Source organism: Phalacrocorax carbo, chromosome 2 (assembly GCF_963921805.1).
Source record: "Phalacrocorax carbo chromosome 2, bPhaCar2.1, whole genome shotgun sequence".
Classification (NCBI taxonomy): domain Eukaryota; kingdom Metazoa; phylum Chordata; class Aves; order Suliformes; family Phalacrocoracidae; genus Phalacrocorax; species Phalacrocorax carbo.
Window position 1 is genome coordinate 66,203,666 of NC_087514.1, and position 288,358 is coordinate 66,492,023.

Sequence of the window (288,358 nt, forward strand, 5' to 3'; positions counted from 1 at the left end):
TCCAAAGGTGTTTTTCTCTCCCTGGAAGATGCAAAGTTTAATAATTCTTAACCATATGAAAACATAAGGGAAAGAGCACAAATCCATACTTATGCTGGTATTTCTGTGACTCTTTAAAGAGCTAAATAAATGATGGTTAAAGAAAACTTTGCCCTATAGAGAACGGCCAAATGGTTCAAAACATAATAGGATTATACTTTAGCACTTTCTGGCCACAAGGTGTCAATATTTACTCACAAGAAGAACTAATGGCCGGTGTATTTATTCTCAAGCAGAGCTGCAGCAGTTCACGGCTCTTCCACGAGCAATGGTAGCTAGGGAGATAGAAAATGAAAAGGTAGTAAATGCAAGGAATGAGTATAAACCTCAGCTGTAAAGTTTTCTTCTCTCATCTTGCAAGGTGATCACATGCATGCTTTTTAGATATGCAGCTGCACCTCTATAGCTAATGGATTAAATCAACGCTCAACTCTGTTACTATTTTTCTGCAATATTTCAGTTTTGATGAGATGTGTTAAAAAAATTGTACTCTTTCCAACATATTTCTATTTAACAAAGATGTGAAAAAGATCAGCAAAAAAAGAGAAAGATCAAGAGGCACATCCAGAAACACTTAACACCTCTGAATAACAAGTGACAGAAGAAAAAAAAAAGTGAGAAAAAAGAAAAGGGAAAGCCAGGCTTTCAAAAAGCTCGGCACCATTTAGAGTCAGATAAACAGCCAGATTTTTCAGCAGTGCTTTAATAATGAAACATCTTACCAACTGATGCTGTATAAACAGCATTTTTTCCCTTCAGAAATCCTAACAGAACACTAATAGTCCAGCTGCGATACAGCAAAGACATTTTTCCCTTCCACCACAGCTAATGGACATTGAAATCCCTCTGGGTTCCCCGGGTGAGCTTCAGTTGCTCTGAGCGGCCATTCTGCGTTCAAGTACTCACTCTGAGTGCTAGTGGGAGAGAACAGCACTGATTTGCTGAAGAGCAAAACCACAAATTATGTGGCACATGTAATTTAGTGGTATTCTGAATTGTCTCTTTCAGTTGTGCTCTATTTTTTTCCCTGTGAGTAAGGTAGTGTGTGAATGTGCATGGATTTATGATCCATGGTGTCATATTGCTTGCTGGAAGGGAAGGGAAGCATTTTTGTCTCCTTATAGGGATTCTTTCCAGTGTTGGAAAAAACCTGGAAAGAGGAGAAAACCCTTTCTGTCCAGTCCACAGCAAAACAGTCTCCTAGTGCATCCACACTCTGAAAACTGACTAAAGACAGTGCATTTTTACCTGGGTAGGTATCTCTTGACCTTAGTCAGTTTGTCCTCAGTGTTTCTCACACCTGTTAACACCCCTCTGCAGCACACACAGCCACCAGCTCTACTAGCTTCATTGCAGCTAGTTCCCCATTGCGACAGTAGCAGAGCCACCGGAGCCAGCAAGCTGTCGCCAACAATGTCAACTGATGGCCACACGGTCATGCAGGTGCCGCCAAGGTCTGGAGCTTGTCAGCAGGACCTTTGGTTACTAATGATAATGCCTAAGATGGAGGAAATCCAGCTCAACTGCTGGAGACCTGACTGAGTTGGCAGCTGAAGAAAACACTTTCTCTTTCAAACCAAACCTACTTCATGTTGAAATCATCATTAGATAGTAAACATTGCAAGCTCTGGGAAGGGTGTCTGGGGAGAGCATAGCTGCAGTTCAGCAAGGGAATTAGCAAAAACTTGGTGGGTCTTCCAGGGGAATGAGAAGAAAATGATAATTTAATGCCCTTATTAAAAAAGCAAGGAGGTTCCTAGGCGTGGTGAAGCAAGAAGTTGCTTCAGGATGGATTGCTTTGTGTAAGTGTTATAGGGAACTGAAAAGACTTCACTGGGCAGCTTCCACCCCCGGCCATTTCCCTCTGCCCCAGTGTGGCCACAGTGTCCGTGCTTGGAGTGGTGAGCATCTCCTGCTGCCTCACAGCTCAGCAGCTTTAGCACTTATTGCACTCAAGTGTTCTGGTGCGTGTTGCATTAACTACATTGGCAAGCATTGCATCTCCCCAAACTAACTGGTGCATGTTGTGTGCTAGTGTCTGGGCTGGTCCCCTTTCTGTGTGTGGCGAGGACATCTGGCACCTTTTCCCTGACACGGAAGTGAAGGTTTTGTGGCTGAATATCCGTGTATTGGAAACAGGGCATTACGGGTGCCTAATTCCTTTGCTGAGAAAGGAAATGAGTTGATTGGGTGTGTGCAACTGGGAAGAGTGAGGAGGAGTGAAGTCTTTGTGTTTGAGGCAGTTTTTCCCCTTTTTATTGAATCACAGGTAAATAAATAACTCAAACAATCCAGGACAGCCATGGGGACAAAATCAGAAAAGCACGCTTAATGCACAGGTAAAGCATAAATAAGTTCTGTCAAAGCTCTAATTGTATCTGTGTTTACCCTGAGATGCTGACAACACACATTTTGCTGCTTATTAAAAAACATTAATTTCAGATGCCATCTGATGTAAAACTGGAAATAGATACAGCTACTCCCAGGGCAGCAGTAATAAACTAAAGGTTCACGTAGCTTCCAGCTTGCTCAGAAACATGCCTACAAGACTGTCCTTGGAAAGGGCTGCACAGCAGCCAGCCTGTTTTGTATCAGGCTGTTACTGCTCAGCCAAGGGGATGAGGTGCCCATACCCCCCTCCCCAGCAACCCCTCAATGCTCCCAGGGGTGGGGTGAAGCCATAACAGCAATTGTGGCTGCTCTGTTTGCAGCTAGGGTAGAGGCAAGCTGGATTTCCTCAACATCTTCAGAATACTGTTTTTTTTTCTGATGACCACTTCTCCACCAGAACAAACAGGTTTCTCTTCTCCAAACCCCATCCTTCAGGCATCCTATTGTCGCTGCTGCAGAGCCCAGGAGTCTGGCTCGTTTCTCTGCCAGGGTCCTGACTGTGCTGAGGTGAATGCTGATTTAGCTCTTCAACTTCTGTTTTCACCCAAACCCACTATTTCCATCTCTGCTTCCTCCCAGCCCTATCGCAAATATTGCAGTATGCATATTTTACTGTATACCCACTGTTCGGGATATTTTTAACAAGGTTGTTTCTGGCTCTTATTCTTCATATTTTGGTTTTGAGTTACTGCAAGTTTTACCCTTTGTATTTAAATGTGTTGCAGTTGAGAGAGAAGTAGGAAAAATCCAGGACCATCTGTCTGCTTGCAGTATGAGGAGCAGCACTGCCAGCTTCATGCTGCCTTGAATTGAGCTGGTCACCCTGGCTCTGCTCCAGTGCCTAGGGACCTCAGTGGGGCCAATGCAGCCCCTTGTTCTCTACAGACCCCTCCGTCTGCCACCAGGCGTATCTAAGGTCATTTTTGTAATCTGCCTACCCATCAGAAATGCAGCTGTGCTTGCTGAACAATTAAATGCAAGTTATCTGACAAAGATTTTAGGCTTCTGTTATGCTGAATGTAAATGAGTGCATGAAACATTGACCAAGGTTTCCTATTATGAAGCTACCTCGGGTTAAGGGAACTCACTTGTCTACCCAGCTAAGCTCCTCTGTACAGAAAACTGAATAAAGCCATGCCATGAGTACAGAAACAGTGCAGGTAGGTATTTTTTTCCCATTGAGGTACGTACTATGTTATAATTTTTTACCGGTCACGTGATGGTGAATGAAGTCAGGGCGAACACCTTGTGGAAGTTACAGAGGTGATTTTTACTATTTGCATCAAGTTAGGTAGGTCTTGTCTCTGCTAGGATTTTACATAGATTTGGCTGGTAAGGTGTAAACTCAGATCTTTTTGCACCTCAAAAAAGCCTACAGTAACATCTAGCTATCACTTTTTTAAAGCCAGTAAAATGATCCCCGGAGCCTCTTTGTGCACGCTGGAACAAAGAGGCTTTCTTAAGGGTAGGCAAAAAAGAAAAAAAAAGGCAAGTAATCAACCAGGCAAGGCCAGTGGTCAACCACAGCCCTCTCTAGGAAAGACTCTCACTGTCTGCATCACTTGGTATCTCACAGCAAACCCTCTCTTCTCTCCGTGTGCCCACTGAGCCTAGGTATTTGACATTGGAGAGTGATGGAATTTTCCAAAGCACAAAATTTAATGGGTTGTTACAAAACAAAAATCATTTTTGACCTCTTGCTGAAGAATGGGGAGCTAATGCTTTCTATCAGCAGAGAGCTGTTAACGCATTGAAAAGATTACGCTGATTCCTTGACGGCGGCGCAAATGAATTAGAATGAGGGAAGGAAAATTGTCATCTTGTACTGAGCACCTCGTAATTTTGCTGTCAGTTGAAGAGCTAAGATTACTGCCAGCAGCAGATAATACACAGCGAAAGGAACCAAAAGCATCAAGTTGCAAGAAAAAAAAAGAAAGAATAGCATGTGTGCAGTGAGGCAGGGAAGGAAGAAAGGGTAACAAAAACCTGCTCACGACTGTAAATTAACCACTTAGGGGCAGACTGAAGAACACTAAATGCTACTGGATCCTTTCTGTTGAAATGAAGGTGAAATAAATTAAATACAAACTCATCCCTGACACCGCTTTGTTTTATCGCACATAATCATAATAAACTGATATATTTGTGCTTTGAGAAATTGCGTTACAGAAAATGACAGCCAAGGCTGACGACTGAGGAAAACGCTTCCAAAAATCTCTAATCAAATTCAGGAGTAGATTTTTAGTCCACTGGGGGAGTAACCATTTCATAATCATTTTCAGAGATCATTTGAGTACTTGAACTTGATGAGAACTGGCGCTTATATGCTAAAACCAAACTTCAGGCTGATTGCGAAACATGTTGTTCTTGTTGTACTAGTTTATTATGTAAATGATGCAGAGAGGGAACAGAAATTATACTGTTTGACCTATACCACTGACGGAAAAGTGCAGCTTGCAAAGTGTGAACGTTACAGTCAGCCATATAGTTCCCTATTTGCCACCTTTATGTCCCGGCCTAAATAATGTGGTCTTGTTTCTGCTGTCCTAGCTGGGAGGCATCTGTAACTGAGATAAAAACGTAGCTGGAGATTAGAAACTGCAAATAGTTATTAATTAAATTATGCTTTGCAGATCACTCATTATTTTCTAAATAAGTATGTGGGTAATTCTTTTCTAATAACAAATACCTTCAGCATGTGTGTGGTTTTTCCAATGGTGATTTGAGATTAGAGAAATGGAAGAGTAGTCTAAAGCATTCACAACAAGTTAAAAGAACAGCTGTGATTTTTCTGGAGTATCTGCCTTTTATGACTATGATCTCCACCTCACGATGTTCTGACTTGGTTTTCATTTGAATCTTCTCACCTGGTTTACAGTACAACCCTACAAAGAGTTGTAAGGGCCTGGTGGTGTGCATTAACTCTGGCAGGCAGCTCAGCCCCACACAGCTACTCGCTTACCCCCCCACTGTGGGATGGGGAAGAGAATAGATGGGTCAAAAGTGAGAAAACTCGTGGGTTGAGATAAATATATTTTAATAAGTTAAAAAAAAAAAAAAGAAACAAAGAAAAAAAAACAGCCAAGAAAAACAAGTGATGCAAAAAACCACAATTGCTCTCTATGAGCTGACTGATGCCCAGCCAGTCTCCAAGAAAGAGCAGCCCCGGAAAACTCCCCCTCCCAGATTTTATTGCTGAGCGCAACATTATATGGTATGAGATGTCCTTTTGGTCAGCTAGGGTCAGCTGTCCTGCCCTCCAAACCTCTTGCCCACCCCCAGCCTACTTGCTGGCGCAGCAGCGTGAGAAGACCCTGTTGCTGTGTAGGCACTACCCAGCAATAGCTAACACATCCCTGAGTTATTATCAACACTGTTTTCATTAAAAAAAAAAAAAGATGATATTCATTTCAACATCTATGTATCAGCAAAGCATAGCACCATACTGGCTGCTACAAAGAAAATTAACTCTGCCCCAGCCAAAACCAGTACACCCAGTCAAGTGACTATGAAATATGGCAATAAGGTGAGCAGAAACATCTTAGGCTGGTTTTGCTGATGGCGTACCATGGAACTGCAAGGCAGGCTTTGCTTCTGTGACCTCCTCATATTTGTGGCTTATCTCAGGAATTTTAAAAGTGTTTTCCTTTTACTGTTCTCAAAGTGCTCCTTTGGCATAGCTGGCTTGAGGTCATTGCCTCTGCAGCGAAACATCCAGTCATTGCATTTTACTGGAGAAGTCCTCTGAGCACCCTTCAGCGTGCAGGGGAGGAGAGACAGAGCATGCTTAGGCTAAGTCTATACGCCAGAAATAAACTGTGCTGGGAACCATACCCAGCCCCTGGAAAGCAAACACCTGCACTAAAAACCCATTCCCTGGTGTGAGTCTGCCAAGTACCACCTAGCAAACCACTCTCCCTCGCTGCATAGTGCCTAAGCTGCTCCACGTACCCCTCTGAAGGCTAAGGGAGCTCATTAGCACAGATACAAGCCACCCCATGCTCATCATCCTCAGCACCCAGCAACTAATAGAAATACAGCCTTTCTCTTCACATGTGGTATGGTAGTGTTTCTCCTGGTTTTTTAAAGCTACTGATGTGAATTTTACCTCTCCTTTGCTGGGGAGAAGAAAAACTGGCTGGAGAGCAAAGTGAGGCAGGTCGGTTGTTGGTGGACTTCCCTGCAGTACCCTGAGGGCCACGATGAATGGCAAGAACTGTTTTCTTGCCCCTTCAGCAAACCAAAACCTTTCACCACATTTGGTTCAGTGGTGTCATTTGCCCCCAGATACCAGCCACTTTAGGAATTAGAATTAGGGCTTGGAATTAATAGCCTAAAGATACTATTGTTCAGTAAGACTGAGTAAATAGCCATACATGCAGGGAAATCTACTCAGAGGAACATATGCATGTACTCTGATGAAAGGAGGTTGTGTGTGCTGGTGATAATCCTATTGCACAGGACTTCTTTTTTTTTCAGATCTGACAAGTGATGATTTGAACATGAAAAGTAGCACTTTTTTATTAATTTGCCTCAAATCATTGCTGACATGTATGCATCCAGAAAAATTGGTGTGACCTCAACTTTGCCGTATTAGTCAGCCCTTATGTTAACATCCTGTTAGGGCCAGCCCCAGAAATGGCAATCTCATTTTGCCAGTAAATTCCTATTACATTGCAATATCACATGTGATGCTGTTTTATATTAGGGACATGTTGCTAGGGTGTTCTTGCTGTTTGCTCACACTGCTTTCCCTGCTTGCTAATTCCTCCATATGATACTTGCAAAACTTTCATAAGTTGTCCTGGGATGACTGATGTTCCTTACTTTATTTTACAAAAGATCTAGGACAACCGTGGACACTATGGAAATGGCAAGGAGATCCTCTAGAAGGATCTCATCCTCACATGGAGCTCTCTTGAAGCCAGACGCAACTGTGGATTTCACCAGGTAGGTGCAAGCCTGACTGCAAAAAAGTGAGTCCCCTAAAATAGTACCGAACCAAGCCTAACAGTACAATGATCTGTGAAAAAAAGACCGATATGTTGTTAATCTTGAACACCATTCAGCTAAAGCTCTGTAAAAGGTTTATCAGCTGAAATGGGTGCAGGTTCTCTGACTGCATTATGCAGGAGGAAGCTTGTCCAGAGGGAGCAGAAGTACCATACAGAACATTAGTGCCACAGCTCATATGAGAGTTCACATCTTCTGTGCGAAAGGAGACTCCTGCAGTTTTATGTTCTAGCCATATCCCAGTCTTTTCCTAAAGGTGGCTGATATTCAAAAGGCTGGTAGCTCAGTGTAGCTAGAAGCTATTTGATATTTGAAATTCACCTGTAATTGGTGCCAGCCTTCTCTTTATTCACCATATATTCATCTTTTTCCGCTCCCAAGGCTGTAGAGTCCAAGATAACTTTTCCTCCACACTTCTCACCCTCTCTTCCCTGTCTCTTGGGCTATCATACTGTGAGCTGGAGGGTTATGTGTCCGGCCATTTAGGCTTAGCACACTCTCTTAAAGGCTCTTGTTGACATACCACATGGTCAATGACCTCTCCAGAATGTGCTGCTTCTGGGTAAAGCTTTTTGAGATCTAAAGAACACATTTTTTGCAGCAAAGGCTGCTAGATTGAATGAAATGTATTGGTATTGGTGGAAGGGCTGTTAGTTTCTGGGGGAGAAGGCTTAAGAATAGTAAAGGCTGAGAGAGAAACTCAAACTTTTAAAAAGGAGAGCGAGAATCATGTTCAGTTTGAAATTTAGGTCAGAGTTACCCCAGAGTAATTTTTGTACGGGTTCATTCATCTGCTGGCCACGAAGAAAATCTGTCTTCTTCTTCAGTTATTTCAGACAGTACAAGTCATGTCTATGGAGCAAGTTTCACTACCTCAATTACAAGGGACAGTTAATCTCACGGAGCTGATGGGAACCCAATCAAGGCATGTTGTTTGATTAAGTTGGAGTCAATGGTAAGAAAAAGAGGCTTGCTGAGACACCTGACATAATGAAAGCCTCCAGTAGAGGAGAAATAGGATTTCACAGACCCTAAAAATGGTGCAGCTTGACTTAGTACAGGTGAGCTGAGGAGCTGCAACACTTGTGTACCTGTTTTAAATGCTTTAAAATGTTGCATTTCCATTCAGTATCTTGCTAAGTATATTCCACATGTCGCTAGCAATGTCTGGTCTAGAACAGAGAAAACCAGGACACCAGTCTAGGCTGCATGTTTAGGAATTGTCTGCTTTTGCTCTCTAGTTCCACATCTGAAGTCACAAAAATTATAACAGTTTCTAACTAAATGTGATGGGATATGCAGTGGATTATGCTTTCACGTGAGAGCTAAGTAGCAGAAGCAGATGAGCTCTTAAGAAACAATGATCCTGGTTTTATGCAAATATGCCTGCTTAAAACGAATGAGGGAAGAGGAATATGGAAATAGATTATATGATAATACAGTAGAGTAACCAGAATTATTCTGAATAGATTTCTCTTTTTAAGATTTTCATGAGGCATCAGCTGCTCTTTGTAATTCTCTTCTTAACACTACCATCAAAGTATGTCTTATCAAAATATACATCTTTGCTGTGGCATTTATGTTCACCCTGTGAACATAAATTAAAATTGAGACAAAATATGGTGGTTTTTTGTGCAGGGCACTGAAATAATCATAACAACATACAGCAACTGAGAGTAAAGGGTTTGAAAAGACTCAGTCACAGATAAGAACAGGAGGCTACTCACAAGTGTGCCATTTCCTTTGCCAAACTAGCGATTAATCGAGGACACGCACTTTCCCCATCAATTTTGTCTTGACTGGTGAAATCCAAAGCAGGCATCCAATCATTCAGCAATATAAGACATATTTATTACTGTGCAATTAGCTACCTACTTGTTTTCTGCTCTTCTTCTAATTAATGTTTAATGTCAAAACATCCCTAAGTCCTGGAATATCTACAGGTTTCTGAACAGATGTGATCAATGTGAGGGGCCCAAATATCACATTTAATGCCATCACCACACATAGACAATGAACACAAAGATATTTATTTGGTAAAAATTATAACAAACAAACAAAAAAACTGTAGAAAGCCCAAAATTGGAAGTCTTATAAATTATTTTTAGGCTGAATGGAAATAAAGCTGTTATGGATGAGTAGATTTCATGAACTTAGCTCAGGCATAACTGAAAGAGTGTGTCTTAACTGTGTTTCACATACTTGCATAGAGTGACAGGTTAGCTGCCTCTTGGTCTTTAAAATGCCCCTAATAATTGCAGTGACTGAAAAGTAACACTTCCTTAAACCATACCACTCTTGGAAATGCCTGACTGGCTGGTATTGTGGCATGTGAGACAGTATGGCCCCATTCTGCGTTCAACCAGGACAGTAAACAGCATCTATGGGGTTGCAAAGGCAGAGCTGGGGTAGAACTCACCTCTTTGAATTTGTTCTTTGGAATGTGACTGGCAAGGCTGGGACATTTGTATCAAGAGCTGCTTTCTGTCCCATCTTTCATGAGACATTCTGAGCTTTTGCTGCATGCTGCAAGGCAGCTTTGCAAGTCAGATTGGGTCACCTGGTTCCTTCCATCACGATGCTGCTCTGCAGCAGGATGACTCCAGGATGCAACTTGAGTGTCAGTCCAACACCTACGGTCGGCCACCAAAGTCTTTCCACTGGCTTCAGCAGGAGTAGGATCACGCAATTGATCACATCAGAACATTGATGACATCACACTATTGCTTCTCAGGAAAAAAGACGGAGACTCTTCAGTGCTGAAGCCATAATCCAAGTGGCAGAGAAGTTGGCAGGGAAGACACGCAGCAGTTGCGACTCCGAATACCCTTCCTTATGACAGCGTGCATGGCTTGGCACTGACTCATATTGACACCTGCCTTATCTGCGGGAGAAGACAGGATTTATGCTGAGAAGGAGGACAAGGGCAACAGATAGGCTGGAAAACAGGAATATGTTATACCGTATGTCAATACAGGGTGTGAGGTGCCATGATAATATGGACCTGTGACAGGTGGAGTCAGAAGTTCCTCAAAAGTTATTTCATGCAATTAATGGTTAATCTGATGCCTGAAGGCTGCAGTTTTGAGGACATTTCCTCTCCCTGCATCCCCTTCTGTGTCAAATATGTCCCTGATCAATGTCTTCTGAAGCTCCTAGTTCCTGCCTGCTCTGTTACTGTCAGCTAAATATAAGCTGTGGATGCTGCAACGTTCCCTGCAGCCATCTAACTCACACACGATCCAGCCCACTACTCTCATCAGCATTTCTGTCATGCCAGAAACTACAACAACTTGAGCAGTCTTTAGAGATAAAATATGTCCCACAAACCCACACAGATCCCATTCCTGTGGCAGGCAAATCAGTTATCTTTTGAATGACTTTTAAAACAACTTCATAGGTCTTCTGCTCTGGCAGAAGACAATGCAGCCTCTTCCCGTTCTCCAGGTGCCTGCTACACGTGATGTGCAGTCTTGCACGACTACTGGAGTGTGATCCTAGCCAGGGCACCCAGGTTGTGATCATTCACACTGATGCAGGTAACGTGAGGTTAGAAAGCCCTGCTAACATAGCAAGGACTGCTCAGGAGCGGCTCAGGGCATGAGCTGCACCTGAGAGTTATGGGAATGTTACTGAGATGAGGCAGGAAACCCAGCTAAGTCTGCCCCTGTTGTCCCAGTTTAAATTGGGCACCTCTGTTCTCCTCAGCTGTGCTGATATGCCTCTATCGGTGGGGAAGGAGGGATAACAGACGATTAAAATTCAGTTACTGAAATGACAAAAATCCCCTTTCTGACCCTCTTCACTGATTCAGGTTACAACACAGTATCACAATTTCTCACACTGGCACAACATGGAAGGTGGTACGCAGCTGCACCGGGTGGGGACGACTTGCTGTAGGGGGCTGAACTTCTTCAAGTGTCCTTGCTGCTGGGGAAAATGTCTGTGACAACTGCATCCCTGCTGAACTGACTAGTGGAGAGTAAGGGTGAACAGGAAAGGATGACGATCACACCTCCTTACAAAGCCAGCAAACCCTCCATGGTGTGGCTTTGCCTATAGACTGTGGAGAAGAGTCTCCGTTCGGGAGGCTCTGGGAGTTGATTGTTTGGGATCACTGGGAAAGTGGTCCAGTCCTCTCTGTGCTGGGAGGTAGACCCTTGGGATTGGAAACACCCTTCTTTTCACAGGCCAGACTGAGGTTGTGATAGCACCAATGTCTAGGCGTTACTGTAGCTGGAGGAGCAGGAAGCAGCAGCCTGCCTGGGCAATCATGTTCTGCCTCCTGTCCAGGGAATAAGGAATGGCAAACGATGCATTTTGCTGATTTAACCTGGCCTTGGGAGCACTGATCCACCTGAGTTTAGACTGTACCTCCCCCACCTTGAACCGGGTCCAGTCTCCTAGGCGCCAAGGCAGGAATTATACAGTAACCTTGGCAGTGCTACTTCGTTAGCTTATAGTGCTGGTGATTAAAACAAACCAAAGCAAAACAAAAAAGCGCTGCCTGCTGCCATCATTCATTCCTTTTTTTAATTTTTTTTTTCCCTTTACACACCCTGGGCTCGCCATGCCGGCCAGCTCATGTGGTAGGAAGCCAGGAGGGAGGAGGTGCTAGCACTATCCCAGCAGAATGCTGCAGGCAGGCAGGCAGGCCAGGAAGGAACACATCATTTTTGCAGCTGATGCCTGCTGAGAGGCCTGCAGTTGTCTGGCAGCAGGCAAGGAAGCAAGGTCCATGCTTCACATACTGTTTCAGACAGAAGTGAGGCAGTGGTTTAGTGCAGCATGAGAAGCTGTCAGGTTTCATGTAAAAGTGGTCATAGATCCAAAAATGTAAATTTTTAGTAGAGCTGGTAAAGAGTGATGGAGGAGAAGGTGTCTTTCTGGAAATTTTAGCTGAACACAGGGCATTAGGCTCAGTACAGAAGTAACTGCATGAAATTACATGACCTTTCTTATCCAGACTTCATGATCTGATTTTTCCCTCCTGGGTATCAGAAAAGATGTGAACCTCTCAATTCTTTTTTTGTTTCCTGCCGAAAGATGCCCATGTTCCTCAGTGGAAGTAAGCTTGCGTGTATACAGCAAGCAAGAAATGCAGTTTTCTGCTGAGCTGCGAGGAAAGACTGGCAGAAAGGAAAGGAAGAGTTCAGCAGGTACTCTGCATACATCAGAAAAGGATGTAGTTACAGTGAGGAAAAGAGAGCAGAGGACCAGCCACGGAAAAGCAATACAGTGCATTCTGTATATATACACATTCATATCCAGATAAGATTTGATTGACATTGCTATATATTAAAAGCACACAGCTTCTTTACTATATTATTTTACTAATATATTCACTTTTTGTTTATTTTCTTTAAAGGATTGTGTCGTGATTTAACCCCAGCTGGCAACGAAGCACCACACAGCTGCTTGCTCACTCCACCCTGGTGGGATGGGGGAGAGAATCGGAAGGGCAAAAGTAAGAAAATGCATGGGCTGAGATAAAAACAGTTTAATAATTGAAATAAAATAAAATAAAACAAAACAATAACTACAACAACAACAATAATAAATTGCAGTGAAAAGGAAAACAACAAGAAAGAGAGAGAGAGGAACAAAACCCAGGAAAATCAAGTGATGTAACCTCTCACCACCCACCAACCAATGCCCAGTCCTCCCCAAGTAGCAATCGCTGCCCCCAGCCAACTACCCCCAGCTTATATACTGGGCACGATGTCATATGGTATGGGATATCCCTTTGGCCAGTTTGGATCAGCCATCCCGGCTGTGTCCCCTCTCACCTTCTTGTGCACCTGGCCGAGCATGGGAAGATGAAAAGTCCTTGATTTAGTATAAGCACTGCTTAGCAACAACTAAAACGTCCGTGTGTTATCAACATTATTCTCATCCTAAATCCAAACCACAGCACTATACCAGCTGCTAGGAGGAAAATTAACTCTATCCCAGCCCAAACCAGGACAACATCCTTACTTTTTGTGATGATGATGATCATTACATGTAAAGAGCAAACTGGAAAGAGAACAAATTGTAGCCATTTCTGTAGTAATCGTATCTGTATTGGTAAAATAACCTCTGATGTTATTTAGAGATCTGGTTGGTGCCATGGGGAATCACCACAAAACTGTTTGACAAGTCACATCAATTTCAAACTGCTAGTCACGTTTCTTCTGAAGACCAGAGTATGCAGTAGTCCCTGAGACACAGAGTGCAGCAGTACATTATTGCACCAGCAAAATAACTCTTCTTGGATTTACACTGTTGCTCTCACTGAATGCATTTCAGATTTCTTAATTAGACATAAACAACTTTAATCTCCCAGATCCGTCACTCACGTTGCAGAGTGCTTGAAATATGAGGTTTATGCAGTAATCCACCCCTTTAGGATGGAGGGCGACCAATCACAGTCCTGCTGCAGTGAAAATGATCCTTTCATTGAAACTAGGCATCGCTACCAGAAGCAAGCTGAAGGATTTCCAAGGCTGCCAAGCCTCTTCCTTCACTCCCATCCAATAAGCTTCTTTCTGTCTTGATTTTTATAGGTGCAATTAGGCAGCTCGCGTGCCGCGTTTCTATAACATGGCTGTTAACTCACGGCAAAAATCGTCAACAGCAAAGTGCACCAAGCAAAATGCTGCACTTTGTGGATTTTTCTTTGGTCCTGGGAAAGGAGGCATGTTCGGTTCCCTTCGACCTAGCAGAAGCTCCGAGACCCGCCTCTCTCCCTGCACAAGGAGTTTGCTAAGCAATCTCTAGCGAGGGCGTTATCTCAGAACAGGTACTGAAGCGGCTGCCGTCCCCACGGAGATAAGGTGGGGGAGTGAGGGAGAGGCAGATGAGTTCTGGACCAAAGGTCACCCTCTCCCAGGGCTTGAAACGATCCAGCCTGAGCAATCCCTTTCCCAGGCGGCGAGCACCGGCTTTACGATGGCAACCACCCCCATCACACCATACACCTTTTCTTTAATGACATGAGCCCAGAGGAGATTTCCCGCGGTGCAGGAGCCCGAAGGTGCAGAAAGGCACAGGAAGAGGGCCGGTGCTGCTACCGGAGGCCTCGGTGGCGGACGAGCCCTGGGGCGGCGGGGGAGGCCGAGCCGGGACCTGAGGCGGCGGGGGGGGCCGGGTCAGGCCGGCTGAGCCGAGCCGAGCCGCTGGCGGCCGCCGGCAGATGGCCCCCGCCGCTGCTCTCCCGGGCCCGCCGCAGCGCCGGGGGCTGACCGGGCGAGGGAGGGGCCGGCCTCGCCGCGCTGAATTTCCCAGCCCGCTGCCCTCCTCCCCCTTCTCCTCCTGCCGCCTCTCGCTCTCGGCGGCGGGGCGGGCGCGATGGCTTCCTGAGAGCGATGCTCTCGGCCGCCGCGTCCTCCTCCTGTGCCGCCGGGTGCTGGGTGGGCGCGGGCGGGCGGCTCCCGGCGGCTCTCGCGAGGTGAGGAGGCCGGGCCGGGGCGAGGGCGCCAGCCCTCCCGGGGCGGGGGCAGCGCCGCCGCCGCCTCCTCCCGCCCGCGCCTGAGCCGCCGGTGCCGGGCGGGGGGAGCCGGGCGGCGCGGAGGGACCGGCCGTGTGAGGGGGAAGGAGGGAGCCGGCGCGGGGGCCGCCACGCCTGACGGCCGCCTGCCCGCCCTGGGCCGTTCCTCCCCTGGGAATGCCCCTCCCGGCCGGGCGGGCAGCCGGGGGCGTCATGTAGCGCGGAGGGAGCGGGCTCCGCCGGGCGGGAGAAGCCCCTTCCCTCCCTCCGTCCCTCCCTCCGTCCGTCCGCCCTCACCGCACACACGCAGCAGAGCGCGGCGCACCGCCGGCCCGCCCGCCTCCCCCGCCCCGCCGGTTGCATGCCCGCCGCGCCTGGCGGAGGGACGGCGCGCCGCTGAGGCAGCCCCGCCGCCGGGCACCCCCGGGCAGCGCCACCATGGCCGAGGAGAGCTCCGACGTCCCCAAGGAGTTGATCGGTAAGGGACGGGGCATGGCGGCGGGGGCGGGAGACCGGGCGGAAGGTGTTGCGGGGCTGGCGGGAGGGGGGGGGCAAGTTTGGAGGCCGCCGTGCGCGACCCCGGGCTGCAGCGCTGCCGGTGTGTGTGTGGGAGGGATGTGGGGGGGACCCGGGGGGGGCCGCGCGGAGACGGCGAGGCCGCGCCGCGGGCACTTGGCCCCGCTGCTGGGTGCGGGGACGGACGGGCGGGGGCTGCGCGGGAGCGGGGAGGCGGCCGCGGGCGGGGGCTGTACCCGTGTCACCGGCCCCGGGCCGGCGCCCGGTGTGCCCGCCCGCCGGCGGGCAGGGCCGGGCCGGGCCCGGGGGCTCGGCGGGGTCCGGCGGGCGCACGACGAGGCGGCCCTGTGCCGCCCCTGCCCCCCGCACCCGGAGCCCACCGCTCCCCCGGGCGCCCCGGCCCGACGGCGCGGGCTGGGACTGGGGCGGCGCGCTGGGCTCTGCGCCGGGCTTGGTGTTTGATCCCCTGGGCTTTGCGTAGTTCGAGTCTCGTTTTCCTACGCGTGTACGACGGAGTTCGTGATAAAAGTTCTATAGCTACACGCACTCAAACCCCCGTGTTGCGTGGATTGCGTTTAGGATTCGTAGGTGATGGTAAAGGGCCCTGAAAATTCCCTTGGGGAGCTTTTGATAAATGGATCACTAGCGCTGTACGTTGGTTAACTGGTGTCGTTTAGGGGTAACGGGTCTGATGCTCAGGGCCTGGTCCTCAGCCGCCTTGCCCAAGCCAGACTTGCCTTGGTTTTAATTGCAGTTTTGCCTGTTGAAGAGAGATCTAATGATCTCACCAACATTAGAATGATTTAAAGTGTTGCCTTAATGACAAGTAGAAACAGAAATTTGTCAGGCAACAAGGTACGTGTTGCGTTGAATACAGTCCTTACAAACCCCTCCTGGTTTGTTTGCACCGTTGCGTTCCCTTCAGTTTCATCAGCCAGTGCTAGTGGTGGGAATTGGTTTTAACATTTATAAAATATTGGTAAAAATCTGGATGGAAAGTTGCAGACGTCATAGATGTTTTTTTCCTGTATAGCCAAAATAGCTCTATTTTCCAGTCCTTTTAATGTGCAAACCGTGGGGTTACGAACTTCAGTCTTTAGCTTTACTACTAAGAAATGATAAGCTGGGAAGCGTGCTAGGAGCAGCTATGGTCAAAACTGTGAACCTTTTCTATTTTAAAATGGCCAGGTATGTTTTAAGTGCTAAACACATGGTGGTACTTACTCGCTGTGGATCTGCACTGTACCCCAGTATATTGTAGGTGAGGTGTGGTGCATATTACGGGTAAAATTAAAGTGAGCATCTTCATACACCCCCCACCCATTGGTGGCTTTGGACAATTTTAAGTATTTACCCCCCAGTCCTGGTGCCCTGTGCCCACCCAGCTTGCTTTGTCAAGGGCTCTTCTGGGGCATGTGGATCTGTTCATGTAGGTTGGTCTGATTTCTAGCAGTATTTTTCGTGTCCGTGTGTTAAAATTTAACCTTTTAAATAGACTTTTTATAGTAACCCTATGCTTTGAGAACAGGATGAAAGGATGTGCCTTAGCACTGAGTGATTGGAACGTGGAGATTAAACTGGGGGTAGGAGTGTTTGAGCTGCGGTTTTTGTTCTGTTACTCACTTCCCATGTGACCTTTGTTCAGGTCTCATAGGTCATAGTCTTCAAAAAAAACCCCTCTCTTACTCTTGGCTTACCTGGATCTGCTCCTCCGAGGTACAGGTGTCTGAAGGTAGGCACTCATAGTCTCCAGTGTTAAAAAAATGATTGAGTGCTTGAAAATATGAGTCTAATGTTGCGTTTCCATCTCAATCTGTAAAACTGCTTTGCTAGTCCACTTGCAGCTAATGTGTAAGGAAGTGTCCTCAGTCACATGGGCAGTATCTATGAAATCTATATCTTAACTCTTTGAAGGAGCATTTGTAGCCCGTTCTGGCAGATAAAGCCTTAGAGGGAGCTGACATCCCAACGCTCTGCGGAGGAGTCTCGGGTGCCAGGCCCGTTTTCTGCCTATTGCTTGTTGAAGTACGAGTGCCGGAGCTGAGGGCCTGCAGTCGTTCCCACTGCTGCTGTGTGGGACCTGCGGGACAGCCAAGGGAAGTGAGTCTTCCCCACGCCGGCGCCTCAGGAGGAAGCCTTTTGCTATACACAGGCGCTTGGAGCTGTTTTTGGGAGAGGAGAAACCAAAAGGCAGAGGCTGGGGGAGGAGGCGAATTAGCAGAGACAGCAGCAATACCTTTCCTTCTTCAAGGTGGTAGGACTTAATGGAAAAGACTGTGTGGTCAGCTTGCTTCTGAGTTCTCAGGCAGGGACAGGAAGGCCAGAATTCAGCATCACCCATGGGAGAGGAAGCCTTGAGAAAACAGTTGCACATGGGAGGACAAGGCTGGACTTCTCCCGGGGCTTTGCTTACCTGGCTGCTTGGGGAGCTTGCAGCCTGGCTCCTGACCAAGCAGTTGCCCGGGGAGCCAGCCATGCTGGCCATCTGCCACTGGGCTGTCACAGCTTGGGGCAGGCTTCTCGCCGGGCAAGCCGCTGCTACCGAGGAGCTTTTGTTTCCTGATAGGAAAATTAAAATTCCTGGGGATAACATGCCGATTCTGCAGAAAGAGCTTTCTGGTGGAGAGTCGCTCCAACCAGGCGCGTTTCTGACTTGCACACCCTACTGCCCTGCAGGCAAAACGCTGTGGCCTGGGCTAAACGTCCAGGCTTAATAAATGGTGTGTTGTTTGTGCTAACACATTCTGACTGCCAGACGAAAATTGTGCAGAAAAGTGCTATACAGAGCACTATATTAAACGCCTTAGGAAGAGCCCATTATCTTCAATTTTAGCCTTTAAACTTTAGTGTGCAGGAGGGCAGAGGGTTGTGTCTGGGGAGGGTGGAGACTTGCCTTTTACAGATGCCAGTTGTAGTGCTGGAAATAGAAATCTTTTAAACACATTAACCTTTCTCATCCCTTTTCTGTGGGGGCTGGGGAGTGAAACCTGTGGGAAGGTGCCACATTGTTGGCTCATCCAGATGAACTCCTCTGTTTATCTCCCAAATCACATCAGTGTCAGTACTCGTATAAGCTTTCAGACATGGTTTACTGTGTATACATTCCCTTCAGGCCACGGTGCAAACGTTTAGGGGAGAGGCTTGTTCATTCAGTACTTGGCAGAGACTGCCATGTACATGTCTATGCATATATGTATTAAAACATTATGGCAATTAATGGAACTTTGGCGTTGGCACCATGAGGTGCCTACATAGTTGCTGGGGCTTGGACCGAGACCAGTGTTGCCTTCCATAGCATCCGTGGCATAGCTGTCAGGTGTTAGCATCTCGAAGTCTGCTTGGTTTGCTTTGCAACGTAAATGCGCGGCGTGCAAGATGTGGGAACACTTGCTTTTCCATTTAGCCTCCCTGATATTGACAACAACAGGCTAAATTTTTTGCAATGCAAGAAGCTAATTTGCTTTAGCAAGTTTTTCAGGTACAAATAATAGCAAGTGAGGAATTTGTTGTGTTCTCCCAGAGTAGAGCTAAGCAGTGCTGGGGCTTGTTTTGGGAATGCTTTTGATGTGTAAGTAGTGCTGGAAAGAAATATCAAATGATGCTTAGAATCCCGGCATATGGAATCGATAATCCTATCATACTAGATATAAATTATTGTGTAGGTGATACATTTACAAAAGGTGTACATGTGTTAGCTTGTGTTTAGTACTGGTGTATGTGCATGAGATTTCCATGAGTGCAAGCGGCTGAACAACGTAGGTCTGAGTCTTCTGGAAAACTTGACAGTGGTGTCTGTTTCCTTCTCATGTTGACACTGAAGGTATTTAAGATATTTTCTTTTATTTCAGAAAGCATCAGGGATGTTATTGGGAGGAAAATAAAAATTTCGGTCAAGAAGAAAGTAAAGCTGGAAACGAAGGGAGATAAAGTGGATAACAGAATATTGGTAAGTATGAGAGAAGGACTCTGATTACATATGTGGAAAAAAAAGCCTGTATGTTTTCAGAAGGCATTAATTCTCCTCTGGAAGGATTCTTTGAACTCTGTGTGTGCCATAAGGTACACATATCGCTTATTTTCCTACTTCCTTTCTAGCCTGCATAGCAATTTGATGTGCAGGAATGCACATGTGTGTACATGTTTAACTGAATTGCTCTTCAGAGTTTAGGGCATTATGTTGTGGACTGGTGCTAAAGCAAGCTGTTATTAGAACCTGTTCTAAAATAATTCGCTGCTTTTGCTGGTTTCCCATTTATATCCGTAGGAATTTTGAGTGGACAAGAATGCAGAATGAAGCATGTAGAATTACTTATCTTTTGAGAATGTTCTGAAGTTGTTATGCAGTGAAGAGTAACAGTAAAACTATTGTGCTTTTTGAACTCAGATGACTGCTTTTTGGTATTCTCTGTTAAGTCATACATCTGCACTTTTAAAAGAAATGCTTAACGTGTAGGATCCTCCATTGTCATTCCTAAAACTGTAGTGGAGGAAAGCCTCAGATTAATCTCACTTAAGTATGCTTTCCTGTTTTCACAAGAATAGTTTTGCTGGCCTCTCTTGATAAGAAGAAAGCTGTGGTGATGAGCTGGTATGCTTGCATACTATCATGAATACTCGGAATGCAAAAAGAGATGGAACTCTATTTTTTCATTCTTTTTATATGTATCAGGAGAACTACAGTAACAGACACAAATAAGTACAGTGCTGTTACAACATTTTGCAAGATATTTGAGATGTGGTGCTTTGCGTCAGTAAAAATGCTATTGCACATTTGAAAGCTCTGTTGCCAAAACTGTTGTTACAGATTTTAGGTACGCTCCCTATGCAGATATTCTGTTTTGTCTTTAACAAACGCAACTTACTAATCAGTTCTGAATTATCTTTGTAAAGTACATGTCGCTTATCCCTGGGCAGTAAGGCTCTAGATAAAGGTCAACTTTTCAGCTAGAACAGCTTCTTAAGGAGTTTGAAATATATTCTGCATAATATCTACCCATGCTATATGTAGCTCCTGGGTTTACAATTTCTGTACTGGGAATAGGTTGAATATGTGCATGTTGTTTTATCATCACTATTTATATTTGAAAGCCATGTTTATAGGGAAGGCTGATAGTTTCACTGTAACACTTGATTGACTTTCTGACTTATGCAGAATCATTATTGTTATCAATATGGATATTAGGAAAAAATTCTTCACCGAAAGGGTTGTCAAACATTGGAACAGGCTGCCCAGGGAGGTGGTGGAGTCTCCATCCCTGGAGGTATTTAAAAGAAGGGTAGATGCGGTGCTTGAGGATATGGTTTGATGGTGGACTTGGCAGTGATAGGTTAGGGGTTGGACCTGATGATCTTAAGGGTCTTTTCCAACCTTAACGATTCTATGATTCTATATTGTGGAAGTATTGAAATACTGTTCTGATCTGATGGGACCAAAAGAATGTCAAGCTTTGAATTGTCAGTGAAGTTTCTGAAGGATGTGCTACTAGGCAGTAAAATGCCTGAATGTGATAACTTTGATGTTTTTTTCTCTCTTTGATCTCCTAAACTCTCAGGTGGGGGACTTAACCTATTATGACTAAAGAGGTACTGAAAGGGAGGAAACCTCTTTAAGGTGTTCACAAGTTAGCGAGCACTTCTTGTGCATGCGCGCGTGTTGTCTGAAGTGCACAGTATAAGTCTTTGAAGGGGATGAATTGCTGAAGGAGGTGTTGTCTGGTACAACTGTTTGGTCTTTGATGCAAAAATGTAGAGGATCTATATTGTGGGGAAAAAAAAGGGAAAATGTCTTTGTGGTTAGAGAAATTGACTGTTGACTGCTGGGGTTGGGTTTTGTGTTTTCTTCGGCCACAGAAGAAAATTGCCCTGTGTGAAGCTTTACAAATCACTAATGGCATTTTTTTCCACAGTGTTTCTCTAACTGCATGTGTGTATCTTGTATCTTCACCTTATGTGGGTTTTTTTGCAGAAGTGCTGAGTGTTATCTGCTGTGGCAGAGGCCAGTGGAGACTGGTTCCTTTGGAGGATGCAGAGTGCTCTGAAAAAAAAAATGACATCAGCAACACCTTAAGTTGGGGTACCTCAAGTTAGTGGAGGCTTTTTGGCCTTACTGTGTCTATGCAGTTCCACTTAACTGTGAAGTAGAGGAGATATACCCTCCTCTCCTCAAAAGAGTGATGCTGAAAATAAATAACCTTGCTTCAGAAATATGCAGGTGCTTAATGCTAAATGCCACAGGAGAGCTGCCAACAAGATTAAGAATGTTTATACTCTGAGCTGGGACTTCACAGTATTCAGTAAATAATGCATATGGCCACATTCTGACCAGGGCAGGTAAAACTGAATGCTGAGTTGCTATGCCTTGGGTGAGCATGTCAGACTGAATGCTCAATGAAGCGTTGGCAGCAAAAGCAGTTCAGTAATTAAGGACTATATCCTTAAGTGCATGCACCAGAGGGCTCAAATGTGATTGCATGGGCAACCTTCATGCCAGCGTTCCTCGACTCCTGAGAGCTTAGTTTTGAAATGTTAATCTTCTGAGTGCAGTCTCCAGAGTGCACGTGCGACAATGAATTGTTTTGAGATTTTGGTTTAAATTTTATTAGTAGTTAGGTGTTTATAAACAAATTAGGTAACGTGCATTGGGTCCAGCACTTAATAAGGAGAAAATACCCGTTGCTTTCAGTCTCTCTAGCCCCAGAGCCATGGTGGAATGTGCGCGAGGTTTTAGAGGAGGTTGATTGCAGAAGTTGGCACTGAGCCCTGGCACCCGAATCTGCGCTTTAATTAAATGATTTCTCATCCTTCCTTCCTAGGAAAATCCAGCAAAATCAGTACCATTTTGAGAGAGAGATTATTTAAAAATGACTGCGCTTGACAGGTAACGATAAAAACACCTGACCTCTGGCCCTGCCGCTCACAGGGTATTTAAGGTGCACAGTACTAGAATATGGATATAACCATCTACTTAAGTCACTCTGCTCTAGGAAGTTCCTCTGATAATAAGGATGAAAATAGGAGTCTGAGATGAAAAAAAAAAACCCTGTGCAAAACTGCTCGTGTTGCTTGTGGTGGAACGGGTGGATAAAGTCCATGCTTGCCTTAAAGTGCTTTAGGATCTCAGCTCTTGGTGCTGAAGTTTGGAAATGATGACTGGGAATGTTGATGTAAAACAGACTTTTTCAGTCTGTACAACAAGCTTGTTGCCTCAGCAATCTCAACATTCAGTTACTTAGTTTTTCAGTTAGTCATAATGATGCAAGCCAGTAAATGGCGAGCTGTTCACCTGCCTCCGGTCTCAGGCGTGCAGGCAGCAAACTGATATCCAACCCTGAAAAGGCAATAACTGACTTGAACTGGCAGAAGGTCAGTCCTTAAGCCATGAGGGCCAAACCCCAGCCCTATCCAAGTCACCTCAATACTCTGGCAGAGCGAAGCTGCCACTAGGGAGGTGAGGAAACACTCAGGCATGGAGGAAACCTTGAAGGGCAACAAGCCACCAAGGAGGAGCTGCCCCACAGCATGAGGAGGACAGGCATGGCGGGCCTTCCCTGATCAGGGCGCAGGCCCACCATGCGCCAGCGAGGCGAGCAGAGCAGGGCTGAGGGTGGCAGCCGGGGCGGCTGTGCACCGGTGATCACCCCAGCACCCTAGTGAGACCTGAGGTTGGGTCAGAGGGGCAGGCTCAGCCGGGAAGATGGCCGGGCACTGGTGTAGCTGCAGTATTGCTCGGGCCGGGTGCCGGCGTTCCGGAGCAATATAGGGAGCCCCAGTCAAGGCTTCTACCAGCTTTTTGGGTCACACACCCGCACCGCCTCGGGTGCAGGCAGCCAGACTCCGGCAGAGCCCTTGGGCAAGCTGCCCTAGCTGTCTCCACGGGGCTCTGAGCCAGAGGCAGGGTACTGCTGCGGGAGTGGGCCCCACTGTGTTTGGCTTCAGTACGGTTCCACAACAGCAGTTTTACCAGGTTAAAATAGGTAAAGATGTCACTATTTTGTAATTGGGTCGATGATTGCTTTGGTTTTGTGGGATTGTTTTGTTTAAACTTTCTTTTGAGGACAAGGCTTCAGGCATCATGCTGAGCGTCTGCTGTGTTCCTCCTCACACAGCCAACTTCTGACCTTCTCTCTAGTTGCAGGTGAAGCTGATGGGTATGTAGAGGTCTCAGTTGTAATGATAAACGTGTCGGTTTTGTGTGTGTGAAAGCAGTCAGAAGGAGAAGTGTTACACCTACTCCCTTCCCTGAGGGCCCCACCTTTTGGCACCATAAGGGATCAGTCTGAATGCTCTGTCCATGAGAGAAGTTTCAGTGTTTTGTCTTCGTTTTTAGCCCAGAGGCCTCGGTGATTATCAGATTATCACCTACGGACGAACCCTGGCAGGAAACCAGGATGCTTAGTTTCCCTGTTGTGGTGCTGCTTTTTTTCCCCCCAAATTCCCAGGGTATCTGTACAGGGTTTTTTTTGAATATTATCCGTTGCAGTTTCTTCCAGTCAGATTTGTTGCAATTGGTAGCAATCACTGAGAAGCTGAAATTCTAAGATAAAGGCAGCTTGTTGAATACATCTGACCAGCTTGTTATGAAATACTGATGTTTTCAGTAGTGGTTCATGACAGGCCAGAATTCGGGATTCCTCTTACTTCTTGTTTCTTTGCTATTAATAAAAGAGAATACCCCTAGTCTAGTTGCCTTTGAGATTAGTTTTGCTTTCCAAAATAATATTTTAGACATTAAAGGTGAGGAAATACTGTCATTGAATACTTTCTGCAAATGACTCTATATGGCTGGTCTGGGTTTTTTGCTTTGGTGACAGCTTTTGGGTGTGGTTTTTTTGTTGTTGTTTGCTTGAGGGTTTTTTTTTTATGTTTTCCTAACCTTAAGGTCATAGAATAGTGTGATACGATGTAGTGACCACGAGAACTTTATGAAGAAATCCCACCGAGGAATTTCTGTTATGCTGCTCCCCCAGGTCATTTATGTTCTCTTTGTTAAAATAAACACAGTGCTACTTCTGAAACCGGGACAGTTGCTTTGGCCCGTGGCTCTCCTTAAAATGTACTGTACGCCCAGTGTGGATCACCAGGAGTAATTTGTATGCCCTCATCACTTTCTTTGGGACGTATGTTTCCATGGGCTTTTAAAACAAAATGTTTAGTGGACTCTTTGTCAAACATGTTTATATTTATTCTGTGCACATGGTCTGAGATTCCATATCCTGCTTTTAAAAGTCACTTATAGAAGCTCAAATGCTATTTAAAAAAAAAAATCTGTATTTACTTCAGCATTTATGGCAGTCTTGTGCAGTGCCTGTGTGGCCTCTGAATACTGCTTGAACAACCTGGCTGAGTGTATTGAAGCAGTTGAGAAAAGCGTCTATGAGCTACTGTGACTGTTCAGCTATAAGGGTGGCTGTCTCCGGGTAGAGGCAGTAATATTTTGCACTGCCAAAACTATTTTGGGATTAAAAGATCTGGTGCTTGTTTTCCGTTGCTCATCTTTTGTCTTGATCTATCCATGATATTCTATTGAAATAAAGATTTATTTCTCTATTTGGGTGCAAGTATCTTGCCTTAAAAATATGCACGTATATTAAATCACTAAGAGCGTGAAGCTCACAGGGTTGTCCAAGGTTAGTTTTACATAAATGTGTGCAATCTCACACATTATATCATGACAGCTGGTGTGTGATAATGATGTTAAATATGGACATTCTTTTAAAATAATGGTGTTTCCTCTTCTCTGCCCAGAACGTTGTGTGTTATGACACACATCTTAAGTGTGTGTTTATGAAGATGAAAGGAAGTAGGTGTTGGTACATCCTTCATGTCAGGAAATCTAAATGAAGTGAGGTAGAGTAATCAAAATTACTTCTATGTGAAAATGTATTTTAATGCATGTACAAGACACCTTTTAGAAAATAATTGAACTGTGGCCAATAAGGTTGCTGCAGGAAACTGAAATAAGAGAACTGCTGGAAAGAGAATTTCTTAATCCAGTCATGCAATTGTATATAGTCCCAAAAATGGAAGTATTTTAAAAATAGATATTAATTTATGTGCAGGTTTTTACTGAAATCTATGTTTATGTTATACACTGATCTATGAGGTTACTTTTGATTTGTGGGAAGATGTACAAACTTACCATTCTGAGGCTGTGATAGTGCATGTAAATGTTGAAATCCTCCTTGTTGAGATGTTTCCCTTGCAGGAGGGGAAACCGGCCATCAATGGAATTAACCAGGCTGACAGGAATGCTTACCTCTTCTTTGCGTTTTTGAGGCTGGGTATTGCTTTTCTTTCCTCAATTTCCATTTCCAATTCCTACTTCTGGTTTTCCTTTTCATCTTCTCCTTCCTTATTTCTATCTTCTTCCACACTCACAGTATCCATTGCAGACAGAACCTTGCCTTGTGTTTAAATCGGTGTTGATGCACTACTTAGAATAATAATATGAATAAACTCTGAGGCTCCTTTCTCTCAGGTTTGTCTGCATTAAGGATAAGATCTAATCTACTCGCTTAATTAAACTGGCCTTTGACCAAATGGAAACAATTCTCTTTCTCTGGCTACCTAAGCAAAATGTAGATTTTTCTACAGTCCTGGCACTTTTGAGTGCAGCTCTGCTGTATGTTTCTTTGACACTTGGTTGAAGCATAGAAGGTTTCTTGCACGTTGAGAGTATAGTGTGTTCTTTGCATGCTTTGGTAGGATAGTGTAACCGTTAAATCAGAAGAGCTTGCTTGTTCTCCCTTTCTTTAGTTTTGGGCAACTGGTACACATGGGGAAAAGTAAGAAAAGGTAACTCGTCTTTTGATGCCCTGAAAGCACCTGCCTTCATTCTGCCTCGTGTACTTTGAATGTGCACGCCCACCTGCTGGCATTTATATATCCTTGTTTGTGTTCTGGAAGATGGAAATGTAAACGTTATCTCACTCTTTTAGCAGCTTCTGGTTTTCTGTTCACAGCTCTAACAGCTCTCAGGAAAAAAGAGTGGTGGGAGGCAGGAGTCCACTGTGGCTCTGAATGGTTCATGGGATCTTTCCTTCTGTCAATTTTTCTTAACCCAATTAATATATATTTTTTTTTTTAACTGTCACACTCTTTCTACTTCTTTTGCTGAATATATAATGCACCAAAGAGGTTTGCTAATGTACTTTTATTTCTAGAGGGTCTGACTCCCTGCCACCATTATTTGTGAAATGGAGCCTTTCTAAGTGAGGTTTTGCATTGAAATCTGTGCATAAAAGTGGCAGAAGACTGAATATTACATATAATTTCCCAAAAGCTGGGAATGAAAAATAGAAAATGAGCATTAGGGTCAACTTCTTGTCTCAGTCATTCTTCTCCACTGATGGCTTTTTTTATTCCCCCCCCACCCCCCCGAAGAAAGAAGGCTTGGAATGGAACAGAATATCTGTTATTTGGCATACCAATATAACTGCAAAAACCTTTTCTATATTTGGGTTTTTTCTTTTTTTTTTCTCTCATGGCTTGTTTTGTCTGCCTGCAGATGCTTATTCTGAGAAAAGACTTCTCATGCAGGAATATAGTTCACTTTACTATAAGTGGTGTGGAGGATGCAGTAAGCTTGAGGAGAGGTCAAAAGGGCTACTAACTGAAAAGTTAGCGCAGTGTACTGTGAAAAATGCTTGCTGTTGCTCAGAGCCCCTCTCTTCAACCATCATTGTGGTGGAGAAATTGGTGAATGTCACTGATTTCTGATTATTACAATATTTACTTTGGATCACTTGAAATTCTGCTTAACTTTTTTTTCCTCATGGTGGTGGTAATTTAATTCTGTGTAAAGTAATTACAGGCTCAGGATGTAAAATTGTTATTTAAATATAACTGCTACTATCTGTGCTTCGTACTGCTACCGTAGTCCCCAAGCTGATTTTTGCCCTTGTTCATGTCTAATCTCTCCCTGTTTCTGGAACACCCACTCTGAGGCAACTCAGGAATGATATCTCTTTGTTAATGATAGCTTCCCTAATTTGAACATTTAAGATGGCAAACTATTACGATGAAAATCTAATCATAAGAGCCAGAGTCTGATAACTCCAACACTCCTGAAACAGACCTAATCAAATTAATTGGCCTGCTGTGTGAGGGAAGAGCTACCCTGGCTTGGGGAGTTAGGGTTGCAGAATAAGGCCCAAATAGCCATGGGTTGTGATTTTAACATTAGCGAACTGAAACAAGTTTCTGCTGGTCGGTACAAAGTTTGGAAAAGAAGTTGCATCTTTGGTGGTGAGCATGGGAGAGGTGGTTGCCTAGGACCAGGGCAGTGGCTTCTGGGAGTGCGATGGGTAGGTGGGGTTTTAGCAAAGGGGAAGGCTTTTCCCCCTCAGCTGAACAGTATTTGCTCATTGTTATACTACTGTCGCTTTTCAGGGGGCTTTGCAAATGAATCGTGACAGCACTCACCCCTCTGAACAAATACAAATTAATAGCACATCCTGTGTGGCTAATGCAAAGGTGCCTGCAGGATAGAAACCATGAGGAAGAAAGGAGCAGCTCTTAACAGCTTATGTTTCTGGATCTTGTTTGCAAAGTGTCCTTTATTTAAAAAAAAAAAAATTGTGGGTTGGGCTTGTGGGTCGGTGCTGGATGTTGTGCAGCTTATTCCCTTGGCTGACAGGCAGCATTTGTATCCCCGTGTACACTAGAAGGCCTGTGTGACAGCAGGAAGGGCTTCAGAAAGTGGGTATGTGGGGATGGAAAACAGAAGGGGAGAGGCGGAGTCTATTTTCCTCTTAGGATTTCTGTCCTGCATTGCTTTTTCAAGTGGTGTTTGTTTCTGTGCCTTTCAGTAGGTTGATAACTAGATTTAAATTTTTTTCCCCTTTCTGCATTTACAGCAGTGGTTGGCAGCGTGCTGCCGTGAGGTGGGCAGCGGTGTGGTTGGGATGTCTGGAAGCACTCTAATAGCTGGGGCTTAGGAAGCCAAGGTGACTCGGAGCAAGCCATTTCCATTTTGGTCTCCTGAGTGCTTGAAAGCAGAAGGCACGTCTTTATGGAATAAGCACTTCAGGTACACGTCTCTTCCTTTGAACACATCCTCAGTTTTCTGACTGAACAGGAATCTTCCCCTCGTACCTAAAACTTTGACAAAGTACTGCTTTTTGTAGACCTTTGCAAAATTTTGACGATTTGAGCTAAGCTGTATGTACCGATTTATTCTTGGGGCCTGGGAGGAAAACAAGAAGGTGATGTAGCTGCTGCAGAGCAGTTTCTAGTGGGATCTGATTAGGGGAAGTCAATGGCTATTGACCCTGATCTGAATTGGGAGGCAGGGCACTGCTGTGTTTGTTCAGGATCAGCCTTTGAATGAAAAGACTTCTCCCTCTCTGCCTTCAAGGCCATTAGCAAGACCAAAACTATTCATACAAAACTTTTGATAAAAGGGGAAGCTTTCAGAGGCTCATCTCTTAACAAACACTTCAGCCTGGTGCTTAAGAATGATAATGTCTTACAGCCCTGCATGTGAGGAGCCTTAGGGGTGGGGCAGTGAAGGTAGGCCAATACAGATGTTTGGATTTTTACTGCAGCCAACTTTAACTGAAGATCTTCTCTTTTGGTGTTTACAATGTTGCCAGTAAATATTTGAAGAAATGCTAGCTTTGTTAGGTGCTGATGCACTGATGAGTAATAATTTCTGCATCTTGATAAGCTTATTCATATTCCAAATCTAAAAGTATGTATCTTATATTATTATTACTTTAAAAAGTATAACATGGAAAATGCATTTTAAATACAACAAGCAGTTTTCTTGACTGCATCACTGTTCATATTTGCACCTTGCAACTGTCAGAAGAACGCAGTGTTTGGGCTTTGGGCTTTCTGTTCTCTCATCTCAAGGTGCTGGAATGCCTCAATTTTTTGGGAAGCTTATCAGTATGCTGTGTACACTTGTGGCGTACACTATGGCTATCTTTATGCTCCCTTTCCTACCTTTCCATCTGCCTCTTTGCTCTCCTGCTATCTTCTGTGCTTCAGCAAGTCCTTGGAAACTTTTCTATGTGTAATTACTGCCAGGACTTGGGTTTGCTTTTTAGTCTACCCTTTTCTTACGCTTCTATCCCCATTTTCCCAACAGTGTATTCCACCACTTCTGTTTCCTTTCCTTACAGAGATCATACAAACATCCCCAAAGACCTTAGTATCCCTGCAAATATGGGGATGAAGGACAGAACATAATGTTGCTGTGCTAAAAAATATTAATGGCTGCCATAAATTTCTTCTTTGTTCTGTGTATGATTGTATTTGATCCTGCTAGCCAAGTTCTTTGCTTCCTTTTTCTCTGATTTCACTAAAATCTGTGCTCCATCTATGTTATTTGTGTCATGGAAGCAGTTTGGTTCAACTGTGAATTTATGGGCTGTTAGTATAATTGGGCTTTAGGTTCTTTCCACCTTTGCCAAGGCAGCTTTTGAAGGTACAAAAAAAAATAACCCCCAAAACCCCCCTAAACAACAAAAAAACTAAAAAACTGCTAGCTCCTCGAGAGACTACTGCACAAACTACAGTTGTCCTGACAAGAAGCAAGACAGTGTGATGGGCACAACTTACCTCTGGCATTGTTGTCTTCATCCCTCTAGGTAGGTGAGCTGTTGGGTTCAAAAAAAGGAAAAAATATACTATGGTTCTTTACTTGTTTTGTTTCTAATGTGGCAATTTAAATGCAGTTAGCTGATGTGGATAGTGCCAGAGCAGTCTAAAATGTTTATTCTGTGAAAACAATGCTGAGTTGCCCAGTCTTTATAGTTTTCTCTTTGCTTTGGGAAGATGTCTTCCAAGAGATTTGACTGTAGATTAATTTAACCATATCTTATATAATCTGTATTATTTTCCTCACAAAGGATTTCATAGCTCCTTTTCTACCATTTACTTGCTTAGCTACACTATGCAGGCAAACTGCAGGAGAAGCTGAATGCTGACTTTTTAGACTTTTATGTAGGTATGTCAACTAAAGCTTGGAAAATCAGGTTATCTGGAAAAGAGTGCGTGTTCAGTCTTCAGCCAAATGCCAGGAAAAGTCTTCTGAGTGGCCTCATACAGAAGGGAGGTATGTTTTGTCTCAGCTGTAAACTTGCTGGGTTTTTTTGCTGCACTGAATTACACTAAAAATGGTAAGATGTGCAGGTCTCAACTCTTAAAAGTTGCTTGTTCAAATTAGAAAGATTTTAGGTGGCTACAGGATTAATGCTGATGCTAAAAACATGTTGCCTTTTGCCCTCTCATTGTTAAACTGTGATCTTTGTCAGCTGGTGAAGATTTATTAAACTTAGTGAATGTTTATTGTAAGCCTTAGAAATATATTTTTCCCTGTTAAATATTTTCAAAACATTTAGCAAAAAATACAAACCCTAAAGATGAGTTAGTTTCATGTGATATTTCCAGTGTAATGCTATCCTTTTAAAGTATTTTAAAGTATTTCCTGTTAGATGGATCTGCTGGTTTTTATATGTGCGGGAAATGGTGTGAAATTAAAATCTTGCAGGTTTTTGTATGGTATTAATTTATCACAATGTAGCCTTAATGCAATTTTTAGTAGGTCTTTGTTCATCCTGACTGATTAAGTCTGCCCAAAATAGATTATTCTTCTATTTTATTTTTTATTTTTTTTCTATGTTTTGTTTTTCTGTTTCCCACTGTTTGTTTTAGAACATTCCTTATGTTTTCCCTTTTTGGAGGGTCTCTTTACTTTCACCATAAAGAAAGTATTGCAGACAATTGTTTGAACTCAGGACTGGCCTTAAGGACATACACATAATTGAAGGAAACGCTGGCAAGTCAGCTTCTCAGCCTCCCCTTTCACCTCTAACTACTCCAGTCTTCCACTGCTCTCTGGGACGTGATTCCTATGGTGCTGGTGGTGCCTCTCCCTTCTGCCATGACCAGCATTAAGCTTGCGTGGAAGGGGTTAGTGAATTGTCCATGACAGAGTGCTAGGGACCTCCTTTCCTCTGCCTTCCCAGGTGTTGCAGCAGCTGGGGCTGCCTGCTGCTAGTGCTTTCTGGCTCTGAGTAAATGCAGCATAGTGTCAGGGTGGCTTAGATCCTAATGGGAGGAGGAATCCTATCGTGCTTGTTCCTTGAGATGTGCCACGAAGAAAGCTTTGCTGTGGAGTAGCCTGTGCATTGCAAGTTCACAGCCTGGCTGTTCCCTGTGTAACCTTGTTCCTGTGCCAGAGCCCTGGGGAGCTGAAAGAGGCCATGCTGCCCTGAAAGAGGAGGTTTCTCTGCTTGCACAATTCCTTCTGTAACGCTAGACCTCTCTTGTGCTAGATGCGCAAGTCTGCAAGGTGCTCCTTGACTTCAGAATGTGATGGGACGAAGGGATTCACTAGCTGTACTGCTTCTTCCGGTGCGCCAAAGAATTAGAGGAAGAGAGGACTGCTTGCTGTCATCATCCATTGCATTGGACGTGCTCTGTGAGGGGCCAGCGTCAAGAAATGTTTTGCCAAGTCACCTTCACCTGCTAATTTTTTAGTTTTATTGATATTTCTAAAAACCCTTAGTTTGTGCAAAAGGGGATGTACAGCCTGACAGAACCGGCAAAAAGAAGAGGAATAACTTTCTCCACCTCCCTGTGTCACTGTTTCTGAAGTGGTAATAGCAGCTTTTCCTGGAACATAAAGAGGAAGAGCTGGCAGAGACATGAGACTCTCAGTCAGAAGCCTGGCAGGAGCTAAACAAGCAGCCGTAGTTGTTCTTGTGTTCTCTTGAAGTGTATTTTCCATGGACCAGGCAAGGGACTGGTTATAAATACTGCGCCAATCTCACTGGGCTTTAGTTCTTGTTAAGTAATTTGAGATCCTTTGGTAAATGGTGTTATTTTCATACTTTTTTTTTTTTTAATTTATGCCACTGCAGTTAGCTTTAAAAGAAAAGCTGTTGTAGAATCACAAATTGCATAGATTTTGTTACTGTAGGAATAACCCCTGTGGTAAATGTAGCAAATTGACAGAGGGTTGCAGAAGTGTTTTAAAAGACATGAGAGACTTGCTACAGTGCATGTACGTTGCTCCCCTCTCCCCCAAAACTGTTTCAAGCTGTGCATTAGCCTTGAGATCCAGTTCTCTGAATTAAGATTTAATATAATAAAATATGCTGAGAAAATCCTTAAACATGTAGGGCCCAGATGCATCTTTAAGGAAGCTGAGTTGTTTCTTACTACAAAGTATCTTGAAGGACACTGAGTAAATCAGGTAATTGACGTTTGTGGAGATCTGATGATCCTACCTTGGGGAGTAGAGAGATTTTCATAATTGGCCATTGGATAATCTGATGGCATTGTCTAAGAGAACAAACAAAAAAGTATGTGGTCAGGCAGAATTTGTCTTGCCACCTCACTTAAACTTGAGTGGTGGAAATACATTAAACACCGATCTGTTACATTTGTAACCATCTGTTCAGTTATGTTGAATTTATGTCTCTACTTAAGATGTTGCCTAAATCAGGTTTTGGCTTCTTAGCTGTAATCTCTCATGGTCTAGACATAGAGCACTCCCAGGAGGCTTTTGGACCTCACACTTGCAGGGTGAAGAGTGGATTGAATTGACCGGTTCAGAGTTTCTTGCACAGCCTGAGGATTAGTGGATCTGTTGGTGCATGGTGGAGCTGGGCCACATGGACTAGGCATTAGGTTAGTGCTGTAGGCATTGTGGATGCATTGACATGAGGAAATTTAGTATCTGGGTTACAGTAGCCTCCAGCAGTAGCATTAAGCTGCTACTGTAAGAAAAATACTCTTTTTCTAATTTTTTTTAATTCCCCTGTAATGGAAAATCTGTCGTGAGCTGATTTTGGCATTACATAGACGTAAAAATTCCTAGCAGTTTGCAGTTATCACTGTACCACTCACTATGTGGAAAGATTGCTTTCAAGCATCTGTAATAGGGATATTGATGTTTTTCCTCTCCTGTAGGCAGAGTTCATGCGTAAAATTAACGTTGAGCTTTTAAGTGTGTTTAGTAATCACCCCTGCCATGAATGTATGCCAATGCGTATAATGTTGCACATACGGATGCTTTGGATAGGTCTGTGACTTAGAGCCAGTTTGTTCTATATTGCCTAATATATTACACATAGATTACATACATTTCAAAGATTATTATGTTATACTCTTATTTTAAGGTCAGTAGAGTAACTGAAACAAGAGGCAATAAAATCAAATCCGAGCCCAGCATGCTGCCTCTTGCATCAAGATGATGTTCAGTTGCTAAATGTGTTTTTCCCCAGACAGCGAGTGCATCTGCAGATTCTGCAGTGCCCATTTGTTTCAGCCTGAGCACACTCGTCTGTTGACACTTGCTGTGAAATACTATAGCCTCGTTCACCTTCTGTGCTGCTGAGTTCTTGTAGCTTTATCTGCTTCGTTTATTCATTATTAAACGCATGCTTTCTGCTTGACAAGAGCTATAAAATCCCTTTCACTGTGGCTGGACCCAAGAACCTCCACTGAGAGTCTAGAAGGGTTATTAATTTTTTTTAAAATGCAAATACTATGCATTTCTACTTTCTACTGAAGTGCTCTTCAGACCAGACTACTTAACCAGGCTGGCAGATTCTCTCCATCCTGTTCTTTAAGCCGTGTAGTCATGTAAAAATGAAGTGCTAGGTTTTTCCAGATTTCTACTGAAAACATGAACAAGAACATCTATGTTTTTGAAAATGTTGCTAGAGGTCTGATAATATATTAGGTCTACATAAAATTGATTGTTCATGCTGTGTAGTATGTGTGGTGTTATATGTACTTCTGTGTTAATGTAGCTGGTATGCAGTCCCCATTAAGAACACACACAGCATAAAACTGAAAGGTGTGCTTTTCTGACATGAGCTACAAGGGTTCAAGCTTTCTGAAGTTTTAAAGTAACTCAGTTTAGATGTCCAGTGTTGAAGTTCTTTGATTTAAATTTTATGATCCTTTGAGAACAACAAACAAATCAAGGCTTAGAACTTAGGAAAGAAACAATCTTGTGTAAGCACTGGCTTGTCTTTCAGTTCTTATTAATCATGTTCTGACTCATTTTTATTACATTATATTTTATTTATCCTTTCTTAGGTGAGCATTCTGGTATTGGGGAGCTATAAACATACCTGATTCTAATCCAGGAGACCAGCTTTTCCTCTAAAGAGAGAATAACAGAGTTAACCATTAGATCTTGGTTTGATAAGAAGGTAACTTTACAAATACAAGCTGCTTAGAAAATTCAGCCAAGGTAGATTTTAGCTCAGTCTTCACCTGTGTGTATCTAGTATTTGCTTTGAAAATAACCGATTTGGGACTGTAAGGTTCTTTTTCTGTAAGATTCACCTCTTGGGTCAAGAGAGGTAGCCTCAGGGCTTCTCATGCAGTTGGATGTAACACCAGCAGTGACTTGGGACAACAGTTTTGCTGTCAAGATAGCTGACAGTGGAAGAGCTGACTCTTCCCCTAGAAAAGAACAAAGAAGCAGATGGGAGGCTGTCTGAAGACTATATCAAAGAAAGGCCAGGGAGAGCGAGATCAAGGCCAGAGGAATTACTCAGGCTGTTGAGTGAGCCTCCCTCTTGCTTTCTGTACTTGACAGACTGCAGCTGTGAACCTTGGCCTTCTCCATGAGGCAGAAGGCCTGGAAGGAAAGGCTTTTTTTTTTTTTTGTCAAAGTAGGGGTCAACTAGTGTTTCTCTATGTGGGTGAACAGAGGCTGAAAAGAAAGCGATGGAGCTCAAGTGGCTTTGGGAAACCTGATCAGTTTACATACTAAATGTTTTTATGGCCATTATTAGTAAAGAAGTCCAAGGAATTGAATCTTCCCACGCCTCAAACTGATGGGTTTTATCTGGTCCCAAGGGTGGTTATCTTAAGGGTTGCATAGCTTCACTCTTACCTGGCCAAGAGGCAGTTGTACATCTGTCCCAAGTCCTGTATCTGGTGAACTAACTGTAGGGTGAGCCACGAGCGTGTCGGGTGATGTGCAGGTCTCCTCGAAGTGCTGTAAACCAAGCTGGGCACCAGAAACCAGTTTGTTTTGACTGGTAGGCTCTTGGTCCCTGCCATTTCAACACTGGGCAAGATAATTCCTTCAGGGTTACAGTATCTCCTCAGAGGAGAGATGCTGGATTCCACAATAAGCATGCAGCTGAGGACCCTGACCCTTGGTAGATGTGTAGTCAGTACTGTTTTAGCATCAAATGTACCACTACCTCTTTCTAATGAGGAACACTGTCTCAGTGCCATAAATGCAATTATCAGGTGCAAGCTCTTCCTTTTCTGTAGCACTAGATGTGCTGAAACGCTTCATCTCCAAGCTATAGGATCAAACTTTTCTTTTTGTTTTAGTGCCACAAAACGTGTGGAAGTTGTGGGAGTGCTAATTGGAACCAAGTGTGTCATCTGCAATGAATAAATAATTGGATAAATTTGTATCCTTACCTCCTCTGTCTGGTTATGCGTTTACAAAAATGCCATGGTGTTTGTTTTCTAGGTGGATTTAACACAATTTCTTGGAAATACCAGATGTGCAGAGCTCACTGTTCAGATGCTTGAGTCTGGTTTATTGGATATTTGTTTGAGCACTGTTTCCGCACCCAAAATTGCAGGAGCTGGAAGCATTTCTGCTGTGAATATTGAAGCTTGCCCTTTGTGAAGACTCAAGGGGTAAAGCCCTGCTGTCATTTCTGTGGGTGCTTTTTCAGTAAACTTTGTTTCTCAAACATCTGTGGAAGGAGTGAGCACTTGTGTGAGAACGCTAGCCTACGGCTGTTGGTGCTTGCTGAGTACGGTGTGTGGTTGTTGGCTTAGCCTTGCTCTCTAAAAAGAGTGCTTTACTGAGGCTTCTACTGCTTTTCTTCTGTTCTTTCTGCCTTTGGTTGCTTTTTGGGAATGACTGTGAACAAATCTAAACTTTAAAAATTATACCTTTTGTTTTTTGTGTTTAATGCTTCTGATGTCTGACCACATAACATTGTATCAGAGTACACAAGGATAGCATTAACTCTGAATAACATTGCATTTTAGATGTTATGTTTATGGGTCAAGAGTTAGAAAGTTGGGAGCTGTCATGCAAGCATTTATAGCAGCAGTTTCTAGTGACAGAAAGCCAGAAGGAAAATCTGTTACCTCAGGTCATATTGACAGTTGTGTCTGCTGTCAGACTCATTTCTTTGGATTTAATGGTAATAAAAATGCCTGAACATAAGCTCTGAGTAGTATATTGATAACTGAGTGAATGACAAGTATGTTTGTTTAATACCATTAAATACTTAGGTGCAGATGTATAAAAACCTCTAGCCAGCAGCATCCAATAATCAAGTAGGGTTGCCAATTTACTGTAGCCATCACATAAATCATCTTACACCCATTCATGCTGAGCAGGTACCTTGGGTCTTCCCCCATCCCCAAACCGAGACAAATCAAATAATATGATTTCACCACCACCACTACATTCAAAAGTTGATTGTTTGCATGGAGTGAGTGGGATGGTTTAATGACAAGAGGAAAAGATATTGAATCCTGGAGTCATAAATGATATCGGGAGCTTTCAGCAGCTATTTTCATAAGAAGGAAGACTCTTTTGGAAAGACTCCACTTTGCAGCCGGGAAAACACATATCAAGCAAAAATGTGGTTTGAGTTGGGTTTGACAAACCAACTCTTTTTTCTTTTCTTTAAAATATTTTGCTTCCAACATTAATCTCTGTGCTCTGATAAGGTAAGTGATTTCAGTGTAGTTTGGTACTTCCCAGTTTGTGCTTCTCCAGTGAAGTCCACACAATAAGCTCTCCTGGACCATGTGTTGTCTCTTTGCAACTTAAAAGTGTCCTTGAAGTATATGATGAGCTGTGATATCCTGGGAAGCTTGGGTCTGATGTAGCCACCAACTTAGACAAATAACAATATATAGTTACACAGTTTTCTTTCTTACACTAATGTAGGCTATTCTCTGTTTTGAAAATGCTGATTTTTTTTTTAATCTGTATAATTTGCTTACACACTATAGCAAACTAAGTATGTTGCAATGTATTTGTTATTAAAGGGAAAAGCAAGCAGAAGGGAATCGTCTCGGTCTCTCTGACTCTAGGGGATATCACCGGTAACTGACATGTGAAGCTCTTCCCTGAAGTGAAACTCCATGCAGATTTATTGTTAGTAAGAAGGGAAAAACATATTGTGAAGCAACACAAGTGTTTAACAGATTTTAATAAATACACAGTATGCAAGGGCAAGAAAAAAATATTTATAGTATTACCGGTTTGCTGATTTTTCAAATGACCTTGAAAATATGCAAGTGCAGCTGTTCTTGTTAAATTAATGTGAAAAGATGCTTCTTAGGAACAACATGAGTCTGGGGGCTGGGTCAGACTATTGCAAGTAAAAATCCTGAAGATAATGACTGGTGACATTAGCATCTGGTTTGACTGACTTAGGAAGGTGTGTTAGGATTTGAGAACCATCCCTGACTATTTAACTATTCGTGACTGATCAGACTGGGAAAGGGCTATTTTTGCCAATAAACTAGCTTGACAACAATGCTGCAGCTTCTAAGGCAAAACTATTGCTCTTTTGAAATTAAGTAGTGGATATGAGCTACTTAAATTGCTGGAGAAACTTGAAGTTTTCTAACTTCTTAGGCCCGCTTTGGTTTTGGGATTGATTCCTGAAGTTCAAGAGGCCTAGGATAGAGACTACCAAAATGATTTTTGTAATTCAGTAGGAAAAAAAGACAATGTTTACATGGCCAGGATGGCCTTTGCCATGAGGTCAGAATGGAGAAGGGCCATGTTGAATGGTCTTCAAGTGTTTAATTTCTTTGCACTTCTCAGTTGTCTGTGTGTGTACTGAACAAACTGCTGACCTTGAATCTTTGTGATCTTATAAGAAAAAAATTGCTTAGTTAGGGCTTGTCAGATGCTGGTCAGGATTAAAGTTTGACTCAGTGTGGAAACTCTTCCTGTATACAGAGGAATATGTAGTATAATCCTTTCTCTAGAAGTTAACTAGTTTCCATTTAAAAGGTCATTAATGTTTAAAAATGTATTTGGAAAGTTGCTACAAACTTTGAGAAGTCATATGCTGTCACAATTTCTCTGCTGAGCTACATGAGTGATTAAACCAAATTCCCTGGGCTCTGTGACAGTTTTATCTTTTCAGTGAAGAAGCTGCTTCATTCAGTTTGTTTTCCTCTGTAGAGAAGTCCCTTGATCCCTTGAAAACTTGATACAACAGTTATGTTTCTTTCTGTGAAGAACTATTCCCTTTCTGCTTTTTATTTTCTGGATGCTCCATCCCTTCAAGCAAGGCATTGCACTCAGGTTTATAATTCAGAGGATGCTTTATCAAGGGAAAGATGCTTACAGATTTGGTGGTGGTGTGGATAGTTGTATGACTGCGCAGGAGTGACCTAGTGTCAAAGCCATGCTTGGCTTTTGTGGCTTTCCTCTTACCTGTGTTTTCAAAGAAAAAGTGCTGATTTCTCTGTAATCCCCCTGCCCCTAATGAGAGAGAGAGCAGCAACAACCTATGGATGTTCTGAAAGAATAAACCCATAGCAACGTTCAAACCCTCTCCCTACCCTGGAATTTTTGTTATTTGTTCTGCTAGCCATAGGTGAGACACCAATCTCTCTGCGGCAGTTTTTCACGTTCCACTGGAGGCTGGAGGGAGAGCAGGAGGAAAGGCTTTCCAGCTAGAAAGCAACTGCGCATTACTGTGGTCCTCTGTGCTTTCCTGAGGGAGCTGCTGTGATGACCAGAGTGATGGGCAGCGAGTAAGCTGAGCAGACCCAGGCTGCTGCAGGGCAGTTTTACCTGTTAGTGTAGACAGAAGGCAGGTATCAAAATCAAAACAAAGAGCAGTGGAATAGCTCTTGTGAGCCATACCTAGTGGGCTTCACGGCGCCGAGAAGGAAAAAGCAGATGGAAATGTTCAAATGCATTTCTTCCCTCCCCTTCCCTGTCTCTTGGATCTTTTATTTCAGTCAGTAATGGAAAGCTGTGCTCAGAGTTTTGAATGAACGGCTTACACTGTGTTAGTGTTAAGTACTTAATGAGCCTCATTTCTCAGAGATCTTGTAGTCTGCCTCAGTTAACCCAGCTGCTTTTTTTAGGAGTACTTGTTTTGGCAGAGGCTTTCTATGTGTATGAAGAATGCACAAATAAACCGTTGTGCAATTTACAATTAAAAATGAGGTTGTAGGGAATGGGAGGCTTTTAAACTAGGAGATCAGAGCTTGCAGAGCCAAGGAAAACAATTGCTCAGCATCACTTTGCAGGCCCCCGTTTCAATAAGACCTGTGTGTCTGTGCCTGATGAATAGAATGGAGATGTGAGTCCACACTGAGGGAGTTCTGCAGTGCTTGTGAGGATCAGGTCCTGGCAAAGGGATGTGGAAGTAACCTGGGAGGGCCAGGAATTAAATTGTTGGTGGGTGTTTTTTTGGGGGGGTGTGTGTGTTGTGTTTTTGGTGGTGGGTTGTTTTTGGTTGGTTGGCTGGGGTTTTTTTTCCTGTTTTTTTCCTTCTCCCCCCCCCCCCCCAAATGAAGTGTGGCAAAATTCTGCACAGCATGTGCATTTATAGTGGTCAGGATTATAATTGTTAAAATGAGTGAAACTAGCAACTCAGGAAGCATGTACTTTCAAGGAGGGTTTGAAAGGATACAAATACATAAATCTAGAGCTCATCCACAGCTGTGGAGTTGTTTCAATTCATAGACATCAGTGGTTAGCCATAAGAGTAGCTGTGCTAAGGTTTATCCTTATGCTAAACTCAGATTTCTGGACTGATTAGGTTAGCTTTAAGCAGGATTACTTTGGTCTGATGTAAATTTTATTTTGGATTGAAAGGGAGGAGGGCTGTTGCCTTAGTAATTGCATCACATCAGCAGTTCCAGTGACGGCTTGGTGTTAGCTAAAATTCCAATTATAAATAAGGTTTTAAAGACAGACCTGTGTTTTTCTTCTTCCTTTTGTATAGGGGTCTTGAACAGCTGTCTCCTGGGTGTGCTGCTTTAAAAATCTTTTACCTTTCAGAAGTATCTGGAATATCAAAGCAGGCATAACCACACAGGTTAAAAATGTCAGCTGTGGGTTACACAAACAACTGCCTGAATTGCTGGAGTTCAGATGTCTAGCATATTTGCTACAGCTGGTGTTTGTCTGCGTGCTCTTACTCTGAGAAGTCCTGGGTAACCTACCTGCCCTTGTGCAGCGGTCAGCTTTCCACGTGTATTGCCATGCTGCTGAGATGTGCTGCTGAGTAAGGAGCGTGCTCTGCATCCAGGTTCTTGTGATGGTGCTTTAACCTTACACCTCGATCTTAGGTAAGGGACCGCAGCTTAGTTCTTTGCTAGTCCTCGGGCAAGATAAAACCTGCTGCGCATTTAGCTGGCTACAAGCAAAAGGGTTGTTATGTGAGCTAGTTAATTGATTGGAGAACAGCTCTGAAATAGGTGAGGTAAATCACCATCTGTGAACAGAAAGGGACCAAAGGAGTCACCTAAACTTCAGCTTAGGCTGAATGCCTGTCTTTTTAGATGGCTCAAGTTAAACAAAATTATTTTATTTGTCTTGCTCCTCTGTGCTTTGCTTTCATGTTTGTGAAGCAGAAGAGTAGCTTCGTGCTGCCTTGCAGAATAACCATCCTTTTGCCTTAATGGTGTATCCTGCTGGCACGCAGGTTGTCTTCGCTGTAATGGGTTTCCACAAACATGTGGCACTTGGTTATACTGTTGATCTCTCCATTTGTCTTGCTGTGGCATGCTATAATTGTGGCTTCTGGTCTTCTGTTGAAGCTGTAATGGTGTATGGGGACACCTTCTGTGGGTTGTGGCAGTTGTTTTGTGGAGTCTGCCCTTTCCTTGTGATAATTTTAAAGTATGTTCAGCACTGCTTTCCTCCCTTTGTCACTTAGAGACAAATAGGACTGGAACACATTGGTCACATGGAAGTTAAACATGTTCAGAAGTGTAGTATAGTACAAGTATACCCTTGTTGGGTGGGAGTGTCGATCTGCTCAGGGGTAGGAAGGCTCTGCAGAGGGACCTGGACAGGCTGGATCGACGGGCCAAGGCCAAATTGTATGAGGTTTAACAAGGCCGAGTGTCGGGTCCTGCATTTGGTCACAACAACCCCATGCAACGCTCCAGGCTTGGGGAAGAGTGGCTGGAGAGCTGCCTGGCAGAGAAGGACCTGGGGGTGCTGGCTGACAGCCGCTAAACATGAGCCAGCAGTGTGCCCAGGTGGGAAAGGAGGCCAACATACAAGCGTCCTGGCTTGTATCAGGAATAGTGTGGCCAGCAGGAGGAGGGAGGTGATCGTGCCCCTGTACTCGGCACTGGTGAGGCCACACCTCGAGTACTGTGTTCAGTTTTGGGCCCCTCAGTACAAGAAGGACATTGAGTTGCTGGAGCGTGTCCAGAGAAGGGCAACGAAGCTGTTGAAGGGTCTGGAGAACAAGTCTTATGAGGAGAGGCTGAGGGAGCTGGAGTTGTTTAGTGTGGGGAAGAGGAGGCTGAGGGGAGACCTTATCGCTCTCTACAACTACCTGAAAGGAGGTTGTAGCGAGGTGGATGTTGGTCTCTTCTCCCAGGTCACTAGTGATAGAACAAGGAGATGGCCTCAAGCTGTGCCAGGGGAGGTTTAGATTGGATACTAGGAAAAATTTCTTCACTGAAAGAGTGGTCAGGCATTGGAACAGGCTGCCCAGGGAGGTGGTAGTCTCTGTCCCTGGAGGTATTTAAAAGATGTGTAGACATGGCACTTCAGGGGATGGTTTAGGAGACATGGAAGTGTTTGGTTGACGGTTGGACTTGATGATCTTAGAGGTCTTTTACAACCTTAATGATTCTATGATTTTATGATTCTAGAATGCTGTCATACAAACAGTGCACTGGATAAAACTGATGATGTGTCACATCCTGGTTGTGAGGAAAAGAAGCTGTTGGGGAGTATGTTCAGTGATGGTATAGAACAACCCTAAATAACCATGGATTTGACCAAGAACAGTTTGCTTGGGTTGCAGCTGAGAGGAGGCGCTCTTTCACCATCTTGATGGAGGCCTTTGATACTATCCTGCCCTGGTTTAGGTGGGAAATGTAGCATGTGCTTTGGCAGTCGCCTTCCTGAGGCCAGCGTGGGCGCTGCTTTTGTGGTCTGGCCGTGGCTGGTGTCCCACCTGGTGCTGGAGGAGGTAGGTGTGCCTTTCCCTTTGAGGCAAGTGTCTTTCATTGAGTGTCTCCCAATGCCTTTGCTCTGACAATGATACCAGAAGTTTTCCCTTTGTTTCTGAGAATAAATTTTTTTTGAAAGAGCTGAAGATCAGGATACTTTAAATAAAACCAAATTTTTAAAAGTGATGAGGCACATGCTCTTAAATCAAAGATGAACAGAAAGTGTTGACTAATCCATCACCAAACCCAATTTAACTAGATAGCAACAGCCTTGAGGGGACAATCTTGCAGGAACAGTGAAGTCAATTCAGGGGATAACGTAAGTTTATGTTCTTCTCCTCAGGCAGGAGTTTCTTGTTACAGCACTGGTGACAGGCCTCTCAAAACGCAGCCTGTGAACTGGTGACTTGCTTCACTCTGATTTAATATTATCTTGGCAGTTTTTGAAAGTCCAGCTGCGAGTCTACTTTATTATATTAACTGTGGGATCCTATTTTGTATTCACAGAATGTTTGCTTTAATGCAATATCCTGGGAAGAGTAATAATCCATTGTAAATAGGATATAGCCACTGAATGCCTTATTTCATGGAGCTTCTAGTCTTTCTCCCCTCAAGAACTCTTAATTATTTTTCTAGGCTCTTCATGCGGTTACTCTCTGTAAACATGCGGATTTATTTCTGTCTTCCCTCCCTCCTTTCCTCCTGCTGTTTGTTGCACTGTAATGCCCAGTCTTCAATCTTGAAAGCTTTGTGGGGGCGATGCCTATATTCAAATGGGACAGTGGATTCTCAGTTCTAAAAGGGTTTATAGGCACTGCTTGAGCAGGAATAATGAAATGTGAAGTGTTTGTGGTGTTGTGTTTAGTTTGGGATATAAAAAAAGAGGGAAGTTTAATGACTATTAAAAAATCCTAACCTACTCTTGCAAAAACTCAAAATGTTTGAAATCCAGAGCAGTTTTTTTCTCATATGCAACACTGATGAACTTAAAGGTGTTTTCCAACCTACATGACTCTGTGACTCTCTGATTTCTGGCTTACATTTCTTCAACACCAAAAAATGGGCCTTGAGCTTTGCTGTTGTCCGAGGTGGTTGGCAAATATGACTAACAACCAGAGTGTCAGCCCTCTGAACGGGGCAACTGTGGTTGTTTGTCAAATGATCAGTGAGTGGGGGTGACCCGGGTGACTGGATGTCCCTGCTAAGCTGATCGAGCCAGGCTGTTATGAATATACATGGCGCCAGGATGCTTCAGGTGATCAGGGTGATAGGGAAGAGACTGAGAGACCGTGGTGTCTAAGGCTCTGCCTACTGGGTGTGAGAGGCACCTGAACAAAGATGCTTCTTTCCGTGGATGGATGTGATCTGCAAGGGTGCCACATACATAGGCCATTTATATAGCTATTGATTGTCCTTTCCAAGTACTTGAAATAAATGTCCGTTCCTATGGACGTACTAATAAGCAGCTTGTAAAGGTTTTCTGGTATATGTGCCCTTGCACAGAAAAATCTATCACTGTATTCATAGGCTGCTAAGACTTATTTTGTTGTTTGCTTTTTCTTTACACCGAAGTGGTAGACATTTTTCTTTCTCAGCAATTTACTTATGTCTCAAATGTCTTACATTTCAGCAAATGATGTTCCAATATGTCATCTTACTTTCCAGAAGATTTGGGTTAGTTTGGGATTTGGGTTTAGTCAGGATTTGGGTTTAGTTCAGCAGGTATCAAAAAAACCCCAAATCCCACAAAACCTCCTGATCCCTCTAACCCTTGCAGAATAAAAAAAAGAGCATGCAGCAGTTTGCACGCAGGATTCTTGGCTGGTTCTGCCTGGCCCCTGCCCTAAGAGGACTGCAGTCCAATGGAGAAGCTGTCGTTTGTTTGCCTCCCTTTCTTTCAGAGAATGACTTCTCAAGGGTAGGTTTGTAAAAACCTGTGTACGCCCTCCCTTGAAGCTGCTTAGAGTGATTTGATCTTTAGATGATTACTGCGAGAAAAAAGCATTTTTCTTCTTTCTCAGTATTTCTTGTCTGTCTTGCATCATTCTGATGCATTTGTATGTGTTCAAAATGATCAAGATACAAGCTTCAAGGGATGCTTGATACAGTTTAGTAGAAATTGTAGCCAGTTCCAAAATGAACTAATGACAAAATTTTTTCGTCTTCCAAGTATGAAGTGTAAACACACCTGAGATAATTAACTCCACAGGAATGAGCCCTGAGGTAGGTCCCTTCAGTGTGACTGCAAGCGTACCTGTCTCTTTGTGGGTATGTCAGGTACGATGATTTCTAATCCAGTGTTTGTGCTCCTGTTAAGCGTTAATGTACCCCTAACAGGACAGGTGTTGAATAAGCGTGTGGGCATGGCAGGGTGAGAGACTGTGGCTTTTATTTTAACCTTTTTGATTCCGTCAGTGACATGGAAGGTAAAAATTAAATCAGGAAACTTGTTCCTTCTGTCCATGAGTTCTCCTTCCTGTCTCCTGCCTCCTGCCCCTGCTCTGCAGTGACCCTCTCCGAAGGGGCTTGCTGGAGCTGCAAAGGGGTGCACCACAGCCCAGGGGAGAGTCCCTTGGGGAAGAGCTCCCAGGTGAATCACAACACATAAGCAGAGCTGGAGTGAGCTTAACTAAGCCTGCCTTGTGCTGTCACACACCAGGATTGCAAATGAATATGGGGGCAAGAGGCCAACCTGGCAGGTGTGCGGGAAACAGAAGTGTTGCTCACTGTAGCAAACTGGGATGACAACAGGGGGCTTGCTAAAATGGCACCAGAAGCATTGAGCGTCCAGCGGCTCTGTTACAGCTAGGCCTAATGTGGCGTAAGCAAGCTGGGATTTATTGGCCCACACGTGGAATTGGGAACAAGGGTTGAGGCTGTTGCACAACGCGAAGTTTAGGAAAAAATAAATTAATAAAAATAGAGGTATGACTCTACAGTGTTAGTAGGCCTCATGTCTCTCATAGTGCGTGGCGCTATATAGTCCCACTAAAACTAGTGGCCACCTTCTGTTGGTTTTTGTGATGGAAAATTTAATCTTTCAAAGTTGTATACAAAGGTGCCGTTTATAAACCTGAGTTAGAAATGTAGTAGACACCTCCCATTTTGTTTTAAATGTGGAATATCTCAAAGGAATAAAACTGTCAGGAAAAGAATGCATCTGTGTTCTCAAAAAGGCACAGTTAGGAATGAATAATAGACAAATTGTTTAATGCCTCATCTTCCATTAATTTGTCAGTATTCACCCCATGGGAATATCTTAAAGTGTTTACTTGTTTGTCAACTTATCTCTCTGAGTGCTGGTTAAACCCTACTTTTCTAATTTATTGACATAATATTTTCAAGAGATAAATATATTAGATTCTGTATACCCTAGTGGAGCAGAGAAAGAGGATCACTTTCTTCTCTGTAGAAGTGTTTCCTGTAGAAAACAAAAGGCTACTAACTAAGCAGTGATATTAACTAGGTGTGGCAACATGTGCGGATAGGTCTTTGATAGCAATTCCACATGTTTCTTGGTGCTTTAATTACTTTTGGATAAAAGGATAGAATTTCCAGACTTTTAAAGTAAAGGACATTCTAGACCTAACTTGTCTAGACCTTTTGAAAATCCAGCTTGCTTCATGGTTGTATTTATAAGCCTCTGAATACTTTTGAAAACCTGCTCAATAGCTGGTAACTACTGGAAAATTAGAGAAGAAATTCCATTAATTTGTGTTCTTTGTGAGGATCAACAAAGTGAAAGATTTTTTTGGGAAACAGCATTTGCTGAACTATTTTTACTATGGAGTATTGTAGGGAAGTATCATGAAAGGATGTTTGCAGTGATGGTTTTGTAGCCAATACAGTGGAATCAAGTATTGCAAACCAACACTTTTTATTACCAGTTGTTTATTGTTTCTTTGACTTCTGAGATTTTTAGGTGTCTTGTACATCTTTCTGAAAAATATCTATATGACAGTGATAATCAAAACCCAGGGAAGAAAATTAATGTATTTGTGTTAAAGGCTAGAGCAGGAGGTGTAAATAAAGCCACTCAACTGTGGTCTGGTGAGGCTCCCTCTGTTATCAGTGTATAGATAGAGGGGCTTCTCCAGACAGTGATTGGGGGAGTCTAGATTAAGCTCTTCTGAACCTCTTTGAGGATATGGCTGTATCTTTCTGTTGATTACAACTTACCTCTGAATTCTGATATCTGAATGCAGATATTCAGCAATATGAATATCCTCTGCTGCCATGAACCTGAAGAACATGATTTGGGAAGGGTGAGGTTGTTTGGGAGAGAATAAAAAGGGGGCACTATTCTACCACTACACAAGTTCAGAATTTCAGTATACAATAAGTGTGAGGAATAGGTGTTTAAAAAAAAATTTTGTATGGTGTCAAAGGCAGGGGCTTTAAACTTTCCTTGGAATGTTTTGCCATGATAGTTTTAGTTTTATTGCTCCAGTTTTGGCAGGAACCCTGACATGGCAGTATTATGTCTGCAAGGATAGTTAGAATAAAAAGCCATCAGTGTAATTTAAATGGGCTGTATTGGTAAGTGTGGTCCTCCATCTCTGAAACTGCTTGGTGGATCTATGTTAACCCAGCCATCAAGTCCTTCCAGGATCATCCCTTGCATATCACTATGTGTTACTTCCAGAAGGTATCTGTTCTTCTAGATTTGTGATACAGTATTGGTCCTCTATAGGAAATGTTGTGAGGGGCCGTATGTGTTTGGTTTTGGCACTCCTTGCACTCACAGTTGACTCACAGTTGACGAAACAGTCGCTTGTCAGTATATTGTTGGATGACCACATCGGAGAGGAATGCCACCACAGGGGTGGGGGAAGGATGTTCACTAACCGGCAGTAGCAGAAGTGTGGGAATTTTAGAATTGAAGAGAAATAGGCTAGTCCAATGACCCCTTTTCATGCTTATTGCATTAAGAATTGAAGTACTAGTCCCCAAACACTGTAGACTATATGAAATATCTTCCCAGTGTATTAAATATTGTCTATTTCCCCCTCTTCCTTCCTTTCTTCTTAGTTAAAATTTTTTTTAACAATGGGGGGGGGAAAGTAAATTGCATTGACTGGCTCAGTGGATTTATGATGAAAAAATTTAATAGCTAGATAGGGTCTTGTTTATTATTCGTAGTCTGGTGTTTTCCTGGAAATGAGATTAAGCTGTTAAAGCATTCAGAGAGGCACTATGGTTTTTTTTCTGGGACTTGTGCTTACATTTAATTATGTATTTTTTTTTTATCCTTACCACCAAGCATGTCATGCATCTCTGGCCTCAAACTGTATCACATGAAAGATTAGTTATTATTTCATGGCTGATGAAATCAGCAAAGGCAGATTCTCTCTGACTGTAGAAGGCTGGTGATGCTCCCTGCCCTGTGTAGGCCAAGGAAGCTGACCTAATGATAACCCATTGGGCAGTGTAACGATAAGGCAGTGTGTATCCCAAAATCTGAAGTTAGCAGGTGGACTGAGTTACTCATGGAAGGAGTTGCAGGGTTCCTCTCCCTCTCCTCTCCCAGGCTTTGCCCAGGGAAGCATCACACTGGGTTGCTACAGTGGATGTGGTAGAGAAATGTTATCTTGTTTTGCAGCTGAGATGCTTTTTTCCTTCAGGCGTGGTAGCTGTCACTTATATCTGATGGAGGCTGTCTGCAGTTGAAGGGTTTGCAGCTTGTTGAGGGTAATGCTTGAAGTTGTTTTTTTTTTCTTTCCACGTGTAGTTAGTTATAGGTAGGTCTTGAAACAGTACATGCTTCTAGAGTATAAAACCTAATAAAGATGGGGAAAAAACAATAAAAGTGAACAAGAACAAAAAAACTTTTTAGAAGGTGGAGCATGTTCTCTGTGATGGCTGGCAGATAGCAGTGGGTTACTGCCTGGTATGCATGGTTAAAAATAGGAAGGATGATTGCAGTTATCCAAAAGGACAGAGTGTTTGCAGATGCTCTGGAATCCTCTCATTTGGTCCCAGGGAGGGACAACAGTGTGTTAGGAAGGAGACCAGGTGTGCTATGTAGAAACAGGCAAAACAGAGTGTTGCAGGAGAGCACCTTGTGTGGTCTCTGCCCACACCTGTTTTATCTGCACAGGGAGAAGAAACATGGTGCTAGGTTTTTTTTGGTTGGTTGGTTTTTGTTTTTTAAACCACTGACATATATTTATCTGACCGGAAAAAGGTTGGAGGATGCTTTCTGAAAGGAATGAGATGTAGTTGCCTTTGGTTCCCAAGACTTTGGCTTTTCTAATTCATATGAGTATCTGTTTAACCAGCCAGCTTCTTGGCAAACCTTCAGTTCTGTATATCTTGCTTCGGATAGCACATTTCTCACTTTACTGTGGAGAAATAATAGAGATTTTGAGGCTTTGTTTACCACAGGTTTGTAAAAAAAGGTGTCACACTACAAGAGCAATTTCTTATCCTGATGATCGGTTGTAAGGGCAACACTTACAACCAATACTATCCAGGAATTGTGTGGATTTTCACTTGATTTCAAGGCCAGCACTGATGCTGAATACTAGAGGCTTGTGCATGACTGCCATCCCATGAAATGGGAGGGTTTCGTGTGACTCTTCCCTTAAAAGATTGTGGCTTGTATTTTGTAGGGTTACTGCCTTGTATTGGTGGGGGCTTGTTTTTTGCACTGTATCAGTGCTATAAAGCTTCTGGATAAAGATGTTTGTTCAAAAGTTTGCGCGGGCTGCGTTAATACCGGTGAGTTTGGGTTTCAAAGGCCAGCTGGCATCAGGTACCATGTGGTTACATGTATGCAGACATGTAAGAGTAAAAGGAAACAATCCTCCAAATCCTATCTGCTCCTGTTTTGTTCCACCTCTCCCAGCAGCCGTGTGCAGAAATGCTGCCCACGCCATGGTGACAGCAGGCGATCGACCAGGAAGTGATGTATGCTGGTGATTAACACCGGGCGGCCAGAACAGGACGTTCGGATCATGAAGGAATATGAACTTTACTACTTTTTTTTTTTTTTTAATCTGCTATTGTTTAAAACTGACCTGTTGCTTTCCCAGCTGGTGTCATTTTCTAGAGGAATGTGAATTCTGAGACTCTAACTTCATAGCAAAGAAACAATAATTTCATAATGATGAGGAGTCAAAACATATTTGTTAAGGAATTTTGCCTCAACAAGGGGGCAAAATGTATCAGTAAGCTGGACAGTAATAATGTATTCATTGTCAGGTAACTGAGCTGAAAGCAAGTCTCTGTTCATGCTTTGTTTTTGCATTGCTGGTTTGGCTCCTGATATTCTACCTTCCACTCATTAGTATGTTAAGCCAAGTGGATATACTCTTTGGCAGTTACTTCCCTGTTTTCCATCACTTTGGAGTATACACGTTCATATTGCTCTTGCAAGAAGCCCATTTCAGGGAAGGAATCCCCCATTATTAACTGACTTTGTAGTGAAAATCACTACTTATTTGCAACTCCTGGTCATCAGTAAGCACTGCTCTCCTCTTAGAAACAAATGCATATTTGTATGGCTTTTCACTTTTTATCTTTACAGGTGCCTCACTGTTAAATGTTTCTGTTGGAATGCATGTAAAAAGCAGTGAAGGAAAAGAAACTTGTATTTGTTTCATAATGATCTCTGGCTTCACATTTAAAATGTAGCTCACACTCAGCAGTTTATTTTTGTGTCATTTTGTTAGCTACAGGACTGTGTTTATGTTTACATTAATACACCAGGACTAAAGTGATAGCATTGCTCTCGTTTGGAGATGCTGTAGTCATTGGACAATACATTTATAAAGTGAAAGTCATGTGTTAATGAACTTCCTAGTTTCAGCTCTAAGTTGTGATTTAATGGCATTATCTGAAGTAGGGTGACCTACCCCTTCTTAGCTTTGCAAGGTAGGTGATTTCCCTGCCCTGTTTTGCAGGGGACTCTCACCCATGCAGTGATATGGCCACTGCTACTTCATTGTCAAATCAGTCAGTGCACTGTATTGTTGGGAGGTGAACAAAGACTGGAAGGTTGACTGACTTGCCCAGGAATGTGCTGGCAGGGGAGAATTCAGGCATCAAGGCCAGGTTGTTAGTAGATGGGACTGGAAGTCATCAGCTGTGCCTTGGGGCAGGATAAACTGTTGTGAGATGAGAAAGGATGAGTGTCTGTCCCAGAGGTGAGACTTGTGGCACAGATTTAAGCAACTTGCCTGGAGTGGTCTGAGGTGGACTGACTGAAGGCTCTCCTGGTTCCGTGGATCTGACCAGTGTGGCTTGCAAGAACAAGGAGCACTCAGGTATTGGCAGCCAGTGTTACCTCTACCAGCTTTGCAAGCTGGGTGTTAATGAAGAGAGTCCGCTCTAAGCATCTGTGCCTGTGCTGGGGAGGGGGCTCAGCCAGCCTCCACCACCCAGGTCTGTATTGCCGCTCCCTGACTGCCTCAAATGACGGTGCTGGCTTCCTTGTGCCTGGGCTGGCTTGCTCCCTGCAGCTGACTGCAGCCGCCTTCCTGCAGGCCCCTTGCCTCCTCCTGGCCATGTGTTCTCCAGCGCTCTGTGCTCAGTGAAAGCTCACCTTGTAACCTTGCAGAAACTCTGCAGGGAAAGGCTTCCCAGGGAGGACAGCACTTTCTCATTATTAACATAATCAACTCGTGTTTATTCAGCTGAGAGGCTGAATTGTAATAAATGCTTAGAAAACTTCAGCAAAAATGCTGTTGACTCAAAAGCAATTGGAAGAGCTGATTGCTTATGGGCAATAACTATCTCTGGCATAAATTATTTACAGAGTGCTTAAATTGTCAGTGCTCTTGAAAGAGAATGGGAAGTGAGTTGTGTCCTATGGCAGGGCTGGCTTGTTCAGCCTTGCAGGGAGGGGGGTGAAGATGAGCCCAGCAAACACGATTCATTTGAACAAAATAAGTGTGGGTACCCACTCATAAAACGTACGGAGTTTCTGCCGTCGCACTTGGGCTGCTCACAGCCATCCCGACTTCACCGGCTGGTCAGTGTTTTTTCCTGGAGCAGCAGTGCTCACTTCCCATCCTTGACTCTGGTGGTGAGCTGCTGCGAAAAGTGTTGTGTTTTCAGAGGAGACTGCATGTCCGTGAAAAGGGACAACTTCACGTATTTGGGTCCCAGACGTGTGCACACATGACTGCCTGGACCAATAATATATGGAGCTCGGTGGAACTCTGTGTGCATGTGGTGTTAATGTGTACGTGCTATACGTAAAATAAAGCCTGATCTTAAATGTCTGCTATGATTTGGTTCATAAGCAGTTAATCAGGTTGTAAAGCAATCTGTAAATGTCCAAAGCATTGTGGTTTTGCAGAACACTGATGTGACTATACTGTAAGACAGAGTAATGATGAGGTCATTCATTTTGAATCAAGGTGCTTACCATCCTGCCTGGGGGCTTTGTAACTGACTGGGGTAGATTACTTAGAAAACTGTTCAAGGGTCTGTGAGATGGTTTGAGGAGCTACAACACTGGAGCGTTTTAGATCTGCACAGTAGAAAAATTACTTTTATGAACATGCTTCAAATGGTTCTGTGGTATTTGGGGAAAATACAATGATTTTTATTCCCCCCCCCCCCCCCCTTCAACAAGATATAGCTACGCTGTACACAAATGTTTTCAAGTTGTTTTTGAGACTCTAGTATACTGTACTTTAGTGCCTGGAAAGTATAACTAAGCAGTTACATCATATTTTCTGACATGACCAGTACTGTACTGGTAACCACAACATCCCATTAACTGTTTAGCTAACCTAGAGTATTTCCCAGAGAGGAAAGGGTTACATGCATAAATATTTTCCTTAACTGTGTGAAACACAGAGGCATCTATAAAGAAAATAAATGCCATGAAAGCATAGCCAGAAATTGGCAGTGCATGCAAGTTACTTTAAGGGTAAGGCAGGCAAGTGCTGTCCAGGAATAGGGCTCACATGAGAATTTTACAAAGCTTCAGCCTTCATAGATTGCTGCTGCGTTCTGGACGGTCGGAAAATCTGTCACCTTTCCACTCCATTTTGAGAACATAACACCTTCTGGATTAAATAATGAGACATGCTCTTTGGAGGCCCATTCAGTAAAGGATTTGAAGATGTGATCCAGAGCACAGAAGGCTGTATACCTACAGCAGGGGCAGCATCAAGGGATACAGGGCTTTGATGGATTATGTGATTGGCAGTATCGCTTACTGAAACTTTAATCTCCTGTTTTGAAGCTGGAATAAAGCAATGGAACAAAAAGCTTATGACTTATTTTTAATTCTCTTTTTTTTGGCATTGAGAGGGTGCTGTGCAAAATTATATGGAGCACTACAGTTTGGATGGTTTTGAACAGAAGAATACATACACTAAGGTTAAATAAAGCTTGCTATTGAAACAAGACAGTTGTAATACTGCAACTTTGGGGAAGAATTTGTGCTGTGATGAGCTACAACAGAAATGGGTTTTGTTCCTTACATTAATCTTTGACTTGTGTGACTAAAATGGACATATTTCTTAAAATAATCTTGGTTTTGTAGCAGTTATGCCTCAGACAAGGCAAAAGGAGTATTGCTATGGAACCCATGGGTGTGAGAGGGAGCATCCCAAATGTGAGGAAGAACGGTTATAGGACATAATAGCTGAACACGCTTAATACAAACTAAAACATAGGTTGGGGTAGTCTTCCCAGTTCCATTCTTACAGTTACAAGCCCCATGTCTCACTGAGAGTCTAAAGATTGGCTGGAAGAATTGAGCACAGTCTAGGAGACTAGCTCCAGGAGCCTGGGCTAAGAAGGACAAAAGAGAAAAATTGAGCCCATGTGCTCCAGCTGACATGGAGAAATTGACTGAACTTACTCTTTCAGCTTGCATCTTGTGTATGTGGCAGCGCTGATTCAGCAAACTCGGCCGGCTGCCTGTGAAAGTCCACTCAACTGCAGAAGTGCATTGGGACTGACTGTGAGGAGCAGGGTGCAGGCATTGGCTTTTGCTGTCCCTCTGGATCAGAGGCAACTGGGTAGCAAGGACTGTGCCTCACAGGCTGCTGGACTCACTACCACTCTGTCCCTTGCCCCTTCCCTGCTGCCTGGAAGCTGGAGATTTCCTTTAACCTAGTTTAAATGCATTCCCCTTTCTGTTCACCTGAGCTCTCATGCATTGGCCAAAAGAACCCTGAACCCCCTTGTGCAGCTCTAAGGTGTCAATTAGGTGTTTACTGGCTTCAGCAAGGTCTTTGAAATCCACTCTGAACAAACCCAAGATAAACATTCCAGTAATAAAGTGAGTTGCAGTTCACTTAGGTACCTCCTCTGCTCCTGTTTTCTGAAAGTGTAAAATAAACCTTGTAAAGATTGCACAATGTAATAAACCCCAAACCCTTATTGCCCATTATCTCTCCAGCAAATTCTCTGGTGTCTGTAGTATTTGATGGTACATGCTGAAGGCTGGGAACAGCAGAGAAATGAGCTTCTGGTGGTTTGCTGTGAATATTCCTCATCATGAGGTTTGCTAGTCACAGTTACTGGCATTCGTTATCTATGTTTTCTTTAACAGTTCATTCACAAATCTGACATCACATTGTTAGTTTTGAGAAGCAGCCTCTTCTGGTTTGTACACAATACATCCAGTGATGCTTAGTGTTGCTTAAAAAGCTAAACTTAAATATTTCAGTGAAGTATTTCTAAGCTAAATAGGAAAGACAGCTATTGTAACTCATAATTTAATAACTATTTTAAATAATCTTGTGCTTGGAGTTATGTTCTCTACTGACCTTTTCATAGTTATTGCTACATTATTCGCCGTTACTGGAAAGTCTTTTAAATATCAGTTAATATTTTTTTCATAATAGAAAGCTTTTCTCAAAGAGTTTCAATGAATTTATGCCTTACATAGGACACAGAATGAGATTAGCAAACTTTGTAGAGCATTAGTGTAGTGTAAAAGATTTAAAGTTTAACTGCAGTAAAGAATTAGTTTTTATAAATCACAACCAAAGTATTTCTTAGAATTCAAATTAGGATTTACATTAATTTGGTAAAATTAAAATAAAATAGACATGTCCAAATAAAAAAACCCCATGATCAAATGATTTGTCAGATACAAAAGAAGCCATTATTCTAAGTTCATCAACTACTTAATGACTTTCAAAATTGTCCTATAAAATGTTGATCTTATAGTAGGGGTCAACAAATAATGCTGCATTTAAATACTGGTGGTTTTTTTGGTTCTGGGTTTGTGGTTGGTTTTGTTTTGGGTTTTTTTTTCTTTCTTTCCTGAAATTAACTGAATATGTGCCATTTGTTGAGAAAATAATGTGGTTTTGTTGTTTAAGTTTTCTGAGTCTGTCCAAGGCTTTTCTTGACAGGCAAGTTGTCTAGGAAGCGTCAGGCTTGTGCAGTGGTTGACGTCCATCGGTGTTAGATAATTCCTGTCCCTTGGCTGAGAAATAGCATTCATTCCTGCTCTGTGGCTGCCCTGGAGTCCTTTCTTCCTCTCATAGTTGACTATACTAGTATTTTTTCCTCCTGCCCTTTGGGGTTAAGGTATAAGCCTTTCTGTTCTTTCCATTGTATGGGAAGTTCCTCATAAACATTATTCAATCCTTTTAACTTCACCAGAGAGTATTCTGCAAATGAGCAAGTCATTTCTACAGCAAAGAACAAGGCTCCTTTTCAACCGAGTTGGTCACAGAACCCTCCAGCCTTCCTTGGCAAATAGTCTCTATCACAATCAGCAGGAGCAGGGAGGTGATCGTGCCCCTGTACTTGGCACTGGCGAAGCCACACCTCAAATACTGTGTTCAGTTTTGGGCCCCTCACTACAAGACAGACATTGAGTTGCTGGAGCGTGTCCAGAGAAGGGCAACGAAGCTGTTGAAGGGTCTGGACAACAAGTCTTATGAGGAGCGGCTGAGGGAATTGGGTTTGTTTAGTGTGGGGAAGAGGAGGCTGAGGGGAGACCTTATCGCTCTCTGCAACTACCTGAAAGGAGGTTGTAGCGAGGTGGATGTTGGTCTCTTCTCCCAAGTAACAAGCGATAGAATGAGAGGAAATGGCCTCAAGTTGTGGCGGGGAAGGTTTAGATTGGATTCTAGGAAAAATGTCTTTACCAAAAGGGTTGTCAATCATCAGAACAGGCTGCCCAGAGAAGTGGTTGAGTCACCACCCCTGGAGGTATTTAAAAGTCATGTAGACCTGGTGCTTAGGGACATGGTTTAGTGGTGGACTTGGCAGTCCTAGGTTAATGGTTGGACCTGATGATCTTAAAGGTCTTTTCCAACCTAAATTATTCTATGATTCTATGATTATAATGCCTAGTAATGAAATAAATTTAAATTAAATTAATTACCATCAGTAATTAAAAAAAGATAAAAGAATCCACAATGATTCTGGATGTTCCCCCTTATTCTCTCTTTCTTTATGAAGTAGCTATAGTGAACACATTTAATCTGCAATAGAGTTTTCTACATAAAGTTATCCGAGCCACACAGCTCATAGGTGTCAATCTGCAGCAGATCCCAGGCTTGTGCAGCCCTCCAGCAGTCTCGCCTTCTGCCTAAAGCTGATGTGTCAGCAGTGGTATGCTTGATTTTTTTTGAATTAATTAGGTGTTCTGCTACTGGGCTTGTGGGCTTAGCTGAATCTATGAATTAATAATTTTGTGATTTCTGTGGAGGAAGGAAGGTGATATGTTGGCTGTCCAGCAGGCTTTTTAAATTTTTGTTTCTTCCAAGTTTAAGTTACTGAATGGGTGGTGATAAAAGCACTGCTGTTGGGTGTTGTGTAATTATGATTATTTTCTGAATTAAATTCTTCCTTCCAGCTCTTTTCCCTTTCTATAGCAGTACTGATTTTTAGAGAGAGGTTTTTAGTGGCTGTTTTAGTGGAGATTTGATTTAGATGTTTTAATGCAGTTGGAAAAACTTCAAGACTAAGAAAAAGCCTTTTTTTCCTGTCCCTCTTCCTGTTATTGTTTTTTATACTCTTTACAGTAGCACCCAGTGTCTGCTTTTTGAGAGCTGCAAAACCAGAGGGAAACAAGTAGGGCTTAGGGCATTTGCAGCCTGGCAGGCTTCAGGGTGGCAAGCAGAAACCTGCAGTCCCAACAGCCAGCTTGCTGTGGCTCGTGGGTGCTGCACTGGGGAGGCTGGACATAGGCATGTTCCTTCTACTCTGGGATCCCATTTTCATGTTGTTTTCAGAAGGGAGAAACAAGTGCAGATGTAAGATAACAAAGTCTAAATCCTGCTGCACACTTGAAGGCCTATTTGGTATGTGTATATGCCTATACAGAATACATAGTACAAAGCTTCCATACTTCCAGTTCCTAGCAGATTGCCCAGTGTAAGAAGAAGAGCAAATAACTTGCATTTGAATCCCTCAGAGTAAAATCAGCCCTTTTTAGTGCATCTAGACAGCAACTGCATTTGCTGGGGATAGCTGTACCTCCAGTAAGGCTGCATGTCAAATCACAAAGAGTAAATGATGATTGATCTTTATTTGTTCAAGTTTGGATAGTGTATCTCTTTTCCTGCAACTCAGCTCACCTGGGGTGAGCTGCCTGATTTTTGTGGACGTATTTTGTGGAGAGATCGTAGTCTTCTCGATTGGACCCTTATTACAGAGGTCTTACAGGGAGGAGTAAAACCAGGAGGAAATCTTTGGGGATGCAGTGAAAGAAAGGATGATCAAGAAGGAAGCTTCTTCCGAAAGAAAAAGGCAGTGAGTAGCAAGAAGTGCATAATCTCCCTGGTTGGGCAGGACTGGGATGGAAATCACCTTGCTTGTCTTCCTGTATTACAATTTTGTACATTGAGTGGCAAGCTGTGAGACCTTGTGAAGTAACCATGCTGGCAGCTTAAAAATCAGGAAATATATTACTAAGTACATTGGGAGCTTATTGAAATGATAGTTTATTTAAATAGAAATCCTTGATGAAATCAACAATTCTTAAACTTGTTTTGCTGCTTTTCAGGTGTCTTTTTTTGTCCTGCTTTTTCAGGATCAGCATTCAAAGCCTAACTCAAAAACATTCTATTTCTGCCAAGGGTTGTGGCCTTTTCTGGGGAATGGTGGCATTGGATTGAAGTGCTTTTTTCACTGACTACAGCTATGTTTTCCATATGGCTTAGGTTATCTTTCCATTTCTGTGTTTTAAGCAAGCAGTAATGTTGAAGAATGATTTAGGGAAGCTTAAAACTAGGTGAACCGACTGTATAGAAAATTGGACTGGACCTTTAAAGTATTTCTTTGGTTTTCATGTCTGGTGCCAGTTATTGCCAGCAATGGGTAAATGGCCTTTAGTTGACCTCCTTAATTTCTTTGAAAGTTGTTTTGACTTTTTTCTATACTGATGTAGGAGGAAGTTCCTGAACAAGTTTACATGATTTACATTGTGCTACATATCCCTCCTTGTTTCTTCTCCCTAAACCTCTGACTAAAAACATGTGACCTGATGGGGTGCAAATAACTTGCAGACCTTGTAAATCAGTGGCGAGTTAAATGTATGCTAATGTTTCTTAAATGGATGCAGATATCTTTTTTAGGTCTAAACATAGGAAGCTTGGGTGTCTAATGAAGTACATGACTTATGCCAGACAGTTGTTTATATAATATACTGTATAAAATTTGTATGAGTTATCTGGGCACCATTTCAGCAAAGTAGGTTAACGCATGCTGAAATCCAGCTATTCAAGTAGTAGCTATACTTCAACATAGGGTTAGGTAGGTGGTCAAGTGACCTCTCAGTCAAGAGCTAAAGAATTTTGAGCCTTTTTTTTTTTTTTTTTTTAATTTGAAGAGTCTGTGTGACTTAATTGTGTTGTATGACTTGTTTTAGGTTTATTCTTGATGTCTTATTAAGTAATGTTTGTTCGGGGTATTTTTTTTTGTCCTGTGCAGTTATTATCTGAATATCGCCAGTCTTATGTCTTAGTTAATAACTTGTATTTTGTCATTGAGCAAACTTGCTCCTGGGCAGTTGGAAGGAAACGCTTTGTCCTCTGAAGTTATTGAAGCCATTTGGACTTGTCTGTTTAATTACTTTCGGATGGACAGGGAAAGGTATGCTGGGTGATCCTGCAGTAGAGCTCCTCTATGGACTGCCTGATGCTAGGAAACATCAAAATACTGCTTAAAGGCGTCTGAAGCGTGTCTCCATTTACTCTGGGCTTTTGATGGTGATGAAAACCAGTACCTGATCAGAGTTTTTCTTTCTGGCTCAGTGTCAGAAGGTATTGGTGGTGTGAATTTGTGCAAAGCTGCTTTGTTTCAGCAAAACTGTTTCTGAGGAGCAACGTAAACCCAAAGAAAAGTGGACATCCTGAGGGTTTCCCCAGGTAATGTCTAAAGAAGCAAACTCCAGAGGACTTTGCCTGTTAGTGTTACAGTCCGGCAGGGGTCAGACAGTTCTAGGTGACTTTCGGCAAGCCCGGGAAAGAAACTGTCAGGAAGGGGAGAACTGGCTCAGCCTGGGATATACTGATGGATGTTTTGTAGACAAATGGTTTCCTTTGAACATTTTTGTCTGGAGTAGTTTCACAGGGGCACTGAAGCTTTCACAAATTTAGAGCATCTCTGTCATTTGCCCGTACCGCATTTGCTGGATGTCTGCAACATTAAGCCTGATGGAGCTGTGTGGCACCCTAAATGCCTGTGTGCCGTGTAGCTGCTTTAGTAGCATGAAGTTTTTGTTTGCTGCACGTGTGCCGCCATTGGTTTTGCACCTTTTTCCCCCTGACGTGTTAATAATCTCATTGTGTAACCAAGCTGTCTGAAGAAAGTTATGCTTTGCTGTCAGAAACCTTGATGGGAGCTACTGTCACGTGGAGGTGTGCGCAGCAGGAAAGACAGCTTGCTGGAGAAGTGCTGCAGGGCAGGAAAGGTAGCGGTAGCTCCTAATGGCTTTATCCTGGCCGTAGCGTATGCTTTGCGGCACTGGGTCTTGCATCCTTCAGTAAAGCAACCGTTCATGAGGTATGTGGCCATGTTCACCCAAATCTTAGTCAGCCAGAGATGAAGGCTGCTTACAGCTATTTTATTGATATCTTCACATTCAAAATCAGTTGCCTTTAACTCTCAGCAAATTGGCTAGGATCTCTTGCACAGATGTCTGTCCCACATGTGTCTTCTCCATTGGCCAAGCCTTTTGAAGTGTTATGTTCAATTCTGACGAGAAAAGTCATAGCCTTTCTGTTTGCAGATATGTGAGGTGCTGGGTATGATTTCAGTATTGTCCAGTTTCTAGCTGGGGAATTCTTTTCTGTACTGCTAATTTTTCAGGGTACAGAAGACCTGCAGTATTTAAGTAACCCTTAAGAAGGAGTCATGTCTGCAATTTTGAGTATTTCACATTGAATTCTCATCTCTCTACATGAAAGTGCTGTTTCTACACGATAGGAGAGAATATCGTCAAATTTCTTGTTCAGATTTCTCATTGAAACAATTAGTGTGGTAAAATAGGAAGTAAATGACCATTACAAGAAGAATGCAAAACTAACTAAATGAGATCTGTATTGAGAACTTCCTGAGATAAAATTTTAGATGTTAACATTGTCTCTGGGGAAAGTTCCTTTTAAAGACCTTAGTAAAAACCCTCTTTCTTGTAAGAAATTTAAATGGTAAATGCTGGCGGGAAGCCACATTGTTACACCTCAAATATATTGCAAAGTGATCTAATAACAGGTGAAGAGCAATGTCTTAGCAATGCTGAAGTTTATAGCAATATGGAGAAAAGTCATCCGAGGATAAAATGAGTAATATCTACCATAAGGAATAATTTCATTTTGCTTCATCAAACAAGGCACTAATCAGATATGTTCTAAAAAAGTAATGATTCTTTTATTCTCATGGTAGCTTTTTGTTTCTTGTAACACCAACTGTGTACTTGAGTTGATTACAGTAGAGCAAGAACAACTATCGTAATGCTAATCATATCTTACTACTTTTAAACCCACTAGTACTCATGTGACAGAAGTCTTGCATTTATTCAGTCTGCTTCCTGAAGATTTAATTCACATAACAATTTGTAATATGTTTACTCGGTGAAGTATGACAACTTGAAATACACAGTTCCAAAATAAAATTCCTTCCCCCATCTCTTTCTGATTATTTTGTGCTTGTTTAATGGTTCACTATTACAGAATTCAGTAGGAAAGTTGTTTTAAACACCCATCTTGCAAAATCTCAGTGAATGCAGGAGAGAGAATTGGGCTCACTATGGGTTGTGTAAAATTAATCACACCTGTAGCATGTGCATTTAGAAGGTTGTAGGTTCAAGACATTCTAATAATGTGAGATGGAAAAAATAATGTCCGAAACCAAAAAGTAAAAAAGCAACTGTTTTGTATTAAAAACCATGAATAGAGGATACTCTTAACTTTATTCCTAGTTCTTAGTGCAAAAAAACTCTGCTGACATGTCCAGGCAAAATTAGTGACTGCATCATCCTAAATAGAAGACAGTTTTCTCCGTTATCTTTTATTTCCAGAAAGTAAGCAATATTATTAAAGTTGTAAAATTGTTGCTTTAGTGGGGAAGACTCAGAGACATATACAGTTTTAAAATATATTGGAAGATGGAGTTTTTGAAAAGGGAAGAAGGGCATGTTGACAGTTTTGAACTCGAGTCCTTTGATTGGGGGTTACTTTGAAGTTAGCAATAGTGTCTCCAGGATGAGCAGGCGATTATGTGACAATTGCTAATGCTGAAGATTGATTCTGTGCTAGATTTATGCATTTGTTGACGTATTAATTCTGACAACTCTTAAACAAAAACACTAACCAACTAAGAGGCTTTTCATCCTTGTTTAAACTCCCGAAGACTTTGAAGTGGCTTTCTCAATGAGTGGCTACACAACATGCAAAGGGAAAACCAGTGTACTAAGAAGGGAGGTATTTTTAATGCGAAGAGAAGAGTCAAATTGAAAAAGCATTATTAAATTGTCCAAATGTAGGCCTGGCTGCCCACAACCACAGCCAAGTTTCAAATTCCTTAAGTTAAAAGAATTTTGTGATGAGGGTGCTGATGTACACCAAACTCTGCAGCTTTTCTGTAGCAGGCAATAAATGGATGGTAAAGCCAATGCTACAGGACTTTCTATGAGATAGTGCTGAGTTAGCAAAAAAAATATTCCCTCCCTCTTCTGCAGCATAGGACTGCACAGATCCTGCCCTCTTATGTTTTTCAGACTGTGCTATTTTAATTTCAGCATGCATGCTGATATTCAGCTGGTTACAAGTGTCTAATTATTGTGATTATATGCATGCAGACTTCATCACTTTTTTTTCTAATGGAGCTGGCAGTGCAAGAGAATCTTGGCATTTTATCTACTGTATAATTTGCTTGTTTTATGCTTAGTGTAACAGCTTGCTGAATGAGTGCTGGAGTGAGGCACAGATAAACAGCAAGGGGAGGGTGGACACACTGGCACATGGGTCCTAAGTGGTTGTTGCACATATGAAAGACGACCAATAAAACAGGCGTTGGAAAGACCAAAAAAGTGAGAGGAAATTCAGGAGTATCTTCTGCCACTTGTGCAGATACACCTATTAACACCTGCATCTTCGTGTTTTCCCTCAGGGTGGCATTTTCTCTGCGGGTGAATGACATCTGCTACTTGAAGAGGCCCCCATGGTGGCTGGGTGTGTGCTCAGCTGCCGGTGCTTCCTCATGGGTCCCGGCAGTGACTCCCCGGGATGTGCAGGGGTACGTGGGGGAGGCATCCATTACTGGAGCTCATGTGCTGTCATCCATTGTTTCTGGGCTGGAGGCAGCCAGGGATGGTGGCATTACTCTGTGAGCAGGACCTGGCCGCTAGCCTGCCGCCAGGGCTGCTGCAGGTTCCTTTGCTGAGAGGTGGTTATTACGAGCTCTTTCAGAACCTAAGATGGCTTCAGTCAGAAAGAAATACGTAAATAACATCCTGCCTGCCCTACTTGGGCAGAGTGGGAGGCAGAAGCACCCCAAGGGTAATCTGTCTGGACATGGTGGTGGCTCCTTGGTCATCCTGTGGCTGCCTGGGTGCCTGGCCCGGCCCAGCTGAGCAAAGGGCAGGAGCCTCAGCAGCCCTCACTGCCTCGCTTCTTCCACAGCCCGCAGTTACACAGCAGCCCCCATGCCTCTACAGCCTCGCTGCCCATTGCTGCGTTTATGCTTGGCCTGAGTTTTGCATTTACTTCCTTGGGTAGCTGCGTGTTCTTTACGGTTCACATGAAGTAATTTGTTGGAGGCTACCGCCACGTTCATTTTAACAGCTTTCTCCTCCCACAGGTATTAGACAACAGGTAAACACTAGATGCCAAAGGCTCTGGTTCTGGTTCCTAGCCCCACAGACAGCTTGTGACCTGTCAGCATTGATAGATGGGGCTGTATGAGAAGCAACTCGGGTCAGACCAGGTGTTAATCCCAGCCAGTGCCTCAGATAGGCATTGAGGCTTTCCATGGCCACGGCTACTGCTGCTGCTGCCGCCGCCCTTGCTCCCACTTCAGGGAGCCTCTCTGCCGCTTCCCAGCTGATTGGACTCCTCATCTGCCTTCCCCCTGCTTTGCGTACACCAAGGCTGCAGGATGATGCAGTGAGATCTGGGTTATCTCAAGACTTGGCCAAGTTGTTTCCAGCCTGAATCATGACAGCGAAGAATTCTGTGTGAACCGACTCACTCCTCGAGAAGCCAGCTTAGTTGCCTGGCGCGGGGTCTGCAGCAGGCCTGGAGGCCACCTGCAAGACCTGGGCTAAATGCTTTTGTACGCTGCTTGGGTGGTTCAGCACTGCTTGGCTGTTTCTGTGCTGGACCATGCTCTAAGACAGCCTGCCGAGGGCTGTTACAACCATGTGAGGTTACAAAAACGGCATATTTCGCTCCTCCTTTTGGGCATGTTACTTGGCAGAGCAGGTAGAGCTGTGCTAGGAGCCTTCTTTCTCTCACCACAGAAGAGATTTCAAACTTGTGCAGCAGGACCTCCTGAATTTTGTTTTTCCATTTGACCTTTTTATGTGTTTCACGGTGAAAAGTTTGTGGTTGTTCTTGAAGCAGTGGCTTGGATTTATTCGTGTGCGGATTTTGTAACTTTTAAAGTAAACTTTGTTAGCATATCCAGGTTTTTCTTTGCAGGCCTGAAGTCTGTGCTCAGGTGGTTTTGGAGAATAAAATGGGCTCTGATATTACGCTGATATTGACATCAGGATGTGGGATTTACAAAAACCATTAGATATTACGAGACTTGGCAGTAAAATGACAAAAGGTAGGCTAACATACGTTCACAATTCTGCATGTAGTGGGCTCATGGAAATTCTCAGTTACTTCTAAAAGGTCACTAGGTTTCAGTAGGAGCCAGTGACTTGCGATAATATTGTGGTTTATTCATACTTTGTTATTTTGGAAATTCTAGCACTCTAACAGGAAATTAATGTTTTCTTATCTGAAATTGAAAAAAACACCAATATTTTGGGAGTATTCTTAAAATGAGAATCTGAAATAATTGTTGGGGGGCATTGAAATGTAGAATTTCAATGATGGTGTGAAACTTTTTTTTAAAAAAAAAAATCAATAGTTTAAGATACTAAATAGAGCTAAGGCACATGTCTCTCTTGTGTATAGAGATAAAGGGCAAAACATTTGACATAGAAGTGTCAATGTCATTTTTGTTTAAAATGCTTATGTGCCTGTACATATTTCCATGAAATGCTGAGCTCATGATAAAGTGTTTTGGTGTGGTTTTTGGGTTGGTGGTTTTTTCTTTTTTGGTAAAATATTCTTTTAAAGTATTTTTAACAGTCAGTCTCTTTCTATCTCCTGCCTTCCCCCCCCCCCCCCCCCTTTTTTTTTTATCTGCCATATGCTGCATGTCTTCTTGCAAGATCACTGAGGATAGATGATATCTAAATATACTTTTTCTCAGTTTTAGCACAATGTGGCTCTGATCCTGATTGGGACTTGAATGTTCTTCAGGATAAAAATGTTAAGGAATATGATGGCATTTATGAAGTGGGCCCTTTATGAATATGGGAGGTGCTTTCAGCCTTCAGCAGAATCAGCATTTCTCTAAAACGCCCCCATTGTTCAGCGGAACAACCTATCAGCTAAAACCACAAGATATTAAGTAATACGGTTATAAAACAAGTGTTTTCTGCTTTTTAATCAGATTTCATATATATAGTATATTCCCATGTTCTGCTGAGTTGTACATCCCATGAATAAGGATTTCAAGGCAAACAGATACATGTTTGGAGACTGCATTTAAAAATCTAAATTTGATATAAATAAAACTTAAAGAAATATAATAAACACATCCAGACTGCCTTTTAAACTTTCTTCCATACCAATAAAAGTAGTTTCTCCCATTATGCATGGTCTCTAAGTATCTCTGCCATGTGTTAACGCTGGCACGCTGAAGGAGCCGTGGGAAGTGTCTGGTTTAATGCAGACTGCCCCATGTGTTTGTGCTGTGATGGGTTTTGATCTCGATTAGGACCTGGGGCTGCTGTGGGTCCCTGAAAGCAGGTGAGCAGGAGTCGAGGCACCAGTTGAAATTGCTGGGTGGAATCAGAAGAGCACACGTACACTGCCTGGGTATTTCCTGGGTAGATAGGAGTAAGCAGGACATTTGACTGAGCTCTATTCTGTCCTGGTCTGAAAACCCCAAGATTTTTCAGTATGATCTGTTCTTCTGTTATTTTTAGTTAGAGACCTAGAAATGCAACAGCAATTATCTGCATTATTCAATGTAATGGGTAGGGTTCTTGGGCAAGCCCAGACTAGGATCTCATCAATACTTAACAAACATCTGAAGGGTGGGTGTGGATGGGACTGGACTCTTTTTGGTGGTGCCCAACAATAGGACAAGGGGCAATGGGCACAAGTTGGAACATGGAAATTCCACTCTAAATATGAGGAAAAACTTCTTTCCTGTGGGGGTGGCAGAGCAGTGGGTTGTGGAGTCTCCTTCCCTGGAGACATTCAAAACCCGCCTGGATGTGTTCCTGTGCCACCTGCTCTAGGTGTCCCTGCCCAAGCAGGGGGGTTGGATGAGGTGATCTCCAGGGGTCCCTTCCAACCCCTGCCATTCTGTGAGACCATGCTAACTTGGATACTAGGAGCTGTATAGTACAGAAAGGAGGAGGCGATAGCAGCAAATAGTGGCTTCATAGTACTGTAGCTGGGCCGCTTCCTAAGCTAGTTCAGGTTTTTCTGTATGCTGTGGTTCATGCCATATAAACATGACTACGTATTGTCCAAGACACTATCCCTTTCAAAAGCTTTAAAATAGGCAAAGTAAGGAAACTATGAGAAGAAGATACTCTGAAGTGTAGAGGCCTTGCTTGGATTTACTGGCAAGGTCCTGAACAGCCTGAGGTCTCACACATCTCCATCATGCTCTGATTTGTTATACAGTACAGCCCCTTTGTAGCTTATTCCCTAATCATTCAGTAGATGAAGGACATAGGGGTAAATAAAGTATTGCAGAAAGCTATAAGCCTCTTGACAGAGTGGTGTGGATAGTGGTTTGGGAAATGGCAAGCAAGTTTCATTTGTCCTCTTGTTTTTTAGCATGTACCACAAATCACAGCCTATGGAAAGGAGAGCTTTCTGTGTGAGATCCCAAATGCAGCAAAAAATGGTTCAAAGTCTAGACTACACTTATTGGAGCAGGATGGAGGGAAGTGCAGTATGTACCTAGCCTTATGGCTAATTTTGTAGTATTTCTATATATGCAGAAACACTGATATCTGGCAGTTGTGTGCTATTTGAAAATGCACAGTAACCTTTCTTTAGCAGGTGGACTAATAAGAAATAGAAATCTACTTATGCTTACTAGATGAGCATGATTTTCCCTTCCTTTACCATCTTGCCTTTTTACCTCCTGTGTTAGTGAATGTGAACTATTTTGGATTTGTAAGTGTTCATTATGTTACAGTTTCCTGGCACCAGTTTTTTCTGCAGCAAAGGAATCTGGAAGTGTAGTGGTTTTTTGTTTTATATATTTCTAATGAATAAATAAATAAAAATTATTAATTTCTTTTAAAGTACACATTGTTTCCATGTAGAATTCTGGTCTTAGTATTTATATAAAGTGAACAATAACTTCCAACTCGGGAATGTTATTGCTCACGTTACTGCAACTTACTGGAAGGAATAAGATCACATTGACTGACTCATTTTAAGGGTATTTTGATTCTTCTTTCTAAGTTGAGCAACTGTTGTGGGTTTTTCTGTTGTTGTTGTTGATTATCTTCTATTACTGCTCACATCTTACTTGGCAGCTAGTTCTGTGTCCCTTACGTACCATGCTGTTCTGGATCCGTTGCTTGTGGGTGGGTGTGTTTTGCTAGCCATTTTTCGTGGCTTGTATTAAATCTTTTTACCATCGTTACATCTACCTTTATCCATCCTCCCTATGAGATGCGTTAGTAGGAACACTGTTGTGTAACTCGGGATAGAGTAGTGTGCTTGTTATATGAATCTTACATGAGTTTGCTTGTTACATACATGTTACATGAATTCTGTAGATTCAGGAGCTCATCCGTGAGAACTGAATGTACCACAGGACGTACCTGCACCAAGCTGGGGCTAGCTATACCAACAGACCTGCAGAGTCCCAGGTGTCTTTTAGGACTGCACAAGAATTTAACAGCCTAAATTCCACCGGACTTGCTCTGGCTAGTTGTAGGAAAGACAGACAGATAACAATAGGAAAGGACAGTCTGTATGGAGTAATAACCTATGGGTGTGCGAGTAGAATTTAGGTCTCTCAGTCAGGGTTTTGTCTTGCAAGAAAATCCAGGCCGTATAATGTCATTATTAAAATTAACTTTTACTAATTCCTATTAAACCTTACCTTTTCTCAGCAAGGTCTGCGATTGTTGCATTTCAGCTGTATAACCTGTTAACTGGACTAGTGCTACACACTGGTTTTGCTCTGCCACTTTGAGGAGAAGGTGGCTGGATGTTGCTGCCCCAAACCCAGTCCCAGAACTTGTTCCCACAGAGATTGTCAGTGCCTTCGTGATTTGCCCAGAGCAAGGAGGCGTAATATTGTTTAAAACAAAGAAAGCAAACCTCCTTCCCCTTCAAAAAGTGGAGCTTTTCTGGTATTGTCACAGTGTAGGATATCTAACTGAAAAGTTAGTGCAACTGCAATCTTGAAGTCTTCTGGCATGCATTACTCTCTGACTACCTTTTGAATAAGCTTCTGTGAAAGAGGAGAGAGGCACCTGTATTACGATCTGTTAAAATATTGATGAATGAAAGAAACCCTTCCAAGAGAGGACTGGTTCACTGAGTCTAGTCCCTGCTGTTACAAGCACCCCACATCATAGAACATTGCTCATATATTAACCAAGCTCTACCTTCAGGGTTTTTGCCTCTGCTGCTCCCATCTGATGTCTTGCTTTCCTAGTGCTGAGGAACCTTCCAGATTCCGACAGAGATGCCGTCATGGTTGGTTTAGTCATACTTGTTCTTGTGCCAGTTAAACTCCTTGTAAATTTAAGTAGCTCTTCTCCTTTTCAAGATTTACTGAACAAATAAGAGGGATGATTACAGTCCCCTCAGAATGCAAATACACCGAGCTCTTTCTGGTGTCCTGTCACGTAATAGTCGTCTTTCCCCTCAACCATTTACTGGTGAGGCCTTTAGACTTAATGCTGAGGATTTTTGTCACAGTGTTCTAGGTGAAATGTTGACTTGTGTAGTAGTCTGGTCTTTGTGTAACCCTTGTTTTGTCCCTTGTAGGAAGTTCCCTACTCACCTTCAAGTTCTTAATTCCTGCCTCCAGTGACCTAAGCAACACTGCTGCCTCCTGTAGGGTACTCAGCTGTGTTAGAACTACATGTTTCCTTCATCTAGAAAATGAGCTGCTATGTTGAGAAAGCATGTCGTGTTGGTGTGATGTGTTTTTCTTTTTGGTGCTGGCAAACTGATGTTGTGTTTTATTCTGTTTTCCTTTAGCCTCTTTCTTTAATTATGCCTCCCTTTACAATGTGTTCCAATGCCATATGTTTCTACTGAGGTGATTTTTACGAGCAGTAGTTGCCTGGATGACTTGTTTTTGTTTGCCACTTCCTCTGCCTTTTTTTAAAAAATTAAATCTAGTTACCATGTTTGTTGAATGTTTTCAGATCATATACCACCTTATACTTAATAATTTTATTGAAGTCCTTGCATCTAGCCCTGCAATTTAATTTGCTAGTTCTTTAAGAATCCACAGATGGAGATTATTGAGATTTTTCTAGCTTTGAGTGCATTAAGCTCTGAGTTCTGCTTCTGTTCTCATGCTCTGTGCCTCATAGGCATCTTGGATTTCCCAGGCTGTAAAACAAGAAAGTTAATTCCATTTGGAGCCTGTTGAAAGTCGCCTATAAGGCATGTTGCTGTCAGATGCTCTGCACAAGTGTTGTGGGATTCCCGAGTGAAATTTTCATTTCATTGTTTAAAAGTAACGATAGCGGTGTCATGGAAAAGTCTAAAACTGTGTGTTTCTTCTGCTCTTCCTCTACACTGCTCTGTGCATTCACTCACACTGGCTGGGAGCAGCAGTAATTCTTCTTCCCAGCACTCGCCCCATCATTCACAGTGATGTACCTCCCATCTGACAGGCAACCCTTCCCAGCACCTCGTCCTTTTGCCCAGCAGCGTGCTCGTGCTGCTGTTGTGCCGAACTCTGTCAGTAAAAAAAGGAAGCAATTTCTCTGCTACCTCTTAGGATTTTGCAAGGACAAAAGAGGCAGAAGCACATGGCTGGTTAATGAAATGTGACGTTTCCCAACAGATCCCAAAAGATGCTCTCTGAATGCGTGTAGTAAAGCTAGGATTGGATTAGATGTGAATGGAGAGCCACACTGACTCACTTTGGTTAGTTTAAATGGTTTGTGCAGTTTCCGGTTCAGGGCACGTTAAAGTCCATTCAGGTTCATAAACAGCATTTCCCCAGCTAGTGAGGTGAGTGAATGCAGCTTGTCTCTGGTTTCACTGGGGAATTACAGAGCAGGCAAGAACAGGTAAGAAGATAAAGCCACCACAGATGAAGTGTATTTGAGGAAGGGTTGTGACTTTGCATGGTGGTTCTTTCACTGATGACTTGTCTTAAAATAAAAACGTTTAAAAAAATTGAAGCTCAGCCAATGGCCACATAATATGTTGTTGAGACTGTTACAAGGTGGAGGCTGAGGGGACTCCTGGAAGAACTTGACACACCCTGGCAGAGGAACATACCGCGTATTTCTCCTTTCCTCCAGTCCCGCCTTCCCTTCCATCTGCCCTCCCCAAACCCTAGAGAGCAAATACAAACCCCATTAAATTCAGGATGCTGTTTACAGAGGGAGGCTGGAGGGTTTCAAACAAGTTCAGTTTTTGAATTTTGACATTTGAAATTTAGAAGCTTGTGAAGAATCAGCTCTTTAGCAATCACGTTTTCCTCTTCCTTTTCCCTCCTGAATTCCTCTGGGGGCTAGGACTGAATCTTAAAAACTTTACAATTTTAGAATTTAAGATTTTAAAATGTAGAGTTTTAGACTTCAGCAGAAGCGAGGAGGCAAGGCCTGTCATTCTGAGCAGGAGAATTTATGCAGTGGGGATGATGCTATTGCTGAAACAACTGCCTGCCCCGAGACCCTTCTGTTTGGATTGCTGTTGGAGAGGCTTTTTTGACTTTAACGTTTTTTGTCATTGCCAAGCCAACTTCTTTTAGCCTTTCACAGAGCAGAAAAGGAAAGCCTTGCTCACATTTTGAGTATTTGAAACCTACTGTTGCCTCAAGCTTTAGCTTCCTGTGCTGTGCTGTAGTGTCTGATAATGAAAGATGAAAGCGTTCTATTTTTGTCTTGTGAACGTAGCTCATGTTTCATGGGCCAGATTGGTTGATTTTTGTGTGTTCCTTTTCAGTGCTGCCTTTATCTTGGGGAATGGGGAAAGAGGGAATAGCGACTTCACTGAGATCCTAAATTTAGAGTGGTTAGAAAAAGTGAGGATGTGTATCCAGGGCCTTTTCAGCTTTTCAAGGCACCTGAAGAGGCTGATATGTGACCAAGCGTGTCAAGTTGCAAGGATGGTGCCTGTGCACCAGAAACCCCCTTGCCCTTCACCCCTAATGAATATCACAAGTGGCAAATCTGTGCATGCTGCGACACATAAAGACATTCTTTCTTTCTTTGTCATTTGAAATATACACTGCAGAGATAGCTGTCAGTGGTGTGTTCTGATCTAGACAAGCTTAAAATACACATTTAAGAAATTATAGTTGATTCTGGGCATGTTTTCATTCTGTATGCCTAGTACACTAAAGAGTTCGGTATAATAATTTTTATTTACATAAAAGTATTCTCAAAGGTGAGGGACAGCAGATTTGTGGTCTTTTTCTAGCTGTTCAAAGTACAGAGATAATATTAAATGGAAAGGGGAGCATGGAAAAAGGACATAGAGAAGAGGCCATGATGTTCTGTGCCTTGGGTGTCACATATTTTCTGACTTGGATTTATTGGGGAAACTTGCTTATCTGAACTGCAGTTATCCAAGTGCTTTTACTGCATGAGTATAAAAGCTAAATACGATTTGTGTTTTATTTCTCTAAGACCTATAGCTTAGCTGTTGAATTAATATTATTTCATTATAGTTGGGTGTACTGGGTTGTTCTCCTACCTCACTTTGCTCTCAGATGTTGATATTTCCACGTTCTTTTTTAGAATGATGGATATAGTCATTAAAAACATGTTTGCACGAGTGTTGCAGAATGAAACTCCATGTCTATTCACAGTGTGTTCCTGCTGTAGGAATTTTTCTGTGGAGACAGAGCCTGTGTACATTTGTGTCCAGTCTGAAGTGCTCCAGAGCAGATGCCACCCATGTTCTGCAAGAGGCTGTAGTTCAGGACACAGTTCCGTCTGCAAACCCCAGCAGAGAAGTTCTATGGTTCAGCTTTCCCTCTCTTTCCCCCTCAGGCAGTTCACTGCTATCCCTTTCCAACCTGCCAGTGTAACCCCTCAGCAAGTGCAGGAGAAAATAACTGCCTGGGCTGCTCTGGCAGAACTCGGGTTAGGTGACTGCTACTGGATTTCACCTCCTTCTGAATACTGACATACCTGGACGGCATTGCACACCAAGGATGGCTAAGATCCCTTGCAAAATAGTGCGGTTTTCGTTGCAAAAGAATTACGGTTGTTACATTCATACAGGTATAACATTTATAGGAGGTGCTGCTTTTTGTGCTGGTACGTCCAAACTACAGCTTCAGAGACAGATGGCGAGGATATTCTGCACCATGCTGCCCTGTTCATGATGAACTGGCTAGCATTGTTAGCATATTTATAGTAGGTTCTACTTTTTGTGATGGCATTATCCAAACTACCATCTTGTGAAGCCAGGTGTCAAGTTTTCTTTTTTTTTATATAAATCTCCTTGGCACTGCTGACACAGGCAGCAGCTTCCAGGTAAATCTGCTGGGTTGCAGGCGTGTGCGAGAAGAGCACAGCTTGCATATGCTGTCCTACAGCGTTAGTAGCTCCTTGTCAGGCCCTGCGTGGGTAGTACAGAAAGAAGCACTCAGCTGCTTGGGCAGCCTTTCCTGCTGAGAGAAGTTGTGTTCTGTGGAAAAAGCCATGTCTCAGAAAGCATCTGAGAAGGCTTTCTTCAGCTTCCTAAGTGTACCTTATTTTCTAGAAAGCAAGAGCTGTGCTAGGGCACATGCAGTCATCAGAGGCAGTCATCAGAGGTTTCTTTGCTTTGAGTGGGAAGATCCACAGTGATTTTTTTTTTTTTTTTAAACTTTTTCTATGACAAGCTCCTGGACTTGGAAGATGACAATAGAGTACAAATGATGAACAGTGATGCTTTGTATGAGGGCTAACTTCATGTTTGTTCTGTGATACGAGCTCAGCGCTTGTTTTTACCTGGTTATGAAAATACAAAGATGTTTATGTTTTGCTATTTCACACATACAAGATAGCATAAAGGGCATCTTAAAAGGTACCCTTTTGATCCTGCTTGTTATAATTCAAGGTACTATCTTCAGAAGACATATAAAAGTACATTTTAATCCAAAGCAAAATGACAAAAAGGAGTATATGTTGGAGAGGTGCATTTGGGGTACACCTGAAGTGAGTTGCTGATATATTCTCTGGGTGCTCTGAGACAGAACAGGCTGTTGCTGTTGTATGAGACCTTTGTACACTGCCTCTTCCCAGCAGTTTAGGAAGCTCGTGTACCCTGATATGATATACACTTGAACTGGCATCTTGGTAAGCAAAACAGGTTACACTGATGGTTACACTGATGGGAGCCAGAGAGGGAGCATCAGGTGCGCGCTGTGGCTTATCTGGAGGATACAAATAAAGGAGGGCCTGTTCCCTGCTCTGGAGGCACCGTGTTCATGATTAACTATGTGTCAGCAAGTGTGCGCACATGCGTGCATGTTCACAAGTAATTGTCTCCGCGAAAGGAATTCCAGAGAGCTGGCTAGATGTCTGCCTGAACAGTTGGTGAATCTGGTTAAGCTATTGCAGGTGGGTCATTCACAAAAATAATTGGTTGTTTTCAGAGAGTTGGTTATGTTTGCCCTTCTTGTTTAGCATGAGATAGGGAGTTGTTTTGCAGTGCATTGCAAGCTGGTTATATTCAGCTTCATACCTGCAGCTGTTACTTTTCCACATGTGCAATTTTTTTCAACATTGCTAGAATTAAGTGTTTTTCTTCTTAAATGAAATATGTCCACAATTAAGAAAAAAATTCCTTGGTGAGACAGGTTGCTGGTATCCATGGGGTTGCTGGAGGATGGCCAGTGGAGCTCATTGACCAAAGATAAGAATTGGAAAGCGGCAGCATGTAAGTCTAGAAATGGGAAATGCTGAATCCTGGTGGTACTTGGCTACCCGCGGCTGGAACGACTTTGTGAGCAGAGTCTGGGCTCCATAAAACAGCTGGTGACATGTCTCTATTTGAAAGATGGTTTTAGTTTACAAACCACAGCCATGCTCCGTGAGTTACAGAGCAAATTTATATTAATGTTCGCATTTTGTTTGGTAGGTGGCCCTTTTTTAATGTTGCTCAGGATAATTTGTGCTCTTCCCTTTTTCCTGTCTTCCTTCACTCTTACAATATGTGGTGCAGTTATTTCTCTGCAGCCTTACTGTTTTCTGTTGGCTTTCTTCTCGTTCTCCTGCTTGCTGCTTAGGGCCATAGGGAAGGGGATTCAGCTCCTCCACCTGCATGCTGTGTCAGTAACTGAAACCGCCTCTTCAGAGCAGAGCAAGGAAGGGAAGTGCTGGTGGCCATAATGGTATATAGAAACTCAGTAGTCAGCAAGGTCCCATGCTGCATCAGTGGGACATTTCTATTAAAAGGAGGTTCCCAGAGTGGGAAAGAGCCCTGTTGGAGTCAGGTTTAGAAGCAAACTGTGTGAAATCACAGGTGAGACAGGCGAGTCCTTAGCAGTCAATACCTGTTTATTAATAGTTCCACATTTATGACAAGTTAAATTTGTGGAGAGAGAAATAACTATAGGAATCAAATGGGAATTACTTTAAGTGGAAACACCCACAATCGTTAATGAATTTTCCATGTAACATGTCTTTACTAAAGAAAGCATCCTCTTTTTTTTCCATTTCCCCCCCCCCCAGGAGGCAATAATAATGAGCAGCAGTACTTCTAATCTTCAATAAAGAGTCTAAACAAAGGCAAAAAACCATGTCCAGCAGTAAATTACTACTTTGTTTCTTTTTTTTTTTTTTTTCCTGATCCTGTTTGGTATGGCAAATCTCCATTGCTGTTTAAATGTTCTCCCACAGAACTGAGAGAGAAATCATGACAGTTCAGCAAAAATGAATGCAGGAAAAAATTGAAATGTGTATTTAATGTAAGACCATTGGAAGCACATCCAGATGGAGAGATGGTGCTGTCTGGAATACTGGTGCTGTCTTTGGAGGAAGATTTTATTGCTGCCCTGTTGAGGACTGAGGTTTTCGAAAAGTCATCATGTTTTTGAGACAAGTTTTGCATTCCATAATGCACGGTGGCAAAAAGCAAAGAGCCGAAACATTCTGATAGCATTTTATAGTTTATAGAGGCACTTTATGTAATAACTTTGCTTAGCAAATGTAATTGTTGCTGATGAAAATTGGGAAGTTAATATTTCCGTGACCCACGGCAATCAACTTTGAAACAAGCCCATTCCTGAAGCTTTCATTTTTAGCAGATGCCTTGTTTGAGACAAAACTTCAAATACCCATGACTCATGGCCACCAACTGAAAGTATTTTGTTGTTCCTAAGGGTACAAAACAGTATCTTATATATTTTGGGCAGTGAGTCGTGGCTGAAAAGTTATGTCAGTAGTGCTTCTAAAGGTAAAATGGATACAGTGATTCTGTGGGCAACATCTGGAGTTCAGGCGCCATTAGTTAGTTGTGGGGATGGTTTGCTGTCATTGACTTCTGATATTTACTCGTCATCATAACACAATACTCATTACGTGATATTTACTCATAAAAGATGACCAAGTGGTTCATACGGTTTATTCTGCTGGTGTCTTTGACCTCCTCTGGAGTCATTGGTGACAAAGAGCTGTGAGCTTCCATAGTTTGGTACTGGTTGCCGCTAGATAAGACTGTTGATGGTTATGATTTTATGAGGCATGGGATTGTGCAATGAGCTGATAAGGCCTGACCTGATTCAGCATGCTCTCCCGTTGTGCCCATACCAGGATTTGCAAAACACGCAGACTAGTGTTGCCTCCACAGTGCTCTGTCATCCAGTCTTGTGGGGTGAGGGCTGTCCAACATCTCCAGCAGGCTAGCTCAGGATCTGTGCTATCAGTTGGCATCCGTGTGCTTTCTGACTTCTCGTTGCATTTAAGGTAAAATGAAGGTGCATTGCCTTCACTGAGAGCTAACCTGAGAACAGCTCAGCGTCATGAAATTACAGATGTTTTTAAGAAAACAGACCTGTTTCCCTGGCAGTAAGGAAGGGGATGGCAGCACTTACTCTGGTGCAGTAGCTGTGGGTGTGGGAGGGAAGCATTGTTCTCACCTGCTCTTCCAGGTGAAGCACTTCTGCCTGTGCATAGTTGGCAGCAGCAGTCATTGGCTTGAGCTGCCTTGCCCACCTGCAGGTCTGAAGTTGTTTCTTCCTGTGCCGGAGTGAGTTTTAAGCTCAGGGTTAGGTATTCTGGCTGCACGTGTGCGACTGCCTCTCTGTGCTACCCTCAAGACCAGAGGTGAGTAGGGCATTTCAGCTTCTCAAGCTGCTGTGCACGGGGTTTCTCCTGTTTTGTTAGCATCTAGATGCAAAGGTGTGGGGATTTGCACAGCTGATTCCAAGTTAGGGGTGGAAGAGTGTAGCTGATAGCTGGCCTTTCTTTCTAACTTCTCCCTTGGTGGGCAGCTCTTCTTTGCTCAGGGCAGCAGGCATTAAACAAGCAAAAGGATGGAAGTTACCTGGCCTCTGGAGTGCAAGTATTTCACTGTCTGTGGGGCAGCTGGGCAAATGACTAAGTTCCTTGGTGCCTCCTTCCTCAGAGGCATGGATTTGATGTTGTGAAGGGTGTGGACTGCAGCTGACATCCCCAGTGACTCTGCTTGTCTGCTGACAGTGTTGTAGATGGAAGATAAATTGCTCATCATTGCAGTCTGACAGCTGCTTAGAGAGCAGAGTAGGATTGATTCCTGAAGTTCTTCCTTAACTATTTCATTTACCTGGGTGGATGTTCACTATTGAATTGCTAACTCCTTTACAGTGATCAACAGTAACATAACTATTTGTCTTTTTCATTTTGTGTACTCTTAGCATCCTAGATAACACAGCTAGTATATTGTCATTTATATCTCTTAGGAAAAAAACCCTGGATTGTTAAAATAAGCTGGTAATGCAGTCTTACTGTATTTGGTAGAGCCTATTGCCTTGGGGGATGACATATCTCATTAACCAGCCATAAAAATCTTGCAGTTTTCCATCTTTGCTTCATCAGCTATATTACCGTTCATGTTATGTGCTTACAGTTTGTTCAGGTCAGTAGTGAGTAGCGTGTTTGTGTATTTCTGGTGTATTTACACAAGGCTGCTCTCTGATGCTTGCAGACTCTGGAGTTGGGTCTTTCGATGCTTGTGCTGATCTGCAGCTGCTCTGTAATCAAGTAAGAAAATGCCCTATTCATTCGGCAGGGAGGTTTGCTTACCTTGCATTGTGCCATTCAGTTACCTGTTGAGGCGTTACCCCCTTAATGTGCTATAATAACAATAGACTGTTGGAAAAGCACGTAGCAAAACAATAGCTTGAAATAAGATACTTTCTGGAGGCATCTCAGGGGTGGTTAATAGCTAATTCCTGAGCTTTTGGCTGTTAAAAGTCTGCTCTGAGCTCCAGCCAGGTTACAAAACATGTTTTGTCTGGCAGTAGTATGGATCAGTGAGCCAAAGCGTTATGAACAGTTAAAAAAATCCTTGTGAGAGAGTTCAGACCCTTGTTTTGGGAAAGCTGTTGAGAGAGTATGAAGGAGGTATGGTTTCTCCGGGGCCTGCAGCACAGGAGTTTGATAGTCACTTAGGTAAGGGGAGGTTTGCAGTGTTTGTTGTTTCAAACCCATATTCCTCTAGTTCTGTTTTTTATACTGATAAGATTCAATATTGGGTGGAGAAGGCTGCTTAGCCACTTGATTTGGTTTGGCCACAGCCTTCCAGGAGGGAGAAGACTTGGGTAGGGGATCGTGGGAGAGGGTCTGGGGAGCTGTGAGCACCACCGGCTTGGACCGGGTCTGAGCAGGAGCAGGCAAGGACCCGGTGATAAGCTTGGGAGCTCAGGGGAGTCTGCTGGCAAGGGCTGGAGTGCAACCCAAATGTGCAGACTCCAAACAGTGGTGGTGTGGCCACCTTTGCTATTTTTATTAAATTCATAAGTGGTGCTTTGTGAATGTATAAAAAAGAGGCTCTGGAGAGCATTGAGTATTAAAATGTCTAGTTTTAGGTTGTAATTTATTAGAGTATTTTTCTGAAGAGGAGAGTCAGTTGTTTTTTCAGGTGTCTGGTTTATTTGGGACTGTGAAAGGGAGATTCTTTTATGAAATGAAACCTTCTTACTGCGTACAGTTGTGGGACAGATGCTATATGTTGTCATGTTGCTCTCATTGGAAAGCAAACGTAAATATAGCTACAGCAGTGTTAAACGCTGTGACTAACCTAAGATACTCCATTACATACTGTTTCAGATTTTATGCAGACAAGCATGTTATCTTCTGCTGAAAGAGCATTTGCTACAATTTTATTTTAGTAATCTGCAAGGGGTTGCTAAGTGTACATAAATAGATTGCTACCTGCAGTATTATGAAGAATATTGTAAGAAAATCTTGATAACGTTTTCTGCTCTAGTACCAAAGAAACTGTGAAAACTGTCCATGTACCCTTTTTGAGTATTTTCTCCTTCTACTGTATACCTGTATGCATGAATCTCTATGAGGAAAAAAAAACAACCTGAAAAATATTCTTTACTTCATTTTCCTCTGTTTAATTGCTCATTGCTTTAGAAGTAAGAGGACTTTCAGGTCTTGTGTTTTCATGTTTTTCCCTTTCTATTTCACTAGCTGAATGGTAAATCTATACTTCTTTTTGTATTAGATAGAGGTTTTTTCTTATTTTACTCTAAGTAGACACTATGTCTTCTTCCGTGGTGCTGTGGAGGTTACCGTGTAGGTGACCTCTGCTTTTTAATTTGCAAGCAAAACAAACTTTGTGTGAGCATGGTCAAGCATAAGTTTTTTTTCTGGTTACGGTTTATTTTTTTAAAAAACAGCATGAACTTTTTAGAAAACTGCCTTAAGTATGAATGTACTTATCTTGGCTGATGTGATAGCTAAATGGAAGCTGAAAGGGCTCTTTGGAAATCGCTTATGTGTCTGTAGATAGCAGTAGTGTCAGTATTACAGCCAACTTGACCAAAATGACATGGTTTATGTATGTTAGGGCATATGAACGAAGCATGCTACCAGGTTAATGTGCCCAAACTGGGGGCTGATTTTACAGTTAGCTATTTTCTTTGCTTCAGTCTTCTTGATTTCGCTTTTTAATTCTGTGAATTAGCATCAATACACGTGGGAGGACATTTTCTTTGGATCCCGCACTAAATTATTCTGAACCGTGTAGAAGCCCTGACAGTGAGAGGAGTTGAATGTCTGTCTCCTCATTTATCCTGTTAATGGGCTTTTCACTGTGTATTTTTGCGCTTATTTGAAGCAGTGATATTAGTCTTCCAATTACTGTTCAAGCTCTTTGACTGTGCCGATGAGCAGTTATGCAACATGTCTGAGTTGCTTCCTTTTTCCCAAGAGTGGGCAAGTAAGACAGGACAAGGATTTGCTTCTACACGCAAGTTAACTCTTCAACTGAAATTCAGAGCTCAGGCTACGGATACGCTGAAAAGGTCCCTGATAAATGAGAATGGATGCTGTGTGCCAGCATGATGTCAGGAGTGCTGGATTTCGGTCTGATGCTTCTGAAATGTTGAATGCAAATTCATGGAGCGTTTTCATCTTTCATCCATTGTAGGAAGTGGTGATTTTTAAAAAATTATTTAAGGTTAATCAGCCCAAATGGAACTGATTGTTCTAGTGTAGTGGTTAAACAAGTACATTAACCTTCATGTGTGGGCTTGTTACTGTGCTGCTCAGTGCCCCTGTGATCTGCCCTACCAGCTTCTGGCATCTGTTTCTCCTTCAGGGACCTCTGCCGTGCCTGTGCTGCTGCCCTTTGAACATGGAGCAGCTTTGCCAGGTTTATGAGCAGAAGCATCTCCAAAATGAGGTGTCTGTGTCTGGTAGGATGCTGGGGGATGAACTGCCAGGTGGCAGTTATGAGAGCGGAGAGCTGCCAGGGCTTGGAGAGCTGCTGGGGCTTGGTCTATATACCTAAATCACAGAATGACTCAAAGTCATCAAGCTGTGATGCATCACTGGCTTGTTTGGATGCTTAATTACATTGTCCTCCTTCTACTCTTTCCTATGACAGTAATACACATCTGTCCGATCCTTTCTAAAGAAAACTTAAGCTAGGATTATCTTCTCTGTTTGGGTGTTTGTCCTGTTGATGGAAAGCAAAGGGTGGCAATTAAAATCATGGAACTTGTTCAGCTCTGAGAGAAGGCCCTCCTTGCAATATGAGATGACCAGCAAGCTCTGGCTGATCCATCTGTGCCAATTTTAGGAAGTTTCCATTTCTGTTTGCCACCTGCCCCTCACTTGCCCCTCAAAGACACAGGTTACCGCTCCACTGACGAGGTCTGTGGTGTGGGCATGGGCATGCACGCCTGGATTGGGTGCTGGAGAACTGATTCAGTGTACGTGCACATGTTAGCTCCCCTCCTGCATGAGCGACCTGAGCAGCTGTGTGGCATCGCCGCGGAATCGGGGAGAGAGTGGGCTCAGCCTCTCAGGGATAGCTTTGTGGTTACGCTGGATTAGCCGTAGTGTGCAGCTGTATCCTGAGACTGCATTTTGGCACGTGCATGGAGGCTTTGCACTTTTAATTGATTTCCCTCACTTTCTTGCCTGCTTCATGTAAGTGTGACCTAGAGCATGGAGTGCTGAGGCTGATGCAGTGCTCCTTTCACTGCAAGCAGTTTTATGTATTATTACAGGGTATGAATTTAGTTCCCTTCTCCTAATTATGAGATTTTTCATCTTGGTTGACAGATTTAGATTTCCTGCCACCTATCAATGGTTTAGTGAATGTAGTTGGATCTTGGAAGAGACTGGTTCATACACATAAACAAGAAAGAAAGAGGAGGTGGATCCTGCTTCTAGTCCTGGTGGATCATCTTCAGATATTTCTGCATGACTATGTGGTTAGAAAAAAAGGCACCATGTATTTGTGTGACTGTTGTAAGGCTTGCTGTCTTTCGTATCTCAAATTGTGTAGAGCTGTTACCCTGACATTTCCCCCTCCCCATCCCCCCCCATCTGCTTTACTTAATAACTAGGGTAGAGGGGATGGTTCAACTCCAGACTATTTTTTTTTAAATTGTATAGATTTACTGGCTGTATTTTGACAACACAAATTGACTTCTGAAGCTATACCGGAAATGTACCAGTTTTATGGACTGGTGAGATAACATTAACTGTAATTTTTTATTTTTAGGGTTTTTTTTTTCTGTTTTTAAAAAGATATTAGCTTTTAATTCTTATCCTTTCCTTCACAGTTTTCAGAGAACCTCATTTGCTTGTAGTTCCAAAAGATTTCTCTCTTCTCTAGGAACTAGCAAATTAAACACAAAAGAAAACAGTATGGTTTTGTTATTTCTTTAAAATTGTTGATTACCTTGTATTTGTAGTCTATCTGCATTTATTTATTACACTGAAACAGAAAATGATACTTGAATTAATGGTCCGTTACAAAAGAGGTACTAAGTTAGGGAAATAAATCACAGGAGTATATGCTTTGCAAGGAATGGTGTTTTGAACTAATAATCTGGAATAGAACAGCACTGTCTTGTTTAAAGGAAGTGTGGTTCTGCGGCCATCTATACATTTGCTGCTGAAAAGGGTTATGTTCATAACATCGCCAGAGTGGATTTAGAGGATCAAAACATGTTCCACTGTAAAAGTGACCTGGAAAGAAATATTTTCATACAGTTTTATGTTGTCATTGTTTTTTATTCATTATACACATGCACACATCCTTGGCTGAGATGTTCTTTTGTCTTGTTTGTTGGTTTCAGAAGCTTCCTGGCTTTTCTGTAAGAATTATTTAGTGTCCCAGATCTGCCAATTATGAGCTTCTCAAGCTATCGTCACAGGAGCAGAAGGGTGAACCTCCAGGCAGAAACCTGGTGGAAATAGCACTGAAGCAGCTGCAGACAAAAGGGCAGGCTGTGCATTTGATAACATAAGAATTGAGTGCACTGGGATTGAAATGTAGGCATATGAAAGGTGACAAATTTAGCCCAGGGTAAACCTGCTTTTGGGAGAAAGCTCAGCCTCTAGTAAGTGTCATGTGTTCACAGCTTTTAAATCAGGATCGCTTGACTTGGCACAGATTAACCCTTTTGTTAACCCCTATCCTCAGTCTCTGCAACCCATATACATTTGAGTTTCTCTGGTCATGTTATCTCTTTCCACTTGGGGAAAAATAATTTGTGGGTGAAATGTTGAAGGTATGGTGCATTTCTCCTGGATTTCCAGGCCTGTGGTGGTCCAGATGTAACCGTGGCTCTGAAGATGATGCTGGACATCTGGAGATCATGGTCACATCTACTCTAGGTATACGTAAACTCAATCGCTGGAGTCAAACTTGGCTTGCATGAGTTGCATGTTTACTGTCAGGAAGCCTAATGTGTCTCAGGCATGTTGGCTTACCAAGCATGAGCAGAGCAGCTATCATTTGTAGCCAGTAGAGCAGCCCAGGCTTTCCACAACCATTGGACTTGCTCTGTGTAAGTTTAATCTTTCTTGATTCTACGTAGAAAAAATCTTCCGGAGCCACAGCTGAAGAGGTTGGTCAGCCTTAGCCTAATTTTTTTTCTTCCAAGTTCTTCTTCAGTACCTGCATGTTGCCAACAAGTTGCAACTGCAGTCAGCATAAACAAAAAATCACCATCCTTCCCAGTGAAGTTTTATGTGGGGTGTTGAGGTCTCTGCACTGGTAATGCAGCCTTCCAGAAGCAAAAAAGTGGTGAAGACTGGGCATTGAGTGCAGAGGAAAAATGCACATGTTAGTTCTTGAATTTGGATTACCCTGACATTTGTCACTTCTGTAGTGTTTTTGCTTTACATTAAAAGCTCTTTCCAGTTTGGTTGCAGGGAAGTATCCATTTCATGTTCTCCTCACCAGGAATGATAGCCAGATTACAAGAGCTGAGGCTTGGCCCTCTTTGGTTGTGTCTTACGTCACATCTTCATTTGGTGACCTCACTTTTTCAAGGTTGCTGAGCCTGTTCATTTGTGGTGGCCCTGCCAGGCTGTTGCAGCACTGGCCTTGTGCAGGGCTGCTTGGAAGCCTGTGGACTACAGGTTTTGACACCTTTGGAGGGAGGATTATTGAGTACCAGTGTTTCCAGACAGCTGTGATTCATTCAGCATGTGTTTATAGTGCCACAATCGTTACAACCAGGGTCAGATCATAAATTGTGAACCTTGAGGAGGAGGAGAAGGTTGTGTTTTCCTAGCTAATTCAGTGGGAGTCAGAAACTTCATAGGATTAAATGATTTGTGCCACAAATGGGTCAAATATGTACTTTGTAAGCTCTCATGGATTTTCACGTGGCTCCAGGAAAAGTGAAACCACCCCCTCTAGCCCTGTTGCATATTTTAAAGCAAAATTCTTCAGACTTTTTGTTAGCAACCACAACAGACGCTCAGCTTATGAAAGTGCTTTGTGGCATCAGACCAAGAGCTGAAGTTACAGGCCCCATGCTGATACTGTTGGATGAAGCGCTGTGGTCTTTGTCATGCAAAGAGGTGGATGTAAGGATATATTAATATTAATTTAAAACCCTGCTATTTGGCATCTCTTCTTGAAAGGGTTACACCTACTTGCTTCTGCCACCTGCGTTTTTAAATTAGGGCCGTAATCATATGTCTGTATAGGGTAAAAGCTTCTAGGGTGGGAGCGGCCTCATTAAAAATGTACTTTATGATCATGATAATGTGATCGTTTGAGGTGAAAAGCCAGTTTTTATTTTTTCTTTTAATTGCATTAGGTAGTGAGTGTCCTTGCTTTTTTAGCTTGAGCTAAGTAATTTTTTCTGGATCTTCTTTGCTCAGCCTGGAGTAGATGTTAATAGAGTGTCCCGTTGTTTCCATCTCGACTGCTACTTTAGGAGAAATCTATACCTGAGGACAGAAGATCTCTTAATTTCTCATCTGATTTATGACCGAGGGGGAAGTAGTGGCCCGTTCAGAATTGGTGGGAGCTATGCAACGCAAGTGAATTTGAAAAGTCAAAACTCTACCACAGACACATTAACGTGCATGCTTTCTTCTCCTTGTTTTAATTTCTTGGTGCCCTCGCTGTGTGGGAAATACTGTGATTTAGGAAAGGGGAGGAGGAGACATCTGTATCCAGTCTGCAAGAAAGTAAAAAATGGTAGTGTAGACAAATTGGGTGACTACAGGACCCTGATGTAGGAGAAATGGAAGATAAAACAAGGCTGACAGGGTTGTTTCAGTGTAGCAGTTGTGGTGGGAGGTTTTTGGGTTTTGATGGCTGTCCTTTATGGACATCATGAATGCTCTCATCTGAATAATGAAGTTAATAGTCCAATAATACTAGTGTTTGTGTGTGTGTGGAGTTCAGATCTTCAGTCTATCTGATGTTCTGTTCCGTGCAATTTTCTGCAAACCTGCTAACAAGACTGCGTTCGTTCATTTATGATGATTTGGGGCTTATCAGTGTAATTAAAACGCTTGAGTGATTTTTTTAAAGTTCCAATTTTACTTGGACAAAAAAATCTGTGTTGATATAGTATAAAAGCTCAACAAAAGGAAAAGAAAACATTTAGAACCTTAAGCAATGAAATATCTTGAGAAGAGATTGTAAATAATAAGTGGGTTGAAAAGCCATGATTCTATACATTGATCAGCCATTTTGGCAGCACAATTGAATGATATTTTCCTTTCTGACTTGTTTGAGGTGGTCAACAAAATTGACTGAATCCAAGCGAATTTATTTAAGTAGTTGAAGGATGGTGTATAACTAGCAATACTTAATCAATGTTATTGTGAACTTAGGCTAAGGATGATAGTCACATTAGCAGCAAATTTAGCTAAACTGGTGCATGTGTATTAATACCATACTTTATAACTGGCATAAAGTTAAAATTGCACTTGCAAACTGTTGTGGTTTAGCCCCAGCCAGCAACCAAGCACCACACAGCTGCTCGCTCACTCCCTGCAGGTGGAACGGGGGAGTCGGAAGAGTAAAAGTGAGAAAACTTGTGGGTTGAGATAAAGATCGTTTAATAGGAAAAGCACAAGCCGTGTGCGCAAACAAAGCAAAACAAGGAATTCCTTCACTACTTCCCATGGGCAGGCAGGTATTCAGCCATCTCCAGAAAAGCAGGGCTCCGTCATGTGTAACAGTTACTTGGGAAGACAAACGCCGTCACCCTGAATGTCCCCCCCTACCTTCTTCTTCCCTCAGCTTTATATGTTGTACATGACGTCACATGGTATGGGACATCCCTTGGGTCAGTTGGGGTCAGCTGTCCTGGCTGTGTCCCCTCCCAGCTTCTTGTGCACCTGGCAGAGCTTGGGAACCTGGGAAAGTCCTTGACCAGTGTAAGTGCTAGTAGCAACAGCTGAAATGTCTCCACATTAGCAACACTGTTTCCAGCACAAATCCAAAACACAGCCCCATACTAGCTACTGCAAAGAAAATTAACTCTATCCCAGCTGAAACCAGCACACAAGCCTTACTCTTACAAACTAAACTTAGATGGACTGTTGTTTAACCAAGGTAAAACTTCACTTGCAAGATCCTGTACTACCTAAAGTAAGAATTTAAATCCACCTGAATTTGATAGGTGACAAGGAAAGGCAACTCTAACAACTGGATGAAGTGCGCCCTGGGAAACTGAACATTTGTAGTAGATTTTTGAAGGATAAACACTTGTACGTTATTGTGAAATATAGTAACCAACATTTGGTTTTGGTTTTGCAGTAAAAAACCCCCCTTCACCAACATCAAGAATCAAAGAAACCACAACTTAAAAAAAAAAAAAAAAAAAAAGAAAATAACAGCAATACTTCTTTGGTATGGTTCAAGATTATTTTAGCATGGGTTTTGTCTCACATTGGCTTTGAAGCTGTGATCATAGTATCTTGGGCTTAAAGTTGTGTTTAACGGTGTTTCTGTAGTAGGCTGAAGGCCTTTGGGGTTTTGCTGTTTTGGGAGCTGTCAATTATTAAGAACATAATAATGACACAAATTGTGTGTTTAAACACCCTGTGTCAGAGTTGAAAAGATAAAGCATTGAAAAGACGCAGCACGAAAAGTTTTGTTTATGATGTGTTGAATTTCAGCTGAAGGCTCCCCAGCTTTATTAAAAGCAGTACACATCCAGTGGTACTGGGTTTTCATGAGTGGGCTTTCAGCCGTGCTGTTCAATAGGTAGAGATAACAGGCCTGGGGATCCTGTGCTTAAAGGCATCCTGTGGCTTCTTAAAAGTTTTGTCTGTATTAATTTTTCTCTCTGTTTTCGTCACTAGTGGAGTTGTGTTGATGGCAAGAGCATGGTGGTGCTTGGGAAAATGGAAGCCGAGGAAGGTCATGCTATAAACTGCATCTCTGCTGCTGTCAGGATACCTTCTGACTTCTCTTGTCTTAGAATAGAATAGACTTTTAAAAGGCTTTGGAGTAGAATATAATTGTTTAGGTTGGAAAAGACCTTTAAGATCATCAGGTCCAACCATTAACCTAGCACTGCCAAGGCCACCACTAAGCCATTTCCTTAAGCACCGGGTCTGCACATCTACTAAATGCCTCCAGGGGTGGTGACTCCACCACCTAGCTGGGTGGCCTGTTCCAGTGCTTGACAACATTTTTGGTGAAGACATTTTTTCCTAGAATCCAACCTAAGCCTCCCCTGGCACAACTTGAGGCCGTTTCCTCTTGTCCTATCACTTGGGAGAAGAGACCAACACCTACCTCACTACAACCTCCTTTCAGGTAGTTGTAGAGAGCGATAAGGTCTCCCCTCAGCCTCCTCTTCTCCAGGCTAAACGGCCCCAGCTCCCTTAGGTGCTCCTCACAAGACTTGTGCTCCAGACCCTTCAACAGCTTCGTTGCGCTTCTCTGGACATGCTCCAGCAACTCAGTGTCCTTCTTGTACTGAGGGGCCCAAAACTGAACACAGTACTCGAGGTGTGGCCTCACCAGTGCCGAGTACAGGGGCACGATCACCTCCCTGCTCCTGCTGGCCTGATACAAGCCAGGATGCTGTTGGCCTCCTTGCCCACCTGGGCACACTGCTGGCTCATGTTCAGTTGGCTCTCAAACAGCACTCCCAGGTCCTTTTCCACCTGGCAGCTCTCTAGCCACTCTTCCCCAAGCCTGTAGCGTTGCATGGGGTTGTTGTGACCCAAGTGCAAGACCCAGTACTTGGCCTTGTTAAACCTCATACAATTGGCCTTAGCCCGGCCCTTCAATCCAGCCTGTCCAAGTCCCTCTGTAGAGCTTTCCTACCCTTGAGTAGATCAATACTACCCCCCATCTTGGTGTCATCTGCAAACTTACTGAGGGTGCACTTGATCCCCTCATCCAGATCATTGATAAAGATATTAAACAAGACTGGCCCCAACACTGAGCCCTGGGAAACCGCACTCATGACTAGCCTCCAACTGGATTTGGGTCCATTGACCACAACTCTCTGGGCTCAGCCATCCAGACAGTTTTTTAAGTAGTGAATAGTATGCCCGTCCAAGCCATAAGCAAACAGTTTCTCTGGGAGAATGCAGTGGCAAATGTTGTCAAAGGCTTTACTAAAGTCTAGGTGGGTAACATCCACAGTCTTTCCCTCATTCACTAGGTGGGTCACCTGGTCATAGAAGGAGATCAGGTTGGTCAAGCAGGACCTACCTTTCACAAAACCATGCTGACTGGGCCTGATTGCCTGCTTGTCCTGTATGTGCCGTGTGATGGCACTAAGAGGAACTAAAGGCTTGGCTGCCTGGAGAATGAGGCAGAGAGGTGCTTGCAAACCCACTGTCTAAACAGAGCAAAGGCTGTTCTCAGGTTTACTTTCCTTTTTGGCAGACTGTACCTTCATAGTGGAAATTAAGAGAGTCTGTAAATTGAAGAGCTTGTAAATTGTGATTCTAGATAAAATGATAAAGCCCAGAGGATCTAGTTAGTCTTACACTTGCGCTGACAAGCCATCTCAGTTGTTCAAGTTCACAGTAGTGAAGTGACCTTTTAAAAGCTCTCCTCTTCTCTGAGGCTCTCATGTTCTGAAATGAGCAAGCATCAAGCATGTGGCTGTGCTTACAAAACCACAATTCACCCACAAAATTATTTTGAGAAACAATTTGGCTTGGAAGACCTTTGCATCAGAATCTCAGGAAGGTTTTTTTGGGGGGAAATAAGCTGATTTTTTTTCTCAGAGGCAAAGGTCGTTTACAAACTATTGGAGTTTTCTGCATAGCCAGGAGCTGAATCCTTGCTGATTGTTCGGTAGCAAGTGTAACAGTTGTTGAACTTGGCTTCTGAGTTTGAAGAGCAGAATTATTTGTTGCTTTTGCATTCGGTAGATTGTAATTTCCACTTATTAGCATGTTTTCTGCCATTTTTTGGGAAGCTTAATTTCCATTTGGCTGTTAGAAATTGATGTTCCTGTCATATGAATAGGGATAGTTTGTTATTACATGTATTTTATCAGGTTAATGTACTGTATAAGAAGCGATACAAGCAAAGCACAGGCAATATTATTGTGATATATTTAAGAAGGAATCTTCACAAAACCCAGAAGTGTTAGAATAGCTTTCTTTATTGGACAGGAGCATATTAATTTTTAATAATGAACAGCATTAGATAATTGACATCATATGACTTTTAAAAATCTGCAGAAAGAATAATAACCCTCCATCAGCAATTACTTAGTGGGTTTTGCCCAGTGCGTGCCGTTTGTACTACTTGGGCAGACGAGACAGCCTGCGTGTCGGGAGTGGGGTGAAACTGCAAGGGTTTTTTTTTTGCAGGATGCTGGAGGCAAAATTGCTTTCCTGGAATGTGGCAATTCCTGAATTTCTGTCTAAGGGGAAGCTAGATGCAATCAGCTGTGTCGCTGCCCGAAGCTGGCCTCGCCTCCCGGCTTGGGTTTCCTGCCTACAGCTCTCCCTGCGCTAGATACAGAGCAGGAGCAGGGGGAGGGAGTTTGAGCTTGGATTTATCATCTGGTGCAGAATTTTGTAAGAAAGAAATCATCCAGCAGCACGTAGTGGCATGATGGGGGAGTGGGGACATTGTTCACCCTTTGGTTATTTGGCTGCCCTGGCTGTAGGAATGAAGTGCCTGACAGAAGCTTTAGTGGGTTTTATACAGGAGATGCTGGCTACTAATCCGCTAAGCTGGTGGGTGGTCGGCACTGAGTAAGCCAACAGAGGATGCCTCAGCCATTGTCAGCTCCCACTGCTTAAAATATAAAGTATGGGAGCTATGGGAAAGGAGTTGCATGTGGGGTTGGCAGTGGGTAGTGAAAGGGACATCCCTTCCAGTGCAGGGACGGGAGTAGTTTGTTCTCTTCTTCCTGTTTCTGGAAGGCACTTTAAAGCTCTGAAAGAAAAGATTTCTTTAGCTGAGGGGGAAATGTGATAAACTAGAAATAAAACAGCTGTAAAAGAGATAATCTTGTAAAATGTAAAACAGTATAACAAAAAATCTGAATTTGGGGGTTGGGAGTATAGTGATGACTTTTAAGGATTTTAAATAACCAAGTGGCTGTTTCCAGCACTTAAACACCATTACTCTCTTGAAAGATTGATGGCCCTAAGATATCAAAATATAAAAAGATGAAGGCTTGCAGGATACCTCAGGTGATTAAGGATGGAGTGGCTGTCACAGTCATGTTACTTCCAGTGGTTGTTTTGTATTTTATGGATGAGAGAGAGGGAGAGGAGGTTCTGTGAGGAAGCAAAATGAGGAAAAGGAAATCCGAGTGCACCTGAAGGACTGCAGTGAGGCTCCTGTAGGGGAGCAGATCTTGAGTAATCCCCTCTGGACCTAATGAGGAAGAGGGTTTTATCTTGTACCTGTAACAGTGGTTTCCTTGGGAAAGAGCTGCCTTGGCTTGGAGGTTTTCGTAACTCTCCACCCATCGATTTGGTTTTGTGTTTCAATTTGTATATGTGAAGGAGAGGACAAAAAAGACTTAATTATACAGATTTATTAAAGCAACATCTTTCTCTGGCCCTTAGCTCTAAGAGCAGTCCAAGGTCAATGTTATTGAGACTGTGGTTTATGGCAGTGGGTATTGAGGAAAATTGTTTTACGGTGCTTATTTATTTTATTTTAATATTAAGAGGAGCTAAGTGGGCTTTACTAATTGAATCTTCATTTTGTTGTTGATAACTAAAAGCAAATATGAATGGTTGTAGAGAAGTTCCTCATAAAATGCTTGCATTACGTATCAAATTGCATTTCCTCTGTCTGTGAAGTTTTTGTTTTGTTTCCGGGTCTTTTTTTTTTTTTTTTTTTTTGCATTATGGTTGCGTGTGACACACCTACAAAGATAGCAACCCTGTCATGAAGGAACACTGTGAAATGTTTAATCTGGCATTTCTAAGTGATGAAATTGAAGACGATAAGAATAAAACCACTGCAATAGCAAAATCTATTTCCAGCTGCTTTTGCATAGAAACAACGTCACATGCGGCACACCAAAATGCTTCCAGTCTTACGTGCTGTCCCTAAACCCAGGAAAAGGCTCTGTGTAGGAAGAGGGAAGACGTATGGATGTTTCTTACTATTAACACCAGGGATAGATAGTTGGAGGGTTTTCCTAGAGTGCCTGTACGCTCTTTTTATGATGGAGAGAAGTAATGCAAAAGCATAACAAACTATTGCACAGAAGATGCTGGAGCCCAGGGCCTTTCAAATTACAGGTCAATGGAATGTTTTCAACCTATTATTTAGGTGAGTATCGAGGGCTATAACATTGTAAAAGGCTGGTATGCGGGGAAGGAATCCTGCTGTGGTGCTTCATAACCTGAATTGGGGCAGTGAATCTGTGTAACGGCTGTATACAGAGGACAGTGGGAAAAGATCTGCAATAAAGGTGTGTTAGCACTAATGTGCTAGTGACCTATTTATTTGTAACGTAGATGCAGAAAAGGAAAAACTCCTTTGGGGTTATATGTCTCATTGATGAGTTACAAATGAATGTATGTGGTTCAGCCTGCACCCTTCCTGTGCCCCTCCTCTACCCCCTGGGGTCAGCCCAGGCTGGGTCCAGTGCCATGTAGGGCACTTCGTATCAGTGAAATGCTGCTGCTTTCTGTTTCCTATTTTTATGGCTCAAGGCAGGCTTAAATAACACGGTAGTTAGGTCTTTTGGTATTTACTGCTTTATAGCACTAGGATTTTTTGCTGTTGGGAATTGTGCAGTAGTGAGAGGAATGGTGAGGAAGTTTTGCAGTCTGTCAGGGGTTGCCTCAGCTTAAGTGCTCTGCATGGGCATCTTTCACAATGCCATGAAAATCTGTTCCATGCCTGACTGGTGGGAAGAGCAAGGGAGCCCTTTGCACATAAGCAATAGGTGGCTGCCCCTCCACGAGCAGCTCTGTGGTTAACGGAAATGATAGATGATGAGGCAAAATTGAGTGTGAGTATGGTCTGGATCAGGGGAGTCCTCGTCTGCACCACTGTATCACAAGCTGCTTCAAGTGACAGGGGCTGGCAGTTTGGGTGCCCGTGGCTCCTGTTGCTGCCATCGGTGGTGTCCGGCCAAAGCTGAACCACTGCCTCAGCATCTTCTGAAATCCTACCTTTACTGGAATAGCTGGGTTGTTTGTTTGCACATTGTAGACGGGGTTACAGCAAGTGTTTATATTTATTTGTGCTCCAGGTGTTAAAGAAGCACAATTTGATTCACGTGTCCTTTACAAACAGTTTACAGGGCTAGAGCACTTCCTAAAGGTGATAGTAGTAATGTTATACCTGTTGGAGGAGCTAATGAACAAATTTGGTGTAGGCAGGAGATCTTGTTTTAATTTGCTGATAAACCTCCAAGCTAAATTGTTCCCCCTCTTATTCCAGAATTAAGAGCCATTTACTCCAAGCCTCTCTTTCAAGCGTTGCGACTTCATTTTGCCCTTTTGTTTTAGGAAAATCTCTTGGTGTGTTCATGCCTCTGACTGTTTTTGTCAGTTTTAAAATGAGGATACTTTTTCTTGACTCTCTTCCAGGGAGGGCTTGTTCATTGTTGCCTCTGAGGTAGAAACCTCTCTGCATATTGGAACAGCTCTCCAAAGGCTAAATAAGTGTTTCCATTAAAAGGGTCCTCTCTAACTGAGGCTGAAAGGGAAATTTGAATGAAGCACTCCATTGTGCCATCTTGTGGTGTCCCCTGTCATGTTTGGTAAATTAATTTGAAAGGTTCTCCTCTCCTCCCCTCTCCCCTCTCTTCTCTCAGCAGATTTATTGCCAGCAGTTATGATAACTGATGCCACTTTTTTTGTATAAACCCATTTCAATTAAAACTGTTCTCCATACCATTCTTTGCTGTCCAAAAATATGCAACATGGAGGGCCATACAGATCAGGCGTAAGTTTTTAATGCAATAGGACCAGTGAAAAACTGCTCCATACAGCATGCTGGTGGCAGGGCAGAGGGCAGGCAGGCTGGCTCTCTGCTGCTCAAGCGAGGGGACCTTGTTGGGGAAGCTGTGGTTGACTTCAGGAGTGATCACACATGCAGCAGAGCAGTCCTTTGTGGGGATGGCCAAGGTCATTACTTGCACTGCAGAGCTCGTCCCCATCTTGGGCAGGAGAGAATCGTACTGATACAAATAATAGGTTCCCTTGCTGATGAGGGTCTGCTCTGGGGTGTGTTTTGTGTAGGTCTTTGGCTGGCCGCACAGGCACTGACAAGTTTAGGCGAGCCTGGGAATGTGTTCAGCTTGGATAAAGTCAGCTGAGGGAGAAATTCTGGTTTTTGTGTGTGAATGCCAAGAACTGAATGGCACTAATCCTGTCCTGAAGGGTCTTCCCTAGCTATGAAAGACTGCTTCAGTGCTGGTGGATAAATAAGTAGGCGTTTGGAACAAGAGTGAATAAAGTTTGTCAATCGCTTTATCATAGATGACGGTTTTACAGCTGATACCAAATGATCAGAGGCATATTTAGCCTCAGACAGGCTATGGGTGAAGGTGGTGGTGCTGCGAGCCCTTAGGTTGGGGCTGAACCAAGCCACTTTGCTGCTGTCAGCACTCTGCAGAGAAACCCACCGTATGCCAAGTGATACCAGCATTTCAGAAGCAGCATACATGTTCATGTTGTGCCTGAGCTAATTAGCCCTCCAAAAGACCTCCAGGATGTCAGCTAGCCTCATTGTGTAGGGAGGTTCAGTGCTTTTAGCAGAGACCGCCTCGCTCAAAACCAGCTCTAATATCTCTAACGTTGTGCTGAAAGGGGCCTTTTATCTAATCGAACTCCAGTCGCTTCAGGGTGGAGCATTTACAACATCAGGCATGCAACCCAGGAAATGAGCCGTCGATCCTGTGAGACAGAATGGATGCTCTAACATATATTGATTCAACTGTATTTTAACAAAACAAAAACTGTATTAGTGCTGCTGCTTTACCTCATGGTATTATGGGTCCATTAGATATTGAATCGGTAGTAGTAATGGAAAGCTTATGATAGAAATCATAAAGTAACTAGTAAGTATGGAAACCTAAAAATAATGATATTTTGAATAATAATGGTAATGAATAATGATAAAAATAGGGATGGCAAAACTACAAGGTATATAAAGAAAAGCAGATGTCTTCTGGACTTCAAAGAATTCTCAGAATGCTGAATATCTAAATGAGAAAACCTGTCACAAATGCTTGCAGCAGTTTGAAGCCGACAAAATGGCAAATGCTGGGAGGAAAAGGAACTTGTGGAAGGAAAGGATCAGAAAGTATATTTTTAAGAGGTAAAACTGCAACAGTGGATCAAAAAAGTACTAAGCTTTTTATATATATATATCTGTGTCAATCAGTTTTCAGCAAGAGAAAAACATTTGGCTAATCCATCATTAGTTTGAGATTTCAGCAGAGGGAAGTTACAAAACATCTGTGCTAGTGAGTGGAATGAGCATCATGCGAATTCCCGGGGCCTGTGAAGTGCTGGGGTGGTTTCATTTTGTTTTATTTTGTCAAGATGATGTTTATGCTCGCTGTGTTTTCCAGAATTCTTTATTCCTCGGCATTTTAAAAAAGAGTAGGGATTTTTAAAAGATCTCTTTCATTTGCTTATGGATTTGAAACCACTTTAAATATAGGTAAGGTGACTTGAGCTGATGTCTGTCTGGCAAAATAGATGCAATTAGCACAGAGCTGTGTTGCTGAAATGATCTTCCAAAGGCTGACTGCCAGGTAAAGTGGCTGGGTTAAGCCAGTGCAGCCCTTTTAATGCAACTTGCAGTGCTAAAATGGGTAATAAGGCTAAGGTTTGACAATAAATCATGAAATGCATCTGTATATTTATGTTTTGTTGATATACTTACTGAGGATCTATGTTCACATTAATTTTACTTACTGAAACAAATTATTTATCCTGGTAAATAGAAGATGACCTCGTAGGCCATGAGCCTCTGGAGAAATAATTTGCAGGGTATGTTTTTGGTGAACGTTTCAAAATTAATTTCCAAATTTTAACTTGCTTCTTATACGTTGTGAGCAGCGTAGAGTGAGTCAGGGAACGTAGAGTGATAAAAACGTTAAGAAATCATCAACTCGGGTATCTATGTGTGAGTAGGAGTCATTTAACATTCAAATGATAATCCCATTTTGTGCTTGAAAAAAGGCAGAAAAAAGGAAGACAGAGATGAAGCTAATGTAAACTAAATATAATTCTCCTTTATTGTCCCTTCCATGCAGCGTCAGCCAGGTTATGTACCTTGTATAAAATTTGCCTGAATGTACTTGCTGCCTTCATGTTGGTCACTTGCAAACCTTTTGGTTTACAGGTGTGTTAAAGCATGAATCCTCTCCTGAGTCTTTCTTTACTGTGCGTGTGCTTATCTTTTGATGGATCTTTTACCTTTATTAATGATTGAATACCACTTGTGACCAAACAAAATGGTTATGGAGGAATTGGATTGTGACTTGTTGAGCTGAACACGTGAACGTTTTCTTATCAGAAGATAAGGTAGGTTATACACCGTTCCCAGCTGACATTCCTGATGGGTGTGAGCAAGGGAGCGCTTTGTTCAGAGTTGTCCCTGGATAGGGATCTGCTCCTCCAAGTCTCTGGTTTTCAGAGTGAGTTTCACCAAGACACTCCTCCTCCTGTACTCAAGGTTCCCTGGGTGCAAAATAAGTGTAACAGTGGCCAAGTCTCCATAAGATGCTTGAGAACCGCTAGAGGCTAACTGGTGGCTACTTTTGCTTTTTAGTTTCTTTTAATGAATACATTGAAAACTGCAAGAAATCTAGAATCTGTCTGTTCATAAACCTCAGCACTCCTGGATACTTCTGAAAGCCCTAGACAATTGTGCAGTTAAGCACATACTCGTTATTCATGTCAGAGACGTGCAACAGAGACCTGGGACCTCCTTCACAAAAATAGCTCAGTACTTAAAAGGGGACTTGAACTGCCAGTGTGAAAACACCTCCGGTGCCTCTGCCTTTGGCGCCAGCATCATATTTCGCAAGGGAAGGAACAGAGCGATACGTTGTTTTGAGCAGTCTATAATGTATGTTCTCTTGCCCTTGCAAGTACTAACAACCATGCAGAATCCTACTGACAGAGACATGGGTGAGCCGGTATCTTAATAGCCTTTATTTGTTTATGCACTGCAGCCTTATCGAGGAGGAGGTCACTGGAAACTGTTCGTATTTCGCAGCTTATCCAACAAGTCTCAAGTTGATTTGGGGTAGAGGTTACTGTGTTGCTAAAAACGGTGATGTTAAAATGCAGATGTTGCATAAAATTTCAAAAAGATTGAGAAAAAATCAGAAAACAGTAAACTAAAGCTGATCCTGTCAGAGGTCACGATGCATACTCATGGATTTTAGCAGCTAAAATTGTCATAAATGCCAAGCCTCCTCCTGGCCAGTTTTGCCAGTCAAAAAAAGAAATCTTGTCCTGCTGTTGTCAAGTCGGGACATTAATTTTGCAGTAATAGTTGACCTTGTCTTCAACTGACTCTCTGTAAAAATCAAACTTGTACTTGTTTGTGACAGTCTCCACTGTGAAAACTGTAGAAGCCTCAGTGTTATTGGAGTAGAGGTCTCAGGCATTTTGTACCATCTTATTGCTCAAGAGTAGTTTCTTTACCGCCTGAGTGGGGAGGATCATCTTACAGCAGCCCTCTCCTTTTTATGTAAATGCGTCTTCTGAAAGTAAGTGGCTTCTTCAGCTTTGTTGGTTTTAGCAAGATCACTTTACGGGCATTGGTGCATCTACCAGGAGAATATTCACTGACACCTGCTCTGTTGGAGCATCATTTTCTGGCATAGTTGTGTTACAGCCTTCTGGTTACTTGGTTTGCATTTAGCTTTGTTATTTGGACTGCTCATGTGTACTGTCATCATGTTAAAATGACCCTGACAAAGCTCATAAAGTAGCTTGAACCCATATACGCAGGCAAATGTTTTATAGTAGGACCGTGACATGATTTTCCTGTAACGAGCTGCCTCACTGTGGTGGCGTACACAGGAGCACCAATCTCTCTAATGTTGTAGGCCACTACCTAGAAGTTAAATACAGAAAGCACCTCTTCAAAAGTTGCCCTTTCCCCTGACTGTCTCACTTCTACACCTGAGATGTGGTGACCAGGGAGGGTACCTGATCACCTGCCCTTCTTCAGAGCTGGGCCTCTTGTTTGTGGGTGCAATGATGGGTAGGAGGGGCACTCCTCTTACTGACAGCAAAGCTTTGCTTGTGAGCAGGCAGGAGTGTGATGGAGGGTGTGATCCTCCCCAGAGGCTCTCAGGAGTGACGTGTGCCTACTGTGGGCAGCTGCCCTGAGGAGAGGACGGGGGTAAGGAGGGGGAAAGAATTGAGGTTGTATTACTGCATGGGAGAGCTGCTGCTGGGCTGGGGAAGCTGTGGCTGTGCAGTGGTAAAACCCCTTGGGCTGACCTTTCCCCTTCCTTTGCACACCAGAATGCAGAAGGCACACTTGTGCTCGGCACAGCTGGGAGAGGAGCAAGAGAGACTATTTCTCCCACATGCCTGAGTGCAAGGGGACGAGGTGGGTCTGTCTGGCAGGGCCTGGACGTGCCAGCCAGTGTAATGGGCCTTCAGTGGAGGGGTGAGCCTTGTAGGAGGTAATGGTTAGTACTCCACAACAGCTTGGCTCTACATCCATGAAAACCAGAGCACTAGGTCTGATCACATCAACCCTGAAATGGTCTGCTAACACCCAACGCTAGTAGAGCATTCATGCTCTTAGGTTTTAGCAGGATGTGGTTCAGCTGAGATACTGAAGCTGAAATCCAATCACCAAAGCATTTGAACGCTGTTTGGAGCTGGGTGCTAGGTTGCCTTCTCAGGGAGGTTCTCCCTGACCGAGCGAGGACCATGTTTTGTGTCAACATGCACACCTGGAGATGGATACGTACCGAGCAGAACTAGGTTTGGGAGGTTCCAATTGTGTGAAGAGCTCTGCATGTACTGTGGGATTTTGATCCAGATGTTTGAATTAAGTTTGCTTCAGTTTTTTGTCTGGGAAAAAAATGGAGCCAAGCAGTAGCTAATTCCATAGACAGATAAATCAAAAAGCTATACTCCAGTTTTGCAAAATGGGTCATCCCTTTCACAAAGTGCAAAATCTGTGAGCAGGATGTGCTACTGGAGATTGGAGTGATACTTACATATATCATTATATTTTGATTAGCAATAACTTCCAAAATATTTGTTTCATTTTGTTTTCTCCCCAGAGTCACTGGTCTCACAAACCTAATTGTGTTTTTCGATTGTCCTTGCTGGAGAAGAAATGTAGGTGGTGTTAATGAGAAATCTTTGCATTGTTAGTCTAGAAATGCACCAAGCATGTCCAAAAGAAAATGTTTGCTTACGGTCTCTTATATTACTAATTATATCATGTTTATCTTGCATATTTTTGATATGTTTAAGTACATTATATGCTTCTGCTGTAGGACTTCTTATCCTTGTTTCTTTTTAAAATGTCATTAAGATTGCCATTAGATGTTCGTGAGAGATTGAGTCAATAAATTTCTTCAGTTCAATGCTGTACTAACTAGCTTATAGCTGATCAGATTGCAGCAGTCTTTTCACTATGCTCTACTGGATCTGAGCCCAGTTTTCCTTCCTTCAGTGTATGACAGCAAAGGGAATCGACAGTCACTCTGCTAGAGGTGGCTTTTTCCCTCTGGTTTCAGGATTTTCCTGGAAAAGAACCTTTAATAATATTCCCAATAAATATTTCTTACGAATTCTGTTCTTTTTTTTTTTTCAATAGATATTGGCATCGTGTCGGGCATTTCTTTTAACAGCTCGGATTCCCACCAAGGTAAAGCTACTGATTCTATAAATATTCTGTTTTTTTAGATGCAAATGTAAGTTGCATAAACTTAGCATATTTTATACTTGTGCATCTGTTTAAAAAATAATAACGAGGAATGGTATGTTGTATGGTGTTGAGTTAGAGTGGTGCTCCTGTAAGCGCCTGTCTTAAATGGATTTGTCAATTTATATATACTGTTTCAGAGGAATTTTAACTTCAAGAAATGCAGGCGAGTGAAGAATTATGTTGCAAACACTAACTTGAAGAACTGTGAGATGAGGCTGATGACCTTTCTAGTGGAACAGTTTATGTTCAAACAAGCTGATGGCGATATTGCCTCTAGTGTTTGTAGTGTCAAATAGGAATATATGTGATTTGGAGACAGAAATTATGTTGCGGTTTATTAAATTCTGCTGTTTTCTGATGATTTCTGTGATTCATTTTGAAAAGCATCTTGCCAACCTGCCTTGCCAATGCAGGTGAATTATTTTTTTCTACTCCTGTTGACAATTTGTAACGATTGTTGTCGCAGAGAAAGATAATTTCCATGTGAATGAAAATGACTGATGTGGAAGCACATCTCTTGAACAGCTTGGAATCAGTGAATGGGAATTTAGTGTATGTTCTATTTTGTGTTTTACACATACATATGTGCATGCGTTTGTGTAAATGTGTGTATATGTGTGTGTATATAAATATGCTTTATAGAAAAAACAGGATCAATAAATGGAACGATTGATATCAGGTTTTCAGTTATGGTCACTGGTAAATGCGACTGTCCCTTACCTATAATTTGAAGATGCTGACTGACAGGTTAGGATGACTAGTTTGAATTTCTGCTTAAATTTATTTCCCTCAGTTGATCACTGGGTCCCTGCAGCGCAGATATCTTTGGTTGATTGTTGGCTTTTGGATCATTGCAGTTTGCAGCCTGTTTTTAAGACAAGGTTTGGTGGCTCATTGCACAGAAACATAGAGCCAGTTGATGAACAGCTTAGACATCAGTGCAATGGCAGTATGATGGACAGGTGGTGATGGTGATCTTGTTAAAGAATAGCAAAGCCACTGTAATTCATCAGGAAGCTCTTGAAGGCTAGGTCTCAGTGCACTAAGGAATAGCTGTACTTCTAGTTTAGCATTCAGATACTTCTCAAAACTCCTTTGATTAAATGGATTTACGTAATTGAAAAATGTTTCTGTTTTCATGGAAATCTAGAATACGTATGCTGTAGTAACGAAATTGTTACTTTAGTGATAACAAATGGAAGAAAAGTGGTCAGAAGAAACTGCTCATTGTTTATGTCAAAATTAAACTTCGTATATCTGAGCAATTACTAGGATGGTTGAAAATGCATTTGTTTTCTAGCAGTATTAGTGAAACTAAATTTTTTGAAGTCCTTACTATTTTCAAAAGCTGCTCAGACGCTTTCTGAGCCTGAGAACTTCAGTATAACTGGCATGCAGTAACTGCTAGGAAGACAGCTGAGAATGTGCAGCAAAGACACTTTATTCCTCCAGGTACCTCTCACAAAACATGAGTATGTGGAGAGATGGCCAGTTCTGATTGACTGTTATTACTACATCTGATTCCAAGCTTCACTTTTCCTTAAATAATGCTGTTGAGAAGTATCTACTAAACAAGGATCAAAGTTAAAAGGAATAAAGGTTGATTTAATATCAGCTCACACAGATATCCTTAGAGCAAGGATATTAAAATGGCCACCTCATAACTTTACACTCAGGTCCAATCAGTTCACTTCCACTAATCTAGATGGATTGATAGGAGAGAATTGCCATACTTAAAGCCTACTAATTCTTGCTACAGTCTATATAAAAAGTAGTTGCAACATTAGTAAATGTTAGATGTGTCATCAAGCCCACAGATAAGCATATGAAATATTTGTGGGAGTGTAATTCAGGTTTGTGAACATATTTCTAGTGCCAGCTCTCAGCAAGTTCTCATTGAAAAAATTGGAAGCTGTGAAATTAGCTGGTTTGGTAACTGCAGGGTCCCTCATAGCCTTTTAAGAGGATTTTTAAAAAATATAATTTTAGGTAATAAATGAGATTATGCTTTTTAAAACCTTGTAAAAATTATTTCTTAGTTGCAGGTGGATGATGTTTAAAATGTGTTCTATATTATTGCTGCAAAGCAAGGACTGTAAACACATGGTTTTAAGTAGAAAAATGAAAGATGAGCTATAGAGATGTTGCCACATTTCCTGGTATTTATTAATTCTAGTCAAGAGGATTTTTGTGGAGTGAATGCTTGAATCTGGATCTGTGTAAACTTCTCTCAGGAGTAGAAAGGTATTTTTGATAGTGTGTACATATATGTGTGTTTGCACATACCTGAGTACGTAAGCAAAAGCAGAAACTTCAATCTGGTAAGTAAATAATTTGCAAAGTAGGAAGGATTTCAGTCATAGAAACTTTTCCCTAAAATTTCATTTTTGATTTGGGTAAACAAATGTTGGACAGTTGCATATGTTTGTTTAATTTGATTGGCACTGGGGAAAAAGAGCCTTTCCCTGGTAGCCAACAAGAGCTGCTATGGAATTTTTTTTTTCTTTCTGGCTGAATGAGCTGCACTGGGCCATGTCCTGTCATCACAAAATATTTCCAGTCTTAGCTTAGAAGTAAGTCACTGAAGAGGCCCGAAGAGAAGTGAATGTTTTACCCGTGGAAAAATGGAAGGCACCGGTGTGGGCACTGGGAAGATGCTTGCGCTGGTTCTGCCTCTGCTGCATTGGTTCCCTGTGCACGCTCGCTTTGTAAACAGCTGCGACAGCACCCCTGTGGTCTGAAACTGCCTGTTTGCTATAGGATGCTGCCCCTGCAGTAGAATAAGTGAAACAAAGCATGTGAAGCTTCTCCAAAACTTCAGAGTAAAGTTTGGTTGCAAAGTTAGGTCTTTGGTGGAAGGTGGACTTTGCACAGAAATGGCTGAGGGGTCCTTACGTCTTGTGACGCTGTCAAATCATGAGCGCAACTGAAAGGAAAAGGATTCAGAAAACAGGCAATGAAACCCAAGCAGACATTAATAACATCTTAAGTCTCTGCAGCTGTGAGTAGATAACGTAGCTAAGTGCTTAAAAAAGGTCTTCTATTTAATTAAATCCCCCTAAATTTCAGTGTATTCTAAATCATAACTATTTTAGCTGGAATTTTTTTTGTCAGCTTCATCCTGCAGTTACACTGTTCATGACTACTTAGAGATTTGCCGGTGAGACCTTGGCATTTAGGAGGCCTCCCTGTGATCTTGCTGCTTTCTGGAAAACTTTTAGCTGGTTCTTATGGTTGGAAACTGGTACGTTCCTGGATTCTGTGCTGTTGCAGCCTTTGTGAAGAGGAAGTCTTGAGAGCTGCACCTGGGTTCTGAGCACCCCAGGAGTTGTTCAGGGTCATCTTTTTAAAAGGCTGCCACAAATACAGAAATAGAATAATACGGTGCTTGCCAGTTAGCCTGGGAGCACCCTGACTGTGAACCTAGGGTAAGATAAAGTACAGGAAACTTTGTGCAGTTCAAACAGACTGCTCAGTTACAATGGTTTTAATGATAAATAAAAGGAAATGACCATGCTAATGTCTGTAGTTATGATTCAGTCCAAGAGGTTTCTTTCTGCATATCTCAGCAGGGAGAATGTTTGTCCACACAGCTGTGAATTCAGATTTAGCACACTCCCTGTAGCCCTAGATTTGTCCTTGGAGAAAAGGACTTTCCTGCTTTCTCCTAAGTTTCAATTTGGATTTTCTATGTTCACCCCTCTTCCCTGCCTATCCTGACTTGTCCAGATAACCCACTCAGGCAAAGCTAATGTATTTTTTCTTCTCATACTTTTAGACATGCTAAAGCAGTCACGAGCATTTATACATCTATATCTGTATCTATGAATAGTATTTTAATTAATATATGTATATATAAAAACTGCGTGTGCATGTCCCTTCAGCTTCTGTGCAGTAATATTTTTCACACCTGTGATCAGTGTAACTAATGAAAAAGTAAGATGTGGTGCTGTAAGTATTGTAATTAATGATTATTCAGTTACAAGAGTACGCATCAGTAGGGCATTGAATAAATGATGCTTTTTATAGTAAAATTGTGTAATAAATTTTATTGTAAGTTTATGTGCTTATAGCTTGCAGTAAAAAGTATGATGTGGTATTCCCATAATGTCTAATAACCATTTGAACCTGTAACAAGCAAATATAAGCATTCTTGTAGTGTAAAATGCAGTCAGATAAGATGTTAACAAATACTTAGCGTTATTTACAGGAGTTGATGTAAAAGAACAGTAGCCTCACTCAGGGTTTTCTTAACCTCGTTGGAAAGGGTAGGTGCTCTTTAAAATAAGATGATGTTTGCACTGATGTGGAATTTTTCTATTTTAACTACAGTTAGAACTAACTTTCAGCTACTTGGAAATCCAAGGAGTAACTTCCAGTAAACCAGGTCAGGTAAGTGTATTCTAGATAAGAGGTACTTGTTTACTCATTGCTAAATCTGTTCCAGTCAAGGAGGTATTGATCTAACATGCAGGTGGCCTCATCTACTGAGTACACTGTACGTTTGCATTCTTACATTCATTACGCTTTAAAGTCTTAACAATAATTATGAGAATTTAGAGAGTCAATTATAGGAGTGTGTTGTGCAGGTGGGATAATAAGAAATATATTTTTTTCCCCCTAGTTCAATATGGTACAAGTTTTCATTTGTTGTAAGAATATTTTTCTGAGAGATGATCTAACAATGGGGGCTGGTATATAATCATCACCACACAGGCCTGGATGGCTTCTGTGGTGTATACCTTTATGGTGAAGCCAAAAGCTACTGCTTACACTGCAGGCAGAAATGGTTTGCTTCCAGCTATTCTTGGTGCCCTTACTGTATAGAACAGAAAATATATTTGACAGCTAGTTATGTGCCCAAAAAAGTGAATGTCAAAGAGAAGGTGCTGAAAAGAAGAATGCCTTTAATACGTTTTTCATTCATAAGATGAACGCGTTGACAAGATTTGACAGTTCAATTGTATCAAAGTCTTCATGTGTTTCACATGTGTTTGGCTTCTAAAGAGCTTTTTAAAAATAGGAGCGTCTGACTCTTTATTTGAACTCTGAAAAGCTCTCATTGTGTTTAACGTGTCATCTTTGTAACCTGGCTTTTGAAGCTTTCCATAAAGGAGAAAAAGAACCCCAAAAGCCCAGATATTTACTATTTTAATGGGGAGACATTTAGTAAATTTTGTGTATGTTTTTGTGGCTTTATTTATTTAAGGTACTAAAATGCCGTGGTAGCTAATGCGAATTATTGCTGGAGGCAGAGACAATCACTGCTGTAGCAAGGTTTACAAGGGATTTTCAGCAACTTCACTTAACATACCATTTTCCTAAAATATTTTTTAAGGTTTTGCATGTTTATGTTCATTTGTGTTTTAAATGTGTAAGTCTTATAGCTGAAGGCATGCAGAATCCTAGATTATTGCTTGCAGGGCAAATGGTTTTGTTACAGTTTTCCTGCAAATAGCGTGTTATATCTGTGATGCCTGAAGGACGTAGTCTTGTGCTAGGCATCTTGCAGAAAGCCATTAAGAGCTTCCCACCATAAGTTAAATGAACAAATGGACAGAGTAATATAGGGAAATGTTGTGTTAATATTGGTGGCATGGAAAAACTGTAGTAACTTGCCCACTCATTCATCTTCAGGGAATGACGACAACAGGTTCAGAAAAGAGTTGAATTGGTGGGAAAAGGTGTGAAGATTCTCTGTGTGCTTTTGGGATGATACAGCCTTTTCGAGGGTTATCCTGGTGATGGCCCTAGGCATGATCTGGGAACCAAAAGAGCCCTGGGAACCAGTTGCAATAAAAAGCAATCTTCTGTAGCATACTATGCAGTGTCCGCCCTCATACTGTCCATCTACACTTCTTATTTATTCCTAATGTTAGCTTCTTACTGTGTATGCATAGCTCCTCATCTAAAAGGGTTTACGACTTGGACTGTGCTAAATATTTACACTGGAAAAGACAAACATTACAGTGCTTCCAGGTCTGCTGTGTCAGTCATACAGTAATCTAATTTGATTCTGAACACTCCATATATAACAGAGATGGGTTGCAAAAGGCCTGATTTTTTCCCCCCCCTCGCTGAAGCATGTATCTCCCAGACTGTGGGGCAGTTATGTTGGCTGAGTTACTGCTTCATCTGAACCAAGACAATATATTACTGTAATATTTTCTTAAACAGCATAGATCAAGGTATTAGGGCTTTTCCAGAGGATTACAGCCTTTAAAGGCTTTTACTTTTTGCTGGAGGAAGCAGGCCCTGCTCGTTCAATAGTTTCCTGTCAGGCTGTGCGTGCTTTTCCTGGTGTTCTGGGACATGTTTCAAAAGAGGACAATGCTATGAAAAGTTCTTGGTTTTCAGATGTCAGCTGAGGTCAAGATCCTTTGAAACTTTTATTCCCGTGGGAAGCGGGGCACTGTTAGAAAAAGCAAAGTTTGAGTATGGGGGTCTTGTACATTCAAGAACAACTTTCAGAAACTTTACCTGGAGCATTGTTGTGCTGTGTCTTAAAGAATAACAGATTCCTACTGGCATGCAAAGCATTCAGCTGGCATTCAAAATGCTCTCCTTTTTGAACAGACGTAAACTGTATGATACCCAGTTCCTGCCTTCATGCCCTTTTATTTACAGTTGGTTATGGAAACTGAGAAATGCAGCATCTCCATGAAGATGACATCCTCGGAGGATGTGAATGAGGTGCTGGCACACATTGGGACCTGCCTCAGGAAGATATTCCCTGGACTCTCGCCAGTGTAAGTGTCTTTTAGGGAACCTCTAGTGGCAACAGATTATGTGGAAAGGGTGACATGCCACCACTTTTTGTCCAGGGGTCTCTCCACCCTGACCTCAGAAATGCACTGAGGGTATAAGAAGCACCTTGAGCCAAGCAGTAGTCTTTTATGCAGGTATATGACAGAACCAGCAGGCAGTGCAGAGCATGGGTAGGCTGTGCATGCTCTGTAGGGTCAAAAGAGCATTTGTTCTGAAGGGGCAGTGCAGGTATTTGGAGTGTTGTTTTTGTTTTACCTTATTGCCTCTGCAACCTCAGGTAGAGCTCAGGTTCTGGCTTTTGTTGTAATCAACTCCTTTCCCGGCTCTGATATTCACTGGAGATTTTTTTTGTTTGTTTGTTTGTTTGGTTTTTTCCCTAGAAGTGAAGTCTGAGTTGGGAGAGGAGGGAAATTTCTGTTTACTTTCAGTGTATGTGAAATGATGCACGTGGTTGGAGCCTTGTTCTTCAAAACTGAGCCCTGGGAAGTCTTGTCATATACTTTGCATAGTGTAACTGGCTCCTTGGATCATGTATCTCCTCTAGGTTTTTTGCTCTGTTTCTTTATGCATTGGTCATTCCTTTGGGTTCCCCCCCCCCCCCCCCCCCCCCCCCCCCGGATCTGTGCCTCTGAATTTTGTCATCTTGTGGCAATTCTCAGTAGTTGTTCTTCAATTTATTTTATTTCTTCTCTCTGTGCTTGCCTCATCTTCATCACTCTACCAGATCTTGCAGCTTTACTATTGCTCTCTTCACCTTCTGGGTTTTCATCAATATTAGAGAAAGCAGACCGTGTAGAAGAATTTTCCAGGACACACTGATCTTTCTAAGTGAGCTTTTGTAGCTGTTAGATGTGAATGGTCATGCTAAATTTACATGTTTTATTTTGGGTGCATCTTTTTATCATTCACCTTTCCTGTAGGTGGAGTAGGAAATCGAGTTCATAAACTCTAGCTGGCAGTTTGTTGTGTGTTTTTTTTTTTTTTTACTTCCAGTTTATCTCTGTGGCAGTATTATTAACTGCCTTAGTGGAGATCAAGCTCTTCCTTCAAAAAGCGCACATACACGTGAATATTTGTGAGCAGATTTATCATAAAACCTCGGTAATGATGTGAGAAATGTAGGCAAAAAGAGTAGAGTGAAGAGGGCTGCAAGGTTGTGCATGTTTGTCTTGGTGTCTGTGAAGGCCTTGAGACATACACGTGTTTTCTCTGGGCTTTCCCGAGAACATTGCTGGAGCATTTGGTGTAGCTGGAGAGCTTGGTTCCTGGAAAAGAAATCAAATTTCTTGCTCTCCTCTCACACGGCATTACTTTCCAAAATGAAGGCATTGAAGTTCTGCAGATCATATGAGACCAAAACAAGCAAAAGGCTGGAAAGAGGTTTCTCCCATTAGTATCTTTTATTAATTCTTTCCCTCTGTTTTATGGAATTCTGCAGTTTATAAGGCAGTCCTGTCATTCAGAAAAACAGTTTTAATTCTTAAAATGTAGGAAGGGACTGTGTTTTTGTTCAGGGGAAGAAGAACACTACCAAAGATTGGAGCTGGCTATCTAGAGTGCAGCCTAGAGGCTGCGTGTAGCTACTCAGCGTGCACTGTGGCTCTTCGCACCATAGTGCTTTTACTGCACAAAAGCACTGTATACACAGCAGCGGTATCAGGGTAACCAGTAATACCATGTCTCTCCCCTGTTTGGGACATCCTTGTGTTAGTCAAGGGCCACGAGTCTCCTTAGCCTGAGAGATCCTGGTCACAGAAAAGGGCTCAGTTGCTCCAGTAGTCACAGGGTTAACAGTTAGAAAGAAAGAAAAGACAAATGTTATTCCTGCTGGGCGGCATCACAATGTGTGTGACTTTTAGGCAGAGAAGTGAGTTGTATTAAAGATGGTAATTCTTACTATATACTCATTTAAAATCGTACTTGAAATAAAGACGATTTTGAAAATATTTTTAAATTCGTAAGTCATGAATGTTTTTTTTTTTTTTCACCCTTTTGCATCTAGGAGGATTCTGAAAAAAGTAACTATGGAGCCTTCAGAAAGACTGGCTAATCTCCAGGCCCTGTGGGACAGTCAGACAGTGGCAGAACTTGGACCTTGTGGTGAGAATGGATTTAAAGGCTCAAATATAAAAAGGCTAGAATTGCAGTGTCAGGAAGTTTAATTCTATTTCTGGCAGAAACTTGTAAAGGTGTAATTAGTTTTAAGGTGTAATTACTGTGAAGCAGACTTCTGATTGGTAGGTGAAGGCACTATTTTAAGCTTTCTTGCAACCTGCTGGGCAAAGACAGGATAGTCTCAGCTTCTTTCAGCAGCACAATGGACAGCCTTCTGAAAGAAAAAGAGAGTGAGTTTTGAAAGACTGGATCTTTAAGTATTAAAATATCCTTTTAGATGTTTGTTTGTTTGTTTGCTTGTTTTACTATTACGTTAAAAACTCTCACGGCTTGCTTTTAGGAGGTTTTTCGCAGATGTATGCCTGTGTTTGTGATTGGCTTGGATTTCCCTATAGAGAAGAAGTACAGTGGGTAAGTACACGTCTTGTTCTGGAGCTCTTTTCAGCTAACTGTACAAATGATGAAAGAGCAGGTAAATCATAGTAAAAACCCAACAGTTCTGTGAAGATGTATTTGGTTATGTATTTTTAACAGGATGTCGATACAATTTATCTGACACAAGATACCAGAGAGCTGAATTTGCAAGACTTCAGCCACCTTGACCACAGGTAAGCAATGTGCAGTAATCGTCCTATTTGCAAAATTTCTTGTGTCTCCTCGCAATAGGGTTTGCCTGCCCTTGCTAAAGTGGGATGGTCCCATAGCTGTTACTTGAATATGTAGACCTCTGAAATAACTATCTGTATCATTTTTAGTTTTCGGCACAAAGCTGTTGTTTTTGCATGAAAGCCCCATGGAGAGCACATTTCACTGAGGAGCCTGAGAAGATAAATATATTTTGCTGTTGGAAGCACTCCAAAAAGTTAGCAGATAGATACTTTCCCTGTGATGACTGATATAAGAGCTCAAATTCAGCAGAGCAAACATGCAACTACATCTGGTGGGCAAAGCAAAAAAGGAAATTATGCAGTCTTTACTTATGCAAAATCTTTTTCTTATGGTGTGCACAGTAAAGGAAATTATTTTTGTCAGCAAGTTAGTAGAAGGTTCAAGTTGTTCAACTGAATCCCAGCCAGTAGTTTCTCCACTTACAATAGATGCTATCAAAAACATGTACTTCCAGAAAGGAACTAATTGACGGTAATTTTACTATGAGATGCTGAAACTTAGCTAAGTGTTGTATTTGGTTTGCTGAATTTAGCTGGCTGAGAAAATTGGATTCTAAGAAAATTGAAGAGGAAATGGGAGGAAGTCTTAACTAAAATACATCATTATACAAGGAAAAAGACAAATTTAAGAAACTGTAAATAAGAAAGGGAAAACATTTGTTTCTTTGGGAAAGCCCAGTGGGAGAATTAAGAATCTGTCAAAGGTAGAATGTTAAAATATTGTAACAGGAAGGCTGAACTTGGAGGTAGGTAAATAAGAGTATTATTATGCCACAGCATTCTTTGCAGCTTTAAGCTATCTAGTATGTAAACTTGCAAAAAACCACACTGAAATCCTTACTGAGCTTCTGTGATGAGTTTTCACAGCCTGCTCTGAATCCCATGGCAAAGTTACTAAGCTGTACCTGTGTTGGCTAGTTCAGAAGTGACTCAAACAAGACTACAGGGCTGCAACTAGTGCGTGATGGATGTAGGCAAAGACTGGCTAGTTAAGCCTTGCTTAAGGCTTAGGAAAGGAATACTGTTCATCACAAGCAAACGTGGGGCAAGAACATAAGAATGCTTTAAACTTATTGCAAGGTGGAATTGCTGAGAAGACCATGGGGCTTTCTTGAGAAAGTGACTTACAGATACTCAGCTTCAATGGAAATTAAATGTTTGAACAATTTATTGGGAGTGAAAAATACTACTTTTTAGGAAAGAATAGGTAGAAGAAGTGTTTTAAGTATTTAGAATATCTCATCTGGTTCAAATGAGTTGGCTTTTGGAAAACGGAATAATGGGTTTGCTGCTTCGCAGAAGCTTTTAATTGAAGTATACCTTACAGAATTGACATCACTGGGGAAGTATATTTTTGTTAATAATAAGTGTCTCATGATAGTGTAAGTCCAAAGATTCAAAACAATTTTGGAGCCATTTACATGCTGTGGAATCCACCTTGTTTTGAGAGTTGCTATGTGTTGGGGACTGGACTGAGAAAAAGGTTTGGATTGAAATTTCAAGAAAACTAAATTTTTTAGGAAGCCAAAACCTTAATTCATTAAAAGTACGAATTAGGATCTGAGATCCCAGTCAACTCAAGAATGTATGTGAGTGGTTTGTGATATATTTAGCAGAGTGAGAATGCTATAAATTAAATGTGATCATGCTTTGTATTTTGACACTGTTGTATGTCTTGTCCACCTAGTCTTTGGGATTGCTGAAACTATATACTTCATGTTGTGGAGTACCTCTGAAGCAAGGCAGGATGGGTACTACACCCGTTCTTTAGATACAGGGGCTATGCATTGCAAAAATAAACAATTTGTGGTTTTCCTAGTAAAGCATTTCCATCAGAGGTCAACATAAGATGGCATGAAATATAGATGGATTTAAGTTCCCAGACTCTCTGACATTTAGAGTGCACAGCATGGCTTGCCACATGGGAACGTGACTTCTGGGGTTTTACCTGAAGTTATGTTGTACTACTGTTGAACCATATAATTGTTTAATAAGACCAAAAAAAAAAAAAAAGACTCGAATTGAACAGGGCTTATTTAACACAGTAGCATAATATTAATCTGTGTAGCCTATGTTTTAGCATATCTGAACATTCAAAAAATTGTCAGAAAAGTACGATTGATTAGATTTCTTTTTTTTCCCTTTTGTGCTGTTTGGATTTCTTCCTATCTTACATACACCGGGGACAGAGACTTTGAAAAAAACACGAAGGCATTAGTGAAGCTTGAATGTTGTTGAAGCTTAGGGAGATATTCTGCATTCTAGAAGAACAAAATCTGTTTAAATTTTAAGATGGCACAAATCTACATTTTGTAAATCTTACTTTATTCTGGATGGTAGTTTAGTAAACAAAATAATAAATATAAGTAACTCAATTAGAAATGCTCATTAGCATTCTTTCGTAGGTTGCAAAAGAATTCAGATCATTGTTAGTACCACATCTAGAATTTAATAAAGTGATTAAAGCAGTATATAATTTTGAAAAGGAAAACTCAATAATAAGTGCAGTGAGGTTAGGCGAGCTCAAAGCAAGAGAAGGAGTAGAGATAAGTTCCTAAGGGACCTTCATTGGTCAGAAGCACCTTCAAAAGTTTGACCAAAATAAAAAAAAAAAACCAAACAAACTTATATGGTTTCTCCTTAAAATCAGATGGTAGAATCTGATAAAGCTTCTGGAAAGTATGGCTACAGCAGAACGGGCAGAGGTTCCATTGTCGTGAGGCACGTGGGGAGGAAGGGGCGCGTGTGGCGATGGGTTAGCAGTTGTTACTGAAGTGTGCTGGTATCTGTGCTTGTCTAGGGTCTGAACAAACAGGCCTTGAATACTGCGGAAGACTAAACTATTTCAATATGAGAATTTGCAAATCAGCTGGGTCGATTTGTTTTAAAATATTTCTGTCCCGCTGCAGCGATGTTTCTTCTTTAACTTCTTGAAAATGTGATGGTTTTCCCACTAACTCCGAGCACCCCCTATCCTTCAGCGGTTTCCCTCCGAGGCCTGGGGCAGAGAGGGGAGAAAGGGATGGCCTCAGGCAAGTTCTGCCGGCAGCAGTTCTCCTGCCCAGAAGGTACTGAGCTCTTGCCAGCCCTCCAAAACAGCTTACCAGTTCCCTGGCAGTGTAAACACTTGTAGCCAGTGATCCCCGGTCGTTGTCCCTCTGTTTCTTTGGAGGAGCTGGTGCTGCTGCTGACAGCTGAAATACATCTGCCAATGGTGCCTTCTGCCTCTTTTGGGGGTGGAGGTTCACAGTGTGAACAGCTCTGCTCCATCAGTGTGATGGTGGTATGGTCAGCTGTCCAGCATTTGCCCTGCAGCATTCACCACCGCCTGTGGCTGGCTGGGTACCACTGGGTGGATAAACCAAATTACACCTGAAAAACGACTCTTGTGTTCATTCCACTTCCAAGGCAAAGGCACTGTCAAGAGGGACATCAAAGCTGCTAATTCATTACCTTCTTTCCGATTGCTCCAGGGGAAGGCAAAGGAGGAACAAACCTCTGTGTGGACATTCCTTACTCCACAGCGCACGGTTCCTGCCTGCCCAGCCTAAGGGGAAAATACCTCTGGTTTGGTTTCTCCCCCCCACTAACATTTCACTAGTCAGTTACTGCTTTCCATGGAGATAAAGCATGTGTAGGAACAAAAACAATGTGGTGGATGGAAATAAATCTATACACTTCATGAAGAAGCTGATAAGACTCTACTGTGCCATTGGCAATGAATTCACCGTGAGACTTGATGTGTGCTGTGAACAAGATGGAAAACAGGCTCGATCCTTGAAGGGCACCACACACTAGCTCCTCTGCAGGAGTGTGAAAACGGTCTATTTGCATGAGCTTTGCAGTTGGTGGGCTACAGTCTTTTGATGAAAAATGCCGCACCTTCTTATCGTTACCTTAGTGATGGGCTTGTACTTCCAAACCTAGCAACTGCAGTTCCCAATATAGCTGGCTGAAGGCTTGTCCGTATGATGTTGCCTTGTCTCCTGGCTTTTCTACGTGTTTAACAACCACCCTGAAGTGTATAAACGTTCATGGAGGAAAAGTGAAGGAGAGAAAGAAGAAAAAGATGATGTGAGATGCTGCATGTTTAGTACAGATCTGTGCCTACCTGTACAGGAGGAGGTGGAGACTATCTTATAAAAACAATACTTTTACATTTCTCCCTGCAAAAACTGAGGCTCGGATGGCACTGTTTTGGTGGTTGGATAAGTTCATCTATGTTACAGCTCTTCTATAAAGTCAAGGGGTTTTAAAGTACAGTCCAAGTGTATAAATGCGTTTAATATCTTGTGTCAAAATGATCCAAGTGCTGCACTACTAAATAGTATGCTAGTGCTTGATGGATGATTCTGCTGGGGGGTAGTGTATGGACATGACATTTATCAACGTCTGTTATTGGAGAAACTTAACAGAGGGAGAGCAGATCACATTAAGAGGCTTGGAATGAAGAAGGAGGGAATAATTTAGGATTTCATTTGTGAAATCCCTATTACAATTAAGGAGGGTTTGTGCTGAAAGTGGCATTATTCTTTTGCAGGTCTCCTGCTTCCTGGGGGAATTTAACTATAGAGATGAGACAAGGAGGTGTTCTCTAGAAGCATTCAGTCATGGAATTATATTAAATCATCAGCCTGCCAAAAAGCTTTTTAGCATCAAGCTCAATTATAATTAGAGGTGATTAAGAAGCTTAAATATGTCACAGGCTGAAGAAAAAGTAATGCTAAAACTAGGAATGGCAGCCCAGACAAATTCCTGGTTTAAAAATTCATGCTAGAATAGATGTCAGTTGGCCAGTGAAAAATTTGTATTAAAATACGAGAAAGAGATACAGCTACTGGTGATGCACATTTTTTAGAAAGCAGAGCTTTCTGTAATGGGGATGGTGGGCAATTAGCATTGCAAAAGCATGGGGAATTAGATATGGAAGAACACTTAGGAGATTGTTTCAAATGACCAAAGCCGACAGTTATATGAAATGTGTGTAAAAGTGTTTTTCTTTTTCTAGAGACTTAATACCTATAGTTGCTGCTCTGGAGTATAATCAGTGGTTTACAAAGCTGTCCTCCAAGGATCTGAAATTAGTAAGTAATAAATTGAAACAATATACCTGCCTCGACTAGGCCGTGCCGTGTTTTAGAGGATGCTATTACATTTTTCAAGGTAAACTTTTTTAGGCAACTAGAACCAGGCAATCTTTTTCTCTTAATCGTATCAGAAAAATATAAACTGTTGGATAGTTAATTTGGGCCATAGAAACACTGCTGAGAGTCTGGTCTTGTCAAAATTTCGAAGGAATAAAGTTTGAAAACTCTGGGTGATAACAGTAGCCCATAAAACTACTTCATTAGGTGTTGCTATCACCCTCAAACAATGTTGGGGGACTAAACAGGAAGCTAACTCTAAAGAAGTTGCTTTTTGGAGTTGGAAAGAAAATATCAGGATTCTGTTTTTTTCTTACATATAAAGCAGGTTTTTCCTCTTAATTTTCATTGCAACTTGATGAATTTTTCTCCCAGTTGTCTGAAGCTAACCCTGTGTAATAGCAAGGATTTAGTGATGTGTGACATTGATATTCTTCCACATCAGTTTTCTTTCTTGAAAAGCAAAAAGGGGGCAAACGTAAACAAGTTGGACTACTGAAGAAAAGGCAAGGAAAATCAGTAGTTAGGTGACTTTTAATTATATCAAAATATACTATTTCTTCTAAACTTGAAAGTTTCTAGTCACAGGTGGAGTTAGTGGTTTAAGAAATTGCTTTCACACTTACATCCATCAGCTTTTGTCCTTAAAAATGAAGGTGAATTGATGCCATTTTATTGATCTGATAATGCTCTTATTGCATTCCTAAGATATCATTTTCTATGAAAATTCCGTAGAAACTAGGTTATGTGATTCTTGGCAGAAGAGTAGGCAAAAAACTTTTCCTTCTTGCTGGGACATCTTATTTGAAATTATGCACGGAATGAAATGGGCTGTTTTTAATCCTGTTGTAGTTCACTGTTAAAGTCACCGTTGTTAATAGGTACAATGCAATTCATCAGTTTCTGCTTCAATGAAATGAGATAGTTTGCTTAGTTAGAAGACTGGCTGGTGTAGTTTGCTTAGAACAAGAACTGACCACATTATCTGTCTGAGATATTTTTTACATGAACGTTTTTTGGAATTCTTAGCAACTTTTCTGTGGAAAACAAATCAACTTTGTCAACCGTGAAAACACACCAATTCCTTAACAACAAACAAACAAAAAACTTTATCTTCCACACATTCCATTTTCAGTCAAAAACACCAGGAAAACTTAAATTGTTGGACAGTAAGTCTGTGCCATAGGCACACTGCTGAGGGTCAGTATGGGGTCAGACATATCCGCAGGCCATTGAATGCTTTGTGCTTCATGAGTCCCGCTCTGACATTGTGTTTGATAGATGGTATCCGTAGTGTTTTTGTAGTACATGCATGAAACTCTCCACTTGCAATCACGCTGCTGTAGAAGCATTGTGATAATATTCTGAATTATTGAAATATGGAAGGCAAATACAGAATTGAGAAGATGGCTGAGCTGACTGCCTTTAGAAAACATTGTCGTCTTTACTGGGTGAAGGATTAATAAGATTTTATATGTGTGGTAGATCAGCCATTCTTCTTTTTAGGAGAGTCAATTAGTTTAAAATTTTAAAAATCCTAGAAAATGTCAGACTGTCATTAGCGACACAGATGTCCCAGGTATGAATGTCACTTTTTTTTAAAACGTGGGTAACAGAATAGTTTCAGGAGTTCATGATCATAACTGAAATTCAGCTTTGGACTTCATATAAGTGTTGGTTAGTGGGTGCTGGGGGAGGGTGGGGGTGGTGGAAAAAGCAAATCCAGAAGTGAAATAAAATATTATAATAAAAGGTGATGAGATACAGAGTTCACTGTATGGCTTTTGAATCATTAAGGTTTTATCTCTCTATTTGAATGAGCACAGCAAACAAACTCTTTTGTTACTGTGTTTTGTTCATGGTACTTGCAAATGTCCATGCAAATTCTAGAATCCAACAATGGTAAGATCATGAAATGGGGTTTACTTCTATGTACATTGGGAGAATTCATACTGAAATACACTGACCTGTAGGCACTAGTCCTTAGAAGTCTTTGGAGAACCTTCAGCTGGGGTGCTTTTGCTCTTGAGGTTTTTTTTGGGGTTTTTTGTCTGCCTTTTAACATCTTTCTTTGTGTATAGTTGTCATTCCTGGTCAGGCTTTATTCTTCTTTGCACTAGTTGCCACTTTGTTCTGAAGGTTTAGCACGCATAAGAACAAGATTTCTTTAAAAATTAAGTGAGCATTTTGTCTGAATCACAGGGTTTGGGGTTTTTACTATCATTACAAAAATTCTGCTCCCTAAGATTAGGTGGCTTGCTGCATAAATGACTCACTTTCGGTCTGCCTCTCACTTCCCTGAGTCTTTTCCAGGAGTCCTCTGTTGCCATCTGACTCTCTCTCTGGGGTGTTCCTGGTATTATTACTTACTATTTATGTATGACAAAAAACTGATCACGGCCTGAATCCCGTTACAACGCACAGCTTATAACTCAATACTGTCTGTTCCATATTTGTGTTCTTTAACGCTGTTCTGTCTTTTCTGTGGCAGTCCACTGATGTCTGTGAGCAGATACTGCGAGTGGTGAGTAGGTCCAATCGATTGGAAGAACTGGTATTAGAGAATGCCGGGCTTAGAACGTAAGTAATTCCTTTGAAATGTTGCATTTTAGTTATTGCTTACTCCGAGCAAAAACGGTGTGTGTTAGCCAGAATAAGCATTAAAAAAAACTCGTGCTCAATGTCTACCTTGTTCTGAGGAGCCTGTAGTCATGAGCTTGCCATCAGTCTGTTCAGAGTTTCCTTACGTCCAAGAAATCCCTTTAAACTGATGGGTTTTAAGATTATGCCTGGAGAGTTGGGTTAAGTGGAGCAAAATGGATTGGATAAGGGCATAAGCCCTAAATCTACTCACACTGTTCCTCTGCAAATACAGTTCCAATTGAAGTATTAACAGCTTTTTGTCATTTAAAAAACAGCGTTTGAGGTTTTATGAAAAAAGAATATTATTGCATCTCACGTAACAGATTATAGTTTCATTCCCAAGAGAGCTGGTTTTATCTTATTGTTGATTGCAATTAGCAACTTTTTTAAATCAAGAAAGTAGATAATTAAGTTTAATGCCTTGCCATAGCCTTAAAAAAGAAGTACTTAGAGGCGAGCCATACAATTTAATCCTTGCATATGTTTTAAATACAGTAAGTTGTAGTTCCTGGATACTTGCTTCTTTTCCCCTTCACAGAAAAGAGAGACAAAGTTCAAGGTACAAACTAGCACAGTTGGAAGTATTTGTAGCTTGTTTTAGTGTTAGAGTAGCATCCAAGACCATGTAGACAAGATAAAGTCTAGTGCTAAAGGGTTTTTATGTTAATTTAAAAAGCAGTGGAAAGTTGGGAGAAACAGAACTCTATACTGACTTAAAAATAATGGAGGGAACAAGCAAGGAAAAAATATTTGGTGTGCTTTACATTGTCTCCTTTTCCATTGTTTGGGTCCTTTTTGTCTTTTTAAAATAGGTTTTGCATTGAAATACCTTTAAAAGAAGATGACACAGGAAACTTGAGGTGGAGTTTGGAGCTACACCCAAACTTTATGATCACTAGTGCGTTGCCGTTAATAGGTGTAATTTCAGATGTAAACACCTGATTTTAATCTCGTTTTTCTTGCAGTATGTGCCATGAAATCCAGAGATAATAATGAATATTAAAAGATATATTAGCACCTTGCACATTGCCTACCTTACCTTACCACAGTTAGATTAACTGGTGTTGGTTTTAACAGGACTTGACAGATGATCAACCTGTGACTTTGGTTTTCATGTCTCCATCTACATGCCTTGATGTGTATCTGCTCCGATCAGCATTGTCTGTTTTTGTCAAGGACACATTTGTCAGTTTTGCCAGTTGTCATATCTGCTTGCTGGGAGGAAATCCTCTTGTTTCTGGGTATCTTCACTTCACATAGCTTATAGACCAGTCATTTTTAATGAGCTGTGACAAACTGCCATACCAGGGTTAAGAAAGAGCTACCAAGAGCAATGCTTTGAGAAATAATCTGAGCAGCTGCAAAAGCGTATTTTGTTAAGATGATTCCATTCTTTTCTACCTCCAGCCACTCATTTCTGTGATTTAGTTTGGGACATGGTTCCATAAACACTTGTCATCCTCCCAACTGTTGAGACAGCAAACTATTGTGCAGTAGTAGTTGTAAGGACCCAGGACTAGGGAAGTGTGGACTTACTGTTGGGGAAAACAGGTTGTCAGGTGAAACTCCCTGTCTGATAAGATTTGTGCCAGTTTAGCAGCTCTTTAATACTTTATCCCCATTGCCATTTCTTTCACAGACATAAAGGGTGCAGTCTAGATTATTTTGGATGACTTTAATGCATAAAGAAAACACTAATGTCTTGGTAAGTGTTAGGATGCTAACTAAGGTATGTGAAATCCAGATTTCAGGGAAAGGAGAATAGTTCAGGACAATGTGAACAAATGAGCTTGAAAAGAGAGATACATCCCTGAGGTGTTTTAGAGGAATGGGGCAATGTGTGAGAACCAGAATATTAATTTCCATGAAACTGCAAGATGGATTCTTCAGTCTGCAAAGGCCTGTTTGCAGGAGCTGGTGAATATGATCTATTTGTTGCACTTAAGTATTCTTTGAAACCTGGCAGGCAGAATGTCCCTGCTGCCTTCCACACTGTCCTCTGTAGCCCTGTGCCAAAGGGAACGGCCAGCTATGACAGAGGGGGAACAACAGAGGTGCCTGCTGCTCATACCCGAAGGGCCTTTGACAGTGACATTGCATGTCATTTTCCCCTGCTGGGTGGGCTCTGAATGTCCTTAGACCTGACTGTGTTATTCCTCCCACGCACATCCTCTTTTTTCTGTTAGAGGGATGTTGTCTAGACAGATATTGAGAAATTGTTTTGTTTGAGATTTCCAGATCTGTGGTATTCTTACCCTTGGTGAATTATCCTTACTCTGCCCTTGTGTAGTTAAACTGAGTCTTTTTTTGGGCTGTACCTCCAAGCCTGAATGTTCAGGCGAGCATGGCTGTGCAGTGCATACAGAGTGAGTTTGATGCTTTATAGAAAGTGTCAGGCTAACATTGCATGCTGTGTGCCTTAACTGTGCAGCCAAATAAAGCAATAAATTTTAGGACTTGAAACAAAGAGTGGACAAAGGAGGGGAAGGGATGTTGCTCAGTGAGCACAGCACAGGTGCCTCCGTTTATGGTAGAGGCTGCATAGGGAGTGGGGAAGTTGTGTTAGTTTTTTCCAAAATGAACCTTGGAGCCCCATGCACCCTACATTAAGTAATGCAGTGCTTTCTGGTGGCAGTCAATTTACTGTGCCTTTGCCAATTGGTTCTTACACACCCCAGTTGTCCAAAAGGTTCGGTAATCCTGCCTATATTGGTGGGAAAAGCTGGAGCAGAGTTTGTAAACAAGCCTGGAGGTGTAGGCAGTACACTGTAATGACAAGAATCTGTTAGGGATAAAGGAAGAGGAGGAAACTCCCCATGAAGAAAGGGGGTTTTGTTTGTTTTTTTTTTTTTTAACTCAAAACCTCATTTTTCTTGGACATAAGGAGCTTGATTCAGTTGCCTAAGCACAGGCATCTAGTACCATTTGAAATGCTGGAGGGTATCCACAGAATGTTGGCAAATGTAACCGAGGACCTACAGGAGATATGTAGTCTTCTGCAACAGCATCTGGTAGCAAAGCAGGGTACCCTGAGGCCTGTCAGGTGGCACAAATTCAAGCCCAGAATTTCTTTTTGTTGAGTGTTTCTATTTACATGCTGCTTGTATCTTAGGAAGAGAATGTGCTTTTCCTAAAGACTGCACGTCATCATGCATTTGCAGCACTGGAAGCTGGTCTACCCCCAGGGGTCCATCTAAGGACATGGGGTTTCAGAGGGAAACTGAACTTCCTTGTAACATCTGTACTCAAGCAGAATTTGCAACAACAGACAACCAAAAGCTATTGAGACGATTGCTGTCCAGTCTCCACTCTTTTCCAGAGACTTCCCTCAGTAAGTTTGCAGATTACACCAAGCTGGGTGGAAGTGTTGATCTGCTGGAGGGCAGGAAGGCCCTACAGAGGGACCTGGACAGGCTGGATTGTTGGGCCAGGGCCAACGGTATGAGATTCAACAAGGCCAAGTGCCAGGTCCTGCACTTGGGTCACAACAACCCCATGCAACGCTACAGGTGTGGGGAGGAGTGGCTGGAGAGCTGCCAGGTGGAAAAGGACCTGGGGGTGTTGACTGACAGCCGGCTGAACATGAGCTAGCAGCGTGCCCAGGTAGGCAAGGAGGCCAACAGCGTCCTGGCTTGTATCAGGAATAGTGTGGCCAGCAGGAGCAGGGAAGTGATTGTGCCCCTGTACTCGGCACTGGTGAGGCCGCACCTCGAAACCTGTGTTCAGTTTTGGGCCCCTCACTACAAGCAGGACATTGAGTTGCTGGAGCGTGTCCAGAGAAGGGCAACAAAGTTTGTGAAGGGTCTGGAGAGCAGGTCTTGTGAGGAGCAGCTGAGGGAACTGGGGTTGTTTAGCCTGGAGAAGAGGAGGCTGAGGGGAGACCTTATTGCTCTCTACAGCTGCCTGAGAGGAGCTGTAGTGAGGTGGGTGTTGGTCTCTTCTCCCAAGTAACAAGTGATAGGACGAGAGGAAAAGGCTTCAAGCTGCGCCAGGGGAAGTTTAGGTTGGACATTAGAAAAAACTTCTTCACAGAAAGGATTGCCAAGCATCGGAACAGGCTGCCCAGGGAAGTGTTTGAGTCTCCATCCCTGGAGGTACTTAAAAGAAAGGTAGACGTGGTGCTTGAGGGTATGGTTTAGTGGTGGACTTGGCAGTGATAGGTTAGGGGTTGGACCTGATGATCTTAAGGGTCTTTTCCAACCTTACTGATTCTGTGATTTTATGGAAGAGGATGCTATCTCCACTGCTGTTCTCAGCACGCAGGGTGATCACTTTTATGGTAGGCAGGATCTGTCCTGAGGAAAACGGGCAGTGTTAATTCGCACTCTTCTAGCAATGTAGCTGATAGTTCTCCACTACTGGCGTACAGGAGGTAAGAGATTGCACTTCAAGGCAGAGAGTGAAAGAAGCTCCACAAAGGAAGCTCAAGGGATATTTTTGATTTTTACCTCAGTATCTAAGTTAGGTGAAGTAAGAACATTGAAATTATAGTCTCAGTTTAACAAAAGCACTAGGGCTAGTCCCTTAATACATGAAAGCTTCCCAGTAGGTACAAGGATGGAGGATTTGTCTTAGAGCTGGTAGCAGCCAACAGCCTTGTGACTTAATGCAAGGAGCATGTCCACCTGAGTCTGACAGAGTGGTTGTGTAGGAAGCCCAAGCTAGATTTCAAATTAGTGCTGTGGGTGGTGGTAGTCCAGCTGCAGCAAAATGCTCTGAGTTGGGCAGTGTTCCTTTGCCTCTCTAGTGGATTTGGAACAGAGTTAGGTCATGCTACTACAGCTACCCACCATAGGTGGTTAAAGTTAGTTCAAAGCTATCTGTGCTACCTGACCTGGCTGTTTTGAGCATTATAGAACTGACACACCACTGCCTCTCTTGGGACATGTTGGTAGGACTGTGGTCAGCCAGTTATGTACTTTGATGTTTCTCACTGTAAAAAGAAGCAAGCAAAGACCAGTTCATCAGTGTGCTGCTGTTCTTTCAGAACGTTATTCTTGCTGTTTTACAAGGTCAGAAATACTCCTGGTTTGTTGACCTTCTGGATATGCTGCAAAGTCCATCTGTTTGAGTGACTGTTTGTAAAGAGCTGCTGCAAGTGTGGGGGTTGGCTTGCGAGGGAAGGAGGGTAGTGGGACGTAAGTTGATGTATATATCCCACTCGTGTGGCATGGAGGAGATGGAAGATGTGCTCAGGTTTTAAGTTATTCTGTGTAACTCCTTTTTTATATCTTCATATCTTTATCAGAAGAATTTGCACTTTGATTCAGTTCCCTTCAGTCTCTTAGGCCACAGAATGAATGAATAAATAAATAAATTGAAGCTTGCTTTGAGAGATAGCAAATTGGCCAGATAAGCATTGTTTAAAACTGAAGAATCAGGTACAGCTCTGCAGTAGGATAGGCCACTTATGTGTAGTAATCCCTCAACATTTTCAGGGCTCTGAGTGTGCTGTTGATATAGGAGATAACAGGAGTCTTTCTTCCTCTTTTTTTTTTCAGAGATTTTGCACAGAAACTAGCGAGTGCCCTAGCCCATAATCCCAACTCAGGACTCCATACGATCAACCTTGCTAGCAATCCACTTGAAGATAGAGGTACCGTAACATTTATTTTTCTCTTTCTACAAATGTAATAGGAGGATCACTGCTGCTCTCTTCAGCTTTGCCTAAATAATAGGTTATTGTTTTGTGGGTAATGCTATTGTAAATACCTGTTGTTCACAAGTGTCTGAGAATTGTTATTCTTTTTTGATTTATACATATCCATTAGCTTGTTAAGAGATATTTAAATGCCTTAAACCAAACATGGATTTAATTAAATCTCATTGCGTTTTCATAGAGGTTTCTTTTAAAGGAAGATAGAACACTGTGACTGTTTAGGACTAGAGAGTAAAGTGGTATTTTTAAAAGCAGTGTAATCGATTCAAAGATGAAGCATGAGGCAACTTTGTTCCTTGGATTACATTTTCCTGATGGTTTTGTGTTTTTATTTCAGCCATAATTCCATACTTACTTTCAGTATTGAAACTGTTCCCTTTTCAGCTTTGTGCTAGTCTGTCCTTTTGCCAGTACTTGGCGATGTTCAGTAATACTGGCATAACTGGCATCCTTATGGAGCAAAGTGCTGTTGACTCCACAAGATGGAAAATGAAGCTGAAGAGCTCAGCTTTTCTCAGAGTAGGCACTGCTAGGCATGATTTCAGTATATATCAAGTCAAGACATTCCCCTGCTTTGTCTACTCTCTTTTCGCCCAAGAGGCATTTATTTTAAAAATAAGGTTACATTCTTTCAGCCTGGAGTTGACCTTCAGTGCTGCCCATGTGAGATTTCCATTTGCTTCACTTAATGCATTCCAGGCACACAGTGTTCTGGGATCAGATTATCTTGTACTCCTGTTGGGCCAGAAGGAAAATAAGAATTTTATACAGTAAGCCTTTTCTTGTTTTATTTGTTTGTTTGGGGAAAATTTTCCAGTCTCTTTGCTGTCATGATTCAAAATGAAAAAACTGTTCAGTTTGATTACAACCTAACTGACTCAGAGTTTTCTAGGTGTGTCTCCTTTCCTGTTGTTTCAGTGAAGAAAAACAGATGGGAAGGGGCTTTATCCCCTTCCTCTTTTGTATTTCTTTTCCTTTTAACTAGAAACAAGTATGAAAATATTTTTGGTTTTAAGCTACTCAGAGTAGATTTTTATTTAAAATTGTTCACATAGATTGCTCTTCTGATTACCTCTTGCCTGCTGATTATTGCTTGGCCTCCTTAAGAATCCGTACTGCATGAAAGCCAGTGTTTTGCTGAAGAGCATTATTGTTACAATGTGCTGTAGGCCTAACTGCACTGTAGAAAATTTTCTGTTTTAAGTTGGAAAAAAGGCTGTCACGTTGTTGATTTTGCTTTTGAAGAAGTGCATTTAGATGGTGTTATATGAAAGGTTTTTGTAAAAGGAACTAATTTTAATCTTGAAAGGAAAAGAAATAAAGCATTTGGTAGGTAGTCTATGGTGATGAGGATTTTTTTAAAAAAAACATATCAGCGTGGATACTTTCTTTGCACCAAACCTATCAATTCAAATCATTCTGCAGTATCCACATACAAGATACAAATGAAATGCAGAAACTACAACTTGGAGAAGTAAGTAGGGTTTTTTTCATTATCTCAGTCTCTCCTATCACATATGCAATTAAGATTTGACCTTTTCATTAGAGAATTAGATAAGTTATATGAGCAATTAAAGGGAAATTAACTATAATTGCAATGTGCAAATATTGCAGCTTTTCAGTTTAAGAAAGATTTACATGTCCTGTGATCTGATATTCAGTGAGTACAATGTAGATTTGACTTTATTAAACTGAAGAGGCAGCAAGCATTTAACAAGTAAAAGCTGGCATAATGGAGATTCATTTAAACATATGGATTTTGGAAAATACCTCTTGAAAAATCACCTCCAGGTACTGAAAGTTCAACCAGACTAGTTTGCAGTTATAAGGGAAATAATGCAGAATTGTGTGAATTATAGAATCATAGAATCATTAACACTGGAAAAGACCTCTACGATCATGAAGTCCAACCGTCAACACAACACTACCATAACATACCTAACACCATAACTACCATAACATACCAACACAACATACCTAAACTATGCCCTGAAGTGCCATGTCTACACCTTTTTTTGAACACCTCCAGGAGGCTGTAGTGAGGTGGGTGTTGGTCTCTTCTCCCACGTCACTAGTGATAGAACGAGAGGAAATGGCTTCAAGCTGCATCAGGGGAAGTTTAGATTGGATGTTAGAAAAAATTTCTATACTGGAAGAGTGGTCAGGCATTGGAACAGGCTGCCCAGAGAGGTGGTGGGGAAGAACTTATTGTGCCTTGTTTGAGCAAAAAAAAAAGCCCACCCTAAGCTGTTACACATTATTGAGTACCAATAAGTAAAGACATGATACAATTACATTAATGCAACTGTCTGTATTTCAATAACGTGAGAAGTCTGTTTAGTTTAACTAAGGCATAGAACCTGGCTTCAGTTCAAATACAAAGCAGTGTTTATATGAAGTGTTTTACACTGAGGCAAGTCTCTTAATTTGTGATCGGCTTCCCTTTATGGTACTGTCAATATTTGTGAGACTAACACCTGGAAAGTTTATTATCAATCTTGGCTTTAAAAGCTAGTCATGCTGAAGTGATGGGAGTTTTGCTTTTGGCTCTACTAGGATCAGAATTTAATCTTATATTTTGTTAAAAATAATTCAAACAAACATACTGAAGCATAGAAATACTCAAATTCAAAACTGTGTGCCTGGATGCAGTTAACTCTACTTCTGCCATCAGAGCTCTCATCTCTGTTGTGAGGTTAGCAAAAATGTGTGGCTTTAAAGAGCGTTCAAAGGCCTGAATGACCAGAAGCACTTTTTCTTTCCTGCACCTGATTCCTGTATCTTGTAATTGGGTGGATCCTTAACCCTCAATGATGGTAAGATGTTAAAATTGTTCAGGTTGGCTAGAGTAAGCATATGTATGCGATATACTAGTGGGCTATTTCATGTCTGCATATGTGGAAAAGGGTATCGGCTTTTTCATTTACTGTGTTTTGAAACAAGTAAAAGGCTTTACCCCCTTTCTCTTTGCCCTTTTCTATCTGAGTGAGTTGCTCTGGAGGACAATATTTCACACCACAATTTAAGCCTGGAGTTTCTGTGTTGATTTATTCCTCTAATAAATATTTCATTGATTGGTTCCATTGTTATTTAGGATGTGCCCTCTTAATCAAGTTTCAATCTTTTGCTTAAATGGGGGGATTAAATTTATGGAGTGTGGAACTTGGGTACACTGAGAAAGGTCTTCAATGAAAAGTGCTTTATTCTTCCCCCTCGCCCCTTTTGTTGGATTTGTGCTGAGGTAGTCCAGTCTGTGTCAGCATCTTAATAGGTTTTTACTGTTAGGGATCGCAAGTGGTTGTGGCATTTCCAAGCTTGTGTCCTGGCTGGTAACCTGCAGGCTACTGTAAGGGAATTAAGTGGCCATTACAACTCGGTGGAGGTTTCAGGCTCTTAAGGTTTACCTCTTACATGGGTGTCTCTCTTGCCTTGAAGGCCCTTCCATTTAAAAGAAAATAAGAACAGTTTTAAGTTTTCCATGAAGCACCACTGTTGGGTTTTATTTTGTGGGTCTTTTATTTTTTTGATTGAACCATAAAGCTTCCAGGTTTCCCAAGTGCTGACTGTTTGACATGTATAATATCTTCCCTTTGACTCCTTCTCAGACGCATGCGTGCATTACATAGTTTTTAAACTTATATAAGGTGGCTTACTGATTGTTAACAGCAAAGTTCCCTATCTGTTTGGTGGTTAGCAAAGAAGGGATCTTAACTACATCAGTCATTTCAAAGATTTATGATCTAAACAGACAAGGTCATTTCAGGCCCATTCCCACAATGAGTGCAGTTCCCCCTGTACTTCCACCAGTTCAGCTTGCCCCTGGTGTGATTGCTGGGAAAACCTGAGATCACACAGTTAACCTGAAAATGCCCATTTTCTCTTTGCTCTCCCAACAGGTGTGTCATCTTTGAGCATCCAGTTTGCCAAACTTCCAAAGGGACTGAAACATTTAAATTTATCTAAAACCTCCTTGTCACCTAAAGGTATGTTTTACAAGTATGCCTCTTTTTCTGTTATAAAAGTTTCAGGCTTCTGTACTAATAATACCTGCTGTTACCAGATAATAAAGTAATTAATTCTGTAAATTATTTACATGTGTATTCTCAACAGTGCAGCTGGTTTTTTGCAGTCCTGCATTGCTGAACTGTGGGCTGGGTTCTGCATCCCCTTCATTACTTTGAAAAACTCGCTTCTGTAAGCTTTCGGCATGAATCTGTATTGTAAAGAAAGATTGAATTTAGAATTGGCATAAGTGTTATGTTTTATCTATGCTTCAAAAACATGTCTGAAGCAAAAACGTGTAGGGAATTTTCTGAATGTTTTGCACACAATTATTTTATGAAACCAAGTCTTCTGACAATGGCTGTTAAGTGGTTTGCTCTGAGTAAAGACTTACTCATTTTATACTCTACAAATTTCTGATTTTATATCATAAATGAAACGTATGCATATTTTAAAAGCAATAACAGTACTGAAACACAAGTCAGAAGCTTTCAGCATTTTTTGCATTGCTGTTTTACAAATAAGAGACACATTGACCTCTTAAACAGGCTGCCCAAATCCAGGGTCTCCTGTATAGAACATGAGTGTTAAAAATAGAAAGAATGCACTGACATTGTTGCAGCTTTTTTGCAGATGCTGATGACCTGGAAAAGATGAGAGTGAATTATGGTCTATGAAGGGCATTAGTTGATAACAGATAGGAGCCATGCTCTTTTATCCTTTTAATTATTGCTCTGTGAAGTGCAGATTCTGTGTTCTCCTAAACTTTAAGGGTTGACCTGGGGGAATATGGGTGGGAAGAAGGGGATTTTTGTTGTTTTTTCTGAGCGTTCTGTAGCTCTTGTTATGCTTAAGTAAATAGTAAACACTAAACTGAATTTATTCAGCCATAATTTTCATTGAAAAGACTTGATTAATCTCTGGGGTTGTTTTTTTCCGTGGCTAACTCTATTTTTGGTGACAAGCAATTGATTAAGAATCTTCACTAAACTTACGTGTACTCTTGAGATTAGATGTTCATTAATTTAACAGAAATTCATGCAGTTCTGGTATGCTCATTCATCCTATGCTTTTTTTCATGGGATCTGAAGGATTTCAGCAAGTGCTTCTTATCATTGAGTCAAGAGAACACTCTAGCTATGCTTCCATCTTTGTAAAGAATAAATGCCAGCTTGATGAAGTTCATCCACAAAACTTTTGTCAGTAAAAATTAATTCTGAGGTTATGAAAAGAACTCAGAAGGTTTCTGACACAGTTTTTTAAGGCAATCTTCAAACAAAAGCTGAAAATACATTCCGGTATGTCTAATACTGACCTTATGTGAATCCTAGTTCAGACTGCATTGCAATGACTATCTATCTGTTCTCCAGAGAGTAACATGTCACCATGAATACTGTCCCATGGCAGCTCCTCAGAATTCCTTAAAAAAGTATATGTGATGTCTTAAAATTTGAATTCTTATAATGCTGTGGACCTGAGAAAACTCAGATTCACCTCTTTGGTTGTCTCCCAAGCTGTCTGTCTTAGCCAGTTTTCCTTCAACTTAAGAAGATAGTACTGAATTGGTTTTAACTTGGGAGGCTATTTTTGAACTTGTAATATTGAGGGGGGAATATTGTAATATTTTCTGTGGGGAAGTCTAAAGGAGGCCTTGGATTCAGTAGGCTCCCAAGGTGCATGGATTTTTTTGTTTTCAAACCTTTTTATTTTTTATTTTGAGCTTATCAGTTTCAGAAATTCTGTACAATCCCTTACTGGTTTTGACCTTATTTAAAAAGTGCTTTCTATTCGAGATAAGTTTCTAAGCTTGAGAAGTGAAGTTCAGGTGGTACCTTCCCAGCTGATCTTTTTCAAATATTGTATCTCAAAGTTCCTGAGAGCTATTAACACTCTGAGCCTCCTGAGAGTGGTAAAAGAGCATGAAAGATTGTCTGCAAATGAAAGTGAGATTACTGTTAGAGTATAGCATGAGTTAGGTGAAGTTCAAACAAAAATTTATTGATTTGAAGATTCTGGGTAGATGGAAAATTCTAGTATACTAATTCAAAGATAGGGCTTGCTTTTCTGAGTCCAAGCCAAAGGCTAATAACAAAAATTGCTCATTCACATTGTTTGCCTTCAGTGATATGGCTGATTTTGAGCAGTAGGCCCTTTTTAGCCATGAAACAAGCAGCAATGTTGTGGATTGTTTGCATCACCACCACCTTTCTCAGACACTGCTCCTCAATTCCCAGAACTGGTTCTTGATAGTATATGCTGAATTGTTGCCAGTACATTACATTAATTTCTGCTGCTTCTTGTTGCTTATAAATGCTATTGAGAAGACTCACTGAAGTGAATCCAGAGCTATAAGCTCTAGTGGTTAAACAGAGCTTTTAGATCTTTCAGAGTTTCAAGAAGTATTTGTTTGATGTTTAGCTTTATAGATATGGTGTGGATTCAACAATGCAACATTAAGATAAAAGAAAAATTACACCTAACTGAAAAGTTTTGAGACTTGGCAGAGGTGTCACTGTGCTTTGACTCTTTTCAGTATCAAAAGCCTCCTGAAACCAAGAGCTGTACTACTAACCTGAGAGACTTACTTAATATTTGGAAGCTTGGAAAACTAAAGCACTGAAGTGGGGTATTTTGGTCTTCAGTGGCTTGCTAGCTGCTTCTTCTACATCCTCACTGATAAATCTGTTTCATAATAGTTTTAAATTGAAGAATGCACATGTTCCGTCCATTGAATGCCAGTCCATTTTCACTGACCAGTAGCTTTGAGAAATTGCCCAAAATTGTGTAGTAGATCAAAACACATGCCTACTGTATAGCTTTGCCCAGGCATTTAAAAAACACGCACATGTACTGCTTGAAAGGCAGCAATAGCCATCTACAATAAATTAAAAACTTGGTGGTTATCTCCAGAACCCTGAGATGAAAGTTAGATTTGCTGGAAGTAGCCACATCAGAATTGGTATTTGGAAAAGTGGAATAATTTTAGAGGAAGAATCAAACAATCACAGAATCAGGAATCATCTAGTCCAACCTTTCTGGGAAGAGCAGAGTCTAAACAAGATGGCCCAGCACCGTGTCCAGATGACTCTTGAAGGTGTCCAACGTGGCCGAGTCAACCACTTCCCTGGGGAGAATATTCCAATGGGTGACTGTCCTCAGTGTGAAAAATTTCCCTCTTGTGTCCAGTCAGAATCTTCCCAAGAGCAATTTGTGTCCATTCCCCCTTGTCCTCTCCATGTGACTCCATGTAAGAAGGGAGTCTCCATCTTCTTTGTAGCTGCCCCTTAAGTACTGGTACATGGTGATGAGATCCCCTCTAAGCCTCCTTTTCTCAAGGCTGAACAAACCCAGTTCTTCCAGCCTATCCTCATATGGCAGCTTCCCAGTCCTTTGATCATCTTGGTGGCCCTTCTCTGGACCCCTTCCAGCCTGTCCACATCCTTTTTGTAGAGCGGGGACCAGAACTGCACACAGTACTCCAGGTGTGGCCTCACAAGCGCTGAGTAGAGTGGGATAATGACTTCTTTATCTCTGATAGCGATGCCCTTTTTGATGCCACCCAGCATCCTGTTGGCCTTCTTGGCCGCAGCAGCACACTGTTCGCTCATGTTGAGCTTTCTGTCCACCAGGACCCCCAGGCCCCTTTCCACAGAGCTGCTTTCCAGCCAGGTGGATCCCAGTCTGTGCTGCACTCCCGGATTACGTTTTCCCAGGTGCATGACCTTACACTTCTCCTTGTTGAACTTCATAAGGCTCTTGCAGGCCCACTCCTCCAGCCTATCCAGGTCTCCCTGCAGAGCAGGTCTCTCTTCTGGAGTGTCTACTTCCCCACTCAGCTTGGTGTCATCAGCAAACTTCATCTGGCTACACTTGATGCTGTTATCCAGATCTCTTATAAAGATATGGAATAACATTAGGCCCAATATTGATCCCTGGGGGACTCCGCTAGTGACAGGTTGCCAGTTTGAGAAAGAGCTATTTACCACCACCCTTTGGGTGTGGCCTGTCAGCCAGTTCCCCACCCACTGCAGAGACCACTTGCCTAGGCCATAATGCATCAATTTCTCCAGGAGGGGGCAGTGGGAGACCGTATCAAAGGCCTTGGAGAAGTCCAGGTAGACAATGTCCACTGCCCGCCCCATGTCAACCAGGCAAGTCACTTTGTCATAGAAGGCTACCAGGTTTGTCAAGCACTATCTGCCTTTAGTGAAGCCGTGTTGGCTTTTCCCACTCACACGCTTCATTTGACTTGTGATGGCCCCCAGGAGGATTCGTTCCATAACTTTCCCAGGGATTGAAGTAAGGCTGATGGGCCTATAGTTACCCGGATCCTCCCTCGAGCCCTTCTTGTAGATAGGGGTAACATTTGCCTTCCTCCAGTCCTCTGACTGGTTTGTTCCCAACATGAGCTCTTTAATTTTAATGTGAAAAACATGTATTTGTTCTGCTGAAGAATTGAGAGTCTTTATGCATATCTTCATATATTAATTAACTATTTTCCTGAAATTACAGGCAAATCTGTAATTGAAATATTTTTAGTTTCTAGGTCTCGTCAGTTGTTTTTGAAGTTCTGGCAATTATAATTATTAATGTACTTGGTCTTCTACAAATACTTTCATCTACTTCCACATATACTTTTTATCTAAAGATTTGTTTGCAAGAAGAGACTGACTTAACATTATGGAGTAAACTCTGTTTTAAAAATCTGTTTCAAAACGGGATTGCACTGTTAAAGCCATTGCAGAGTTTGCAAAAAGACTTCTTCCCTGGATCCAGGACTTAGAGCCCACTGTAGCTGCATCAGGGCAGCTGATGGAGTGTGGTTCAGGCAAAACCAGGCATGCTGTGGCAGGAAAGAGTCTCATATCTGCCTGGTGATCTACCTTCATGCTTCAGTACAGTGATGGTAACAGGAGGTTGTTAAACAGTTATGTATGTTCACTGAAATTGTGTGCTTGCAGGGTCGGGGCTAGTTCGGTATAAAATTGGCTAAGCTGAGTACTTGGTGGTTTGGTTTTTTTTGGCAGGGGTGAATAGCCTTTCCCAGTCACTGAGTGCCAACTCGCTGATTGCAAACACGCTTGTCTATCTTGACCTCTCAGGGAATGCACTCCGCGGTGATGATCTCTCAGTAAGCACTTTCTTCTCATTTGTGAGTTAATGAATGGATATTTTAATTTATCATTAAGAGAATGGCAAAGCCACTTTGTTTAGATCCTTTTTTGCCTTTATTTCAGTACAGTGAGAACTGTATTACAGACTTTTAAATGGAAGGTTGAAAACCGTTGATTTCTTTTGACTTGGAAAGACTTAATTAATTTCTTCTTTTCAGTGTTTGTTTGTATAAATAAATCTGTGCACCTCCTTGACACATCCTGCTGAAGTTTGTGATTCTTTGAAGAAAGTAATTATTTTTGAAATTCCTTTGTTCAGTTTATAAAATGCTATAGAGGTACAGCTCTATTTTCTCCATAACAAAATCCACTTAGTTCTCAATTTGTATGCATTCAATTTTTGACTGTTACATCTGTGTTTTTCTCTTATATCAAACGTAGTGTGTGTATAAGTGTCAGGTTTTGAATTCTTTAAGTATTGAGCATCTAAAATATGCAACACTGCAGTCACTTAATCTTATTTAAAGTGCAGTCAGACATGACTGTGTTACTTTTTCACAGTCCTTACTAGCTTCAGATTCATCAGCACATACAAAGAACTAGCCTTTTCAGACATAAGAGGTGAAAGTTTCAGTAGGGCAACAGGATTTAAAAGGGAGCAAACAAATAGTTAAAGGTAAATAAAGACACATGATGAATTACTCTTAAAGAGAGAATAACTCAGCAAATAATGTAAAAACAGAAAGTAAAATAAAATATACAACTTCAGTAGGCATTGCTTAAATCTGATGTCCACCTACAATATTTTAAGGGACATAAATACAAAAAGTGGGGCTTTTCCTAGCCTGTCTGAGTGAGAGAGAAGCTTCAAAGAAAAGGATTATTAATACTGAGATCTCTTAATCTGTGGAACAATTTTCCAACAGGAGTAAGGAAATCTTGTTATTTAGCATTTAAAATAAACCCCAGGAAAACACAGGGATTTTTAAAGCAGGGACCTTTCTTGCACTGTAGGTATATGGTCGAAATGACCTAATTTTTAGAAAGATGAATCTATTTTAGAAATGCTGAACATGCTCTGATTGGCTGGATTTCTTGTGGACTTGAGCGCTCCACATTTCTGTGAATTAGGTCATATTTTTATTTTTGTTGTTCTCTGAGACTAAAAATAGCCCAAAGTAAACAGCGTATAGTAAGAAGTTTCACATATACTAACATTTGCATGACATATCCTATGCATTACTGAAACCATCAATATTTAAATCTTGTTACCAGTTCTGTATTCTCCCTTAAACCTTTAATGCACTGCTGGTATTAAGAAACAACCACGGGCTTTAGACGCAAATTAGTTGCTTCCCTCATGCTTAAAGGGGCTGACTTAAACTTACGAACCAATTAGCCTTTCTGACATGTAACAGCAACCTGAGTGACATTCCAATGTATTTCTAACTAAATTAATTATCATTTGCTGTGAAAGTGAATTGCAAAGAGTAATGTTTGGTAGATGGTGTCTGAGCACCGTTTTTCCCCCCTTTTAAAAAATGATAGCCTTCAAAAGTAAAACAGGTTGTGTTCATTAGGTGAAGTTTCAGACATAACTCTTGTAGTGCGACTTCATAATAAAAGTCTAAAATGTAATGAGAAGTAGCAGTCCAGTAATCAGTGTCATAATATCAAAATTAACATGGATAATTCTTTTTTTTCTCCATTAATTATAGAGCCTGTACAATTTTTTGGCCCAGCCAAATGCCCTTGTTCACCTGGATTTATCCAACACAGAGTGTGCACTGGATATGGTAAAGATGTTTTTTATCGGGATTCAAATACCAAGGAAACATTCCCCACCTTCTATCCCTAGGTGCTATTCTAGGTTAATATAAAGTAAAATCCGTCGTCTTTGTTTTAAACCAGGTGTGTGGAGCCCTCCTTCGTGGGTGTCTTCAGCATCTAGCTGTCCTTAGCCTCTCTAGGACTCTTTTTTCTCACAGGTACAGCTTTAAAGTAATTACTCTCAACTCCTAAAATATTTTGGTTTATAATTTCTTGCTCTCATGTTGCACCTTTCTTTTTAAGAATAAATCTAGGACTTTATACAAGTCTTAAAAGTCTTAGTTCTTTATGAAGTAAGTATTATTTATTCCAAGCAAAATGTTTTCTTTCCCTTTCTGCTCTTTGCTAGATGGCTGTAAAATAAGCTACCTCGTCTAATACATTTTTTGTGATACTGATGCAGTGGAAAGTCCATATATATCTTTCGTCTCTAAGAGGCATAGCATCAGGCTTTGAAGTCTGACTGACTTGACTCCTCTTTAAACTTGGTTTTTAAAGTTTGTTTTTTTCATGATTTCATGATGATTAGAAATGCTTTTTTTTTCCTTTTTTTGGTCCTTTTCTGGGAGGAAGTCCCTTTGAAAGTCTTTGAGACTGAACATTGACTTTGTAGAATACTTGCAGTGTAGGAAATATTAACAATAGCTTCCCTTTTCTACAGATCAGTGTCTTGGGTCCATATCAGAGATAATACCTAATTGGGGGTAAACTACTCCAGCAATGAGTAATTATTCTAGTGGTGAAAAGGCAATTTCAGGGTTTTTGTGATGTCCTGTTTGATCTCCTACAAATAAGATATGTTTGCTATTAACCAGACCTAAATGATCATTCTTTGTAGTTCATCAAACAGAAGTTAGATAGTAATGTCTTCTGTGCAGCAGTGCAATACTGAGGATTGGTTGTTGAATCAACATTTTGATGACATTCTATTTCTAAGCTAATTGAGAGCCACTGATTACAGAGCTCTTGAAGGTAGAGCAAATTAAACATGTAAAAGATCATTACAGTTCTGATGTTTGCATTCACTATTTGTTGGAATGAGGAGTGTCTAGATGCTACTTCTTAATAAATTTGTTTACTTACAGAAAAGGAAAAGAAGTTCCTCCCTCCTTCAAACAGTTTTTCAGCAGCTCACTTGCTTTGATGCAGATTAATCTTTCGGGAACTAAACTCCCTCCTGAGCCTCTAAAGTAAGAATTTAATTTCATTTTCTCCTGTTGCCTGAAACCTAGTTTGCATTGTTATTATGTGAGTGCCTCATATTAAAAATGAAGAGGAAAGGATGTTGCTTTTTTTTTTTCCACTGTACATTATTGATATTGCAAGAGTGAGTTTCATAATGATCACACATTCAAGAAATGTTTCCATCTCACAGTTGGGTCTATTAATCATATTTTGTTCTGGGGAATGTCACGGCTGTTTAGCTTCCATCAACATTTTTTTGTGATAAAGTTTTTGCTTTGTGACTTACGAACAAAACTGTTTGCTTCACAGTAAAATGGGATTATGTATTTGTGCGAGCGCCATTCCTTTGAGGCTGCGGTGTTGCAACAGCCATTGTGAAACTGAACCTGTTGCAGTGCTTGGGAGGAGAGGCCTATTGCATGGAGCTTTGCCCTCCTTTTATGGGGAGAAATGATGGCAGCAACTCCTAGGAATGCAAAGTGCAACACATCTCTTTGTTATAAGTCACCCACCCTGTGGCTAGCAGGTTCTGATGATGTGAATTGGGCACTTCCGTTGCCCACGCAACACTGGAGAGAAAATTCCTCTTACAGCCTAATGCAGGCTGAGGGAGATTGTGTAGCACTGTGTCACCCTTCCTATGGCGTGAGCGGTTCTGAACTGTGTTGAACTTTCCAGACGTAAAATTTAAAGGTGTGTTTTAAAGTCAAGATAGATCTAGATAGATAGGTCTAACCTCGATAGGTCATTCTGTGATTCTGGCAGAAACCTTGTGTTTATTGGGTTAATTAAAGAAAGGGCTCCTTCCAGAGTGTCAACTTGCTAAAAACATGCACAATGCTATGTGTAGTAGGTGCCCAGACGTGTTCACTAACCATTTTGGGGAACACACCTCCAAAATCCCAATCTGGACTCAGATGTAGATGTATGTGTGTGCGCATTATACTTGTGTGGTTGGGAGCCTGTCTCCTGGGGGAAAACAGGGAAGAGAAGTGGACAGTAGCTCAGCAAGGGAGTAGCTAATGAATGGGAGTCAGTGGTAAAATCAGAGATGTGGGATGTGAGTACTACTGGGGGAAGCTAAGGGAGAGAAAAGTGGTAAGTGCCGCACAGGAAGAAGTAGTGTACATTATTTTGGGATATTTTTTTCTTAATACAATTTTCCATTGGAGAGGCCAGAACAATATGATGCTTAAGTGAGATGCACTGGATTGAAATCAATATTCAACTGCTGCAGCCTACCATTTTAGCTCTGATCTTTCACTCTTCTGTGTGTGCTCTTGGTTGCTCTCTTGCTTGCTTAGACTTTGCTAAGATTAGGAAGGTATGGTACTGGTGTGTTTTCAAACAGAAGGTGATTATTGAGAAACGTATTGGTTGATTCTGATTAATTTAGGGCTATTGATTAGGGCTGTGGTGCAGGGCAGCAGGGAGCTATGTTTAACGAAGCAAGAAGAATGGAGGATATAATCTGTGACTAATACACAAGACAATCTTATCAGTGTTACAAGAAAAAAAGAATGCTGTGAGACACTGAATATATCTACACTGATTAGGAAAGGTGAGAAGTCCCGAACTGTAAGGTTCATATTTAGCTCTTCTCCTTGACATGTTGAGTATCTCTGGGAGTGTGAGGAGTTTTGGCAGGTGAGTGGTCTACAATTGTCTGTACTCATGGAAGATGTTATTGTGTAAATTTATCCCAAATATTTGTGACCCCTTGATCTGGCAGCCATGCAGCAAACAAGAAATTCCTAGTCCTTTTCAGCCAAAGTGGTCTGTATTAGCAAAAGCCTGCTCTGTTGATAATACTTAAGCTAATCTGGCTCAATTTGACTGAACTGGGTTAGAGGAAGTTACTTGAGTGACTGGTGTTGGTGGAAGAGGCAGTGATGGGCAGTGTAGGATGAGCTGAGAGTAGTAACCTCTTTTGCCAGCACAGAGAGCTCCAGAAAGGAGTATCTGTCCAAAGTCTCAGCTGGATAGCATTCTGGCATGGGTTTCTTCTGTTTTGTTCTGATGGCAGTGTTCACCTCTGCCTGGGAGGTAGGACAGACTTCTTAATATTGTTTTTGGTAGTTTCCTTCACGTGCTTTTTCTCTGAGTTTTTTTTTTTTCAGTCTGAGCTGAGTGTATTTCACAACACCACAGAGAACTATGGTCTGCAGTACACCTTGCTTTCCCTCTCAAACCCTGTATGGCTTTAACAATGCACTTGAAAGGCATAATCTCGTCTTAAAAGGACTGAGGATGTGCTGTATCCTGGGGCAACTGCTTAGTCTTTTGGTCTTAACTGTAAGAAATTACAAAACTACAGAACAATCAAGATCAGAGGATTTGTTAAAGACAAGAAGATGGAAACACCTTTTTTCAGACAGACTTATTTGTCATTGCCAAGATTGCAGTAGCACGTGAGGGATGATTTCTAGGAGGGGAAAAAAAAAATTACATAGTGTACAGTAAGAGTACTTCTCTGGCATCTTTGATCAGTGCATGTCAAAAAGCTTTTGGTCACAAAAGGTCACAGTTAGATGTGTGATTCAAGACCAAGCCTGCCTACAGAAAAATATATAGGTAAAATGCAGGTACCTGACACCCTGAGTCCTAAATTCCTTTGGTTAATTGCTATTTAATTTCTTTCTTATCAACTTCCTTTAGATCAAGAGTTGTGATATGTGTAATGGCGTATGCTAACTCAGTGAGTTTAAAGATATTGGTTAATTACCGCTCAGGAAAGGAGGTGAACTTGCTTGTACAGTGATGGACCTATTAATAAAGTCAAGCCTTTCAGGGAAGAGGTTTACTAATAAAGCTGTACTGGGAGGATGCCACATAGTGGGTAGCGAAAGGGTGCTTTTAGTCCTTGTACATAGTTAATATAGTTAATGTTCCATCACAGCTTGCTCTTTTTTTTTTTCTTTATTTTTTTTTTAACTGAGTGAAGCAGTTTATACTCTTTTCCTTGTTTAAGTGTATGTTGGCATTTTTGTTCATTTACAGACATTGCCAAAATTTGTATTTTGATCTGTCGGTGCTATAACAAGACAAGTTTCTGATATGCTTCTCATGCAAATGCTAATTTCAAGGCCATTTCTTGCATTCTGCATGTACCACAGTTGACAAGACCTTTCCATGTATTGCCATGTGTGTGATTTAAACATAGTGGCTAAGTATAATTATAATATGTCTGCCTTCAATGCCTTTCAATGCTGATGATTTTTCATGACAAAGAATTGAGAAATTATGAGATTTTCTTAGGATAAGTTTATAGGAAAGAGGTTAGGAAGAAAACCAACCTATTTTTTCTTCCTGTGAAGAGAGTTCTATATTTGAAGCAGCACTGTGTCTCTTTTTTTAATCTGCATTTCTTTATGGTTGCACTGTATTTTTGAGGTTGCCTCAAAATATTTAGGAAGTTCCCTGCAAAATTATCATCAGCCAGATGAACTTTGAATTGAAAGTATGTTTGGGAGGGAAATACAGAAAAGAATCGTCTAAAAATTTGTAAAAACTGTTACAGAGCTTTCACATTTTTTTCAAAGTCTGCATATTAATGCTCAAGAAGTAAGTAAGCACAAGATATTTGCCTTTGTTAACAGCCAAGGTCTGAGTAACATTTATACCTGCAGGGCAGATATAAATAGGTTTAAATGAAAAACCTTCCCAGGGCGCACGTATTCTAAATGTGGCTTTTACCTACCTCTCGGATAGCAAGTCTATAGGCAAATGGCTCAGCAAAATGGATTGGTTTTTTTCTCCATGCCTCAGTAGTTTGGCTTCTGTTTGCTTGCTTTTGGCCGAAACAAAGTTCGGGGAGGAAGTCCTTCTGTTTCTCTGTTCAATTACTAATTCAAAGCGGCATCTGTTCTAAAGACACTGGAAGGTATACACACAGGCTGTGTTTCCTCCTTCGTTAAGACACGTACTGTTGTGCTTTCTGATTTGAGAATATTAATACAGATGTGATACTAACACTAACTTTTATATGTGGAAACAAACTTCTGTAAGGCTTTAAAGGTGGATTTATGAAAATCATAATCAGTTGTCACTACACTTTGCCATTCTGCCTAAAGGCAAAGGATACCATTGTCTGGGAACATAATTTTGAAATCTGTAAATATTTATTGGGTTGCAGAAGTGGAGAATTATGTGATACTTGAACACAATCCAGCATTTGAGTGTTACAGGCACTGTGCCGGGCTGAAATGGCTGGCTGCTCTGCATCTTGCATATATTAAAACCCGCATTTTTTTCCCTGAATTTTTGGAAAATCAGAGAGTTAGTACGGTCGTACAACAGAACACTCATTTTGTAATTATTTTATGCTCTTTGAAAGCAAATGTTGAAGAAAATTCATGTCTGATGAATATTATTAGATGTTGATGTAGCATTAGCTTTACTGTTTCTTTATTAGCCTTGCATCCCTGCAGTTTTTGAAGCTGCTGGAGTGTTCTAAGTGTGGCAGGTTTGTGCTGCCGTTGCCATTTAAGAAATAACCGCTCAGCTGGTATGGTTTGTTTTGAAATGGTTCTTCGCATTATAGGTGTATTAACTTGTGATCACTTAGATAATTATGATGATGATGAAAAGCTGCCGCCTTTTTTTTTTTTTTTTTAAATGGTTCTAAAATTGATCTTTTTCAGAGCGCTTTTATTAGGCCTGGCTTGCAATCACAATCTGAAGGAGGTGTCTTTAGATCTCAGTAGCTGTGAGGTAAGGAATATTTATCAGGATGTGTTCAAAAGATGCAGTGATGTGGAATTGGAGTTCCCATTAAATTCACTGGGCGAGATATTCTTCCTCTGTAGTCAAAAGTTGTGGGAAAGGTAGAACACAGAGAAGCAGTTATGGTAAAAATCAGCTGCTGTGTGCTATAGCATCATCCTAAATAATGAGCACAGAGGTTCAAAGCACCTGCAGCACCTGACTGCAAAAACCTTCCTTGCAGTGTAGCTGTTCTAGATACTGAGCCAGTGCTCTGTTTGCTGCTTGGCAGCTTCTGCTCTCTGGTGCTGTGATTACACAGGACCCTGCAGCAGGACTTTCCAAGGTGCCCAAATTTGAGTGGGTCACAGGAAGCTGCATGCCCTGAAGGCATGTCTGTGGTTTGATTATCTTCCTTCAGAACCAGAGACATGATTCTTCTTCTGCAGGTTTGCTTTTTAACCTTGGGAGAAATTCTACTTTCCTAATCAATTAATCAATTCAGGCCAATAGGGGACTTCGGTAAAAGTTGATTGAAGCATGCCATTAACTTAAGAGGCACTATGCAAATGGCTGCAAATATCTCAAGAATAAATAAAACCAACTGTGGCTGCTTGATTTGCTTTATCTTGTTCCCTCTTGCTTCTCTGTGCTTTGCTGTGCACTTTGTTTCTCAGGATTGTCTGTGGTGTTGCAAGATGGCACTTGTGTAGCTCCAACTTAACGGCAAAAGATTGATCAAGACCCTGGGGAGCCAGTGAAGCAAAGTTACACAGAGAACTGTGTGGACTTTTGCCAAAAACAACAAGAACCAGCTTTGGCTCAGGCCTTCTGTAGCTGAGTGGCCACCCTTTCCTTTCTAAGCTGCAAAGAAATCCTCTCACTTGTTGGGCACATCTTTCCAAGTCCATCACCTGAGTATTAACTGTTCTGGAAGTGCCTTTCAGATGCAAGTTTCACTTTAAGTAGAAAACATGCAATTTGATTAACGTGTTGAGGTGCAGTAATCCTTGTCTTAGGTTCATGGTCGATTGCTTTTGGAACGTGCACAGATTTACTTATGAAGAAAAAACCAAATCATTGTGAATGCATTTCATAGTTTGTTTTGATATTTTATACTTCTTAAAAAATGGCATTACTTTGAAGAGTATTACATGTAAATTCCAAATAGAAAAGCTTTCAAGTCAAGTACACATGCTTCTGACTTCTGAGTAGAGAGATCAGACAGATGATAATTTTTCTTTCAGAGGGAGGAACGAAAAGGGAGGAGTAATTAAAGTAACAAAAATGAATTCCTGTAATCATAACCTTAAAAGAATAAATCAATAAACCACAAACATAAGTAATGAGAGTATAAATTAGCATGTAAATCAACGAGGGCTGACATGAGTGAAAATGTAAACCTTTCATTAAATAACCCCAAGATGGGATATGGAGGAGCCCTTTGAGGGGCGATTAGCAGTATTGGACACCAAAGCACAAGTGTTACAGCCAACTCGCATAACAGAAAGGAAGGGCTTGCGCCCACCTCATGGTGTTGCATTCCCGTAGCTGGTCCCTCCAAACTGACAGCACTTCCTTAGATCCTTCCCTTAACATTTTCTCATATCACTGAGCTTTTTTCATTCTCGTGTGCTTTGGAAAGAAGAAGTTATGCTTCCACCAACAGGGGGTTTGATGTGCCAGGAGCTGGGAGGCCCAGCACCATGGGGTCCTGCTCCACCTCTCCCTGACCCTCTGTAAGCTGGGTAGGGTAATCTGCACCCAGAAACAGAGCCATGGGAAGCTAGGAGCTGGTGACCTGCACTACTCCCAGTTCCTGCAAGCACATGCTGGTAGGAGGCTATTAAGCTGATGCTTCAGCTTTGCCCTCCTCTTTCCTACATCAGGCAAGCTGTACTCAATTATGGAAGGATAAATCTCTCTGTTCCTTCCCTCTCCCACCACTTTTCATTTGCTCCCATAATTTTCTGGTATATTAACTCCAAGCTTAATCATTTTATATTGCTTGTTTTCTTGGTGTTTTTTTTTTTATTATTATTTTTACTATGAAAATTACTTTTGTTTTCCCTACCTGCTCAGCACTGATGTATTTCACTCTTTTCCCTTCTGCTTCCCTTAGCTTGGTCACTGTGTAAGTACCCTCCATGCTTTACCTTAATTATTAAATCAGTAAGCAGCTTTGTTTGCCCTTCCCATATTGGTACCTTATAGCTTTGCACATGCTTGGCATTTTTAATTATTGTAGGGTTGTTCTTCATTTTCTGAATAAAAGCTTGTTTTTGTAGTCTCAGAAGTATGGCATGCAGGAGATATTGTAGAGGGCTCTTTTTTTCAGTATCACAGTCCATGTTGACGAATAGCCCTTCAATTAATCTCTGCTTTTTTTATGTATATATAATTTTAATACAGTTGCAACAAATTTTGATCCTAAAAGTACGGTTGTTATCACCCTCAGATTAAATAGATAGCACCATTTGTGCACATGACATGTTCGTGCATTTACAATTTTGAATATAGAATTATCGGTACAAGATTGAAAGCTGCTCCTGAAAAATTGTCTACTTCAATCCTCAAAGAATATATAGCATAAGCATTTGGATTCTATTGTGAGTATAATTTTAGCGTATAGAACTTTTACCATACCAACAAACAATCCAAGACTGCATATAATCTGCCAGTTCCATAGGTTTTGCAGTAATAGATGTGACACTGTGTAAAACGGTTGTCTTATGGTGGGCCATGCTAAGAGAACAGCACAGAGCAAAACTGAAATATTTTTGCATTCATGCAGCAAATACTACAAATGTTCTTACAAAGACAAAGTTGAATTTAAATTGTACCACTTCTGGCCCAAATACAGACTTTAATCTGACCACTTCCTGAGAGGACAGGGTGAAGGATAGGCAGGCTTTGTTGTATGCAGAAGAGGAAAGGTGCCTTACGTTCTGTATCTCTTACACTTCCAGATGTGACTTATGATTTAGATGTTGTCTTTGACCACCACTGTTGTATAAATGCTGAGGCCAAGCTGTTGTGATTGGTTAACAAGCAGCTCATATCTCAAACTTTCTAAAAAGTGCCAAATCAAGTCTTTGTTGAAAAATACTTCTGAAGGCATTTCTGGTTCCTTAATTATAGCATGGACAAAAGAGACTATTCAGAGAAATATCAGCAGGTTGATTCAGGATATTTAGCCAAGTAAGTCAACTAAGTAAAATATTACTCATTTTTTTATGCACAGGAGGTGAAAAGGCTGTTTCATGTTTGAAAAAGCTTTCTGTTTTTTCTGAAGGAAGGAAAGTGAAAATGGAAAATGCAAAAAAGAATTTTTGTAGAACTTCTCCCCTCTTTTGCTTAAGCCGTTTTCTGGGGGATGTTCATAAAGTGAAATGTACTTTATAGAGTTTGCATAGCTGCAAGAAATAAGAAAATGCTTTTGCTTCTTTGGAAAAAAAAATATTGCGTTGTTTAATTCAGTAGCATTAGTAAATATGTGTGTAAGTTTTAATAACTTTGATTCTTAATGTTTTCTCCTAGGCTATTTAATTGGTTTTTGTTAAGTCTTGTCATTTTTAATATTAAGTTAATATTTCAGATTAATAATATCCTAATTGATATCTTCCAGCGAGGCATTTTTGTTATTGTTGCTTGTTTTCTTTTATGCCTATTTTAAAATTAAGAATAAGGTAAATTCTGGTTTCTCTTGTTTATGGGCCTTTGTGGCCATTTTACAATTGGGTTATTTAAATTTGCTTTTCAGTGACAGGGAAACAATTTTTTATTTTTAATTTGCTGAAAGAAGGTTCTCACTCTAAATCTTGATGGTAGTGGGATTCAGGGGTGACAGTGTCACATGCTTATAGGCTGGGCTAATTTATTTTTTTTCCCCTCACTGGGTGTTGGAAATGCCCCGGCCCTTTCATGTGGAGAAGCTGCACTAAAGTCCTGCAGCCAATGCGTGGCACAAGTGCTAAAGGATTCGTTGTGTCTGCACCATTTAAATCTTTCCCTGATGTAACTGCTGAGCAGTAGTTTCAGGAGAAAGGAAAGAAAATCCCTTTTCTCATTTATACGCAAATAGCGAGAGGGAAGGATGAGAACAGTAGAAATGCGTGCATTGGCTGTCACGTTGATGTCTGTAACTTCTTCTGTTGCTGTTGTTTTTGCCACTGGTAGTGCCTTCTGTATTCACAAAGCTCCTACCGCTGTTTTCTGTGTTATCTTGAAACCATAACTAGTTTGCAAAAATGGATGATATTTTGTCTCTAGTTAAGATCGGGAGGTGCACAAGTCTTGGAAGGATGCATAGCAGAAATACACAATATCACCAGCCTAGATATTTCAGACAATGGTAAGTACACAGAACAGGAATGGAGGGTCACGCAAGTCCAGAATCTGAGAAACACTTTTTCTTTCAGCTCACAGGGTAATCAAGGATGGTCACTCTTGCTTTATGATTATTGGCCATATTGGTTATGGAAATGTCTCAGACCGAGAATTCTTATTGCTATAAAGTATATAAGAAATGTTTACGGACTAAGTGCACCCTCAGAAGTTTATGTTGTTTGAGATAGATGTAACACAGCAAAATAAATTGATGGCAGCAAGCATCATATTAGGTCTAAAGGAAAGTGGGTTTAAGTACGAGAGGATGAGAAGCTAAATGAGAAATGAAGGCGTACTGAAAGAAGAAAGGGAAAGACCAGATACAGAATGAAGCTGAGGTTGTGATACTGAATAAACAAGAGAGGCAAATTTGGAGCAAAGTCAACCATCTTCAGGTCAGAGAAGACCTGTTTGAATCTTTGGAAAAGCCTTGGACTATTCCTGCTTTGGAGGCTCTGTGCATCCTAGCTGGGAATAACAGCTGGCTTTTCATCTTGCAAACTCAAATTGTAGATGCATGGAATGCAAGAATTCACCAGCTGTGTTTGCACCTCTGACAGCCACAGGCACAAGTATTTCAGAAAGAGATTCCCAGTACAACTGAATGCCCAAGAAAGGTGGGGTGGATCGGCAAGTGGAAAGCTTTGGGAGCTACTGGCTCAGCCCAATTATGTAAACAGATTGATTGTTATAAATAAAAATAGATATTTGACATGTAAATTATCCTGCGGATCTGGATCCTAAGTCATTGTAATCTAACCAGTGGATGCTTCAAATACACTGCTAGTTTGGGAATACAGTACTACAGCAAGTTATTTTTCTTACTCAGGATTAGAATAAAATTTGGCTTGTTTTTCAGGTAATTTTATTCGTAGCCTGTTATGTTGGCCTTTTTGCACTTGAAGGCTTTGAGACCTTGTTGGTGCACAGCTCTACTAAGACTAAATAGCAGTTAGCATGATCTCAAAATCTCTCAGAGGAACATTAAACTCTGCCTGGCAATGGGAGGAGCTACCCTTGGGTGGTTGGACGACAGATAAAGGACTGCGTTTCTCTTCTGTGTTTCAGAGAGGTGCCTTCAGTGGCTGATTAGGATGGAGATTTAAAGGGCTCTTTTTAGAGAAAACATTTTTCTCATAGAAAAATACAGGCAAAAAAGAGAAGATTTAAAAACAGAAGAATGGAAATTTTTCTAGAGCTCTTAGAAATTAGTACACTGATACAGTTACTTGAATGAGTATAGCGTTAATAATTGGACCCTGCCTGGGTCTTTTGTGAAAATGTGTTTTAATTCTTAATCTAATCTGATTCTTTACAGGCCTAGAATCTGACCTCTCAACCCTTGTAGTCTGGCTTAGTAAAAACCGGTCGATAAGACACTTGGCGTTAGGCAAAAACTTTAACAACATGAAATCCAAGTAAGGCTTTTCTTTCTTATAAATAAGAAGCGAATGGATGAGGAGAAGCTGCTGATTTCATCGTCTTCCTAACTTTTCTTCCCTCAGAAATCTCACTCCAGTACTTGATAATTTAGTTCAGATGATCCAAGACGAGGATTCAGTGAGTATCTTTATGCCTACTATCATCATGTGTATTTGTACCCTCACAGCCTGATTTGATAATTTTCTTCACTGTGTTAATTTGCTGCTTAAGCTTTGATCATGATCCTGCACAGACACATCCAACATTTTGGGATTTACTTTTTCAAATAGTGATTTGGATTATGTGTAACATGCAAGGAAACATTTCTTAGGATAGTCTTAGGATCTGTGCTTGTTGAAAAAATATTCATTCTAAATAGTTGGATGTGCTTAACCTAGTTGCTTTAGGTCTAAATTATACAGCCCTGTAGGCACAAGTTTTCAAAACTTGTGTGTCCTGATAGGAGTTTACAATGGTAGCGTTCTCTGAGTGGTGATACTTCTTCAGTAGTGGAATTTTAATTTTTCATTTTTTTCATTAATAGAATGCACTATTTCCTGATCGCTGTTCTTGGGTATTATAATCTTTTTTTTGCTTGCCAAAATCCAAAGTCAATGCAGTGATCTCCCAGAGCTCCTTTTTCCTTCAAAAGATGCAAATAAACTGTTCAGTATGCTGTTCTTTACTTTTCCTAGTACATTTATCACAGGAACAATTTCATAAAACCCTTCTAGAGTGCCTTGCTGGGATCCTTGCGCATTTATTCATTTCCACCCACTCTCCTGATTCTGAAAGAGTTTTGTGGCTGGGTTTGTGTTCTTGCCTTACTTGGCTGTAAGGGAATCCTAAGATGCTGTTACTCTCATGCCTGTCAATCTTTATTCATTTCTTAGTCCTTTCTTCCTCCTTCATTCCCCATACAAGTAACAAGCAAGCTCTGCTTTTGTCATTCTCCAGAAATGGCTGACTGTAGACTTCATTTGTCTAAGCACCTGCTATTCCTGTTGTCTTTATTGTCTCACCTCCAAGTTCAGGGTCTCCACACTAACTGCTTTCTTATTTTCTCCTCCCATCTGCGTCTGCACCCTGCAATTCAGTGGAGCAGTTTTTACTAGGGTTTCTGATTTCTCCTTCCATACAAGGTCATTAGACCCATATTTGGTGTTCATCTTTTCTTGCTGCTTAGCTGTATTTTATGTGATTTGTTAAGCTTGTCCTCTCTCCTCACTGTGTCCTCTTAACTGGGGTTAGCGATACTGGTTTTTTCTTGATTCTTTGCTTACCTCCTCACCTTATTCTTTAAAACATGGGATGTCAGTGTGACATAGTAAGGTGCTGCATACAGATACCAGAGCTGATTCTAATCGAGTTAGCACCTGTAATGAAAGCAGTTAAGTCCTTGATTGTGCAAGCCAGATGGAGCATCTAGCTGAGAAGTGTATTGGTAGATTTCTGTATTACTTCTTGTACCAAACTAGCCTCTTAATTTTGCGGTGTGTGACTGCCTCCTTCTACTCTGTCTCTAAAGGGAAGGGTGCAGGGCTGTCTTCCCCTTCTCTCCTTTTCCTGTTGATTCCATCCTGAGGGGTGGTGTCATTTCATCAGATAGCACCTGCTTCTTCTCTTTGGACATGTGTCTTTGCCCTGTATCTCATACTTCATCTTTCACAGCTATCCTGAAGACTGTTATATCAAACCGGATTAATCACAAGCGACTATAATTTAATATGGGGTTTTTCACTCAATTTTCTTCATCCCTTTGCTCTCTTGCAGGTGAACATGTCTTCCTGTTTGGGCCATATCCTAAAACACCTTTCAACACACTCTGTGTGTCTTTTCAGTATCCAAACTGTCTTCTCAAACATGCTATTTTCTATTTCTATTTCTTTTTTTCTATTTATGTGACTATCCTATTCATATTATCTGTTCACAAGGATAAAAATTCCAACTTTCACCTTATTGTCTCTATTAAGTGTTACAACCTTCTGTTTATCATTCCTGGCTTCTGTTTTGAAGCTTCCAGACAGATAAAACGTAGCTGCTAAATTTTACATGTACCATTCTCACAGCTTTCCATCCCTTGCATCATCATCTTAACTTGTGCTCCTTTTCTTTTCAGCCCATAGGCAATGTCAGCCATCATTCCATTTTCTGCCTTTGCCACAATCCAGTGGTCAGATGTGTTCCTGTAATTCTTACTCACCGTGTCTTTCCTGAGCTATCCTACAGAACACACTCTGTAGTCTCATCCCATTTTCAAATAGCGTTACAATGAAATAATCCACCAAAACCTTATTTTATTTAGGTACTTAAAATAGCTGTCTCTCCTTCATGTCTCTCCTTCATTAACCTTTGGGATACAGCATGTGATCCTGTTGGTGTTAACCTGTCTCTTCTCTCCCCATGTTCTTTCCTCTTGTTAACATTCTTTAGTGAAGGAATCTTATTTGTTTCTGTTTCATCAGGTGCTAAAATCAATCTGAAGCATCTCCTAGCAACTAAAGAGTTGAGGATATGGACTCTGTAGTGCCATGGGAAAAGCATGTGTTGCAGATAGCTGGATGGTCCTCACTCTACCTTGAGATAGTTCTTTCAAGTTCCCGGTTATTTTGGTTTGATTTTGAATCCTAAATGGGGGGTAGACCTTGTTCTGCCATTACTATGCATTTACTGACACAGGACATTAAAAAGTAAGGGTGGAATTGGAGAGACCAAGGCATGATGTTGCCCGGAGCATACTGCTTGATCAGTATTGCCTGCAGGCTGGTACAGTTTGGGGACTGTGCATTATCTGCATGGAAAGCTGAAGCAAGAGACTTTAATCTAAAATAGTCATCTCCCAAACGCTTCTGCATGTATTTATACACACTTTAAGTAGATCAGTTGTTGTATTAATATGAGTGATGAGTAAAATGATTTATAACAATCAATGGCTTGGTTTTATGACTGTAAAAGTACAGCTAGATGCAAATGCTTCTACACAATCTAAAAGCAGTAGTAGTAACCTAAACAGCAAAATTTCCCTGGTGTTTAATATAGACAAGAACATAATATTTAGATTTGTTTTGGTTTTGTTTTTGTTTTACATTGTTTTTTTCTCTTTTTAAGTAGATGCTGTACTGTGCAGGCTATGATAATGTATTCTTATTAGTATTGCAGGAAGTGTCTGAAGCTGTATGCTTACTGTGACATTTCTTTTCTTGCAAAAATAGATGTTACACTGCAGGTACAGTGTACAATTACTCAGAGTAGTAGTCAGTCCTGCATAGGTGGAGAGAATTACTACAGTGCTGAATATCTTTAGTTCGTAGTTCACTGTTTACTGCAGAATTGACCTTTTGAGGATTTTTACAGCGTTTTTGTTCATAGGAGAACAAATTCAGCTTTATTTAATTCTTACATGTTTTCCAGCAGGAATATGACAAAATCAGTGAATCCAATCATACAATTTCTAATTCTATTCTTTACTTTAAGAATTCCTCTTTCTTAATAAGATTCTGTTAAGAGATCTTCACTGTATCTGTTTTCTGCAGCAGGGACACTGAACTGCTTGTCAGACTTCTGTTTGCTCAAGATCCAGCTAAAAGTTGTTCAAAGAAGTAAATGTTTGCAGGCTATGTAGAGTATTGCCCCTGTTTGGGGAGGATGTGGTTTCGGTGGGGTTTATTGTATGTTGTTGTTTGGCTGGTTTTTCAAAATGTAACTGTCAGATAATTTAATGAATATTTAGCAGCCTGTGTATTTAATCTTACAGAGTTACATTCTGTTTGTAGTTTGCATTCAGGGCACCAAGTGAGTCCAGAGGTTTTTGCTTCTTGCTCGTTGAGTTAAATGATAAGAGTAGCTGCACAAGACAACTGCCAGTTCATCCACTTCAAAGACAGTAATACAGCAGGTGCTTTACTATGCTGTATGCATATTTTGTGTGTGGTAGTAATGATGTATAAGTGTCAATCCTTGCAGAACACAGTGCAGAAGCATTTTTAATTTTTGTCAGAGTATTGTAATGCAAGAGGTGAGAAGTCCTTCCCTGGGAGGGTATTTGAGGTTTAGAAAAATTCATATGCGGGAGGGAGCACTTCCAGCTAAGTTACTAAGTGACACATGAGAAATAGAAGAAACTTCACCTTCACAGTCTTATTGGTGATTTCTGTCCGAGTGCTGCATGATGTTGCTTTTCTGCGAATCTGTCACAGGAGATCGTCTCAAACTTGTGCCAAGAGCTCTAAATGCCATTCTAATTTGATGCTAATATTCTTTAGGGTACATATTATAATAAAACAGGGAAACACAGGCAGATCAACGGGCATTAACATAATAATTTAATAGTTTCCATTTAAAATAAAACCAGCATGTGGCTTGTGTTACTGTTAGACTTCTTAATTATAAACCTGCTGTGCCTCCAGATTTTTATGCATTTCCTCATTTATAAGTGTATTTCTTATAGTTGCAGGCTTTTTGGTTATCACTGTAATCCAGTGGTGCCTGGAGGCTAGAGTCCCAATGTAGAGTGGGTATCATGCAAGCATCTTGGACCTTGGAAGGTGTGCGTAGTTCAGCTGGTTTATTTACATTAATCTAATCTTTAGGCATCTAATGTAGGTGCCATGGTTCATCCTTATGAGATGTTGGTTTTCCCATACTAGCAATTGGAGATTTTAGGCTCCTAAAATTCATCCTCCAATATATGCCTAAGTGGGTGTATAATGACAATACACTCCTCTGTATGAATTCACACTTGAGCAAGGGAAATATTTTGTGGAGTTTTTGTCCATTGGCAAAGACAAATTACAATTTTAGCATCTGTAATACCTCTGCAAGGCATGGCGATGGATAGACTGTAGTTCTAGAGCTCCTACGGCTGAGTGTTGGGACACTGAGAATGGAGGGGATACAGGCATTTTTAAAAGAAGTTTTCTTCAGGCTTACAGTGTGACTTGCAGGAGCTCAATTAAGTAGTTTCAGCTTAGCATAGTATATAAAAAAAAGTTACATAAAGATATTGCAGTCACAGGTGTCAAAAAACCCACTGTGAACAATACCCATTGACTCACTCATTTTAACAGATACTCTTCTTACTGTTTTTAATTTCAGACCTGCTACAGTTTTCTGTCTCTTTCCTCCCAAGTGTCCATGCCCTTAGCTGAAGGAACAGATACTCAAAATCATGCCTGAAGTTGAAGTAACAATAATAAAACAGTTTAAAGAATTGTTTTTGTTTTAACAATGTCTGAGATCCTAAGTTGCCCTTGGATAATGCTCTCAGTTTGAGGGAGAGGAGGGGAGTGCTAGATATTTTTATTTCTCACTGACAGGGAAGCGTGCTGGTTAAGCAAAACCCACTGGACACCAGAGGTTGTTTTGTGAAGCTGGTTGTTGCTTTCTTGCCTCTTTTCATGTTCCCGCTCTATTCTGTACTTAACAGGACACAGGAAACTGGAGGCACCTGTCAATTAAAAATGTTTTTTTTTTCATGGTGTTGCAACTTAATCTGTGCGTGTGTATGTGTTTGTTGCCTGTGCTGTAAGTGGTTGACTCCCAATTTATCGTGTGGTCTGCAGCACACAGGGAAATAACTCTGATATTTACTGCTGTCTCCAAGAGTTTGGGGAACTTGTAACTTCTTCTGGTTGATGTTTGAGGAATGGGTGCATTATCAGTTGCTGTTATCAGTGCCTTTTCTGTGCTCCGCAGCCTCTGCAGTCACTGTCCCTCGCAGATTCCAAGCTGAAGACTGAGGTTGCCATCATTATTAATGCCTTGGGCAGCAATACTTCTCTTACAAAAGTGGACATTAGTGGAAATGCCATGGGAGATATGGGAGCAAAGATGCTGGCAAAAGCCCTACAGATAAACACCAAGCTCAGGTAAGAGAAATGTATCTGCAGTAAAAGATAGAATGGCTTAATAATACTGAAGTTGTTGGCTTATTCTCAAGCTGTGTTTCTTCAGAACCCTTCTAGGTACAGCCACTTTATAGTGTCTCCATTTGGAAAGATTCTCATCCTTTTATCTTTTAAAAAAAACCCAAACAAACCACAAAACAAAAACAATAGAAGCAAATTGTGTCTGCAGAAACATTCCATAACTGAAACTGGAGAAAATTACATTTTCTAAATTTAAACAGTGAGACCTCTTGTTGGAACAAGAGAGCTCTAAATTTCCTACAATCATAGAAGAAAAATTACTTTGTTATAGAGCTCTGGATGTCATCTAATCCAATGTTCTTCTCAAAGCAAGGCCATCTTTAAAGCTATATGAGGTTGCTCTGGGCCTTGTCCAGGCAGGTCTTGAAGATCTCCAAGTACAGGGATTCCACAGTGTCTCTGGGAACCCTGTTCCAGTGCTTTAGCCACTCTCTTCTGTTCTGCTCTCTCTTTTCTACTGGAGGTCTTCCCAGCAGAGAAAATTCCTGTACTTGGATGGGAAACTAAAGGAAATTGTTCTTTATCTTCTGGAGTATCAGTTTGCAGGAGAACTAAGAGCATGTGGAATTCAGAATGGGTAGCAGCATGGACCATCCTTCCTTCTCCTCTCCCCTGCTTTCAATGCTGATGGACCTTGGCATCTCTTCCCTGCATCTTAATCTGCCTGACAACTTCACTGCTTTTTAGCACATGTCTGGCACTGATGGCTTGAGAATATCACTTTTTTTCTATCCAGCATATGATTAGCAAACAGAAAAGCCTTCAATCAGCATGAATCTGGATGGGGACCTCTAAACATGTCACCACCATCAGGAAAGCTAATCCTCACTCCTCCTCTTGTCAGACTCTGCAGATGAACCTTCCTCAGTGTATTGCCTGTGTGAAGAGACCAATTTGTGCTTGGTCTCCAAGCATTTGTTCCCTGGAGGATAAGAAATTCCCCAGAATGGTCCTGGCTATTTTGTTCAGAAGCAGGGATCCTGGTCATTGCATTGCTATGCCCAAACTGAATATTGAAAATGTCAAGAAAACACCGGAGAGGTGGCTTAGGTTTATTGAATGTATTAACCTGAACTGACCATGAATATATATGAAATATATACACTTTCCAATGACAAAAATATCCAAGATTTGACTCTAAGCATACCTGATCTTTGCAAAGTGGGTGTAGAATCTCTCTTCCGCTCTTCCTTACTTCTATCTTTCCAGGTAAAAAATGAAGGGATAATTCTGCAACAGCAGAGAGTGTCAATATCTGTGAAACCCTGTCATTTTTTTTTCCTCTTACACCAGAAATCTTTGTTTGGTTTTGTGCCTTTATTTTTTTTTTTTTTCAAGAACAGCTACAACTAGTGCTCTTGCACAAGCAAGATTTATCTGCTTCCCTGCCTCTTCTGACTACTAATGAGATCTCTGAACATGTGTTCGCAAATTGCCAGGCAGTCTGCTTGAGTGGTCTAAATTGGGGGAAGAGGGGGAAGGCTTGATCACTCTTATCACTATTGTGTATTCAAAAGGGCTGCAATTTATGCACCTAACCTAATGGCTTATGCAGGCAGCTAGTTACGTTGCATGTGGAATCACAGGAACTGTTGAATGAGCTAGTATGGGATTGAATATACAATTGCCTGCAAATTTTGACCACCAACCAGCATGAATTGTTTAAATACCTTTTTCTATTACTGTCGCCATATAGCCAATGTAGAACAGAGATTGCTCGCTTACTGCAATTTTCTTGTTTTTCAGTGTGGGCTTGCAAAGCAGACATTTGAACTTTATTTCTGATGGTATTCCTGGAAAAAGCTGGAATTTTATCTCCAAATCTTTCTATTAACTGCATTTTAGACAAGTTATGTTTTTATGTTAATGATGGAGAAAATAGTACAGAGTCGCCTTTAAAGAAAAGGAAACTGAATTTTGTACTATCTTTGTCCCTAACTTCTGTCATTTCAAGGTTTTAGCATTTAACTAAAGGCACGTTTTTAAAATGTTGCCTTCTACTATACAATTTTGAACATACAGCGCTGTGTTATTTTAATATGCCACGTTTCAATGCAGATTTATTTGGTGGTTCTTGTTTAACTTCTTTTTTTTCTTTCTCCTCCTCCCCACCTGCCTTCAGAACTGTAATATGGGACAAGAACAACATCACTGCGCAGGGCTTCCAGGACATAGCTGTGGCACTGGAAAAGTAAGTTCATAAGCAACTGAATGAATGATGAAGAGGCCAAAGACCTAGATCCTGAATGATCTGAGCAGCTACAGTTCTCACTGCAGTCAATATGATTTGAAGATGCTGAGTGCTCTCAATTTTAAGCATCGGGGTGCTTAATGTAAAGGAAGAATGTGTGACTTCACATCCTTCAAAAGGATAGGAAAAGGCTTTATAGTTCTTTCATCCATACTCTTCTATCAGCATTAAGGCCATTGAGTTCTGCTGTTAGCATTAAAATTCTGATTTTGAGAATAATTTCCTTTTTATTCATTCTCTTGTGTTGATAGCATGCAGAAATTCTATTCTAGTCAGTGAATGAAGCTGTACATAATAACAGAAGATTACTGAAGCATGCCTTTGTGGTCTGACTTTTTTTTTTTCCCCCCAGCAAGTTGAAACTAATAGCAACTATCTCAGGAGCTGCAGTTGTTCATCATAATCACTGTGGTCCGGGTCATTTTGCTTCTCTGAGCTTACTCACAGTTGCAGCCATTACCAATGATAGATGCTAAATGACTTTCATCTCTCTCCATCTCTATCACATTTCTTTATATGTTATCATGACTTTTCTTATGAGGGAAAAATTACAAATTTAAATTAAGCAGCAGTTGCAGTTGTTTAGTATCATTAAATCCCTTGGAGAGGAACAAAGAGTCTAGAAGGTGAAGGTAATGTACAATTGCTAGTTTCTAGACAAGATGTCTTGCAAAACTGTATAACTACTTAGGGTAGCATCCTAACCCTCGGAGGGGTCATGCTGCTAGAGCGTATAAAGTTACTTGTTTTATGAAACCTTGGTAGTTTATATACTTGGTTTCAAAATGAATTCAGTTGCACTGATGGGGGAAATTACATAAACGATGTATAATTAAGCAAATCATCTTGGAATGATTCCATTGATAGTAGTGAATAATAATTTGCAAAGGTTATTTGTCAGCTTGCAGACATTTCTTTTTTAGGAAGCAATAGCGTGTACATTTATGAGAAAGTCTGTTAGAAAAGTAAATACACTTATTTTCTGATTAGCATCAACTTTACTTTTCTATTCTGAAGTGCTTGGAAAAGTAAATAGAAAGGAGGGGGAAATCCTATGGCAAAAGCAAGTCAACTAAGTAGGAAAAAAAAAGAAATGCTACAGACAATTGTGTGACATTGCACTTTGTTGAGGCAACATCTCATTTATTTAGCTTCAAAGCCAAGATCATTTTACGTCTCCTCTAACATTTTTAAATTGTTAAAGCCATTGATAATATCACAAACTAAGCTACAAGCAATAGAGGATTAAACTTGCTAGAGATGGACCAACAATACTGGCTGAAAACAATTAGCCTTTAAACCAATCCATCTCAAAGACATTCTGAGAACATCCTGCACCATATGTTTCCTAAAACCACATGAAACCATCAATATTCTGTAGGAAGGAACTGTTGCTCAAAATGGAATGAAATACACTGAAGATGCTTGGGGGTATGTATGTTGTGTGTGTTGTGTGTGTTGTTTTGATTTTGTTCTTAAGAAAATACTCATACAGCAAAAGACAAAAAACCGGAATGCTAGGCTTTCGTAGTAGGATGAGGAGGCTGAGGAGAATTGGGAGGGATTGTAACAGACTTTAAAACAGGCCAAAGTAATCTGAAGCTTTTTTCCCTCCTCCCAGCTTTTCTTCATCTGCTTAAAGTTGTGTGAAAATGTTGTTCCTGCAAGGGAATTGCAGGAGCTTGGCTGCTGGCAGAGTTACCCCGAGGGTGTCCCAACCAGGCAATGTGAGATGCTGAGAGGGTCTTCTGTAGAGTCTGGTACAGGTGTCAGTTCAGGAGAGCATTTGAGAGTAGTGGGCAATCCTGTTCAGCCTGGCCGTTAAACAAGGTTTTCTATCTCGGTAATTTTGATACAAAAGTAAGCATGTGCTTGTGGGCTTTGTGGTCTAGAGCACGCTCTGTTGTAGAACTGGGTGGCATTGCCCCATATTCATTTCTAGAAGAATTTTTTTTTCTGTATGGACAGTCTGAAGAAATAATACAAGTTCTAAAATCTGATGGGAAATACTGGGATTTGTTAGAGACGTTTGCAGTGACATGAAGTTCACATACCCAAGCCGGCAAAACAGATGATCTTATTCCTGTTTTCAAAAAAACAGGCAGTAAAATCATTGTTCTGCAGCAGAGGTTGTGTGTCATAAAGGGAGCAGAATTTACTACAAGGGAAATAACACACGATGAAATGTAGGGCTGTTGTCACACATGCTGTATGTAGAGGTAGAGAGACATCCTTTGCAGTCTTTGAGCACCTCTCCAAAATTTATCATCCTTTAAATATAAGTATTTTGCCGAGGCTATTAATGTGTTATGAAATCACTGGATTGTAGAGTTGGTAGAGGAACGTACTCCGTTACAAGAGATAAGTGGAGTGTTAATAAAAAGAAGAATGGAGGAATATTTTAGACTTCAAAGGGAACAGAGAAAAATGAAGTGGGCCGTGAATGTTGCTCTGATGAAGTTGAAAAGCAAGCTTTAAATTATTGGGTTTGGTGTTGGTTTTTTTTTTTGCCCCTAAAAGCTGGTTAATTCTTAGATGAAAATAAAATAGCGTTACAGTACAATGCTGTCTGTCTGGAAGGAAACCAAGTACAGAGCCTTCCTTAGGGTAGTGGTCTTCTAAAGTTCTGCCTCTGACTGTGTGCCCATGAAACCTCCTTGCTTTTCATTTTGCCCCCTTCCTCTGCATATGTGTCTGTGTGTGTGACAGAGAGTGCCCTAAGCCTTTGACTTAACTGAATTTAGCATATAATTACTAGCACGAGAGCTGGCAATTATCAATTTCAATGAATGTGTATTAAATGACAAAGAGCTGCAGAGATCCTTGGAAATCTACCTTTGGGGTTGTTTTTTTTTAACTAAATAAATATCCCACCTGTCAGGTAGTAGTGAGGCAATCAGCAAGTTCTGTAATTATTACCTGCCACTGAGCTCGGTATCTTCGACATTTAAAAATTGTCCCCATGCTGGTGGACAGCTAATTATTTGCTGTTTAGTATTACATGAGGACATATAACCGGGCTTATATAGTAGGCACAGTAATTCTGAAGGATAAGACAACTAGAAAGTAAAGTTCATTTTCCAGCTGTGATAGAGTGGGACTCTGTGGAAGGATAGGGACCTTGCTGATGCCACGTGAGTAACTGCTGGCCACTGGCAGCTATTTATAACCATGTTTATGTTGGGGAAGAAATGTAGAAGTCTTCCGTTATCAGTAAAGGTAAAATGTTGGGTAGTATCAATGAGGAATCAGTGTGTTTGGCCGTTCAGATGATCACTGTCCTTCAGAGAGTGGTGTTGCGTGTTGTTAAGCAACTGGTGGGAGAGGAAGTGAAAGAACCTTGGAGCTTCACAGCAGTTAAGGTGTCTGCTGTTGGAGTTAGTACACTTCGTGAGGGCTGCGTCCGTTGAAGTCAACACAGTTGACTCAATTGAAATTGTCAAGTTTAAAGTGCTCAAAAACAGACGGTTCCAACCATATTTATGTAGCTTTGGATGGAATAGGAACAGACGGTTAGTGGGACGTTTGCAGACAGGCAAAGGAGGAGAGGAGGAAGAGATGTTTGCAGGCAATTAAGGCTAATTGAAAAATAGGAAGAATAATTTTCTTTCCAGGTTTTAACTTCCTGCTCTTTTTGTTTTCATTTATTCAAACCTGAAGGTGTGCGGACATACCACTGCATGTAGCATTTTAGGTTTAACTGTGTCATGCTAGCCACTTTATGTTCTCAGAGTTTAAATACAATTTTGACTCAAGACCAAAACCCTGTCTTTATTCTTACGTCACAGCAGATGGACAAAGCTACAGAAATATATTGTAGACAAATAAGTGAAATGCAGGGAGCAATTGTTTGCATAAAGCAATGTGGAGATTATATGCTTGTTTTGTTAGCTTTTATTCAAAATTCAGCAAGTGTCTTCAAATTGTTGTAAACACAAGAAGTTAATAAATAGTAAATTTTCAGAGCTCAGTCTCTTAGTTGCTATCTGTCTGTTGCTGAATATTTCCATTTAGACTTAGATCTGATAGAATTGCCAGCACGCACTGACACTCCCTGTTCTGTTTTGGTATAGGAAAAAGCAATCCAACCTTGATCTCCACCTCTACCTAGTGGCAAAGAAGAATTAGCAGCAAAAATGAGCATGCATGCCACCAGTTAGTCCACTTACAAATGTGAAAAATACATTATTGGTACTTTCCACAGACAAGATAGATGCATCATATTTCTTCCTTGTAGTTTATTCTTCATAAAGAGATACAGTAATTAGGTTAACCTCTACTGTTAAAAAATATTTTCTTTTATTTTTTGGTAGGAATTACACCTTGAGATTCATGCCTATACCGATGAATGATGCTTCCCAAGCACTCAAAACAAACCCTGAGAAAACAGAAGAGGCACTGCAAAAGGTATTCTGTATACCACCAAAGTACAGAAACAAAACCACTAAAAATAAAGTAATAATTTTAAGTAGCTGTGATTTCATGTTTGGCTGAGTAAGAATTCTAGGCTAGATTCGTTGTGCAGACATATACATGGTAATCAAGTGCTGCAAGAGCAAGTAAGACTTTTTTCCAAAGAATGGTTGGAGTGAAGGGTGATGGAATGCAATGGTGTAGTATCAAAACTTCATAACTACATAAGCGCAAGCTAGACCTTGTACTGCTGTGCACATAACTGTGGAAGGGAGAGTTAGAAACTGGCATGTTTGTTACGTATGTGGTTGTGTGTATCTCCATGTGCATAGAATTACTGGTACGCATTTTTATTTTGGCATAAAAAGTGCAGTCAGCACTGTACACAACAAAGGATGCTTTCTAATTTGGGGGAGGACAAAAACATTTACTGCCTGTGGTTTGTATTGTACATAAAAAATTCACACACTATGTTGCCCTAAATAAACTACTGCACCAACATGTTCTTTTGGATGAAGAGGTGTTGACAGTATCTGTAGCTGTTCCACTTGCATGACTTATAAAAGTCCCAGCTGAGTTTTAATATAGTAAATCTTGTGAGCTCCAAATGAGCCTCCTGCTCAATCAAAAAGCGTACAGTTCACATCTCTTTAGTAAGTAGATTCCTTCAGCCCGGGTAAGGTCATAAAGACTTTATAAATAGTTCTTACAGATAACTGTGATTAAAAAGCAAATGTCTGTGATCCTTATTAGTAAAGAAATTTTCAGTAAAGTGATTCTCACAGGGAAAAGTGCTGGTAGTTATTGCCTTTTCTGATGCATGAAAATTATCTAAGTTCTGCTTTAAAAAATCTGGTTCATGGGGGATGGACATATTTCTTACATCTCGTTTAATATAATTGTAGATAGGTTCATATCTAGAATGTTAGATGCATCTCTGAAAAAAAATCATGAAGCTTGTGGCCATGGGGATTTAAATTCTGTGTTAATTAGGCATTATGTACGAAGAGCCCCTGAGTTTGTTTTAACATGTGTGGTTCAGGCTTTCTTTACACAACAGGAGGAAGTGCTGTCCAAAAACAGGTAAGTCTCTGGAGCGGTGCTGTGAACACAGCTAACTCCGCGCACGCAGGAACACCTCCCCGCGCAGACTGAACTGTCATGCCCAGCACAGGGACTGCACTGACCGATGGATCAGGAGCGTCCATAAGCTTCAGCGCACCACAGCTTGAGTACAATGAGAGTGCTTCTGGCCCTGGTCCAGCACCAGATGGACATAGTAGCTAACCTCCCAAGCTCCGGTATCTTTGCAGCACGCTTTACTTACAGTGTGGGCAAACCAGATAAACCCCGCATTGCTGTGGGGCATGGCCAGGCTGTTCCAGTTCTTGCTGCTGATACAGGTTTAGAGGTGACCATCAGTCCCTGTTAGTCTCTGTCTCACAACCTGCTGGCCACTCCACCCATCCTTTTCTCCTCTTCCTTTCAGACCAGATTCATCACCTTTGATGAATCCCCACATTAGGGGATTGATCTATGTGCCGTTAAGCTGGCTGGTGGTAGGTGTTCGCTGCTGGTGACAGTGGTGGGCTGTGACCAGCAGCTGTGCGTAGCTGTTGTGGTTTAACCCAGCAGGCAGCTAAACAACACACAAGCGCTCACTCACCACCCCATCCCTTGGAAGGGCAAAAGTAAGAAAACTCATGGGTTGAGATAAGAACAGTTTAAGAATACGAATTTGTGACTAAAAGGAAAACAACGAGAGAGAGAGAGAGAGAGAGAGAGAGACAGGCAGAGAGACAAAACCCGGGAAAAAAGTGCTGCAACCTCTCACCACCCGCTGACTGATGCCCAGCCCATTCCCAAGCATCAATCACTGCCCCCTGGCCAGCTCCCCCCAGCTTATATACTGGGCATGGCAGCATATGGCACAGAATATCCCTTTGGCCAGTTCGGATCAGCTGTCTTGGCTGTGCCCCCTCCCAGCTTCTTGTGCACCTGGCCGAGCATGGGAAGCAGAAAAGTCCTTGATTTAGTATAAGCACTGCTTAGCAACAACTAAAACGTTAGTGTGTTATCAACATTATTCTCATCCTAAATCCAAACCACAGCGCTATACCAGCTACTAGGAAGAAAATTAACCCTATCCCAGCTAAAACCAGGACAGTCGGAATCACTTGTCTTTGAAGAGCACTTATGTGCTACTTAGCCTCAAGTAACTTTTTAACTGAGGGTCTTGTATCAATTGGGCACTTTTAGATATTTTATCTTCTCTCCAGACCATACTGCTATTTAAATCTGTGTCTTTGCGGTAGGCCAAATACATCTAAAAGAAATGAATCTACTATCTTGTGTCATCATGGTCTCTACAACACTTTATGGATAGAGTCTTCAAATATTTCTCAAACCTGGATCTATTCCTTTTGTCAGTGTAACTTCCTAAATTTTTCAAAATTCAGAAAACACTGGCAAAAGCACAGTGTTTAATGATGTTTCACGAGTCTTTGAGTGAATGAATATTTGCCAGTGTGATTAGTAAGCGTTGACACACACAGAATAACGTTTGCAAATGATAAATACTCAGGCAGTTTTTTCTGTCAGTCCCCATTTCTGATATGGCAACAAAATTGAAAGCATATTATAAAGTGGAGAGTCAAATTGGTTTTCTAATCTGGCTTTGATTTTTAGATAGAGAACTACTTGCTTCGTAATCACGAGACCAGAAAGTACCTACAGGAGCAAGCATACCGGCTGCAGCAAGGCATTGTCACTAGTACCACTCAGCAGGTGAGAACTTGTTCGTTACGGGTTCTTCTCGGTGTCTAAAGTCTGCCTGGGAACAGAGTTCTCTCTCATTCTCTCAGAGTAGCTTAAAGCAAGATGCGCCTCATATATACTTTGTTTCCCAAGAAATAATAATTTTCAATTATAATATTTTTGGAGAGAAAAAAGCTTTTGTGAGAGGGAGGTCTTATGTATAGTAGTACTGTGTAGAGAGTTCCTGAGCTATTTCTGAATGAACTACTGTTGGAACCGGGAACAGTTTAATTCATTTGTGCTCAGGAGTCAGACTTTTCAGCAGGCTCTCACCAGGGCGACAGGCATCATCATAAGGCTCTGCCAGTTCTGGTGCCTGAGTCGGTTCCAGTCTGTCTGCCTGGCACTGAGCAACCGTGTAAAAGTGCCCCTAGGTACCACCGGAGCAAATAGCCTTAGAGAGGAAGTCATCATCTACCTTACACCTTCAGAACTGTGGTTATTATGGGATGCTTTACTTGGAGGGAGGGAGCAAAGGAAGGTAGAAGTCTTCTGTGTGCTTTATAGCCTGGACAGCTGCAAAAGCTTCCTGTCTAACACAGCCCAAAATACCGCTTGAAGCTGGGAGACTTGTGTTTTGTCAACTACTAACACATGTTTTTCTGGGTGTTTGTTTTTGGGTATTTTTTTTTGTTTTGTTTTGTTTTTTTGTTTGTTTTGTTTTGTTTTGGTGGTGTGTTTTGTTATGGGTTTTTTTGGGGGTGGGGAGGTGGTGGTGGTGGTTTTGGTTTTTTCTTCTTCTTGAGACGACTACAAGCGTTTTCTGTGGTAGTTTACCATTCTCTCTGTTCTAGTGTATTTCTTGCCAGTACCCGTCAGGGCTGTTTTCAGCTCCAGTCCACCACTGAAGCAAGGTGGTGTAAAGTGGAACAAAACTTGTCATGGGCTTCGTTTCAAATTTACTTCCATGTTTGCACTACTTGTGTTCCAGTGTAAATAGGAGGCTCGAGCAAACAGGAGAGGAATTTACTCAGCTGAAGAGCAAACCAGAAATGAAATTTCTCTCTGTTCTCTGCATTTTTTGGGGGGGAATCTTAATTCAAAGTGGCCTTTTTCTACCTGTGTTATTAAAATTTAATGGGACAGAATTTTATTAGTAGAACCTGAAATTATACCGTAACCTCTCAACAGAGAAAATGGTATGTGGAGATGTACTGGCACTAAAATCTGCAAGACCAACATAACTTTATTTTATTTTAGTAATTTATCTGTTCTAATGCCACCTTTTTTTTTCCCAACTTAATAATATCCACATTAATTAAGTTTAGTTCTTTTTATAGCTTTGTGGTTTTAGTTGTGCTTTTCTCCAACAACCACACATACCAGGTTTCAGTAAATGTAATTAATTGTTATTTTGAAAAAAGAATAAAATTACTCGTTTCTATACTAAATTGTGTGCAATAAGGATGGGTTTTTAAAACAGTTTTAAATGAGAGCTGGAAAAGATTCTCTAATTAGTGTGGTGGAATTGCATTACTATTCCCAGAGTGGTTTGGTTTGTTGTTTGGGTTTTTTTTGGTGTTTTGTGGGGGTTTTTTGGAGGGGGGGGAGGTGTTTGTGTTTTTTGGTTGTTTTTTTTTTAAGTCCAGATGTCCCAATGAGACTTTTCCACTGTCTAATAATTAATTAGGTTTTTGTACTTACACAAAACCACTCAGAACCCTTTGAAGAGGAAGAGTCATGTGGAGCAGAAAAGGAGCATGCTGTGAAATTATTTCAGTTCTCATTCCTAATGATATAAGATGCTAGAACTCAAGACTTTGTATGATGATGATACATGCACTCAGATGTTGCTTCAAAATGTCAAATAGCCAGTTCTAATTAATGCTGTCTGGGCTGATAAAGGCTTTTAACTATTATATCTTGCTGCCCCTTACATCTTAATCAAAACTGACTATATGTCAGGCATTCTTACTGGCTTGTCTTGTAAGGATACAGATGTACCACCTGCCCCGTATTTGCAGCATGTTGAATGAATTGTGTTGCAGATACAGATTAAGTTCAATTTATCCCACTGTGAAAGGTCTGATGGAAACTTCAGCTTTGGTCATTACAGTTCCCTTGCTACTAGGAATATTTACATTTTGAAAGAAAACCCCAGAAGCCTGCGCAATTGCATTTTGCTTAGACAGGAGAAATGTCTGTTGGTGTTTGTTAAATGGATAGTAACAGAGCTTTCTTTTACTATCTGAACTTCTTAACAATTCAGGGACCTTTGGAGCTAAGTGTTAGGTATATTGACAACACTTTCAGCATTATACTTGCTCCAAAAAACCAGAACAACACTTGGAACTGGATAACTTGTTGGTAATTTGCAGTTATCCTGGAAGTAACTGTGGGGGAAATATTCCAAAGCATTTATCTTTTTTAATGGTAAAGTGTCATTTGTTCTTCCAATGTTTAGGTGTGTCTTTATGAGACATAATGCTTTTCCTCAGTAGCATTGATATACCTCCAAGCTCTGATCATGCATTTCCAGATCGTTACACTGTCACTACAAATCTCATCATGCTACTGTTGATTTGCTACTGGGACCAAATTCAGTTTGCATTTGACCAACACTCTGATGTTTCATCTTTTCTATTTCTTTTGTTCAAGTAGATGATTGACAGAATATGTGTAAAAGTGCAAGATCATCTGAACTCTTTAAGAAACTGTGGTGTGGATGCTGTACAGGAAGATGTCAAATCTGCAGAACGGCTTATGCGGGATGCTAAGAACTCCAAAACAGTAAGTCTTTCCCAGCATGCTAGTAATACTGAGAGTAGTTCAGCGTGTGCTTGCAGCTTTTCTCTTTTGGGGGAGTTAAAATAACAACGTGTGACAAAAGAGTATTTTCTTCAGCTGATCAGCTGTAGGTAGTATTTAAAGTGACAAAATCATTCTAATTTAGAAAGACTTTGATTTACCAGAGAGATTTCCTCCTGTTTGTCCAGATGTGAAGACTGGTAGTGATGAGCCTTTTTTCTGAAGTTATTCGTTCTGTCTTACAGCTCTTACCAAATCTGTATCACCTCAGTGGAGCTTCTTGGGCAGGAGCGAATGGTTCACTATCCAATCCAATCCAAGAGACACTTGAATCCATGGCTGGAGAAGTCACAAGGGTTGTGGATGAGCAACTTAAGGTCTGTGGATAGATGTGTTACCATCTCTCACATGTAGAAATAACTAAACCTGTCTGTTGCTAAATGCAAATGTGGCACACTTTATTTTTTTACTTCTCATTATATTTGTACGTAAGCTATCTTTTCATTATTTGTTTCTTATAACTTTATGCGCTATTATGCAGATACTCACCCAGGTGGAATGAAAAAAATGGCTTTAGAGTTTGTAGTGGGCAGAAGGAACATATACTGTTTATTACCATTTTATCTTCTAGAAGGCTAAGACACACCAATTGCTCCTTAAGCCCTTAATAAAAGGTATCTCTCAAGCACCCTAAGAAGTCTTATGCCCTGGAGAAGCGTACTCACTAATTAAGGTATTCCACTGGAGTGAAAACTGCTTTTCTGTAGGCTCCTATTGCAGTGGAATTTTTTTTCCAGTGACCTCTTTTGAACCTGATGCAGAATTTCCACTTCAGCTGTTTGTTTGGATAACTCATATGTATTGAGAGCGCACCCAGAATTACTACAGGCAGCTTTACAGGAAACCTTTTCACCAGTTGCCCGTCAAACTTCAGTTCTTGAACTAGATGTCATTGATCTGTAAATATTCTCACCTGTATGTTCAGCCAGCTGTTGCTCAGAAACTTCTACCTTCAATTATGTTAGATCTCACTGTATAATAAGCAAGGAAGAGTCATTCATACAGCATGTGCAAAGGTATCGGTCCAGGAAGAAGTTAAGGTGGGGAAACTTCAGCAACCGCTGGTATCTGTATGGAGGCTGATGAATTTTAAGAATACGGTTCTGAGGCAATTCAGACCAACATAGTTTATGACTATGCTACCTTGCCTGTGTTTTGCTATAAAGAATCTGGAAGTGAAGGTTGAACTTTCAGTTGAAACATTATGAAAATGCTTCAGTCAGTGGGAATATAATGAAGAGCAATAATAATATCACATTACTAATTACTTTTTGAAATTAAAGAGTTAATGAGGAGGAAAATGGTGCTGAATTTTTAATATTTTCCTCCCTCTCCCCATTATATGAAATTAGGTGAAGATTCTTTATCACTTTTTTAATCTCTACACACATGAAAGTGATTTTTCCACAAGAGTTTTCCCAGCAGAGCTTCTAGGCTATTACTGGGACGGGAATAGTGAGGTCAGTCTGTGGAGGGTTTATGCAGTTAAGTAAGTCCTGTACATCTTAGAGAGTCTTACAGAAGGGGTAAAAAAAAAAAAAAAAAAAAAAAAGCCTCTTCAGCTTTTGGAATGTTATTTATAGTTCCTGGCATAAGATTGTGTTAATGTGTCTTCCATTTATGCTTTTACACGTTTACAGCAAAAGGCACTTTAGCACAGGCATTCTAACTTTTACATTTACTTTTGATTTGTGTGGCTTTGAAATTTAAGTACCTTAAAAGAAACTCTAAAGTCATAATGCTCTTTGTGTATTGTAACACTCATTTTTATTAATTTTACACTCAAGGCTGAAAGGTTTTCCTTTAAGTTCTGTGGTGGTGTACTTTGCGTGGAGGAGAAAACATTGAACATGGATTGAGGTTTTTTTTTCCAGTTGTTTAGGTCAATTCAAAGCATCATATGCAGTTTATTATTTGTGAAGATATGTTACTGTTACATAAGTACAGTTCTTTTCGTAATTGCTGGGGGAAAAACATCCTCTGTGCTGTAAGTGGAGTTTTGATTTTTAGCTTCCATAGCAACCAGAGCCTGATTCTAGAAAGAAGTGATTGGAAATCGGGTAAAGTCAATGAATGCTCTTCAGGCAAATATGAGATTTTGTTTTTTTAACCTCAAAGAAGGGAATTAGGGGGAAGGAAGAAGTTAGAATAAGGAAAAGCAACATCTTGGAGTGACTTGAACTGGTTAAAGGAGAAATTATAGCAAAACTCTTGCATTTCTCTTCTCCTGCTGGTGTCACTGTGGGCACACAGAACCTGGAGAGGCTTTATTTGGTCAGCAAAGTCCCAAGGAAAAATTGTAGGCAAGACAAATGGTGCTTAGGCAAGAGAAGATTGTTTTGTAAGGACAGACGTGCTTGAACTATTCCTCCTAAATTCCATCCTAGTGCAAAGTGTTTGTTGGCTCCACCACCTGTTCCATTTTTTCTGTAGGTATCATCATCTTCCAGTCCTTTTACTCACCATATCTTTCTCCTGAATGTTGAGAGACATTAATTGTGGGCAGGACTTCATTCTCTTCTTTTTGCATGCCTGCTGACTGGCGCTTGTGGCCTTGTGACTGAATCGTTTGCCCCTCCACAGTCAATATTGACAGCTGTGAAGGTATCACTGAAAGGTTTTGGGATGGAAGTAGGGCGTGGGGAAAGGTTTCTGTAGATATGATAATAGTCCTGTGAAATCAACAGTTGAAATCCACCACTGAAGAAACTATGTTCAGTTGTACACTTAAACGGAATTTGGATCTCTTCTTTAACTTTTAAATTGCACGTTCTCTGAGTATTTTAAGTGAAAATTAATTTTGAAATTTTCAGGTAATGTCTTTGGTCTTTCCTCCTACTTTCCACTGACAACTTCATGCAGCATTTCTTGAAATAATCCATTTTGAAAGACCATGCTAGACTGCAACTGTAATTCAACATAGCGAGTCTTCATAACTTTCATGATTATGACCATTGGTAACTCTTGGGAGGCTGGGTGTGATTTTTCAAGGTAGACTACACAGTTGCAACTGTGAATAAATGCCGTGGAAAGAAATGGATGTGTCAGAAATTCTCCTTAGGAGTTTACCTGACTCAGTTGCCTCTACCATTGACGTTCTTCATCCTCTATGTGGATATGGCTGCAGGGGCTTGAAAGGCTCTTCATTAGCGTTATGGCCCCAGAGACACCTTGAGGATTGAAGGAGAGAATGTGCGGGGAGTCCTTAAAGTCCAGAGAGCTTGGGAACCCAGAAACAAGCTCCATATAAGCTATAATGGCAGTTGTCTCTTATACCTGTAAATCAAATGTGGTAAAGATCAGACTTCCCTGTATGCTGTGGCCGCTTCCTGCTGCTGTGTTGTCTTCATGAATTTACACTTAAAAAGCAGTCAATTAAGAGCTACAGACTGGAAGATGCTGCTTTGAATCATTAAAATTATTATGCACTAATGGTAGGTTTGTTTCTTACTCAGTATCTACATAGGAAAATTGCCAATTATGGTAGGGCTATGCAAGGAGAAAAAAGCTCTGATAAGATGGAGGTCACTTAACTATGCGAGTGAGATTGAGAAGAAAAAGGAAATCGGTAGGGTTTTCAAGGGGTGCAGTTCATTATTTTTGTACAATTTAGAAGCACCTAGGTTAGAGACAAGCTTACCTAGTATAGCATTGTAACAAAACGATGATTTTGTTTCTTTTTTATTTGTAAGTACCTTTTTCTGTTTGGTTATCAACCTTCAGTCTTACTGGATGTTACTTGGCCCATTTCAGTAAACTGGGCTCTGTCCTGTTCCTCTCTTCTTTCCACCTTCCTTTGGATTTTAGAAAACTGCTCAAAAGCTGCACATGACATGGTATACGTAGAAGACGTCAGGTTTTTCAAATAGTTGCTGCTTGTCCCACTTGTTTAAAGGCTTCAAAGTTGGGGGAAATGGGTCTTGCATGTACACTGAAGCGTGAACCAAGGATGGTGTCTTTATTCTCCATGCCTCTTTGAAGCACCGTAGCCCGAGGAGACCCCATGGTCACTGGAGTGCGGCAGTATGACGGCTCCAGCATGCAGAGGGACAGGCTGCCGAAGAGAACCATCTCCTTACTGATCTTTCCTAAGTAGCACTTCATGCTGGGAATGAACGTAGAGAGTTTGTTTTCAAACATGCTGATGAGCCTTGACCTCTTGCAATCTCTGAAACAAGTCTTTTGACGGGAAATTAATTGATGGTTGAACAGCCTTCTGAAGATACCTAAAATAGATTTCCTGAGTTGCTGAGACTGGAGATGGAGTAAGGTGGATATAGGAGAGAATTTGAACAAAGAACAATTTCCAGTCTTGTCAGAAAATATGGCATTATGTTTATAAACAAATCTGTTTTACTGTACACAGGGTACATATCAGCACATAGATAAAACAGTTTAAAATTTAGTTTTCTGGATGACCAGCTGATTGTTTTATACCTTCTGTGGTCCTACATAACATTTTTGGATATGAAAATTGAAAGCAATTAGAGGAAAAATGTTTCAGTGATAGAAACACTGCTAGTGCCCTATATGTCTCATCCTGATCCCTCTGTGTGTACATTAGAGCTTTCCTGCACTTTTCATGACACAAGTTCATATATGGATGATTATGTGAGGGGCTTTGAGCCCTCACCTGCACCTGTAGTGAGGGCTCTGTAGCCTTCTAGTCAGAGCTGGGGTTTAGAAAAGAAACCGATAGGTGATAAAACAGGACTTAAACAAGAATTACCTTTTCTCACAGGCACAGATAGGAAATAAATCTAATGCAATTGAAAGGGGCTTCATAACATAACTTCATAGCATTGAGGTATATGTGAAAGATCTTTCTAAGAGAAAGTCTAAGAGGGAAGAAGTTGATATAGACCATCAGCAGGGGAGACCTTATTTTAAGAAACAGAAAGTTGAGGGGATTGGGGGCTTACACAGTCCTGCTTCTGGAGTGTGTGTAGTTTTCTTCTGTCCTAGTTTGGGGTTTTGATCAGATATTAAAAATAGCTGCGGTCAACACTTTTTATTCTAAGTTCACTGCGGACTTCCATGTATGTAAGTGAGATCCATATATTAAAGGTTTGTATGCCCACTGCAAGTCATACTTGTAGCTGCTACTTAATATTTGGTAGGTATGTTCCAGCCCTGTACAGCATGCCAAGTTCTCATGAGTCTCCTTTCTTCATATACTGTTGCCTCTCACAAATCGGCAGGTCTGGAGCATTGATGAAAATTGCTGATTCAGGGCACAGTTTAAAGTGAAGGCAGCTGCAGGAGAGCATCCACTGCTTCTGCAACAGGCAGAGGCAGCAGTGGTGGGTGCACGAGGGAAGCTAGTTTATTGTTCTGATAGTTAAACACACAGAGATGTAAATGTTTAATATTAGAAAAGTCAAACAAGTACAGTTGTGGGTCGTTTTCGAAACAAGTAATTTGTTCCTCCTTAGCTTTATTTTGTAAAAAGGCTTTTATGTTGCAGCTGGATTGCAAAATGGATTGGAAATTAGGAATAAAAATTGCAAGCCTAGAAGTGTCATGCTGCTTTGCATCAGAATAATGCTGTGATCTTCCAGCTAATGAAAATCTCGATACCTGATGTTAGCTTTTGCTTACTGTGCTGCAGGCGCTCCTCGAATCTATGGTGGATGCAGCGGAAAACCTTTGCCCAAATGTAATGAAGAAAGCTCGCATCCGTGAAGACCTGATTGAGGCTAGCACCGAGAAGATTTCCATTCCGTGCACTTTTGTGAAAAATGTCCTCTTGGAGCAATCTGGAATTGATATCCTCAATAAAATTAGGTACTTTAAAAGACTAATCTCATAAAATTGGTTATAGAATTCGGATTTTTGGTTTGCGTGTATATGTGTTTGTGTAATAGAAGATTTTTGGAATGCTTTCGTGACTCACAATAAACTATATTAAGGCATTCAAAGACCAGGAAATTGTCCTACAGGTATGGTGAACTTAGTTCAGGAGATCCAAATATTTGGAATCTCCAGGGATTGTAACTTGATCATTAATGCATGTGTTTCTGCTTTATTTAGTAGGAGCTTCAGTTTATGGTACACAAATAACATTTTCATGACTGGTACATGTTTTTAAACCTATTTATGTTCCCAGGTAACACTCAATTACTGTAATAGAAGGAAATTGCAATTCTTTTCTTTGAGTATTAACAGCGCTTTGTCTTATGCTGCATTTGATCTGGTCCTGTAGCTATGACAGTCACTTTAAAACTTTTTGTTTGTGTGGGAGTTGTGCACAGCAGACAGACATACTTAAAAAAATGGAAAGTTGGGTATTCAAACCACAAACTGGAGCATAAACAGCTCCCCTGAACAACAACTAGTTCACTTTTTTTAAAAAAAAAGAGGCTTTTACCTGACCTTTTATTGCATCTTTTTTCTTTTCATACAAAATACATACCAGAGAATATATTTATGCAGTAACATGTGGTTGACCTGTACTTAAACCTTTTCAGCTGCCATCGTTTGGCTAAGGAATCCTTTCTGCTCGATGGAAAAGCATGTCATTTTGCGTTGTGATGCTAATATCTTTGCAGAAGGAGAAAACAGTAAGACTTAGAAATTAGTTTTGTAGAGCGCAGCAAATTTGGCAGGAAAAGGTGTTGAAGACTATTAGCTATGCCCTCAGAGTGTTTAAAGTGGTTCAGGGAGTGAATTTTCTTCACTTCAGTCCTATCAGACAAATCTTGACCCTGAGACAATAGTGCCCCTTCCACCTGTAGAAGCTGCAGCTGTCAGTGGGGTGAGGGTGCCACACTGTCACGCTCTCTGCCTTATATTATTTGAAATTAATATGTAGGTAACTGAGGGAAATCTCTTCACTCTTGTTCTCTTCTCACTGTGGCTTGGGAAGAGAATTCTGTCTCCCTGTGAATTGCCTTTCCAAGGAGTTTCTTACCTTTCTCCCCAGGCTTTCTGCAGCAGTAGGGCTAGCCCCAGATAGAAATAGCTTTGTTAATCCAATGCATCTCAGTGCACACACAAAAACCTTAAAACAAAATCATGTTACTTGCTGGCAAGTGTCAGTTGAAGCAGTTGGCCTTAAACTGTAGAGGCAGGAGAGATGGAGCTTCAGGCTGCAGCTCAGGCGTACGCGCTTATCAGCTGCAAATCAGCTGCCCTCCACAGCCTGAGCCTTTTGTACTGTGGCCAAAGACGGGACCCCAAGGGAGCAGTTCAGGATACACATTTCCTTCATAGGAAGTTACCAGTGAAACCTCAATTTAGTGTACAGGGTATGTTGGTGTTCCACATAAGTCGGTGTAACGGGAGTGGCTGACATGATGTTCTTGAGACAGAAAGTGGTTACCCAGAGCAAAAAGAAGCAGCAGAGTTGTGATGGCAAAGACTGGAGAACCAGCATTGTACAGTTGACCTTCAGCTGGCAGACAAACACAAAAAGGAGGTGAGGAAATGAGTGGATTGTAGCTGTTCAATGTAGTAGTGTTAAACAGGCAGCACTGTCCTAATCCCATTCTTCTGAGATTCGTGTTTCACTGACTTCAGTGGCGACTGTTCCTTACTGAGTTTCGCATGTGTTTTTTATTCAGCTCTCTTACCCTGATGTTTTCATTTTAGCTCTTAGAAAAATGTTAGAAGCAGGTTAAATATGGTACAGAGGCTCTTGTGTTTATTGTGTGATTCATGAGTTTATTTCTGAAACCTGCAGTCATGTATCCTGACACCCTCTAATGTTTTAGTTCAAATAAAGTGACAGCACTGTGGATAATCGTCGCACTGTTGAACGCGTAATAAAAACAAAATTCTCCTGCGTGAATTAAAATTTTCTCTGTCTCGTTTTTAATCCTCACACAGTGAAGTAAAGCTGACAGTGGCTTCTTTCCTGTCTGACCGAGTTGTAGATGAAATCCTGGATGCACTTTCCAATTGCCATCACAAACTGGTGAGTATTTGCATGGTTGATATCTGAATATGTGAGGTATCTTAAAAATGCCTTTTACACTCATATCTTGTTCAGTTTCTCCTTAGCACAGCTATATTTTGAAACTGGACTTATTTTCATTAGCATCACTGACATAATTTGAAATACGATCATGGGACTCTTGACTCTTGCCTCTTTGCTTTATGGAAGATACAACCTTGGAAGAGGCTGCATTATATATTTGTCCTATTATTTTTTACATTCTTGTCAGATCTAAAACTAAAAATGCTATTAGGATGCAGCATTGAGTCATTAGTTAAAAACAGTGCCATACTTGTCCTGGTGAGATGATAAGGGTTGGTTGCTCATGAAATGAGAGGTTACATTTCAATCTTTAGAGGAGGGACTGCTGAGACCTTGTTCCCTGAATGAGGGCTGAGGCTACCTCAGAAATGTAGGTATCAAGTTTGAAGAGAAAAGGTTAGAAATGTAGGAAAGGAAACACTGTTATTTGAAGGTGCAGAGCTGTCAGGCGCGCAGTTATTTATTATACAGGTACTTGCTTCATCAAGAGTAGAAGGAAAAACAACTGCGTATCCACAGAAAAGCATTTTTATTTCTAATGCAGTGGGCCTCTAGAAGGAGATTCCAGTACAGTAGTTTTTTAAAGAAGTCAGTGGGTGGTCGTTCTTCAAACTGAAATTGCTCTTAATTTCTAATTGAAATTTCTCTGGCTTCAGCTTGTGGTCATGATTTTGTTCAGATGTTTTTCCCCACAAGGTAAAGGAACTATATATATTTCTCTTTATTTCCTCTCTGTGGAAGCCCTCATACACAGAAAACAAATCACTCCTCCCATCCCTTTTATCTTTTATCTGTTTTTTGGTTTTTTGGGGTGGGTTTTTTTTAATCAATTAAGAGACTGGGTTATTTGAGGGTGTGTCTTCGTGACACAGAGCAGCATTGTGTAAAGATACAACCTCTGGTGTCAGGAGCTATGCAGCAGCATCAGCCTACTGTGCAAATGGCCACGTTAGTTAGCTCCAGTTGGTCCTGGAGCAGGCTCAGCTGGCGTGAGCAGTGGGCTGTCTCTGTCCAGTGGTATTGCACAACTTGGACATACCCTGACTCTTGCACAGTAAGTCATTTTCTCCAGCCTTTGAGTCACTTCAGTAACAATCCCCTGTGCTTTCTCCAGCTGTTTTAAAAGTCTCTTTTAAAATTATGGTCCCCAGAACCAGACAGACTATCCCAGTGTTTTAACCAACACTGTATAGGAGAGAAATTGTTTTACTTCTGGCATTCTTTACTCCTCGTATTACATAAGCCAATGAGATAAGAATTTGATCCTTTTGTCAGGGTTTCAGTGGTAGCTCGTTTTCAGGACACAGTTTGCTAGATCTTCCTCCCGGTAATGACTTCTGGACATTTGCTTGACACACTTGCTGCTTTTCAGGACTGTGTCTATAGCTAATTGCCAGCGCTCTTAGTTCCTAAGGAATGATTGCCTGTACATTTGATTTCAGTTGATTTGCTTTGTGATTGTGCATTAGTAACACATCCCTTTCACTGTTTAACTCTCCTATGTTTCTGTTAGCTGCAGATTATTTTGGATAGTATAGGAGTGATGAAAACATTGAAGAGTATGGATCTCAAAAATGCTGGTGGAAGAACTCCTGTCTAATTTGTCAGTGTTAATCTTCAACTGACAGCTGCAGTCTGAGAGCTGGCAGCTAGTTCTTAATACAGCAAAGATTAAATGCACTGATATAGTTCTGTGCCAGCTCCTTAAATTGGAGTGTCACATACTACTAATTCAGCCACCTACAAATGTCTGTGTATGTTGCAATGACACAGAAGTGTTCCAGGCAAATTTGAAAAATAAACCTTGTTTGGCAAGACCTGAGTTTGCCTAATGTGTTGATGAATAGCATTAATTACTATTCTAGCCATTTTAGTGTGATTAAAGGTAAATCCATAACAGTTCTCTAGTTGTTTTTCCCGAATAGGCACTAGACTAAGTGGGCTATAATTGACTCAGGTCATCTGTTTACCCTTTTTGATGTTTAACAGAACTACAATCCCCTGGTTGTCTGGAGTCATGCTGGTGTTAGGCAGTGGACTACACCTCTCCCTAGCTGCCTCTTTGAAGGCTGCTGTGACTAACTGATTTGGGCCAGCTGATCTTCAAATACTTGCTTTTAACAGATGTTACTTAATATTCTCTTTAGTTACCAACAGAACTAGAAAATATTTCATCATTTTCCTGACAACATGAACCCCCTCCATTCCAAATACAGTCCAGCATGGTTTATGTAACATACTCTGTGTTCTTAGTAACAGGCTTTGCTGTGCAGGTCTAAAACCAGATTTTATTACTGTTAGAGTTTTTCTTCTCTAACACTTTAGAAAAATACATCTTATGCCATAGATCTATCCACGATGAATTTTTTTCTTTTTATGGTAACACCTACCTGTTTCTTCAGTGAAACAGAACTGAGGTATTTAACGAAGCTGTCCTGTTTCTTGAATAGCAGGTGATAATATTTTGGCTATCTAAAAGTTAAGGAAACTATATTAGCTGAAATTATACATGTCTTTGTATTATTTAATTAAAAAAAAATAAGTCCAGGACAAAGCTTCACTGCTACCCCTTTATTTTTCTTTATAATAAAGTCAGGACAAATGCTGAGAAAGCCCCATAATACTATTGTAAGTCAAAAGTAGAATGGCTTTTTAGGTGATCTTTTCCCTTTTTCTTTTTTCCTGGTAGACTTTCTCCTTTCCTTCTTAGAATGTGTGATGAAAAGGGTTTTCCATCCAAAAAAAGAGGGGAAAAAGCCAAACCAAACCTAAACAAACCCTGTATGAAGATCAGTGCACACAACTGAGCTTTGCTTTTGTAATTGGTCTTCTAGGTTCTGTGATCACTTAAGTTCTGTAAGCTTTCTGGTTGGGTTTGGTTTGCCTTTTTTAACAGTTTAATTGATGTGTTCCTGTCTTTATCCTCTAGGCTGACCATTTGACCCGACGTGGTAAACCACTTCCACAGCAGGAATCACTGGAGATTGAGTTAGCTGAAGAAAAACCAACTAAACGTTCTATTATCACAGTTGAGGAGTTGACAGAGATAGAACGTTTGGAGGATCTGGACACTTGTATGGTAAGACGCATTCCTCAGCCCATTTGGTTAAGCATGCAAATAACTGGAAGAAAAATATTTTTCAAAACGTCATTTGGCAATTTCCATGGTATCAGGAAACCAAAGTTAGGAACTGACTTCTAGAAAAAGCAAATAATAGCTTGTGAACATTCTGTCTGAGTTGCATATTGCTGTTCAGCAAAGGAGAAGCTTTCACCTTTTCTTCGCTTCTTTCCTGGTACCTATTCAAGGGCCTTTCCCTTGCATGCATTGCCACAATCAAGCGAATATAAGAAATGTCTCTTCCATTGGTCAGAGTTTCACATAGGTTCAGTTACAGTAATAAATTGGACCATGCTATCCTTTGGCAACATGTTTCTTTCTGCCTTTGTCTTCATTCTACTTGACACGGATTCCTCTGAGCCATGACAAAAAATGCTTCTGCCTTGAATTTATATTATTAACCATGAATAGAATTTTTTTTTTTTTAATTAGCTTTTGAATGTATGGAAGGAGTCTTAAAACCTTGAGACTGGGCTGCAAGTGATCCTAGAGGGTGAGCTTTTCAAAAGTAATTGAGCTAGGAGTGTGAGGTTCAGTAAAAATACTGAACATAAATCACTGAAGTGCCTTATAAAATCCCATGTGTGACTTTATAATAAAGACAGCTCCATGACATATCCTGATTCTTTACAAGACGTAAATCCACAGAATTACAAATAAATGAATTGCTAACAGTTTTCAACCTCAAATCTCCCTCCACCCAGCTCAGTCTGTTGAGGAGCTCTACTGTGGACAGGAACTTCAGAGAGTGCTTCTCTGTTACAACTTAGTCTAAGAGGTGGTCACTGCTGCAAGGGATGGGTTTTCTCCTCTGCCCTCCTACCTGGTTCCTCGGCTGTGTGCTTTTACGGGAAGTTAAACTGGCAGAAAAATTTTTTGCATCTTTTTGTAGAAGTTGTTTTGTTTATTCAGCTCCCTGAATAGATCTACTGCAAAGTCAGACAACTACAGCTCAAGAAAAGGAGCAGCAGGGTTGCGCCTTTCTGCAGCAGCTCTCTGTTGGTCTTGCTTAGCTATAAAACAAAAGCAAGCCTTCACTGGAAACGGCAGCTTAAAATAGTTCTGTCTCCCTTCCAAATCTTTTTCTTCACCAAGATTTGATTTGATGCAGTATTTGTCTGAACATCACAAACTCGTGTGAGGCATGTAATGTTGATAGCATCATCTGGCTCAGCATTGGTACTATCGAGTTCCAGAAGCTTTCTGTAGCCAAAGTTCAGTAATCATTCCGAGCCCTAAATCCTATGGGAGAGAGGCATCTAGTAAAATGTGACATCTGAATTCTGTACTTGTAAGTTAGTTTTTGCATGCTGGCTTCACATGTAGAAAAATAGGCAAAGTGATCATTTTGACATCCCACCATCCCCCTTCAAATTTATTCTTGCAGCCTGTTAAGAATAATAATACTGGAAATTTAAAGAACAGCTCCTGTCTTTATCTCATATCACCATGGTTATATGAAAGGATCATATCGCTATGCTGTTATCTTTCACTTTGGTCATATTCAAATAATAGAAATGTGATGATGCTTACACTCTTTAAAAGATGCATTAGATGCTAACTGTACTTATCTCCAGAAGTGTTTATATCTCTCTTCATTCTCTTCATTCACCCTCATCTTGCACAGAGATTCAAATACCTTTGTGACCCAGATTCTCATCAGTATCTAATTTCTGGAGAGAATGAAGCATCAAATAAACACAAGGCAGTAATCTTAGTGCTAAAGAATCCATTTATTAAAAAATGTAATCCATTTTTAAGAGCTGTTTTTTGCATCCTGGGTGCAAGTGATATTGGTTGCTGTTGTAAAAATGTATACATAAATAGATAGCCCCAAGAGGCTGAGTAATACAGGGATTTTTACTGAGCTGGTGTCTTACTGAGTTTTTTGCAACTAGAAGCATCCTAATGGATTTCTTGCATCTTCTGGGTGGAGTTAGTAACTTCAAAGATAGCGCTTTCCAAGTGATGTATTCTAGGTATGGAAAAATCCTACAGATTTCAGATATTGTCTTGAAAAAATCAACCTGCTTTGTGGCAGCTTGGAGGTGTTGTACAGATATTTGCGTGGAAATGAGGCACCTTCTGAAAGGGGCATCAGTGAATGCTTTGTGAACTGGTCAGTGAAGGAAACATATGTTGCTGAAAGTTTTTACTAGAAAAAGAAGCATATGGTTTTATGAACTATAATTATGAACCTAATTTCCTTTTATTATTTTTAATCTTAAATGAGAAATAGCTATTTAGATCTCAATTCCAAAATGGCATTAGTCCAGAACACTGCCTTGTTTGGCCATTGGAAATCCCTAAGCGTTACAAATTATTATGATAAATCTTAACTTTGTGAGTAGATGATGCACCTTGCTACGTATCCTGCAAGCCTCAGACCTGAAACGTTGGATAGCAGGTTGGTGGTGTGTATGTTTGGGAGCCTAATCTCCTATTTCCAAAAGAATATGGAATGTGGGGTGAGGCTGATCATGTTGCTGGGATGCCAGGAGAAACTTGCCTATTCTAAGCCCTGTCTACCAGTTCACTCCAGCTAGTTGTCAAGATGTCCAGGGAAGAAGAGATTTTGGTCTTGTAGGAGAGGCACTGAGTTCAGACCACCATTTTGGGGGAGCTGGTTTTTTTCCATTTGCAAAACTGGATTAATTTTGCAAACCCATTATCTTCAGCAAGCCTGTTCTCTTCATTCTTGTTTTCTTCAGCAAGCCTATTGAGGGATCAGTATTCTGGCTGAGGCTGGCTCTATACAACAGCGTGTTGTTATTCATCAGCCTCCCTGGAAGCTGTGTTTGAGCAATTTGGGGAAAAACTGGATCCAGGTTCAATTTTGACTCTATGGTTACAGGTAAATTATATAGCACTGAAGCTGAGTGAATGACTATGAGTGAGGTAGATGTATTTGTAATAAAATGCTGATGAGCCTTTTGTTCTTACGTGTGGATTGAAAGTGGAAGACAAGAAAGTTTGTTTATAAAACCTGGACTGGCAGCGTAGGGATCTGAAACCTCCAGTGGTGTGTTTCACAGCCTGCACGCCTATTCTCAAGCAGGGCGCGGCATGGCTGTGGCTGGGAGGATTTCTCTGCCAGAATAGAGTTGCCATCTGTCCACTTTGAAGTTTGATGTGTATACACAACACAGACAAGACAGAATGAAATATCACAAATGGGCCCATGAAATGCACCACTGAAAAATAGACTTAAAATGTTATTTCTAGTTTGGTTTTTTTTGTGGGAATTAGGACTTACTAAATACCAAACTGTGCAGTTAAAGCTTATTAGCTTCAACTTAGGATATGATTCTCATCCAGCCTTTAACAGTGGCCTGAGGGCCCATAATATGAAAGATTTGTCAGTCATACCAGAATTTGCTAGTCTGTTAAATGAGTTCTGAAGAACGCTGGGAGCGATTGAGTGGTCCGGCGTAGGATATGATAGCTGGAACATTACAGACCTGAGAGTTCCTGATCTCCCTGAGCTGCAGTACAGTAAATTGATGCTTCCCTAATCTACAACTGCCTTAGTTGTCTACATTTAGTTAGAGCTGCGTTGACGGTAATAAGTCATTAGATAAAAGTTGTGTGCAATTAAGATGGAAAGAAAAATCTTTATGCAGAAAATCACTTACTGTTCTCAGATTAAAGGAAAAACCATGGCCTGCTTTTCAGAGCTTAGACTCAGTCATGAATTAACTTCATAACATAATACAGTTTCTCTAAATTTTTCTGTGCATATATGACAAGTGACACATTTTAAACTTATTTTAAAACTAACTTTATTTAAAGCACCCTTTTTCACTGAGACTATAATGTGTCTTGGTATGTGCAATATGTCGATACTCTCGTGTATCTCGGTATGTGTAATTGTGTAGGTAGACACTAACTGATTTAATTTTGCATAATGCTTCTAGTTGTACTTTATTCTTTCATAGCCATTAGTTCTTTGCAGAAGTGAGATATATTAAATAGCGCTCAATTCCCCACCAAAAGGTATTGGAACATCTTCGTTACATTGTGTTTAACAGTTATGTTCTAAAGTTTTGGGGGTTTGTTTTGTTTGGGGTTTTTTAACTTTTTGAATATTAGTTTGGCTTCCAGAATAATAAAAGGAGATCACCAGAGTTGAGCCACTATTTACAGAAAAGTTTTGAGAGAAATAGCTTTCCTATTAGAAATCCATGTACTCATCATCTTTAAAATATCCTTTTCAGCAATAGAATTTTATTATTATAGGTAGTAACAAGCATACAGCCAGGATAAGCATTGCTTTTAGAGCAAAGCAGAGGTTATTTGCATTATGAAGAGGTGCGGTAGGAAATTGTTTGAAACATGTAAAGAAACTGTAGGTAATAATACACAAGCCTGCTTATAAATCTTCTTTAAAGCATTTCAGTGTAAGGTTGAAATGCTTGGATGGTAAATTATGTGTTTGCAAAGTGCTTGTAGCTAATAGAAAAGGACTGCCTGTGATGAATATTGAACCTTAACCATTTCTCATCTATTTCTAATTTTAACCATAGAGGTGGTTCTATGACTTTAATGAAGGAAAGTTGTAAAAAAAAAAATCTCATGAGCAATATAATAATGTTTTAGTCTTCACTGAACAATAGATTTCATCTCTACAGTAGAGAAGAAAATTTGCAGAAGTAGCAGAACACTTGTAGATTGGTAATACATGTTTTTTCCTGGGAATGGAATATAATTCCTTTAATTCTAAGGCTCCAAAATAAATGGCTAATATCTAGCCATTTTCAAAGATTTAGCAGATTAGTCCGGGTGAAGACTTATGAACCCATGGGTTTTGAAAGACAGACAAGGAGTGTATGGACCTCAATGTTTTCAGAGAAAAGGGAGAAATTGCACTTGTTTGCACCAGAATTAAATTTATTAAAAAAAAACACCAACAAAAACCCCTCATAAAGCACCACCTGAAAGCTTTTCTCTCCCCACCCTCACATCCAAAACAGGTTAGAATTAAAATGGAAAGCCCTTCAGTTGCTTTCACTGGAGGAAGGAGAAAATCATGGTACAGACTCGTGTACACGTGCACTGATACTGTAGGAAGAAAAATTGTACTAGAGGTTCTGTGGTATGCCCTGATGTACTACCACATCTGATTCTTGTTGCTCTCTATTTACCTGCAGCAGAATTCTCTCAGACATAGATAGTCAGCTTTTTAGATGAAAGACTGAACACCTACTGCAATAAAACCCCAGTTGCTGTTGGACTTCATATATTCTCCTGTGCTACAAATAAATCCTAGCTCTGCGACTCGCTTAATCCATCAAAGATCATTGTTCTAGCTGAAATGAGCATTTCCACTTTTCCATGTACACAGCTTGCTCTCCCCTACCCACACCCTCACGCTTGTACTGATGTTCACGCAGCCTCACTACAAACCGGGTGTGGGAATTGATTCAGCTGAAAATTAAGCTTTTTACGGAGGATTTATTTCCCGCGTTAGTTTACAGACTGACTAGTCCTCTGATTGAGTTCACAAAACAAATCCTGAGCAGCAGGAACAAGCAGACAGGGATGAGGGCAAAGGCAGCAGCCTGGATGAATGCCGGATTAAATTGATTGTGACACTTGAGTTTCTCTCTTGTATGCATTAGCAGAAATGGGCCTTTGATGTGTAGTAAATACAGCAGTCTGTGGGAAGCTAGCAATTGGCATTATGGTATGCGAGAGTATTCTTACTTCTGAAAAGGCTCCATCACAGGCATGCAAGCAAATCTACTTCAGTGGGAGTCCAGGAATATTTCTGACTCACCCCGGACTAGGAGAGTTTATGAAAACATTTCCAGGAGGGGCACAGCACAGTGCCAATGTGCTCCCTAAGCCCTTCTCTACACGTTCAGTGCAATGGCTGGAGAAAGTGAGAGACAAAGGGAGCTGGTGTGATAATTTTGCAGAACCCATTAATATCTTGTTTATTTGCAAGTTGTGTGTTTATCATAGCCTCACCATTAGTATTATGATTACATTAATTTTAATTGTGAATATTTGTTGCCTATCTTTTCCTGGGTTCCTTTATATATAGTTTTGCAGCATCCTCACTGCCTGTAGAGGTCCTTATCTGTGTTTATTCAATGTCTGTTACATGTATAGACTACAGGCTACAGTCTCTTTCAGGCTCAGGAGGGGTTACGAGTTCCCAGCTGAAACACTTTAAAAGAAACCTGGCTTTCAATGTCTTTCTCCTGGTGTCTGAGTGGAAGGAGGTGGTGGATAATTGATATATAGTATGGTTTTCTTAAACCAACTGAGAGTTCAAAACTGTTTCTCATAATCTAGGGTACATTACTGGCACAATATGAAGTAAGTGAAGAATGTCATAAACTGCTTCTAGTTACAGCACGGCATGCTTGGTTAACAAAACAAAAAAAAAAAGTAGTGTAAAATTGGAGACTGTATTCCACTTAGGTTAAAATGAGAATGGTGGAGTGCAGCTGCCGGGTATTCTGTTTGTAGGGTGGCACTTCTGTATCAGGAGCTTGTCTTCCTATAATACCGATGCTTTGTTTTTCCTTAGTAGACCCAGATTTGTACTGGGAGTAGAGGGGAGGGTGTGTAGTTACATCCTTTGTGGTGGTAGTTGCTTTACTGATAATGAAGTTCCATCATTTTATTTTGCTATAATGAAAAGGGAGTTCAGTAACAAAGCACTAACTGTAACACTGGTCTGGAGAGTTTAACTTCCCTGCAGTGGTTTTAAGAGGGAGTTTACTACTAAGAAGTTAGTCTGTGGTAGACAGTAAGGTCTTGAACACGTAGCTATGGAGTCTTAGGTAGTCCAGGCTTGGCTGCTCAGTCCCATTATTCCCCACTCCGCTAGCAAGAATTTGAATGCCCAGGCTGCAGGCAGAGTCATCTCAGCAGGCACCAGCTAGCTGTTGCAGGCTGTAGCCTGCTGGTGGACACCCATCGACCACTTGGTGAGAGAGGTGACCATCCCTACCTGGGTTCGCTTGCCCTGTCAGCCAGCACGCGCCCATACAGCCAGCAGCAGGGATCACCCAAGCGCTCGCTTTCCTTATTCAGGTAAAGTTAATAGGTTCCGAGGACAAAGGCCCTTTGCACGGGCTGGATCAGGGGGCACTTGTGTGACCCTTTTTGCCAGCAGAGCTGTGAAGTCAGTTGAAGTTCAGCACAAATAGAAGCAGAATTCATCTTTCCACACCCTCTCTTTATTAAGAGCCTGCTCGTTATTTCCCATGGCAGGTTAGTGAGAGCTCCTTTGGAAGAGTTCTTGCCAAAATCTAGACTCTATAACCTTTGGCAGAGGGACAACAGCAAACACTATGAGAATAACCACTAATAGTGCTGTTTCTGTGGCACACATCTGTCTGCAGCCATAATGCTTCTTGATTCAATTAATATCTGGCAAGTTGACCTGAAGTGGTTGAGGAATTTTCTATGTAAGTTGCATGGTCCTTTCTACTGCTTTTTGATTCTTCAAACGTCTCAAATAAATAACTTGGCACAAGTTACTTATCTGTGTTGTATGGGGAAAGTCCTGTTTACTCTGAAATCTGAAAAGCCTACTGAAAATAGCACATGCACGAGTCTGACTCACCAAGAGTGCTTCATATTTCTCTCTTCACCTAGGACAGGGGGCTTGCGATTTTTTGCTCTGCAAAATGGATACCTCATATTGCAGGGATAAAGAATAGTTGCTCACAGGAACAGCGGACAGGAAATCTGTGCTGTGTTAGGGCAGGTGGTTATAGAGTACCATTAGATTTTGCTATGTTTAGTCAAGGAAAAGGAGGTTAGGATGAACTGGGTTACTGGAATAGGAACTTACAAATAAATAAATAAAATCAAGAGTACATAGTGCCAAAAGGCTAGAAGACAGCTTCTGACTGAGTCATCAGAGATCTCATCCCTGTTGTCACTGATAACTGCATCACACCATCCTATTCATAAATTTATTAGGCTTCCTCTCAAAACATCTCTCCCTCACACTAGTGGAGAACTCAGAGGTAAATAGATATTACTAAGGTCAGCTAAAACCTCATTGCAAAGTGGTGGGTGTATCTGCAGTAGGATCTTACTTCATGTGAGTAAATATGGAATTACTGTGAATTTTTGAGGTCAGTAGTAACAGGATTGGAATACTAATCTAAAACCAAAAGCACTTAACTGGTGAAAAAACCTTCAAGTAAGCAGATGTTGAAGAAAACCAAAAAGGAATGAGCAGGATAGAAAGACAAAGTGATTAAAAAGTCAGGGTGGTTTCATTCGAGGCTGATAGAACCTTTGTTTATATTGTACATTTTAGCTGTGGGTCATTTCCAATACCAGGAATAGTATTTAGATACTCCAGGGGAAGTTTGTGTCCACACTCTCTGAGTAACTGCAGACTCCAGTGCCTTGCTGCCAGCCAGCACTTAATTCCACACTTGCTGGTGAGCAGTCCTGCTTTACAGGACCTCCTCTTTCACAGTGTTTCTGTCCTTCGCTAGGCTCACATGCTGCTCCATGACTGTCTGACCAAGCAGCATTATTTAAATTATATATGACACTTAGCAGCTGGCACTCCATAGACCAAGAATTGCCTAAGAATATCTTAAACAGCTGTCCACCCCTCCATATTTACTGAGGTTAAGAGCTTTTTCTGCTTACTATGTGGAGGTTTAGGTCATGAACAAAGTAATTTTGGATCAGTGTTTGCCAGCTGAAGGTAATGAACAACCACAAGCAAGCAGGTTGTGGTGGCTTAAAGAGATGGTTTGTGCCATCTGACCTGCAGCAGCTCTCTGTTCTACACTTAGTTTTTAACTAAAATAAATCAGTTGGAACCATCCTCTTTGCTCATCTTAAAGCCCAGCTGCTGCAGAAGATGCTGCTAGCCACTTCACGAGCAAGTAGAGAACAGAACTGATGATACGGAGAATTGCTTTTTTTCTTGCAGGTGGTAGTTGCAGGCAGAGTTCCTTGCAGGATACTCATTCAGAACATGAAAGAAAAGATTCAGTTTAATAGTTTTAGGAGCTGCTCAGTTTAATTTATGCATCTGTTTTTTACTCTTCATAATAAACGCTTTGGATATTTATATGCAGGAATATTAGTGGGAATTTTACATTACTTGAAAGGTGCAAGTGCAGAATTAAATAATTAAAAGAATATATTGAAATACTTGGTAAAATATCACAGGGCACATGAGCCGCATCTCAGCAAATGGAAAGGCAAAGGTTTCTTGGCTAGTAAAATAAAACGAGCTCGGGGGCAAATCTATTGAGCTTATCTTACTGCAGTGCTACTCCTTTTCTTTCAGAAAATGTTGCTGTACAAAGTAATTCTAAAGGTCAGACTGGTTTAGATGAAACTAATTGAATTAATTCTGAACCGTAGCTCATCCTCTAGAAATTCATATCTTGAGGAAGGAAAGAAAATAAACAAACATACTCCTTAAATTCACATCTGGATTATTTGTATGCCATATTTAGTTACAATACCTATATTTATATGTAGCATTTCCATATGGAGGACAGAACTCTGAAATATAAGGTCAGGACTAGATCCTCTGCTGGTGTAAAAATGCATAGCTGCTACATTAAGGACACAGCTGTGTCAACAAACAGCCTGTTGCAGCTTGGCCTTGGTTTCTAAAAGAGATGTTAGTGGCTTTGCTCTCCTGTCTCCTGTAAAATACTCCATTAGCTGTCATGGATTTTAATATTGCATTTAACTTTCCAAGGACAATGGCACTCAAGGGGGAGATTCTAAGGACGGTGATTCAGGTTACCATCGCTGATAGTGGGAAGTACGTAGCTAAATTTCAGCTAGCCATGCTGAGGGTTTTACCCTGGGAATCATGTTATAAAATCTTCAGTAGCTGAAGTAAGCAATAGCAACTTTCTAGTTTCTAAGGCTTTGTGTACAGATGGTGAGACACGTGTGTGTCCAAAGGTTCATACGCAAAAAATCAAAGTTGGTCAATTTACTGCTCTGCTTTATAAAGAATACCTGAAGATTATTTTTTTTAATGAGAACAGATGCGTGATATCTCTGTCAAAGGTAGTTAGAAGAAGCGTGGGAAATGTCGATTGACTGACATGGTGTCATGGCAGCTTTACAGGTCAGGATTCCTTACAGCAAAAGAAAACAGCAGGACTTGTGATAAAATGCCTTGTTTTCTTATGCCTCTTTCTTAAAAGGGCATACCCCACAAAATACATATAGCTGAAACAATTTAGCACTGGTTTAAAATGTTCTGGAAGAATCCTTGAAAATACTTTTTTTCTGACAGCTCATTCCCAGTTGGCACATTGTTATGATTCCCTGAGCCAATTTCTGGTTTGTTTTGGGTTGAATTTGTTTGGGATTTTTGGTTGTGGGTTGGCATTTTGTCTTCAGCAATGGCTCATGTACACCGGGAGAAGAGCACTTCATTTTGCAATTAATGCTGAGAGCAAACGAAGAGAAGGGTTGGGTGGCCTTGTGGTCTGTAGTGCTTCAGGGGTCTGAGGACTGGTATTAGGTTACCTGCAGAGCAGCCAGATTCCTTGGTGACTTCAGACCAGTCCCTTAGCCTTTGCTTTGCTTAATGGTGCTTCCTTGTCCTACCTGTTTCCTGCTGTGTGCCTCCCTCTCCTCCTCCTCCCTCCTTACTCCCCACCCACAAGCTGTTTAGCACCTTTTATCTTTTAAGTGGCTCAGTAGTCACACTCACTTAGGTGAGATCACTGAAGTTAGGTCACTAAATCACTGAAGTTAGGTGTTTCCATAAGCCCTTGCTGGATCAGGGCTGCAGATTGTAAACTTCCCCCAAATCCTGGAATTGCTTCCTGTTTATATATGTATTGCTTTGCACTTTGGTCCTAATCACATTTCCAGCTGCTTGTATAATACAAATAACTTTCCTGCCGATGGATTAAATACACAGAACGCACCGGAGTATTACCATGAATGGTGTCTGAAAGAGAAGCCATGTTGCAGATTGATTTTTGAAGTGTGCTGTAGATTTATTTTTAAGATGGTTTCAGTTTTCAAGATGTTTCTCAATGGATTCTGCAGTCTCTCCAGCAATCTCAGAGCAGCCCTAGTGAATGGTAGTGTAGAAGATGGGCAAGAAAAGAGAGAACATGGATTCTGGCAGGGAAATAGAATAAGAGTGTATGTCTGTTTAGACAGCATACAAAAATGAGAGTAAAGAGGAGGTTTGCCTGAATCACTGTTAGTGGAGAACTCCTTCAGAAACTTTGGCTTTATGCAGGTAAAAGAAAAAAACATTAAAAAGAAAAAAGCACAAAACAAAGAAAAACCCTGAGGACAGTAGGAAAATAAAGGAGTGGAGCTGTGTGCAAGAACACTGTTCTTGCTATTCAAAGATAGCCCATTGTATCTTTAAAACTTTTAGCTACAGTTAAGCTTAGAAGTATCGACTATGACAAGTGGATCATTATTGTTGAAAATGTCAAAGCATTGAAAAACTGACCTTAATACCCCTTCAACAATTAAATTATGAACTTCATGTTATATGCAGACTGTTTTCACTGGTGATAATTAAATACCAGTGCAATATCCATTAAAAATGGAGGACTTCCTTGCCAAGAAGTTTAGTCCAAACCATGACTATTGACTTCTGCCACAAACACTCTGCTAATACCTGCAGTGTTGTTATAGCAGCAATTCCCATTCAACTGTAAGACAAAACCGCACTCCCCATAATTTTTTTTTCTTATTCTAAATTAAGGAGTGTCATTGGTCGTGTGCCACACAAGAGATGGGATATGGCATTGCTTCATTTCATATGATGGCTGTGCTGCTTCCTTTTTTTCTTTTAATTTTTTGAAGGGGAGAAGAAAGGTCATGCTTTACTAATGGAATAGTATTCTTCTAATGTGCCAAAAGTGCTTGAAAGCCTGTGCCTCTAAACCTCCTTATGGGAAGGAGAAATACTCTTGCTTTGGATTAGGTTTATTTAAACCTCAGGAGAACAGGCTTGCATCCCTTTTCATTCTTTCAAGAGAAGCTTTGTTTTGTTTTCCTTGCTCTCCTGCTTTCCACAACAAACTGCTGATTTTTAATTCAGAAGCTTCCTTCAGACTAGGAAGTAACAGAATTACAGTTTTTTCTCACTACTGGTGCCAGCAAAATGAAAAAACACAGTACATTGGGACAGCAGGTGGTAGGTTGGCACCATTGGCGCGTGCCATATATTGGAAACAAACATCTGAAAACCTGAATTTGTCCCAGTATAGATAAAACAAGAGAGATTACATCCTTCTCTGGTTATCCTCTGGAAACATGAAGTGTATAGCACCTCCAAATGGAAGGGATTTGTACTTCATTCTTGCATGTCACCTTTCCTGCTAAGACTTCTAAGTGTTTTGGCTTTAGTTTTCTTTATTTTGGTGACTTCTGGTTTTGCCTCCTTTCCTGAGAACTGCTGTTGCTTTGTCTTCCCCATTCATATTCTGTTTTCTTTCTTTTTTGCTGCATGGAGACTCTCTGCTGTACAAGTGTAAGTATTTTTTTAGCTCTGCTGTTTCTGGCCTACTTGTTTATGTTTTTGAGTTTCATTTGCCTCTGTACTGCCTTGTGAGTCTCCTGGGAGACTGTAGTGTCATCCGTCTGCACCTACAAATGAAATAGGCAGCGGTTCAGGGATGAGATTGGATTTTACAAAAAGCTTTAGCTAGTGTAGCATCTGAATTTAAAGCATCCCTTGGCTTTAAGACCAAACCAAAGCAGAGTGTGGATGTTGGAGGTACAAGCACAAACATTACTGCTCAGAAAATGGATTGATTTGGTTTTATATTCAAGCATCATCCAGCTTCATGAAAGAATGGCTTAACAATGGGCATAAACTAGGGCTTTCTTGCCACTAGGGTGGAAGAGATGTCAGGGGTTATCTCAGTTCGGTCATCTGTGTTTTCTTTGTCTAGTTGCATCACTTTGAGCTTTTGAGTGCTGTTCTCACCTTTTTGTGCTGTCGCCCTTAATGCGTTCTCGTAGCTGAAAACCCATGCGTTGTTTTGCAGGAGGGAGGGTTGAAGGGAGACTGGTTGGGAAGCTGAGTTTCAAGAGGGGAGGGGGAAGTTCTTCATTAGTTTGTTTAAATTTTTCGAAAGGGAAGTGTTAGGAGGGTTGCAGAGCATCCTTGTATCTAATAGGACTGAATATAAATTACTTTGGAGGAGGAGGAGAAAAACATGGAAATGAGCATATCCCTCAGCACTGAGAGTAATTTCAATTACCTCTATAATCCAGAAATGTAGAGTTTCTGAGACCCTGTTGCTAAAATCACATCACTTTCTGGAACTCAAAGTGATTTTAGTTGTTGCTTTTAATTCCCAAGATACTAGTGTTCAACCACAGTTTGTAATATAGTTTAAGAAAACTCAAGAGAGCTCAGATAGTTTTGTAAGGAAGGGAGTCAGAAGGGAGGAATCTGGAAAAGTGATCATGGAAGAGATCCTGGGAGTTTAAAGCTAGCTTGGACACATGAGAGTGTCTAACTCTAAACATGCCCTTATTTGGGAGCGTGGTGGAGATTTGCTGGCTCCCATCTACTGCAGAGGGGTAGCTTCATGGAGCCATCTCCAGAGATCTCAATGGCGTAGGTGCACGCAGACTTCCAAGAGGGCCTTCCAAGACCCAGAGATGCAGTTAATCTTTTTATATGTCCTGCCAGGCAGCCTACAGTGTGCTCACGGGAAAGTAGGCAAAACAAGAAGTTCAGGAGGTGGTCTGCTAGAACAGAAGGTCCCTGGAAGATGTGGATGAAGTGAAGAAGGGGAGGTCAATACTAACAGCTGTTGCCCTGTAAAGGCCACGAGTGAAACATAAGGCAGGAAAGCCATGTTGTGCTTGTGTGGCCCAAGGTGGTGGGACAGCAGACAGTGTGCATCTGCCAAACCTGAACTGCTTCCATGAACTATGGGAAGTGGGGCTCAGGCTGGGGAGAGGCGGAGATCTTTTCCTAGGAGTTCAGATATTTCCTCTTGTAATGACATATGCTCTGTAGCATACTGCATGGTGGCTGGATATTAAGCTGAGATTAAGTCTAATATTTTGTAAAAAGAGCACACTGGCCTATTTACATTAATGTTTTGACCCATTTTGCTCTGTGTGTGATCTAGAAAGTTCATTTGGCAAAAAGCCTTTCATCTGTGTGCTTCCCTAAACAGGCTAGAAAACAGAAGGTTTTAAAATAAAAGTGTATGTATGGCTGTTATTCATGCTTTTAAAGCAAATGGGAGGCATCTCTATCCCTCTGCCTTTATCCCCAGCAATCAAGCTGCTGATGGATCATGCCAAGCTGACAGTAAGTTATAGCAGTGATCCAGAGACTGGCTTATGATCATCAGCACAAGGTCTGCAGGGTTATCTGGGGGCATTTTCTTGTCTGGGAAGGAAAATAAAATAATTCTGTTCCTGGCTGTCGGGGACGTCTTGGAGTGTGTAAGTCCCTGCACAGGAGCCTCAGAACTTGCCCCATGCTGTTCTGCATTGGTGCCTTGGGCTGCTGCAGCTCTCAGCTTGTCTGTGTTCATCCAGGAGCACTCTGAACACTGGCCGTGGCTGTGAAGTTACCGAGTGATCGGAGTTCTCCCATCAGCTTTGTTTTCTGTCCTTTCTTTTGCGCATGAGTTGCTGCATTATCCTACTAGATGTAATTTCCAGTTACACCACCAAAAAAAGTGGCAAGCAGACCAAAATGCATGTAAATATCCATTAACAAGAGAAATGGGCTATGGCTGGAAATAAAACCAGGGGACTACTGGTAGTGACTCCTAATTGCTGACCCCCAAATGCTGAGCTGCTTCAACTCTTCCTTACGTGAGGTGCAGATGCCTTCGGGTGTTTCAGGTTTGGGTGATGGATCAGCAGCTGTCAAGGCGTACGGTTCAGAGGCTGCCCACCTGCCTACCTGTTGTACAATCCACTGAAATTTTGGCTGAAAAAGTTCAGCACATCTCAAGCCACTTGCCATCGAATCCATTGCATTTAATTTATTGGTAACTCTGAAAGTAACATCTGACCTTTTGATGCAGTAACACTTTGCCTGCTCATTAGTTTCAGGGTAAGTCTGCTCAGGTGGCAAGCTATTTCCTGGCTGGTCTTGAAACTATTGTGTCATTTACTGATGCTTGTCAAATGCGGGAGTAGAAACCTCCAACAGCTGAAGGAAGGCATCTGGTTTTTTTCCCCAGCAATGAGCATGGCAATAAAAACAGAGCTCTGTTGCACAGACAGTGCTATCACTGCCTGCTCTGTAGTCTGCAAGTCCTTTTCTGGTCTTGAGAAGATGGGTAATAACTTTCCTATTACAAAAATCTGTCATAACCCTGAGCATGTGAATAGTGGCATAATAATCCTCCTGACTGCTTTGGATGGGAATATGAATTCAGTACATGTAAGTCTGTGCACTGAACATTTCATACGTAAAAACTAGAAAATGTTTACTTTAACCAATTCATGATTTGTCTGAAATGTTAATGCCAACTATGTCTTTTCTGGCTCATATAAAATTGACACTGCTGGCCTTGATTAACAATTCTGTTAATGAGCTGTGAGCCACTCCAGATTTGAGGCCACTAGGCTTCAAGACTAGCAAGTAAATGGAAGTATATGGATGTCACTAAAGCCAGCATGTATGACACTACCACAAAAGAAGCCCATCTTTGCAGAAGCTCAGTCATTTTAAATTAACTCTTTAGAAAACCTGCAGGTCAACTTTTTGTTTAAATGTCTTAGAATGCTGAGCTATGTTAAGAGGTTCGGAATTGGTGACGCATGCGTTTCCTGTGCAAAACTGTCTTTCTTGCCATGCAAGCTTTCAGAAGAGTTCAAGCAAGAAAATTAGGGCAACTTTCTTCCAAAAATAATAAACTTAGGTCTTAAGTCTGGGTATTTGTGCTCTTAAGACAACATATTCCTTTTCTCTGGGAATTTGAAGATGAGGAGAATAATAGTGCATAACTTTCAGTAAATGTGTTGAATGTATGCCAAGGTAACTTTCCACCTATTGTCAGCGTATCTAAAGTCCCTGGAAGTCATGTGTTTGCTGGAGGTGTTAATAACACTGACATGGTATTTTTGCTTTTTGAAGACGGGCTGTGTGCTCCAAGACTGCATTTTCCTAGGGAAGTTTGGGGAGCTGTGTGGTGGTGTCCAGAGGCACAGATACCTGAATTATAATCATTCCCAGTAGCATGTCACTAACAAATGAACTGAGGAATCATATTCTTTATCAAAAATAAAAGCCAGAACAAGGTGGAAACTATCCCTGGTATTGTCATTAACGGTGGAGTACTGGACACAGTAGTTTACGTTTTCTCTGCCACATGATGTCAAATGCAGAGGTGCAGTTTTAATAGTTCCCTTATTTTACAGTTGGGGACCAATAAGTTAATGCTTGGACAGCTCAAATAACCATCCTATGTACAGCCTATGTTTTTAATGGGAAAAATAAACTACCTCCCCGGTTCTGTTCAAAGTCAGTTGAACAAAATGTCGATTTAGAATAAGTTCTGAAGGGGATGAAAAAAACATTCCCTCCTGGTGTTAAACCCAACCAAATCTTGAAGTGATACATAGGCTTGAAGAACTGATCTGTTGGATAGAAAGGAAAAGGTGTTCTTTGTCATTTCTTTTGCCCGCTAAAGTAATTTTTCTTTTATTTTATGTTGATAGATGACTCCTAAATCAAAAAGGAAAAGCATCCACAGTAGAATGCTCCGTCCAGTGTCCAGAGCTTTTGGTAAGTGAGAATTTCTACATTTTTGCTGCTTTGCTTGCTTGAGATTCTTCTAGGTAGCTCTTGATTGAAAAGCACAGGTGACTCTCCCTCCCTCTGCATTGCATTTGGGGCCCACACTGGTTGCTTTGTTTTGTGACTCTGCTAGTGTGTTTGGTAGTAAATATTTGCTCACAGTGCTCTGTCTGCTCACAAACATGTGGCTGAGTTCTCTAAATGTGTTTATAACTATTTACCACAAAAGAGAGGAATGGCATTGTCTTTTGTTTTAAATAGCATGTTAAGTCTAATTAGAAAGTTTTGATTTCTCTTAGAAATGGAATTTGATCTAGATAAAGCACTGGAAGAAGTACCTATCCATATAGAAGACCCACCATTTCCTTCCAGCAGGCCAGACAAACGAACTTCTGGATTCATTTCAGAGCTGCCATCAGAAGAAGGGAGAAAACTGGAACACTTCACAAAATTAAGGCCCAAAAGGAATAAAAAGCAGCAGCCCAGCCAAGCAGCAGTGAGTCTACGTTAAAATATTGCTGGCAATGCCATCTGTTGATTCCTTTTTGCCATGAGTCGGGTCTTGCAATGTAATGAGGGTAATTGTTAAAATTTTAAAAGCCATAAGCACCTACTTAATTTTTCTTCTGGTATTCACGTCTTTCAGTGTGCAATCTCTATTACAAGCTTTTTGTCTTGTTTGACACAGCCGAAAACCAGGATATGTTTTATCCTTTTTTAATGTGCTTTTGTTTTTTCATGGAAGCAGTTTCTGGAGGTACTTGGAGCTTTCACAGGAAACACACAAAATATCATGAGACTTTTCAATTATATTGCAAGGGTTTGTTAAGGCTTAATCCTTTTTTCTGCCTGCATTAAGACGTGGTAACTTGGCATGAATTCTTATTTCTATTAGCTCTCAGAGGAGCTACTCTGTGACACCCAGCTTCCCACAGCTCCTTAACTGAAGATGGTGCTTGGGCCAGCAAATCTGCATAGTCACAGATCTGCTTTTCATGCTGGAGCCTGCCTTAGAAAGGCAAAACAGAAGAGTACTGTCTGTCTGCAAAAGGCATTGGTGTGAACCCAAGTATATGTGTGCGGCGTTCCCACAGTTCCATTTCCTTGGCATACCACATCAATAAAGATTTATTTCTGTGATGGTATATCTTCAGGGTATGTAAGGACAGATCTGGAGGAGTTACAGAGCTATCTCATGGCAACAGAGCGCAGCTGATATGATATGCCCTTATCAAAGGGCAGCCATTGCTTCTCTGAGTTGTGCTCCCTAGTAATGAATGCCTGTGGCTTCTTCTGCTCCCTGAGGATTGTTGGCAGACAGGACCCTTGAAAATTTCCCTAATGCTGGGAAAGATCATATCAGGCAGTAGAGTGCTTTTTGCAGCACTTGGAAATGGAGAAACCTTCAAGCAGAGGGGATTCGCAAGCCAACTTTCCATTCCCTTGCACTTCACAGGGAGGGATAGAGATAGCAGAAGGATGGACTGGTCTCCCTGTTTAATGAAAACACATCTGTGTTTACTTCTTCCAATTCCAGTTCTGCAGAATGCACATGTTTGCCCAGTTGCTAAACTTGCCTCTCTTCCAAACCTACTCGGCGCATCCTGTGCCATCTGCACAGGGGTGTGGAAGGAGTGGGGACACGGGAGGGCAAGTGCTTCACTACCGGGCATGGAACTAGGGCATACAGTGTCTTGCTCAACAGAAACAAAAAGCTTACTTCTTGTAGAGAAGTGTTACTTCCCATGGTAGTGCAATGTTGTGGGAATGCTCATCCACATCAAATTAATTAGGAAATTATGGGTTTATTTAGTCACAGAAATTGAAAGGAGCCTTTTTACTTAAACTCATTTGTCCCTGTCTTGTTTTTATGGACCATTTAATTCCTTACTAGTTCTGACCTCATAACAAGTTTAAACAAATTATTGAAAGACTTAAGATGTTTGCTTTGATGCTTCTGAAAATGAAAGAACCAAATTTTGAAGGCCAGAGTCACGAGTGGACTGTGGCATTGTTTGCAGAATTGATTTGCTGCTGGTTTTGCTACTTTGAGAACACAGAAGACAGTGGTTAGGAAAAGCACTGGAAATGTGAGATGCCAAATCTTGACCTTTTCTACCACTTAAAGCAGGTCTGTTGGGTTGTTTGCTGTTCCCAATACCTCCATTTAGTAATTTATGGGGTCTTGGATGATCATAGCTGTACTTCTCTGGTTTTGCTGGAAAACAGATTTATTCTTTGTAAGCTGAAAAATGTAAGAAAAAAAAGGGAAAATGGAGAAATATAAACTTTTAACTTGGGGTGGGTGGGCAGGCAGAAGAAAGATTTATAGTTTTGTCAGATTTTTTACTGAAATGAGTGTTCAGAGGTGAAAAAAAAAAAAAGAGGGGAAAAAAGCAAACCTCAGAACCACCCAACCGCAAGTAGCTTTGAAGCAATATGATGAAAGAGTTCTTTATAATTTAGATTCTGTGAGATCTTAACCTCAGGAGTTCTTCCGTCACATGTAAAGATTTAGTACAGCAAAGAGGTGAATCTCTAATGTATGAAAGAGATTGTGATTCATCTTATTTATTTGTGCTTCCAAGCCAGTTTTTTCCTTAATGAAGAAACATAGAAGGCTCACTTTTAAACTTAGGCTAAAAAAGAAGAAAACGTAACTTTTTTTTTTTTTCCTTTTTTAGCATTAGGAGCCTAAAACACAAACTTAATCAGAGTTCAGTCTTTAACATTGATCACTAAAAGGCATTACAACAAACATCTATAAGAAAATCCTGTGCCTTGAGGATCGTATTAGGCCCTCAACATTTCTGTATGTCTTCAGTACATTTTTAGGAACTTGCTCCTTTTTCAGATGCTGACTCTTTTTCTTTCTTGAGGTACATCTCCTCATTTGTTGTAGATCGTTGGATTCTTGCGTTACTTACCCTTCAGGAGATGCACTTGCCTTTGATACTTACATGTTTCTTCCTGATGTCTGGAGCACTCCAGTATCAATATTAAATGGTTTCTCAATTCTGTTGGAAATGCATCAGCCACTTTTGCTTGACACATTTTGGTTGAAACATCAGTCTTAGCTATTTTTTGACTGAGAAGGTAAATATTTATATTGAGACGGCCAGCACTAGTGTGACCAACCCAGATGTTAGTATATGCATTGCTGCCTAGCGTCAGATGCTCCAGCTAAGCAAGTTCTATACAGAAAACCCCAAAGCTGGAAGTCTGAGAAGTCATTGTGCTTCTTAGCACAAAACTGGTGTTCATAGAAAATATGCAGTTTAACTGGCAACAAAGCAGTTGTTACCAGCTGGGCTCTTTTCAGATCAGTGTTCATTGCTACAGCAGGTACCAATAAAATATTAACTATTATCTTTGACAACAAAGTAAATACTAGGCTTCTAGCAAGGTTCAGGAAAAAGATTTATGGATGTGTCAAAGCATTGGTTAATATGCATTTCGTTGTCCTGGCTTAATGAGGCTGAGTTTGATGTTAACAGCAACTTCTAAGAGTATTATTTTTCTTTTTAGAGGCATAGAAAAGAGTGTGTATTCCAGCTGAAAAGGGAAGCTGGGATCACTCTGAGTTGTGGCAGCTAGGAGATTCCTTGATTTAAACTGTTTAAAATTACAAACCCTGCTATTTTGCGGCAGACTGATTCCTGGTTGTTAGTACTACCAAGAATACAACTGGGTTGGGTCTTGTGGAGTCCTCTTTAGTTGCCTGAAAGGTTTCCATGTGGCATTCACATTGAAGGAACTCTCTCTACTGGTAATAGAGCTTTTCCACATCAAAGCCACGTATGGGAGGTAGACCACGTGAGAAATCCACCCAGGGGACAGCATGTTTCATCTTCAGGAGGCTGTAGAGTCACCAGCTAATCTTCACGGAGCCATTGTGGCTGGCAGGTATTACTAAGCCAGCCTGGTTTAGATGCCTCCAGTCACCCACATTCAAAACATGGGCACTGAAATGAAAGAAAGGGAGCAGGTTTTCCATTTTCAGACACTCAGCGGAAATATGCGTTCCATTCCTAAAGTGAAATGCCTGATTCTGTATTTAGAGTTTCTGCTTTTGGAAGTGGTGGACTGAATGAATTATAAAAGGCTCTGTTAGCCTGCTGGAGCTCTGTTTCTAAATTTCTAAATCCAAAATCCAGAACATATGTTTCTCTCTGAACAGGGAAACAACTAGCTGTTGAAAATACTTTCTCTTCAGATCACAACCTGGTCAGGATTTAATTTTTCTTTAACTGCTTTATTTGTTTTCTGACTGAACTAGTGCTTTATTCTCACCAGCCCAAGGCATTTGATTCCTGGCCTCATACATTACAGTATCCAGTCTGTCACTGGTGTTTGGGTTACTTTGTGTTTGATGTAATGCGTCAGCTGGCAGAGACCAAAAGGGGAATTCCAGTAGTGATTCCATTGTCTGCACTGAGGTTTGGTTGGCACACGCAACTTTTATGACATCTTAACTCTTAGTTATTATCATTGAAACACATATGCTTAGATTATTATATACCAGAGAGAGTTTTTTCTTCTGTCAGGTGTCTGCTGGAGTGCCTCTAGAAGGAGATCAGAATGGCCTCATGGGGAGAGTGGATGAAGGCGTGGACGAATTTTTCACTAAGAAAGTGACAAAAATGGATTCAAAGTAAGTTCAAATTTATTTTTGTTTTAAATTAAATAAATAAAATCCATCCTGATAGCTGGGCAAGTAACATTTCTAAGTTGTATTTTACTTCTGTTCCCAATATCCAGGGTTGCTGGTGTAAAAGTCAGAAAATACCTTAGTAGTCAAGACATTGTGAATTCAATTACCCTCCCTTAAAAATGACTACTTTGAAATAAATTGCTTTAATATACCATGTGGGGAGGGTTATTGACTAGTGTGTATTTTTATAATTCAGTTGACTTCATTTTACCCTTCAGTGGAGCTCATCAGAGCTGAAGCAGAGCTGTGTATTGGTTGAGGATGGTCCCCTCCAGTGCTAGTCATACACACAGGTGTCTCTGTCTAGTAAGGACTGCTGTTGGGCACAGTGTTTTGAGAGATGACAGTAGACTTATGTTGTTTTAAAAACATGTTAAAGATGTGTTTGACCAATTTGTAATATTCCAGGTTTAGGCAATACATTAATCTGAAAGATACGTCTCCTTCAGCTTTATATAAGGGTTATACAGCTTATACAACTGCTTTGTAGCTGGCTGTACACTTACAGAATGATGCATCTAGATGTTCTTGCATTCATACATGTTTGTGCACATACACACAGACACACACACACACAGAGACATGTACATAAATGAGAAAGCTAGGGCATTTTCCATACAACTTGAAATGACCCCTTCTGTGCTGTGTGTGACATCCATTAAGGAAAATGGTAGGTGTTAACTGGTAGATAACTGTGGCAGGAAAAGCAAATGTTTCAAAGTCACTGTGAGTTATAAATATCTATAGTGACATGTGAAGCCATGTGTGATATACTATGAGTAGTGGTAAAATTATGGTGGCTTTGAAAAATGGATTAGCTGGGTTAAGTTCAGAGCGCTTATAGACGACTGCATCCTCCTGTGCTTCCCTTGGACACCTGCCAGCAGCTTGTTTCAGATGTCCCTCTGAGCTTGCAGTGTCCCTGTGTGCCTGTCCCTGGCCGTGCCCATTGCTAAGGATCTTGGCTCCATTTGCTGCACCAGTGGCTCTCTCTCCAACTGGGGTGCTCTTACGCAGACATGTTATGTGCCCAGCTTTCCTCTCAAGGGTGAATACTCTGCTTCTAAGATGCCTATAGAAAATCTTACTGGCAGGTGGGTTGTTTTGGGGTTGGGTTTGGGTTTCTTTTTTTTTGAGATTGAGTAGCTGCACTATAAAGGTGACCTCTCTGTGTTCCTTGCTGAGAGAAGGTGGCTGCACCAACTAGTTCCATTTCAGGCAGGGTCCTTTAGGGACAAGGTACCCCAAAAGCTCTGTGAATTATGTGCCTGGATCAGTTGTTCTCCTTTTACTAATGGGCAGGTACAAACCAGAGGTAGCACATTGTAGAAAGAGAGCAGAGTGAAATTGTATGTTGTGGTGGGTTGACCCTGGCTGGATGCCAGGTGCCCATCAAAGCTGCTCTTATCACTCCCCTCCTCAGCTGGACAGGGGAGAGAAAATATAAGGAAAGACTCGTGGGTTGAGATAAGGACAGGGAGAGATCACCCACCAGTTACCACCATGGGCAAAGCAGACTCAGCCTGGGGCAGTTAGTTTAATTTACTACCAATCAAATCAGAGCAGGGCAATGAGAAATAAAAACTAAATCTTAAAACACCTTCTTCCCAGGCTCAACTTCACTCCCAATTTTCTCTGCCTCCTTCCCCCACAGTGGCACAGGGGGACAGGGAATGGGGTTTGCGATCAGTTCATCGCATCTTGTCTCTACCGCTCCCTCCTCCTCACTCTCTTCCTCTGTTCCAGCACGGGGTCCAATCCACGGGAGACAGTTCTTCATGAACTGCTACAGCGTGGGTCCCTTCCACAAGGTGCAGTCCTTAAGGAACAGACTGCTTCAGTGTGGGTCCAACACAGGGCCACAAGTCCTGCCAGCAAACCTGCTCTAGAGTGGTCTCCTCTCTCCATGGGGCACAGGTCCTGCCAGGAGCCTGCTCCAGCACAGGCTTCCCACAGGATCACAGCCTCCTTTAGGCATCCATCTGTTCCGGCATGGGGTCCTGCATGGGCTGCAAGTGGATATCTGCTCCACCATTAACCTCCATGGGCTGCAGGGGCACAGCCTGCCTCACCATTGTCTTCACCATGGGCTGCAGGGGAATCTCTGCTCTGGTGCCTGGAGCACCTCCTCCCCCTCCTTCTGCACTGACCTTGGTGTCTGCAGGGTTGTGTTTCTCACATGTTCAAACTCCTTTCCCCAGCTACAGTTGCTATTGCGCAGCAGTGTTTCCCCCTTCTTAAATATGTTATTCCAGAGGCGCTACCACCGTTGATGAGTTGGCTTGGCCTTGGCGAGTGGTGGGTACTCCTTGGAGCCAGCTGGTCATCGGCTCTATCAAATATGGGGGAAGCTTCTAGCTTCACAGAAGCCACCCCTGTAGCCCCACTGCTACCAAAACCATGCCACGCCATCCCAATACATATGTGCACAGACAGCTTGGGCAGAGCTGTCTGGTGTTGGAAACAGCTGGGTGCCCAGTGCAGATGAAACAGCTGCCTCTCTTCATTATACCATGCACAAGACCAGCACAGGAATCTTCAAGACAGTATGATCAATGTTAATTGTGCAGTTTTTAATTTAGAGACACCATCAAATGACTGGGCCTGGGGCAATGTATGGAGCATACGAAAGATTGGCTTTGCCCGGGAGAAGTCATTTGGTACTATTTCAGAGAGATAGAGGAGGGGAGTGGAGAAGAGTTTAAAATGTCTGTGTCTATCTTTTATTAGGAGACCATCAACTAAAAGCTTAGACAGCAGTGAGCCCAGTGAAGCAGGTGATGAGAAGAAGAAAAGGGACTCAAGGAAGAGTGGCTTCCTTAACTTAATCAAATCAAGAGGCTCCAAATCTGAACGTCCCCAGACTGTGTTGGTGGCAGAGGAGCCCTCCTCACCCAAGGCTGCTGCAAAAAGTCCAGCTGTGGACACAAGCAAGAAGGAGGTAAAGCCTGCAGAGCAGAACGGTGGTACAGAGCGATCTGAGGAATTAAAGACGCCAGACTCACTCGAGGAGGTGCAGCCAGACGATGCAACAAAAGCTGAGAGGGGTGACAGCAAAGGAAGCCCACAAGGAGGCCGGAGGTATGGCGTGCAGGTGATGGGCAGTGGACTTCTCGCAGAAATGAAAGCCAAGCAGGAGAAGAGAGCAGCCTCTGCTCAGAAGGTGAAGGCAATTTGATTTCTCTTGAGTTGTTGAAGAGCCAGGAGTTAGGTGTCTTCAAGGGCAGTGGGTTGGGTCTACAAGGGTTGGTGGCTGGGGCTTGACACATCAGTCCTGCTTTCCAACAGGGATTATGGTGTTCCTGCAAGAGGATTTCTCTCTGCTGTGGCGGTGAACACAAATACCCTGGCCAAGGACCAGACCACACACATGGAGCAGGAGGTGCATCCTTAAGCCTGCGCTTTCTCCCCTCTTGTGGAGGAGGTGGCAACAGCTCTTGTGCTTGATGTCAGGCCATCACAAGCACAGAAGAGGAGATGTAATTGTTTTCATGTATTACAGAGTAATTTTTTTGGGTGGCTACTAAGCACATCTTGGATGTCTCCACTCTATGTGATGTGTGATTTGTTCACATGTAATGGAAGTGTGCTTTGTGAAAGGTAAAGGTAGGGCAGACTTATTCTGTGCCCCCTCTATACCGGTACCTCAGGTGTTTGGCAGACTGAACTGCAGTGGTTGCTATCTGTACTCTTCTCTTTCGGAAGGTGATGTAGAAAGATCGAGAGATGTACTGTATTTTAAATTATATATTCCATGCAGAGAAGTAAATCTGGCTTCCAGACACTGTTTACATCTATTCAGCTTATACTTCTCTTGTTGTACTTTTTTATTTTTATGTCCTTTTGTACCACACCTAACTATTTTTATGCGTTTGATTTCTGTATTTCAAATACTAACACTCAAAGAAAATAAGCATGCATTAAAAAAAAATTAACCTGTTCCCAATTATCTGTCCAGATTCCCTTCACTCTCTCTAATTTTCTCCTCTGTGAAGTGCTGATGCTGGGCAGAAGCCCTGCCCTCACTTCACAAATGTGCAGAGTGGAATATCCTTATTTTGACCTATTTTGTCTGATGCCCATTTCCAGTTGACCTTCCTCATCATCATCCCCTGCTTCCTCCCAGCTGCAGTTGGCATGTTCCAAAGTTACCAAAGGATCAGCTTTTTTTCATTCTTCTCTTCTCAAACATGCAGGGCACTCAGATGCTATCCATTCCCCACCATTATCCCCTGTAATTTGGAAGGTGTTACCTTATGACAAAGCTTATCTGCAAGCTTTGCTGTGTTTTCCTTCCTTTAACACATGGCAAAATTGTCTTGCTGTGACTCAGCAAGGCACCCAAAGGTCATTTTTTACCTTTCTTTATAGTCTTACACTGATTGCCATCGTGCCTGAACCATTCCTGCAGACACTGGAGCCTTGTAATAAGCAGATTCAAATTAACACAGTAGTAGTCTGTGGCTCATTAAAGGGATCCTTAGCATAAAACTGATTTTTCTAAAGAAATGACCAATTCCCATCTTTCTCATTGGTGCTGAGTAGTGCCCATAGATAGTCTCATTGATTTCTAAAACACCATGTTTTCAAGTGAAATGCCATATGATTTTAAATAAGAGTGGTATGGTCTTGTCTGTAACTTATAAAATACTAAGCTACTCCAGATAATATAAATTCTTACAACTGGATAAATTGTGTATGCTTAGTGCTTTTCAAGGTCTTAACACGCCATCGAAAGTTAGTCAGATCTGGAATCGTGTGGCTGAGGTAGAATATTAGCATGTGCAGTATTTTTTAAGTGGGGAGAGTAAAAGTCCCCTTCGATTGATGAGCTTTCCTAACATTGCCTGAGAACTTGAATATCACCTATCAAAATGAAAAGCTGTCACCTTTTCCCAGTGTGTTTTTTCCACTCTTCACTTTTTTACTGGTTGGAGAGGTTACCCCTCTTCTTCCAGGTTCAATTTTCAAGAAAATAATGTTATTGATCTCCTTTTTGTTAGATTTTGTAAAAAATTATTTTTATGGAATGCAAAAGTAGGTCTTTTTTTGTTTCGTTATTTGAAGAGGAACAAGAAAACTGAATTGAAATATAGGAATCTCTACACAGCAGGGCACTGTGTTATCCGTTCTTAATGTTGCCCAGACCACACAAAATCGAACGGCTCTTCCAAAGAATTTTCCACATACTTCATCCTAGATAGCAATATCACATAATTTAGGATTGTGCTTTTTTTTATTCATTATATTCATGAAGGTGAAAATCATACAGTATCCTGATTGTTGAGCTACAGAAGACAGCATCCCACTGCTGCTACATTGTTTAGGATGGGTATGACATCAACTTCCCTAATATCTTCAAATTTATCGGAATTCCAGTATGATAGAAAATTGTATTTTCCTCTAAGGTACAGATGGCTGCTTGTATTCTGGGCTATTTTACGTGAAAACAAAGCCAGAAGGAATTTACTATTTCATTCATACCATACCGCAGTCTTGTTACAGATACAAGTGGTGAGCAGGTGCACAGTAGATGGAAAGATGGTAAAGGCATTTTTGTTTTCTTTTGCTGAGAATACAACGTGCAAATTGGCATTAATGGTAGAGACAAGTATTTGCGCATTAGTGTTGCCTCTAGGCCTACATAGAAAGAACTTTTAGCTCCATCTAGTGTTTACAGACTGAATTTTTAAATACCTCGAGCAAGACCTGTGAGCAGACCAAGATCATCTGTAACTTGTTTATTCACTCTTGATGGCACCCAACTCTGCAGTATTTCCCAACCTTGCCTGAATTGCGATTAAAAGTAGAGCCTGGTCATTATTTATCTACATGATAAATTCACCTGCATTTATCTGACATGATTGACAGCTTCTCGGTAAATTTTTGCAGCATTTAGTGTTGTCTTGGGACCATAAGCAGTTTGTGATGTGTGTACAGTAGGTACCCAAACATGCTAACGTCCTAATTGCATTATTAAGTACGACGCTAATAGATGCCAGCACTGGCTTTTGCACTTGCCTCTGTACATGGTCATATTTCCCCAGTAGTTCCATAACAAGGGAGGGAGGAAGGAGTTATAGTGAAATTAGATTTTGTATTGTCATACAGATCTCAAGTCATTTACCGTAGCAAAGTGTTATGCATACATCTTCAATGTTTTCATAGGAAAATGAGTATTTCAGTGAAGGTTCACTGGAATTCACATTCCGTGAAGAAATTGTTGGTAAATTCCATTCTCAAAAGTTTTTTTTTCTAAGGTATGGAAGAAAAATCCAGTGAGTGGAGAGTGGTATTCCCTTCAAAAATACATAGCCAAGACAGTCTTACAAAGAAAGACATGGCTTTAGGAGATGGAGGGGTGAGAATTTAGCCAAAATATCAATGATGGTCAAGAAATGGGAATAAAAACTGAATTCTCACTCTGTGGTACAAAGCATAACGTCCCTGGAGGGGACTTTGTTTTGTCTGTATGGGTACTGTAACTTACCATTCTGGCCCTTCAAGTCATGGCATTTCTAGACTGCTTCTGCTCAGACGACTTTTGTTGTTTGGCTTACACGTGTTTTTTAACATGACTTTATGCTTAAAACCTTTAGAAATATCATCCCTCAGAGTGGATAGTTATAGCTGTATTGGGGTAGTTTTACAGTACAGGAAGCTCAATGACAATTCTAATAGTACCATTCTTAATGCGGCATGGCCATTTTAAGTGCACACCTATACTTCGTGGAGAGGTCAGAAGGTAGCATTACCCTGCCGGGTCTTATACAGAAATGGCAGGCACTCAGCGTCTCCATCCTTTTCTTTGTTGTATTTAAGAGAGGCTTTGTTTTAGGAGCTGTGAGATTACATGAGCAAAATTGAGGTATCGGTAAATCTGTAAGGCCAACCAGACTGTTTTCTGCATTGCACCCCAGAATCTGCTTCTCTTGAAAAGCCTGTGTTGAATTACCACCCCATGGGAAAGACACATGGCCAGCATGGGATATTTAGAGATCATTCCTCCATGTTTATATTTAAAATAATATTTTCACTCTCCTGCTACTTGTAACCATTCTCTTCCTTCCTACATTTCTACATTTCCTGTTGTCCAGTCTTTATTTGTGTGCTATACCTAGCAGTCTTTCAGATTGTAAGTTCCAAAAGGCAGTGATCATATTTGATGTATGCTACATGGCGTGTGGTGGAGGTTTCTGAACACTATGGGACAGTCATATCCCAGCACGAGTCATAGACTTTGTGTTGGAGTAGTAGTCCAGTGTCCTGAACATGTTAACACGGCTTACGTGTGGGTATATAACCAAATGCAATGGTCATCAGCACAAATAGCTTGCTTTGAGTCATTTGCCACACTAGATGTCTTGAAATAGAAAATCAAGATCAAGACTGAAGCTGCCTACAAAAGTCTATCCGCACCTTTTTGGTTTCAGAAAAAAAACTCAGTATTTTGCCTAGTCTTATCTTTATAAGGCTTTCTGTCACAGTATATCCTGCTCTTTCTTCTATGCGCTTTCTGTATCTTCCCATTTATCCCTTTGCTTAAGCTTTGGTAGCAGGTAAGACAGTAAAAGGAGGCTAGTTCTTTTGCAAGCACATTGGCTGCGTATCTAAACTTCTCTTGGTGAATACACAGGTTTCAAGCTCACTTAGGCTTGACAACAAAGTCTTTGCACCTTTTCTTTTGAGGCAAGGTTGTTAGGAAAGCTATTCCTGAGAATAGAAGACTTGGTAAAATACCAGTACATAAACAAGAGGCCCCCTTCCTTCAGAGGTGCTGAGCATCCAGCAGCCCTTGTGGTGGATAGCTTTAAACACCTTTCAAGAAGTAAGGTTTTTAAAGAAATCCTGTAAATATGTGGGCACTGCTGCTTCTATAGTTGTAAGTTTACCTAAAATAAGTTATTCTTGTATGTGGAAGAACATGCAATCCATTCAACAGTCTTATATTCCAAATCTAGATCTTCTGAAAAAGAATTTTCATTTTAAACCTAAACAAAGAATTTTTAGAGGGAACCAGCTTTGGAGAAAAGACTGTTTACAACTAGCAACTTTAGTTTCAGCTCCGGTGGCAGGGTGTCATTGCAGCTTTGCTAGATGTGTGGCAGTATTAGAAATGAAATCAGTGTAATTTTCTTCCTACTTGGATCTCCAAGACCTGAAATAGAAACAAGGAGACAGAATCTACCATTTATTACTATCGCTGCTTTCTCTGCCTTATGGCTTCCAAATTAGAGCTTTTTTCGTAACAGAACCACTGAGTTGTATTAATTACAGGTATATTATTAATACAAGAGCTTTTCTTACTCTTTCAGAAACTTGGGAATGACACAACTACCAGAGAGTCTTTTGACATGGCAGCGAGCTCAGAACGACTGGATGGAAGTGGCACAGGTACGTTTTGGTTTTCCTGGTATAAACTCTTTCTCGAAAATGCAAAATGCCTAACCTCAAAATCTCACTTCCCTCTCCGGATTGTATGCCTACAGCTGCTTAAGCAAAATATGAGCTTCTGCTAAGTGGAAAGGATTAGAAACAAATCTCGCTTTTTGTTTTGTGTTTGACAGCACTTTTCATGAAGTCAGCTCTAGGGCTGAGTTGACGGCTCAGCTTTTACTCTTGTGCTCCACATGGCGAAGGAGGGAAGGTCCTCGGTGCATGTGCCTGGGGCACCTTCAAAAGGGAGCTGAGTTGTAATGGGATCAGCAAAGCTGAAGCTGAACCCAGGAGCCAGCAAAACTATCTGTGCATGAAGAAGTGAAACTCCTGAATACACCTAAACATGACCAGTTTGTAAGGTTTATAGTAGTCAGCGCAGGTACCAGCCTGAGTTGCCCTGTCTTCCAGCTGTTGGAATAGACATCTCATAGGCAGTGGCAGCTGGCTCTTCCCAGGGTTTACCTAGCTTGACTGAAGCCAGGGCTCTCTGCAAAGCTGTGGAGGCCCCTGGCACTGAACACATGCATTAAACGACTCTCCATCACGTACAAAGTGGAGTCCAGCCTTGCAGTGCTTACAGCACCAATTCCCTCTGCACCTACTCCTGCCATGCCTTTGTCAAGCTGTAGCCCTGTCAGTGCCTACAATGTAGCCATCTCAGGACAAGATGAAATTACGGTCCTTGTTCATATTTTTGGGACTGGCCAGTGAAGTGTTCAGAAAGGATTCAGCTCTGGTGGTTTGTGCATACTACCCTCACTGGACTTAAGAGTGGGCTGAACTAGGAAATCCAGGTCTCATTTCTCAACAGCAAGTGGTAGGTACCCCGCAAGCACAGCACACAGGGTTGCCAAAACATACAGAAGCAAGGCTGAAATCAAAATGCAAATGTGGCCATCTTGGCTGAGCGCTTCAGAAATCAATTTTGAAGTTTTATACCTTTTTAAAGCTAGTTCTAAAAGACAGCATATTCAGAGCATGCTGAACTCTGTAAATCAGAGCTTTTAAAGCCTGCTTGTCTTTTGAGGAGGACCTTGTATACTATACATGTCTCCTGATATCATCAGACTGAAATCAGAGGAGCAAGAATAGTCTGTGCCTGGGGCATTGGTAGCAGCTGGGAGTGTCTGACTCCAATTTTTCTCTGGTCCTTGTCTCTGTATATGACACATTTCACCCCCACCTCACTGCACTGTGCATGCCTGTTCCTTTTGGCCTCCAGCTGTCAGTTCTTTCTTTACCACTCTTGCTTGAGAGCTCCCCGAGGCTGCTCTTTGCTGCAGCAACTACAGTTTGTCTTTGTTTTGGGTTAATTTGTTTTAACTTACTGGGTTCTAACAATATTAGCCGGCCTGGGGTTAGGAAGGCAAGGAAGAGAGTTAATGGAAAGTTGCTGGATGTTGCTACAGGAAAGCTATAGATAGTGATGCAGAAGGAGATTAAGGGGTTTTTTTATTCCTTGCTTCACGTCTGGATGTTGCCTGCTTTTTTGTATGCACACACGCACAAGTGGAGAAGGTGGCCTGCTGTTTCACGTGCAACATGAAAGTCTATTGCGTGCATGCAGACACAAACTCTCCCTGTCACGCACTTACACAAATATATAAGCACCACACAGCTCTCTATGGTTTGCCAGAGTTTAACTCCAGCTGGGCTGAAAAACAGCTACATAAGCTGGAAAAACATATTGGAGATTGGCTTGCAACAAACTATATCAGCACTCCCCTCCCTCCCACTGCCATTAAAATATTGGCGCTCAGCACTTTTGTAACAAGTAGGATTTCTGAATGGGAATAGCAGGTAGGTAGGTCAAGTCAGCATCTGTGAGCACGTACTTGGCTTTGCCAAGTACCAAAACTACTAGTCTGCATTTCAGTTGGTCTGTAATTCTCTTCTGAGAAAAAAGAGGTGACAATTGTTGAAAGTCCCAAGCTACCATACAAGTTCCAAGATTATCATTATGTCTGCTGCATACAAGCCTTCAACCTTCTGAAAGCTGCAGAATAGGAAAGTAGGGCAGGCATTTTGCTTGTTTGCAACCTAGCATCCAGCAGGCTTTCTACCAACTTGCACAGCTAGATCAGACTGATTCATTGCTTGGAAGTCAGTGTAGCTTTATCTGTAAGTACCTTGGTCTTTGGGATAAATATGTTGATAAACTTGCTAATGTGTGGAAAACAGAATCCATATACAGTGATATTAGATAAATCAAAATATTATATCAAGAATACTTTGATCTCGGCGAAGTTTCAAAATCTCCTCTAGAGTTTGCTAAAGGCAACAAATAACAAGATGTAGCCTGCTGATCGCACGTTTGGGATTTATTTTCTGGGCCAGGATTTCTCTGTTGATCTTGGATACCCAACCTTTTCTCTGTAGAGGAACAAAACAGCCAAAAGCTGCCTCTTCCACTGATCCATTGCTGCTTCTCAGCAGGTGGCTGTACCATCTGCTTCCAGAAATATGAAGGAAGAATGAGGTCCAGGCAGCCATCACCCCAAATATATTAAAAAGGGGAAGATGCCATCAACTCTGAGGCAAATGAATTATGAAGCTTAGCACGTGTAAGAACTCTAGTGGTTTTAGATGTTTTTCTTAAAGTGATTTTGAATGAAATGTTAGAGAGGGTCCCCTTAACCACTCACATGGCAGTGCAGCAGTGATACATGAGCTAATGATGGTATTTTCCACTCAGGCATATCTGTGCACAGAGCCTTCCGTGTTGCAGGAGACTTTATTTTATGTGTCTATTTATTTTAGTGCCTAAACTCCAGCAGACCCTTCCAGAGAGTCGGTTTGCCTCGAATAAAGGTGACTCCATCTCAGCATCATCAGAAAAAAATTCAAAAGCTGAACCAAAGGCAGAAGCTGGTGCAAAGGCAAGAAGCTCTTCCAATACACCAACCAGCCCAAAACCCCCACTGCAGTCAACAAAGCCCAGCCTGGCAGGACGACCCACGGTGCCACAGAAACCACGCTCTGCCATTCGTACTGGTGAGGAGCTCTTCTGGGCGTTCATTATCCCCAGCTGGGTACTTCTGAGTGGTGTTTGTGTGGGCTGTGGAGGAGACACTCGTAGCCACATCCTGAACAGAAGTTAAATGTAGAGGGACAGGTTCTTCAGTCACTTGCTCTTCACCTGCATCCGTCTTTTCCACCTCCCTCTGCCGTAATTCGAATAAACTTATTAAAATGTTTTAATCTGTGATCTGCAATAATAAAACCTGAGGAGAAGCAATAGCAGCAGTAGCAGAGCTGTTTTGAGTTAGCCTGCTTTCACGGAAGAGGACAGCATAGAAAGCTACTTCAGCATCAAAATCCTGTTGTAGTAGCACCACCAAAAATAACTGTATTTTCTCTAAACACCTGGCTCTAAACACTAAAGCCCTTGGGGTTTTCTGGCAGGCTACTCTCAGCCCCTCCAGCAAATGCCTGTTATTCTTAGTAACTTGCACAAACCCATTGTCTCTCACTCTCTTTTTCCTTGTTTTGCCTTTGTTTCTTTCCTTATTGCTTTTGACTGGAAATAATTGTAATCGTGCTTTTATAACCCTGCAAGACTGCCAGTTGAATGACTATTAACTTCTGCTCTGTCCTAACGTCTTTCCCAGATATTATCTTAAGGTTTCCAGTAGTGGGAAATATTTCACCAGATCTCCCGTACATTTGTCTGTTTGAAATTTAATATGCCAGTGTCACAACCCCCTATTCCCAAAGTACAGCCCCTGCAGTTGAAGGGAATTAAATGCTAGTTACTGACTCCCCCAGCAGCTATGGCAAATACAGCTTATTGCTAATGACTGAAAAATGTAAGCTTAGCCATCTGTAAGGGCTTGCAGACCTCTAGGCTTTTTCCATACTCGCTGTTGACCTTAGCAAGATGTAATTTTTGGTGAAGATGAGGGAGTAGAGGGATATCATAGCCTCTTCCCTGCCCTTGATGTGTACCTGAGCATTACTTAGTCTGCACTCTAGTGGGTAGAGTGCTTTTCAAGTACAGAATCACCTTCAGGTTTTAGATGGCTTTAATTTTATTTTATTGGCCATTTTAGAAATGGTCATAAAAACGAGGTGCTGGGTAAGATGCTCATGAAAATTAATACAGTAGGAAAGTAGGGCTTATTTGGTGATGCTTAATCTGTAAAATAGGCAGTGTGTTTTCTCAAAATCTTAATTATCAGAAAGACCTGAGCTATCTGTTTCTGCCAGCTCCCATTTCCTGCAGAGGGAGCATACTTAACAAAGAGAGTAATTAATATTTGCTCGTAATAGGCCAGCTCCTCAGGTGGCAGCAAAAGCAGCACTGTCTCTGCTGCAGTCTAACTTCTATCCTAGTCCTTGTAGCAACCTGCTGGCTAAGCACGCCCAGGCAATGTCATGAGGAAGCCGAGCAATAACCCTATTTATGCTATTGCTCCTGCCGTTGTTTCCAGTGGTGTGGCCAAACTAATGGTAGGAAATTTTTGCTAAGTAATCTGAGGGCAAAGGAGCACAGCTCGGATGTCCAGAAATTATCAAAGACTGAAAATGGTTCCTCAATGAAGCACATAACAGCTTCAGTTCAGAAATATGTAGCTGTGTTTGCCAAGCGCTGTGCTCGTCCATATGTTGATACCGAGCTTCCCAAAGCAACTGGCCTCACAGGCACATCAAAAGCATGGAGAAGGTCCAAGAATTAGCGTATCTGTTCAGATCGAGTTGCATTTGGAAAGTCATCACTTTCCTTTGCTGAAAGTAAAAAGATTGACTCCTTTGTGGTGACTTCTCAACAGTGAGATAAATTCCTATTAATTTTCAGTATACCACTGAATTAACTCATTGTACAAGTCTGCAACACAGGCGATACTCTTGAGTTCCTTTTTCCTTCTATCAATACGAATGTGTTTCCTAGTTCCTCTGTTGCATACGTATGCCACTGTTTACTCCTTGGGAAGCAAAAATACAAGCAGTTTAAGTAATCCATTGTGGCTGTACTTCCCTGCTGTCCAAATAAAGGCTGTCTAGTGTAAGACTGAGAAGTCTTCCTCTAAGGACTGTAAAGATGGTAATCGACTTGCCATACATAACGCATATCCAGCCTTTTAGAGAAACAAGACATCCAGATGGTTTAAACTATGGATTTGAATTTAAATTCCAGATTTCCTCAGTCTAGAGGACAAAGAATTTTTTCTAGTTAGAAAATCTTTGCAGATGCTATCATGTTAAGTACAGGCAGTTTATTCCTGGAAGTACAGAGTTCTGTAGGCTATTTATGATATTTGTTTCACTGGTTCACTTTTATGCCTTGTTACTGTGAAACAGGACATCTAAATCGATCGGTTCATTATGTTTCAGGACAATAAAAATATAAATAGAACAAATATTTCCAAAGAGCCATCCAAAATAATTTTCAGCTGTTCTTTACAAATTGCATACTTATGTCTTGCAGGAAATTCAGTTGGTCCCATCAGATTTGTATTTGTGCTACACATTAAAAATCCTGAAACTGAGATCTTCGCTATTAAAATTCTTTCACCTGGACAGAGGGCCATCGTGTGTTCTCTTGACATAATGTAAATTCCTGAATCCTTCTTTCTGACACAGATTCTAGCTGTTTCTTGTGTATTGTTTTGAGGTTTGACCCATCATAACAGCACCATTTCTGTGAGCTACAACGCAAATATAATTTCTCATCCTTTTGTTCATGGTACTCCACAGAGGATGCTCCGGAGTCTCCATCTGGCCCCAGTTCCCCAAAAGTTGCCCTGCTTCCACCTGTGCTGAAGAAAGTTCCTTCTGATAAAGAAAAGGATGGTCAGAGCAGCCCCACAGTCAGATCATTTTCTCAAGAAGGTAGGAGTGTTGGTATAACTGTTGTTCCAGCATGCTTGTCTTCTACTAGAATTCGATGTGTCATTGTCCCCTGATTTGTTTTCACTTGGAAGAAAAGAGGGTTATTTATTTGGAGGAAAAAAGAGAAAGGAAAGTATATCTGGTCACCTCTTCCTTACCCTCTCCACCCATGGGTTGGTGCTCTGTATTTTCTTCCTTTGATCAAACCAGGTGAAAGATTAATCCCTTGGAATTAATTATGGAGCTGAACAATCAAGGGACTCTTGTGTATATTATGGTTTAGTTTGGTGCTGATTGATATTAGTCACACACAACAATGTGAAATGCTGCTCTGTGGTTCAGTACATTACCAGGGGAGCGGCTGTGACTTTGCTCCTCGCAGCCAGCCTGTTGCTCTGCATGTACTCCTGCTTTCTGTGGGGTTGCTGCATGTGACTGAATTCACCTCCTCCTCAGGCAATGAGTCTCTGTGTGCCAGCGCAGGGCTTGACACCTTTTATGCACAACAGTAGGCTGCTGCCTTGTCTTTGCTGCTTTTCATGTGTGCACTGGATCTCTGCGTTTGCTGATGCATTTGCTTGTCCATAGCTGGCTCTTAGAAGAGGTGAGGCTTCCTCTGATAGCATAGGGTATGTGGAGAAGTAGTCACAGAGTTATTGCTCAACGTGGTGTTAGCTGGCACAGATTACAAGGTTTGACATCTGGGTGAGACCTCTTACTTCCTGGGACTCTACTCAAGAAAGACAGTGAGCCCCATTTCCATTCCAAGGTGATTCCCATCACTTAAGCTGTGAGACAAAGGGGCGCTTTTTCACACTCTGCCAGTAGCTTTTCTGAGTGTAGGGTGGGGGCAGATGAGTCAAGGCAGATACGTAATATGGGTCATGAAGACTGAGCAGTTGTGCTGCCCACGGAGCCCACCATTACCCTCTAGGTGAGAGGAGGGGCAAAGCCATCCTCAGGATGGTCCAGAGGTATATTTTGAGAAGTTTCTCCCTTTCTCCTGAAACTACCATTGCCATTATGAAACAACTTATCTCACAGTCTGGGTTTTGCTCTGCTTGGAAAATAGTTGCTGTGGTGGCTACTGTTTGGTGACTGCATGTCAGCACATGTCAGGTATCTCTCTACAGACTGTGGCTCTCAGTTCAGCCACCTGTATGATGCTGTTGAGTTGTCCTTGTGTCATAAAAGTAGCCCAGCAGAACCACCACAGTCTTGCTGAGTTATGTAGAGCTGGTAGGACATGGCACACCCAAGGTTCTCTGCCATGCCTGGAAAGGGCTGAGGGTTCAGACAGTCCATGTTACCAAAAGCTGCAGCAGTTTGCAACTCAGGGTCCAGAAAAGACACCAGGGTGTCTGAAGTGCCCCCGGTGGCTGGGGCGTTATGAGGGCTGCAAGGCAGAACAGTGTCTGGCTTTGTTCCTGCCTTTGGTCCCATCAGAGCCTGTGTTGAGACAGGTGAACTGGGCTACAGCTTAGGGATCGGAGTCACTACACTGCTGCTGTCGTGTTGAGAATGGTTGCAGTCAAAGGCTCTTGCCACAGCAGACTCTCAGCTGCTGTCTGATAACTGCTTATGCTAGAGTCCTTGTTTTCTCACCAGCTTTTCATCAGACTGTGAGAGAGCTTCTTACTGCATAACTAGAGAAACACAATGTAATGGGACGTGTTGCAGATTTATTTTAACTTGAGATTAACCTCACCATTTCTGTGCGATATGCCTTCTCCATCTCCCTGCCATGAGAGGGGACACATTGGAGAAGCAGGGAATATGGGATCGTAGGTGCAATCCCTTTGTGTTACAGCAGTCTCTGACACGACAGATTTGACAAGGTTTTGCAGTTTGTGGTTGTCACAGGAGAAGGAGGACAATCGCTTTATTTTTAAAATGTGTTTGCTGTTTGAAACTCCTTACACAGAAGGGGTCAGACACTGTACTTTCCTCACTCCTTGCTCCCTTAGACCTCAACAGACTACTTGCCAAACAGGGTTTTCTAGTTGCCTCTACATTGCACTGTACGAATTCTACCAGTAATAGTTTAGAATGGCTAAAATTAGATTTCCAGGTCCTTACGGAGCTGCTATGCTTTGCATAAAATTGTTCAGGAAAGAGTAAATTCTGTTTCTTTTATTTTTTTTATTTTTTTATTCTTTTTCAGGTTTTTCTTTTTTTCTATTACTGTTCTGCTTCCTCATTCAGTCATTCCTACGTCCTTGCTTTCTGCCACCTTTCAGGCTAGCATGCTCAATTAATTTCTGCAACTGGTAAATCACTGCAAATCTGCCTAAGTTAGTAAACAAAATTATATCTCCTGCAAAAGAAAGCTGCAAATTACGTGATACTTGATTATGAAATTGCTTTATATTAATGAGTTTAACTGTACTTTGTGGGACAATCTCAGAATACACCTCTTTACAGAGCGTACCTGTAAGATTGGGCTGCAGTTACCAACATGCGCAAATATCTGGACTAAATTAAGCAAGCATATTGATTACTACTCTTTGAACAAGTGATTAAATGGGATGGATAAGTGAAATTATTTGTATTTCTTTATATGGATATATGTGGGCCTACAGAACAGCTTAGGGGTATAAATGAATCGTTTTTCCTGCTAGAGCAAACAGGAGATTGTCAAAAAAGAGATACAGCTCATGACTGCGCCAAGCCACCTGGCAGCGTGAAAACCACTTCGGGGCAGTACTCTACCAGTGCAGAAGAGGAGGCTAATGGGCTTGGGCAGAGGAAAGCACAGCCCACTTCTGGTTAGAAGTTTTCATTTTTCATTGGGACGGTGCTTGATAACTGGCACTAACAATCGTTAAGAAACGGTAATAGCAAAGAATCACAGAAGGGGGTGTGTTTGTCATTGGATTAAGAGAAAGGTAAAAATCTTACGGGATGCTACAAATCTTTACATCCCCATGGGAACTACGTGGCATGAAAAAATTTCCGGATTAGAAATGTGTGTGCATTTTTCCTTTGTGGCAACACCAGTGACCAGTACCACGTAGCACCTGCAGCCCCGCTGCGGAAGAGGGCTCGTTACAAGCCGTGGTTGCTCATTGCAGTGACGCTGGCACACTGCTGTGTAAGTACGCTGCAGGTAGACTCTCCACTGCTCTGTGTGCTTACATACCTTTCTTTTTAAGATGTGTGCACTGAAGTATTTCAAAATACATTTCAGCCTGAATATTGTTAGTGCCAGTTTCAGTACATCACTCACAAAACCATTTGAGAACAGGATAAATAGGATTTTTTTGATGTAGTACTTGGATTTTCAGCTGCATAAACAAACAAAAAACCACCAAAAGGACCCAAACTCAGCACTGTGCTGCACGCTTAAGCCGTGCTTCCTGAAGAGCAGCTTTGACTTACAGTGAATTCATACAGTAGGCTATAAAAATGTTTGGTTGATCTATGTGTTATTAAAATATAAAAGCTCTTGTTCTCACATGGTACGTGTTTACATGCTTCTCTTTACCTCTTAACTGGTTTGTTTAAATAATGATTCAAAATAGCTTTTTTCTGAAGTATTTTAATGAGGTATTTCAACATCTTATGCAATTACATTTACCCACAGTTTTACTATTTATAAGACATCATGTATCCCTTTTGTAACATCCTCAGCCCAAAACGTATAAACTGATTTCACATTGTAGAATCAAACGTAGCTCACCCAAACTTGCAATCTCTCCTCCCCATCATAGTCAAATTATTATATTTTAGTTAGTTCTAAGATATCTCTCTGTTAAGGTAAGTTTCAAAAGCTGAGGTGCTGCCACAGATCTACCCACCTCACCTGTGTATGGTTTCACGGGGGCAAGGGTAAGCTCTTGTGGCAGAAGCCTGCTTGCAGTATGTGGACTTAAATGCATCATATATTTTTCAGGCATTTTTGGGGCAAACTACCTGCCTTAGTTTATCAGGCCATAAACTAAAATGGCTGCTGCAGGATGTGTTCTGGGTTTTATTTCAAAAGTGAATGGAGACCAAACAAAGGCCGTGTAATTGTGGTGAATGGAGCTAAATCCAGTTGGCGGCCGGTCACAGGTGGGGTTCCCCAGGGCTCAGTATTGGGGCCAGTTCTGTTTAATATCTTTATCAATGATCTGGATGAGGGGATCGAGTGCGCCCTCAGTAAGTTTGCACGTGACACCAAGTTGCGTAGGAGTGTTGATCTGCTCAAGGGTAGGAAGGCTCTGCAGAGGGACCTGGACAGGCTGGATCGATGGGCTGAGGCCAATTGTGTGAGGTTTAACAAGGCCAAGTGCCGGGTCTTGCACTTGGGTCACAACAACCCCATGCAACGCTCCAGGCCTGGGGAAGAGTGGCTGGAGAGCTGCCTGGCAGAGAAGGACCTGGGGGTGCTGGTCAACAGCCGGCTGAACATGAGCCAGCAGTGTGCCCAGGTGGGCAAGAAGGCCAACAGCATCCTGGCTTGTATCAGGAATAGTGTGGCCAGCAGGAGCAGGGAGGTGATCGTGCCCCTGTACTCGGCACTGGTGAGGCCGCACCTTGAGTACTGTGTTCAGTTTTGGGCCCCTCAGTACAAGAAGGACATTGAGTTGCTGGAGCGTGTCCAGAGAAGGGCAACGAAGCTGGTGAAGGGTCTGGAGCACGTGTCTTGTGAGGAGCAGCTAAGGGAGCTGGGGCTGTTTAGCCTAGAGAAGAGGAGGCTGAGGGGAGGAGACCTTATCGCTCTCTACAACTACCTGAAAGGAGGTTGTAGTGAGATGGGTGTTGGTCTCTTCTCCCAAGTAACAAGCGATAGAACAAGAGGAAATGGCTTCAAGCTACATCGGGGCGGGGTTTGATTGGATACTAGGAAAAATGGCTTCTCTGAAAGAGTGGTCAGGCATTGGAACAGGCCACCCAGAGAGGTGGTGGAGTCACCATCCCTGGAGGTATTTAAAAGACACGTAGAACATGGCACTTCAGGGCATGGTTTAGGAGGCATGGGGGTGTTGGGTTGACAGTTGGACTTGATGATCCTAGAGGTCTTTTCCAACCTTAATGATTCTATGATTGTATAATTACTAGGAGTACAGGTATCAAGAATGACTCAAAAATTTCCAGGCACCTATTTCTTTGAGAACCAGTGGTGTTTGGGAAGGTGGAAATGCCGAATTTTTTTTTTTTAACAGAATTTAGGTATCTTAATCCTCTCCAATTCCATTGAATAGCTTTACAAACCTTTCTCAAAATCATTTCTTCCTCTTTCCCAGCTTGCAAAGGTGGGATAAGAGTGCAGTGAGCGTGTAGCTAGTGGCTGTCATTTCCTCCCATATTTTGGCTAGCACAAATAAGGAAATGGGTATTTTGGACTCAGGAGAACTATTTGGTTAGCAAATAGTGTGTGTGGAGGTGGGTCTTCACAAGATGTGTCCTGGATGTGTCTATTCTGTTTTCATCATGGCAGAGATCCAGGACTAGACAATGTCTGTGCCAAACAAAAACAGGCCAGGGCTTTCTGTCCTGTTGCACGGCCTGTTGGCACGCACCAGCGCTGCCTGGGGGGTCGTGCTGGCCCCCAGGGATACAGGGAGCATCCCTGCTGAGGCTGCCCCAGCAGCTCAGCAGCATCGGCTCCCTTAGGATTCCTCTCTGTATTTTCCACATTCCTGGCAGACCCTAACACAGCCTGGCACGATTTGAAATGGCCGCGGAGATGCGGCATCCTGCTGCCTGCGTGCCCCTGCTGCGGCTGGAGCTGCGCGCTGGTGACAGGGCAGGCTGTCCTTTGCGGTGGTGAGGCTCTGGGTGAGCGATACACAGGGAAGGAGAGGTGGTGCTTCATGGCCACCGCAGCTGCTGGTGCCTTGTTAAGAGAGACGTGCACAAACATGAACAGGCACGAGGATCAAGGCAAACCAAAGGCAGATGTCCTTAACTGAAATGGTGGAACAAAGAAGGTCTCATAACTGTAACATTTAATTTTATGGGGGCGAAGTGAGATGACTTGCAACCAAATCACATTTAAGGGCCACTGTGTGTTTAAAGGTTCATTTTAATTGGAAATACGAGATTTCTAAGGCTATCAATCCTTGTGTAACGTTACCCCCATTGATGTGTATAAGAACTCAGTTGTTACCATAGCAATTGTAGACCACTGATTAGATCAGAAATCTTAACAAGGTTTTACAACCTTCTTTCCCATTTATCTCAAAGCTTATAGGTTTGGGGAAAACCCTGGCCTCACTGAGATTTGAGAGTGCTGGGCAAACACAATGGGTAGTGTTTGCATTTAGATCATGGGAAGTGGGTATGTCCTCCTGCTTTCTCCACTGCTGAGCACAGCAGGGTGCAGAGGCCGGAGTCTCAGCTGGAGGAGATGTAGGTTGGGCTCAGAGCCATGGGCGTCCCCCCATCCAAGGAACAGGGAGGGCGTCAGGACCTGGCAGTGCTGGTGGGGCAGGGAGCAGCAGTTCAGGTTACTTGGGTGCCAGGGTGAATGTCCGTCCTGATTAAGGCTGCTGAGTCAAAAGGAGAACATAGATGTGTCCTGCCTGGGACGTGCGCCACTGGTCTGAGGGATATCCACCTGCGCAGTCAGGAGTGCATTGTCTGAGATGCAGCCCAGCTAGAAAAAAGAATGCTTTTCTGGTTTTGAAGTGGTGTGATGAGAAGAAAGTCTCCAGGCTGTTTCTAACTGTAATGTTTATCTGTGTCACAGTGAAGTACTGAGTTACATATTTCACGTTTGGCTGCTTGCCAACCAACGGTGGAATAAAGTTTGCTCAAACCCTCTCTCTTCTCTCTCACCTTTTTCTGGGTTGACGAGTTAATGTGCCTGTGCTACTCCCACTAGTGCAAATGAGTTCAGTGGGAGCAGGAGCAGGTCCTGTGTGTGCATGAATGACTGGGGTTTTTTATTATTATTTTTCTTCCTTTCTCTTCTGTGATCAATAGTAAGACCTATTTCTCTTTTATTCAGCTGCAAAAAGAAGCCCTGGGCAGCAGTCTCATGAGTTCCAGGAACTGAAGTAGAGGTCCTTAAATGAAGATGGCCATCAGGGAAGCAAGTCCAGTGACTTTGGCGAAGCAGCAGATAAAGATTTTATTTTTGTTTAGCAGTCAGTACAAGTGCTTCGTAGCGCAAGAGCTTTTTATAACAATCAGGGTACAGCAATCAACAGCCCTTCTAGCCAACTGCTCTTTCACCAGATAGTTTCCATGCAGAAAACCTGATCTTCCAATCGTAATTTACAGTACGCTCACTCGGCATTGATTCAGTCCTTAATTTCTGTTCTGTACGACGTGCAGGCGTTCCTTTCCATGCCTTTGCTAAAGCCAGCGATTCTTTCATGTATTCTACTTGAATTTCTCTGAAGCAGCTACAAAGAGTGCCCTGTGTTTGGGCATTTAGAAAGCAAAGCAAAATAACTGGACACTGTCTTACACTACTACACTGTACAGCAGGTAATGTGTTGTACTGCTGAATGTAAATGTGTCAAATCTGCACGTGACTTACCTATAAATATATTCTTGCGGTATGCAATTGCACATTGTAATTATATTAAAAGAGCACACTAATAAAATAATTTGTATAGATTATATATATTAAATGCCTGGGTATGGTTTTTACATTCTCCCACAGGGAGCTTCTTTCTTCCTGTTCTCGTACTGTACATAAAACTCCAACGCTTACATTTGTGTACTGTCAAAAAGCACAACAGAGAAGGATTTGGATGACGTATAATCATGGTATGCTTCCACATTCATATATTAATGTATATAGTTGATTGGAATGAGGGCAATTGAAATTTTATTAATATTGGTGTTTTCTAGAGGCCTCCCTCAGTTCTGTCTGCATATTAGCTTCCTTTCAATGTGTAATTCTACGAGGAAATAGTTTGACATCTGTAAAAACATTTCAGCTTTTGAGGGAGAGGGTGCAAATTTCACAGCTACCCACTTACATTGCAGGTCCAAGGGATTTTATTCATATGTATATTTGTAACAATAAAAAATGATTTTACAACTGAAACACCAGTCTCTGTTCTTACAGCATTATTTGTGGTCTGACAGTCTCTGCTCTTTGAACAATGGCGTTGTGTCAGGTAGGCAAAGCGCGCAGTTAAGACAGAACCCACATAATCTTTTCCTGCTTCTAGTAAAAAGCCTGTTCCTGCTGAAAGGGACATGTACACGTCATCTTCATAAAACTGCTGAAAGAAGATCTCTGCTGATCTCTCAGGATCTTCAGCAAAGCAGCCTTCACATGAGCCAGAAACACCTGCTACCTGAATTCTCTGTTCTGGTTCCAAAGGACAGAAACAAATTGTTTTGGGAACTCTCTCCCAGGAGCAATTTCCCTGGCCCTCCTGTGGCTTCTTGCCTGGGTAGAGATGCTCAGATACCTGTCTGTCAAATGACCTTCTGTCTGATCCTATTGCTGTGGTTTAACCCCAGCCGGCAACTCAGCCCCACGCAACCGCTCGCTCACTCCCCCACGGTGGGACGGGGGAGAGAATCGGAAGGGTGAAAGTGAGAAAACTCATGGGTGGAGATAAAGAGAGTTTAATAGGTAAAGCACAAGCCATGTGTTTGCATTCACTGCTTCCCATGGGCAGGCAGGTGCTCAGCCATCTCCAGGAAAGCAGGGCTCCATCACGCGTACTGGTTCCTTGGGAAGACAAACACCATCACTCCAAACGTCCCCCCCTTCCTTCCTTCTTTCCCCAGCCCTATGTGCTGGGCATGATGTCACATGGTATGGGACATCCCTTGGGTCAGTTGGGGTCAGCTGTCCCAGCTGTGTCCCCTCCCAGCTTCTTGTGCACCTGGCAGAGCATGGAGAGCTGAAGAAGTCCTTCACCAGTCCTTGACTAGTTGTTGCACTACTTAGCAACAACTAAAACATCTCCGCATTGTCAACACTGTTTCCAGCACAAATCCAAAACACAGCCCCGTACTTGCTACTATGAAAAAAAATATCCCAGCTGAAACCAGGATACCTGTGCACGTATCTGCTATGGCCACTTCTCCTATTGCAGTATAAAGGGCTGCTGAGTCGAAACAGTAGCCTTTTATACCAGAGCGTCTAAGAAACAACTACAGAGTTTTACATCTCAAAAGCAGGCTACAAGGCTGTGGGAAAGAGGTCCTGAAGGCTGGGGGTTCGTACCTGGGGTTTGCGCTGTCTTGAAATTATGCATTTGTCTAAAATGATTAAGAGAAAGTTCTTCATTTTCACATACGTATATTCTTGATTTATTGGGCATCAGTGAGAACAAAAGACACGTGGCAAAGGAAAACCTGAGATGCTTCTATTAGAAAGGAATAATAATCCAGTCATAAATAAACCACAACTTTTATTCCCATATGACATGGAAAAGACAACTGTCTGAGAAGTGTAAGTGTACAAGAAGGGTTGCCTGCTTTGTTGGTTTTGTGAATTTAAGAACATGAACGGCAAGATTTGTGGTATTAATTAAAAAAAGTAAACTCTAACTTCCAAGTGCTGAGAATTTCTCTTACTTGTGCTTGATGTCCTTCCCACCAGCCTTCTGAGATAATTGTACTGGTCCCACTGTGAGAAGTCACGGCGATAGGGTGCGCCCCTCACCCTGGTATCAGTAAACTGAAGACAGGGATGTCTGAAATGCTGTAGAGGAAGTATGTGTTTGTGCTGATAAACACAAGAAGAAAAGCTGTAGTGCTGTGATAGGTGTCTGCTGGAGTACAAAGATTTTATTAAACAGCAATTTTTTTCCATATTAGTTATGGGAAGTCCAGCCTGTATTCCACCCATCAGTGTGTTGTGGGTAGGCTGAGTGGTGGAGAAACGACTTTAGAGGAGTGCTAGTGTGAGCTCTTGGAGACCTGGGGTTTGGTTTTGGGTGCCTGTGTGGTTTTGGGTGTGGGCAGGAGCAATTATCTGATTTTCTTCACCATCTATCTTCCTGGCGAGCCCAGCACTGTCAGCCTGATCACACAGAATTCACGTTGTGTTCGGAGCACCCCTATTGTACCTCTTCTATATTTAAGAAATACCAACTTTTATTTTCAGTATCTTGAGCCTGTAGATGCCTCGGGTTAGTGCCAGGGTGTTTCGGGAAAGTAACAACCACCGTACCTTGGTGCCAAGCCAGGGGGTCGTGGCTCTGGGGGCCAGGGGAGGTGCTGTCTTTCCAGAGCTTTGGAGAGCTGCAGGCTCTCCAAACCAGATGTGCAGCTTGGACAACCTTCCTCATTCCTCTTGTTGCCTCCCTGCTGCCTGAGCCGCCCTGCAGATGCTCTGTGGTCAGTCGCCCATGCTCCCTGCCTGTCCCGGGCCGTGCGCTGCCCTGGGAGGGCGAGGGGCCAAGCCCAGAAGCCATATTCGGCTGCTTTGGTGAGATGCCAGTGGCAGAGATCCCTAGAGATCCTGGGAGGCTGAACGGAGATCAGCTAGTGGCACCACTGAAGAAAAGAGTTGTTGCTTGTTCTGCCAGGGCATCCATAGCATCTTTGAGTACCACCGATGCTCTGCGTTCCTCCCCGTCCCACACCAGGCGCTGCCTGGGCACCTCCAGCTGTGCCGGCAGCAGCAGGGGCAGAGGTAGGCGTGGAAGGAGAGGTTGCTTACCCCTGGGCAGGCTGCCGGCCTTCCTCTGCAGCTGAGGGTGACTCTGCAATGCCATGCTGTGCGGTCTGGCGGCTTGGAAAGGTCTCACAGGGTCCAGCCTGGGGTTATGTCCGACGTGATGGTTTGGTCCCTGGACCATGGCTGATCTCGAGCAAGACAGCAGCATGTTGTGTTTGCTGTGTTTGGAGGTGATGGTGAGAGGCTGGCAGCATCGGAGGTGACAGCAAGGTCCTCTGCATCCCTCCATGCACACAAGCATGTGTAATGCACGACTAAGAGTGAAGGACCTGGCAGCTCTGGTCACTCGGTTAGAAATGCTGCCCTGGAAGGGGTCCTACCACCAGCATCTCCGGTCACAGCTTCACCTGCCTGATCCAGCCGTGGGAAAAGGGGTGAAAAGCTCTCTTGGAGGGAGCTGCCCTGTCCTTTTTTGCTCCTAAAGCTAGTTTTCGGGTTTTGCCATTGAAGAATCTCACCCATGATGTACATAGTGGGAGCACCCCCCCCATCTGAGACTGGAGAAGGGCTGTGGCTGCCTGCCGGTGTCCAGCGTGAACTCAGACAGCTCTACACCACATCTACAGGACCTACTTCCCACTCCCTACTGAAGGAGGTTGAAATCTGGCTGATAGATTTGGAGCATTTTAAAGTATTCCCTGACGTGCAGTAACAACTGTAAATAGCTGCTTCCTAAGATGGGAACAGCAATCGTCTTAAATCCTCCCCCTCCACCAGAGCCATCCAACCACGCTGAGACAATTTGGGAATTAATGTGGTCACAAACCTGTGCGACCCACTGCACTTAACTGAGAGCTGCCATCGGCGCGAGCTCTTGCTGCTGCTGCTTATTAATTGATTAATGGGGGGGGGGGGGGGGAAGGGGGGATGATTTCTCTCTCCTGTTGCAAAGAAAAAAGCTAATGAGAAACATTTTCTAGGAAAATACCAGAAAGCTCTGCTCCTCTTTGAAATGCTGCTTTCTTGTGGTCATGAGCGAGCTGTGTTGCTTTCCCCACACCCAGGGATGCTAATGCTGGGTGGGCTGTGCCCGAATCCCACCTCTGGAGATTATCCTGTGCTTGTGCTGAAGCTGGGGGGAGGTTTCAGGTAGCGACACTGTCCTTTGCTTCTCCTGGAGCTGTGGCCCAGATGATCTCTAACGAATACAGCACAGGTGAGTACCAGAGATTATAATTTGATGGCAGGCTCTCCCTGGTCAGACCTGGGAAGCAGAACAGTCTTTCCCTGTCCTAAGAAAGAGTCTGTAAAGAGGAAGGATGAAAATAGCTACATAAACACATGGTGATGACCTTCTCTTTCCTCCAAATAGAGATAACAAACTGCAGTTGTCTGAATCATTCTCTCTCAGTGCCATCAGCCCTCACCCCTTCCCTGCGAGCCCTTTCCGTAGCTCTGGGCAGGCAGCCGGTGAGCTGGTGCCCAGGGCCTTGTTTCCCTGCCTGTGCCCAAGCAAAACCCTCCTAAACTCCTTTGGATATTATTTGGTCAGTTCAGTGGCATTGCCAGCGAGTCCCTCAAAGGTTACAAACTGCTCAATGGATAATTAAAATGCCTTCAATTTCTTGCATAAGCATTGTGTCCTGCTAAAGAGAGAAAAGCGCTGCCATGGGTTGGCCTCCACCTCCCCATCCTGGATATAAGAGATCATAGGAAGATCTGCCAGGCACCTTCCCAGCTTTGCTCCTCACCCCTGTGCCCATCCTCCTGCAGTCCCTCATGCCTCTTCCCAATGTGAGCGTCTCACCAGTGCCACAGCAAGTGACTCTTCACCTGAGCCTCCACCAGAGTCCAGCATTTCCAACTCCATTGTGACCACAGGCAGGATAGGGCCCTGCAGTGGCCAGGGTGACATCCCTGGGGTGGCAGAGAGGGGTACAGTCACTTTTGGTTGAGAGCAACCAGCTTCACCAAATAGCCAGGGCTCCCTGGCCCTCAGGCCACAACTGTGCCTCACTTCAGCAGGCACTGCCAACAGCTGGCAGCTTAAAATGGTGCTCTGATCATTGCACATGGAATTCTTCTTTTCCTTTTGTAAAACTGAGATTTCCCCAGCTCTGAAGGGCAGTCTTCCATCCTCGAGGATCTTCTGGCAGCATCGAGGTTTCAGTGGATTTGGCCATGGGACTCCCGCCATCTCATGCTCCCCTCCTGTGCCCCATCCTGATCCCCTGAGACACTAAGAAATGGGTGGAAAACTGTCCAGAACACCTTGGCTGAAGGGACTGCGGCTGCAGGCTTGTCCTCACAGGGCTGCTCCTTGTCCTGGTACAGGGCTGGGCTGTATCAAGGGCAGAAGGGCTATGGGGTGTCAAAGGCAATACTTCATCTTAGAGGCAGTGGTTTGGTTTGGTCATTTATTTCCGTCATTTATTTATTTATTTGGGGTTATTCTGAGATGTGCTGAAAGGCTAATGTGTCCAGGTTGTCCCTCTGAGGCTCTGAGAGGGGGAGCTAAGTGGGGCCAGCTTCAGCAGGGGCTCCTGTGCTGAAACCCAGTCATACCTGGCAAAGGCTGTGAAGCCACGTGTGATGTGCCATCATGAGCTCCCTGGCACAGTTTGTCTATTTAGGGACCCAGGAACAGGCATCTGAAGGAGGTGAAGAAATGCAAAAGTGAGGTCTCACGGTGAGTTGCAGAGCACTGAAATATCGAGTGGCGTAAAAGCTGATGGCAAGTCCCTGGAAAACAACCAGGTTGGGGTTGGGGGGTGGGGGGTGAGCTGCATCCAAGCACCCCTCAGGGATGTGAGACATCCCAGTGGCACCAGGCTCACATATGGTGAGGGGACGGGAAATCCCAGCTGGTAGAAAGAGGCTGGTGCAGAGCAAGGGCAGAGCTCCTGCCTCTTGTGTGTGGCTTGGAGGAAAAGAGGGAAGGGATCGGCTTCTCTGTCTCTGCCTGCTTAAAATAAATCTCTTAAAAACACTGTTTTCCGCTGCGTTCAGGACAGAGCTGTCAGTTCTCCATCAGCACACAGCCAGGCACAAACTGGTGCTTGGGACGATGTGCTTGCCTGGGCAGAAACTGGGACTGCTGTCCTTGCCCTGCCCAGGGCAGCCTGTGGCAAGGCCTTTCGCCTCGCCATACCTGGGGCTGCCGGCTCACCCCCTCCCCAGGACACCCCACCCGTGGCTGCTCCTGCTACTTCAGAGAGACCCCACAGGGGCAGGGGCTGCTGCTGCCCTGGGAGTGCAAATTGTCCCAGTGCCAAGTACTGCAGAGAAACTGCTGTAAGGGCAGTGATGCTTGTCAGCCCTGAGAAGCTGGAAAGTGAGACCCTGTATTTTCAAAAAGAGAGAGAAAACAAAGTGTGAGTCTCTTTGCAGCAGGCAAAGGCGGGGGGGGATGCATTTTTAGAGGTGTCTTTGCAAGAGGTGTGCTATTGCAAAACTTCATTTCTTATGCCATATCCCACAGCAAACTGAAGAGGCTCCTGCCGATACGAGAAGAGTCTCTTCCTGACATGAAAGCCACTCTGCCTTTGACACCCCTACATCAGCTGTCCTGGGGCATAATTAGATGCAGGTTTCAAGTGCCCATGTTTGAGGAGCCTGCATGGAAAAGCAGAGATGCTACCACGGTCCCTCCCAGCCCTGTGGTGGACCCCTCTCTCCCATGCCACGGTGCTGATGCTGCTTTGGCAACTTGTGATGTGCTCTGCCAGCTGACCCCAGACCCGGCCCTTCAGATCCTGTGTTTTTCTGCTTTTCCAGTAAGTTGAATTGAGAAGAAAAGCTGCGTGGGAGAATGAGCATTTTAATTAGATTGATACTGGCCAGAGAAGGCAGTAGAGGGGCTGCCAGCTTGGTAAATCCAATTTGGTTTAACTGAATGGAGGAGTGAAGTTAACTCTGTAATCTCTGCTCAGCATTGCTCGGGGGGTGTGTCCTTCCCTTCCTGTTTCCTTAGGTGGGCAGAGGAGAGCCCCATGGAGGCTGAACAGCCTCCGCTTTATTTAGACAACATTAAATACTAGCAGAAGACCAAAATATTGAAAGTCATTAACCATAACTGAGACTGCAGCCCCTGGCTGAGTAGCATCGGGCAGCGTGTAGCTGGGGAAATGTCAGCTTTTCCTTTGGGAAATCTTTTCTTAGATCCCATCTGATGGCCTGAGTCCTTTCCAGCAGCATCCCAGTGGGAAGGGGTTGGCTGCTGCCCCGTAACACTCATAGGATCAGCATTGCCAGTCCAAAACGGAGAAGAGGACAGAGGACTGATACCTCTTAGTTTGGGGGGGGTTGCACGGGGAAGGCTGGAAAAACCTGGCCTTGGAGGGAATCTGTGGATGGGAACATCTGTGGGATGGTCATCCTCATGCCACATCACAGCGCCAGTACCGGGACCTGAACTGGCTGTGCACACCCGCACACCCACACCCTGCACCCGCTCAGCCAGAGAGGATGGAGCCAGCATCCAGCCAGGCACAGGGATGCGGGATTTGCTGGGCAGAGGGAGGGAGGGAGCAGGATGGGGAGGGAAGAGGGCATCTGCCTTGGAAGGTGGGAGTTGGGTCTGCTGCTAATAAGCAGCTTGTACCCATCTGAGGGTGGGGCTGGAAAAAATAAGAGTCTATTTCTTTTCTGCAGCAGACAGCTTTATCTCTGATGATTTCCATGCAAATGGTAGTGGGGTTCACGGACTCTATTATTTCCACTTTGTTTCCCTTTCAGTTTGTCTTTCATCTGCTTCTCCAGCATTTTCCTTTGCTGGAATGCTCACAGACCCCTTGCCAGGCAGCAACACATCCTCCCCACCCTCTGCAGCCCCAGCTGTGCGCAGCAGCTCAGCGGCACCCTCGCCTCCCACCCCGCTGACGCAAACCAGGTACTGGGGAAAATGGGTTGCACCCAGAATCCCGGCTTGGGCTTCCTGCAGGACCCAAACTACCTACAAAACACACGCTCAGTGCAGGAGGAAACACTGCTGGGTGCCAGCGGTGGCTTCCTCGGCATCTCCGGTCAGTGCAAAGCTGAGGGTAGCTGAAGCCATTTGATGAGGAAGATTATTTCCATTTATAAATCCATGTCTGGGTCTACTTGAATTATCTTCTGAAAAGGTGAGGGACAAAGTCGTGCCAGAAATCCAGATGCTGGTTTTTTTTTTGGTTCCCTATTCTGGTCATGGAAACCCAGATGTGTGACATCATTACTTCGAGTCTGGCCCAAAGAAAAAGGCATTTGTTGGCTGCTCCTTTTTCTGTTTCCAAATCATCAATCTGCACTTTTATGCGGGTTTTCCCATTTCCAGTTGCTTGATTAAGCCTTTCTACGAAGCTAGCCAGCCTGGGGTTTGGCCACGTGCTCCTTACTCTGCTCCCTACTTGGGAAAAATTGCCATTTTAAAATTTATTATCAGGTAAATAATGCGGCGTTGCTTGTGGCTCCCCAACCCACAGCGGGGCCGCAAAATGGCCGTGCGAATGCTTCCAGCATGAAGGCACCTGCTGAAGCACATTCATTTAAGAGCCAAATGCCACAGAAGTCAGGGCATATCTGGGGTATTTTCTCCTCTTTGAAGACAAGAACGTCTTTGTGGGACTTCTCAAGGTGGGATTTTGGGAAGGGTGAGGGGTGCTGTGGAAGAGACGCACCTGTCAGGGAGCCTGGGAAGGTGCAGAAGTGGGGTCATGGGCTCCCTGAGCGGGGGAGCGAGGGCTGGTACCCACCAAGATGAGACCGCCTGAGCTGAAAGGAGGGAAGAGTTACTGTTCATTTCCGCTTCTTAGTGAGTCTTACTTATCTGTATCCCAATTTTTTGGTTGCATTGTTCAGGAGCCTCACAGATCACAGAGAAAACAAGTTTTCCAGGAAAAAAAAGCTATTTTTATGCTTTTTCAAAGCTATTTTACACACCCAGATTCACATTAAAAAAGGGGACATTTTTTATTCTTTGATGTCTAATTGCCATAATCTGAAAATAAACCAATAAAAGAAACATCTGAACTAATGATCTGCCATCACAAAGCCTTAATGGAAAAAATCATCCTGTCAAGTATTATTACATTAAAGCCATTTCTGAACGTAAGGAAAAAATAATGGGACACTGGTGTGGTTATCTTTAAAAATCTGTAATGCTCTGAAGCAAAAGAATTCAATTGCCTTTTTTTTTTTTTATTTTCAGCTTTTCAAAACACGGATTTGAGATCTTCTACCTCAAGTGTTACTGCACAGTGCAAGGCCGGAGCTGAAGCAGGAGTCCTTAATAAAAAGCATTCCCTACTTCTAAAATACTGCCTGCCTTTAGTTCTTACTTATTCCTTTAACAAAATAAGCCAAGGCAGAGCCGCTGCTGAGTTTGGTAGGTGAGCTGTACACACAGCAGCTATCTTTGGTCTGTGTTTTAAGGCTAACGGCAATAGATCCACAGTTCAATACGCTCCTGAAATTTACGGTGCCCTGCAGAAAGCCCTGCTGAACCAGTAAAAGTTGCTTTGAGCTGTTTTTTTTTTTCATTCATGCTTTACTGAGTCACCTAAAGCAATTGGAGAAGCCAAACCCCATTTTAGCTATGCAGTGGGGCAGCCGGATCCTTGCTGCATGCTGGGATTTCTCTAAGCTTACCTGGTTCACAGAATCACACAGAATCACAGAATGGCAGGGGTTGGAAGGGACCTCTGGAGATCATCTCATCCAAACCCCCCTGCTTGAGCAGGGACACCCAGAGCAGGGGGCACAGGAACGCATCCGGGCTAAATTTCTGCAATTCCAACCCTAAGACCCCTAAATCTATCTTGTGCGATACATGGCGGGGACAGAGTGGTTAAGAGATGTGTCTATGGGGTATGTTCGTGGAGGGTTTTTTTGGGGAAGCAACGGCATAGCTGGTGCAAACAGGAGGAGGCCATCAGCTCTGCTCCTTTCTCCCGCCATTGCAAGCATGCTCTGCTGCTGTGTGAGAGCAAAGCCTCCCTCTGCCAGGGCAGGCAGTCAGCGCTGCAGGTGGGTGGGGGGACAGGGATGCTCAGATGGATGGACACGTATCATCCACACCCTCATGCACAGGTAACAATGAGTTTTTGTGACAGCCCATTAAGCCTTAAGGTCCTTTTTTGTCTCCAACCTTGACCTGGTTTCACTGAGGTTGTGTGAGGTCCTGAATAAATATTGGCAGTTTAAATAAGGTGATGCTTCTTTCCTGCTCTTCCTCCTGTGAGGGCATGGGGGAGAACCAGCTGTGACAAGCTCTTCTCAATGCCCTGAGTTTTTAATCAGTTCCCATAAAACCTCTCTGTCTGTCCCTGTCGAATGGCAGGGTGCTTCCCCTTGCAAGTATTTCAAAACATGGGTAGTATTTCCCCTTAAGTTAATTTTATTAAGAATATTTTCAGTATGAAAGTAGTTGTCATGCTCATAGGACCAAGGACCCTTGCTGGTATCAGCCATGGTGATGTTTTCCACAGCCAGGTTACAAACCATGCTAGAAACTGATGGGTGGCTCTTTGCTAAATACATGGATCAGGGCATTCCCTGGCTGAGTCAGATGGGCTCAGGGTCCCGGGAAGAGAGATGGGGCCAAAACGTGGCCTTCATGCCCCACCATGCCATAGAGCTGCGCCAGGTGACCTCATCCCACGCAGGAGCTCGGGCAGCTCCCGTGGGGCACACGAGACCACTGCTGCTGGGGAGCCGTGGTGGGAAGCACTGGGGAGAAGAGGCTGCAGGGGGGTGGTTCTGTGGGGCAGCCGTCACCCCAGGGCCAGAAATGCCTTTTGGCAGCGAGGCAAGAGCGGGTCAAAAAGAAACCTGTGGAGCAGCTGGTCATGCCAGCAAAGGACCTGTGCAGGTGTCCCCTAAAAATTTACACTTCCCTGTGAGTGGTTACCTATTGAGTAACGCTCCTCTCGCGTGCTGGGGTCGTCCGTCTGAGCACGCTCATGAAACCTGGGGGTTGCTTTTAGCCTTGCCGTTGCATTAACATCTTGACGATCGTTTTTCTGGAGATCGAAGGTGATGCTGGGCTGCTGGCCAGGGAACCCCCGTACCGAGCCACTCGCACGCTGCTGCTTAAAGGCGTCAGCTCCACAGTGGCTCCTTTCCCTTTGTGCACTGGAAAAGCTGGACATTGCTGTTGTGGTCTCCCTGAGACAATGTAATTTGCTGACCTGATATTTTCTGAGTAAAATGCAACTTTTAATTCTTCAGGGTTTGGTGTGTCGTCGTGTCCCCCCCCCCCCCCCCGAGATCAAATAGGAGCCTGTTCAGGGCAAACATCAAATACTTTTTAAAAGCCTTTTCTGCTCTGCTTCTGAGAGCGTCTCTAAAGGAATCGGCATTTGCATAAAGTTGAAATGAATATATTGAATCAAAAGCAACCTGGAAAAAGCTCTCTGTAAGGGATCTCAAAGGAGATAATAGTCTAGAAACGATTCTGGGAGCACGTGAAAGGACACAGAGCCCAGTCCCAGATACTTGAAATCACTGCAGAATAATATACAGGTGACGTTCAGATCACACGTAGTCCCAAGCAGGACCATCATGAATATAAATATCAGCCTTTCTTTATGCGCACTGACACCTCTAACCCCAAGGTTTCTTCTTTTGGTTACTACTACAGGAGGAAGAGGGTGCAGATTTCCATCTCCCTTCATGCTGTGGCTCTTCATTCCTGTGAGGGAAACCCTCCTGGGGGCTGGGAGGGATGAGGAGGTGACACGAGATCCCTGCCTGCCGCTGCTTCGTTTTCATAAACTGAGGAGAAGGGTTATGAGTTTCGGCAAACTTGCTTTGACCCCCCCCCCCCAACCCCGAAACACCACTTTTTCTCTGAGGTCTCACTTTTTCCTCCGGCACTTCTGCCTTCGCTCGGGGAGTTGTGAAACTCTAAAGCTTGCCCGCCGAGCGGTGCGCGGCTCTCGCCAGGCGGTGGCTGCGGGCTCGGCTGTTTCCCCAGCCCGCTGGCACGGCTGAGAGCCCTCCTGCCAAAACCCGTGCCCAAGCACACCCTGGCTTAGTCCCGGGCCTGGCTCCGCGGCCGCCCCGGGCACCCGGGATCCGTGCGGGCGGGCGCCTCCGGGGGCGGGCGGGCGAGGGGTAGGTGGGACGTGCCTCGCGGGGCCGTGCGGCACGCGTGGGGGGGGGCTTCCCCCCCTCCGCCCCCGGGGCGGGGCCACCGCCCTCAAAGCCAGGGCCGCCGGCAGGCCGCGGGCAGAGGCTGCGTGGGGGCTGCGTGGGGGCTGCGTGGGGGCTGCGTGGGGGCTGCGTGGGGGCTGCGTGGGGGCTGCGTGGGGGCTGCGTGGGGGCTGCGTGGGGGCTGCGTGGGGCGGGCGCCGCCGCCGGCAGCACCATGGAGAGCGTCGCGGCGGGGCGCCTCGACGCCGCCGCCTTCCTGGGCGCCTGGAGGCGCTTCGACGCCGACGGCAAGTGGGGCCGGCCGCGGTGTGGGGGGCGAAGGGACACGCGTGGGGGGGCCCACGCGGGGGTGTCTGCTCGGCGGGGCGGGCACCCGCCTTGGGGGGGGGCTGCTGCTTAGAGGGTGCCCCCGCGGGCGGGTACTGTGTGTGGGTGCTGGGGTGGATGGGTGACCGTCCGTCTGGGTGGGTGTCGCATAGGGGTTGCCCACGCGGGTGGGCGCCCTGTGAGGGGAGGGTGGGCATTTGGCTGGGTGCCCGTCGGGGTGTGCATGCAGGTGGGTGCAGTGTCTGTGGGTGCCTGCACGAGTGGGTGCTTGCCAGTGTGTCCAGGCTTCACCCCCAAGGGGTCCTGCAGGTTTTTCAGGGTCCCCCCTATTTCTCCTCCTCATGCCCTAATATCAGGTCTGAAAAGCCTGCTTTTCACCCCCAAATTTTTGCCTTTTCATCACCTCCCCGATCCTTCTGCTATTCCCTATTGTGGTCCCAATCTGTTGGGTGTTTTCCTGATAAGTTTTCTGTAAGGAAAGCTCCTAAGGGAGCCCCACAATGCTGTGCCCAGCACCCACATACATGTGAACTGATCCAAATGAACAGGAACCCCCCCAAGTGGGCAGGCAGGGCCCCCAGCTGAGACCCCTACCATGCAGCCTTGAGCCCCTGCACGCCACACACGACCTGGTTCCCTGTCAGTACTACCTGACCATTAATATATTTGACTTTTATTTAGACAATGGTTACATAGAAGGGAAGGAGCTGGACAATTTTTTTCATCATCTCCTGGAGAAACTGGGACCAGAAGTAAGTTCCGTGCCGTATTAGTTGTGTGTCAAGTCCAAGTAAAGAAGTCATTATGCTGAGAGCTGATTTGTATTTGTTGTTCTCTGATTGCCCGCGCCCTTAGCAATCCCTGAGGTAAAGAGCTTTTCTCTTGGCAACAAGGTGGCGTTTAAGCAGGTATGACAACAAGTGCAATCGCCTGAGAAGTTTGATTGTTTGTTTTCAAGTCCAACAGCTGCTGTCACGGTGAGACTGCAGCTGGCACTGGCTGAAGGGGCTGGTTGGGAGCCTGGAGAGAAAGTCATTTACTGCTGTTGAACAGAAACAAACGAAAAAGCACCACCACATAGTCTGGCAGAGCAAGGGGGAGGACAACGGTGATTATTTATTCAAGCGAGTGCTGATTAGTTTTGCTAAAATTATAGGCTTCTGTCCAAGGTCAATTTTTAACAAATATACTGTCATTAATTTTAAATGGTGTTTAGGAAGAAGACACATGTGTCTGTATTGCCAAAAATAGCTAGAAGCCAAACAGGAGTCAATTCTGTTGCTTGTAAGGTCAAGACCTGGCTCTCAAGTGTTTCTGGGTTTCTCACCTGGTTTCCCTTCCTGTTCTCGGCAGCATTTCCCCTCTCTCACTCTCTGCATCTCAGTTCTACCAGAAGTTGCACAACAACTTACAGGGGCTGGTTTCCTCAGCTCCCAGTCATACGTTGCCTTTGACTGTCACCATCAGTGAAGGAGAAATCCTGCCACTCAAGTCAGCTGCTCAGAAGTACATAAAGAATATATTCTGTTAACAGGCTTAACATCTTCGCTACACAGCATGTGCCCAGCTAGGAAGAGAAAAGGAGTAAGCATCTTCCAAATGAAAGGAGAGAGTGTGCCAGAAACCAGAGATGAAACAATTCCTTTAAGCAAAAAGTAATTAACAAAAAGAGAAAAGGTAACTGATAAAAGGCATAAATTCATGACTATCAAGTGTAAAATCAGAATTATGCTTACAAGCCAATTAGGATTCCTGGATCTTTGGGGCTACAATAAAAAAATAGAAGCAGTGAATAATTTTTCAAGCATGTTTTTGTTTAATTTGCAAGTAAATTGGGATTGAAATATTGGCAGTTTCTGCAGAATTGTCTTTCTAGAGTATGGATGGTTCAATGAACAGATAGGCACATAAAAAGGCTTTAAAGCAAACCAAAAAAGATTCAACAATAAGCGCTAAGAATCATTAGGGACACAGAAAAACTGGTTTGGAGAGAAACTGAAAAGCTCATGATCGTTTAACCAGGAGCAAAAGATGAAATTGGGAGCTGCAAGTCTTGGGGTTTTGAAACAGCAGTGCAAAGCACGCTCAGATGAACCCAGTGACAACAAACGTGAGATGATGAAGGAGAGGCTTAAGCTGAGGCTGCAGAGCTCAGTGCTGCAGCGGGTGGCTGAAGCAAGGGACCTCCAAGTGGAGCACTCTAGAGTGAGCTATAGCTGGTGATAAGACTGACGTTTAGCTGGGGATCTCACACTGCAGGCAGCTTCCTAATGATGAGAGGTCAAGAGGAGCCTTCCAGCCCCACACTAGCCCATAGTGCCTTGCACATCCCCCACATGAGATTTTGGAGACAGCATCACACCAGCTGGGATGCAAACCCAGTGCGGTACAGCAGTTGTTGTGGTCTTGCTGACATCAGAGTGAACTCTGTTATACTGTGGTAGGTATCAGCACACAGAACATGTAAAATGAGGGTGTTCTAGCAATGAGCTATTCTCCTTTGAGAAATCAACAACAGTTTCACTGATTGCCAAAAGTCACTGCTCAGATGACTCCAGCTTAAGCAAGCACCCTCATCTAGCTTGCACCGCCTTTGCTGCTTCTGTCTAGGTTTTGCCATTTAAAGAAAAAGCTTAACACAAACTTAGTGAAGAAAGAACCAACTCCCCCTCACCCTATTAAATAGAAGAAATGTGCTAATTCTGGAAGGCAGTGCTCACTAACTGCCAGGGTGCTCAAACAGGCTCTCAAGCATTTCTGATTTTCTCCCCTGGTTTTCTTGCCTATTTTTGGCAGTATTTCCCCTCAAGCAGTATCACAGTGCGTGATAAGATGATGCGTTGCCTTGTTCCCCTTTGCCAGCAGTCTGGTTTCGGTTCTCACGGTTGTGTAGGGACAAAACCATCTCCTGTCCAGCGGGCGGCAGGCAGAGGGGTCTGCCTCGGTGGCAGAAAACCCAAGGGGAGCTTTGTCCTGGGATACTGAGAGCAGTCCCCTGCCCCGCTCCCCCAGGTATGGAGATTGCCTGTAGCCCTGGATCAAACAAAGGTCTCTACTACATTTGCACAATGAGTTTGTCTGACAACATTGAGCCATTTGTGGCTTTTTCATGGGATTTAGGTTGTAAAAGCTCGTGGTTATAATGGGAGGGGTAAAGGCTCCCCTTCGCACTGGTTTTCACCATCCTACAGAAAAAAGTGTCCTTCGTGATACAAGCCGTGAGCTGGGACTGAGCTTCTCTCTGCTTTAGTGCTTGTTTTGACCTTTACTTCTTCTTTGGGCTCTTAAGGTCTCTGCTTCCTTGCACAGTAAAAGGGGGAGACAGTAATACACTGGCATAACTTCCAGATGTGGCACAAGGATTAATTAGTGACTGTGCCTGAAGTGCTATATGAGTGATAAATAACGGTATCAGCACTGGAAGTTGTCTCTGCTTGAATAGCAAACAGCTTCATAATTATATTTTTTCAGCCTGCACTCTCTAAGCTGTTATTTTTCTTAATGACCACTGTAGTCCTTCAGCTCTGTTTTTCTTCCCAGCTACTCTGCAGCATCCCCAGCTGACACTAAATATCAGGGGATGGGAGCAGCTGGGAAAACAATGCAAAAGGGAGCCTGTTGGGAAGCTGAGAGGCACAGCTCTTCTTGATGGCTCTGAGCAAGGAAGGAGACTTGAAATACCATCCAGCAAGAGAGGCTAATTCACCATCATTTATTGGACCTTCAAGAATTTAGGGGGGGTGGGGAGCAGGGGGAAACTTTGCAATAAAGGTAGACCTACAATAAAGCAACCCAAACCCCAGATGCTGCTTTCTGTCTCCTGCTCCAGCAATGGGTGATTTCTGGAGGCATTTGGACAATGCCCTTAATAACATGTTTTAACTTTTGGTCAGCCCTGAAGTGGTCAGGCAGTTGGACTAGATGATCATTGTAGGTTCCTGCCAACTGAAATAGTTCAGTCTTTTCTCTTCTCTTCTCTTCTCTTTCTAAGAAAATGTCTCAATTTGCAGGTGCATCTTACCTATCCATAAGGGTTCAGTGAAATACAGGGGATTTATAACAGTAAAATTTATATAAATTCTCCATCAGCTGGCAGGGCTTCTGTGGTTTGGGGGATATAAGGCAGAAGCGAGGATAATTCAGCCACACACCAGCACAGGTTTGTGAACTGCTGGTGTTATCCTTCTGCTGCCGTTGTTACTCCTATGACTTCTCTAATCATTTGAGCCTCCAGCTTCCAACCTGCTGCTGCATGGCTGCTGTGAGCTGCCTGTGCTCTCTTCTGCTCATTCATAAACTTCCTCTACATTATGGACACATTCCATGCATTTGCTAGAAGTTTGTATACTGAGGTGAGAACTTAGTGAAAGGACAGTTTCTTTCATCACTGAAGAAGTACTTTTATTGGAACAGGAACTACAGCCCCTGCCTTTCTCTCCTGTATTGCTGTACATCTTTGTTTCTGTATAGAGATAATTTAAGATCTTCCTTGCTTGCTTTTTGCTATAGTTTTAATGAAGCTTTATGTATATTCTCATAATAATTAGACAAGAAGAGTCTTATAGGTGAATGGCTATAGATTTTGGGTTTGGATTACTGACAGTTTCCATAAAACCAATGATGTCTGGGCAGACACAGAGGGAAATGTGCATTGCCATTATGCTTGCAGGGCTTTCACAGAAAAGTATTTCACTTTGCTTAAATTATACTAAAATTAGGCAGAAGATTTTCAGATAGAAGACAGTTGCCCTCACCTAACTGTAAGTGTGTAAAGGACGACGTGTAACATTTTTGAAGTGTAAATTTGATCAGGCAGGACAGGTATTAGCCTTGTTGTAATTGTCCTGCCCCCAAACCACCTGGATAGTTATGACTGGAAGGGACTGAAGTTAATCTTCAGGAGCTCACCCTGAACAGCCATAATGGATTTGTCTTTACTTCCAAAGTCTTTACCTCCATCTTTTACTTCCAAAGATGAACAGCTTCCAGCTACTCTAGCACTTCATCCTTGCCTTGCAGAGTGTATTGTCTATCTAAATTATGTGTTTAACTTAGCATGATCAGGAATGCAGCTGCTTGCCATTCAAACAAAGTTTAATGGCCAAAATATCAGTCAGCCTCAAAGCCATCCAAAGCAAATTTCCCTTATGTTTTACCACCCCAAAAGACTGAGGATCACAGACCAGGTCTTCGGTGACCAGCAGGTCAACAGCAGGAAGATCTCTAGCAGAAAGCATTAATCTTGCGTCTTCCTCCAGACTAATTCAGAAATCTAAACCCTGTGTTGTTCCTGATTATTTAGACATAAGGAAGAAATTCTTTACTGTGAGGGTCATGAGACACTGGAACAGGTTGCCCAGAGAAGTTGTGGATGGATGTCCCCTTCCTGGAAGTGTTCAAGGCCAGGCTGGGTGGGGTGTTGAGAAACCTGATTTAGTGGAAGGTGTCCCTGCCCATGGCAGGGGAAGGTGGAACTAGATGATCTTTAAGGTCCCTTCCAATCCAAACTGTTCTATGATTCTGATTATTGCCAAATACAGTTATTTCTTTAGGTGTGACTTTTGTCAGCCTTGATTAGCCTGACCAGTTGCTATTCCTGTTCCTGCACATTAAGGCAGGGCACTGCAAGTGCCTGGAAGTATCTCTAAATGAAAACTCAACATACCTATGGGAAAAAACAGGCATGATGTGTTCTCATTGCCTGAAGGCGTATCAAAAAACTTTCAGCCTAGTGGAAAGGGCAGAACAAAGAACCTGTCCAAAGCCTAACCACAAAACCGCGATGGCACAGGGAAGGCTGTAATAGCCTTTGTTGCTGCTGTCTTCTACATGAAGAAATATTTTCCACATATGTGCTGATGAGAGCTAAAAAAGGAACCAAAACACAGCGTGGGATGACAGGATAAGTGCTCATCTATTGTAGAATGCAGGATTACAGTAAATCCTAACCAAAATACAGGGCCAAATTCTCGGGTGATAGCACTGCAGTTTGACCCAAATAAGAAGTTGGCCCAGGAGCTGCAGGGTGAAATCCCACATTAATGCAGGCAATCCAATGTACAACTACATGGATGAAATGAAGTAATTCATGTGATTAAGTTTTTTTTTAATGCTATGGGATTTACAGCAGAAATGTTTGGCAAAAAAAGGGTTCTTCTAAGGTCAAAGTGTCTCAGTCAAGGTGATGTCTCATCCTGTCTTTGCTGGCCTCCTGTCTGTATTGTGTGTTTTTTGGCATGGTAATAGTTGTTGAGTTCGTTTTCCAACTAGCCTTCTTGGCTGACATAATTTACTTTCATACATCTCGTAGGAACTTGATATCTCTGGGACCCTTTGCCCTTCTATCATATTTGGCTGAAACCGTTGTTAGGAGAAACATGTGCTCAAGCCAGCATTTTCAGATAAGCCTCAGGTTTTTTCAAGAATCAGGCTATAATAGTCACTTACATTTAGTTTCCTCCTGCTTTTTATATCCTCGTCAATATAGCGGCTTCCAAAAATCGTGTCAAGAAGGAAAAAAAAATCAATTTATGACAAGACTGTCTTGATCAGCAGGAATTAAATGAGACATCCCCTTTCATCAAGTAGGAAAGGCTCCAGACTGCTCCATACATTCACTTTTTTACACCCCAAAACAAATGACTCATAGTTGTGTTTTCATCATGGCAAGCTGCTGCCAAGCTCATGGATCCCTTAAGGAGCAGAAATTTAATTTGACAGCATGAGGCAAAGAGTGTGACAATGTAAAAGGCATGGGTTACAAAGAAGACAGATTTCAGCCAGGTTTCCAAAGAGTCATAACCAACTATGACAAAAAAATTAAATGCTGTGGAGATTAAAAAAAAAAAAAAAAGTGAGCATGGCCTTTCCATTATTACAAACAGCATTAAAAACCAGATTACCTTTGTGATGCAAAATATTTCTAAAGGGTTTTCACACAAGGGAAGACTAAGACTGAACATGGAAAGGAGAAAGCAGAAAATTGATTTGTTTTAGCAACTTGAAGCATAGAAGCTTTTCTCTACAAAACTCTGTGGAAAAGCATCCATAGTAAGAAATTTACTCCTTAACCCTGAGAAATGTATGAACAAAGCCACAGCAATATTTTAAACTGTGTGCTTTTATGGGGACAAAAATGACATGGCCTTCTCCTTGCGGTACGTAATAAGGATTTCTTTCTTGACTGGACAGTGAGAACATGCAGCAGCTCTTGGAAACCACAGGGCATCTGACCTGTGAGGGACCAGGGCAGCTGAAGATCTACAACTTATATGAAGCAGCCTGAAAAGGCGTTAAAGCATCTCTCCATTCCAGGCTAGCTCCCATCGTCATTATAGTCCAATGGAGATCATATTTCATGGAAATTAACAGAGGGTTGGGATTTTTTTCCCTTAAATGAGCATCAGAAATACATTGTTGGGGGTTTACTTCTGCTGCAGGACCCTTTCTTGCCAAGCATTTGCTCTACCAGCAACCACACTCTTCCTCAGCCCAACCCTGAGCAAATTGGAGGCAGGTCCTAGTTCAGGTATGTTTTCCAGACTCTGGCAGAGAATCCTCTTCATTACAGCATTGACTGATGCTAAGCATGAAGATCTTTATAGATGTTTCTGCCTTAAGTAGGCAGCAATTCAGGGGAAAATGTGCTCCTCTGTCAATTAGGGCTATTACCTCTTGATTAAATTCTCCTCCAGAAATGCAGGGAGGAGAATTTCCCTGCATGCAGCAGGGAAAGCAAGGAACGACAAGAAATGCCTCCCCATGCAAACAGCTACCAGAAAGGAAGGAACAGCGTTCACTTAAGTGTTCACAAAAGGAAAATTTTACCTAGCTGCTAACAAGTCTGCAGAATTTTAGCCCAAGGAGTGAACACTTGAGAAAGCTTTGCAAACCTTTGAAACTGGGGGGGGGGGGGCTCTGCTTGAGACAGGCAACATAGTCAAGTTGGCACTAGCTCTGATGAAGAAAGCTGTGTTCAACTACAGCTGTTTTCTTCCTGCAAAGCCATTTCCCCCTCACCCAGCTCATAGAGACAAGAGGCACGAATGTGTATCATGCTATTTGTACAGTTGCTGTCCAGAGAAGAAAGGTGGTGGGTTTTTTTTTTTTTTATTGCTCCCCCTGTAATTCATAGAGCTTGAATAAATGGAGTGTGAGCCTGAGGCATTTGGTTTTTACGCTTTCCTGCTTGTTGCAATCTGTAGTTCAACAGAGAGTTAATAATTAAAGGGAAGCAAGGAAAAACAAACTTCCTGGGGAAGCCAGTGGCCATAGCACTTGGTGCAGCACCTGTGTTTCTGTGTAAACGCCATTCATCCCTGCATGTGCCTGCCTGAAGGTCTCCCCTTCTTCCTCTTCTGCTCCAGATCTTTCTTCCTCTATCATAGGTCTTTCCCTGATCTGGGAGGCAAGGAAATATTTGTGTGAGCCCGAAGGCAGAGAATAAAAAAATCTGGCCTCTTGAACAGCAAGCTGCCAAGCCTTTACCTTTGGCCTCCCCTCATTGCAGGGTGGCCGAGGCAGCAAGGGGGTCCCTGTAGGCCCCCAGGCCAACCAGTACCCCTGTGCAGCCTCTCACTGCTCCGGCCTGCTCCGGCATCCCAGCTCAGCCCCATCCCCAGTGCTGGGTGAGGAATGCCCTCTCACACCGCGGGCTGGTTGTTGGATCCCTGCCCAGGCCGTGCCTGCAGAAACTGCCTCAACTGTAATTTCTAACCTGGCAATATTAATTGTATCCCTTGTAGGGATACCTAAATCTTGTCTGTACAAACCAACAATACTACTGAAAAAAAAATCTGCTTACTATATTTACATGTCTGTAATTGGTTGCTACATCTACAAGGCTTTTAAAAACTTTAATAGCTCCCATATTGTCTCTATTTCCCTGCTGACTGGCTTTACTTGCTATTTGTCTCTGTCCATCTCCTTTCTTCTCAGCAGAGCTTGGAGTCCCAGCTAAGCTGTCCCCTCCTAGGGCTCCCAGGACTTGCACCAGTAAAAATAAGACCAAGGGCACGATGTTTGGCTAGTAAAAACCTACCTCAGCTCCATAAATCCTGGAATATTACACAGACAGTACTTTTGTCCAAATACTTTCCTCCTTCTGTTTCTGGAGCGTGCTCTTGTCTAGGCGTGAGGCTTCTGCTGAACCACTCAGAAGCTTCCCAGTGTTGCTGCCTCACTGTAGCAACTCCACAGCCCTGAGTTGGAGGCAAAATCATACATGAACAAAATCTAAACAAGCCAGAGCATTGAACCTGCTCCCTAAACCTTCAGGGAGGGATCGGCAGCTCCAGCCACCTGCCCCACTGTCCTGGCTCTGTCCTGCAGCCTGCCCAGGCTGCCCCTCCAGAGGCTGCAGACCTCCAAAATCAGATTACAGAGACAGCAAATACAGCAGGAGTCTGCAGTTTGTGTCCTTGCTTGGGCAAGGGGAACAAATCATGCAGATTATGTGGGAGGGTTTTTTCTGACCTTTTAAATGTTTTTTTTTTGAATGGAAAGACAATCAGAGCAAGCTACTGGTCTGCAGCACCAGTAGGACAATCTTGGAGACGAGGTCACCCAGCCTTAGTTTCTGCTTGGAAGTGACATGGCTTATTTGATTTTTTAAAAAATCTTCTAGGATGGGGTTTTTTTAGTAAACATAAAGGTCACCTTTGAATCTTAATGGTCATAAACCAAGATGTATCATTCTCAGTGTAAAAATTTGTAACACGCAAATAATTCTGCCTTGAGCATGCATCTTGGGAGAGCCAGTTTGCACAGAATCTTTTACTTCACTTTTATTCTTTGGGAGTAAAGGTTGGGGTTTAGTAGATCCATTACCACTTGTGTTTTGTAAGTAGAATATTTATGAACAGGGAGAGATTGTCCAATTTGAAAAATCCACTGTAGTGTAACCCCTTGGACTAAAAGCTATTGGAGCTATGTAAATATTGTATTTTGAGTATTTACTTGATGCACCCCATAGTTTAAATCAGTTAAAAATATATATAAAAAAGGAGGCAGTCCTATTTTTATGCAGATAATAATGTTCCTGCCACAAAAAGCTCAATGAGTGGTGGTTAATAGCTGACGCGAAGTTGAGCGATAGGCTTTCTTAACAAATGACTACTCTGAACCCCACAGCACACTTTTCAACTATCAGCTATGATTATAGTTTCAGAAATAACGTATCCTACTGGGCACGGAGGAGGATAATTTCAGAGTACTTTGCAAGCCGATTGAAGTCAGCAACTGATAGGCTTGCCTAATGCCGGGGAGGTGTCTCAAAGCATCAAGGTGCCATCAGAAGGCAATTTAAATAGCATGAGGTTGAGTTGTAATGCTGAGGGGAAAGAAAACTGCATGTGCGCGGTCAGTGGCGTGCTGCGCCCCTGATGCCTGCAGGCAGCAGGGCCGGCAGCGAGCACCACCCGGGGCAGTGGTGCGGGCGCTGGGCCATGCAGCCCACGGGGCTTGCTGGCCACCACCACAGGGATGGAGCATCCTGCAGCCACGCCCTGAGACCTACTCAGGGCCACCACCAGGCAGGCCCCAGGAGGGGGACCGCTACCTTGGGCATGTCTTTGCAAGATCAATGCTGGGACAGTTCCACCTGCCCTGCAAAGAGCTACATGTGTGCCCCTATCGTCCCATTCCTGCTCCCAGATTCCCAAATTTTCCAGCACCTGGCACATCCTACTCCTGTATTACTCTTGGTGGAGGAGTTTCACTTGTTCTAAATAGAGCTCTCTCTTGGTTATTTTGATGTGACATTTACAATCCAAAGCCAATTAACCCTTTGTCCCCTGATTTCAATGTAGGATGCTCTGCACTGACAATGCTATTAAAGATTTCTGTATAAGCCTATAATGACTTTGTGCAGGCAACTGCACATTAACTCTGAGCCTCCTCTGAAATAAGGTGAAGGCAAATTTAAGTATACCATAACTGACCAGTCATACTATCTGTATATCCATCTACCTATAGATATCTTTTTTCTGTTATTACTAGCAGCAGATTAAGGCTGCAAACACCAGTCCCATCTAAATATGTGGGGAAAGCTAGTGACAAAGTGGGTGCAAAGTGGCATAATAAGCCTAAGCAGAAGATACTTCATTTTCTTTTTGATTACCTCATCTGTGACATCAGAGTATGCCTCTACAGCTCTGTCACCGACTGTGGCAGCTGCTGCTGAGCAAACGCTGTGTAGCAGTACTGCCTGAGAGCAGCTGGAAATTGCTGTCATCACCTGGCTACTACTGAATGTGGGTATGGCCGAGGAAGTTTTGGGGTGTAAGGCATGTTCAGTTTCCAGTGTGGTGGTTTCAAATACCTCTCTGAAGTGAGAACGTGAGCTGCAGTTGCTGTGTGTGCAGCCCAGCCATGTTACTCTGCTCAGAGGTGACAAACCTTGCAGGCAATTCTCCTTCCACCCCATGCAACTTTTTGCAGAGCAGCACAGTTGCTGCTCCAGTTCACGCTCTGCAGAATCAGGGCCTAAAGGACCACATAAGGCAATGAATAATCTGAAGCCTGGACATGCTACATCCAGGGCATCATGCAGAGCGTGCACGCCCACTGATCACTCTGCCAGGACAGGGCAACAGAGAGTGTCCTTCCCTGAGAGATTTCTATTTGCTTAGCTTCTGAACATCCAGGCAGGCTGCACTGACGTATGCGCTGAGTAACACGGAGAAAGTCACTCGTGGTCTTGTGTCACAGTATTAAGAAAGGAATTGTACAATCTCATAAGCCTGTAATAGTAGCTGAAATTACGAGAAACTGGGTTAGAAGACCCAGGAAGACACAGCTATAGTCCCAACTCTGTCTGGACATAGAAATGATAAAACCTTTGAAATGTTTTTCTTTGGGGTAGGGAAGAACTTAATTTATTCTCTTGCAAAAAATGCTACAAAAATATGCCAAAAGCCAATCTGGGTTATCCTCCTTCCTCCCTGCCCTCCCAGAGAGGGCCGCCTCTCATGGGATGGGGGGAGGATCCAGGACCTGCTCAGTGCAGGTGTGGAGGGTAAAGATGGACTTCATTATTGCTTGGGAGATAGTAACTAGGTGAGCTTCCCAGCCCAGCCACAAAGGTCATCTGACCAGAAGCTTGACCCCAGGATAGGAAAATTGTACTTTGTGTAGCCCAGTCAGACCAGATACCCTAAAGGTTACTGCTAAGAAAAAGAAATCATGACTGGTGAACCTAAGCATTGTATTTCACCTGTCACAGCAATGCCTGTCAAAACATAAAACCTGAGAAGTCCTGAAAACTCCTCACTATGTATAAATTGATCATGGGGTTGAGCAGATGCAAGGGAATGCAAATTGCTTGAAATCCTAGACTATTAATGCAGAAACACTGACAGGGCTTGATGCCAGGTCTTAAACCAGGCAATAATAAGCAACACTCTAGCTCCACTGACACCTTTCAAGGCTGATGATCTAAAGAAGTACAGGGTTGTAGTTCAAGGATAAGGACATCTTCCTGAATGGAACAAGGTGAAAATGAGCAACATGGAAACCCCTGCAAAACCAAATCCCAGTGATATAGTGGGAACAGCTGGTTAAAGAAGCAGGTGTCACTGAAATATTTTGGAGTCTCCGAACACTGGTCTTCCAACTGAAAGCTTAATTGCTACAAAGCTATACATAGCACTAATTTCCAAAAACTAATCTAAGGTGGTATGTTTGTGGGCTTTTAGAAGCATTAGCTCCTGACTGTAAGGATGCAATAATCATGGTGGTTATCTGTGAGTGAGGAGAGAGGAGAGATTTCATGCGCATGTTGTTTTCCCCATGGCAGAACACCATCACAGAAGAAAAAGTTCAGAGGATGAAGGAGCAATTCTTGTCTGCCTACAATGTCAGCACAGATGGACGCTTTCAAATCCAAGAGGTATCTCTCCCCTGGCCCAGCCCAGGATTTCTGTTACAGAGTGAGGGAGAATTAGGACCTAGAGCAAACTTGGGAGATAGGGGAGATAGAGCCTGGGTGTGGAGGAGGATGAGTGTCATGGAGTACTACATTAGTCACATCTCTGGGTTTGGGGTTTATTTCGAAGCAACAACATGACCAGCTTATATTACCTATACTGGGTCAACAGCCCCCCAAGTTTTTAATATCTTTACTTTCATGGTTTGTGTTTGTTTTGGGGGTATTTTATATGGTTCTTTTCCAGCTTGCAAATATGATCTTGCCAGATGATGAGAACTTTCTGCTGCTTTTCCGACGGGAAACTCCCTTGGACAATAGCGTGGAATTCATGCGGGTCTGTATCTCCACATTGTCTCTTCCCCTTGCATGCCAACAGCTTCTTCAATACGTATACTTCCACCCTCCGTAGAACACAGCATGGGAAATAGGTGGCTACTGTGGAAACAAAACACATTCTGACTCGTTCAGGTAGAGAAGGTTATACCATTTTACCCTGATGCATTATCCTGGCAGGGTGTGGGGTGGAAGTCTCCATAAGCTGGGCCAACTCAGGAGAACAAACCCATAAGTTTCCTTAACCATGCCCAAACTACCTCCACCCTCTGTCCCTAAGTATCCCAGCACAGAATTTCAATTTATCTAAGACTGCTTGGAGTTCATTTTATTTCACACCCAAACTGGGGACTTCTGCAGATCAATGGCCAGTTGTGCACAGCCTTGACTTTTACTCAGGGCAATAAGAGAAGCTGCATGTACAAATTAGGTAAGAAACATGGAGCAGATTCTTAGTCCTTTTTATCTTTTATAGACAGTCTGTCTGCAGAAAATATGTGATAGCAGCATGTCACATGTACGGTATCCAAATGTGCGTAAAAGCTATTGTGTGGGAAGTTTGTTTTATTTTGTCTACAATTAATTAAATAGTGGATAATGCAACAGCTTTCTCATTATGGAAGTCCTGATTTGAATCATTATAGTCTATCACCCAAGCAGATGATTAACTATAATATTTACGTGGTCATATCAATCTGTCTCCATTCAGATCTGGCGCAGTTATGATGCTGATAGCAGTGGATTTATTTCAGCTGGCGAGCTCAAAGTAAGTTATTTTAACAAGTCTGTTTAGGGTTGATCTACAAGTCATTGATATCAACAGGAAACTTTCCATCAGTTTTACCAATTTGCTGCCTTTTTGTGTGATTGACTAATGGCGTTTCTAGGTTGTTCACAGTGAGTTTAAGGACTGGGGAACCTCCAGCTTGTGGTACAGCAGCAGGGACCCTGCTGGGAGGGATAGAATCACAGAATAATAGAATCATTAAGGTAGGAAAAGACCTTTAAGATCATCAGGTCCAATCATTAACCTAACACTGCCAAGTCCACCACTAAATCATGTCCCTAAGCACCATGACTACATGTCTTTTAAATACCTCCAGGGATGGTGACTCAACCACCTCTCTGGGTGGCCTGTTCCGATGCCTGACCACTCTTTCAGTGAAGAAATTTTTCCTAATATCCAAACTAAACCTCCCCTGGCACAGCTTGAGGCCATTTCCTCTCGTCCTATCAATTCTCACTTGGGAGAAGAGACCAACACCCACCTCGCTACAACCTCCTTTCAGGAAGTTGCAGAGACCGATAAGATCTCCTCCCCTCAGCCTCCTCTTCTCCAGGCTAAACAACTCCAGCTCCCTCAGCCGCTCCTCACAAGACCTGCTCTCCAGACCCTTCACCAGCTTCATTGCCCTTCTCTGGACATGCTCCAGCACCTCAATGTCCTGCTTGTACTGAGGGGCCCAAAACTGAACACAGTACTCAAGGTGCGGCCTCACCAGTGCCGAGTACAGGGGCACGATCACCTCCCTCCTCCTGCTGGCCACACTATTCCTGACACAAGCCAGGATGCTCTTGGCCTTCTTTCCCACCTGGGCACACTGCTGGCTCATGTTCAGCCGGCTGCCAACCAACACCCCCAGGTCCTTCTCTGCCAGGCAGCTCTCCAGCCACTCTTCCCCCAAGTCTTACAGGGCTTCATTCTACTCCCCTGCCCTATCTTCCAGCTCAGGGGCTGGGTACCCGAAGAACAACTGGTCTTATTGTTAAAGACTGAGGCAAAAAAGGCATTAAGTACCTCAGACTTTTCCTCAGCCTTTGTCACTATGTTTCCCCCCACATCCAATAAAGGATGGAGATTCTCCTTAGCTCTCCTTTTGGTGCTAATGTAGTTATTGAAACATTTTTTATTGTCTTTTACAGCAGTAGCCAGATTAAGTTCCAGCTGGGCTTTGGCCCTTCTGATTTTCTCTCTGCATAACCTCACAACATCCTTGTAGTCCTCCTGAGCTGCCGGCCCCTTCTTCCAACAATCATAAATTCTCTTTTTTTTTCATGAGTTCCACCCAGAGAGCTCTGTTCATCCAGGCTGTTGTTCTTCCCTGCTGGCTCATCCTTTGGTACATGGGGACAGCCTGTCCCTGCGCCTTTAAGATTTCCTTCTTGAAGAATGCCCAGCCTTCCTGGACTCCTTTGCCCTTCAGGACTGCCTCCCAGGGGACTCTGTCAACCAGGCTCCTAAACAGGCCAAAGTCTGCCCTCCAGAAGTCCAAGGCAACTGTTCTGCTAACCCCACTCCTTACTTCCCCAAGTTTCAAAAAGTCTTATCATTTACAATCGCTCTGCCCAAGACAGCCTCCAGCCATCACATCACCCACAAGTCCTTCTCTGTTCACAAACAAGAGGTCCAGCGGGGCACCTTCCCTAGCTGGCTCACTCCCCAGCTGTGTCAGGAAATTGTCTTCCACACACTCCAGGAACCTCCTGGACTGTTTCCTCTCTGCTGTATTGTACTTCCAGCAGACATCTGGGAAGTTGAAGTCCCCCACAAGAACAAGGGCTAGCGATTGTGAGGCTTCTCCCAGCTTCTTATAGAATATTTCAACTGTTTTTTCTTCCTAGTTGGCTGGTCTGTAACAGACCCCCACCATGATTTCTGCCCTGTTGGCCTTCCCCCAATTCTTACCCATAAACACTTGACCCTTTCATCACCACTGTCAAGCTCTAGACAGTCAAAACTCTCCCTAACATACAGGACTTCCCCACCGCCTCGCCCTCCTTGCCTATCCCTTCTGAAGGGTTTATACCCATCCATTGCAGCACTCCAGTTGTGCGAGCCATCCCACCATGTTTCCAGGATGGCAACTACATGCAGTTTTCCAACTGCACAATGGCTTCCGGCTCCCCCTGTTTGTTGCCCATGCTGCGTGTACTGGTGTAGATGCACTTCAGCTGGGCTACTGATCCCACCACTTTTTTAGGGCGAGAAGCCCTAATTCCTAAGTGACCGTTCTAAGGCACTTCCATGGTTTCTAGTACATTAGTAACCCCTGTGACTTCACTGCCATGTGGATCTCCATTCCCTACCTCCACTGACATGGCAGACCATCCCTCAAACATTGGTGTGTCAACCCCAGGCTTATCTAGGCAGTCTGGTTTTATCCCTTTCCCCCTTCAAATCTGTTGTTGCCCTGGCTTTCCTCATCTTGTGCCCCCCAAGAAGCCTCCTAAGCATGCCTCAACTTGGCTTTGCACATGTGCCTCTCCCAGCTAAACAGAGCCAAAGCCATTTTGTTTTTTTAATGGAATTTCTTCATAACCTCTTCCTGAGCCTGCAGATCTTCTGAACACTGATTTCTTTTTAAAGCTCAGGCTATTGAGGCAGAAGCCTATTCAGAAACTGGCCAGGAACAGAAGTCCATCCGTGGTCTGCAGACCCTCAGCTGACCTCTCAGCATGTGGCTCCAGCCTGAGCCCCACCAGAGACATAAGTGGATGCTTAAGTGTTTTGCTGAATGGCAAATATTTTGATTTGAGAACATTTAGCAAATATGGCAGGACTTATGTTATCTTTTGCTTATTTTGTGCTTTAATTATGACTTATTCCAGTATGCCTGCTCTGCCTGGGGAAATTTGGTTATTTTCTAATTTATTTGAAAAAAAGAATGTTTCAGCTAAGAATATGTGAACTTTATGTGAAACTGAAGACACTAGTACTAATCAGGAATGTGAAATTAGATTCATGCAACCCTGCTGATTTTGAATCAGATTTCGTACTGTTATTTCTTGAATCTACTCTAAAGAGTAAACTTTGTCTCTTTCCTTACTACAGGATTTCCTCCGAGATCTCTTTTTGCAGCATAACAAGATGGTTGCTGAAGTAAAGCTGGAAGAATATACTGATACCATGGTAAGAAAAGATATGTTAATATTGTTTAGACTATAGTACTGCCTAAATTCTCCTTCAGGGTCAATGTCTATAGGGCCATAAATGCCCTCTTAAAAGGTGTATTTTCTTCAAGAAATCCCTGTGGAAAGTTAGCACATGCTGCAGCTGTTTCTTTGCACTGCACTGGGCATCAGCTGTGAACAGCATTTCATATATTTTTCCTTTGAGTTGAACTGTTTATTATGAGAAAATAGCTCAATTTTACACCAAAGAAAACTGAGCCCTAAATCCATTTCAAAAAAGTAGTTGAGATGCATCTTTCTTCAGGGTACGTTCAGCCTCAGACAGATCTCCAGCTCCTTCTCTCCCTCCTAGCAAATTGTTTTGCTCCCAAGATATGCAGGTATCTGGCTCTTCTGCTCCACAAAGCTCAGCAAGCCTTGCTGGCTCCCTGCTGCTTCCCTGAAAGGCTGGGAGGTTGAAAGCGTCAACACTTCCCCTACCTTATCACAAGGTAGCTTTTATCCTGCCTGCAATAGCAACATAATATTTCATGTAAGTTTAGCATCTGTCACCTGGATTTCAGAGCAACTTATTATATCTAACCATCTAAAACCAAGAAAATAATAAAAAAAAAGCTCATTTCTGATATCATTCTCAAGGGCATTGTTTGAGTTCCACTAGCAGACATCTACATTTTAATTTTCTAAATGATTTTGAGTGGGACTGCCTTGATTCTTGGCACAAAATCTGTGTTTGTACCTGAAGAACAGTTTGGTATGCTAGCAAACAAAGAGCTGCCCACGTATTTTGCAATACCATGTTATGTATGCATGATGCATCTGTGCCTAGAAATGCACTCCTTTAGAGCAAAGTGAAAAACTGTACCACCATCACAGAAGAGTGTAGGTTTTTTGCATATTTATGGGACCGTGAAGGGAGAAGAATGCAAGCTACAGAAATTATTTTCCAACTGGCAGAACCTGAAAACAGTAAAATCCCATAAACTACAGCTAGAACAAAACCTTCCTGGTAGTGCTTGCAGGAAGCAAATAGCTTTTATGCTGCTCTGTTAAGGCTTCCATCCCCAGTGGCTAATCTCTGATCAGGTGCTGGGGAGTAGGCAATCTGAAGCTTCTAGACATTGGGCAGTTCATTTCCTCCAATTTCTTTCCCCTTCCAATAATTTTCCAAGAAAGGTCTGCAATTTCTGCTGCCCCAAGGCAGCTAGATATCAATGCAGCCCGAGGCTGACAGCCAGGAGGTCTGGTTTCTATTCCCATGGTTTTTTATAGATTGGCTTTGTATCTTTGGAGATGCAGTTTGGTCTCTACATTACAGGATAAGATTTGATCTAGGAAAAGGGATGCTTTGTATATCCAGGGTCCTCATGGTCCTCAAACTTCGGTCCTCATGAACCAGATTTGCATTTCAGATCATAAATCTATGATCTGAAATGCAAATCTGGTTCATGAGGACAAAAGTTTACAAAGCCACAATGCCAAAAGAATCAGGAATGTTAATCGTTACTAGAAAATGAGGAATGAGGAAATGAGGATATGGCAGGTGATTTTTTTTTCTTTGCGATTCTTTGCTATAAACTGAAGATCAAGGATGTTTACAAACACAGCTGATCCCAAGAGCTAAGGCAGGGTGTGAAATTACAACACACGTAATCTTACCCTGTGATATCCTGTAGTAAAATAGAAGATGTGAATTCTGTGTGTTACAGCAAAGCATCCACATGGACAGCATCTCTATGATAGCTGCATGGAATGTTTGCATGGGAATTTATCTGAAGTAGGAGGGCAAAATTACAAGGAGGGAATAAAGATTCGGTCTTACACTTGCAGTGCTGAATTAAAAAGGGAAAAGGGACTCAAGGAGCCAAGAGCAAAGGTATGATGTCAAGGCCCAGGACAAGGAGAGCTCTTTGCTTGCTTTCTCTGCTTTCCACGTGGAGTGGGGAGACACTGAAGTGCAGAGTCCCGATGGAGCTCTGTCACCCTCACGGCTGCCTGGGGAAAGAGGGGAACAGTGGCCCTTACATTTAATTCCTGAGGATTTCACAGACTTTCTGTTAGTAACCAGCCGTACTAATCCCTTCACTGCAGAGTGGAAAAGCTTGGATTTCTCTCCCCTATTACTTTGCTCCCACCCTGTTCTTGGTTTAGAGCACAAGGTCTTCAGGACAAGGACCTGTTTCTGCTGCACACAGCTACAGGGTCTGTCAGGGTGGCCCATCTATCCTACTCAGGGCTTTCAAGTGCCACTGTAACAACATTCAGGTGAAATAATCCGTGTCCCAGGGAGCTGTAAACCCATCTGTCTCCATAGGACTTTACAGATCTCTACCCTCTTTTCTGTATATCCACAGCTGGCTGCACACGTCTGAAGCAGTTACTGACAGAGTGGATTCTAGAGCCTTCTGGTGACAGGGATAAAGGGGAAAAGCTAGAAACTATAATTTTAAATAAGCTGGACCAGGCATAGGGAAAAAAATAAAAAGAAGACAAAAAAAAGCAATTTATGATTCTGTGCTGGGTATTTGCAGCTTTAGCTTGTGAGAGGTGTGAGCAGATATCATACTGACCAGGGCATGCTAAATATTTGCCACTTAATTATGCTGCTATGAATGATCTTACACCACATTCAAGAAAGCTGGGAAGAGGTAGAAAGTTTTTATTCTGGAAGAGATTGGTTGTCTCCAGAAAGGAACATCACTTTACTGGTTTGCTTGGAAGCCATTTCTTAAGAAGCTATTCTGTTTCCTTGTGACCTTGACAGCCTCTCTTCAGAGAACACTAATCTAGATCAGGGATCTGATGAACGAGTGGTGAACCCTTGGAAAGAAAACACGTAGTGAATGTGTTGGCATTGCACAAGCCCCATGAGTGTGCTAAATCAAGTCTTAAAGAGCACTAAAGCCACTGAGGAAAGTCACAGAAGAAGAACATTTGAATTTTCAAGACTTTTCATGAGGGAATTAAAGTAGCAACCCTGTGCTGAGGAAGCCCTTTTGCAGGCAGAGTTCTTGTTAGTTTTCATGCCTATGTATAAATATGTTTGTATTAATAGTCCTTAAGTGTGTATTAATATTTATTTACATGCACCCGCTTGCATGAGAAGATACATAGTCACGTGCAGTTCTGAACCCTTGAAAACAGTCTGTGGGTTTGTCGTCTTCCCATGGGTGTAGACCAAGAGCTGTTGGCAGGGAGCAGGTGCTTGTAGGCAGAAGCAAAGTCTTGTATTGCTCTGAGCCTCTCTGGGCAATGAGAAGGTGTCCCAGGGGTCCTGCAGTGCGTGCTCTGGGAGACAGGGTGGGCATAGCTGAAAATTGAGGTTTGTAAGAGCACGGTGAGAATATTCTGCCTTCCTGAAGTAATACAAGCTGGAGAAATGAAATCTTGCCCCCTTAGTACTTCATGGTGAGAAGGAGGCTGTGGAGGATGACAGCAGTACTAACAACCTTTCCCAATCACTCCCCATCTCCCCTCAGCCCCCAGAGTCAAGCTGTTATTAGGCTTCTGGGTCCTGGTGAAGTTTCAGCCCATGAACACCCAGTTCACATGTGCATTTGACAATATTTTGCCAAGGGTGACAGCTTACATACCTGTGTATGCACATAGCTGTGTACTTAAGCAAAATATTGCAAATGAACATGAATCATATCTAAGATATAGTTTCTGATGAAATTAAGTATTCAACCCTTTTTCTTCTGTAAGAACAAAATTCTCACTCAGCTTTTCCATCTTGGCATATGTTATTACCTTGTCCGTAGAAACACTGGTAGTTCCTATCTTCCCAGATAGCAGCATGCTACTTCTAGTTTTTAATCCTACTGTCTGCAAGCCATGTGCAGGGAAAGCTCATTACTGAGGCAAACTTCAGCAAATTAAGTTATGTATATTGCTGAAACAGTCACACATGGAATGCTGACATTCACTTTTTGCGTTGCCTTATGCTGATAATGTCAGACTGAGCGTAAAAATGTCCTTTAATTTGAGCATTATTATATTTTAGCAAAATGTAACTAGAACCTTCCCCAAGCCAGCATACCATCTTTGCCCACCACAAGCTAAAATTCTAGAGGGACGATAATGTAAGTGCAGTGACTAATAATTCAATAAGCATTGGTCCTGAACTACAGCGTTTGACAGTTAGTAGATGGAGATGGCTGAGGCGGAAATCTTAGTCCCAGAGAAGTCAATATGGAAATCATCCCAACTGTAATGATGCCAGGATTTTGCTGTGCTTATCTGCAAGTGTTCTCCTGGGGACTGAGGTGCGAACCCTGAGCATGCGAGCCTGCAGCTGACGGCTTCTTGTCTTCTCAGTGCAAAGGGGAACAGGTTGACCTCTCCTTGAAGATGATCTGTGTCCATGAGTATGTATTGTGGACTACCTTTATTGTACATTGCAGGGGTTTCTGATGCTTTTGTGGCTGCTGCCTGTCCCCTCTGCGAGGACAATGCTGTGCTCAGTGCCAATGCCAGTGCACTTAAGTAGGGAGAGAAAAGCCAGAGCACAGAAAACCCAGGTGATTTAGCCCCCTAACACCTTACTGGCCAAGCTAGCTTATCCGTGTTAATGAAGTCTCTTATAAACACCAAGGAAATGGTGTAATAATGGAAAGAGAAATATTTGTTGTATTGACAAAAGCCTAAGCAGAGTTTGTTATGTTTGTTAACATGCTGAGCAAATTTCCCAAAGCCCTAGAAATATAGTAGGAGTGGAGTATAGCCTAAAAGACTGGTTGCCTAAAGGAACAGTCTTTGTACATCCCTTCTCCTGGCAGTGGTTGATGCTGGCCTCCCTCCCAGGTGGCTCTGTAAGGATACTGTGCCCCCCAAGAGACTGCATCTCCAGTGATGCACTGATACTACAACTATCTTCTAACTCCAGCCACCACTATAGGAGCCCTGCCATCCCCAGAGAGCTTCCTTCTGGCTTTGGGTGGGTGCGATTCCTCTCGTTGCTTTGCTGTGTGTGATAAAGAGAGGACCCACACAGCTGAAGACAATGGAGGGAAATCTGCCTCCTATGTCCCTCCTAGGCTTAATCCCAGTGGTGCTGTCACGTCCAGTTTTGCACAACACTTGCTGTAGCATAAGCCAGGGGAAGCAGAAAATCCCATTTAAGCTCAAACTTCATTTCTGAAGATCAAAACCAACAGAACTCGGGAGCCTGCAGTCTTTTGAAAACCCCAGCAGATAACGCCTTGGTCTTTTAGGAACCAAAACACTCTTAGAAATCCTGAGCTAAATGACTCATCTAAATTACACAGGCAATCTGGTCTGGCAGAGCATTGAGCTTTTGTCCTGAGGGTAACTTGCTGACCACAGGGCCCTCCTGTCATGCTCCTATCCTTCCCTGAGGAAAGAAGCCTGCAGCTCAGGCACATGCATGTCTTTATACATCCTCAATAACTTTTGTACTCACTGGCCAATTTTAGTTACAGCTGTCAGGTATAGATGTCCCCAAGGTATATGTTTGTGAGAGAAGGGGGTCAGGCAAGAGCCAACTCTTCCCGTGTCCCACCTGAGGGATAAAACACTTTATTACACACAGAGAACCTGAATCAGAGAAGGTTTAAAAGCAGGCTTTAGTGACTCCACTGATCACAGAACTATTTATTTTGGTTGCTTACTTCTCTCCTTATCTCTGTTGCGGAAAATAATTCAGATTTATAATCTTATATTGCTCTTCAAAGCACGCGCGTGTTTGTCATATCCTGGTGTTTCAGTGTCCTTCTTTACACACCAGACCGTGAAAGCAGAGATATTTCCTTTGCTGAATTCAAAGCCAATGGCAGTTCTGATTTTGCACTTAAAAAAATGGGATGTAACAATTCTTATTTTGCAAACCCAGCTCTTACTTATGCTCTGTCTGCCTCAGAGTGCATGGACCACATTCAAACAAACAGAACTAAGACTTCCCTGGTGCACTGCCATTAAAATGTCAGTGAATTAATTTGTGCAAACACTTTAAAACACGGGGTAGCTTGACAGTAAAATATATGCATCATTTTATAAAGCATACTGCTGGATGCAACAAAGCTGTTAGTAAAACTGAGTGCTATTTAAACATGCCAGACCTTATCCTTAACTACATTGAGATGTTTCATATCAGCCCAGCAGCATAAATATACCTTTCAAGTGTGTAAACTGAACATCCATCAAGTTTAACATTTCAAGATGGTGTGTAAAGACAAAAGTTTAAATTAGAAACGATCTCATAACGATTCCAAATATCTACTCCCATGATGTACGCTTTGTCATATGGAGTGGGTACCCTCTGTCATTCTTTGTGTACTTATCTACACAATTAGCAGATCAGATCAATGCTTGAAATTTGAAAGTTTAATTAATAAACATTTCCCCAGGCTTTTCCCAAGTAATACAGCCCAAGATTGCCACGTAGTGGGTATGCATGAGCTCCAGTTGTCCAGATAATAGGATTAGGTCTATCTTATTAGCTGTGGTACCTGAACTAATTCAGTGAACACTATTCCATCTTCCCTACACATTTTTCCATCTTTCATGTGGAAGTCACCAGCCAAGAATTAGCTCAGCCTAGCTCTTCCAGCCAGACTTTTCTTTCTGTTGACTGGTATGGGCAATCAAAATATTGCATATGTTTGAAAATGTTATTCAGGATACTTGTTGCAGAAAAGGTGAAACAATTTAAAAACACAAAGATTCTCCCTTGGTATTGCAAAAGCAGAGCTGAGTGAAGGAGGTCACAGAGGGGAGCTGGTTAGACGCAAAACTGAAGACATGACTGAAAGTTTAATGTTAAGCTCAAAGATATGGTGCAAACAAAGCAAATTGACTGAGGATGTTGTTTTCATTAAGCGTTCCACTAAGGAAAGTATTATCTCTGCAGTTAAATGTGTTTTAATGGGATCTGCACTACTGCTGGGGTATTGTAAAGGGTTCAGAAATGGATAGAGTTGAAAACCACCAGCTCAGAAAATTGATAATGAAGCAGAAAGACTTTCACATCTAAACCACCACCTCTAATCTAGCCTGTTTCATTAAGGGAGCACAAAGCTCTTCATCCTCCTGGCTATCTCCGACTTCTGAAACTGTGAAAAACCACTGCATCCACAAAGTAGAGTAGATGCAGGGCAGGCGGGATGCCCAATGTCCCAAGACAAGAACGCTAGGGTGCTTATTTATTTATTCTGTGGAAAAAAGACTAGAGATGTTTCACTGAAAAAGAGTCTTGTGGCTTGTCTCAGACAGCCCTATGTGAAATGAAAAATGGGACCTAAGTCTGCCTTTTGCATTGGGAACCACCGGGTCTGTCCTGGTCCCAGAAGCTGCCACCACAGTCAGCATTTATAGGTGCTTACCAGAGAGCTTGTACGGAGGTCAAGACCTTGTGGACACGGAGATGAACTTCTCCCAAAAACTCTGTGTGTTTGCTTTCCTGAGGCATCACAGAGGGAAAAGCATATCTGACTCTGAAGTTGAGGCTGAAACCCTGGCTTTTAGTCTCAAGAGAGTAATTCTGAGATGCACAGAGATGCACAGAGAATGGGAGAAGATAGAAAACACATTCAGGAACTCAGAAATGTATAGGAGAATCCAGGTGAAGTTCAAAGAGTGCTAAAGGCAGTAAATTTTAGTGTGTTTTGGTAAGGAGTTTGTATTTTTGCGTGAAGAAGACTAGTGCAGTGCCTTCAGCCAGAGCTGTCCTGCCCCGGGCAGCAGAGTCTGTCCCTGAGAGCTTCACGCTGTGCTTCCCACCAAACGCTGCCCTCTCCCACCACGCCAGGCACACCACTGTATGGTGACTTCTTACAGACCGTGTGGGCAACTAATGCTCCTCCATGGCCTAAACAGCAGGATTTAGAGTGACATTTTCAAAAGTGCTTAAATTACTTTAGAGCCTATGGACTACGGTATTCCCACTGTACTTTCTCTATCTGGCTAAACAGGGGCTGTCTCCCTAAGTTTCCTTTATGGAGTTTTTTTCAGAGTAATAGCATAAGCTGGATGTTGTAAAGCCACCTGCCCTGGACAGTCTGCAAAAGTGAGCCAGTGAGGGTATCTCCCTCTCTCTTTACATAACAAACAAAATCAGGTTAGGCACCAATGTCCCATTTGGAGAGAGGCTTTCAAAATCTTAACTGGGATGATTTATTTCTAGAAGGAACACTAGCCATTTTCTATTACCTGCAGTATAACTCCTTTATCAGCCAAGAACTGAAAGTCCAGGTTTTAATCTCTGATGGCAGTGGGAGGCTGTCGTTGCAGGGACATTTGTGTTCTTGGCACCAGCTCCCACTCCCGTCCCTGCCTCCAGCCTTGTCCTGTTGTGGCCCCAGCAGAGACCAGGGAGAAGTCCCATATTGCAGTGGGATAACTGATGGGGCAGAAGGCAGGATGGAAGAAGGTAGATAAGCCGGACACGGACAACTTGGACTGATGCAGCATGAGAGAAGTCCTCAGGAGGGCTTGGCAGCTTTATTCATCCCTCCAGCTCTAAGGTGAAGGAAGATTCAGAAGTCTTTCTTCTGTCATTTAGTGGCTTTGCATAGAGCGTATACTCAGCAGAGGCCAGTGACACAGGAAAATGGCTTTCCTTGTGCCACTGAACACCTGCATGGCTCCCAGGATGTGATTTTTCCAAAGGTCTCAATATGAGCCTTCAATCATTCATAGGAATTTTAGACTGTTTTTTCAGTGGGAGGAAAAGCGAGCCCACACCGAGTGCTCTTCAAAAATCCTATCCAAACATCAGTAGTGTAAATCATGCAGAATAATTAATGGAGTAAAATCTTGTTGCAGAATCTTATCTAAACCCAGTGCAATGAAGGGTTACCATAGGCTCACCATCCTCAGTGTAGATGCCTGCCCTTAAGCAAGGGGCAGGGAGGGGCAGCACTGACAAAATAGGCACTGTGTTTATGCAGAGGCATAAACCTGTGAAATTGCAGGTCTCCAATTAATAGCTCTCCTCATGCACATGTCAGGCTCTGCCCCAGTTTCACTGCTGGGAAGTGCTTGGGACCTGCTGCTGGGTCTCCTCAGAGCTCCTGCATGGTCAGGCAGTGTCATAGAGGATGATCCTCTCCCTCTAAGCCTCCTGAGATGGGGACTGGTATGGGCCTTCTCCAGCAGATGTGCAATTAATTACACCAAAGATTTGTAGTGACCTGGTTACTAAATAAGCAAATGAGATTCATGAAGGTAAGATTAAAGCATATTTCATCACTGAGTATCTGACAAAGAATGACAACCCATTGTAGTAAAATATTAATCTTTCCCCACACACACAATGTGGAATATATTCTTTCTAGAACTTCGAGCCGTTAGTTATCCAGGTTTTCAACTCATTAAACATCTCCCCATCTTTCCCTGTAACAGACTCTTATTTGTGCCTTGCAGAGAAACACAGTACCACATACAATAAATAAATAAATAATATCTGGTGGTGACTCATCAAAAAGATCGTATTAAGGAAAAGATAATATTAAGGAAAGGCTTACTGTTTTGTTCACACAGATTAACCTCTTGACATTGGCAGCCTGAGTCTCCTTCCCAGTCTCAGCACTTTCTGACAGCAGGCTTTGAGCCAAGCAAATCCCACTGGCTTTAGTGGCGTAAAACCCCACCTTGAGTGTCTATCAGAAGATGACATCTGCACTTCGGCCACTTGGTAGCCACAGCAACAAAGATAAGGAAGGAGTCAGGCTGAAAGCGTTTAGAAGTTCCCTCCTTTTTTTGGCATTATTTTCCAGGGACCATGGCAAGGCCAGTATTTATATTCTTAAGGTGTTTGGTGGAGACCTGTCTTTATCCCTGTGTAAGGCAGAAAGGGAGCGGTGGTGCTCATATTTGATTGCTTGGGTTGTTGCTGTCAGAAAGCAGGAGGGGTTTGCTGTGCTTTTGTGCCACCCTTAGGCTTGGTGCTAGCAGAGGATGCCGTGCTGCCTGGGGCTTGGGCAAGCACCCCAAGCAAGCAGAGGTGAGGGCACAGGGCAGAGCAAAATGTATATTGGCCTTTTTGTATGTGTGTTCTCTACACGGCCTGTCTATTTTATCTCTGTCTTCTTGATTTTTAGATGAAAATCTTTGACAAAAACAAAGATGGACGGCTGGACCTGAATGACCTGGCAAGGTACGCTTTAATAATACTGGCGGGGTTTTTCAACTTGCAATGGCAGATCCAGGCAAGGTGCTGATCTCCCTCTGGGGACATGCATTTGAATCTTGCCTCCTTTAAAATTAAATCAGGTACTCTGATGCATGGTCCCCATTGCAATAGTCTGAGAACCTAGAGCTGGTGACACTGAGCAATGCCAGGTCCTGTTTGTGCATCACCAACACACTCTGGCATGATCCATGCTACCTCTGTGATGCTCCTCAGGAGATGATGAAGCAGCCAGTGGCACCATTTCTCCAAAAAAAGGATGGCGATCCCCTTCAGCAGGGTCACAGATGTGCATTTATTTCACATCATTATGTGCACCAGGGATTGCAAAGAATATTTGCTGCTTGTTTGAGGAATAAAGGTGCCACTGCAAAGGAACTTGCCAATGGCAGTAAGAAAGGATTTGGAGAGACAAGGTGAAGATGCTTGTGAATGAAGCTGGGGACTCAGTCATGGGCCTCTGTCTCTTTTCTGTCCTTGGTACCTCAGGAGCTTTTATATGATTTTTCACTGCATACAGATAGAGAGCATGCGTCTGTCTGTAAATGTATGTGCAGTGACTGGGTGAGAGTTTAAATGTGCAGGTTCAGTCTTAAAACACTGGTTTGGGGGATGAGAGGAGAAAGGTGCTGGTTTGCCACTGTTATTTTCTGCTTGGGATCACGATGAATGCCAGCACAAATAACTGCAGTGCATGTGGCAGTTCGCTTTGACCACTGAATATATGAAATAAAACAGAGGCAGAATGGACAATATCTCAAGGGGGTTGCTGTTGCATTTTCCTCTTAAATATGGTTCCCTCACTGCCCTCTTGCCCCATGTCAGCTGAGGCTACCCTCTGGTCTGAGCAAATTTCTCACATCTCAAACCCTTCAACATGCAGACACAGCTCAGCACACAGAATCACAGAATGGCAGGGGTTGGAAGGGACCTCTGGAGATCATCTCATCCAGCCCCCCTGCTTGAGCAGGCACACCCAGAGCAGGGGGCACAGGAACGCATCCAGGCGGGTTTTGAATGTCTCCAGGGAAGGAGACTCCACAGCCTCCCTGGGCAGCCTGTGCCACTGCTCTGGCACCCTCACAGGAAAGAAGTTTTTCCTCATACTTAAGTGGAATTTCCATGTTCCAACTTGTGCCCATTGCCCCTTGTCCTGTCGTTGGGCACCACTGAAAGGAGTCCAGCCCCATCCTCCTGACACCTGTCCTTTAGATATGTATAAGCATTGATAAGATTCCCCCTCAGCCTTCTCCAGGCTGAAAACACCCAGTCTCTCAGCCTTTCCTCATGAGGGAGATACTCCAGTCCCCTGATCATCTTGGTAGCTCAACACCCAGTGTCACAGGCTCTAAAAACCTCAGGGTTAGCAGGGCAGCTAGAGAGAGAAAAGCTTTTTTCAGTCCTGTGAGGGGCTTTAGGAGGGAGGAGAGGAAAGGAGAGGAATTTAGCCAGTCTCAGTGCTCAGGCTAATATTACTTTGTCCCTTACTTTTACAACCACCAATTCTCCCTCCAGAGAGAACAATAAATTACTTTCCTTTAATGTATCACAGCAATCCAGTTACGAGGAATGAGTATCTGGTAACTCTCACTTTGGACGCTGACCACCTCCATTGCGCTGGACCACCAGAAATGCTGTGGGAGAAGCAATGGTGCTAAGATACACATTTGCAGTGAGCCAAAGGGTGCTTGTCATTCCCCATCAGACAGGGAGAGAGGCATGTGCTTATGTAACAGCCCTCTGTAAATAATCCTGCAGGCGATTTTCTTTTTTAAAGGCCTATAATCTAAAATAGCTTTGCTTTACAAACCAGAAGAGTTCGGAATAGTTTGTGTGCAGATGATAAAGTGGAAAGATCGTAATTTAAATCTCTCCATTCAGGATTTTGGCGCTGCAGGAAAATTTCCTTCTTCAATTCAGAATGGATGTAAGTAGCACTATTTTTTGATGCATTGATCCTGTCTCTCTCAGCTAAGATAACCTGAGCCCAAACTCGAATCTTTTTATTTTTTCTTTTTCATTTGCTTGTCCTCTCCACATACAGGCCTGCAGCACAGAAGAAAGGAGGAGAGATTTTGAGAAGATCTTTGCACACTACGACGTTGTGAGTCCCAGAGGCCGTTCTCTTGTGGTCTTTAAATGACACAGATTTAACATATGCTGCTCAGACTTCTTCCTCCCAGTGGGTGCTGTGGGGGTCACTCAGGAGCTGCAGCTGTGCCTGAGTCCATGGGCCAGAGGGGCCCAGGTGCCAGGCTAGGGGTAAGGTGGGGACAGAGGGGAGCCATGCTCAGACACCTCCAGGCAAAGGACCCATTTTGACTTTCTCCATTGCCACAGCTAGTGCTGCTGCATTAGCTGTATCTTCCTGCAGGAGATGCAAGGGATGTAGAGGAGGTGGTAGCTTTAGCTCTCACAGTCTTTCACAGTTTGGGACATGCGTTGCCACCAGCTTGAAAAACAAAATGCCTTCCAGCACTGAACCAAGGGTTATTTAGGGAGTCTGGCCCAGGACAGACATGACCACCTAACTGTCTGTTAGAAATCTGCAATTCAGTTCTGCTTCTGACAATCACACAACTCCCTCAGAGTGGTAGCCAGCAAGCATCACAAAATGGTGGGAGATGTTGCTCCTGTTTGAGGGGAAGAGGTGGTTTGGGAAAAAGGAAGGGATCTTAAATATTAGATATAAAGAACTTGTTCACTGTGAGGGTGGTGAGACACTGGAACAGGCTGCCTAGAGAAATTATGAATGCACTCTCCCTGGAAGTGTTCAAGGCCAAGTTGACAGAGCTTTGAGAAACCTGATCTAGTGGAAGCTATTCCTGCCCATGGTAGGGGCAGTGGCGCTAGATGGTCTTTAAGGGTCTCTTCCAACCCAAACCATTCTATGATTCTATGATCTTTATGCTTTGATCTTTATTCTATGATCATTATTCTATGATCTTTCGCTCGGTGACCGGGTATACCTACTGACCAGTAAAGGTTGTGTTTTTGACTTACTGGAGCATTTTGATGTTTCTTCCATCTTTCAGAGTAAAACGGGAGCACTTGAAGGCCCAGAAGTGGATGGGTTTGTCAAAGACATGATGGAACTGGTCAAGGTAGCTTCCTGGCTCTTTCTATTTATTAATACCCTATATTTCCAAGAGGAAGGTGATTGTTTTGGTAAAGTTATATAAATAGAGAGGTTACTGAGAAGGTAGAGTCAAATTTCACTTTGATGAGCAGCAGAAATTAATGTCATGATCTCAGCATAAACACTGTAGAGCATTTCACCATATCACAGAAATTCTGCCTGATAAATTTATACACCTTCACTCAGCAACTGTATTTAAGAAAGCTCCATTCTAGCTCATACCCTGAATTAGGCAGTTGTTACAGCATCACAAGCTGGTTGACATGGATCAGTCACCAGAAGTTCTTTCTTCTGTTTCGCTGTGAATATGGTCCTCACCAGCACGACTTCATGGTTCGTTAGCTCATCACAGGGCTACACTTGAAAATGACTTGAGCTCTACCTCTAATCAAGAATGCCATGCCCAGTGCGTCACCAGTTTCCCACAGACAACAGAGTCCATCTGCATTGGATTACTTTGAGTTTCCAGACGCCGTCCAAGATACAGTTTTTGATTCAAATATAGTCTTATCTTTGGCTCCCTCTGAGCCTGAGCTGTTGCATTTCCACACAATGTGACCGTGCTCCCATGCCCGTTTAGCAGAGACTGCAGCTGCATGATGATGGCTGCATGTGTATGGACATTTTAGCCATGTGCTGTGTAGGGAACGGTGTGAGGACCGGTGGGATGTTGGATTTGTGCTCTGTGCCTGTATGCCCAAAAGAGTGAAGGTTGTACTTTCCCTAAGGGCCTTCATCAGCATCAGCCTTGGGCACCATAAGCTGTGCGTGTGAATTTGATCTCCTGAGCAAGTGGGAAGCAGAGGAAGCGGTACAGCTTTAGGAGCATACAGAGACAGTGTAGCCTGTAAAGTATGCCTTTAGCATTTATTTGATCCATTAAAGGTATTTTTAAATTGCTGGCTAGGCTGTAAAAATAGTAGCCTGCCAACAGAAATGCCGCATCACTCTTTATGTAGCAGGTTTGAGAGAGGAAACCAGATGAAAGCAGAGGTCCAGCAGTGCAGCAATCTGCGTTGCGCAACTTTCTGCAGACTTTTGTTTGATATGGATCAGATACTGATGGCCTTGTCTAAGCACAAAAATCATGTTGCATTTCCTTACAGTTACTCACAGTCCCATACCTCTTATGTTCTTGCAGGGCATCCTTTCCCCATTCTCTGGTCACTTCCCCACCTCATATGAGCTGATGTGGCGTCATTCGTCCTTGGGTAGATTTCCCTGCTGCTGCACAGCCTGCTGCTTTACAGAGTTGGGAAAATCCAGAGCTGTTTTCTCTCTCAGCACTGTTTTTCTCTTTTGCCTGCAGCCCAGCATTAGTGGGGTGGACCTGGACAAGTTCCGCCAGATCCTGCTCAACCACTGTGACGTGAACAAGGACGGGAAAATCCAGAAATCTGAATTGGCTTTATGTCTTGGGCTTAAAATGAACCAGTAGCCAGGAAAGCGCCCATGGCTGTGTTTCCCTTGTGAGATTTGCCTGCTGCTCCTCGTAGAAGTGTGTCTGTGCTGCCATGTGAGTGGTGGGGAGCAGGGGCACCACGCTGCCGGGCTGGAGACCAGCTGCACGAAGACACAGCAGAGTGGGCTCTGCATGGAGGGCCTCCCTGCTCCGCCACTCCCTTTGTGGTCTTCGCGCGCTGCCACCACTTGTGGGTCCCCTTAGCAATGTCTCTGCCCATGAGCACACCAGCAGCCCATATAAGGGGTTGCTGTTCTTCTCCTGCCCCCACGAAACACTGCCCTGCCTGTCCCATAGGATAGGGACAAGCATGTCCTTAAAAACATCCTGTCAGTGGTCTCAGAGTGCAGCTACTAGGTGTTTCTGATGGTCGCCTTATGTGTGAAGTCATTACTTTGGTAAGCATCGCGCTTTGTTTATGCATTTAAAATATTAGATGGATGACAGTGTATTTGTGCAGAAATAAAAAATGGCAGTTACAGAAATTCAGTAAGATTGGAGTTTATGTGTTATGTGCAGAAAGCCATCTGCCGCAGGCTGGCAGGCCATACGTAGTAGCCATTTTATGTAAAATGTATCAAACGGCAAGAGGTTTTGTGATGTCTATCAGCTGTGGTGTTTAAATCTGCCAGGAAATGAAACATGGTAGATCCTTCTCATGGGGAAACCACACATACCAGGAAATCATATCACCTCCAGGATGAAGCCACGAAGTAAAATCTCTTCTGGAGGAAGCCTTTCTTCCGACCCAAACTGAAATAATATACAAGGTTTCCATAAACAGAAAAACTGGAAGGACTTAAGCCTAACATGATTATTTTTTTTAAACTGTAAGAATTAATAAATATTTGTAAACTTTATTGAACTTAAAGCTTCCCATCACTCCCAGGCCATGGGTGTAATCCTGGACCCTAATGGCAGCAGCATCATTTGTGCCACATATTTCCCTGTTCCAAAGGCTTTGACTGCATATTCAGAAAGCACCACACCTACACTATCATCCCCAAATAATTCTTAATTTCGGACAAGAAAATTGAGAAAGGATTGCTAGCAAAACTCCTGCACATCTCAGCATTTCTGTCTCCTACAGAGGAGAGACCCAGATTTGACACTGCCAGTGTCTTTCTAGTTATGTTCTTTGCACAAGGCAGTACAATGAAACACTCCCTTTATACTCTGTTTTATAAATATTAATCAGAAATTACCTTCAGTCAACACAAATAGAGATGGAGATGCTGGTTCAATAAAGCACTTAAAAACATAGAGAACTTTAGAGATAGGCTCATTTTCTATTTTCACTGGTGATAAGCTCACAGACCAAACAAGTGCTAAGTGCATGTTTTGCCCCAGCACGGAACTAGGGCTTTAAATTTCAAACCTGCTTTTTATCACCCTGGCAGCAACATAAATCATAACCACAATAACAGGGCTTTGCAACGGTTCATAAAAACTATAAACAAGGAATCAGGCCTTAGCAGCAGCTCCCCAAGCCACCAGGGATGCACTTTTACTAATGGACGTTTGCTCCCATCTGAGGGGAGAGCTGTGGTCAGGAGAGCATGACAACAGCTAGGAAGCCAGCAGAGAAATCCCATGCACTGCTGTTTATCAGACATCCTTTACCTCCACCCTGAAGAATTTGCAACAAATATAGTGGGGCACATCACTAACCATCTTTTAATCATATGTCCAATAGGATGTGACTTATCAGCCTACATAATTATGCCTTTAAGTTTATTCTTCTGTTTCTTTCTCTTCTTTCAGCCTTTATATTGTTCTCATTGTTATTATTACTTTCCTAAACTACAGTTTCCATTACTTTGAACATGGAAGCAATTTCTGTACCATCCCCTACAATATATTTCTAGTAGAATATAGTATAGTAAAATACAGAATAAAGTAGATATATATTATTTATGCTATTTGTATTTTTCAATAACAGGCCCATTCTGTTTCAATCCTGTTTAAGTCTATTGATATAAGCAGAACTTTTTCTCATTTATTGAAGTATAAATTCAAGAATATCCTGCCCTGCCTCACCAAAAATGCATCAACTTTTAACCTAAAATGCAAATAATATTTTAAAGACTCTATATAGCCAGAGCTCTTATTTAAAGGATTATACAACACTTCATCCTTCTTTATTGAAACCTTATGCTTTTCACATCCTCTACATACAACAGGGTTTTTTTTAACAGACACTGAGCAATAATCAATTTCAAATGTCAGTGTCACAATGTATTTTGCTTCTTTTGTATAAATTTGTCAGGTTTTTGTAATGCTGCATTTGCTGAAGCCTTCCTCTCTGCAAGTTCATAAAACTAGATTTATTAACTTGAAATAAGTGAGTGCATAACCTTCAGTAAGTAAGTTTGCGAGAGGATTTTACAAACATTAGCAAAAAGTAATTGGGGATAGTAAATGAAAAGTTTACATACAGAACTCAGAAGAGGGTTTTTTTGTTTGTTTCTATTATTATTATTATTATTTAGTTCTGTATTCCCATGAGGATGTTATTTGTGTCCAGAGCAGCAACTAGAGAGCAGGAAAACAAGCATGCACACTGCCTTGTTTGCAGGGACCATAGGAGAGAGTCGCATCCCAGTGGGACTCCAGCCCAAGTGAGCTGCAGGTCCCCTATAAACAAAGCAAAATGTCAGGAGATGCAGTGGGATTTGAGCCCACGTTACAAAGGTCAGCAAGGCAATTATTAACAAGCTATGGTCTTATAACTCTCTAGGCTCTAAAAATCAAAGTAATTGGAGGAGGCAGGCATTTTGAGACTTCCCATGGAGAAAACGTGCTCCTTGCTTGCAGCAATTTAATTTTTTTAATTATTATTTTCACTTCAATAATGAATGATCTGTAAGGCCCTTTGGACTCATGCTCTGTTGATTTCATCCCTTTAAGCTGCAATAGATACATGGATAGACAACACATTTTGATGAAACATAGCTATTGGCCATTTTACAAATTCAAAGAGTACTTTAATGTGCAGTGTGGAGTCTCTTATGTATCTAAACATGAGATACTATTTCACATTTGAATGTTACATGAAAATACCTCTTTTGCAATAATTATATGAAAACATCTTGCCTACAAAACCAAAACCATTTATACACCATGATGCCTTCTGTGCTGTAAATACATTGAAGATACGCAAGGAAGGTTTGGGCCTGTTTGATCACTGCATCTTCTGCCAACAGAGTTCTGTGGATATCACATTATTCAGGAGACTGCATCTTGGTAACTAGAATTTGAACACAGAAAGTGAATGATAATATTTGCCAAGTTATTTTCCCTTGGTATTTTCATGTTTTTCTCTGGAAAACTGGGTTAAAGGATTCACAGTTTTCTATTTCTTCATAGCATGCAAATTTATTGAAATAAATTTTAACTGACTTATCATATTTAACACGCATATTTCCAGAAGACATTTAGCTACCACAAGTGTAGTGGTCAATATGCACAGTGCCCCTAAATGTGTCATTTTAAGGCTGTTTTTTTCCCATTGTTTAACTGGCAAAATTCTGGATCTGGAAATCAATGTGTGAATTTCCTCAAAGCAAAGCTGTTCATTTGCCTCCCTTTTTGCTGTCGTGGTTTAACCCCAGCCAGCAACTTAGCACCACCCAGCCGCTCACTCACTCCTCCTGGGGTGGGATGGGGAGAAAGAGTAAAATTGAGAAATCTCATGTGTTGAGATAAAGACAATTTAAGAGGTGAAGTGCAAGCCATGCACACAAGCAAAGCAACACAAAGAATTCATTTGTTGCTTCCCACGGGCAGGCAGGTGTTCAGCCATCTCCAGGAAAGCAGGGCTCCATCACGTGTAACCGTTACTTGGGAAGACAAACACCATTGCTCCGAACATCCCCCTCCTCCTTCTGCTTCCCCCAGCTTCATATGCTGAGCATGACGTCACATGGTACGGGATACCCCTTTGGTCAGCTGGGGTCAGCTGTCCCGGCTGTGCCCCTTCACAGATTCTTGTTCCCCCCAAGCCTGCTCGCTGGTGGGGTGGGGGGAGAGGCAGAAAAGGCCTTGACTGTATGGTTAACACTGTTTTCAGCACAAATCCAAAACATAGCCCCATACTAGCTGCTATGAAGGAAACTAACTCTATCCCAGCCAAAACCAGCACACATGAGATCATGCTCTGCTCTCCCGTCATGCTCCCTGCTCGTCTCAGCCCTTCTCATTTTTGGCACTTGACACAGGTGTTTTCTGGATGACTTGGCATGACAACTTTGTTCAGGAGAAGCTGCCTCTGACAGCTTCACTTGACTGTGTAGAACTGACACCCATGAAAAATGAACATTTTTAGGGCTTTTAAACTCAAATTCATCCCTCGTTTAACTTCATTGGTTTCACTGGAAAGGATGGTATAGGGACACAATCTTTTCTCCCATCATTTTGAACCTCAGCAAGCTGCTTACTCATCCCAAGCCATCACCATGGTGATCTGCCACTGGAGACCCCCAATTTCCTGAACCAGCCTCACAATCCCAGACTGCTCACGTGCCAGCTTGTCCCTTGATCTGTGCAATTTTTTCCCCAGAATAATGAAGTCAAATAGAAACACTCAGCTAATTCCCCATCCTGAACACACTCCACCAGCCTCACATCGCTGATGCCCAAACTGGAACCAGATGAGATGTTTACAAAGCATAACATTTACGTTTCATTGGTGCTTCATTTTCAGATTTTCAGTAAAAGACTTTTCTCCATTTATTCTCCCAAAACTGCTTTAAACAACACAGATTAACCGGCCTGCATGTCTTATGAAGACCGCTTTTTATTTCTACTGAAAGCTGAGAATTGAGCATCAGCCCCAAAGAAGGGATCAGATCATAAGAAACCGGCACAGTATTTTGATTAATCTGCTTTTCTGTTTGTGTGGCAAAAGAATAGTGTCAATATTAATGAAAAAAATTGTGACTAATGCACCCAACAAGACTATCAGAGAATCATCTGCCACATTATAATAGGAACCCATCATGAGAAACACCTTAATTACAGCTATTATCTCTTAAAATGGCTGGTTAACTCTTACATTAATCTGATCTGAAACAGAAAGTTGCCATTACGTAGTGAGATGTTAAATGGGGCTTTGCTGTGTAATTACATGGGGTAAAGTAACTATGAAAGTCATTTTTGTATGAGGGCTGCACTGACTGCTAATGAAAAGCTCTCATTTTCTGGCTCTTCTTTGCACCTGTATTTTCAGTAATTCCATGGAGAATTGCATCTCATTTTAAGGAACAACTGTACATGGGAAAAGGGGTGGGGAGAAGAGTGCCAGTTACTACCATTATGAGAGAAAAATAAGGAGACAACCTGCCTAATGCCAAGAGACACCAACAGGGAGTGCCCACTGGGTCCCCGAGGTAAAATCATTTCCCTGCCCTCTCTTGCTTAGCTGGGCAGCACCAAATTTCATGAGCTCATCCCACAGTGATGCTCCTGCTGCCCATCTGCCTTGTGCTCAGCCTTTATGCCAGCTTCAGGCATTGTCCTTCCTCTTGGATTTGTTCCTCCACATTTGCTGTTCTCCAAAAAAAAGGCTTTTCCGTGCCCTGCTGTTGTGCTGGGAACTTTGCATGGGTGATGGGAGAACTGGAGCAGATATCTCTGGCCAGGAAAAATGGCTGGCACGATGGCATGCACTGTGTGGACAAATGCTCAGGCTGCATCTCTGGCATGATCTGGCATCTCTTTAGATGAGCTGTTTCAGGAAAAAATTAATTTGGTTGGATTTGATGGAGACACCACACACGGTAACAGCTATTATTATTAGGCAACATGGCTGGAGAACAGGCATCTGCCCCAGGCTTGGAGAGATCTGGTTTGGGGTCCCTGCTCTGCCCCGCAACGCAGCTGTGAAGCTCAAATGATTTCAACCCACTCAGTCTTACCAGGGGAAGGTTTCTGTTGTGGATGATGAGAGCACATGTTGAAGATTAGCCGTCTTGAATTGGAAGTGTACTTTCAAGGGATATATTAACAATAATGACCATCACGTTCCCAAATAAAGGAGAGCTAAAGGCACCAGTGCCCACATGCAGTGTGGGGGATGGCATGGAATGCACCTTATGGTGAACCTGGTCACCCCTTTGAGGTCCTCCTGGTGCACGAGACCCTCTTAACAAAGCCCAGGGAAGGATCTCCAGGTGTTATGGGGGAATACAGGGAATTTAAGCCCTAAATGAATTTTAAATCCATCTGCAGCCTGCATCCATGTACAGTAATATTTGTACCAATGCTCCATTGTTCTGGTTTGTAAAGTAATCAACACCAGAGTGTAAAGAGAGAGAAATGGGTTACTGCTGCTGTGGTCTGAAGAAATCACCCTTCCTGCATTGTGCTGTGAGGTGGGAGGCGGGCTTTAATGCTGCTGTGCAGGCAGAAGCTGCACGAGGCAGCCATGAGGCTGTCCTCTGCCCTCAAGCTGCTGCCAGCTCGTAGAGACCCCTTGGCTCCCATGGAGCCAAGCCAGGTCAGGACAGCAGGAGATGTGTCTATGGCTCCATTACCAGACATATTTTAAAGCTTTTAAAGCAGGGGGTTTCTAAATTAAGTAGTGCCAGTGCTAGAAAGTGGCAACCTAAAGGCTTGTTCAAGTTGATACCACAGATAAATACCTCTAGCTCTGAGGGAGGCTGTTATTAAGACTGTGTCTGCTTTATGTGAGTAAAGGGCTGTAATGTAGTTGTCGAGGGTTTTCCTGAGGCTGCCAGAGCTAAGGACAACATGTTCTCATTTTTTGATTCCCTGAAAAGTCTCATGTAAGATATCACTCCCAATGCCTCATAGAGAGGAAGATGGAGAAGAGAGGTGCACTTAGAAACCCCACTTGGGTGGCTGTTTGAACAGATTGCTAGATTGCTGTCAACTGTAACTTTGGCCAACATGTCTCTAACTTTGATGGTGTGGCCAAACACAGTTTTTATTTACCATTGTTAATCCTCAGGAAAAGAATTAATTTCTCTGGCACATAAAAATTAGGAGCCAGCAGACTCCCAGGGCTTTTCATGCCAGCAGGGGTGAGGATGTGCCTGGAGAAATCTTGTTTTCAGATGAGGGTGCAGGCAGGAGTTGGGTGGCAGAGCCTGAAGGAACATAGCACCTGTGGCTTAGATGAGCCCTGCTTCAGCTGGCAACCGGAGCGAGGGCAACCAGTTGCTGTGGCTTAGGGGGAGAGCAGTGACTTCTTCAGACACACTAACCAGATCATTGGGAAACACATAAATGTACATGAAGTTCAGGCCAATCCATTTTTTTCAGTTCTTCCTGCAAGCAGAAAGCATGCATGCGATGGCTGAGATGACATGTGGTGCTTGCCAAGGCGCCACAATAACTTGATTGTTTGCCTAAGACCTACTTAATGAGATCTTCAAAGGCAACTGTTTCCTCCTTCCTGATGAGTAAATGTGCACAGGAGCATGGGCATGAGTCCGGGACATTTCCTGGTCATTAAGCTGAGAACGATCTGCTTGGTTTTGGGCTATGTAAAAGCTCATAAACAAATCAATAGATACTTTCATTTTTGTCACAAGGCACAAAATGCTAATAAGCATGGCATATTACATGGACCTTAAAAGATTGATACAATGACAGGATGACATTTAGACACTCACTCTAGAATGTCTTTAACCATCTCCGTATAATCCTTCTCCTCCCTGCTTGATGCCTATGCAATTTAGCATGTGCTCTCCCTGGCCACTGCCTCCACTCTCCTGCTGGTGGGCTCCCGGAGTGCTACTGCCAACACCTGGCACGCAACAGTTATGAATTAGGCCACACAAGATCAGCAGCTGGTCTTAAAACCTATGAAATCTCTGTTTTTTCCCTCTCCTCTCCCTGCCTCCCACAACCTTTTCCTTGCTGTTCTTTTCTAAGAGAACCTGTGGGGTTCTTTCTTTCATGCCTTCTGGGTCCGGAGCCTCTAGGCTGCCACATCTGTGAGCTTTGCTCTGCAATGCAAAGCACTAAGTCTGCTTATTACTGTTATTATTTTTCCATGAAGCTGAGACACTCCTCCAGCATCCCTGTTTCAGGCTCCGGGGTGACTCCCTGCATCATGAGACTGATGAGAAAGTGGGAAGAAGTAAAAACAGAAGCTGTACTTGCCAGCCTGCTGCCAGATGGCAGTAGTATATGCCATGCCATCACCAAACATGCATCCTTACCTAAATTCACACCTTTAGGCGCCTCTGTCAACTCTGCTGGCAGTGCAGCTCTCCTTCCTCTGCAACTGGGAGATGCCTCTGGGGTGCTGGTTAAAATCTCACCAGACTCCCATCATCTCGACGAAGCGGGGAGGTGTATGGCTTTTCAGTCCATGCAGAGGGGTGCTGTGAGGCATGGCGAAGGGCATGGCCCTGAGGGATGTCTGAGGCTTTCCCTGCAACCTCTTCTTTCCACTGCCTCTGAGGTTTCTGGTGCTGGGGGTGTCCTCTGCTGCAACCTTAAATACAGACTTTGTAAGGACACTCCTAGTTTTTAAGAGTCCTCATGATCCTGCTGGGTTTTTGGAGTCAGGGGTGGATGCTGTTTGGGCTTGAGCAGGGGAAACCACATTGCTGAGGCCCTTCCTGACTGCATGAGCCCCCCAAAAGCTGTGTGTGAGGGATTGCAGCAGCAGGGCTGAGGAAATTCCTTGTACCTCTGGCATTTCAAAGCAGCCTGGGGAAAGTGCCCCAAGGGTGTCAAGGACATTCCCTCTCAACTGGAGGGAATTTGCAAAGGAAGCTGCAAAATGCCTCTTCCCCCAGCACAGAGCCCTTAAGGACCAGCCAGAGAGGTGCTGCAGCCACAGTGGCAGTAGGTAGCTGAGGAGCCAGAAGTCCCTGGCATCTGCCACGTGGCTTTTCCCTAATCCATTTTCTGTCAAGCACTTAGAGATGAGCACCAGCAGTGCACGACTGATGGCTCAGCACTGAACCCCCTTCCCAAGGGAGGGGTTTGCTCACACCAGTGGGGTGATTTTTGTGCTCGCTTGAACGTCAAACTTTTTCCTGCAATTAATTTTGTCCATATAAAATACAATAAAAATTCATTCACAGTGGATTTATTTGTTGATGCTGACTTTTGCCACCTCATCAGTTTTTCATCAGAAAAAAACCCCATTAAAATTCAGCTCTAATGCCATAATAAACACACACAAATATATATCACTTTAACATAGGACACCTATTGAATAGATAATGGGAATCTTCCCAAAGTGATAAATTTGGGAAGCAGGCAGCAAGTGCTACAAAGTCCCATAATCTTACAGAGAAGCTTTAGTGACCACAGGCAGCAGCAAGGCAATGCTGTGATACACGGTCCCTCTCCCCGGATCTCCCCACTGTGTTGGTGGGACATCTCATGGTCAGGGGTGCCTGGCAGGGCTGACAACTTTGTGTCCAAGCTGTCACAAGACCCAAAGTGTTTGCAGGTTCAGAGCTCCTCTGTTCTTGGGACTTGTAAACACTTCACCAGTCCTGCGCCTGTGCCTGGCAACGCCTCCAGTTACCTCTCAGCTGTTGCCCTTCCCACCCCAGCTATAAGAAGCCTTTCCTTAGCTTTGCAAATGGACTTTCCTCCGCTTTTCTGACCTCTTGCTGCTCTGCTTAAGGAGTCTTAAATCACGCCATAGTAACTACTGTCTCTGGGGGATTTGGGGTTCAGCCATGGATTACGCCTGATAACTGTTGCTCATGCCAACCACAGTTGGCCAACAGCAGCATCACAGAAAATACATGTTGGTTCAGGAAACAGCTTGGGAAGAGAACATCTTGTCATTTCTAGAGATGCTGGGTCTATATAGGCTGTTTCACAAGGTAGGATATGCTGAATGTATCTGCTCCATATGAAATGCCATGGGTGATCCCTGCCAGGCACAGCAGCCATCAAGCAGGGGCTGTTGCCACATGTCACAGAAATAGCTCAAATTCATCTATGGCCAGTGGTGTGAGCAAGCTGGCTGATTTACCCACGCCCGCATTCACCCTTTCAGGCTGCACAGCTGGACATTTCCCAGGTCAAATTCTGTCCTCATGTCAATCCACGCAAGCCCGTTAGTGTTAACTGAGAAGTTGTTCAACCTCAAATCCATAAGGGGCACGACAAATGCAATAGCCTGGGCTATAAAATCCCCTGCTGAGCTGTTTAAAGCCAGCCAGCAGCACAGGTGCTACACCTGCCTTTGAGGAGCCCACAGCCTGTGCAAGGGGAGACAGATGGGGGTCCCCACAGCATGGAGAAGCACTGAGGAGGGAGGAGCTCCCTTCCCATTAACCAGGTGGGCACTGCTCTTCCTCAGCAACAACAAATGGTTTGACAAAAACACAGGAAAGCAGAAGTCCCCAAGACTGCATCATGTGTGGGTAGGAATGGATGTGAAAAGAGCGATGAATTAGTGGCAAAGTTGTTTCATACCCAGCTGGAAGAATAACAGAAAGAAATTACTTGTGTTAACATCCTCTGCGTGTGTTATCCTCTGCTGGATAATAACATATTAGTATGTTAAAATACAGTACATGGTTTTCTTCTTCAGGAGGTAGTCTGTTTTTCCATTTTTTTAAAGGCCAGCTCAGTAAGGAGCAGTTTCCTACCATGCTGTTAATTTCTTTTAAGCTTTAGTAGGGAAGGATCCACACAGTAACCATCAGCTCCAAACTTTGGCGAGCTCCTCCATCTCTGTATTTGAACCATCACCACAGCTAACTTGGTGTCCACAGAAAAATAATAGAAAATTCAGCTTATTTTAACGGACATAGATAGGCCTCTCAATCTCCTGGACATAAAAGACTTCTCACAAATAATTGGTGGTGAATAATTGATGCAATTAAAATATCCACTTTTCCTACCCATGGGAGAAGATTGTTCATTCTGATTGCTTCAATGCTTTCCAGGGGATCTTTGATCAGCTTTGTAAAGCATACTGTACATTTCCATTTTCTGCTTCAGATAAGCTTTATCACTGGGCAAAGGGCTTAAGGAATTAGTTCAGCCCATGAGTCTGTCAGGCTTAGATTTCAGTCTAGGAAGAAATGGAATTTTTTTTAAATGTCGAAGCCTTCCCTTTAAGGGTCATGTAATCCTGCCATAGGTACCCCCCTTAGAAAAATAAGTGCGCTATAAAATGCAGTCCTTGGGTGCAGAAATAACAAAGGCCATCATGAGTGCAACTGCATCACATATTTGTTCTTGTCTAGTTTAACGATCCTGTTTGAGACTTTTAGGCCCAGCCACTAAATAAGCAGGCATGTGTACATGTGTTTTATGAATTATTATTACAGTAAAGGGAGTTCTTTGAAAGAGAGGGAAATTAGTTAGCTTAAATTCCTGCACATTTCATTTGAGAGTTACCTTAAGGGTACTCAGAGCAACCAGATCTCAATTCTGCTAACATTCCCGTAAACTGCAATACTACATCCATATAAAATCATCACAAGGCATAACATCAGCTTTGAAAAATCTAATCTGGCTTCAAAAAATCATCTTCATCTGGCTTACTTGAGTCCCCAGTGCAATTTTCCAGTGTGGACTATTTTAGAGTCTTAAAATTCACTTACCATGAGCAAGTGTGAAAAGCAGACTTCAGCCAGTTGTAAGCATACAAGAAAAGAAAGAACTGAGTCCAGCAGCCAAAGCTCTTTTAAATTTCGGCCAGTACTCATAGAAGTACTTTCACATCTTCATTTCCACAGAAAAATGTGCACAAGCCAATATTAAGACAAATTATTGCTCTGGGTAGGCCCTGTCTCATATATGTCGAGCTGTTTCCTTCTTGTCAGCACAGAATCTGTAGGTCTTGTAGCTGTACATTATGCAATGCAACCAGTGTCCATCCTGCATAGCTCACCCTCTACCTGCTCGTTTCCCAAGGGAGCAATTAGATGTGTAGCATTTCAGTGTGGTGGGATTTTGTAACTGATATAAAGGACTGCCAGGAAAAGCAGCCAAAGTTCACGGGTTAAATTGGACCTGTGGATCTGTGCAACAGATGTGAGCTAATTAAAATTAACAGTAAATGAAATTAACTTGAAATGAACTACATTATATTTGAGAAATAATTCAAATTAAATGACTTCCCATTTCCTTCCCTTTATGTTTTCTATTGGTAATGTTGCCACTTAAAGGTCACAATATTTTTTGAAGCCTTTTCATGAGGTTTGTTATTTTGCCATTGCTTTTCAAATCCGACAGTCTACATGCGTAACAGTCTCTGCCTGCGTGGTCAATTCCCCTTGCCTGCAGACATCACTCCTTGTGCAGACAAGCATTTGAAACTACAAATTAGAAAATTAGATGCGATTGCTTCATGGCAGTCAAGGAAATGGCCATTTCATGCATGAATTCGAGGTTTTGCAAAGGTGAACACATGGACTAACATGGAGCGAGATGTGCTGAAAATGCCACCTGCAGAACATACACCCACATTGGTGGGGGCAGATTCTGGGACATTTTCTCCTGGCTGGAATATATTGCTGTGCCTGGGCTGCATAGCAATTGCATGATCTGCAATTGCAGTTAAATGCGGTATATTTAAATGACCATGTGCCATAGTCAGGTTTCTACACTGGCCTGTGGGGCTCATGGAGCTTTTAATAGCTTTGCAAGGACTTTTTTCTATGTTTCTCTTTGAATACAGAAAAGCAGCATTATTGTGCTGCATTGGGTCAGCTAGATCTACATCCATTGGAATGCAGCCTTTTCCAAGGAGGATATGCCCAATAACACTTTTTAGGTATCAGCTTAAGCTTGTCTTAGCCTTTATTTCACAAGGTATGCATTTGTTTGCTAATAGCAGCCTAGGACGATTTCTAGATTCTCCAACACGGCAGAGCCAGGGGTGATGTTTGTATAATTTTGACTACAGTACAAGCTGCCACTTCCACCTCCACCCCATGGCATGTGGCTGAATGCCTCCCAGCCAGACCTGATGGTAGCACAAAGGTAGCATCTTGCAGAGCCTAACCTGTGCAAAGCCAGGCTCTTCCCTCATGTCAGTCTAACATGCCAGTCTCCCACTGGAGAGGGAACCCACACACACACCATCCTCAGCTTAATTCCCCAGAAGGCGACTGGTCCCTTCGCATCCCTCTCCTGTTCTTCTCTCCTTTAAGAATAGACAATTCGTTTCTTCTGTTTACTATTTGTAAATTATGCTGAAGCATAATAAAGCTGCATTTATGGCAGCTATGCTGAGCAGCCATAATGATGGGCTGTGTTTTTCCTAACTGGAGACGAAGGAGCAGTGAAAGCTGGGAGACGAGTTCAGGTAATTACAGTGGGTGAGGAATTGGCTCTTAATCACAAGGCTTTCATTGCTTTTGTCCCACCTTGTATGAACACTGGGAGCCGGTGTTGAACTGACAGAAGAGCTTGTGAAGAATGAGCAAGGTTTACTATTTTCACCTGCTTTCCCAGCTCTCCACAAAGCTCTTCTCCAGGGTCCTCCTAAACAACCCTTGCCCGGCAGGGAAGGGAGTTGCACAGGGGCTCACTGGGGTTGCAGGTGGCTGGGAAGCAACCGGGCACGGTGGCAGCATTAGTGCTGCATCTCTGGCTTGGAGGCTGTTCAGCTGCTGTTTGGCACAATAGAAGTAAAAAAACCCTTTTATCTTGCTGGCCAGAGATTGCAGGTCAGTGGCATGAGCTTTAAGCTTCTTTCTGGACTGGGGCTAGGGTGGTTAATGCTACAAATGCCATGTTAATACCTTCCAGTTGCTCATAACTGATCAAACTTGGAGTAAATATTTTACAGAACGCACTTGAGCATCACTGTAAGCGAGCTCCTAATCTGTAGTCCAGGAATGTATGTGGAAAAGTCGGCACAGAGACTCTTAAAGGCTGATGGTTAGCAGTAATGAGAGATGTGCTTTACTCCTTCCCTGATGTCAAAATAAATCATGTGTTCCAGAATTTTTCCTGGTTTCTTATCTATCTTATTTAGCCTGTTTTGCTAAAACAGATTAATATTTCTGCTTACATCTGTATGAGGACAAAGCCACAACCTACAGGTTTGTCAGAATTTCCTGGCTCGGGAACGCTTCCCGGTGGGTGCAGTTTGGGCTGAGAGTGCCTGCCTCTGGCTTTTGCAGTTCTGTGTACCAAGGAGGCACTAGCGCTGGTAACACCTGGGGTGTGCGACTGGGCTTCACGGGCAGGAATCCAAAATTTGGCTGTAACTTGAATTAGACAACCCCAAATTTCTGGGGGCAACTTACACCAGTCACACATTACTACATGTAGTGTCTGTGTATATGCAAATATGTTAACGCATGTGCGCACAGATTAAATGCCAGAATTTATATATATTATCTAAGCATGCGCATATTTTATTTTGAGGTTGCACGCACTCTTCAATCAAACAAAAACCAACAGGGATGCCTTATTGGGAGAACCATGATGGAAGCACACACAGGATGCCAGAGACAGAGTAAAATTACCTTCTAAGCAATTCAAGTCTTCTGGAGGTTTGCTTTACACTGTAATTTAGCATTTCTGGTGTAAGCAACTCAGTCAGACCGACATTTAATTTCGATGGTTTGGAACCGTGGAGCCACTGCAGAGCTGGGAATTGCTGGCTGCCACCAAGTCTGGTCCAGCCTGCTCCAGCAGCCAATTTCTGCTGTTGGCAGGGGATGAAGACTCCGACATCCCTTCTCCCCAGCTGCAGGACTAGGCAGCACACATCCACAGGCCACGTGGCTAGGGAGCTCCGCAGCGCTGCCAGGTAGAGTCCCTGAGCAAACAGGGTACCTGGCATCAACAACACCTTTTGGACCAACTGATTGTTAAGCTTTCCCACATAATTATTAGTGCACAGGTGGTAATTATTAGTAGCAAGTAATTATTAAATTAGGCTTGAAAACCTTGTTGTGCCAGCTCCCGAATCAATACACCCGAGGAAAGGTGTCCCTGCCCCAAGTTCTTACAGCCTTGTTTGGTGACTGCTCCCAGGGTGTGGCCAGAAGAACACAAAATATGTTTCAAGCTTTATAGTTCAGGGGAAATTCTGTAATAAGCAGTTGCAAAACCCATGTGTCCCACAGCCATTGGGTACCATGGCTTACAAAGGTGAGCTGGTGGAGGGTAAGTTTGCAAAAAGCCTTGCAAACAAATTTTGGGAAGGCATCCCACCTTGTAACAGACTTAAAACAATGCAGGGGTTCCAAAAGCAACCTGACATGAACAGTTTAATCTCAGCTTTAGGTTCCTGCTTGCTCCCTGCAACCAGCAGATTGCTGAGCCATCCTCCATTACTATCCCTGCAGGGAGATAAGCACATCCAATGTTTTGAAAGAAAGTGTGTAAAGCATTACTGCAAAATACTGCGAGACTAGGTGATGACAATTAGGTGAAAAGTATCCTTTCACTGCATCCAGCCTGATTGGAATTGTTTCTTTGCAGTCACAGGGTGGATTAAGGAGGGGGTTTGGATTACATAGCATTGCAGTCCCAGGGGACTACTTGTTCAAAGTTATCTTCATATAATCATTGCAGTGTACAGTGTAAAACAAGAAAAGGATTTCAATCCATTTCTGTCTGGATAGGTTTCCCCATCACAGAAATCACCACTGAAATTTCTAAGTAAACAAAGTCTCCCACTACCACTGGGATAGACAGCAGCTTTTTCTTGGGCTATTATTAAAGGCTATTGACAGGCTAAGAAGGGCTAAACCATTTTGCATGATGGTTTAGTGTGGCACATATAAGGGCTTGGAAAGTCAGCCTGAGGGGGATAACCCCACTTAGGATTCTTTTGGGGGCTGGATTGGTCCACACTCTACTTAGGCACCTACAATGATGGCCATTTGCAGAGTGAGTGGCCCTTTCCTTTTGGGGTCAGGATCTCCTTCTCCTCTGATACCTGCGTTTCAAGCGAAGATCATAAAATGGCAAATCCCCTTGAGGTGTGTGTTTGTTGGCCAGTTGTGAAAACCCACCTGAGCAGGAGCAAACCAGACACATGGGGTCCCAGTATGAATCCTGGAAAGACGCCGTTGTGAGGTCATTTTGCAGGCCTGCTCAGTCAGAAAATCCATTTACCTTCTGCTCTGAAGAAACACTCATGATGTCTGGGTTGCTCCCTTAAAGCTTTGCCTTAGTTTATGAAATCTACTATGTTATTTTGCCTGAGATCGTTTGTCCATTAAACATCAACATCATTATTGTCGAAGTAATGGCATTTAAAAGGTATTGCCCCAGGGATGCCAAATTAGATCAGGGTCACTGCTGTGCCAGGCACTGTATGTGCGCAGAGATAGCTGCCTGGCTGGGAGGACTTCAGACTCTTTTCCTCTTAACCTATTCCTACCAGACCTTCAGACACTTGTTGAAGACTGATGGCGACTGTGGTAGGTACTGTCAGCATCTGGCTGACCACAGTGGGGTAAAAATTGCATACAGCTGTGAGGAGGCGGAAACTCCCTTGCAGACTCATAGAGCCCATGGCACGTTGCTTTAAACATTCAGCCTCAGCCTGGCCAAAGCTACAGCCAGGAAGGTCAAGTAAATGCATTTCAAGGGCACAACTAAAGCACCATGGAGAACCCTGTCTGCTGGGGTGAGAAGATGGTTCCAGAGTGAAGCACTTGAGCTGTGACAGCTCCAGCCACAGCACCTGAAATTCAATCTGTTATGATGCAACTGCTCTTTATAAAATATAAAGGGGAAATTCATTTGGCCAGTGGAAGTAACCTCTGTCCCTCTAACCACACAACACTTTTCTTCTCTGAGCAAACACCTTTTTTGCTCTTTTCTTATGCTTCTCTCCTTCACACTAGGGAAGCGGTTAATGAACCAAGGTCTTTTTTCACAGTATTATGGAGGACTTATTCCTGAATTGGCAAGAGGAGGCACCAAGGACATAGGCAGGCATAGTTTCTACAGCATCCACAGACCGGTCTATTACCTGTTACTGGGAGTAGGGTTAGTGGAAACAAGTTGACCTGCTTCCTTCACCTTGCACTATGATGATATAAAGGCATACCCACTGCAGCATACAAAAGCCAAAATACAAAATCTCTCCCACTTCATCTGAGCCCTCTCTGTGCTAAAAGGATTCTAAAGGCCACAGGTTCACTGTGACTTTGAATATCCTTTGACTGCTATTAATCCTTATAGTGTAATGGTTGGGGACTGGGGACAGATGACACTCCTCACTGATCATACACAGCTGTGTTGTTCAATCCCTGCAGAGGTGTGCCTGGAGAATCAGCCATGACACTCCACCTCCTGCAGAGACCATATAGGGGAAGGAGAGAGCTAGGCAGACAAAATTGTTCTACCTTAAAATTGCCCCTAAAGGATGCCCTGGATCAAGGTAGTTTGTGGCAGGTAAGTGGCTCTGAAGGGCCAAAGTTTAGTTGACAAAATTTGTTTCCTCTCTTCAGTAAAGTTGCACTGAGCAGAAAGCTCAGAGGCAAAACAGGTGTCAGATACTAACAGCAGTTACCATTTTTCCAGTTAACAATGCTCACTGGTCCTAAGCCAGACTTTTCGACAGTGTGAGCTAGCCTTTCATAACATTTGATAATATTAGTACCCTATCTTAAATCCCAGGTTGTGGTAACAATCTAAAACTATTTATTACTCATTTCTATTCTGTTACTTTTAATTAATTTGGAGATTCATGAATGTACCTTCTCTTCATTCTTAGAGGAGCTGAGGTGCTCTTGCTGCTGTGTGGCACTAGCTGAGGAGCCAGGGTATCTCAGGCTTCAGTTACTCACATCTCTGAGTTAATCTGCCCTGTAAAACTGCCCTGCTGTAAGTAACTTATTTAGCTGTACAAAAGTAGGGGTGAAGGCATATGGGGAAACTCAGGCTACTTCAAAGTCTTTGGCCACCGCCTTTCACCTGTAGGGCTGTGTCCATGTCTCCTGCAAGAAGTGCTTCACCCTGATGTACCAGCTCTAGCACCTAAAGCCAAACCAGTGATGAGCTTCTCAGACCATCTGCTCTCAAACGTCCATGCCAAGGCTACCTATGGTGTTCATAGCAAGAAGTTGCTATTCTGATAAGATGGAAACAGAAGGTCTCCATACTTGTCCATAGCTTTGCTCCTAGACTGCTTAGTTTCACATGGACTTCTGTAGGGCAGGGTACCAATTCCCTGGGCTCCGTACATTTGCTTAGCTATGAATTCACAGAAAAGGCTAACTAAGCCAACACTGCTTTTCTAACTATAAACTCCAGCTCTTCAGGGTAAATGTTGCTTAGCCGCAGTATCACAGACTTAATAGGCTAGTTCAGTTAGCTGAGTCCTCTCAAGGCAGAGCAACCAGAATGGCAATTAAAGGACACAGTTTGCCTTCAGAGCTATTTAGATGCTTCTCTGCTGGGCAGCCATCGAGAACAGCGCACACATGGTAAAACTCACTTAGCAAACCAGGAAAGGTCATTGCAGCAAATGAGGCAGACGCATGTGAGGCATTTGCTTTCCTGGGGCTATTTGCCCTGGCACCTGAGCAGAAGCAAATGCATCCTTGCTGATAAGCACAGGCTTGCTGTGTAACATAGTTACTTTATGGAGGCTCAGTGTGCCTTCTAGACAATTTCTGTCTCTAGTCCATGTAAGCCCTCTCTGGTAGCATTAACACACCTTGTATGTAAATGGCTGCAATACACTCTTGGAAATAATTATTTGCTTACTTTTAATGACACTTCCTGATAAATAAGCAGATGCTAATGTTGCTGTTAACATAATGCCAATGTGAATGTTTAACTAACTCACTTAAGTGTAAATAACTGGTGGCAACTGGGTGAAGGAACTTCCAGTATCCCTTTTAAAGACAAAGACTTCAAACCAGATTATAAGTACTAGAGGCAGTAAGACTGGCTTGACTGACTGCTTGCACTCATGGCCAGGACAGCCGCTTGGAAAGGCAGCCTGGTCTCGAGGCACTCCTGGGAAGGAGAGCAGCCTGGAGCGTGCTGCTTCCTGAGGAGCCCCTAATGAGGCTGCAAGCACCCCATGGGGATATTGGCTGGACATTGCTGGCCTAGAAGTCACTAAACCTCTCCAATTGCTTTCTTGCCTGTAACCTAGAGATAAGGTTTCTGCTGTGACAAGTGCATAGGAGATGCATAATTAGCCTTCCAGTGGCACATGGACAGTGCAGTTTTGCTTAGTATATAAGATTTAGGTTGACTGAACCCAGCCTTTTCCAACCAGTATCTTAGCCTAGGGATATCCCTTAATCATACCTTGGATGCCATAGTCTAACTGCTGACAATGCTATATTAGTGCTATTTGATTCTCATGTTCTTATGTTGTGTACACTGAAACCCAGACATTTCAAACCACAAAGCACACCCGATGTAAATAAGAAATATAGTCACTAGCATGAAACAGCTGACAATATGCAGTACAACTGAAGCATATGAAGAGCACAATAAACCAGACTAATAAAGGGCTAGCAGGAGCCAGGAACAGGGTCCTCTGCACCTGAGGGACAGGAAAATGATTCATAAAGAGAAAAAATGGTTATAGATAAGAGCTTTTTCTACCAAAGCAGGTCTTCCACTGGTATGCAAGAGATGAAGTTCAACATGGGTTAACTGAACAACATGGACCTCTCAAGGAGTTAGGAGATTAGCCATCAGAACAGGTCTAGATGCATCTGCTGATTATTGAAGGCTGATGACCTCAAAGTATCAGGAGGCCATCAGCTATATCATATGAAAAATTTGGGCAGTGATGGTGGTGATCTTTGCTTGAAGGTTTGATCAGGTGGCAAAGCTTCCAGGAATGCCCCTTCTGATTACTCTTTTTTATTCTTGATTTACTGTTATAGGGAGAGCAACTATTCTCCTAGGTTAAAGAAAAAGTGACCCTGTTCTGCTGTCTTGGCAAAAAAACTTTTCTGTCTTTACAACTTTCTCAAGGGTTGGTGAAGGCACTGAACAGCTGAAAGTCATGTTGTCTGTCTCCCTGTTTTTTTGGTTGGGTTGTTTCTTTTCTTTTTTTTTTTTTTTTTGCAGAGTTACGCTTTACTATCATCTCCTCAGTGTTGCGTGTGTTCATTGCAAGGCTGAGAAAAAAAATTTTGTTGCAGACCTTTTCCCTTTCCTTGGCTATATACCTCCTTTGTGAACTCACCTCTCTTCCAGAAAGCTAACTGGAATCATCTAATTGAGTAAATAGTAGGTATTTGAAAGAAAGGAGGCTTATATCACACAGTATATGCTTCTGTGGTCTTTCATACTTCCTCTACACTGTGTAATAAGATATTTTAGGGAAGCATTAGGCCACAGTTCTAGAGCAGAAAAGTTCTGGAAAAAATATCTTCTCAAAGGGAGTGGTTGTGGTAACTTATAGCGCTAGTTGCAGAAACTATGTTTGCACCAAAGCCTCTGCCAATCTGACAAATTCCAAACAGTGGAATTATCCCTATGGGAAGTGAATATTTTTTTCCCATATAACTTTCCCCATGGTTCTTCTTTTAGGTTGTTTAAACTGGAAAAACATTTTGATCAACCAGTGCTGGTGGGAATTCTTTCTACCCTCGTATGCTGTACCCCCTGCAGAGACTGGGCAGTAGAAGAGGAGAATGTGGAAGGCAAAATAAACCTAGATCACAATAAAAGGACCAACAGGATCCATGCACAGGGGCCTCTGCACCTGAGAGAGAGAAAAATGATCCAAAAGGGAAAGAATGAATTCCATTCAACTTCTTGCATGGAGAATGTCTTCATTTTATTAATATTTTCTTGTTTGCACAGACGTCTTCACGCTTACCTGTCAAAAGGCTTGCTGTGCAAGATGAGTAGAAATGTAGTCAATCCTGAGTCCAGAAAATCACTGTGATCTTTACCACTTTCCCAGTTAATTCTGTGCTGATAATGGCTTGTGTCTCACTGCACAAAAACTTAATCTTGTATTGAACTGTTGCTCAATTCTGCCCGCCTTCCCTGAAAGACTAACACAAATAATTCCTTCTAGGTGGAACAACTCATTGCTTGCTTAAGGTCTAAGTCCTGCAAACATCTAAGCTTTTATTTATCTGTGCTCTGGTTCCCCATCCCATTGCTGTCAGGAGAGCTGGACAGGGAAAATGAAGAATTTATGTGCACTGTAGCAATACTATGTTTTGCCCTTGCTTTTGCTATCAGTCCTGGCTCTCCAGAGTGCCTGTGAAGGCAGGAGACTGTCCAAGCATAGATGATCCATGAAATAAGTTCTGAACAGTTAAAGGGAAGCCCAACTATGTATCCATGGCCTCTGCTTTCAAATGCTGCTTTTAACAGTGTAGCTAGAACTGTTTAAAAAAGCAAAAGTTTTTTTTTTACAAGAGGGAGGATTTGTGTCAGAAAGATTAAATCACTCAGCAAAGAGGCACAAGCAAGCTTGCTTACAGGAGGTTTTCATTCTGCCCTTCCTCCTGGGGCACAACTGCTGCAGAGAGACAAACACTTTGATGCCAGCTGCTGATGGGAGAAGGTCAAAACCTTTGGCTCCAGAGGGAAGGCTCCCAGGCTCACTGCCTGCAGCAGAACAGGGAGGCAAAGGCCGCTGAAGTGGTTGCTTCTGGCATGGTTTATTTGATATAACAGAAACTTAGAAAACACATGACACAGTCACAGGCCATGTTAATACATGTGGGGGGAATAAGAAAGTCATGGAGGCTGTTGACCATCAAGGTATCCCTGTGCATGTCTGACAGCAGATCATGATGGAGCTGACTTTGCTTTGTCTCAGGCATATTGGCAGACTGTTGGAGGGTGAGGTTTAGGGATAAACCTGGAATTAGCCCTAATTCCTCTAAGGAAGCTGGTGTCACTTAATCTTTGGGGGCCTCTTGGTTTTTTTTTATGTTGGCTGTTCTGCTAAATCAGGTAATGCAGTGGGCTTCTCTCACTTGGAGGTTTTACTTATTTAGTCAGCCTAGGTCTCCCTGTAGCAGAAGTCTTCCTTCTTGGGTCAAGGGGGCTGAGTTGCTGCCCTTCTCCCCATCGTGAGTGACCACAAATCCCAGGCCAAGTGAGTGCATGGAGTGCTTTGTACCAGGATGAGGAACAGTTGTAAAGGGCTGGGTGTGGAGCTGGGAGCTGCCTGCCTCTGCTTGGGAGCCAGAGCCAGGCTGCGAGCCTGAGGCCTGTGTCCTCCTGGTGAGGGTCAGAGGAAGGTGCAGGGAGGTATGTGGTGACATAAAGACAAGAAACACCAAAAGCTGGAGAGGGACAATTGATGTCTGGCCTTGGTCCCCCTTGCTCGGTGGGGGGATGTAATGCCAGCTTCATCGGACTGCCAAAAAGAGAGTGTTGGGATGCTCTTCAAGTGGTGATCAATCTAGGGCTGCCCAAAAAAAAGGCACTCCATCCTTGACATGGGCATGGTGCTGTAGAGCTGCTCCTCCCAGGCTGCATTATTTGCCCCATGCAGACACAGATGCCTTCTTGGCGTCAGGAATCTCTTTCCCTGGAGGACTTTTTTGTAGAGCTTTTGTAGAGCACTAGAAGCATCATTATCAAACCATGGGGGCAACTCCCATGGAGCTTAGTCACCTACCAGCTTTGTCAGAAATTACTATACCCAGGAGAAGGCAGCCACAATATAGCTGCAAATATGGTGTGATGGGCATGTCCTGAATGTACCTTTCTATGTCAGATGTAAGGAACCTTTACAAAGTGACACAGAACTCATCAACAAATTTAGTCCCCAACATAACTTGTCAATATTTTTGTAATCATTGAAAAAGAAGCTGGTCCATAATCTTACCTTTTATTAAAAATAACTTACAGTACCTTTGTCATAAAGACACTTAAAAAAATTTCTTTCTTCTGCTTAAAATATTCTACAGAAACACAGCTTGCTTAAACTCTTTGTGGCCAAAAGCTGTGTTTAGGAAGCTCTTTTTCTCCCTTCAGAGCAGAGACTGAATTGGCAGGTGGAGAAACCACTTAATTTCTGAGTTTTTGGAACAATATTGCCTGACAGAACTAGGCTCTACATTTTCACCTTCATCACTTGCAATAGCTGGTCATTCGTGTCATTATAAGAGAAGCAGTGTGCTACAAAGCCAGACCTTATACTTAATCTGCATCAGTGGAAATGACCCTAAAGTGGACAAAATGGTAGAGAGCTGGGCCTGTGAGTGCAAGAAAGAAGCGTTTGGCCCCTCTATTCTGTTTGTCCGCTCTCCACAGATCTGCTGTGTTGCTGCTTCCAGAGGTGTGGCTGCACCACGCCACCAACACTTCAGTGCAGTACCAGGAAACAGCCTCGAGCCAACTGTGGCGTGGCGTTCAAGGGGAAGAGTTCCGTGAAGATGAAGAGCATGGCCTTGGAGACACTGAGCATTGCCCGCACTCCCCTTCCCCTTGCCGGTGCATGAAGCACAGGCACACATGCTTAGGGAGCTCCCCACTGCCCAGGACAGACCTGCTGCTGAGGTCCAAGGTGGGCGAGCGCGTGGTCCATCCCCAGAAACAATTACTCCTGCAGTTCAGCTCAGTTTAACCTCTTTAATCATTTCCTCAGCTGCCTGTTGGAACCACAGGGAACAAAGCACCTTTTATTTTTGCTAGGAGCTGATGAAGAATTGTGTCTTAATTACAAACATCTACCCTGGAGGCAGACAGATTACCTCTCCAGCCCCATTTTGGCATGGAAGCGTGTGCTTCCAACCACATTGATCCCTCTATGGGAACCACATTCAGCTGTGTTGCCTTCTGTTTGCTGCTTGCCTTTTAAACTGAAGAATACATAAATACAGATGTTCATTTAAAAAAAAAAAACAACCCACAGCACAACAAAACTGATTGTGTAAATATTATTGAAAATCTATATTTGATATTTTTCCTGTGGCCATATCTTTTCTCTCATTTCCTTCAATACTCCATTCAATTATTTACATACCATGTTTAAGTCTATCAATCTACCTGCTGATACGGATATGGATTATGTTTTAAACTGCTCATTCATAGCGGGTGCAGCTTGCTTGAAAAACAGTCCCACTGAATTTCTTTTGGACAGTGGATGTTAAGACAGTACTCTCTGGTACTCAGTTCAGGCTCAAGTATTGTGTGAGTAGGGGTACTGTCCCTCAAAAATAATATTTATTAAGTTGAAAGCCTTCTAGGGCTTTTTCATACATGATGTTGGGCAATTCAGTTCTTTACACTAACTGCGCAACTCAAGACACCGTGGATCACTGTGGTACCTGAGCCGGGGATCTGCTCCAAAGGCATCGGACCCAGGTCTCTGCAGTAACCTGTCTGTAACAGTTTAAAGTGCAATGCAGATGTCTTTTTTTAGTTTTGTTTTTTTTAAATATGCAGGCTGACCTAATAAGAAAATCCTAATTCTGAAATAAAGTTAAATGAGCCCAAATACTCCATGTACTAAATCAGTCGAAAGGGAAATAAGGCTCTAAGTTTACCTTTCTGTTTATTTTAAGACCATATGCAAAGATGAGCGACAGGCAGCGGCCCCATGCTGTCGGTTCAATAAACCAAGTCATTGTGCGTCTTATCACATTTAATTAAGGCCTGAAAAATAACACTTGTCATGTCTGTGCTCATTTGTAATTAGCACGTCAATCCTTTCTGCTTAACTGGCTGCCAGTCTGAAAGTCTATAGCAAGCTACCATCCAAAACACAGATTTTTGGATGCTGTTGGCTGTTAAGTCTTTTATGCCCCTGCTGAAAGAAGAGGTGCCCTCCCTGGCGTTCTTCATAAATATTCCTGACTCTTCTTGCCTCTTCTATTGTGTCTTGCTCATGCAGGATTTGATTATTCATTTCTGAAAGCAATTTTAAAACATCTGGAAGCAATTACCTTTCTTTCAGGGTTTTTTTATACCTGACTTTTTTTTGCACTTCAATCAATTTCATTTAGGCACCAGGGACTCCGAAGAACCCCTTGCTGTGTATACCCCAGCACGGGTGAAATAAAACATCAGACTTTGCTTGTTGCCATAGGGCAGGCTTTATTTTAGCTTAAACCTTAACTGACATTCTCAGGCCTAATTCTGCCTCCCCCATGGGCTCCTGTACGGGGAGTATTGGCCAGGGCAGGCTGTGAAAGCCTGGTGGACCTCTGTGTACTTGTCCAACAAGACCTGTGAGTCCTGAACCAAAAAGGATTTTATTAATTCACTATTTTCTTCAGACCTCCTGCCAGGGAGGTTGCTCTGTGGCTTCTGTGGGGACCTGTCCCACAGGTCTTCTGGGGACATCTTCATTATAGCCCCCTCTCCCAGCATGACATCTCCTGTTGAATCAATAAGGGGGTATTTTCAGCTGCATCTGTGCAGGTCACCCATAACTTCTCTCCTGATTTCCAGGACCTGGTGCTAATAACCCCCAAGGGGGAAAATGACACCAGCTGTTTGCACGCTCAGAGAATGAGTTACTCCAAGCTCATTGTCTGGGGGTCCTGGGTACCAAAACAATCCAGTCAGTGCAAGGTCCCATGCTTCTTTTCCAGGCCATAGCCACCATCAGGAGTTTCAGATGAAAGTGGAGGACATGCCACTGCTGCCCATGAGAGGAAGTTTCTGAAGGCGCTGAGTGCTTTGGGTTGTATCCTAATACAGGAGCGCTTGTAGCCCTTCTCACATGACTCCCTGTCCATGGCTGCCTGATTCATCAAATGGCCTGGCCAACAGACCTATCAAACATCCTCTTGCGTGAGCCCAGCCTGGCCAACATACCCTGCTTGCAAAACCTCTGGTCCTGCATGACTCCTTGTGCACCAGGGCTGGCATGGAAAGCTAACAGCACATTACACTGGAGCCCCAAATGCTGCAGGGAGCATTTTTGACACCTGTATGTGTCCTCAGTAACTATTCTCATCTTTATAATTCTCTACATTTTGGTTTTTATTTTTACTGTTACTTAATGCATCCAATAGAAACGATTAAATAATTCAGGAGGAAAATTTATGTAAAATTGCTGAGAGATTATTGCTGAAACATGTAATTTCTTCCTATTGAACAGACTAGGCTAGACAAAGGGAAGAGTATTTTCATTTAAAAGATTGCAAACACTTCTAACTTTCAACCACAGAAATGGTAGAAAGGGAATAATATATGATACACAACTCATTCTCTAAAAAAGTCACTTTTGTTTGAAAAAACAACTGATGCTGCATTGTTTGGGGTTATTACTTAGTTTTTCTGTTGATCTATTTCAGTGGTTTTTTTCTTTTATTAAAAAATTTTGGAAGTTTTAAAATATACTCATTCTGACTGATGGAAAAAATGCACCTCAAAGCATCGTATCTTTACATATGTGTGTATACACACTTATACTCATATACCCAGTAAGTGCATACATTATAATACACTTGTATATTTATACACTTCAGTATGCTTCTAGATGCAAAACCATGGGGAAAAATCCTCTCATCTTCTTGTCAGCTCTTTGTGTCTTTGACACATGTTTCTAATAAAGCAAAACTATGCAAAGGGTTAAATACCAGTTCTGATGGAGTCAGCGTAGCTTCTGCCATTAAGTTCTTGTAAGGCCAGAACTGTACTCCAAACCCTGCCCAGACCAAATGAGCAGAAATGTTAACGTCACAAGCTTTCCATGTGGGTTTGAATTCAGTGCTGATACCAAATAATACATGAACACGCCCCCATCCCTTTCTGAATACTATTAACAGCTTGAAAGGATCGTCTCTAATGTTACTAGAAAGAGAGAAAATATTTGAACTAATAATTTGCCATTGCCTTTGTCTTGTATTTACTGCAATTGCAATATATATATATAAAAAGATACATTTCCTTATTTGCATATTATGTCACTTGAACACTTCTATACAATGCATTAAATATGACTCTCTAGCTTTACAGAGCAAATATCGCTAGATTGAGGGTAACACAGGGCACTTCACAAAGTGTCTGAATCCAGAAGTTATTTGGAAAAGCGCTGCTGTGTACCGAAGAGTGTCATTCTCTCTCTGCCTGCTTTTTGCTCCCCTCCTTCGATGCGAACAGTTTGGGGGTTTCATTAGAAACTTTTCTGCTACCCATCATAGTTTCTGAAATGGTTCATGTGTTAAAGCTAAAGGGAGACAGGAGACATTTCCCTCCTCGTGTTTGGAGCGGCCTCGGCATCGGTTTTGCCTGTGGAATGCAGGGGTACATCTGCTCCACATCAAAGCTCATTCCACATTTCTCTGCCCTCTGTCATCCTGTATTTGCAGTACATTCTCCTCTCTTTACTTAATTTTCCTTTCCTTTTTTCCATTCTTGGCAAGCTTCAAGGACACTGGAAACTTCACCATCGCATGTGTTACAAAAACAAAGAAGAATAAGTCTTTGTTATTTGAGGATCATCAGAACAATTTCTGATGAATTCTCAGCACCCTTGCATGTGGCCTGGTTTACTAATGCTGTTATTAATATAATTTCCAATATAAACTCTCTCCATCCACTGTTTATTTTACTAAGTTTTGATGAGCTTTGCTGCAGATCTCCAGATGGATTGCAGTTTAGATTACAAAGGTACCTTCAACCCTGCAACAGCAAACTTTGCTCTGTAAAACATAAGTTTTTCTTTTGTTTACAGTGCAGAAGGTGCCAAAATCCACAAAAAAGTGTGACAAACCTTCATAAAGGTTAATTCATCAGCATAGCACACGTTTACTAAAATGACATGCTGCTGAGCTCCCCGCTAGCGTAGTGTGTTCCTCATAGAAGCAGCATATGGGCAGATCTCGCAGTATTTTTCTTGCAGGGATGGAGCCAAAGCGTTATTTGACTCTAGCTTAACTAACCCATGAAGCAGCAAGTGGTCAGAGTACATTTGAAATGCCAGATAAATTTGTTGCCTGGTCTGCTCCTGGGTTGTGGTCCTCTGACCATCTGCACTGCGTGGGGGATATTGAGATCCCAGTGTCCCTTTTGGAACAAGCTCTCTGATTTCCCCCAGGACAATGTCTGTAGCTCATCTGCTAAAGGGCTTACCCCCATGGGGAACAACACTGGGACTGTACTAAGTTCTAGTCCCTCTCACCACCACAGCACTTTGTACACTCAGGCTGCTCT

At 42.4% G+C, this 288,358-nt stretch overlaps 2 protein-coding genes across 4 annotated transcripts; both read left to right on the forward strand.

Annotated features, from left to right (window-relative positions):
- Positions 1-14,900: 14,900 nt before the first annotated feature.
- CARMIL1 (capping protein regulator and myosin 1 linker 1) lies at positions 14,901-215,998 on the forward strand. Of its 3 annotated transcripts, XM_064443146.1 has the most exons (38): positions 14,903-15,392; positions 19,279-19,376; positions 97,642-97,692; positions 102,085-102,144; positions 104,380-104,501; positions 106,523-106,620; positions 106,976-107,046; positions 107,170-107,243; positions 112,312-112,387; positions 114,939-115,027; positions 120,592-120,686; positions 124,646-124,732; positions 129,779-129,882; positions 131,584-131,661; positions 131,777-131,853; positions 132,781-132,885; positions 137,524-137,593; positions 141,857-141,938; positions 143,292-143,391; positions 143,479-143,533; positions 149,090-149,262; positions 151,445-151,513; positions 155,887-155,980; positions 158,675-158,773; positions 161,405-161,533; positions 161,797-161,928; positions 167,223-167,398; positions 169,442-169,529; positions 172,522-172,671; positions 189,373-189,439; positions 189,751-189,947; positions 193,999-194,105; positions 196,896-197,328; positions 202,481-202,559; positions 205,365-205,598; positions 208,302-208,436; positions 211,058-211,204; positions 215,377-215,998. In XM_064443146.1, the coding sequence occupies exons 1-38, from the start codon at positions 15,353-15,355 to the stop codon at positions 215,427-215,429; spliced, it is 4,194 nt and encodes a 1,397-aa protein (XP_064299216.1). In that variant the 5' UTR covers positions 14,903-15,352; the 3' UTR covers positions 215,430-215,998. The 3 variants fall into 3 exon arrangements, with proteins under 3 accessions (XP_064299219.1, XP_064299217.1, XP_064299216.1); XM_064443149.1 differs by lacking the exon at positions 205,365-205,598 and having other exon boundaries at positions 14,901-15,392; XM_064443147.1 differs by lacking the exon at positions 211,058-211,204 and having other exon boundaries at positions 14,902-15,392.
- A 12,280-nt stretch (positions 215,999-228,278) lies between these two features.
- On the forward strand, positions 228,279-260,838 carry SCGN (secretagogin, EF-hand calcium binding protein). The gene is made up of 11 exons (XM_064441724.1): positions 228,279-228,392; positions 229,114-229,184; positions 241,229-241,321; positions 241,605-241,694; positions 242,403-242,459; positions 245,526-245,603; positions 255,664-255,719; positions 257,634-257,679; positions 257,797-257,856; positions 258,788-258,856; positions 260,201-260,838. The coding sequence occupies exons 1-11, from the start codon at positions 228,320-228,322 to the stop codon at positions 260,327-260,329; spliced, it is 822 nt and encodes a 273-aa protein (XP_064297794.1). The 5' UTR covers positions 228,279-228,319; the 3' UTR covers positions 260,330-260,838.
- The last annotated feature ends 27,520 nt before the right edge of the window (positions 260,839-288,358 follow it).

Coding starts and splice junctions, on each gene's coding strand:
- CARMIL1 (XM_064443146.1), top strand. CDS start 15,353: ATGGCCGAGGAGAGCTCCGACGTCCCCAAGGAGTTGATCG. Junction 106,621..106,975: donor GGCAGAACTTGGACCTTGTG/GTGAGAATGGAT, acceptor GCTTGCTTTTAG/GAGGTTTTTCGCAGATGTAT. Junction 124,733..129,778: donor AACCTCCTTGTCACCTAAAG/GTATGTTTTACA, acceptor TTTTTTTGGCAG/GGGTGAATAGCCTTTCCCAG.
- SCGN (XM_064441724.1), top strand. CDS start 228,320: ATGGAGAGCGTCGCGGCGGGGCGCCTCGACGCCGCCGCCTTCCTGGGC. Junction 229,185..241,228: donor TGGAGAAACTGGGACCAGAA/GTAAGTTCCGTG, acceptor TCCCCATGGCAG/AACACCATCACAGAAGAAAA. Junction 255,720..257,633: donor GACCTGAATGACCTGGCAAG/GTACGCTTTAAT, acceptor CTCTCCATTCAG/GATTTTGGCGCTGCAGGAAA.